Genomic DNA, 288,358 nt, shown 5'->3' with positions numbered 1-288,358 from the left:
CATACTGTTGACAAGACCAAGGTTTATTCCTATTTCTCCACCTTCAACCCCATGGAAGCAAATGTTCTACTTTCATAGAATATTAAACATTTTGGGTTAACCACTCCTACTCTATCACAGGGCATACCAAAAGAGGAATTGATTTATCTCTACGGCAGGGGATCTTAAAATGATCGTTTAGCTACTGTTCTAATGCATAATTCTCATTCAAAGCCTGCCTCTGCAGGGTAGGTATTGATCCTCTGTCTTATCAAAGGTTATTGACAAGACATTTTCTGTTTAAAGCCTTGACTGAAAAATAATAAAGATGCCGTTGCATTGTTGTTATGGCAAGTCATGATATACAGGTAAATTCAATGCATGCTATTAGTGTCTCTTCCTAATGAGTAGGCCAGAGAGCCTCGGCAGAGCAGAAGATGCAAGATAGAACTTTAGTTCTTAGTTGCATGAATGCATCCCAGAAACACAAGCAGTTGGGTTCATTTCATAAATGGAAAAAGACAAGGAAAAACACTAGATAGCTTTCCAAGTACAATAAGAAAACACGTTGAGTAATTTTGAAATTTGCCACCCTTCGCTCTGGCCCCAGTGAAAGCATGCGCCAGAGTAACAGCCTGAGGCTCTTCTGAACTTTGAGTTAGATTCCTGCTAACTTCCCTTATATTGCTGCCCTTTCAGTATTATCCCATTAGCCTTCCTCGCCCATTTTTAATCAGTCCTCAGCTGAACTTTTCCAGAATGCAATGCTCAACAGAGAGCCAAGTTTTGTACTGTTGATGTTTCCACCACCTTGATAGACATCTTGTCACTGTGTGCTGAGTGGAACATAGACACTGCAGGGACAATGGCCTGTTGTTCTGTTTTAGAGTGACTTCTAATAGGCCCTATTTGAAACAGTGTTGGTGACATGAAGAGTGAAGATGGAGTTAAGATAATGCAGGCTCAGGTATATGCATCCTCCTGTGCAGAAGGGCACCTGCTCTGCACCTTCCCCTGTTTTTTCCAAGTAGAATGTAATAAGGTCTAGGACTCCATGTCTTCAAGGGCATTTCGTTAGATAAATATACCAGATTCTTCAATTTTGAGGATCACATTCCAGGGCCAGATGCTTTCAAGTGGTTACTGTTTTTATCATAAGATGTGCTACAGCAGACATCACCATACCCTGTTCAGACTTGCTGATCAAGCTGATGCCAGCAGCATTCTTCTGAATTTCCTTGCCCCATGGCTTCCTGTCAGCTCATGTATGAGGCAGGCTGGAAGTGTTAGGGAATTAAGTTGCCCTGGAACAGCTCTCAATCAGGGATGGTTGAAGGTGAGGGCTAAATATTCTAGCTTCTTCACCCATCAGGTAGGGTGAATCTCAGTGTGTTCTACATCCATTTCCCCAGAAATTGAGCCCTAGTGCTCACAGACATATCTGCTTAATAATGTACCTACTTTCCTTGTTTGTCTCACTCTCTGCTCCCCTCCTGACTCCCTCTGAGATCACCTCCTAAATAAACCACTTGCCCTCAAATCTTTGTCTCAGCATCAGCTCCTGGGAAAACCCAATTATGCCCTTTGGAAATCTTCACATATTGCTACAAGCATTCAGTACATTCGACTTTCTTCTCTTCTTGATATTTTACTAGTGAGGTAAACTGAGAAGGTAGGGATTAGAGCCCCAAAATAGATTCACTGCAGGGCTCTCAAATCCCCATCCCTGGAGATGTGGCAAGTTGAGATAGATGCTTAGCTGCCTCAAAGGCTCCGATTTCTAATTTATACAGCTTGGCTGGATTTAACAAATCAAAACATTAGGACCAGTCTGTTAGTCAGAATTAGTTTAGATCTCCTAACCTCCATGTATTGAATTCTGTTTTCTGAAGATAAAGAGAGAAAACTCTTGTCCTGGCCTAGTAGCTCAGTTGGTTAGAGCACTGTCCCAATAGGCCAAGATTGTAGTTTCGATCCCCAGTCAGGGCACATGCAAGAATCAGCCAGTGAAGGCATAAATAAGTGGAATGACACATTGATGTTTCTCCCTCTCTGCCCCCTTTCCTCTCTCTCTCTAAAAAATTAATCCAGAAATCGATGGCATTTTTATACACCAATAAAGAACTCTCAGAAAGAGAAACTAAAAAACAATCTCACTTACCATTGCAACTAAAAAAATAAGATACCTATGAATAAACTTAACAAAAGATATAAAAGACCTGTACTCAGAAAACTACAGGACACTGAAAAAAGAAATAGAGGAAGATATAAACAAATGGAAAAATATACCATGTTCATGGATTGGAAGAATTAACATCATTAAAACGTCCATACTACCCAAAGCAATCTATAAATTCAATGCAATCCCTATTAAAATACCAACAGTATACTTCACAGATCTAGAACAAACACTTCAAAAATTTATATGGAACCAAAAAAGACCCCAAATAGCTACAGCAATCTTAAGAAAGAAGAACAAAGTTGGAGAGATCACAATCCCAGATATCAAATTATACTACAAAGCCATTGTAATCAAAACAACCTGGTATTGGCACAAGAATAGACATATAGATCAGTGGAACAGAACAGAGAACCCAGAAATTGACCCATGCCATTATGGTCAATTAATATTTGACACAGGAGGCAAGAACATACAATGGAGTAAAGGCAGTCTCTTCAAAAAATGGTGTTGGGAAAATTGGACAGGTACATGCAAAAATTTGAAACTAGACCACCAACTTATACCATACACAAAAGTAAACTCAAAATGGATAGAAGAGTTAAATGTAAGATGTGAAACCATAAAAATCCTAGAGGAAAACATAGGCAGCAAAATCTCAGACACCTCTCATAGCGATATGTTTGCTGATACATCTCCTAGGGCAAGAGGAACAAAGGAGAAAATAAACAAATGAGACTGCATCAAACTAAAAAGCTTCTGCACAGCAAAGGAAACCACCAACAAAAGGAAAAGGGAGCCACTGTATGCAAGAACATATTTGCCAATGACACATCTGATAAAGGGTTAATATCCAAAATATATAAGGAGCTCATACAACTTACCAAAAGAAAGACAAACAATCCAATTTAAAAATGGGCGAAGGACCTAAATAGACACTTCTCCAAAGAGGACATACAATGGCCAAGAGACATATGAAAAAATACTCAACGTCACTAATCATCAGAGAGATGCAAATTAAAACCATAATGAGGTATCACCTCACACCTGTCAGAATGGCTCCATCAACAAATCAACAAACGACAAGTGCTAGTGAGGGTGTGGAGAAAAGGCAACCCTCGTACACTGCTGGTGGGATTGCAGACTGGTGCAGACACTGTGGACAGCAGTATGGAGTTTCCCCCCAAAATTAGAAATTGACCTGCCATTTGACCCAGTGATCCCACTTCTAGGAATATATTCTAAGAAACCCTCAACACCAATCAGAAAGAACTTATGTACCCCTATGTTCATAGCAGCACAATTTACAATAGCTGAGATCTGGAAACAGCCCAAGCGCCCATCAGGAGATGAGTGAATAAAAAAGCTGTGGCACATTTACACCATGGAATACTATACAGCTGTAAAAAAGAAGGATCTTTTATCCTTTGGCACAGCATGGATGGACCTGGAGAGTATTATGCTAAGTGAAATAAGCCAGTCAGAGAAAGGCAAGTATCACATGATCTCACTTATATGTGGAATGTAATAAACAAAATAAACTGATAAACAAAATGGATCCAGAGAGATAGAAGCATGGAACAGATTGAGGAATCTCAGAGGGAAGGTGGGGGTGGGGGAATGGGTGGGGAGAGATTAATCAAAGAACTTAAATGTTTATAAGCATAACCCATGGACACAGACATTGGTCTGGGGAAGGCTTGGGGATGGGGTGGGATGGATGTGGGGTGGAGGGGATCAATGGAGGTAAAAAGGGTACATCTGTAATATTTTCAACAATAAAGATAAACTTAAAAAATAATCAATCTACATATATATGTGTATATGTCTATATTTAAAGAGATAAAGCTCTAATGTTAAAATTACTGAAATCCACTCATGGTTATCAAAACCAGGATTAGGACACTTATTCTGAAACATATTGAGTTTATGATATGCGTCAGGGCCTTGTTTGGCCCTTATATTGACCTGTAAATTTAGTGAGATGATAAACTCCATTTTGCATATGAGGAAACAGACCAGAGAGGTTAGGTAAGTAAGATCACAGCCAGTAGAGCCAGGTTTCTACACCAGAAATCTTTTCAGCTGAGGGCCCACACCCTCCTCATGAGGCTGTCCTGTCTCTGTAAAGCCTCCTTCCTTGGCTGTTCACACCCCTGACAGTGGGATGAGAGCCGTCCCACAGGTGACAGAGCTGTGAGATTGGGAGACCAACCTAGACCGAAAATAAAAAACAGGTTTTAGCCAGGTTGCAAGTTCAATCCCCAGTCGGGGGCATGCAGAAGGCAGCCGATCAATGACAACTCTCTTATCACTGATGTTTCGCTCTCTCTCCATCTCCCTTCCTCCCTCTGAAGTCAATAAAGATATAGCTAAACAAACAAACCAACCAACCAACAAACAAAAAACCAGGTTTTAGGGCCAGCTCGTTGAGTGATAAACAAGTTTTCTCATTCCTTTAAGTCTTACTTCTTCTATGTAAAATGAAGAAGTTGGATAAATACTTCCAGGGTCCCTTGCAGTTATAAAATTGTACTGCTTTTTCTTGTAAAAAGTTGAAAAGAAACCTTTCTCTTCAGACTGCTGCAATTTTACTAATACACCCTAATTGTCAGCAGCTAGAGATTCAGAAGCCCAGCTGAGATGCAGCGCTGAGCTAAGGAGCCCGAGAGTACACTGGCTGGATTGAACATGCTCGGATGACCACGGACGGGTACGAACCTGAGGTATAAAAGGCCATTGAAACAGGCATTTTGATAAGAAGGAAATTATCCCAAGTGTTCCTAATCAAAGATAATTCTGCACTTTACGTATCTCCACCGAACTGTTCGGCATTCAGCGCACTCTACAGCCTGATTCAGGTTTAATCTTACTGGAGAGGATATGATTGCACATCTAGCCAAGGGACTGAAATATTGTTACAAAATTCAAGTCTCACCACCAGCCATTTGTATGGCAGTTTCTATCTCTTTCAACATGTGTCAAAGATAAAAACCAGCAACAACAAAAAAAACTACCAAGTGCTAGCACCATCCATCCTTAACCCTTCAGAAGAGGGAAAATGCTGTCCGTAGTAACAATAGGATGTAAAAGTGACAAAATTAGTGGAATCGAATCATTTCCGTTTATATTAATGGCCCTTAATACAGACAGAATATACATATTCCTGAAAGGATGTTCTTAAAAACAAAAGCATGTATAATGAATCTAATTTTATCACGGGAAATTTACAGGTGTATTTTCATTAAAAAAAAAAAAAAGCGAATTAAAATTTATGATAAGGAAATTCATCAGCTCACTTCCAAAGAACACAGCATGTATTCCTCATGCTCCTGGGATTCATTCAAAGAGCCGTCGTGAAGAAATGGACATCCCAGCTCAGACTGCTCAGGAGGGACATGTGACACATCCTGGGGCACAAAGACCAGGGTCTGTGTCAGGCAAGGACACAGATGGTCCCCTTGGCCATGCCAGTTAGGAGCTGTGTCTGAAAACTGGGTGGGACTCTCTTAGCTGACTTCAGAGCCCGTCCTCCAACGTGCAGGCAGGAGACAGAGCTGCGCCACAGCAAAGGCCACCGTGGACAGGGGACCCCTCAGGACTTGCGATGAGAGGCACTTAGAAAGGGTGGAGACCTTAGTCACTAAGGGTGGGTGCAGATAGGTACCCGTCAGGACGTGGAGGGTAGGGAGCTGAGCCAGCGTTCTTTGCATCTGGTGCGGAGCAGCATGAGTGTTGTTGCGCCACCTCTAACCGTGGACCAAAACGCGTGTCATACAACTGTTGGATGAGAACTTGACGACTTAATTTGGGGTCATTATGGTGATCAGTGCCACGTATGTGCTTAAACCATCAGATCGGCACTTCATCTGATTTCAATAAGGAACAAACGAGGAATGAATTATAATATTTAGCTGCTTTTCGCACTATGTATGTTTCTAATCGGTCTGAAGCTAATTTATCTGAATTGTTTGTAAGTTGTTAATAGTAAACAGATTCGATTTTAAGAAAAACAAATCCGTTTCAATAGGAACGGACTCAAGTGTTTGCAGAAAAGGCTGAGTGTGGACCCCGTGGCAAAGGGCAGATTTCATCCACTGGGGAAGGATTTTGATATCTTGGAAACGGCTGTGACAGTGACAATGGTGTCTGGCAGTGTCGTTCCGCCCCCCCGCCCCCGCCCCCTGCACTGAGGTGCTTTGTTGCCTTTCACGCCTCCGACAGCAGTGGGACGGCCCCCTCCGCTCCTGCCTCCTCGTCTGAGCACAGAGGAAAGGGACAGGCCCCTGCCGCTCTGTGCTACCCATTTGTGTGATAGAAAGTTCTGTTTATGTTGGTTCCTGCAGAAAAGGTCCCCGCCCAGCTTCACTGAGGCATAATTGACATAAAAGCCGTATGCCCTGGCCCGTGTGGCTCGGTTGGCTGGGTCGTCCCATGCACCAAAAGGCTGCCTGTTCGGTTCCCGTCAAGGCCCATGCCCAGGCTGTGGGCTCAGTCCTGGGTAGGGGTGTGCAGCAGGCAGCCGTTCAAAGTTTTGCTCTCACATCTTTGTTTCTCTCTCTCCCTCCCCCTTCTTCTCTCTCTCTCAAGATCAATTTAAAAATATTTAAAAATATTGCATATATTTAAGGTGTACAACGTGATGTTCTGATATATGCAAGGATGCATCCTGAAAGGCTTACCACAATTAAGCTAATTAAACATCCATCATCTCACAGAGTTACCTTTTTCTAGAACAATTCATTTTTACTCCCTCAGGCAAATTTCAGGCATGTAATACAGTATTGTCAAGTATAGCCAACCTGCTGTATGTTAGATCTCCAGAGCGTAGCCATCCTACGTATCTGAAATGCCAAAGGAAAGGAAATCGGCGCTCAGAGAGATTTCTGAACCTCTGTGTTTCTGACAACAGCCAAGATATAGAAGCACCCTAAGTGTGCATCAATGGATGAGGGATATGTCTATATCTACAGCTGCAGCAACATGGATGGACCTTGAGGACATGCTAGCAACATAAGTCAGACACTGAAAGACAAATACGTATGTTCTCACTTAGATGTGGGCTCTAAAGAGGCCAAGCTCTTAGAGCAGAGCACGGAAGGGTGGGGATGTGGGAGCCGCGGGGCTGGGTGGGAAATGGGGAGAGGAGGTCGAAGAATCTCTTCTTTTAGCGACCTGTCCTCGTAAAGCTGCCGTGTCCAGCGTTGAGAGCTGCACTCCCCTGAGCAGAAGCCTTGAGCGTCCTGACGCCGTGACACGGCGGTCCTCAGGGAAGCTGTGCCCTGCGCCCTCACTGGTTCTGTGGTTCTCGCTGGCACATGGGCACCTGAGGAGGGCTGCGCTGTTCCGTACTCCTGTAGGGGTTTTTAGGGGACAGTGCTTTATATTTTCATTCTGAGTCCTTTCTCCCTAAGACTGAAGACAGCCCCAGTGGCGGACACTGTCATTCCTGATGCCCACTCTCAGTCACTCCTCGCCTCGAACCCGGCGGTTTGACTCTCCTGACGTCACAGTGGGTCCCTCTGTCCCTGTCCCCTGGGATGAACGCCCTGCAGGGAGGGACCTCTGCTCTCAGTTCTGCATGGCAGGCCCAGCCGCGGGCCGCTGAGGCCCAGAGGAAACGTGGGTTCCCACTGGGACTCTGCTCCGATCCTCTCAGCCTCTCATTTGAAACCATTTAGTTGGTTTCCTCTCCAATACACGCTAAGCTGTGTATCATGTAAGAACCAATGTCTTTGTAGCCCTCAAGAAATGTTCCATTTTTCACATTGAGTTTCTTGAATATAAATGGCTTTTCTGCTCACATGAAATGGGAGCCCAGAGGCAGCGAAAGTCATTTTCCATTAGAGCACCTGCAGCGCGTTGTAGACATCTTCACATTTAGCCTGGGCTGTGGAGGCTGGTAGAGCTCGGACAGGCATTAGCGTCGTCGGTGTCGTCACAGCCTTTCTCATGAGGACCTGTCCGGGCTTAATGGGAAGCGAAAAATCACGTCAGGCACAAAATGCTCTTTAAATATTTGAAGGGCTGTCAGCATTGTGGTAGGAGGAGGAGGTTTGTTCTTTGCAGATGCAAAGAGTAGAACATTCCTGGGTGGGAGTTAGAGAGACAGATTTTTTTCAAATGTTTTTACTTTTATCTGTGTTTTTAAGGCTCTCTTGTGAAGCACTGTGTCAAGCACATGCTACCTATTAGGGATATTATAAAATAATGGTTCTCCAAGTAGGATCTGGGAACCCCTGAAGGTCTCTGAGAACCTTTTCGGGGATCCATGAGGTCAAAGTGGATTTAATAGTGGTACTGCGGTGGGTGGCGAGACGCGGTCCCTGTGACGTCCATGCCCTGAGCTCAGGAACCTGAGCCATGCTAACCTCCATGGCAGAGGGAATCGTGATGGGCTCGAGGTGTTAATCGCCTGCCCTTGAAATAAACTGCCCCGGGTTATCTGAGGGGCGCAATGCAATCCCAGTGTCCTTGAACGTGGGGGAGGGAATGGGAAGGGACTACCAGGGAGGTGGCTTGTGAGAAGGACTTTGAAGATGAAGGGAGGGGACATGGCCATGTTGGTGAGCCTCCGGAAGCCTCCAGGAGACAAGGCTGCCAACACCTTGATTTTAGCTCTGAGAGACCGTTTTGGGATTTCTGATTCTAGAACTGCAAGATAATAGCTTTGTGCTGTTTAAGCCACTACCTTCACAGTAGTTTTTTCACAGGGGCGATAGAAACTAACACAAATGCCACAGTGTTATTTGGCTTTTCCAGTCTCATTCCCTCGTGAGGCCACTGTAGAATTTTCCAGGCGCTACGTGAACACAGTAACACAACAGATTAAAGGAGATGGAGATATGAGGATCTAGCTGTCTCCTATGAGGCCAGCATTGAAAAATTTGGTAAATTTTAAAACAGTGCATTCACACTTTATCTAGTCCATGAGGTATTTAAGATTTCTGCTTCCCTGCCTTTCTCCATAAATACAGATCATCACAGCACTGATACACCTCACTAGTCCAGGTCAGCTCGGGAGGCCCAAAGCCCAGGATAAGGAGCCCTCTGTAGAGAATCTGAGCCCCGGAAAAGGTGAAATGGATTGAGGAATACAGTGTCCGTGATAAGAATGGACGGCACAGGGAATGTGACCAGTAGCGTTGCAGTCCCTGCGTAGGTGCGAGGTGGGTGCGAGATTTAACAGGGTGATCGCGCCATAAGTTATATAAATGCCTAATCACACCGGAAACTGACATGATATTGTATGCCAACTACAACTGAAAAAAATCTGAGCCCTTTGAGGCCAGAGGCTGCACCATTACCTGACGTAAGTTCAGTGTGCGTGTGTGTCAGACCTAGTGATTCTGCTTCACTAAGTTCTAAGGGAAAAGAGCCAGCTGAGGATGAGCCCTTGGCTTTGCAGACAGCACTCAGTCATCTTCATTAAAATTTAAACTGCAGCCACCTTGTTACAATCCAGCTCCATTAGTCATTTATTGAGATTATGTCTCTTCTCTGAGTAACTCGGGAACTATGAAAATAAGCTCCAGAAATGAAATTCAAATTGAGTTGAAAATACAAGGGAAGACTAGGGAAGTGAAGATCAGGGAAGAGGAGGGGGAGAGTCAAGAGCAGAAGGGCTGTCTGTTGTCCTCAGAGAGCACAGGCCAGATCCAAGGATCCTCTGGCAGGTGTCCTCTCTGGAACGACGCTCTGGGGCCCAGGACGAAGTCTTCGGGGAGCTTGTCCTTAGGATGTTAGGATTTGGGACCCCCAATAGTAAGGAGATGGGTTCTCCTTCTTAGAAAATTATAGTAGCCCTCTACCAATACATATACCAAGGGCTCGAAGGAAGGAAGGAAGGAAGGAAGGAAGGAAGGAAGGAAGGAAGGAAGGAAGGAAGGAAGGAAGGAAAGAAAGAAGGAAGGGGCACTCCATACTGGAGCTTGCTGCAGAGATGGTCGGGGGTCCCAGCCCAGTTCCTCCTCAGGAGTAGCACAGCCCCAGTTTTTCATTAGTTAGGCAAATGACCATATTGCATAATAACTCTAGTTTTTAGCCTCTTTGCCACCCAGATGTGGGAATGTAGTGAAATAATTTGAAAAAATTTAGCAATGTGAGGGAAAAAAGAACTCTTAGTAAATTAGCAATAAAAGGAGGAATTCTTAATATTAGGGATGGCATCTGCAAAAAGGAATCCTACGATAAACATTATGCGTAACGGTAAAAACTGAATATTGTTCTTTGAGAGCAGGAATGGGAAAGGAATGCATGACATCATCAGTCCTAATCACCATTGCACTGGAAGACCTAGCAAAACAACAAAACCATATAAAAGTTATACAGATTGGAAAGAAAGAAACCAAACTGTCATTTTCACAGGCGGTATATGATGTGTACAGAAAATCCAAAGAATTCTCAGGAAAACTGCTGAAGTTAATAACAGAATTGAGCAAGGTCCCAGCATAAAAAAAAAAAATCAATATACAAACTAAACCATATTTCCATACAACAGAATCAAACAGAAAATGGAAGTTTTAAAAAGATATTATTTATAAGTATATCAACAAATATAAAACATTTTGAATAAATCTAACAAAAGATATGCAAGACTTCTACAGGGGAAATGATAAAACCTTATTAAAAATATTAAAATAGAATTATATAGAAAAATATACCTCATCCATAGATAGACTCAATATTGCAAAGGTATAAATTCTCCCCAAACTGACTTATAAATCCAACACAGTCTCAATCCAAATCCCAACTACTTGTATGAATGCATGCATGTGTGTGTGTGTGTGTGTGTGTGTGTGTGTGATTTCATAAGGTGTTTTCCAAAAAATGTATAAAAATGCAAAAGACCAAAACTAACAAAATTTACTATTCAAAATAAAGGCAAAGGTGGAAGAATTTGCACTAACACAGCAAGTTACATTATAAAGCGATAATAACCAAGACAATGTTTATTAACAAGATACAAACAAAAGGATGAATGAAGCAGAGTAGACATCCAGAAACAATCTCAGGCATTTTGTCATTTATAACAGACGGGGCATTTCAGAGCAGTGGGAAAAAGCAAGAATTTTTTTTTAATAGGCTTTTAAAAGAGGTTTTAGGCTGATTAAAAAAATTGAACAGAAAGTACAGAACAGAGAGTTTCCATGCCCCTTCCACCCAACCCCAACTTCCCATCCAAATTCCCCTATTACTTACATCTTGTCATTGCAGTATTTGTCGCAATTGATAGGCCAATACTGATACATTATTATTAACTGGAGTCTATAGTTTCCATAGGGTTCACTCTTTGTTTTGTACATTTTATGGATTTTGACAAATGTATAATGACATTTGTCATCATTTTTGTATCATACAAAGTAGTTTCATTGCCCTAAAATTTCCCTGTGCTCTACCTATATATCCTTCCCTCTCTCCTACCTCTAACCCCAGCAACTACTGGTCTTTTTAATGAAAGACATATTATCAAATAAATGGTTTCAGAACAATTAGCTATCCACAGGTTTAAAAAATTGTTAATTCAATCTTTACCTCACACCAAATGCAAAATCAATCACAAATGGATTAAAAACCTAAACTACAAAGCTTTTAGAATAGAATATAAGAGAATATCTTCATGATGTAGACAGATTTCAAAAACAAGATACCAAAGCACCAACCATAAAGGAAAACATGGTAAATTTGGCTACATTAAAATGAAGGCTTCTGTTTATCAAGTGACATTATGAAAAGAGTGAAAAGATAAGTCATAAAGTGGACAAAGGGAGGTATTTGCAGCAATATAACCAACAAAGAACTACTAATATATGAAGAAGATATAAAGAACTTTAAATCTATCCCCAAAATACAGCAAACCCATTTATTTTATTTTTCAATTACAACTTACATTCAACATTATTTTGTATGCAAACCATTATTTTTAAATGGGCAAAAGATTGGAACAGATATTTCATGAAGGGAGATATGTATGTTGCCAACAAATATTTTAAAAGGTGTCTAACACTATTACAAGTTGAGAAAATAAAAATTAAAACCACACTGAGGTAACATCTCGCAGGTACCAGAGTTGCTAAAGTTTAAAAGTCAGACAAGAGCAAGTGTTGGCAAAGATGTAAAGAACCTGAATAGGCATTTTCCAAAGAAGACATACAAATGGCCAACAGGTATATGAAAAGATGCTCAACGTCCTAATCATCGGGGAAATGCAAATCAAAATCACAATGAGCTATCACTCCACACCTGTTAGCATGGCCATTATTAAAAAGTCAAACGATAACAAGTTTTGGCAAGGATGTGGAGAGAAGGGAATCCTTGTATACTGTTGGGGGGAATGCAAATTGGTATAGCAATTATGGAAAACCATGTGAAGGTTCCAGAAACATTAAAACTAGAACTACCATATAAACCAGAACTCCTATTTCTGCGTATATATCTAAGGGAAGGGAAATCATTACCTAAAGAGATATCTGCACTCCCATATTCATGGCAGCATTATTTACATTAGCCAAGATACGTAACAGCCTAATTGTACACCAATGATTAATAAAATGTGGTATATAATATATGGTATATGTGCTATATGACATATGTAACTATATAATATGTGATGTATATAATGATATATATATATATATGTACATATGTGTAGTATTTCCACTATGGGGAAGTGAAAACTAAATGTAATATAAAATCCTGAATTAAAACATGGACCAGAAGAGCACTGTAATGGGACAATGGGCGAAACATGAATATATAGGTCTGTAGATTCCTTACAAATATTGTATCAATGTTATTTTCCTATTTGGGTATCTGTACTACAGTTAAATAAAAATGTCAACATTTGAGGAACCCTGGCATAGGATATACAGAGTTATTTTGTACCATTTTTGAAGCCTTTTGTAAGCTTGAAATTATTTCAAAATGAAAAGTTAAGTTTAAGAAGTTAAGGAGAACATATTTTGAATTAAAGTTCAAACAATATTAACCTCTAATATGAACTATATATGAGCAATATTAAATTTGTCAAAATCATATACAAAAATGAAATATAAAAAGAAATTGGAAAAATACATACAAGCTTCCCGAGTGCATTTACAATGAGGCAGAGTTTGATAAATCAGAACCACTGGTCTACTGCTACTATCCTAGCTTCATAAAAGGAGTAGGAAAGCATTTTTTTTTCTCTCTCTATGGAATCATTTTGTAGAAATAGAGTATCTGTTCCTTGAACATTTGGTCTTGCCCGTAAGATAATTTGGGACTCCAAATCCCACCTTCCAAAGTAATGCTTGCTGCAGGGACGATCTTCGTGGGCCGTGTGAGGTTTTCTCGGGGATGTATGTGCAGTCCATAGCTGCTGGACCCGGGCACTCACTCACTTCCTGTGACTGAGTTGGCTTGTCTGCTCCAGCCCACATCCACCAGCTGTGCATGTAACAGTCCCACGTCCTTACCAATACTTGGCAGTAAACTAGCTTTTAAATTTTCGCTGCTCTAATAAAGTGATACCTCTATTATTTTGACTTGCATTTCTTGGACTGCTAATAACACCGAGCCTCTCTAAAACACCTGTTAGTTGGGGAATTCCTCCTCTGTAAATTGCTCGGTCCATTTTAGGGGTGGCTACCTATCCTTACTGTTGTTGGTCTGAAGGTTGCATACTGTGTATACTAGATATTAATCCCACATCAGTTTTGATACCGCAAATAGATTTCCTCATTCAGACTCTGCCCATGCCTTTGACTATGTTCCACCATTTTTAACAGAAAAATTTTAATTTAATTAAAATCATCCATCGTTTACTTTATGGCTTGTGTTTCTGATGTATTGTTTAAGACGGTCTTTTTGATTCAAGATCATAAAGATATTCTCCTAAGCCCTCTACTTAGGCTACTGGCTTCCCTCATCCCACCCCCATCCCCATCCCCATCCCCATCCTGGGTGATTTTGAAATAAACCTGAGGCATATCATGAAATCCATAAACATCTTAGTATACATCTCCAATAAATAAGGACTCTAAAAATGTATCTTCAGTGTCAGTATCAAGCCCCCCAATTAAGGATAATTCATGAATATTATCAAACGAGTAGCTTATTTCTGAGTCGGGAAGGTTAGGAAGGTGAGACACGCGCAGAAGTCACCCCACAGACCAAATGTGGTGATGGCCTTGAGGAAAGTGCCCTCGAGCTGCGGGGGTTTGGTGGAAGGGTTGACTTCCAGAATTAAAGGACAGCTCACCCATGGGAAAGGATCGACGTTTAGGACACTTTACAGTTGCTTATTTTTGGCTTTTCTCAGAAAAGTGGTTCTGAAATAGTACACAGGCTACTCCTTCTGCACGGACCGTGTGCGGGTGTTGGGCTCTTTCCCTTTTCCCTGGTGGCCGGGATCACGGGAGGGAGGCGGAGAAGGAACGAGTGGGCAGGAGCAGCAGTCGGGTCGCAAGGGCCGGGAAGCGCTTCCTTTATGTTCCACGCGTGGATTAGAGCACCTCTGGGCGTGGGGTCTTTCTAATGAAACATAGTTAATATGAAGTATGATATTAGTTCAGGTGGGCACCATAGTGACTCAACATCTGTATACCTAATAAAGTGATCACCACACTAAGTCTAGTAGCCGTCTGTCACCATTCAAGGTAATTACAATATTATTGACTCTATTCCCTAGGCTGTGCATTGCTTCCCTGGGACTTCTTTATTTTATGGAAAATGGGAAATGTGTACCCATTCCCCTTCACCGTTGCCCTTCCCCTCTGGCGACCCGGTTTGTTCCCTATGTCTATGAGGCTGTTTTTGTTTTGTTTGCTCATTTGTCTTAATTTTTAGATTCCACATATAAGTGAAATAATATGGTATTTGTCCTTGGTCTGACTTATTTTACTTAGCGTAATGCCCTCTAAATCTATCCATGTTGTCACAAAAGGCAAGATTTAATTATTTTTTATGGCTGAGTAATATTTCACTATATATATATATATATGTGTGTGTATATATACCTCTTCTACTTTATCCACTCATCTGTTAATGGGCACTTAGGAGTAGTTTTTATTTGTTCTCAAATAGTTGGAAACAATAGGAGCCACTTCCAGGCATAACTGGGGACTAGAGGAAGCCTGCTGTGCCCCCGGAGACTTTTCCTTCTGTCCCTCCACTTACCTGGAACATCGTGAGCACCCCTTCTCTTCTGTCCGTCTTGCCCTTAACAACACTCCCTAGACTCCATGCTCTGCAGTGGAAGTTACACAAGCGTCAGTAGGGAAATCCTGTTGAACCCATGCCTGCGTGCATACGTGTGTTCTCGTGTCTGTAGTTCAGGAAGTTCTCTCCTAATTTCTGCTCGTCCATCCACAGTGGAGCAGGGCTGGCCCTCGGGGACACTAGTGAAATCTTGTTGTACCTCTGCTCCGGTCTCCCTCCCTGCCCCCCTTTCCCTCTAGAGGGCACCCCCATTTGCTTTTCCACTTTACGGAACTAGCTCCTCCCTGACTTGTCTTTCCCATCCCCGCTAAAGCAGAGACCCGATGGCTTTAATTACACTGAGAGTGCCTGTCACGCTCATCCAGTCGTTCCTTTCCATTTGTGGGTGGCATGGGTTTTTAAGGGCTTGGGAAATTGGGCATCTGCCGAAATGGCCCTAAGTCTTACGCTGCCCCCAGTGAGCAGGAGATGCTCCTGCTGGCCAATACCTGAAGGGCGGGCAGGGCTGTCAGGTCAACTGCTTTGGAAAAAGACCCCTGGAAAGGGAATGAAGACCACCACCCCCCGGCCCCGCAAAGCTCCGTCCTGCCCTGGAGCCGCCCAGCCGTGGTGGCGTCGGGGAGGCAGTTTGCTCTGCCCCTGCCGACTGTCGGGTTCAGACGTGCGAACCACCCAAAGAAAGCCCTTTTCCCGCTAATCCCCAGCAGCTTCCTGCCTCGCTCCACTGTCTCCGTCTCCAGAGACAAGGTAAATGGGAGCGACATCAGGAGGTCCCCTTGTCTGGTTCATTAACAAAAGCACCAGTGAGGAGAAAGGTTTATTGTGCAAATTTCCCCGTGGGCTTCTGAGCTCTCCCCTCTTCTCTTCCATTCCACCGCTGCTGCATTACTGCAATCTACAGTCCTTATTAGAATTTTACCAATTTCCCCGTTAATGTCCTTTTTCTGCTCCAGAATGTAATCTGGAATCCACATGGCAGGCAGTTATCATATCTCCTTGGTCTCCCCCAACCTCCAAACACCTTCGGGTGCTTTCTTTCCTTGTACCCCAGCAAGATGGTCACTTACAGGTTAGGTGAAGCTGGGTTTCCTCCACTGTCCCCGCCTGGCTGGGGCCGATGGGCCGGTGGAGGCCACTTCCCCAGGCTGCCCTGGGTCTCACATGCCTCCAGTTCCCCCAACTGCAGAGCTCTGACATCAGGGAAGCCAGGGGCTTAGGCCAAAGCTTCAAGCTACAAGCACAAGACTCTTGAAGTCTCATGCTTTGTAAGATTTTCAAGGATTTTATATTTTACTCAATTCATTATACATACTTACTTCAATTCAGAAAGTGTGGTTCCCACAATTTGATCACAAAATTCACGTGCCAGGAAGGTGCGCCCTGCTCATCGCGTGGCTCGAAGTATTCACTGTCATGTCCCTGCACACAAGCCTGCGAGGGTCGAACGGGGCTCTTGGGCTGTCTCCAAGGCAGGACACCGGCTCCTCAAGCCGTCGTGACTCAATGCGGGTTTCGCCACCACCTACGACGCTGTCCTTACAGGCAAATGCCTTCCAAGTTACAAACATCCGACTTCCAAACAAACCCTTGGTTCTCAATCCATTTCTAAGTCGGGAACCGTTTGTACTAATGCAGTGTCCTTGCCACAGGGTTTTTATAAGTCATCCCGACAAACAGTTCTTTTAATTTTCATAAAAACCCACCACTTCTTCAAGCTGCATGTTTTCTTCCCTAGATATCAAATAGCCTCGAAGCAGAACTGCCAAGTATGGATGTCTCGCTGGGAAAATAGTCTAACAACAACAAAAAGAAGACAAGTGAAGAAAGATGGGACAGAATTCACTTAGAAGCAGGGGCCTTTGATTCTGTACTTTGTCCTTTGGCTTTAGAATTCGATTTCCCTGCTCAATTTTCTGCTCTTCAGATGATGTCGTCGTTCGGTTGCTTGGATATAGATGTGAGGCTGCAGCTCTGAAAGCAGCTAAGTGACAGAAAGCTCCCAGGAAGCCAGCTCGAGCTCCGAGTCTTTTGTCGTCGGGCCCTTTGTGCTCTCGAGTGATCAAAGGCGAGCTCAGGTGAAAAGCAGAGCTCTGCCCGCGAGGGCTACAAAGTGCGCGCCCTGGAGATGCTGTTCTTAGAAGACAGTGCGGACCGAGGGAGAGAGGGAGAGGAGGGTGCTGTATAAATAACCCCAGAGGACACTGCCGTCCAGTTTGACCTTCCCAGCACCGCTGCTGGGCCGTGGTTACTGGTTCTCGCTACGGAAGACCTCCACTGGGAGCAAAAATCTTTCCCTCCCCGCAGGCGATGTTTTCTAACCCTGTGCCTTCCCCTCCTTCTCGGGTACCCTGCTTGGAGGAGAGACATCACGATGTAGCAGCCGTTTCCAGGCTCCTTCCAGGTGGAGGTCACTGCGGATGGAAAACACACCACAGGGTCATGAGAATGTAAAAGGTGACCCGTGTGGATCACAAGGCTCGAAACTCTGACTCCACTTCTTTCAAGAGGAATACTCCTCCCTCCTCACTCAGGGTTTGGGGTCACCGGGTGCCCTAAGGGAGCCTTGGGACACGTCGTAGTTAACGAGTCCCGCCTGAGTGCAGGACTTGTGGGGAAATAGAAGTAGATGCATCTTTATGCCACTCACCCGAAACTCCTAGCCTCTGAGGGGTTATCTTCTATACTTGGGGTCTGCAAGCTACAGCCCTCCGGCCAAACGCGGCCCCAGGCCTGGTGGTGGTGGTTTGTCGTTACTCAGCCTACCAGTTAAGCATATTTTTTAGACTTCTACAGGGTTGGGGAAAACCGAAAGCAGGAGGATATTTTGTGGCACATGACCATTATTTGAAATTCAGATTTCAGCGCACACGGAAACACTTTCACTGGCCCCCAGCCATGCCCGCTGGTCCATGTATTGCTGTTGGCTGCTCGGCTGCAACTGCAGCTGTAACAGAAACATGGTTGGCCTGAAAAGCTTCAAATAGTTACTCCTGGCCCCTTATGGAAAAAGTTTGTCAAACCCTGTTCCATACCCACTAAAATTCACTTTTCCCCAGTGATGTGCAGCAGCGAGGTGGGGCCCACCGGGAGCAAGGGGCAGACGCCACAGGGAGTGGGGGAAGTGCACCAGGCGCAGCCTCAGAGAGCCTTGGGACGCACACCTGCCAGTGTCACAGGTTGCTGCAGCCAAAGCTTTTCTTTCTTTCTTTTTTTCAAATAAAAGCTTGTACATGAGCCTAATTTGTAGAGATGTCAAGATAAACAAACTGGCTGAGAGAGGCCTGACTTCCAACCACACACACCCTCTCCCTTCACCAGGTTTCCACAGGGTAAAATTCAAGACTCTTCTCTCTCTCTCCTTCCCTCCATCCTTCCCTCTTTTTCAAAAGAAAAATCCCCACTTCTCATTCAAGGGGGGGGGGAGTCATTCAGACTTTACAGGGTCACTTTGAACCTAATTGCCAGGCAGAGGGAGGGCATACACGTCTGCAGTGCCATCCACAGCACACTTGCCTAACAGCCATAAAACGGTTCACAGCTTGGTAATCACGTGGACGGATTCGCAGCTCACACATTTTTGGGCTATGGGGTCACGCTCCCATGAAACTCAAAAGCACTAAGTAAAGGGCTGGTTTATGGTGCATATGAAGCAGACATGGGTTTGTTTCACACGGTGCTGCGCAGCATTTCAGGGCCTCCGACACCAAGGAGAAGGGCACCTTAATTCCTAATTTTAAAATAACAACATTAACAGCATGGGGCCTACCTACTCTGGGAGTGAATGGGGTTCTTTGTAACCTCAGTCCCTGGCAGGCTGGGGTTTACAAAGGCATTTGCCATTTGTGTGAAACAAGTTGTACAAACAATTAAGGATCAATTTATTGGCAAAGTTGCTGAGATGACAACTGGTCTTCCTCTCAAGGTTTTCCATCTTTGTTCACCCTGCGCCACCCAGGTCAGCTTGTTAAAAGACCAGTAGACGTGGAGTTTTCTGGACCCTCTTTGCCATTGACTTGTTCAGACCACACAAACTCACCACATTAGAAAACACACACAAATGTGCCCAGCATGCCTGCCTCTCTCAGTATCATATTTGCAGCCACCTTCCCTAATGGAGCTCGGAATCCCCTGACCCCGAGACACAGCAGAACTACTTCAGAGTACCCCCAAATGTGCTCCTGAGCATGGATTTGGACCTCGCTCATTTTGATTGAGAAAAGCATCACCAACATTTGTGCTCAAAGAGGACCTTCCACCACCCTGAAACATTGCCTTAGAAATGTACTGCGAGGAGCAGGCAGACAGAGCCTCCCACCATCCAGCCTCACCTCTCTCCATGGCTAAAGGAAGCAATGTCTTTCCCATCAGCCCTACCCCAAAATCAACACGAAGAAAAGTGTTAAACACAAAGTACAAATGATCTTCTATTTACACAAAGAAGTCTTCCCTAAGGAGCCTCTTAACATTTATTGTGAGTTCCTCAAAAAAAGAACCACATGCCTTCTGGGTAGGCAGATACTGAAATCAGAGGTTGAGGTTAGCATGGGAAATCACAGCCTCATGATGAAAACAGGACCCGTATAGTTCATCTGGCATGTGAGCTAAAATCACATAGCCCACATAAAGCTCCAATTAATAAATCAGTCAGGATGCTCATTAGTGACTGATAGGGCTTATGGCCTCTGAATGACCGTTCTCTGTGGAGGGCAGAATTTAGGGGCAGATGTGATCGCCCTTGCATAGATTGTTAAAACTGAACAAAAATATAAGGAGTGACATCAGCATGAATGACTGGTTTTCTTGTACAGAAACTCAAAGGTGTTCTTTGGAGCAGTAACGAATCTGATTTTCTCCCTCTGGAGTTTGAACAATTGTCAGCAATTATGCCTTAAGTGGATTGTCAGGATTCTGTTTCCTGTACCCAACTGCAAAGAGATTCTTCCTATACTGGTTACTGTAAACCAACTGAGACAGTGTTCCTGCTTGAGAGCTTTGAGAAAATCAGAGAAATTCAGCAAGATTAAATGCATTAAGATTCTGGAAATAAATTGTTGGGGCGGAGAAATGCTTGAGAACCTCATGACTCTTGTGCAGTAATGTCTGGTGTGGGGGTCGGATGGGGGTGGAGAGTTGAATGTTTCAGAGGGAGGAGGTGGGGAGGGGGGAAGGAAGACATCATGTACACAGCTAAGTGGTGGTGGGTTATTACTCGATCGTAGGTTTGAAATGGTTCCAAAAACTAGTAACTGAAAAGGCTAATGTGAACAGCTGGCTAGGACTGGCTTAGGAGTGGATGTGATAACAGAAGGGCAGCTTCCTCCAGGAGGACCCCAACAGCACACTGGATTTAAAAGCCGGCCCGTGTGCTTCCCAGGTGAAGCGAGCTTGAGCCTGAAGAGGGCTTTACCATTTTCAATAATAACCAGGAGACGAGATTCGCAAGCCGCAGGACAATGGCACTTTTGTAACCCGTAGGAGGAGAGCAATCCACGGTGCTGTAGGAAGGTAGAAAACGCAAAGTGCAAAACGTAACGAATTCAAAGTAATCACGACAGCAGTAGCTGTATGTTGTTCTTGGTTTAGTCTCCAAGAGTCAACCGATAGACAGGTATTTACTGAATATACACGAGCTGAGACCAGGTTCTAAGTTAGTGCAGTGAGGCAGACCAAAGCCCAGTGAGTTGAAGGTTTAGCTCAGAACACAGAGCCACTTGATGAACCAAAATGTGTAGAATAACACATCAGAATATGTGTTACTAATAATTAGGAGCTAGGAATAAATACAATGAGGTGTCAGTTAATGCTGTAGAGAAGAAATCGAAGACGGCAGGTGACTGGATTCTCCAGGGAGAGCAGCAGGAGGAGAATTGAGGACAGGTTCCTCGGGAGCAGGTGTCAGCGGTTCAGCCCCTTCCACAGTGTCGGGGGGGGGGGGGGGGGGTGGGCGGGGCCCAATGAGAAACATGCAAGAGTATTTTTTTATTTTCAATTGTAATAAAATGCACAGTACATAAAAATTACCAACTTAACCATTTTTTTAGTGAACAGTTGTAGGGGAGGAAAAAATACTTTTTGTCTACCTTTCTAATAATCAAATTGACATGAGACAGATTAACAGGGAAATAAAAACAACCAAATTTATTGCATATGTACATAGGGGGGATCCCTAAGAACGTGGGACCTGGGGACAAATAGGGCAGTTGAGGCTTCTATGCCATTCTGTGGCTCTGGACTAAGGCCAGGGAGGCTGGGGGGTGAGACTTCAAAGGGGAAGTTGGTAGATGGTAAGAGCAAGCATGTGGTAAGCAAATCCTTTCCAGGCCCCCCAGAAACAAGGGGACCCAGAGAAGTCTAGCACACAGAGTTTGCTGGGTGTCTCCCTGTCTGCCACACTGAGTGCATATTATGATGTTAAGGTAATAATAGCTCCCTTCCTTTCTTTAAGCAGGTTTTTCTATCTGAATTCCTTTAGGCAGGTAAGGGGGAGTCAAAGGCTCTTTCTGAGTCTTTCATTTCTTAAAAATCACCAGCTAAAAGTAATCAATATCCCCCAAAGGAAATATTTTAGGGTGGCAAACTCTGCTTCCCCTCACTGTTCAGTGGCCTCAGTCAAATATGTTGTGCAACCATCATCACCATCCACCTTCAGAACTCTTTTCATCTTGCAAAACGGGAAACTGTGTCTCCATTAAACACTAATTCTCCATTTCTAAAGATTCTATCAGCTCTCACATTCTGTGGTCTTTTGGCACAAAGTTTTTGAGCATAAACAGTGACTGTCACAGCATAAATGAGGATGTTTAGGTGCTTGCAATTCCTACAGAAAGGCCCAGTCTTTGGAGAGCTTGTGAGGTTATTCAAGTGTGCTTTGCTAAGTCCTCACTGTCCTCATGTCAGTATTTTCCCACCAGATTCCTACCTGGGAGTATTCTCATGGGTTCAGCTGCCTAAGCTTCCTGATTTGCTTTGGAAGGATTTGCTTTTCCAAAGCCATGCTCCATACCCACAAATCCTTTTTCTATCAGTTAGCTACTGTTGTGTAACAAACCACCCCCAAACCTAATTGCTTACATTTTAAGCCTTAGAAGAATAATCTGTTATCACTTCTCATGAGCTGTGGGAGGGGTGGGGAGTACTGTTGATCTGGAGCAACATATGCAGATCTCAACCAGGTTCCCTCATAATTCTAGGGGCAACTAGGTAATCAAATGGGGCTGGCTGGTCTAGACTCCCCTGGGCTTGTTCTCATGGGCATAGCAGTGTCTCAAGAGAGCAGACACACAAAGTTTCTTAAGGCCTAAACTTGGAACAGGTATGTCACATTTTATTAGCAAGTAGCAAGATCAGACTCCACTTCTTAGTGGCAAGAGCTACAAAATCACATTGCAAAAGATGTGATTAGAGAGAAGAATAGGACAGTGAGCCATTTTGCAAACAATCTACTATCAAACCTAATCTGTCCTCTAGTCTACCCTCTTAGGATACAGCTAAATGACAGCTAATAATAGCCCACTCATCAAGAAGATGATTTTTCAAGGACCCAGATGACTAAGTGTTCAATCTTGGTGTCCTTGAATACAAGAATTAAGGCAAGCCCTCAAGAAATATTACTTAAAGTGATCATTTCAACTAATTTTCAAAGACAGTTTACTGTTTACCATGGAAAATGTCTCTCCTATCTTTTCTTCTCTAAGAGTTAAGCAGGCAACTTAAGGATCTGTGTTATGGAATGCCATTGTGTTGATTTGGATTATGCCACAACACTGGAAAAACCTAAGAGTGTAATTGTACTATATAGCATATTTTAAAAATCTTATTTAGCTTGTAATTTTTTTATATCACCCTGGGGGATTCAATACACTTCTTCACTATTGAGCAACAGAATGCCTTCAGTGAATGGCTGAACAAAAGCAGCTAAACTAACATTACTAGGAATTCCCCAAGTGGAGAGATGGAACCACTGTACATTAACATGTCATGTGATTTTAGGTTTCTTTATTTTCTAAATGGTTTAAGCTGAAAACTGGTTTATCGTTCCTCCCTGCCCTGAGTGTTTATAGGGCATTTCACACAGTGATGAAATGTCTATTGCAGGTTTCTCTATATGCATCTGCTCTCCACTTACAACAGAGCCATCTATAAAATCATACCCACCAATTGACGCTTGTAAAATTTAATTTAATTTCTAATTTAGAATTTTTTTCAATTAACATTTAATATTAATACTCAATATTATGTTAGTTTTAGGTGTACAGCATAGTGGTTAGACATTTATATAACTTATAGGTGAGCTCCCCAGTTAGTCTACCCACCTGACACCATGCATAGTTATTACAATATTATTAACCATATTCCCTACGCTGTTCTTTACATCCCCGTGACTATTTAGTAACTGCCGACTTGTACTTCTTAATCCCTTCACCATTTTTACCCAGTCCCTAACCTCCCTCCCATCCAGCAACCATCAGTTTGTTCTCTGTATCTCTGAGTTTGTTCCTGTTTTGTTTGTTTATTTTGGTTTTTAGAGTCCTTATATAAGAGAAATCATATGCTATTTGTTTGTCTCGGTCTGACTTATTTCACGTAGCATAATATCCTCTAGGTCCATACTTGTCACAAATGTTAAGATTTCATTCTTTTTTATGGATAAGTAATATACCAATTGGCTCTTACTGTCAATGATTGGATTAATTAGTGCTTGATACACTGATTTTTAAAAAAACTACACCTACTTAACAATGTGTCTTCTCTTTGCTATACCAGGAATTATTCTCAAAGGGGAGCAAAGCATCGGACTATATTGAACAACTTATTAATTCTTGGGCGATATATACACAATCACTACAAAAACCTAATAATTTGGGTAGATACTTCTATTTACCATTGGTTTCACAATAAAGACTTTCCTACATAATAATGAAGACTTTGGAACAAATAGATTTTTGGTCATGGTCAAAACTGACCACCACTCAAACTATTTTTGAACTCTTCTGCACCCTCTAGAAAGCAAGGAACATAACAGAATATATCCCAAGGAATATTTGTGAGGATTGAGTTCAATGTAATTTGATTTATTATCAAACTTATTTACCTAATTCAAATAAAATACTAAGTGTAATGGCCGGCACATGTAACCCGTCATCATAATTAGCTGGAGCTCTGTTCATTGGCTTCCTGGATTAGTCATGGCTCTCGCACGAAAGGGGCCCCCGATCCTTCCTCTGGACAAATGATGACTTCATTGTACTCCAACTGAGCATAGCTTGGTACTATCACTGATAACAGTAATAATAATAATAATAATAATAATAATAATAATAATAATAATGGAGATTGAGTGTGAAAAAATAAAAGGTTACTTTATCCAAAAAACTTACCTCTAAAAAGGAAGATGAAACATAACTGTGTTATTATCTAAAAGATGAAAACTGATTATGGGTAAGACTCACTATCCAACAGATGTCCATCCCAAAAGATTTAAAATCAAGTTTTTATGTGGAAAAACAAAATTAGATACCTATGTCACACAATGCACACAAAAAAATCTCAAATGTAAAAAATATTTTTATGGCACTGGAGTAAAAAAAAATATTTCAAGAAGGAAAAGACTAAAATATTCAACTCCTTTAAATTCAAGAATAAATAAGAACATTGTGTTTGAAAGAATAGTTCCATAAATAAAATTTAAAAACAAACCATTGGCTAAGAAAAGATAATTGCAACATAAATAATTAGCCAATGATTAGTATTCAAATATGTAAATACATCTACAAATGAGTATGAAAAATTCAAACGACATAGTAGGAAATGAGCCAAGGATCTGAATCTGCAGCTTACAAAAACAGAAACCTGCATGGCCACTAAGCATCAGAAAAGAGGCTCTGCTTCCCTGGTAATGATGGAAATACAGATGAAAACAGCAGCGGCAAAACATAACACATCCATCAGCTTGGCACATACATTGAAGTCTGGCAAAATCAACAGCTGGCAAAGAGTTAAGAAAGTGGGACTGGCCAGGCATTGTTGGAGGGAATAAAAGTTGGCACAACCTTGAGAGAGCTTTGCCATATCCAGCAAATGTGAGATGTACCTGTTCTCTAACCCAGCTATTCTGATGCCCGCTGCATACCCTCGAGAAAACCTCCCACGTGCCTAACAAGGTGTAATCTACGCGAGACGTGAACATGAACGTGGTGGCAGCCCCGTGGAGACGAGTGAACCCCTCAGATGCAGGCGCTGGGGCCTCCCACGGAGTCCCGCGCAGCAGGTGCAGTTCTCCAACTAGGGCTCCGTGAACCCTGGGGACCAGCGTGGAAATGTGAAGTCTGAATTAAAAAGCACCTTGCGAAATGCTACATACAGTATGACGTTATTTATGTAAAGCGTAAGCACATAAAGCTCTGTTATTACATAAATGAGTCATGAATACATGCGCCCGGTACAGGTATAAAACCGTGGACAGAAAGGAGACGCATCGGTTTCAGTGGGCAGGCGGCTGCGCCTGGGAAAGAGGGACCGGGGAATATAAGCAAACGTCAGCTCTTTCCGTAGCGTTTTATTTCTTTAGCAAAAATATTAATACAGGAAAATGTCAACATTTTGTATGATCTGTTAAGGACAAAGCACATTTTTTAAAATAACTTTTAAAAAAATGACCTCTTTTGAGTATTTTTTGCATTCTTGAAATATTTGATAATACAGGAAGAGGGACATTTTTCCAATCATTTAGGAACACCTGTAAAGTCTCTAGTGAGCAAAGCATACCATGATCCGTCTCACCTGGGCAGCTGTCGCTCCATGGGCAATTTCTGGCTCACAGAAGATGACTGAAACCAAGAGGTGTCGAAGCTGCCAAACCAAGCTTCATCATCCATCTATGTACGCTCAGCAATGCATGAAAATGTACTAAAACACTCAAAATGGATCTTCAGCCAAGTACCACTGCAATACAAAGATGGTTGTTTTATGGAAACCAAACGTGTTGGCCAGTAGACAGGCAGAGATGGATGGCAACACTTGAGAGCCTGGCGCTGGATGCAAGTCTCAAGGTGAATTAAGAAAAATGGTTTAAGGGTAGCAGAGTAAAAGTTGGGGTCCAGTAGAACCCACAGATACGTGCTAGAAATAGCTTGCCTCGCTATGTTGATTAAAGAGTAAAGACTTAAATTGCATGGCTGTTGAAAAAAAATTACACACACACCCTTCAGTTGGTGAAAGGTGTGGAAACCTCTGGTACAGAATTTGATCTAAATTCAAAGAGAGAGTGGCCTCTCTGGCTGGATACTAGCAAGCTATATGACATAGTTTGATTCTCAACTTGGCATAGATACGGAACATATCTTTAGGCCAAGGCCAGCTGCCATTTCCCTCTTGCTTTTTACCTAGTGCTGTTGCTATCTTGTCTTGGTTCCTCAGTCTGGTAGACTGTGGTCAGTAAAAAAATACTGTCACCAGACTGAATCCAGTGAAACCGACTCCAGGAAGTAAAACACAATGACAAAACAAACAAACAAACATACCTCTACCTCTTAGAGTTCAGGCAGAGTAAAGTATTAAGAACACAGAAAAGGCCCGGCCAGTGTGGCTCAGCGGTTGAGCATCGACCCATGCACCAAGAGGCCGCCCGTTCATTCTCGCTCAGGGCACATGCCCAGGTTCTGGGCTTACCCCCAGTAGGAGGCTTGAAAGAGGCAGCCAATCAATGTTTCTCTCTCATGGATGTATCTTTTTGGCCCTGGCCCTTCCTCTCTCTCTAAATTCAATAAAACACTTTTTTTTTTTTTAAATGAAAAAAAAAAAAAAAAAAATACAGAAAAGGACCACAGCTGAGTCAGTGAAAGGCGTCAGCCCCTAGTACAGTAAAAGAGAGCCAAATGTCAAGGAAGCTGGCTCATCTTGAGTTCACAGACTTGGTGACAGACAACATGCAGGTGGCATGAAAGAGAAATGGAGAAAGAGAAATGCCAGGCAGATCTGAATACTCTCTCTGCTAGAATACCTCACAACTTCTCTGTTCTTTCGTCATTACTTCTCAAGCTATGGCTTTTGTAAACTCTGTGGCTTCCGTTCTGGCCACTGTTCAAAGCTCACAATGTCACCTTATGTGTTCCTTTTGCACGGTGACCCCTGCAACAGGAGAACCACATTCAGGGTTCTGGCAGCCAGAGCAGTTGGTAGAAGGCTCCTGCTTTCTCCAAGTCTCCCGTGCTCTCCTCATGACTTTTACAGTAATTTCCAAATGACCATCAATCCTTCTATGTGGTTTTTAGATGTCACATGTGGCTGTCAGTTCTATGGATCTGCCTCTAGGTTATTGTATCTCTTCTCTTGAGTCATGTGATTCCTACTTATATCGCTGAGAGACAAGTTTTTCCTGCCTCGTGGCTACCATCTCACATATCACTAGAGTTCATTGATAACCGGGACTATTTTCTTATTTATCTTTTGATGGCAAACATCCAGCTGCCCAGAACACAGTAAGTTCTAAGTGCCAAATACGTGTTTCTTTACTGATGGAAAGCCATTTTCTGTAGTCACTGTAGCTTTTTGGAAATTGGTTTCCAGTGTCTTTCTTCTCAACCCAGCTCCATTGACAGCCTTAACACTGAAATAATTAACTATTGCCTTGGGTGGTGGGAAGGAGAAACAACTTCCAGACCCTGGCCATTAATTTAAGAAGATTCATATTAGGTACAGGATTAGTGTCATGCTTGATTCAGTCTTTCATGTCTTAAAAAATGCCCCAGACCGCTTCTGGATACACCAAAAGGCAGCAGGAATTCTAGAGTTGCTCTGAACCCTGGTCATGGCCATCGAAGTAGAGGAGAACTTGGTAGATGCTGTGAGGGTGAACAGAGCAAGAGCTCCACGTGCAGCCCTTGAGACGCCTCTGTCCAAAGGGAAAAAACCAGATGTTCAAACACATCTCAAGTTTGAACAAGGCTTTGAACTCCCCAAAAGCTTGGCAGCCAGCTGATTTATGTTCTGTAACATAACAGGCCCAGCTATGCAAGAAATAAAAGGCCAGTTGTCTACAGTTGTCCTTCCCCCTCCCCTGCTGGGTTCTCAATCTCTATCCTACTGTCCCACTCATCTGCCCTAAATCATATTAACTACCACTCGCGCCTCTCCCAACACACACACACTTTCCCCAACTCTATACTTGACTAAAGTTTTAAAAAAGTTTTCTTCTCAATTCAGCCAAACTAAGGTAAAACATTTTAAAAGAAAACTCTAAGGGGGGGGGGGAGCTAAGAGAACAAAAAAAACAGAACAAAGAATCTAGAGAAAGATGAGTTTAGTAACACGTGCTTCTGAGCCAAATTTAAGCCAGTTTACTAAATGCAACAGGTTCCATTGGCTGAGGCCACTGACTCGCCCCACTTCCAGAGGAGGGAACCCTTAGCGCATCGGAAGCGACGCCCCCATAGGACTCACGGGGTGAAGCAGCCGGCTCAGCTCCCTGCCCCTTCTTTCCCCCTTGCGCTGGCTCCAAGATAGAAGAAAACCCCCGCGATTTCACACCCCATTCAACACCAAGCTTCAGGGCAAACCAAGCTAAGCTCACTGCCTTCCCCCGCTTCACCACCAGCCGCTCACTCTTTGTCCCACTGCACTTTGGCGGGGCCTCCGGCAGCCTCCAGAGCCGTTCCCAGAAGGTCGCCGCCACCTCCAATTGCCACACCCGATCCCCAGGCCTCTGTGCTTGTTCTTTGACCCTGTTGACCAATTCTTCACTCTGGAACCCCTTTCCCCTCGGTTTCTGTAATCCTTCTGATTCAACCCCCAGAGGCTCGTTCTGTCTGTTAGTTTCCAAATTGCCTTGAAAGGGCTGATGTAAGCGATGGGAGTTTCTAAGGCACGTGAGCCCTTCCTCTCTCGGCCTCTCTGTCTCTTTCTGCCTTTCTCTTTTTGGTAGTGACTACATTTACTTATTTCTTAAATGTAATTATTCTGCCTTCATCCGTGTGCCTTTCCCTCTGGTTCTGGAGGTGTGAACAGAAATTGTCCAGCACAGAGAAGAAAGAGAGCAGTCCCACTCCATCTGAATTTAGCTTCCCTCTTGTTAAATGCTGACTTTACAGCCACCCCCGTGGCATAACTGAATGACATAACTCCTCACGGCGCACGCAAACACTACGGTGCTTTTGGCTATTGGAAAGTGTATTGGCTTTTCTTTTCCCCCCAGAAGTAAGTTTATTTTTAAAGAAAGAATTTATTTTGTATTCAACCTCATACCTGAACATTTTGATTATATAAGAGCATTCTCTCCAATAAATAAAAGAGAATTTAGTATTTAGTAAATGAATAGCTGAAAGATAAAATTTTGTACTCTAGAAGCAGACATTAAGTTTGGTAACTTCGGACATTTCACAGTTTTTACAAAATCTGAAATTTACATTCGATTTTTTTTTCAAAAGCGAAAATTATTGTAATAAGTAACAAACAAATGTGGAAATAAAATGCTTCTGCCACCAGTGCCCTCTCACTCACTACTTCCTGAGGTCGCCGATGATAATGCCATGGTGCGTAGCCTCGCATGTAATTCTCCATCTTCACTTAAATGCATGCGTGCAGACATCTATTTGTAAATACATATTAGCCCTTGGTGTGCTTCTTTTTCACTTAAAAATGTAGCTATCCTGTCAGGTAAATAGATGTGGATATGGCTCCTTTGTAATGGCTGTGTTATGTTCTATATTATTACTGCCTCATAATTTACTCCACGATGTGTCATTGACGAAGATACAGGGGCCCCAGTTCTGGCCATGTGTACAGAACCGTAATGGACTTAGGTTTTGTTGAAGATCCACTTATGTCAACAATAGAGAGCAATGTTCTACTAAATAGAAACGCCACTCTTTTTACCTAGACAATTTCTAGACAATTGCAGTCCACCGATTTATTTGCTACTGAGAGGCTGCTTGATATACTAATCAAGGGTATGTTTGAATCCAGGTTCCATTATGTGCTGGCCACAGGCTCTCTGGTCTCAGTTTTTTCACCTGTTAAATGGAAATAATAATTGTATCTCTCTCATAGGGTTATTTAAGGAGTAAATGAATTAATGTTTGCAAAGCATTTGGAATGGTGTTTGTAACATAACAAGAGTGATATGTTTTTGATAAATAATAAAAATAAATTCCAAAGTCGTACCCCCCAAAACAGTAGGTTATAATAAAAGGTGATAGCAAGTTTTTAATATCTGATAACATTAGATCTTTTACCAATACTCTTTATTCTGATTGTCTTGGCTATTGTCAGGCGGTTTTGCTTCCGTATGTACTTTAAAATACTTCTGTCCCACTGCACTGGAATTCAGATTGGAATTTTAGTAAATTATTTTATTAATTTGGGAAGGATTGATATTTTATGATAGTAAATCTCCCATCCAGGAACATAGGCTTTGCTTCCTTTATTCAAGTCTTACTGTATGTTTTTAAAGTATATTTTATAGCTTTTCTCTTAAAAGTTCTGTCTCTTTCTTGCTAAATTTTATTCTGTGAATGTTATTATTTGGGAAAATTTTGTAAATAGGAATATGTTTTCATTTCTACATGTTTTTAAATTGTATTTGTTTTGGAATAGATGATACATACACATGGCTCAAAATTCAAAATGCATTTGAGTATCTGGTGAGAGGTCTTCTGGCTCCTTTCCATGGGTCCCTTTCTCCTGTGGTTTTAATACCGAAGTCGTGTCATTTCCACATTATGTAAATAAATTACATACGTGATGCAAAAACCTATCTATATACATGATGTAAGAAGATAACACGTAGGCTTTCCAACACATTGCCATGTAATTATACCTAGATTCCAACGTAGCCACCATCTCTGGTGGTTCAAACCTTTTTTTCAAATTCACTGGAAACATTTAATGTAGGATGTATTTAATGTAGGATGTTTTCATAAACTTATCTGATCTAGCTGAGTAAACAACATTTACTCCTGATGAGTAAACAAGAGCTTTTGAAATGTCATTCAGTGGTGGTTAGTGAGAGCATAAGGTAAATAAGAAATGTTTACCTCAACGTCTCTCCTGGCTTTAGTGAGGTACATTCCTCAAAGCTGTCACCCACTGGAAGCAGGGTTGTGCTAGAAGAGAGCTCTGTGGGCTTCCTATCTCTGCAACTCTCCTCCACGCATAAATAAAGCCACATGCTCGTCTACACCTACACGGGAACAGCCCTCTGCATCTCAGGGCTGGTTCTGATCTGAGGTTGGAGGTTGTGTGCATTGCAGCCTGGGGTCTCCCCGTCCCCTGAATCCTGAAGCAGGACCGTCCTCCACTAGTCCAGCTAATGACTTCACTGTCCACCAGTCATCCCGTGGGGAAGTCCCAGCAGTGGAAGTCCAGTTCCCAGGAGCCCAGGACCAAGAGAGGCCCGTTAAACTTCATGCTTCCTTCTTTGTTGGAGGGTGCGGGGGGGGGGGGGGGGGAGGCCAAGGTGCAGGCATTTGGCTTTTACTTAGGAAGGAGTGTCACAGCAGGCCTGACCCTGGGTCCCTAAGGTCTTCACTGAGTGGCAGGCCCTTGAATTTGCATAAAGTTTATCTTCCACCCTCTGCAGCGTGTTTATCTTTCCCCAGCTTCCTGCATATTAGTCACCTGTTGCTTGTCCTGTACAATTCCCACGATGTCACTGATGTAATGGATCCGTGTGAGGTTCTGAATGCCCAGAGCACTTCCTACTGTGTTCTGCCAGGAGCAGAGGAATTAGCAGAGCCCCGAGGCGAAAAGGTAAATGACTATTACTGTCTGTGCAACACGACTGCAAACAGTTCTGACTCTCCCGAGACGGGTGGAAAAGAGTGCAGGCTCTGGATGAACGGCTGTTACCACGCACAGTGCCTGAGGCCCCTGAATCCGTTCCCCGGGCGCCCAGCGGCCCGGGGCTGCAGCTTCGTTGCTCTCTAGGACCCCACCAGGTCCTGCTGAGGCCAGCCTGGCAACTACAGAAACATGATAGGGACCCTCCCCTGCCTCCTTTAGGTTCTCCACTGAGCCACTCATTCCAGTCATTCCACCCAGTGTCATATTGTTCTGTAATTACCCTCTTACCCAGTGTGGGGGAAAGTTCCAGAGTTTTCCCCTCGGCCTGCTCCATTACGGTGGCTCTTACCTGTATGTGGGAGGGAGGGGGTGGAACGCCAGTGTCAAGGATAGCAATTGCAATTACACATGCGGGCCTGGGGAAATGGGCACAGTGGGCTCATGGGAGCTGGACTTTCATCGGAATTCCAGAATTACTTTTGTGTATCCGTTTGTTTGGGTGTAGATGCTGAGCTGCACCCTTAGTGGCTGCCTTGCAGATGCCTCTGGGGTGTCACGCTCTGTTTTCCTTCTCACAGCTCCTTGCAGGTCAGGCCCTCTCGGGGACTCTACAACCTTGCCAGGCATTATGGTCTTTGCAGCTCTCTGGTTCCTGTCAGTTAAGCCTTGTCAACTGGCTTTTCTTACTTCTGGGCCCCATGTCCCCGTGATATTAGTGAGCCTAGCTCTGTGGCCGCCTCCTGCGCTATAAGCATCGGCCTGCAGAGCAGAGCTGCTGCCGTCGTTCTGAGTGGTGCTGGCTGATGCGCTTCTTACCAGCGGATTACTCATGGCCTTGGTGGTTGGTGTCTCTTCTGGGATCTCATAGAACACAAGCCTCTGTTGGCTTTTCTGGCCTCCGATAACACATCCATTCTGGTGTGCCTGCTTATCTGCGGCCTCTTCATTCCTTCCTCTGAGGTCTGCCAGGGCGGTTCAGTCATTTCAACTTTGCTACATTGGCCATTGCTTCCTCCACACCTCTGAGAGCCACCCACACAGCGAGTTCATCCTATCCCCTGAGGCCTTTGCCAGGTTGACAAATCCTGTCTTGAAAAACTGATCATAAATCAGTAAATTTCTCACTTTTCCAGTCTTACATTATGGCCCCTTGATCACACACCCTTAAAATCCAATCCCAGTGGTACTCCAACAATTCTTGTTGATGCAACCCAGCTAATTCTTGTAGCTCCTTCTGTGGATAAAGTTTTCTCTTGCTAGTTATTGGCCTAACAGCCAGGAGAGGAGGTGGGCACAGCTCTCAGGGGTGGGCACCTATCGCCTTGTGGGAAAGGGACATCTGCAGTATTCTGCAGCACAGGACAAGTGTTAGTTCTCACTGGGGACTGTGGTACCTCTGTAAGGATTCTTCAGAGTCAGCATCCTCAGGGGCATTCATGCAGATGTCCCAATTCAATCTTTCAGGGTCCTGGGTGTTCCCAACTGGGGTCTGTTAGTGTAAGAGTTTTGTCTTAGATGAATATTCAAATATCTCTGTAACTCCAACAACCACCTATTGACAGCTCCACTGTGTCAGAAGTCCCATGTAGGGCATATGTTCCTCTTTCATAGCTACCAGTGAGGTCTTCTGAGTTCTTCACACTTAATCTGCAACTGCTTGTCAATGGATCTCAGTTTCTCTTTATCACTCGACAGGGCATCGGTACAATTTAGTAGCAACCATCCAGCTCCACTGTCTTTGTAGGCACCCTCATCACCACCAACATCTGTTAAATTTCTGAATCATCGCACCTGGAAAGACATAAACCTTCACTGAGGTTTTCCCAGGCCACCGTCTGTGAAAGTTTGCAGCAGTTGGACCATGACCAAGTGGTAGGTTATCTTAGCACTGTGTTGCTGAAACATTCCTGGCACCATTTGTTAGTGGAGGAATCCCAAGAAACAGATGCCAAGATGGGATCAGTCATACAACCGATTAATTGGGGAAATTGCCTGGTGAGGGTCAATGCAAGAGGCTGACAGAGCCATCAGACTGGGATGTGGTCTGGCCCCTGTGAAGGAGAAAGGGAAGGAAGGAAAGGCCACACGCTACTGCGGTTCTAAGAGTTTCAAAAAGGCTTTCAAGGAGTTCTTGAGCCAAAGTCACCTATAGATAAGTCTTACATTTTGCAGCAATGGGCCTGCCTGGTATCTTTGCTGCGCTCAGTCATTGGCTAAGAATAGCCTGTGGGAAGTCTGATCTCAGCATGAAGGTCATGGTGAATTCAGAGGGCAGTGCTGGGGCTTTTTATGGCCACAGGTATATTGTTTTAAAATTTTCAGTATTGTAACTAATTCTTCAGTTAATATCCTCATACATGTCTCCTTTTATACATATATATAAGAATTTCTCTAGGATTTATATAAATAGTTGCAGGATTACTGGGCCACATGTTGCCTGCCTTTTCTATTTTCCTAAATCCTTGAATTCGTAACTTAGAGTGCCTGTCAAATTTAAGCTCCCAGTAGCATTTAATAAAAATGTCCTCATTTCATCAACACTTGGTCTTATCCATTAAAAAATATTTAGCTGATCTGATGGGCAAACAGTGGACTCTCAGTTTTGCTTTTACTTTGTATTTCTCTGACTGCTAATGAAGTTGCACATTTTTTATGTGTTTATTGATTCTTTGAATGTTTTTCTTTGTGAACTGCCCGTTCTTGTCTTTCCCCCATTTTTCTTTTGCTAGTCTTTTTGTTTCTTTTTAAAATTTGCTTTAATATACTCTAGATACTGACCCTTATCTTGTATCCATTAAAAATACTTTTTCTCCAAGTCTAATGATTATCTTTTCACTTTGTGGGACTATTTGTTATATCGAAGGATTAACTCTTGATATAGTCAAACTTTACTTGTTTATTTGTTCCTTTAGAACCTGTTTAAAAAAAATAAAACCCTTCTCTATCCAAAACAGATAGAGATTTGCAGCCATATTTTTCTCCTAATGGCAGATTAACATTTTTCATATTTAGTTCTTTGGTCCATGTGAAACTCATTTTTGTGTATGTGGATGAGTAAAATAATATACTTTCATTCTTTGATGTGTTCAGCATCTTGGTTACCTTTCTGTGCATATGCAAACAAGCACCTAAGCGCATGGGTGTGGAGAAGAGGAAATGGAAATAGTGAGTATAAGGAACTCTTTCCAAGACTTTTCCTGCCAAAAGCAGAGGGGGAAATAATGGGTGATAGCTGGGCGGGAAAATGGGATCCAGAACAGTTTTTCTTCTTAATATAAAAATTATGACAATATGTCTGCCTTTTTACAGAAATGATTCAGGAAAGAGCAAAAACACAGTAGGTGAGAAGAGAGACAGCAATGTGAGGGAGACGACACCGAATCTTGTGCACAGAAGGGAGTCTGGCTTTAGCAGGAGGGGGTGGGAAAACTGGCCCATCAACGCAGACGTGTGTGGCCAGGTGCTGGAAGGTGGCGGATGGGCCGGTGGTGCAGGTGGTGGCGCAGGTGTGGTGGCGGAGGGCTGGCCTGTGGAAGTCCCCTCTGGTGACTTCAGTCTCCTTACTGAACTGAAAAGCAAGGTCACCACTACAACTGAGGACGGAGAGAAGTTGGAGGTCTGAGGGGAGTTGAAAAGTACGAAATAATCATCTGAAATTATATGCCCTCGTGTCTAATTGCTAAGTCATTCTACACTGGCCCAGACTGGGAGGAGAGCAGCGTTAGTCAGGAAATAAAACAGCTACTGACTTCAACATTTATCCACCAGAAAACTGTGGACATGCCCAAACTCATTGCTCTCACAAAACCTAAATCCTGACAGTTATCTCCTATGACTTAACATCAAGACATTGAGTTACAGCACGTTTACTGTGTTTGCCACTCCGCTTTGGCATTGAGAACTCTAAGCCAATTTCCTGTTAGGCTCCTGACATTTTGCTATTAGTTACTGTTTAACAAGAGCCACATCCGCTGTGTGGCACCTCCAGGGAAGGGGTGGCATGTGTGTTTCTGGCAGGATAGGAGGAGAAACTCCGACTTAGCTTGTGTCTTTTGTTTCCTTCTGTGAATGCTTTGTTTCAATGAAGAAGAAAGCTCTAGGCTTCTCTGGCTTCATTTTGGTGACGGTGTAGCAGAAGGAGACATCCACATAGACTGAGACAGCTCAATTCTCTTTTACAGGCACACTTGCCAAATTAAAATCTGGGTTGTCTTTACTCCTGAGGAAAAGAAAAGGAAATCATATTTTCAGGCCTGTCTTAATGCATCCATAAAAAGGAGCAATTTTCCCCTGTTCCCCAAGGACATGAAAGTACCTCTCTTCCAGCTGCCACTGTGAAAAAAAATAGAAAAGCCTGAGCCTTACAGAATTAATTCACTTGCTCATTCAGTATATTTTCTATAAGATGCTAACTTGGATTTTAGAAGAAATAATAAAAATGCAATGGCAGGTCCACTGGATTGGGCTTGAAGTGGATGATAAAATAGGAATAAGAGACGGGGGGACAAGAGGTAGGAACAGCAATTTTATAAATGAAACCCTGGGCTCTGTGTTCTTTAGGACTGTCGGTGCCTTGAAGAGTCACACTGACGTCACTTCTCAGTCCCCTATTGTTTGTCTGATAATAGCAAGTGGAGGATGCCCGGGGTGCTCAACAGCAACCTGTGCCAGCCAGGCGGCCGGGAAATCCACTCGAGGCTTCCCGGTGTGCGACCGTGGGGGAAAGGACAGAGCCGAAGGAGCCCCAGGGGGAAGTCACGCGTGTGTCATAGTGCCGCCGGCCTGCGCAATAACGCTCTGCTCGCGTGGCATCAAGTTGTTAATACAGACATGAAATGGACTATATTTTCCATGGAAATTGTATATTTTCAAGCGCAAGATGAATCTGAAAGGCGAGTCCTTCAAAGAGAGCGAGCAGTTTGTACCCCTCTGCAGGGGAGCTTTGTCACCTGGTGCCCTTCCTGAGCTGGGAACGATGCCGCAGTGGCCGTGTCTAGATCCGTGTGGCCTTCAGCTCAGATGCTACAACTCGCCCGTCATATCAGGAAAGTCCAGGCCGAGCGCAGGTGAGGAGACGTACATCTCGGAGACCTGGGCCCAAATCCTGCTACTGAAGGTAGAATTTATAATAAGAAACAGTCAATTAAATTTTGTAAGATGTAGGCCTTTTTTTATACCTTTCGGTAAGTTCGTTTGCATTTTCGTGTAAAGTTTATAGCTAGTTATTCATTTTAAATTCCAGTGTCTTGGTTTTAAAATTTGTTCTTTGTTCATGACTTTCAACTTAAACACACTGCCCATCCCTTCATCAAAGCTGTGAACAACAGTTTTCTTTTCTTGCCGCATAAACTCTATTTTAAGGTAGAGGCAGGAATGGAAACTTAAGAACATTCCAGAAGACTTGGACACCCGATCGGCATGTGCAGAGGCTTGCACCCTGTACTGCATAGAATGTTTTTCCAGAGTATGTTTCGGTGGGAGTTTATCCAGATTAGCTATAGAGTAAAGGAATGTTAGAGAAAGAAGGAACCCTGGGGAGGGTCCAGGACTCAAGGCCAACCCAGCCTCCTTGTTTATATAAATTCTCTGGCGAACCGAACAGATTTGCCCAGTGTTACCGTAGTGTGTAGTGTGACTCCTGTCTTCTATTGTGTAGGACATTTGGGAAGGATGTACCATATGTATGTGAAAAGACAAACTTGGGGTCAGACCAATCCACATTGAAATCCCTGCCAAACTCACACCTAGCTCTGTGACCTTGAGCAAGTGACTCAACGTCTCTAACATGCTCTAAAGCTTCTGTGCCTTAAATGAGAGATACGCCAGGTCATAACGTGAATTATGCAAGATAATCAATGTAATAGGTCATTGCACATAGAAAATAATAAAATAACACAAACAAAAAATAAATCCACTATGCTAGCATTTCCGATGGTATGGTAATCACAGTGAAAATAATCTGCTCTAAGTAACTTAAAATTAAATTTGAATGGAGTTTGATGACGAAATTCTTCAGGCTGCTTAAATTATATCCGTGAGTCTCATTAGTTGCGCGATATACAACATTGAAGCTCCACTTATGTACCCAGAGTACCTATGTGAAATCAAGCAGCTCTGAAAGAGGCCCATGGAAGTGAAAAGGAAGGTGATCTCATGCACCCATCTGCAGGGCAAGTGAACAAATTATAGACACGCACACGCACGACTGAAAATTTAAGGAAACCGGCCCTCTTGATTTATCCTTATTTCATTAATTAAGCCTGAATCTGGTCATATTAAAATCGGATTTTGACATCCTCAGTGAATATCTTTTGAAACAGAAACACATGTGACACAAATCCTACATCATACTCTTCTTTAGAATGTGATGGACCCAGTTGTTTGAGTTCTGCAAGTAAGAACTCCAAACCTGAACATCAAACTTGATTTGGGGAAGTATAGCCAATAAGATGCCAATCAGCAGTTATGGCCAACTGTTTTTCGCTGATAGGCAAATTGTATTCGGGTCAGAGAGAAATCCAAGTCCCTGAAGATTCTCTCAGAGCATTCCAAACAGCAACAGCTCCATCGTTCAGATAAGGGGCCCTTACTCAAGGCCTTCTCATAAATAAATAATCTAAAACACCTCCAGACAGCAAGGACTCTTGTTGGAGCAAGCTTTTAAGTAGTACTTAAAGTTCTTCAAAAACGTACTTAGAAGTTAGAAGAACTTTTATCTCGTCTGCAAGTTGGGGTCCACTTAATTCAAATGCTGTATCATTTCAAGTTGTCTGAGAAGCAGATGCCAGGATGGAATGAAATGTTTGAAGGATTTATTGGAAGAAACACCCATGAAAGATGCAGAGGGGAGAGACCAGACTAGGTGAGGAGAATGCCACACCATGATGTAGGTCTAGCACCCATGTAAGGAGAGAGGAAGGGTCATCAGGAAGAGCCTCAGGCTATGATGCAGAGCATCTCCAGCAGTCAGTGGGGAGCCCCTGAGCACAGCTTGCTCTTCAGAAGACCAGCTCTAGTAGCCAGTCGCTGGTTGGGAGCAGCATGAAGTATTGCCTTGACGTAAACATTATGGCAGATCCAAAGCTGTGGCCACAGGGGGCTGTCTGGCAGCTCCAATAGTTACACAAAATTCTCTGGCAGGGAGATCTGAGTCATGCATCTCCATGGCAGCCACAGATGTCTTCCTAAAATAAGACCCACAAGGGTGCTCTAACTGGACTCCTAAGAAAGATAAGAGAGTTAGCTAAGAATGACTGAAACAAGAATTACATGCCATTTACTATATGTAGTATGATATACAATGACATATAGACAATGGCTGTACATAGGAATTGGCAAAACCTTTGGCGTAGCATAGTTTCCATAACTTCTTCTGTTGTGGTAAGTTCAGGTGTCCTTCTTAGCTATTTTATGGTCCTGATTTCTTCCAGCCTCTTCCTCTGAGTTTCATGCAGTTCTAGATTGAAATGGCTTTTCCATTAAACAGTTGACCATATTAGTAATAATACTACAAAATGTATCAGCACTAAATTCTTATTTCATGAGTCATGATGACTGTACATTGTTTCAATAACTTGATGATTCTTCTTTATTTCATGAAACTTAAAGAGGATTCTTTTTCCTTCCTTGACAATCATTGCTATGTGGGAACGATGACTTCTTATATAAGATCCGGCAGAGCTCCACTGTTTCTGAGCTGCTTCTGTCGTTCTATACAGAGAAGGTGGTTTTATGTTCCTGGCTTTGGGAGGAAAAGTAACTTTAGGGATTGACTGAGAAGAAACCAACTATAGTCTATTAGATGTTGCTTCCGTGCAACACTGCCGAACCTCTCACTGCAATGGCCCAGACGTGTTTCTATCAATTTCACAACTAAGTGTAAACTCTCCCAGCATAGTCCCTAGACCTTTTGACTAGCCCAGCCTCCTGTCTAGCATATCTAGAATTTGTATTTTTAAAATAATCACCTCAAACTTCTAACTAAAACCTTTAGTTAGGTAAATGCAAACTTTGGTAGAAATTTCAGGATAACAAAGCACTTCATAGGCAGAGCATTCAAGCAGAAAAGCTACTATGCCTTCTTTGAAATCCATTAGGTAGCAATAATTAGAGTTTTTCCTTAGTAAATTCTGTGCCAAGATGATTTAACAAAGTATAGGTTACCTCCTGAGTTAAACTTTTTACCATGATAGCATAATCCAACCTAAACCTAGAATTGTAACTGGAACCCAAGTTTGGCTGCCTGCTGCCACAAAAACTAAATCCATGCCCTGGCTGGTGTGGATCAGTTGGTTTAGCATTGTCCCAAGCACTGAGAGGTTGGTGGTTTGATTCTCAGTCAGAGCACATGCCCAGGTTGTGGGACATGCTGGAGGCAGCTGATCGATGTTTCTCTCTCTCTCTCTCTCTCTCCTTTCGTCTCTCTGTAAAATTAATAAAAATATATTTTAAAAAACAAACAAATAAAAACCAAACTCATGAGACAGCTGCTACTGGAAAAGGAAAGAGATTTATTCAAGTGCCAGTCACCTGAGGAGAAGGGGGACTCTTGTCACAAAGCCCATCAATGCAGGCAGAGGTTTTTATAAGAAGGGAGAGGGAAATTAGGGGGAGGGGGTTGAAAAGTTCCCTACATGCAGCCAGCACTGTACATTCTGATAAGCTCCATAAAACTGGTCAAGTGATGGTGTGGTGGGTGTCATCCTGGCCTTTGCCACCCTGGTTCTATGTCATCCTAGTTCTATGTTTGAAGGTGAGCAAATCTCCCAGAACTAGGAGGACTGAATGCCTGAGCCTGAATCTTCTGAAGTTTGTTCTTAGGATTCTTATATAAACATGCCATTTATCTACAAGCTACGTATTAGTCAGAGTCAGTATTTACAGAAAGAATGTCAAAAAAATAGTGGAGTGAGTGACAATTCCCACTCTTACAGAATGTGCCAAGAATTCTGACAACTCGTCCATAGGAGAGAAGGCATGACTTATGAGATAATACCCTGCCAAGCACAGAGACAGGGTGCCAGCACTCAAAAAAAGAAAAGAAAAGAAAAGAAATTGACCTATGGTGAGAGTTGGAATAGTGAGCATCCTTATTCCACTTTGAACTCACTTTTTCCTCAAAGTATACAAATCAGTTGGATTTATGTGAACAAAAGGGAGGGCTTGTGGGGATTTTAACCTGTGACTCCTTTTTGCTTGAATGGTATTAGGAAAGCTTAAGAAAAGTTGGGTTAATAATGATGTAAATATTTAATGTCAACAGTTCGTGTTGAAAGAAAAGCTCTCTAATCTGTTGCTTTGTGTTGTTCATGGAAGATAGCTTTCAGCCTCAGTCTGCTTCAAGGGTTTATCCCAGCATGTAGACTGTATAGCTTGGCTGCACTACCTGTTTCTTAAACTGAAGCAGAGGTATTACTTTCATCTTTATAAAAATCATTGCTTTTTATAAAGTTACAGTAGTTGTCCCTGTTCATTGAAAAAAATCTAATAAAATAAAAGTATATAAAAGTATTTAAAAGTATGTACTTTTAAAAGTAGAATTTCTAGGTAAAAGAATACATAAATTAAGATTTTTATATATATGCTAATTGTCCTGAAAATAACTTTACCTATTTACTTTCTCAATTGACAATGAGTAAGAATGTCTTTGTCCCCACACCCTGACAAATAAGGTATACTATTAACATGTTTAATCTTTTCCAATTTGATAGATATTTTTAAAAGTTTGATGATGGAAGGAGACTTGACTTGTGGTGAACACACAATATAATATACAGATGATGTATTACAGAATTGTACACTTGAAGCCTATATAATATTATTAACTAATGTCACCCCAATACATTTAATTTTGAAAGTTTATTATTTTGATTTCCATTTTTTAGCAGTGAATGAATTTGAGCATCTTTTCATGTGTTTATAATAATTTATTTTTATTTTTCTGTGGATTGTCTCCTTCTAACTAACTTTGAAATGTCTATGTCCCTTTTGGCTTATTTGTCCATTGTTTTATAAATCCATTTTTAAGATCTCTTTATATATTATTTTTTTCTCCTGGTCTATATTTTTTTGTGTTGCTTGACTTTTTTTTTTTTTTTTAACCATGGAGATATGTTTTAAAATTAAAACAAAAATTCTAGAGTATGTATAAGCATATATTTGATATATCTATATCTATATATAATCACTTTCTCCTAATACAAAATATACATTATCCATAATAAAGCCAGATAGAAAATATAAAACATCAAATTCCTTCTCATTGAATGAAACTGTGTTAACTTGATATTATCTCATGGTGATCAGCAGCTCAATTTTGTATTCATATAGGTAGATTCATAAAAATGAGAACATAAAAGAACTTAATATTTCACAACCTGTTCAAAATATGGACTTCTTGGGAAAATGTAAATGAAACAGTCCCTTTGTTTTAAATATATATAACTTCTTAATTCATGTCTGTGAATGCATAAGTAGGTTCTAAGAAATTAATCTGTTGTTCATCTAAAATAAACATTTGCATTTTGACAAGATCATTCTACCAGCTAAGCCTTGACTAAAAAAGGGGATTTCAAAAATTAGAATTTTGTGCTCAGGAAGATACATTTGGGGTAGAGCAGCATGAGGGGATAGTGGGAAATTTTCTCAGAGAAACTTTGGTGAGCTTGATTCACACCATGAAAATTGGGCTGCTGATTCTAACAGCCCGTTATGGCCACGTTCAATAACTTCAAGTTACCAGTGCCATTTATTTCTGCAAACTTATTTTCAGAGAATGATTTGAAGGGAAAAAAACAAGCTCTAAGTTGTGTTGTAATAGTTTTCAATTTGAAATCAACATCCATCATGCAGAAAGCATGTAAATGTGGTTAAAATTGTTTATTAATTCTTTTGTGAGTCATATAAATGTAAGGGAAACAGTAGATGTATTTCTAGTAAACTTAATAACCCCCCAGAGAAGGCAGTAGCCGGGTCAGTTTTCTACTTCAAGTAATCCCAGGAACACTGGAACTTGTAAATAAACCTTAGGTTTTTTGCTCATTTTGATTCTTGTATGTGCCCTGACCAGGGATCAAACCTGCAACCTTGGCGTATCAGGACAATGCTCTAACCAAGTGAGCTACCCAGCTAGAGCTTCTTGTTCATTTTGATTTTTGTTTACCTGGACAAATTCTTCTCAAGCCCTAAAACTCATTGATCCACAGACTCTTTAAGATTTTCCTGAACTATGAATGCAATTAAAATTTTAAAAATCAACATTCTCCAATCTAAGATATGACTTAATTAAATGAACTTTTGAACCAAAACTCTCTGTGGTCATTATCAAGTAAACACTTCATGTTCCTTAAAATTAAATGTCACCAATGGCTTTGAGTAAAGGAGTTAAAGGTGAGTGTGAGATAGCCTCTTATTCCTGGCAGCACTTTCCCGTTTGGGTGTCTCCACAAGAATTTTCAGAGGAGAGAGGGCCCCTCGGTCTCATCTTATCCAACATCCCCAATACATCTCCCAGGTCACCATGCTGAGTCCCTGTACAATGACCGCAGGAACAATTTCCTACATATATTGGTTGTAGATGATGTGCTTCTAAGCGATGTTTGGCATTCACTTTACAGACAGTGTGTATCTTGCGGATTACGTTTCCTTATTTGTTATAGTGCATCTTGGTGGAAGCTCAGAGCCAATATGATGGCCCACTTCTGACAAATAAATAGCACGTTATAGTATGCATTCCAAGGGCTGTCATCTTAGTTTCATACCCTCTTCCCCCCCACACACACACCTTCTATTTGTTTTATTTATTCATCTTTTTCTTGTATAGTTCTCCAAAAGCCACCTCAATTCCTCTTTTGGAAGAAGGGGGCTAGAGAAACATTAAGTAGATCAATAAATAAGGCTGATAAGTAGGAAAATAGATAAGGCATATAGATGGATTTAAAACTGTGACATCATATCTTGGTTTAGAAAATTATGAACTCCCATCAGCGACTTTGGCTTACCCATGCTTTTTATTATATAATAAATTAATAATGAATTAATTACAGGTGGTACCTCACCTCACATTATACAGTGTATGGGTTTTTAGAATGTGGCTTGTGAATCAAATTACTGTAAAGCAAATGATATATTTCATTTATTACAGCAACTTGCTACTCAAGCACTTCCTAAAGCACAGAACTTTAGTATCATGTGAACATTCAGCTTCTGTTACAGACAAGGGTTTGTTAGGCACATCCTGGCTCTATGTTCCCTGGTTTAAAAGAAAAGTGGAATGTAAAAGAAAAGCACAGAGCCCTTGTTCTTTCATTTCTTATCCCTCCCACTTTCCAAAATTTTCACTCCCTAGGGGAAACCACAGTTAATAATTTAACAGAATTTCCAATTAATTTAAAAATTATTCATATATATATAATGGGCAAGAGTTGAACAGGCACTTCCAGAAAAGGAGATCCAAATGTCAAATACTATGAAAAGATGCTCAGCTTCCTTAGACACCGGGAAAGTGCCAATTTAAGTCACAATGTGGTAGTACTTCACAGGCACCAGAGGGGCCAAAACAAAGACGATGAAAAATGCCAAGTGTTGGTGAGACTGTGAGTGGCCGGAACTCTCATACATGACTGGCAGAAGTGCAGATTCATACAACCATGTTTGAACACTTTGGCTTTTTGTACACAATAAAAATGTATACTAATGCTCACCAAAAGACCTGTACCAGAATGTCCACAGGAGAACTATTTGAAACAATCAAAAATTTCAATCTACCCAAATGCCCACAAATAGTAGCATTTTTGCTATCAGATTGTTGGAGTTTTCTGAATATATGTTTCAAATATATTTCACAATGTATTACTTCTTTTACCTTTATTTTCAATATTGAGCATTAGATTGTCTTTAAAAATGAAATTCAACTTTTTAAAGAAACATCTGCTATATACTCAATGTATGCTGAATTCTGCACCGGGCTCCTCAATTGAAAACCCAATGGGCCTTCTTTCCAAGGTGTCCCTAGACCAATCCCCTTGTGAATCTTCCCACCCTGCCACTAAGGAAGTATATCTTGGTCTAAATGAGATCACATGGTAAGTACTGCCCTCAGGCCTGTGGACAAGAAGCCCCTGCACTAGCTCTCTCCCATCCATGCCCCAATTCACAAGACAAGGATCCTTTGGTGAATGAGATGTACCCCCATGGGCTGTGATTACTCTTTAGAACACCCTCTGGATATCTCAGACGTTGGAGTTCCCAGGTTAAATGTCCTGGAGCTCTGGGATTGGAGAGGGGGTGGTTGGATAGAGCTTGGGCGTGTGAGCTGGGGTTCCATACACATGTATAGAGGACCCTGTCTGTATTTAGGGGAGCCAGGAGTAGGAAGAGAAGTGGGGAGGAATGGAGGCTGAGGATCCAGCTGAGGACCAGATCTCTCCGCAGCGCAGAACTCTGAGAAATCTGAGTTCACACCTGCCTGGTCTTTATAAAGGTATATTATCAAGATAAGAAGATAGAAGATATTACATTGGACAATTAGTTAGCCTGACTGTAACTTTTAAATATTTAGACCTATGGTATGGGGGCCCCATTTGTCCTCTGGCTCTTAGATGTGAAACTACGTGTATTAAAAACGCAGCAGACATTGCTTATTGCCCCTCCTCTCCCATTCAGGTGCTGTGGTCTGGTGGTTTAAGCCACACGATAGACAAGGAGGGCTGTGAAGGTCAAAGGATGGACTTGGCCCAGGAAGGCTCTGGGCTCCCATCCAGCCCCTGTCGCTACGGCACCGTATGGCTTGGTGCAGTCACTCTGCTTCTCCAAGCCAGCTTCCTCCGACAAAGAGCGGATGGTAGCACCTTCTTCACAGGACCTCCGTGAAGGAAAACCGACATGAGTTATGTGCATGGCTTGAAACACTGTATAGTGTTAAGAAAACATGCAATACATTATGAAGCAAAATTAATTTTGACAGACATTCTGATTTATTATTTGTCTCCAATAGCTGAGACCTATTTTACTTAGTTCTCAAGTTCCTTTGTACAGGATACCAAGATTTCCCGTAGCAAGATGTCTCAACCCTACACCTGGCTTAGCAAGAGCTTTGAAGGGGCCAGTGACTCTCCAGTCCCTCTCTCTCATCAATACAGTCCTTGCTCTACCCCAGGTTTTTCCAGCCAGGAATTCTCCAGCGGTTCATTCCCTTCCCTGACCTTCCCCAGCTTCACTGGGAGGCACTGGGTGTTGGGCAGGTCTGTTCCTTTCCTGGGAAAGGGTTCAGTGGGCTTCTTCTTGGGCTTCATGATGCCTTCGGAGACTCTGATGGCAAGCTAGATGGATAGTTTACTTAGTAATGGAAATATTCTGTGTGCCTGATTTCTATACAGGAGAGTCTCCATGACACCTTTTCAAACTTGCTCAGATTCCTTTCTCATTCATATCCTCTTTTTGCTTTTATATTTCCACCTCTTTAAAAGATAAAAAGGGTAGAAGCAAATAACAAAATAATATGTGAAGACAAAAAGTAGGAAAGGACTGAATGTGAAAGGAAAGAAGAGATGGAAAGAAATGTCTTGATCACGGTGCATCTGCTAAATTCACTTCCTTGGAGGGTAAGCTGAGTGGTGGACAGAGCAGGGTCGGCGCTGGGGTTCCGGCCACATCCACCAGCCTCCGGGGCTTCCGGGGCTCCAAGCACCGCGTTGCAAGCTCATGCTTCTCCTGTCTTACGGTGACTACGATGGGACCGAATTTGACTCTGGGAATAGAAATTTACGAAGGATTTGATACGAGAGCATACGAGGTGGAGGCCCGGGACCGTGTAGGACCTGGAAACCACATCACAAAAGAAGTAGTGGAAGGGCCTGTGTACGCTTGGCCTGGAGAAGAGGTAACTTGCGGTAAGACAGGTGAAAATGTGTCTCATGAAAAAAAAATTTTAATTTCTAATTTTTTCCCTGTGTGCTCCTGAGAGAAAACCAGGTATAAATACTAGAACAGCAGGTTCTGGCTAAAGTAGTTTTAACATTAGAGCGCAGAAGCAAAATGGAACACACGTGCCCACAAGGGAGTTAGTGGGCTACTCATCAATATATTATCCAGAGAAGCTGGGTGCTTCTAGCAGGTGATTTTACAAAACAAGCTTTGGCGTTTGGTGGGAGAATAGACAAAATAATCTTTAAAATGTTCTAAAAAAATTTCGTTTTAAATATTTACACTTCAGTGATTTAAAGGGGAACCTTCATTCCTAAGTCCCTATTGAGACCTGTCATCCTCGGTTCCTTCCCACCAGGTGGCATTTCCCAGGCCCTGAGCTGTCCTGTGGGTGGCTCTGAATCCACCAAAGAGAGTCAAGGCAATCAAATGCTTTTTAGTTTTTGTAGTGCTGAATTGAAATACCTATTTTTACTTTTAATCCTGCCCCGAGGACATGTTTTTCATTGAGTCTAGAGAGGGGGGAAGGGGGGGAGACACGTCGATCTGTTTCCTCCCATACTTACCCTAGCCGAGAATCAAACCCATGGCCCTTCAAATTCATGACCTGAAGCTTTGATTCTGGCTCTGGAACCTCCTCGTAAGTCTTGGCTAAGGACGTCCGGATTATGAAATAGCATTTTCCCTGTTGCCTTTAGGAGAAAGGAAAGGTAAACACTCCCTAAGTCGCTTTTGCCCCTTCGTGATTCCCTCGCCACGACTCCCGTGCCATCCTCTCAGCCAGTGCAGCTGTGGCCCGGTGCTGGGGCCTAGGGCAGAGACATGAGCCTGGTCAGGGAGCACTGGCAGTGCGTCCACAGCCATCACTTGCCCGAGTGCTGGGCATGCGAGGGGTCCAGCATTCTAACATTCCCTGGCATTCCTGAGCCCTTACCCTGCTATCGTTTTCTTTAATCAGCACTAAGCGATGTACTTATCATGGTTATTATTCATTGTCTCTCATACTAGAATGCCAGCCCCACGAGGGCAGGGCTTTTGTGGGTCTGCTGTGTGTTTTCCAGTGCACCTTCAACAGTTTGCTGAGCGGTCATAAATATATACACATGTTTCTGTGTCTGAACGTTGCTGGCCTGTCACGTGGTAACTTGTGTCAGCACTTACATTAAGTATTTTAAACACCTTACTGACCAAGGTAGCTGGCCGCACAGGTCAGTTCTGGCTTGAAATAGCCGGTCAGCAAGGTGTTAAGTTCCCAGACTAATCTGTGGAGGTGTAGGCTCTCCAAGATTTGTTGAGTGAAAGAATCTAGTGGGTGGGAATTCAGGGTTAGTTTGAAAAAAAATCCCTTAAAGTGTGTTTTATTTTTAGAACCTACCAATAAATATTGTGTTAGTCTGGGTTCTCCAAAAACACAGGACCAATAGGATATATACACAGCTAGCTAGCTAGATGGATAGGTAGATAGATAAATTTATCTTAAGAAATTGGCTAATTCAAGTATGAAGGTTGGCAAGTCCAAAATCTGCAGGGTAGGCTAGAAGGCTGGCAGGCTGGTGACCTAGGGAGGAATCCATGCTGCAATTCATGCCCAAAGGCAGTCGGCTAGCACAATCCCCTCTTCCTCTGGAGTCAGTCTTTTCCTTTTAAGTCCTTTACTGATTGGACTAATGAGGCCCACCCACATTATAGAGGATAATCTACCTTACTCAGAGTCTAGTGATTTAAATGTTAATCTCATCTTTGCAGTACTTCCATAGAAATATCTAGAATAATCTTCAAACCACTGTCTGAATACCGGGGCCTAGCCAAACGGACACGTGACATTAACCATCACATCACAAGTATCAATCTAACAATGTGCCTTACAGCAGGAATGATCTCAGAGAGCAACCCCCTCATTCTCTAGACCAAGAAACTGAGTCACTGTGCGGTGGGTGACTCAGCACAGTGGGTCCCAAGGCTCCTGACAGCCAATCCCATGCTCTTCAACCACAAACGCTACAAAATGAAGCAGCTACAAAACGCTGGCTCAGGTGTTTTGTTTTGAGGAAAACCGACTTGAACCTGAGCTCATCCCAGATCACTGGAGGCATAAGGAGTTTCCACTGTGGAGTTGCCTCCTTTGGGGAGAGAGAATTCCTGGGTGTCCGCACGTGAATATTCATAACCTGGATGATGTTATAATTGTTTTTATTGTCTTTAAAATGTAGTTTAGCCCGGCTGGGGGTGGCTCAGCAGTTGAGCATCGAGCTGGGATCCAGGCGATGGGGTTCGATTCCTGGTCAGGGCACGTGCCCGGGTTGCGGGCTCAATTCCCAGTCGGGGATGTGCAGGGGGCAGCCGATCAATGACTCTCTCATCATTGACGTTTCTCTCTCTCCCTCCCTCTCCTTTCCTCTCTCTGAAATCAATAAAGATACATTTTTTTTAAAAAATTAAAAAATAAAATAAAATGTAGTTTATTGTCAGGTGTGTCGGGTAAGGGCTGATAGGTCTCCGTGCCCGTCCATGACCCGACCATCCCGCACGTGCGCCTGACCGCGGACCTCATGTAACGATGACTCAGCAGAATGCAGCTGCGCATGCGGCAGGGGCGCCCCGGGGCCTGTAAAGCCCGCGCTGCGCGCAATGACGGCGGAACCGTCCCCCATGTCGGCGCCGGGCCCCTCACGCTGGGGATCTGCCTCGAAAACAGCCCTCGCGGCCTCCCTCCCGCCACGCTTGGCACAGGCGGCAGGGTGAGGTGGGTTTCCCCTCGGCTCCTGATGGGAACACCCCGGGTGGGGGGCACGTGGCCCCTGCGCCCTTGCGGTGCCCGTGGCGGCTGCCTGCCAGTATGGGCGCCGCGGGAAGACGGGGTCCATGCCGCCCCGACCGAGGCGGCCGGGAGGCTCCGGGGCTCCTGGAGGCTGGCGTCCTGCAGGCCGCGGGCAGGTGGCGCGGTTCCGTCTGGGGTCCGACACGCGGGCGGGAGGGCCCGGGTGGGAGGCCCGGGTGGGAGGCCGGCGGGAGGGCCCGGAGGCGCGGGGGCGAGGCCGGCGGGAGGGCCCGGAGGCCCGGGTGGGAGGCCGGCGGGAGGGCCCGGGTGGGGGGCCCGGAGGCGCGGGCGGGAGGGCCCGGGTGGGAGGCCCGGGTGGGAGGCCGGCGGGAGGGCCCGGAGGCGCGGGCGGGAGGCCGGCGGGAGGGCCCGGAGGCGCGGGCGGGAGGCCGGCGGGAGGGCCCGGAGGCGCGGGCGGGAGGCCGGCGGGAGGGCCCGGAGGCGCGGGCGGGAGGCCGGCGGGAGGGCCCGGAGGCGCGGGTGGGAGGCCGGCGGGAGGGCCCGGAGGCGCGGGTGGGAGGCCGGCGGGAGGGCCCGGAGGCCCGGGTGGGAGGCCGGCGGGAGGGCCCGGAGGCCCGGGTGGGAGGCCGGCGGGAGGGCCCGGAGGCGCGGGTGGGAGGCCGGCGGGAGGGCCCGGAGGCCCGGGTGGGAGGCGCGGGTGGGAGGCCGGCGGGAGGGCCCGGAGGCGCGGGTGGGAGGCCGGCGGGAGGGCCCGGAGGCCCGGGTGGGAGGCCGGCGGGAGGGCCCGGAGGCCCGGGTGGGAGGCCGGCGGGAGGGCCCGGAGGCCCGGGTGGGAGGCCGGCGGGAGGGCCCGGAGGCCCGGGTGGGAGGCCGGCGGGAGGGCCCGGAGGCGCGGGTGGGAGGCCGGCGGGAGGGCCCGGAGGCGCGGGTGGGAGGCCGGCGGGAGGGCCCGGAGGCGCGGGTGGGAGGCCGGCGGGAGGGCCCGGAGGCGCGGGTGGGAGGCTGGCGGGAGGGCCCGGAGGCGCGGGGGCGAGGCCCGGGTGCGGCGCGGGGGAGAAGGCAGGCCGCTTGCGCAGTGCGGGGTTGCGGCGCCGGCTTCCCCCGCAGGAGGCCGGGGAGCCTCGGAGCAGCCCTGACGGGCGGGGTCCAGTCAGCCGGGACCAAGCGCGAGGGCCCCGGTTGTCTGCCACCTTCTCGGGTGTTGTCTGGTCGGGCAGACGGGAGTGACGCCCGACGCCGTTATTGGTAAACTCCAGGCGGTTCCCGTCTGGAGACGGTGAAACGGTTGCAAACGTCTCTAGGCCTGTGGGGCTCTGGCAACCTTTGCAGGCTGGGGACTGTGGCAAGGCGTGGGTCCCAGGAGGCTCCCTTGGGCTTTTGGTCTCAACTGTGGGAAGGGGCAGAAGTCCGTTGTTCCTTGATTGGGAAGCAGTTGGCTGCTGTTCATGCAGCCCTGCTTGTGACAGGCCGCCTGCCCTTTGTAGGGCAGAAAACCCAGGAATGGGCTAAGCCAGGGATTGCTCTGCCCTCTAAACCCAGAAATGGGCTGGGCAGCGAGGAATTGCTGTGCCCTTCATTGTTGCTATGGTCTCTGTGCCCAGGGCACTGCCCTGTGGTCTAAAGGATGGTCCCCCAAGATCTAGGGGGTGGAGTGCCAGGTGTGTCCTGTAAGGGCTGACAGGTCCCAGTGTCCCATCCAGTGCCCTGACCATCCTGCGGGTGCCCGTGATGGGAATCTTACGTAATGACTCAGCAGAATGCCAGTGCGCATGCGACAGGAGCGCCCTGCTCGCTGTGGTCCATAGAAGCGGGCTGTGCGCAGTGCAGAGGAGTCCTCTCCATGGGGCCTGCGCTGGCCTTATGCTGGGGACTTCGCCTCTGAAACGCCCCTTGCAGCCTCCCTCCCCCGACCTTTGTCTTCAGCCACTTTGTAACATATGCAACAGGGTCATCCAAGAGTGGGCTGTAATGGGGTAAAGCAGGCCTATCAAGGTAGAACTCGCTGACAAGGTAAATGAGAGCAAAGGCTTCAAGGAAGTCCGGGGGGGGGGGGGGGGTGTACCTGGGGAAGGGTTTAAGACGGAGGGAAGAGCCAGTGTGAAGGGTCTAGGTGAGGAGGGCGCCTGGCCTGCTTAATGGGTGATGGGCGAGTAATGGGAGACAAGGTAGAGGACAGAGGTGCACAGCTCCTGGACAGCCTCATGGGTCGTCTTGAATTTTACTCGGATTTAAATGGAGACCCAAGACCCACTGGAGACTTTTGAGCAGAGGAAGGCCAAATCTGACTTAGTTTAGAAAAGAATCCCGCTGGTAAGAGTTTAGACTAGACTCTGGTTGGTGGGGGTGGGGATGGGTGCTGGTGCAGGGAGACCAGTGGAGTAGGACCACAGCAGTAACCCAGGTGAGAAGTCTGCTTCAGGCCAGGTGCCAGTCGTGGAGGGATCAAGGAGTGAGCCGACTCTGAATGTGGGGGGGTGAGAGGATTTTGAGTGTGGCCGTCTGCAGCTCTGTATAGAGACCTAGGTCTGAGAGACAAAAATTTGGGAGATAGAAGTTTTTATTCAATTTAGTTTAAGTATTTATCGGGCCCTCTACCATTTACTGGGCACTAACCTGGACATTTCAGGTACAGATATTAAGGGGGGAAACAAACATACCAATAAAAAGTGAAGTTTCTAGTAAAAGTAGGTACAGAGGCCTCTGAGGATACAGATGATGGTGACTAATTAATGAAATCTACCTGTGGGAACAGCCAGGAGGCCTTAGGGAACAATCGTGCTGACAATGGAAGGTCGAGACTTCCTGTATGGTCATAGTTGGATATTCTGGCTGGAGGGAGATGTGACCATGTACAATTTCTGGTTTCAGAAGGTAAAGGTGCTTTGATATGCCTTCATTTGTAACAAGTCAGTTGACTGAACACCTGATACATCTCCCCCATAACCTGGAAAATACAAAGCAACACCTGCTACCATATACCTACCCATGGTCATATATGAGGCCCAGGAACCTTTACTCATGGGACTTTAAAGACTGCCCTTCATGTAGGTTGCAAGTTCCTTCTGGTTCCATAATATTTTATATTAGTGCATCTTTTCCTACGTCTTCTGTGCATATGATCTTTCTACCAAAGACGGAGCAGTAACCAGAGCACCCTACTTTCCTGTCTCAGGTAACGGAGGCTACAGCCGAACTTGGAGAAGAAAGTGATCCCTTTTTCTAAGCATGACCCCAAAATCGCCTCAGGGCAGCAACGGTAGAACTTGGAAAGTATTTTGTGAATCCATCTAGTACCGCCCAGATGAGATCAAGGTTCTCTGAGCTCCAGAAGTGCAGGTCGTGGGGGCGGGGGCAGGGGAGCAAAGGATAAGAAGAGACGCTATAGAAAGTTTGGTGGTGCCAGGGCCTGAGGAATGAACTTGGAAGGTCATCTCAGACAGGACTAGAGCCAGCATTTGAGGTCTGCCTGGTCTCCACTCCTGCCAGTGTTGCCCTTTCACCAGCTTGGCATGTACTGACCAACCATCAGGAGTTCTGCCTGCCTGTGCCCTAACCTTTATGTGGGCAACTCCCCTTTTTAAAAACTCCAGACACTGATAAGCACTCTTACTGCTTTAGCAAAGGGTATCTCCCCAGCTAGCCATCCAGAGACGGGGCGGTCTTAGGGAAAGAAGGTCGTCTTATACTCGGGTAAAACAGAACAGGACCAGTTCAAAATCAACATCCACCTGCCTCCTGACCCCAGAATCTTTCTTCCTTTCATTCCCTGTGTCTTTGCCTGGAGAAGCTTGGTTGTTGAGCCACAGCTCAGCCTTGGAAAGGACTCTTAGTAACAGAATTTTCCACCAATTGGGTTCTTTTTAAAATGGGGGTGTCTTATGTGACATCTGTCACTCCAAAGTCTTTGGTCCTGTGTTTCTTAAGTCTTGGCCCTCCGTTTACTACTCTTTGTGCCCAGGGATCTTTTATTCTAGTGCTAAGAAGCTGGATTTAAGTTTAACTTGTTTAAACATTTCTTTCTGGGTATAAACTTAGCTTTGTGTCTGGGAGCCCTGTAAAAAAAGTTTAGTAAGCCCAAGCTGTTAGATAAATGACGTTCCAACTGGCAGTCAGCAATAAAGTAAAAGTAAGAAAATAGCACGACTAGCTGCTCCTTAGATCTCCAACAGCTTGGAACTGGACTTTTGTACTTTCTGCATGTGGTGACGGGGAGTTTGATGCTTTACAAAATGACACACTGAACTGTCTGCAGCAGTTTCTGGGCTGGATTTATTTTCCCTACAGTGGAATGCAGTGGGCTGGCCTGCATTTGACAGATGACCTGTGTCCAGGGCAGGGCAGTTAAAACCGGTCCCTAGGTCACAGGCAAGGACAGTCCTCAGGCTGGGCCTGTGTCAGGACTCCCCGCAGCCCTGCGCTGGGCTTCTGGACAAACCTCTTTTAACATTAACATGCCTGTGCCCTTGGTAAATTACTTCGTCTCCCTGTCTCCGTTTTCTAACCTCTAAAATAGGTCCTTCCTACTTGAAGCTGCCTTTTCACCAAGCCCCAGGGAGCAGGAGCTTGGGAGTTGGTTGCAAGTGGAGAGAGGCGCTGTTTGGTTGGCTGATCACGCTTTCCAAGCGATCTTGCTGGGGCTTGGTCCCGTGCTGGCGGGCAGCTAACTTTCGTTCGTAAGCACTGAAGATCTTTGAGGTCCTGCCTTCTTTTTGGGGGGTGGAGGGAGGCGGGGGTGGAGGCGGAGAGGAAGGAAGTGCCCTGCAACTACCAATATTTTCCTCTAGGAGGAGCCGCGCCGCCCAGATGAGAGTGACACGCACCAACTCCAACTCCTCGCCGGGAAACGCTGCATCCCAGCTTCTCGGAATGCGCGGCCGGGACGCCCGGCGTCTCCGCAGCGGGGCCCGCGCCGGCCTCCCTGAACCCCCGCGCCCGCTCGCGTCGGCCGCCCGGGCCCCCGGGACTGCGCGCCAGGCCCGGCGTGACCCCTGCTGAACCGCGGCCGTGTCCCACCCTCCCGGCCCATCCTCCTTCCCGGCTCACCCCGCCCCTCCCTCCCGAGCTGACAGCCCGCGAGCGGCCGAGCTGGGCGCAGCCATGGGAAGAGGAGGCGGTCCGGGCAGAGGCGGCGGCGGCTGCTGAGCCCGGGCGGCGGCGGGGACCCCGGGCTGCGGCCGCACGGCCCGGAGGCCCCCGCGCCCTGGGCGCCAGCGCAGACGCGAACCCGCGCCCTCAGTCCGGAGGCGAAGCTCGAAGGTACAGGAGGGGGTTCCGGTGTCGGGTGCTTATTTTCCCCAGGTTGTGCCAAGGCGCTTGGGAGTGGACCTGGGGACGCCAGTTGTTTATGGAAATGGGGATCTGCCTTATGTACGAACACAGATAATTTTTTTCCCCGGGTGACTAGGGGATTGGCTGTGCTCCCCTTCTCCTCGCGAAGTTGTTTTCTGCTGGTGGATCGTTGTAACTTGATCCACTCCGCGGACGCGCGCGGGTGTGTGCGTGTGTCCGTGTGTGTGTGTGTGTGTGTGTGTGTGTGTGTGGTGGGGGGCGGCCGGGAATTGGGGGCGACAGGAGAACTCTTCTGCGTTGGCACTTGCTCTGACTGGTGTTTGCGGTGCCTGGAGGGGCTTCCTCCAAAGATAGTTTTGTTGTAAAAGTTTTGCGAGTGTGTGTCTGACACCATCAGCCGGGCCGGGGCAGGACCCCGGCACTGCCGCTGCTGAGCGGGGAGAGGTCCCGGGACGGGCCGAGGGGAGGCTGTCCGCCCGTGCGCGTCTACACCGCGTGCTCCTCCCCAGAGCGCACAGCCGTTGCCGCACTGGTGGCGACTGCAGGCTTGCATTGGCACCCGCGGGGCTGGGGTCAGCGGAGTCGGGGCTACCGGTCCCCAGGAGCTGGGGTGGGTGGAAATCCTGGCCAGCAGAGCTCCCCAGCCCTGGACGTTCTCGTGGTTATGAAATCAGCCATGCTCAAAGTTCTGACAGAACTGCCCTAGGCGTGAGGGCTCTGATAAGTGGGGTAGCTAAGTGTCCGGGGGGGAGGGCAGTGTCACCTACTTGCGGGTGCGTGGGGAAGTCTATTTGGGGCGAGTGCTTTATGTGGAACCCGGAGGGGCTCATGCTGGGGCCAGGCTGCGGGAGTTGGCCTGGCGCGGGGTTTGTGTACTGAATGGGTGTACGTGTGCGCCTGGGAGGCGTGTCGGCGCCTGAGCCAGTAGGGCGTGCAGGGTGGGAGGAGGCGCCCAGAGGTGCCGCCCGCCGGCCTGCCTGCCGGCTTGTAACTCCAGGAGACCTTGGAGGGGGCAGGGAAAGGTAACGGGAGGCCCCAGGGCTGGGAAGTGGCAGGAGCTCCTGCACAGGATTTAAGTGCCGGGGACTTGAAAATTCTAGACCATGGCCTTTCAGGAGCAGAGGGATGGAGCTCCCAGGAGACCTGCAAAGGCCGAGGATTCTAGGATATGTTTGGATATGTGGGTACAGAATCCTAGACCCGGACCCAAGTCGGAGCTGCGGAGCTGAAAGTCTGGGGTGCTGCTGTCCACAGTGAAGACTAGATGGTCTCTGAGGTGTTTACTGTTAGATTCCCTGATGTGTGTGCCTGGGAAGGCACCCACCTTCCCTCGCAGATATTGTGGCAGCTCTGTGCCCTGAGCAACTGGTGTTCTAGGCTGGTTTCCACCTGGGTCACCCTGGAAGTCCTTGTTCCTGGGGAGCCCACGGATAGACCTTGGAGGTAACTAGAAACATTTCCAGAAATCAAAATGCTGGATAGAAACAAAATAAAATGATTTAGCAGACAGGGTCCTTGGTTCTATCTTTTCTGTGATTGGGGATTCTGTTTCCTTTTGAGAAAAGCAAAGCTGGATTCCGAAGGGGTCTCCGGTTTTTTATGGTTTCCCTTCGGAAGGACTTGGAGAGCATCATTTGTAGCCGAAGCATGTCCCACGCCTCATCTCCTTCCACCCTTATAAACTTTCTGCTTCACATTGGCCTAAGAGTTGGTGAGTCGACATTCAGCTTTCCTTGTGGAGTAAATATATCATAGTGAAATTGCAGCATTGGTTTCCTGAATGCCACTGAAGGCCAGCACTTAATGGGCAAAGGTGTGAAACGAAAGTCTATAAATGCAATGACAAAGTGCCGACATAGGTACTTCTTTTTTTTTTCCAAACCGAGCATAACTTTGCCTTGCAAATATTCTAGGCAGAGTTTGTGACTGTGTTTCTGGTTATTAGTTTTTAAACAGCGAACCACATAATAAACCACTTAAAAATGGATACTGGACACTTTCTCTGTGCTGTCTCTGGCACCTGTGTTAACAGATGTTGATGGTGCTTGGTAACCTATGGGATTGTCATGTCGAGTATCTCGTTAGCTGAGGACATGTTTATAGCATAATGTAATAAATGGTGCCCCGGTTGCAGCCTGCTTCTGCCAAGTGCATGAAGCACCCCAGCATGGAAACAAATCTTGAAGCTGGTCCAACTTGGTGAGCCTTTTTGGCTATCTGCTGGTAAGCATCATTAATGTAATGATAAATCTGAGCGATAGAGTGAGAGCACCACACAGTAAATTGTTGAACTTGGAAACAAGGCATGGGTTATATTTTTGAAATGAGCTAACCCGAAGCTAAAGCTTCTGTCCCTGTCATTCCACTGGTAAATTGCACAATTATGGAGATGTGGTTGGCTTTTAGAGAACAAATTTTTAAAAACACGTCAATAATAAAAATAACTTCTATTTCTTAGAGTGCTCATGTGTCGCTCCAAACAATCACTTTTCCTTTAAAAAAAAACCCACAAACACACCTCTACGATCTCTTTGGTGATGATTTAAATAATGAGTATTTAACTCACCTAATCGCTCTGTGAATCTTGAATTAAGACTTGAATTTGGGAAGACGGGTCAGCCCTCCACTAGTGGTGTAAACAAGGTGAATTGAGATTTTTTTGAGTTTTTTTTTTTTCCTTCAGTATAAACAATGTGCCCAATAGAATAGTTGACTGGAATGATGACCAACTTGAGAGTTAACTCTCTATCAGGTACATGAACTTCCTGTAAATGGGCCAGCCCACCTTTCCTTGGATGTAATCCGATGGGAATGTCTCTTCCTCGCCGGCTAGTCCATTCTAGGAGAGACTCGTTTTTAGAAAGTTCTGACTTGTACTGAATCAACATTTTCTTCTACCTCTTAGCCTACAGTTTAGTTGCTGGAGCCACACACAGTGAATCTAATCTCTCCCCATTCTGTACTATATTCAAAAGTAAACATCATGTTCCTTCCTCCTGAATGCTTCTTGGCCTGTTCTTGTAGACTTGCCTCACCCACGTGGGGTCCCACCCTTCTCTACCCTGACCACCGTGTCCTAGATTCCACGTTCCCGCCATCCTCGTGTGTACTGTCTGAAACCCAGATGTAGAATCAATCCTTAGTTCTGGACTCTCTACATCTATTAAGGCAGCTTAATATTTATGAGCTTTTTAAGCCATCTCGTTCCACTGTTTGCTAATTTCAAACCTATAAACAAGATAACACATTCTTTTCAGATTATTAATCATCCATAGTCAAAACATAAGTTTCCAAACATTTTTTTGTTCCTGAACTTTTTATAAATCTATGGGAAATAACTCTGCCAAAGTTATTGAGTTTTACATGTAATAAAAATAGCTCCTTAATTTCTCTCAAGTACTACCAACCCCCCAAATACCAGATGTAAAGTGTTCTGAAGACAAGCAAGTTGAAGCTGCATATTGGGTAGAGCCCATGTTACAAGGCGTTCTTTTCGTGGACCTCATTGTCTGCTTCCCCGGGGGTGAGTCAGTAGCAGCAGTCAGGCATTCACTCAAGGCAGTCAGAGCAGGCCCTCTGGCCCCCGGGGCGGTGAAAGTGCATCAGACAAACTCTTCCTCAGGCCACTGGGATTTACGGTGAACATACAGGATGTGACTGAGCCAACAACCTTCTCTTCCTCTGGAGGCAAACAGCCTGCTAATGCCCCAGGGGAGCCTAAATCGGGCCTGTCCCAGCGTCAGTACTAAGGAGGTTCTGGCTTCCTGTTGGGGGTCTGGACCCAAGTCTGATAAAGTTCTGATGCTGCTCACTTCCCAGGTCCTATCCCTGTTGGAGGAAGGGAGCAAAGCTGGCATATACACGAGGGCGGGGTGTGGTTCAAGGCAAGTACTTTGGGGCCCATTGGACCTCAGCCTGAATCTGACCTTTGCCACCAGGCTTGCAGATTAGCTCCTCTGAAACTCACTTTCCTCTGAAGACTAACTCCTACTGCCCAGGGCAGAGGACAAACCACCTCTGCAGCGCTTATGGCCTGCACTGGGCATGGGACCTACCTGCTGTAATTGATTGCTCTTTTGCGTATCTGTCCGGGGCTTCCCACCTAAATTATGAATTTCCCCTGCCACCAGCTGAGCATCTGCCACAGCTGAGAATCTTCTGTCTTCCTGCTGGAAATGTTAATGGTTGATGATGGTGAAGAAAATGGTGTGTGTTTTCCAGCAAGTCTGGGTATGAAAGAAATTATTTTTCTTAGCAAAGAGAAAAACTAACCTGTAGTACATGTTGACATCTGGGCCTTGCTGAAGCCCCTACTCTGCACAGACCTCAGTCAGGACGGGAGCGGAGCCAGTGCCGTTCTTGGGCTCTCATTTGATACTGTCCGTGCTGTTCCCTCACGTGTGCGTGCAGGGAGCTTCCTCACTCAGCCCCTTGCATCGCGGTCTCTGTCCACATTACGTTTGCTCCTTTGCCCGATTCTGTTCTACAATAGGAGGAAATAATCGGTGATAAAGTGCATTTTACCTTCAAATTTTCATTTCATTGCTTCCCACTTCATATCCACCATCACCGCCCCGGAAACTGCAGCAGGCCCACTGATAAGTCCTTGCATGTGTGGTTTCCAAATCGGAGTTCTGCTTAGAAATGAGGGACCCCCAAGATAGGATAGCATAGTATAATACTAAACTGGGTGTCAGGGGACCTGGGTTTTCTCTAAGTTCTGCCTCTAATTTGTAATTTTTGCAAGCTACTTAACCTTCCTGAGCTTCATATTTCTTTCATGTTAACAAATAGACAACAAAAGTGGAGTAAACAAGATGACTTCTTAAGATTCTTAGGAATCCACTTATTGAATTTTTCCTCTCGGCTCCTTTGGTGCTTTGCTTGAACTTATCTGAGAATACCTATTTCTTTTTTAGTTTCATAGCCTATTTTTTACATATTGTCTTCCTTGCACGGCTGTAGATTCCTCAAGAACATGAAATACATTTCATTCATTTTTATGATCTCCATTGAATGCTGGAAACGCAGCAAATTCAACAATATACAACAGTTTTGAAAATCATTTTTTAGGTAAAACATAAAAATGTAGTGACTGTGCTTCCAGCTGCCATTCAAAAACGGTCCCCATTCAACCGCCTTCTGGAGCCCTTTTGTCACTGAGCGAAAGAAAGCTCTACGATGAACACCAGGCTCTAGAAAGGAGGGTGACCCAGAGGCTCATTGTTTAGTCTCGAAGTCTTTCTAGCTTCTTTCTACCTTCTAATACAGGCACATGAAGCTTTAGATCAGGCACCAATTTCACTTAATTCATAACAGGAGGTGATTTTGTCAGCAATTGCTGGGCAGTTTCTTTAATTAGCATCTAAACTTAACCTTCAAGTGCCCCATTCTCAAATCAGTATGTAGTTTTTTCTATAGAGTCCTTAAGACTTCCAGATATGTTAACTGCTTGGATTAGTGCTTCTTTTGTTATAGACTAGACTTCTGTCAGTTTTCTTTAGAATGTCATTATAACCCCAATGAATTGCACTTCTTAGACTTGCTTCTGTGCAAACCAATCCACAATCTATCTCCAGTTGGCCAAGCTTCTCTGTGAGAAGTGTAGCCTAAAGCTTCCCTCGCTGTGAGGCACCTCCTGCCTGATCAAGTCCTTTCGCATCAGAACTCCAAGAGAGTTTGCAGAATCGAACTGGTATTTCATGCGTTCACCTTTGGTGGCCTGCCTGCTGTGCTAGACGTTTGCTCTAGTAACTTCCTGTTTCCTCTGTTGATTATGAAATGAAACATTTAAAGCAGTGTATTTAACTTAAAAACTTAAGCATCTCTCTCCTTTAGTATATATTAGACATAGGATAAAGTTAAGTCCATAGTAAAACTTGTTTAAAATGTACTTTATCATAAGCATCATACTCACCTTTTTTGTAATCTTTGAGTTGCCATATCAAAAAAGTAACCATTAAACAGTCCTACAGTAAAATAGCTCAGCCGGAGTTTGATGAGGGCTGGCGAGAAACCTCAGTCAGACTTCCAAGTTTGATTGCCACTGCGATGGCATGTGATCCTCGCCCACCCTGTGAACTGCTTCTCTGGAAACTTCAAGCTATGTTATTGGTATCCCAGAAAACCTCAGTTTGGCAAAGCAAGAAGACTAGTCTGATGAAGCCTGTGTGAATGATAAATTGTGACGAGTCCTGGGGACAGGTCCTCCACAATGGCTGCTTCTCCTGGGGGCAGGAGATACCAGAATCCCTGGGCAAGATGAGTGAAGACACCATTTTGGTGCCTACCAAGTCAGAACGATGAAATTAAGAGGAAGAAGCGTGAAGAGGAGGGAGTTCTTTCCTATTAGCAGTCAGTGTAGCATCGTTTCCCTTAGACACACTGGCAAAGCGATGCTTGTCTTGTCATAGGATAGATGTTTAATAAATACTGATGACCTGACTATGTCATAACACACAGAGAAATTGAAGTGTTGACAAGAAGGGTGTGGAGAGTTGAGGGCAAGGGGATGTGAGTACAATCAGGTGATAACTGGGAGCTAAGCTGAGAAGTTCAAGTTTGGTGTTAGCCTTAGATTAATGGCAGCATCCAAACTTGATGACCAGCCTGCCATGGTGGATCCCGTTCAAGGCCTTGGAAACATCTGGAAGTTTTTAACATTTGAAGCAAGATGGAGAAATGTTTTGAATATTTTGTAGGACTCAGGACTTTGTATACCCCTCGTCACAGTATGACATTTTAATTCCTTTGTTTTTGTCCTATAAAGTTTAGTGTTCTTATTTATTCCTCACAGTACATATGGAGTATGTGAGAATTATGTTGTCTGAAAAGTACTTTGAAAACCACTTGGGACAAGATGAGAGTAAATAAGATTTTTTTATTAGCTAATAGGATGTACGTTTGGCCAAGCTAGCGCTATTTTGGGGATCGCTGTCAAAAATCAAAGACAGAACACCTACACATATTTATTGAGCTATTACTGTGTTCCCAAGAATGTGCTGGACACCCTGGAGAACATAAAAGTATAAGACGTGACCTGTGACTTTGGGACCTAGCATTCAAGTTAGGAAGGAAACACTGAGTGTACATGGTGTGATTGTACAACAGTTGACAATTATACAATTCAATGAAAAGTTCTATACAGACTTTAAATGCTATGTTTATTTAGAGGGAAGGGGAATCTGTTTGGGCTGAAGTATTGCGGGGGAGATATATGGGCAAAGTGACTCCCTAAGCCAGGACTTAAAATATGGTAAAAATGTTTTGGTAGGTAGATGTTCTGTGTGAGAAGGTTGGGAACTGGGCACCAGGCAAGCATATCTGGAGCTCACTGGGGTGCCTTGTCACACGCGAGCAGGCAGGGTGTGTCAGGCTGTGGATTTTCTACTGAAAGTCCTCATCACTTATGGATGCTTCATAGAGGCCCGTTCCTTGGGTAGGGCTCTTGGATTGGCCACCCTGAGCCTAGTTCTTGCTGGGGGGTGGTGACTATTGCAGGGTGTCTCTGAATACTTCTCTTGTATGAGCTTTATATAAATTCAATTTTAAAACTTCTCTCTGTAACAGTATTCCAAGAGGTCTACTAGATGCCAAAAGTATGGCTTCCTTTCAAGAACATGATCTTAAAAAGACGTTCTAATGGTAGAATTGGCTTGAAATTCCTCCCTCCACCCTGCTCCCCTGCTACATGCTAATGCTGACAGTCTTGACCCAGTGGATCATCCACCAGTGATTGTCTCTGCCAGGGCATTTGGAAATAGTTGTTATAAGGACTGGAAAGAGTTAAAGGCTTTTACTGCCTGGACTCAAGATGCTCAATTTCTGTAATGCCAGGGACAGTCCTGCACAAGGAGGAATTGTACCTCCTCAAGGGCCAGCAGACCCTGTTGCAAACGGAGCCCCACAGCCTCAGTTTATTTATAGGTGAGTATAGGTGAGGAAATGGGCGTCCCTGAGAATTGACAGGAGTCCCCTGGATTAAACTCCGCTGTGACAGAGATCTGTAACCCAGTTCTTCCAGCTTTCTCTCCAGGGCTCTTTCTGTTGCACTACGTTCCCACCCATGAACGTTGACTAGAACCGTGGAACAGCATGTGTTTACTCCTGTCATTCCTCTGTGTTAGCTCTCTGAGTGGGTGGGTTGTGAATTGAGACAAGTGACACGACCAGCAGTTCTCTTCACTGGGAACAGAGATTTGCCTGTGGATTAGGCTGGCTGATGCCCTCTGAGCATCAACCACTGTGAGAGCCTAGAAGTAGGTTGACATTTTTGAAAGGACATGAAGCATGCTCTGTAATCACAAATCTGACTTGTCTTGTTTGACTCCAGCTGTGCCTTTTACCACCTGTATGATCTCAGCAAGTCAATTTAGCTCTCTGAGCTTTATCTGCAAAATGGAGGGGAGGGTGGGGGTTCCTACTCTACAAGACTGTTATAGTTTAAATGAGTCAAAACTGGGCCTGGCCGCCTGGCCCACGTCGGGCACGCAGAAAGATGATCCTGCAGCTCCGTTCTGAGAGGCTCTGAAAAAACATCAAACCTTCACCCCTGAGAGATCCACTAGACACCCATTGCTACTTTTCCCCTCCTCCTCTCCCAGGGAAATGGTTACGGCTGGCTCAAAGGAATGCACGGACTGGAGTCTGCAGGAAGGAGAGAGAGAGTTTAATAATGAATTGGCCAACCCAGTGGCCCAATGGCATGTAGATTACAGATTAGGACAAAGTCACAGGACGCCTTGGGTTAGGGGTTCAGGGTTGTGCTGGGAGCTTATTGGTTAGAGGTCAGGTAAGGATAATGAATCATTTCTTCAGGTCTTGAGGACAGTTCTGACCTCTGTTCTAACACCCCCTCTGGGAAAGTAGCCAGGGGGTCATTCCACCTGAAACAACTTCGGTCAAGATGTTATCTTTAGCCTGCAGAGGTCTGGACCTTGTGACCAGTAGTCAGGTCTGGGCTGTTCTGCCTGGGGGATTGCTGAGGTTGCTGATTATTATTTGGGGGAAAGGCTAGGTCTTGAGGGATATACATGTATGGAGAGAGATGGACAGACAGATGATTTCTAGAACTAGGACTTAAAGCTAAATTTAAAGTCCGAAGGACCCTCAGTTTCATTTGAACTACTGAAATTTCCATCCTTCAGGAGAGGACTGCTGTCCAGAGTTTAGTTCCTTGTGACTTCTCTACCAGGTTGCCTAGACTGTTGCCATACAGCAGAAGCGAAAGGTATATCCAGATGATTATTGGTGGCTTATGAAGTTTGGATTTAAAAATCAATACTATGTTTGTAAGAGATTTCTATCTGCTGTCGATGGGAGACCCTCCTTAGACAAAGTGAGATTTTGGGTAAGTTAAGGGACAGTTGAATGTTGGCCAGTTGGGGTGATGGGCTTTGTGGTAAAAGGCCTTTCTTGGTAGATGGCAGCCTCTGATGATGAGCTATGAGACCTGAGAATCCCGAGTGCACACCAAAGCCAGGAGTGTTTGGTCCCCATTGGAGTAAACGTCCCCCAACTAGGTCATGCTATCATATGAGCCTGTTTTACTTTCTTCACAGCACTTATCACTGTCTAATATCTTGTTTATTAATTTTTTTCCTGGGGGGTTTTTGTCTATGTCCACTGACAAAAATATAAGCTTCCTAAAAGTAAGCTTCCACTGACAAAAATGTAAGGGACCTTTTCTGTTTTGTTTACTTTATATCCTACAGAAAATGCTTAGTAGGTTTTGATTGAGTTAATGAATGTATGCGTTTTCATAGTTACCAGAAATTTTTGTTAGCATTCTTCCAAACGCTTATTTCCCTTCCACACATCCAAAAATGTGTGGCTTTCAAGCACATCAATTCCCAATGTATTTATAATTTGGTGAGATTTCTTCATGGTATGGACTGAGGAGCTCTTTCCAGAAACCGAAAAATAACCCGGACAACTACAGTTATCTCCCTGCCAATGACCGTGAACTGATACACTCAGTAGCCACCTCACTTCATCAGCAAACATAGTTAGGAGTGATGTCTTGGTTTGGATTTCTTCCAAATGCACACCATGACACAAGGATTCAGATAAAAGTTTGTGAAAGTGAAATGAAGCAAGAAAAGAAGCCAATAATGGGTGTGTTGTAAAGCAAGTTGCACCCCTTGACAACTGGAGTTTATGATCTGTCTGGAGAGAGTTGGGAGCCCAGGCAAAACATATATCTTAGAGTCCTTTCGCCCAAGGTTGAAAGAGTTTGAATATTTACCCACCAACCATCAGACAGTAATTCCTGGGCACTTAGGCTAAGCAGGGCAAAGCAGTCTCGGGATTCTAGGAGAGCCTTCAGGCCAGGCGATGCGGGTGCTGGCGGTTAGAAATTAGGCAGTGTGAGATAGGGTGAGAGGATATGGCTGGGGAAGGACAAGCAACTTGCACTGGATAATTTGTTTTTAAGGTAGACTTGTTATTTGGGACTAATTTTCTATTGACAGAAAAGTTGCAGAGATGTCGAGTTCCTGTATGTCCTTTGGCCAGCTTTCCCCTAATGTTAGCATCCATAATCATGGTATAGTTGTCTAAACAAAGAAACCAGCATTAGTATAATACTGTTAACTAAGTTGCAGATTTTATTCAGATTTTTCTCAATGTTTCCACTAATGTCCTTTTCCTGTTCCAAGATTCAATCCAGAATACCACATTGCGTTTAATTTTAACGTTTTTAGCCACTGTGCATACGTGTACTCTTATTTTGACCCTCTCATGTGTTCAACTAACTAGTCTTTGTAACTAGATAGTAGGTTCTATCTAGTGATATTGACAGCCAGCATCATGTTAGACACAGTATGTTCTCAAAGCAACTTATAGGAACAAAACTTTTTCAGTAGGCGTGTGTATAGCTGAGCCTCCATCCATTAGCTAAGAAATACTCAGAATAGGGCAACGACTTAGAACTTTGGTTTTGAACATATGTCCTAAAGGTCAAAGGTGAAGCAGGACCCCCTAAATCAGACACAGCCCAGTGCCTCCAATGGGCCTAGCATTGTGTGTGCATGTCACATTTAATCCTGCTGAGAGTCACATAGCCTTGAGGTCTTTACACAGCTGAAATGAGACTCACGGGCATTAAGTCACTTGCCTAGGGATTTGCAGGTGGTAAATGACACTGCAGAGATTACACCTTGTTCTCTGACTTTGGAGCCTATAGTCTTAATACTATAGTCAATTACCTGCTCTTCTCCATTTGCCCAACCCCTATCCTTGGTGCCATGTGACTAGGCATGCAATCTATGACAAGTCTGTATTATCAAACTGCGGCAGACGCCTGGTATATTTAGCGGTTAGCTGGATGAAGTGTTAGCCTTGAATCTGTGGGTTATTTTCAAAACCTATCTAACATTGGTAAAACCTGCCATCTGGACATCCACATACATCCGCCACAAAGCTCTTGAGAAAGGCACCTGTCTGCCAGTAATAAAGTATGGGTACAAGGCTAATCACAGGCTTGGAAGCAAGCATCTCTGAAAAGCAGGACATCGATATTGTACAATAATTCATGTTTTATTTTATAATGCATTTGAGTTTGGATTGTTGGCCTCCATTTCTCAGACTTTCCATAGTTACCATTTTTGGTGTGGTTTTTTTTTTTTTTTTTAATGCTACATGAGGGATATGGAATATTTAATAAAATCTTTGACTAATCTTTATACTTGCAATAGCCCAAGGGAAAATTACCCTTGGTTGCCTTGGCACTCAGGAAATGGAATTCAGAAGGAGAAATCCTTCTAAATCACTTGAGCTTTGACGCTGGGATGATAAACAGCATGGATATCCAGGCTAGCCAACCCTGAAATTCCTCTAACCTCTAATTCTACATGGAGAAAAGACTAGGCTTTAAGGTTTCTTGTTTATTTTTGCTTGGATTACAAGTTGTGGGAAGCCTGGAGTTAGTATCTAATAGCACAACCTATGTGAAACACAAATTTTTGGCTCATAATGAGATCTACAAAGATACAAAGGGACAGTCATGTAAAAATGCTTATTTTTTTTTTCTTGGAAGGGATAAGCAGGGATTGACTGAAAGGTATTCCCTTCAGACTCTAACGTTTAGAGCATTGCGCCTTTTTTAAAAGGAGAAATGCATTTCCTTTCAGAGCATATGTGTGACACTGTTTTCTTCATTTAAATGGCTATATTAAGTTGGCATGGTTTCAAACTATGACCTTTGACCCTTTGTACGTGGGATTACAGGCACAGTCTGTTCATGCAGATTTGTAAACTGCTGGAGCAAGACCCCTGGGGCCCTGGAATGTCCCAAGGAGAGGGCCCAGCTGGTGGCACTGCTTCCTCCACCCCTGCAGAGGGCTCTGCTCTGGCTTACACATGCGCATTTCTGAGAGAGTTGAGGTTGCCAAAACAGCCCCTCTTAAAAAAGCAAGCAAACGAAGATGCTTAAAGCCGTTATGTTTCCTTATATCGTATAGATTGCTTTCCGGCTGCCTCTCTTTAGGAAGCCCTTAGATTTCTAGAGGGAAAAGCACTTAGCTTTTCTACATCCAACTTCAGATTTACTTTCATAACTGCTAGATGTGAACTCCTAAGGGCAAAGGACTGGGTACTGTCTACTCAGTGGGCACCCAGTAAATAGGTGGCTTCACTAATTACCGTATGTGGACAATGTTAGGGAAGTGCTTATTATGACTGGGGGAGATACCAAACTCCTTTTCATGTTATATTAACCCCCCACAAGACCTCCATGATTTACCTAATTGTACATTTGGAGAAACTGACATGTGGAGGGTAAGTAATTCATACAAGGCCCCTCGGTAGGTAAATAGCACAGTCCAGATGAAAACACAGATCTTCCTAATTCCAAATGTGTCTAACTCCCCTGCTTCTAACTACTGCCGATGTGGTGCTTTTAAAAATACGTCCACAAATTCTTCGGTTTTCCTTCCTTCAGGAGGTGGAGTCCAGGTTCCCTCCCCTTGAGAGTGGACTGGGCTTCGTGACTCATTTCTCAGGAACAGAGTGAAGCGGAAGGGGAGATGTGCAGCTTTGGAGACTAGATCGTTCAGAGGCACTGTGGCCTCTGTCTCAGTTCTGTCTTTTTGGATCACTCATTCTGAGGGAACAAACTGCCCTGTTGTGAGCTGCCCCAGGGAAAGGCCCACATGGAAAGGAAGTGAGGGAGGCCCACCACCAGTGTGGTAGGAAGAATTTGGGCCCCAGTGTGAAACTGAAGCCTGTTGACAACCACCACCATTGCAGTGGCCTTGGTGGTAGAGCCTTCAGGCTCAATCCAACCTCAGAATGACTGTAGCCCCTCCCACTGAAAATGTGTTTACAACCACATGAAAACCCTGTGCCACAAACACCCAGCCTGAGCCTCCTCTGGATCTTGGCACTTAGACTGAAAGGGAAGAAATGATTGTTGTTCTAAACTGTAGTTTGAGGTTAACTTGTTATGTGGCATTAGGTGACAAAGGTGGCCTAACACTGCCTTGATCAGTTTTTAAAAAATAGTCTCAATGTCATAATATCTCAAGTTTTGAAATGCTCAGATGGCAAAGAGAACATTTCCAGAAAAAACAACATACTGCCGAATGTAAGTAGTAAAATATATTTTAATGCCCAGTTAACATAATAGTTATAATGACTTTCCTGGGATTTGGGATGTTGTAAGTCAAAGGACAGTGGCTTGAAAAACCCATGGTTTACGAAGGAAGGATGTTAGTAATAACCGTGTTGCTGAAGATAACATTTTGAGCTTTTTAAAAAATCCTCCCGGGAAAACTCGGGAAGTATTCTGTTTGGTAGGTTATCGCTCACGATCTTAAACAATCGGGAGTGTGCTTGCCCTTCATATGATCTAAAGCAGCATGTAAAGCAAAGTTGAATTTAATCTCTTCCCCAGTGACTTGACTTAGCCTTTCGAGGGGTCTGGAGAGCTCGTGGGTCAAGCTATTTCTTGGTTTGCCCTGCCCAACAAATGGTATTAACTCTGCTATATGGCCACTTGCAGTTTAATAAGTGACTTGGGCTTCGATTCATATCTTTTGAGCTTACGCCCAGGAATTTGTAGATAGACGTTGGGTTATGGTCCCGTAATTTTCATTTAAAGATGGACTCTGAAAGGTGAAAAAAAAAAGATTTAAAGTATAAAGAGGGGATGTAAAGGACATACCTAGGTACTGAATTCAGAGCACTTGAAGTCCTTATAGAAGATCCTAGATGCCTTGCCTTTGCAAAAAGCATGTGAAAGTGATTTCCTTATGTATTGACAAAGGGATTTAAGTGAGGTAAGGGATTCATTCATGAAATGGATGTGGCTAGCTCTTGTGTGCCATTCAGAATGAATATAAGTAGAGATGCTGTTTTCCTGCCCAAGGTGAAGAACCCAGATCAGACCCTCCCAGGCCTCCTTTTCAGTGTTTAGCCCCCGCATGCAGTTTATACCCTGAGTTCCCAAAACCACTTTTCATAGTGAACCAGACTTCGTAGTTTCTCTTGCTCTCTATTCATGGGTTTGTGCTGTAGGGCAGGATAAAGATGACTATCGGTAGCCTGAGTATAAAGACCCATCATTTCCATAATTCATGACTCACAAACCCACTTACTAATTCAGTGTACACTTCGCCCAGCAGAGCAGTGCTCTGGGTGCTAGAGCACTATGATAAGCGATTTAGAACTAGCCTCTGCCTTGCAGCAGGGAGCTCACGGTCTAGGAGAGAGGAAGGCATTAACCAAGTATAATGAACTGTTGTAAGTCATATCAAGAAAAGGTATAAGGGGGCCTGATCCAGGTTGGAGCTTGGTTAGGGAAGGCTTTCAGAAGAGATATTTAAAATCTACAGAAGTAAAGTAGGAGGGAGGAGGAAGGGCCACCTGGCAGAGGGAATGGGAGCTGGAAGGTCCCCAGGGCTGTTGAGAGCTGAGAACAATCAGTGGTCAGAGCTCATCGAGGAGCGTTCCCTGAGAAGGGTGCAGAGAAGTAACCGCTCTGATCCTTCCCTGCCCGGCCTGCCTTTCCCGCTGAAACCCCTTCGTTTCCTTTTCCCTACCGCTTTCTCTTCATTAGACTCACGCCTTGTCCCATCTAAGTTTCTCGTGGAATTGCCTTACCGCGCGCCTGTCACCTGCCTTTGGGATCCGCATCTGCCATCTCCCCAGTAGCCTCCCGACAGAACCTTGCAGATCTTGAGCTCTCTGTGACGTTCTCGTTGAGAAGATTAAAGAAAGGGACCTAATGTGTAAAGCCTCATTGTAATTTATTAGTTTCATCAAGGGAGAAACCTTTTTTCCTTTTTTGTATACCCTCCACAGCACTGTGCTGGGTGGTGAGCCACAGTGGGTGTTTAGTAATTAGTAACTGATGGATTTATTCTGTATTTGATAGTTTTTTGGATGCTTTTGGGCTTCAGGAGGCTTGGCCTGACAATACAGGTTTTAAAGGGCAACATTACTACTGATGCACGTTAGGAGGGAAATATGGCATCTTTTAAAGCCCAGCAAATAGAAGAATGAATCAATCATGAGTCAGATTCGTTGTCGGAACTGTGCCACCATCAAGCTAATACTGAAGTATTAGTGGTGATATCACTAGAAAACATCCCACTCTGAGAACCCCCAGGGCCAGTTTTAGGCACTAAAACACCAGTCTCCATGTGTTCTGCTAGGGCAAGGACTTGGTAGTCCAGTGACCATGGTGGTTTTTAAATTATTTTAATTTGTAAATTTGACATGACCACTTTTCTGTTTCTTCCCATCTCTGATGGTGAGTTTCCTGAAAATATTCTTAATTTCTCCTGTTTTTTTTTTTTTTTTGCCCATAAAGGTTTTATGTTAAATGTTCTAAGGATAAGGTTGGGTTACATCATAATTATAAAAATTACTTACAAAATTAACAGATCTATATTGTTTATACTTCTAAATGCAGAGAACCGGGAACCGTCTACACATTGTATAAAATTTTTAAATGAATTAAAGCTTGAAAGTCAAGGCAATTACCTAATTTTAAGACATGAACACGAAGACCTCTGAACTAGACACACATTCGTTCAAACGGCACTACAATGGTGGGAAATACAAAAAGTGCAGCATTTCCAAGGAACCAGACATTTCGACCATAATTATCTATTCCTGTTTGTCTTTGGAGAACTTTCGTTTTTTAAATACAATCAGCTTAAGAATGTTTGCAGGCACTACAATTTGTGACAATCATAACAGTCTTCTAATGGGTCACAGTGTTTGATTTCTCCTGATTTAATCACAGCTAAAGACTTAGGCAGATGCCAGGAGAGACTGCTCATGTTTCCTCCAATGTGAAAATGTACTTTAGTCAACATGCACTCCTGTGTCACACACGGCGCTGAGTAGAGAGACTCAGGCTTAAGCTCGGGGTGCTTTAGAGAAAGGAGTAGATTTGTTTTAGTTTTTCATGTATTGTAAGGTCCTTATTGAGCTATAATGAACAAATAACATTGTGTAAGCTTAAGAGACACCGTGGTGATCTGATACGTGTACGTTGTGAAGTGGCCACCACATTAAGGTCAGCACATCCGTCACCTCACACAGTCACCTGTGTGTGTGTGTGTGTGTGGTGAGAACATTTAAATTTAAGATGTACTCCACCAGGACATTTCAAGTACACAGCACAGCATTCTTTACTGCAGTCACCATGCTGCCCGCTAGGTCTGTGGGGCTTCTTTATCTTGCAACTGAATGTTTATCTCTGTTGACAGCTATCTCCCCATTTTCCCCACTCATGGCCTCTGACAACCGCCAAACTGTTCTGTGAACTCGACTTTCTTAGATTTCATGTGGGAGACCATGCAGTGTTTCTCTTTCACAAGACAGACTCATAATGGGGCAGTTGAAGCTAACATTGCAAAATGACCCCAAACACGACTGGCCTGCTGCAGATAGAAAGAAGGCACAGTTGTCCCGGGAGGCAGAGCTGCCCGGGAGCCCCCTTGGGCTCTGACCCACACAGATGGCTCAGCAGCAGTTAGCTGAGCTCAGCCAACCTGAGATCCACGCTGAGGCCTCATGAGTCAGGCCCTCAGGAGGCCATGCAGCGGACCTAGGCTTTGGGATCCTCCTCTTGGAGGCACTGACCTGGACTCACACTAGCCTGAGAGGAGGCAGCGCAGGCTTGTTACTCCTGGGGTGCCATGGAGGGCTTCCCAGGACTCGTTATTTTGAGGTGATTCCTGAAAGTTCTCAAAGAAACCATCAGACATAGAAAAGGGGGAAGGGTGTTCTTAAAAGGGGACAACCCAGAAGCATGGAAATACAGAATGAGATGGTGGGTTAAGGAAATGAGAGATTAGAAGTGGCTGAAGCAGAGAGCATTTGAGGGTAGGTGAGGGAAGTGCGGCTGGAAAAGCAGGCAGGGTCCAGACGTGTGTCAGGGATCCTGGCCCTTTTCTGGGCCCAGTACGTAGCTACACTAGAATTTCTCATGTAGGTGAGTGACATCAGATTTATTATTTTTTTATTGAATGTATTGTGACATTGGTTAATAGAAATTATACAGGTTTCAGGCATATGGTTCTAGAACACATCATCTGTATATTGTATTGTGTGTTCACCCTCCAAAGTGAAGTCTCCTTCCATCACCTTTTATTCCCCCTTTACCTTCTGCCTCCCTCATGCCCTTTCCTTCTGGCAGTCACCGTACTGATTATCTGTGTCTATGAGGTTTTTTCCTTTGCTTCATATCTTCACCTTGTTTGTTATTTTAGAACAATTCTCTGTGGAGGAGAGAGATGCTTGGATTGTGTTGACAGGTGTGTTTTTAAATAATAAACCCAGTGAGCAATAATAGCTTGATTACTCTTGCACAATGAGTGGGGTTTTGCCACCATTTTCATAGGTTGAAAGGAAGGCTGGTATTTATGCCCAGATCTTTTGAGATGTAACTAACACGAGGCTGTATTCTACCTTGAGGACAGGCATCCCTGTCGTGTGCGAAGAGGTGGTCGAGAACCCAGACAGCATCGTTAAGCTAAGTCTGTTGGTATTAGCGAGGGTTCAGCTCCAGGGAAAAGAAATCAACCTGGTTAGTGGCAGTGAGGAGAGTGTCGGAGAGTTGCCTGTTCCTGTTTTTGCTGTTGAGGGCAAAGCAAGCTTTCAGCCTAATGAGATGGGTCCTGGTGACCAGTCTGCTGTGCCCTCACTGTCAACAGTGACCTAACTGATCCTCCCCTTAGGCAGCTGAGACCTCGTAGTGTGTTTCCTCTGAATTGGTCCTAGTCACTGGCATTTCTCTGGGACTAATTTTTGAGCTTTCATGGAACTTTATTCCTGATTTACACAGAAAGAGAACTTTGAAAGTCCTGCAGTCACTCACTGAGCAAGTTCTTATTGAGGTTCTGCCTCACCTTGCTGGTGAGGGAGGGACTGACATGTCCTCTGCCTTCGCAGAGTTTCCTGTCCAGTGTCCACGTTGCATCATGGTCACTGGATTTAGGGAAAGGGACTCCAGCATCGAAAACTAACACTAGCATTTGAAATATTTACAAACTACGTATATCGAAGCCCAAACTCCGGTTCAATGGCAAAAAAGTAGCATTTATATTAGTTAACAGCATGTTGGGGTCAGTGTGCTCGCTCTCTCCTGCTAGCTGCAGGCTGCTTTAATCTCTGGACCCCGTCTCATCGTCTGTGGAATTAATAGGTTTTCAACTCTGTCTGCGTATTAGAGTCACTTTAATGCTTACCTGTGACCAACTACATCAGAACTGCCATTGGAGGAGGCAGTGACAGGCATATCTTCAAAGCCTCCAGGTGGCTCTTTCTCTTTTCTTCTCTCTCTCTAAATTTTTTATTTTATTTTTGAAGCCAGGGCTGAAACCTACTGGACTAGGTTGGAGGTCCCAACTGGAAACCTGTGAGTGAGTTTTCTCTGCACAGGGGTACAGAATTATTTCTTAAATTAGTTGCCAACATTTGAAAAGAAAAAAAGATTTTCAGTTTCCCTTGAAAAAATAGGAAAGATTGGGCAACAATTGTGCTTTTATATCTGAGTGGCAAAAACTCAACAGAGTAAACCACAGCTTCTACCGGGCTCACTTCATTCGTGTTGCCTTCCTGGCTCTGGAGGGCCTTTTCATTTGTGAAACTGAACTGGATTGTCTTAAAAGTATCGAATTATTTGAATTGCTTGTTTCCAAAGCCAGAAAACCAGTGGCAAACAAGTGACACCTTTATCTATAAACTAGTTGTTATATGAAATCAAAGGGAACTTAATCATTGAAGATGGAAAATCCCCGGCCAGGTGGAGGGGACAGAGGGCTAGGGCACAGCAGACACTCACCCCGCCCACCCATGCTACCTGTAGAGGGCACCTGCTTGGGGGGGGGGTAAAAGGGAGGGGGCCACAGAGGATTAACTCGTGTTCCGGGGATTTTTAATGAAGCTCCCTCCCCTCTGGCGTTCTTTCCTGCATGGGAGCTGGCTCATTAGTTGGGATGTGTCCGGCTCTCCCTGGGGAGCACAGAGGCTACTATCAGGCTTTTGCATGCTGCTTCCTGTGCTTTTTTCAGGGAAGGGTCCTCAGGGTCTTGCCCTCCTTCCCTTCCCCTGTGACTTCTTGATGGGTCTGCCTGAGAGCACATACTTGCGGGAGTGGGGAGGTTGCTTCATGTGGCTCATTGGCAGCTGCCTGAAATGAGATCGAAGGTGGGGTATGTTTGAATTAATAGGACTTTACTTTTTGCAGGTTGAAAAATACGTACTTGATTTGTATAGGCCCTCTTGCCCGGAGTGGATAATCCTTTGTGCCTTGCTCCACGAAAAAAAAGTACACTGTCAACTTGATGGGCTCTATATATGATGACAATAAGAAAAATAAGTTGGTGAGCACTCGATGTGCCCAGCGTGGTCCAGGTGCTCAACCCAAATATCTCATTTATTCCTCTCAACTACCCTCTGAACTTAGGTGCTGTTGTGGTTCCTGTTCTACTGATGAGGAATGTTGGGGCTCCAAGCACTTATTTGATTTCCCATATTTCAAAGCTAGTGGGACCCATTACCTGTATAACTAGACCGTTGTTAGCAGTTTTTGGTAAATTCAGACATGTCAGGACTCACTGTTGTATATTAAATATTTTTTTCCTAGTTCCTCCAGTTACTGCGTTGGATATGTTGTTATTATCTGGTGATGTTGTTTACATGTGGTGGATTACTGAATTCATGTAACTTCAAAATTTTTTAATTTAAGATTATTGCCTATATTTCCCACCTTTAACTTAGAAAAAAATGGCACTGGTCGCCCAAGCAAATTGCTTACTAACCCTATGACCCTGGGCCTCTCTGCGCCAGTTTCTTTGGGGAAAAATGAACATTATAATATATACTTAACCTCAGCCCATATTGACAATATTTCATCAACCCTACGAAGCGCCCATGTGTATCTTAGGTGCTGTCTAGTCACTGTGATATGGACTATGAGATGAACATAAAGACAACTATCGGTGGAGAGTTTCCTGTTTTATAGACTTAATCCTCTTAAAGGTTTTTCAGTCGGTTGGGCAATGAGAAATTTTCTCTGACACACAGGCTGCAGGGTTGCTTACGTGTGGCTCAGCTTCCACACTAAGTTGACACATGAAGTGACTGTCCTTGTACAGCTCATGCCAAGTGGTCAGGAAAAGATGTGTTGGGAGCAGGACGGGGATGGTGCATAGTATCTCTTGTCTAAGCAATTTAAATTATGAATTGAGCCTTTTGGCCATTGTTTTATGTGTGGTGTGTGGTTGTGTGCTTGTTATAACTAATGGTCTTGATTTTATGGCAAAAATAGCTGCCTTTAAAAAAGTAAATGAGAACAGGGGTCCACATGCTTCTTAGAGCCCTGTTCTGTGTGCGTGTGTACACCTGTGTGTCTGCACATGCATAACTGTGTGTGGGTGTATATGTGAATTTTTATATATCTATAGCTGGTTTGCGTGCAGACTTACTAACACTAATGCTCTGTATAATTACTGCAGTGAGTTCAACAAGGACAGCAGTCATGAAAAGGCCAGGAAATATAATCGTCCCCAGTAAATACTTTCACTGCCCAAGAAACGTCTTTGTTTTTCATATTGTGGGATAAAAATAAACATTTGTTTTAAAACAACTTTCTCATAAAGTTCTCTGGTTGGCGCATACAAAACCAATGTTTATTAACTCTGTCTTACGAAGTTAGTGAGGGACAGATGCTCTGGGCTGGAATCTCTCCTACTCACTTTAAAGATTTGTGACAAAGACATTGAGGAGTTTTAATTTTTTTTAATTAGTATGTATTGGGTGTTCCATGTTAGTTTCAGGATAATTTCACGTCTTTTAAGGGTTACTTATTAATACAGTTTTAACTATTACTTGTTCAAACTCTGTTAATGCACATTTCTGTTTTACAGAGAGGGCGTTTACTTCCAACCTCTTTAGTCAGGCCTACCTTGAAAGGAAATGATGCCAAGCTAGAGAAGCTACATAAATCATATCCCCAATACCTGTTTTCTGGTGCTAATAAACTAGGCTTTTGACTGCATCCAGCATAAAAATGAATTACCTGCTTGTTCATACTTCAGTGCCAAAGGCTAAATGCCACCTTTTGTTACCCTGTGTCTCAGTCCAAGGCTTTCACTAACCTTTGCTTCCTGGTGTGAAATGCTGGGCAGGGGAATCTGCAAGATAATCGTGAAAACTTTCACTTCGTTTCATTTATTAAGAGCCTGTAAGTGAGGCAAAGAAATGGAAAGACTAGGAGTATGACACGGGCACAGTGAGCTGAATGGGCTATTTCTGTGTTTGCTAGCAGAGCTAGAGACTTGATGAATAAGTTCCATTATCTTAACACTAATGTTCTAGCTTTTTGAAATTGAAACTACTTCACCTCCCACTCTGCGAGGGACAGCATGAGAGTGGACTGATCATGGGCTTTAGGCCTCTATTCAAATCCTGCTCTTACCGTTTTCTAGCCATGTGTTGTGTATGGACTAAATGCTTGTGTTCCCCTCAAATTCCTATGTGGAAGCACTAACCCCTAATGTGACTGTATTTGGGAACAGGGCCTGTGAGGAGGTGAGAGAGGTTAAACAAGGGTATAAGGGTGGGGCCCTAATCCAGCAAGGCTGGTAAATATATAAGAAGAGAAAGAGACACCAGAGCTGTTTGACATGTGAAGGCGGCTGTCTGCAAGACAGGAAGAGAGCTCTCACCAGCAATGGACTTGGCTGGCACCTTGACCTTGGACTTCCAGCCTCCAGAGCTGTGAGAGATGCCTTTCTGTTGTTCAAGTCATCCAGTCTGTGGTATTTTGTTATGGCAGCCTGAACAGATTAGTATACAGTAGAAGTAGGTTACTTAAATTTACTTAGATAAGAAAATTACTTAAAATTTCAAATCCTGACTTCACCATTTACTGTAGCCACATAAACACATTACTTTTTCATCAGCCTGCAGAATGGTCTTGTTGTGAGTTTTCAATGAAATTGCACATGTACTTGTATACCGTCTTGCCTGACCCACAGTAGACACTTAGTTTTGTTTCCAGGAAGTTTGGGATGGATCTGAATTATGCAAACAGTTTGCTTTGGGAGGAGTGCTTATTCCTCCCTACAAAGGTGTCACCTGCAGTTGGAATAGTCCTGTGACTGATACAATAATTTTGCATGTTAAACTCGTATTTTTATCTGCAGGGTGTTGAATTCACAAATACCATTGATCAGCCTAAAAGCAATAGAAAGTTTTTCCTATAGTTAATAGTCGATAGATTCCTAGGGAATCTGGGAGAAAACGAAGGTTTAATAATGAAACTGTATTAACGAAGCTCATTTGAGTACCTGTCAGTAAGGAAATAATTATCTTTCATTGTTAATCAATGAAGACCAACTGGCATAATTAGGCTCTGGCGAGTGTTCTTCAAATGGCCTTCTAGTACCTCATTCGGTATCACTTGGGCACAAAAAGGCTGCTGTGCTTCAGAATGTATTCCAAGGTCTGCAGCAGCCCCACCTCCACCATTGGCCATGCAGGTCCTTGCCAAGGAGGGTGCCACTGGGTCTTGTGAGTGTGGAAAGAGGTAGGGGACAAACTTTGCTTGGCTGGCAGGAAGGCCAGCTGGCTGAGTTTTGCCCCCTCCCGTCTCCTGTCTGTTGACCCCATTGGGCCAGAGTGACCTTTTCCTAAACTCAGACCTCATTTTTTCATTATCTGCACAAAATTCTTCCGTAGTTCCCAGAAGTCTCTGCCAGTGGCCACGTTTATCATCTTGCAGATGGAAGACTGTTTGCTTCCCACTGTGTCCCCCTTGCATAATGACTGGCAGTGCAACTTTGATTTCCTTGGGGAGGCTGTCCCTCACCACCCTTGACTGGCTATGTGTTTACATAATAATTTATTCATGCTGTCTTCTTGCCATAGTTCCTCAGCACCACAAGGGTGGGCCTGTGTGTGGTGTTCGGTTTCAACTCTACCCCTAGCACCTAGTTCAGGGGAAAAAGGCTTGAAGGTTTATCCAGGGGAGGGTAAGGCGTGAGCACCTGCCCTGAGGAAAGCAGGTGGGTGCTAGCAGGAGAGACTGGGGGGGACCTAGTTGAGAAGAAAGGGAATGCACAGGAACTGAGTGTGACCTTCTTCAAGATCCTCCAAGTTGGATACCTCAGAGGTGGTAGAAATAATCCCTGTAGTGTGTGGGGTCCCCTCTTCCTGTCAGAGGCATGGTGCCTAGGGACCAAAAGCTGCCGCTTCAGAAGCAAATTCTGACGCGTTGGAAGTAGGGTCTTAGAAATGAACGTCAAATCTAATGTGCCCGTTGCTGACCCAGCTACAGACACTGACTTGAACGATAAAACTGGGAATTACTCTGTATGGAATCTTCGTGAATGGCTGGGTTTTCCTTGTCAGTGTGTTTCAGTCAGGAGAATTACTCAGGCTTTCTGAGTCAGAGTTTCATTTTTCAGTATGATCATGATAATGATGTCATTTCTTATTAAAGTGATTTATTTCTTAGTTAAATTAAGTTTAGTAGTACTTGTTTGGGATTTTTTGTTTTTACTTTTGCACCCAAAAAAGATGTAAGAGGGGAAAACTTTAGATTTTAATAATTAATTCCAGCATAGATTAAAACTGTCAAAGTATGCCAGTTAATTATTCTTCCCCCCACAGGAGGTCTGCTTTCAAATAGGTAATGAGATTACCCAAATGTTTGCTCTATGGAGGGTTAAAGCCATTCCTCATTATTGAAAGCAAGTTTTTTCCTTTGTTATGGTTATGACACTGAGTACTTCGTTTTAGATATTTGACTACAAATATGTGTGTGTGCGTGTGTTTGAGAATACACATGTATATATAGGGAGATCCTCAAATCCAGAAATGATAGGAGGTGGGAATGTCAGCATGGCCTTGCATAGTTTCATGTTGAGGATGTACAGCTACACCTTCAAATGCATTACTGAAATGGAAAACTAGAATGTGTGAAAAAAGGTAATATTTAAAATAAGGTCTGCATGGGAATTGGCCTCTATCTAACTTACACTGTTGAAAAAGAAATTGCCAGAAAATAATTATAACTTAGTTTCAATGTATTATACTGATAAATATTTTAAGACTGTTATGAAAAATCAGGGGGAGATTTATAATCTTAAGGCTTATACTGTAATTCCTGAGAGATTGTAATATTTATTTAACCTTTTCTTTATTTAATTTAAATAAAATTACTGTCATTTCTGTAAGCATTTATGTAATGACAGTTTGTATACTTTTCCATTAAAAATTACTGAGATAAATAAGGAGGCCTGGTGAATGAAATATAATTTAATAAACATGTATTCCTGGGTAATCGAGTCCTGCTACAAATATATATTTAGAGAGAAGCACAGTAGACAACCTGAATGATTTAGCCAATGATACGACTTCAGGGGAAATGTTTTTATGCCTTATTGGCCATATCTTTTAATACTTGCCTTGGAAATAAAATTACATTCCAAGATTATGAGGATTGTGGAATTTCATAATCGGATATTCGAGTCCTAAATTGATTAACAGCACTATAAACATAGAAATAGATCTTAGGTTAAATTGGAGAATGATTTTTTCTTAAACTAAAACCTAAGAGTAGACAATAGGAAATTCAACTTTTTCCTGGAAATTTTCCAAATGGGATAAGCATCTTTCTGAAAAATAAAGAGGAGAGATGGGTGGCTGCACCACAAACCTCTTAACAGGCCTTTCAAGCTATAGCTATAATTCATATATTTTATTACCGTAGAAATTTTAAAACAGAAAATACTTTAGAAATAATTTAGTGCTATGCTGTTTTTTGACCAAGGGGAAAAAAATCCCCTATAGCCACGTAATTTAATTCATCAGTTAGAGCTAGGGCTGGGATCCAGGTCTCCTGACTTCTAGTGCAGTTTTTATCATCTGCTCCGTGGCCCTCGAGTTTCTCAATCTGCGTGTGTGTGTTTATTGAGCATTTACAATATGCTACCTCTCCTCTGGACATCAAGGACATAGCAGTGAGTGGTAGCTCGCATCCCGACTCAAAAATGAGCTTTCTCCTCGAGCCGACTGAAATGGCCCTTTCGCTTGATCTGCAGCCCTGAGGTGGAAGTTTGTTCATTTTTACTTCTGCACTTTTACATAGAGTGGGTCCTGTCATCAGACACCTGTGTGAAAAGCTCAGGGGCACTGGGACGGAGGCCTCTGGGAGGTGGGAGGTGGTGCCGGGGTAACAGCCACAAAGAGTGGGCCTAGTCCAGAGGAAAGAGGCGGCTGCAGGTGCGAACGGAGGAAAGGAGCAAGGCTGTGCGTGCGTTCTGCGGGTGTGTGCTGATGGAGCAAAGGGCCAGAACCCGGGAGGACCAGTCATGTTGCCTCAGTTTTGACAGGTGTATAATGGGGACCAAAGTAGGTTGAACTAAGCAGACCCTAGAGTCCTGGGCAGAACTCATAATTCTCAGTTACGGGTGTTTTGTACACACGCGCACACACACACAAATACAATGCATGTCCTAATGTCTGTCACTATGAGTGTCTTCTGTCTTTTCTACTACAAATAACGGAAGAAAATACTAGAAGTAACTAAACCCTCGTGAGTGAATTAAACTGTAAGGGCGCACTGGAATATATTTATTGGGGGAAATTAATAAGAAAATAATGTAGGAGAAGATTCTTTCGAGGAATAACTTTCCTGTTGCCAGTTGAACAGCTCTGTGACCTTCCTGAAAACAGAATGATCATTCAGTAAAAAGTACGGGGGTTGTAGGTACAATGTGACATGGAGCCTGGCTCCTCGTGGGCTGAGTTAGAATGAAAAGCACTGGAACGTGCCATTTAATACCGGGCATCTGAATCAAGAAGAAAGCAGCCCAGCTGGGCCCAGGGGCGGCCGTCGGGTGGGCTCGGCTCACAGGGGTGGGGACGGGCCTGCTTTCTCTTGCCCTGGCTGCTCCCCACCTCTGTCTCCACAAGGCGTGTCGAAGCACCTGGTGCTGGAGCCTCAGGAGACCCTCTCCTCTGGCCAGGACTCAGACGCCTTCCCAGAACCCTGATTCCCCTGACAGGGACAGCTGGACAGGCAGACAGACCCGGGTGTTGAGAAGAGAGCAGCCTCCTCAGACCCTGAGACCCCGGACATGGGCAGACTCGGCTCCCTTGACAGCTGCATCCCGGATCTGCTCAGCTGGGAAAGGGACCCACAGGCATGGGAACATAAGCACAAGCTGCGTTAGAGTTCTCCAGTTTGGACTTTACCTGAGCTGTTGCTTCATGTTCTAGCTGTTTACTGATTTCTAGCGTCAGAATTTCTTTCTGGAAAGTTCCCAGGGACACTTACTCAATGGGAGTAAATATTCGTTTTGTCTTTCAGCAAAGCATGTCCAAGAGTTAGCTAGTCTCAATAGCCTAGCACCCTCACCTAAGTGGGGGTGGGGAAGAACATATATGTATATTCATGTACATATGTTGCATTGTTTGTTTACAATCATGTCTTGTAGTTATTAACTGCTTTTTCTTCTCTCCATCTAATACCGCAGGAGAATATTTCAGTTCCCAAAAGGTCAAAACCCAAATTCACAGTTGTGTTCCCAGGAGATTTCCTCTGGAAGCTTAGGGATCGCGCCATCTGCCCATAGCATCGGTTCTATTGCTGTTCCAGTGCTTCCTTCAAATGCAGTGAGACCTTCTGCCATTCAGAAGCCCAAGGTGCCTTCTTGATGGTCAGAGCTAATACTCATAAACTCTTACAAGACAGAAACTTCCCAGAGAAAAATCCCGAACTTAGAGACTAGTTTGCTTGGTGAAAAAAGGCACCTTTCAGCCCCATTTGAGTTTATGGTTCTGTGAGATCGTAAGATATATTTTATTTGGATGTGTAAAAACAAAACAAAAATCTTGTTCACAGCATCCAAATTAAATACTGATGGCGATAACCCTTTTTGAGGAGAGAGGTAATCATTCATGATATTGGCTATTTCCCAAATGATACCTGGTTAATGTGTTAGGGGTGGGAATCAAGTCTAAACCTCCTGTCCATTTAATGAGGCCAAGTGGTATAGCAAGAGCCTGGAGATATATGTAGTATATGTAATAAATAAAAGTCTTAGCCCACGTCCAAAACACTAGCACTAACCTTAAGACAGGTTGCCAGAGAAAGAGTAGCTGTTTGGTTGGTTCACCCAGATCTGAACTCTCAACTCAAAATGCTGTCATTTCTGTCCAAGTGCTGTCAGTTGTGGCATCCTGGGCTCTGTATTCCAGGGCAGGATTTGGCTCAGATTTTCACCTTGTAGTAAGAACTAGCCTCATGGTCTCTTTGCTCAGCAGGAAAGGGGTGCTCTCTGAGGCTTGCTGCCCCACATGTGGACTGGTGAGTGTGCTGAGGGGGTGTCCTACACTCTGCTGGACGCTGTTTACCTGCTGGAGTTTTCATACTGTAGACATCCTTACAAAGCCCAGAAAAGTCGTCTTTATAGACAGACCTATGACTCATTCTGTGGGAACTCAGTGAAGTGCTGTTCTTTGGACTAAATGTTTAAGACTCATGTGCATGGCAAACAGTTTATTAGTAAAAATGTGGTTCATTCTGTACGTTAGGTTGGAACACAGGTGCCCACAGTTAGGATGCCCTTTAAGTCTTGTAGTTGGGAAGGTTTTCAGAAGTGTAAAAAAAAAAAAAAAAAAAAAAGACTGATCAGAAATATTTTCTGGAAGAGGAAGGTATGATTTTGTGATTGATCAGCCTGAGGCTTAGTCCTGGAATCCTGAAATCTGATGGAAATAAAAAGGTGCTTTCTTTGCCTTTTCTCCCGGAGATGGAATGCCTGCTGCTCCCCTGTCTTGCATGTAACTGTGCTGCTCTGAGGAGAGCCCAGACCTCCTTTTAAATGCAACAGGACACTGCTTGCTTTCTGCTCGCTCAGGTCCTCCGGGACTGAACCTAAGACAGGAAAAGGGTGCTTAGCTGGGGCTCTTTGCCAAAGATGCAATATATGAATTTTACTATGAGAATAAAAACTTTGTCCACTTATAAAAGATTAACCAGAAGTTCATTGTAGTGTGTTCTTCTTTCCTAAGACAGGACAATTTAAATTCTGGCCTTTGAGCAGCAATACCTTTCAAAGAGGCAAGTCAGCCCCCTTCTGCCAGGGGGCCCAGGAATACCTGTACCCTGTGGCAGGGTGTGGAACATGGGAGGGCTGGACATGCCCCTGGCAGCTTATGCCCCTGCTTCTTTACATTAAAGCCAGCCAGGGGGAGTTCTGACAGAGGCTTTTACCCAAATTCAATATTTATGGGTGTTGAAAATGAACAAAATGTCCTAGCCCTGGGTTGGTTGATACAATTATACCATCAGATTTGCCCATGTTTTTCAGGCTGCTGGACATTGTTGGAAAATCAGTCCTGGGGCTGGAAGGGACCATCCCCTCCTTCAGCACAGTCTGGCTTCTGCAGACCCACCCGGGCTGTCTTGTTCCGGTGCCTCTCTGCACTTTCTTACTCTCCCTACCTCATGGTCTTCCACCTGTTGCCTCGCTCTCGCTCTCTCTCTGTGGTCTAGCTCAGCGGCCACCTCCATGCGAAGGCCACCTTGTTCCCCTTGTGTGGAGTTAATTGCTGATTCCTCACTGTTCACTAAGCCTTTTGCACACGTCTGTACCCCATCATAGCCTTCATCACCTATGCCGTGGGCTGTGGTTATTCCTGTAGGGATCTGTTTGCCCCTCTTGTTTGAATAAGTGAATTCTAGACCCAACTTTACAGGTGAGAAAATGAGCTCTGAAGTTTAATTCCTTGCCCAGAGCCACACACTTAGAATAGTTACAAGTCTGCTAACTTTGCTCCAGTGTATTTTCTCCAGTCTAATGCAGAAAAACCTTTTTTGCTTAGTTGGACTTATTCTATACATAACATCCATAAGTACACATATACATACATAGATACACATGAACATACACACACATAGCAATCCCTAAATTATAACCAAGCTGTCTCTCCAGGGTCATAGTCAGTTGTGTGAAAGTCAGACTGCAGTTTTACACAGAATCGCTATTACTATGCATGGAAGTTAGACTCAGAAGACAACTCACAAGAAAACTTCTAATTGCTGACCCTCTTCACACGGGCCTGGTGCAGCTGGGCTGGTCTTTTCCTGAACTCCTCACCTCCATCCCGAATTCCTCCCTGCAGCTGTTCTCCCTCCACCCCAGACGTCGACCCCACCCTTGCTCTCGTCAGATGATCCAGTTTGCTGCTCTAGCTGAGATGATGTAGGTCAGTAATTCTGAAACTCTAACATGTGTAAACATCACTTGGAGGGCTTGTTATAGCAGTTCCCCGGGCCTGGTCGCCAGGAATCCTGAGTCAGTAGGACAGGGTGGCGTTCTGGACTCTGCTTTTCTCATAGGCTCCTAGGTGATGCCAGTGCTGCTGGCCCTAGGACCACATGTTGAGGACCACAGACGTAGGCCGTCCTAAGTGACAAGGTGCCTTCTCTGGGACAAACCTCTCTGGGCTTTTATCCTTGCTCTCTTCTGCAAGTCAGAATTCAGAGAAGGGCAAGTCTCTTAAGCCAAACCCTTTCACCACCAGTTTTGGTTTGTTTTTAAATTATAGCTGACATCCAATATTTTGTAATCATTTCAGGTGTACAGCATGGTGGCTAGACAATCATATAACTTACAAAGTGATTCCCCTGTTTCAAGTACTCTCCTGGCACCATACATAATTACAGTATTATTGACTATATTCCCTATGCTGTACCCTACATCCCCATGACTATTTTAAAACTACCAATATGTACTTCTCAGTCCCTCCACCTCTTTGACCAGTCTCCCAGCCTCCCTCCCCTCTGGCAACTACCAGTCTGTTCTGTGTCTATGAGTCTGTTTCAGTTTTGTCTCGCCAACAGTTTTTATTCAACTGCTTCAGGACCTTGCTCCAGACATTAGCCCATCTGTCTCTGTGCATCTTTTATACAACCATTCTGGAAATTGCCTTTATGTCTCTACTACTTTTCTAAAAAAAACTGCTCAGGTTTCCTTTCTTAGGTGTACTGTTTAAGATAACTACCTCTAGCAAAACAGTAAACAAAATGTTTTCTCTAAGAACCCGTGACAATTTCAGATATGACTCAGTTGGCTAGGACCTGAGCCCCTGTAATGTGGAAATTGACTTGTAGTCAGCAGAATTAAGAAGCCAAGCTTAATTTTTTTTTATGGAGGTGAATGGAAGACTAATGACATCGAAGAGAGTTAGCTTGTACATTTCTGTATTTTAATAAGGAGTGGTTCCTCTAGGCATTTAAATAGCACACTTGGTTTGCGGACCTGAATTTGTTCCTCTCTGAGGCATTTCAATATTGACCTGCCAGGCAAAGGAACCCCAGCCCTGTACTAAGCAGCTGGAGATGGAATAAGCGAGGACTCATATAGCTGGGTCCTCAAATAATGCCACTTTGTTCAGTGACATTTTGTTGTAAGGTTGATGGGATCAGCTGATTCCCGAGAGGGCCACTGTCTGTGTGGAGTCTGCATATTCTCCCAATGTCTGCATGGGTTCTCTCTGGGACTCGTTTTTTTCCACATCCCAAAGATGTGCACAGTCTGAGTGAGTGTGGGTTTGGGTGTGACGGAGCCTGTGATGGAAGTGTGTCCTGGCCAGGGTGGCTCCTGCCTTATGCTCCTGAGCTGCCAGGACTGGCTCTGTCCACCCAGCACCCTGAACTGGAATCAGTGGGTTGGAAAAGAACGATCTCACTGTTTTTATTAATCTTTCTTATCTGTATGCATAGCTCACATTTATTTCTGCGACCTTGAGAATATCATGCTAAGCAAAATGAAGTCAAATAGAAAAAGTTAAGAACCGTATGATTTCACTCATAGGTGGGATATAAAACTGAAAGCAACAGATAAATAAAAACAAACAACTCATAGACGCAGACAACAGTATGGTGGTTACCAGAGGGACGGGGGTGGGTGGTAGTCAAGTGTAAAGGGGGACAAATATATGGTGACAGAAGACTTGACTTTGGCCAGTGGGCACACAATGCAATATACAGATAATATGTTATAGAAATGTAAGTTTGAAACCTATATGATCTTATTAACCAATGCCATCCCAATAAAGTGAGTAAATAAAAACTTCATTGAGAAATTAAAAAAAAAAAAAAAAGGAATTTTGGTTCTTAATGAGAAGTCTGGTGATGTTTTAGGGACCAGAAACAGGCCGTAGGAACCGAACTCTGGCTCCTATCAATTAGCCTGTGTAACACTGGCTCTCATCCATCATTGGACTTGAAGTCGCAGTTCCCAAGAACTGTCCTGGTCACACGCAGGCCTGGCTTTGAAACGGTTCACAGGAACTGCTTTGCATTCTAATTACTGCTCTCCTTCCTTAGGACCTTGGCTCAGTCTGTTACCCCGCCCTCGCCGACGCTTTCTTTGCATTCGCATCACTTCCTTCATCTTGGTCACTTAGTTGTAATCCTAGCCGGTCATGCTTTGTGATTCATCCCTACCTGTGTTCCTGCTGTTAATGCCTCTCCTCGTTCAGTCTTGATGTTCGGAATACACGGGAATCAGATGAGACACGGAGGGAGGCATAAAGAAGAAATGGAAACGTCTCTGCTGTTCATTTTCAAAAAAATGTTTATATTCCAATAGCACAGGCAACTTTGCTTGTTCATGTGTTACAGGAATATAACACCTTAGGAGACAGCATTTCATTAGGCTTGAGTTGTATATACACCTCAACCAAAGTCGTCTTCATCGACACACCTGCTTGCGTTGTTTCAGTTCCTCCTCGCAGTGACTCTTCGGCAGATCATGTGTTAGCCCCAAGGTGAAGAAACTTGTCCAGGTCCGTCCAGTTACTACATGGTAGAGCCTAAGTCTGTCCCACACGAAATTCCACGTGCTTCTCTACGCCGCGTCTCTCGGGGGCCCGGAGTTCTAGCTGCTGCCTGTCCCTTCCAGGCTTCGCCATCTGTCCTTGCTCTCGCCTCACCCTGTTCTTCTCCTCGCTTCCTGCCCAGCCCGCCGCCGCCTACCTGCTCAGCCTTCCTGGCCTTCCCTGTTCTTCTCAGCTTGGTTCTCCTTCAGTCCTTTCCCACTTTCCCCGGGACCCCTCCTGGCTCATTTGCTGGTCCTCTTTGTATTTTCTTTAACCTCTTACCTCTTTTTTTAAAAAAAACACAAAAAAACAGCATCCGATCGTGAAAGTGGCCCCTCTCGCTCTCTTGGCAATGTTTCATCATAACCATGTAAGATGACGATTAGCTTGGTGAAAACAGAAGTAGAACATGGGATTGACATAAATGAAGAATCATTTTACTTTTGCTGTTAGAAACATAAGTGAGTGACTATAACGTCTTGATGTCCGTAACTTGAAAGTAGCTAAGCAGAGCACAATTTAAACCCACGCACACACCTGCTTGTTGGTGCACCGGTTGCCATTTTACTGAGCCGCGTATTTTTGGCAGCGCAGCAGCACCACACGGATCGAGTTGCCGCCGCACAGCAGCATAGCCGGGCTCCTCGTTTTGTCTCCTTCGTTTGTTGTGTTGTGGGGAGTTGCTTTGGAGATCGTTGTGTGCTGATAGGAATTATCATTGCAGTTTCGTTTGGATGTCTGGGCTTAGGCATTTTGCTTTTCCCTCCAAATGCTGAAGTTATGGCCATTCATCATTATAAATAAGACTTTCTAAACAGGACAAAGCTATCAAACATTTGGGAGCAGTGTTGGATATGCCCAGCTGAGTAAACTGCCCTTCAATTTAGCTTTGAACTCGAAACCTCGTTTCAACGCCCTCCCTCTTCCTCCTAAAGAAGAGAAGACCAGGGAAAAACTAGCAATTACAGCACATCCTAGGGGGAAATACGGCAAGAACGTTTGATAAGAGAGATTCCCACATGGGAAACACAAAAATTGGGCAAGTTCTTGCAGCTGACCAGTGTAACTTGGAAGAAGCATGAGATTATCTGAGTGTGAGGAAGGGTGTGGGTAAGTTTTGATTCCTGAGACATGCATGGAGATCCAGCATTTACTGACTGGAACACGGGAATGGCTCACAAGTTCCCTGTGGCTTCTACCTTTTCCTTCCAGAAGGAGTAGGTTGTGTGCTGCCTTGGACCACATTTGCTCTCAGTAATGGCATCACCACATGAATTATATTATGAATACTATGTACCATTTCACAGAAGGAACTCATTAAATACTCAAAATTGCACAAGCTATGATTATAACCCTGGCCTAGAAATCTGAGCTGTCTTGGCAGAGCTATGTCCTGTGATCGAATCCACCTGATTACATTTGCCTTTGTGACAGCCGAGATGGCCTTCGTTGGCACATGCCACTTTGCCAGGCCCAGGGCTGTGAATGCAAAATGACAGGTCAGCGATATCTAGTCAGGAGACATGTGCTCTGCAGATGTAGCTCCCCTTGTGAACGCTGTCCCAGCTTTAACCTGACCCCCAATGTGCTGCCTGCGCCTTCTGGACTGAAGTTCCCATGACAGATTTGTTCCTTTAAAAAAAAATCTTACACATTTCCTTTCTTTAAAAAATAATGAAGACTGCCTCCCATCCCCTACCAAAAGCAATATGGTGTCCATTGTACCACATCTTATAATTGCACAGATAGAAAAAATTACAACCACAAAAACTTATCTCCTAGACCATGACTCTGGACTGTAAAACACGAACATATCAGAACCCTTGTAACGGTGCCAGTGTGATGTTAGGAAGTAATGTTCCTGTATTTTTAAATCATCAGAAAATCCAACTAGGTAAGAGAAAGGGAAGGTGTTAATTTTGAATTAAGCCTGGCATTTAAAGAGAAACACGTAACACTTGGGGGAAGAAAATGGAAGTTCCATTTCGGACACTGCAAATGACAGTGCCAGCTGTGGTTGCAGTATTTCTAGCACCTGTGGAGGGCGAGTTCAGCCCAACCAGCTCACTCGATGAGCTGCCGCAGTGTGGAAGTCAGTGTTGGTACTCGCGCTCCCACACGGTGGAACCAGGAGCAGACCGCGCACCTGGGTGTCCTGCCAACATTGGATTATCATGCCTGTGGATCATTCACTTTGTGGATTATCTGCAGAAATGTTAATCCCAGACTTTACCCTGCCTCCTGGCCCTCTCCCTCTGCAGTGGTGTACTCAGGAAATGGAGTCTCATCAGAGTGAAACCTCACCATGAATATTCATCGGGGCTCCTAGAGATCAAGGAGAGGATGTGAGAGGAGTGAGAGACAGGCCTGATTTTTTAAAGCATTTGTTTTCACTAGAGAAACAGGAAATGGGTATAGTGAGACAAATGTGGGTCTCCAAGACAGGTGAGGCCTGGATTCAAATCCTGGTTCCATTCAAGTGTTGCCTAGGGCCCATCACTGACATTTTCTGAGGTGCAGTTTCCTTTTCTGTAAAATATGGGTCCTTTTTTTCCAGAAGGGATAATACCTTTTAGTATGTGGTATGCAAGGTAGACTGGGGAAAGCGCTAGCTGAGTGCAGTGCCAGGATTCCCCAGGCCCTCAGGAGGGGGCTGGATGGAGAGGTCAGCCGCTCAAGGGTGGGGCTCCAGCCAAGGCAGGGCCTATGGGTGGGGCTTCACTGAGCAGGTGGAGGGAGAAGGCATTCCTGGCAGCAGGTGGAGGTCACACCAAGGCACGAAAACAGGAACCATGTGGCATTTTCAAGGCAAAAGATTAGGAGGTTTTTGATAAGGTTTAGAGGCCTTGAACAGCCAGGTCCAGGAGTTCATGGAAGAGTGACTGGTGGCCGGGGTAAAAGAAGTGATGCAAGGCCTCTTTCTCCCCCATTCCCCTAACTGCACTCCCCTCCACCCCCAGCCTATGCCCTGCTCCGGCAACTCCACTTTTTCCTCGAACTCTGTCAGTGATTTGGCAAAGACCAAGCTGCAGAAAGGATCCCTTTTGTGCCTGCACTCGTGTAACCACTGTGAAGCTCTTCAAACTGCTGGATGGTGGCCCTGTAATGATTAGACGAAAGGCCCAGAGTTTGTAAGACCAGCAAATCCATACAGGGGATAATGATAGGGGGAAAATGAGTGGCTAACATTGATAAATGGCATGATTAGGGTAGAGAAAACTAACACAGAGTGAAGAAATAAGAGGATCATGAAAGGGAGGGACAGCTTGTAATTCAGGTTCAAGCCATATAGAAATTATATTGATCATTGGAGCAATGTAAGTGATATGTGAATGGACTGGGGTCTGTTTCTGCTGTTGGTCAGAGAATAGGAATATATGTTCAGGAAGATGCTGAGGGAGTTCCCGCTACAGGCAGAAGTAGTGGAGTGAACCCAGGGAGATGGTACTGTGGATGGGGCTGTGGCTGCACTTGGCCTAAGGTTATGTTTATATGTAGAGGAAAGAGTGATTTTGAAGCAAATTATTGTAAGGTAAATTAGGGACTAATGGAAAATTATGAACTAACAGTTGCAAATGTTGGATATAATCAGATTTTCTTTTTGCCACTGATTTTGGGGGGGGGGGAATCCTTGGAAAAATGTTTGCAATGGATTAAATATTTTAAGAAGCACATTTTGGTATCACAGCTTAAGGGTACTCCTAAGGGAAAGCTTTATAAATGGGGTAACCTACAAAAACATTTGATGTGTATTCAAATTCAAGATAAGGGAGCCAGAAATCCTGTTGCTTGGATAAAGATTTTGAGAGTTCAGTAGGAATACCGCAAACATTGGGCAAAAATGGACTTAAAAACACAGATAAGCTGCAAGTATTTAAAGGGTGGAGGCAACAAAGTATGTAAGAAATAGTTTAGATCACCACAAATAAGGTAATGGAATGTGTGATGGGAAATCCAAATCCATGCTGTCAGGAAAAGGTCATATTATTGTCTAGAAAATCTATTAATTGGTACAATTAAGAAATAATGGAGTCCGGCTAGGCGTGGCTCAGCAGTTGAGCATTGACCTAGGATCCAGGTGATCAGGGTTCGATTCCCGGTCAGGGCACATGCGTGGGTTGGGGGCTTGCAGGAGGCAGCCCATCAGTGACTCTCGCATCATTGATGTTTCTATCTCTCTCTTTCCCTCTCCTTTCCTCTCTCTGAAATCTGTAAAGATACATTTTTAAAAATTAAAAAAAGAAATAATGAAAATGGTGTTTTCAAAGGATGGGGCTCCCTTTTCCCTGGGAGTGATGGGGGCCTTTCCAGTGACACTCTGGACAGAGAGCAGGCCTTGCTGCCAAGTGTGTCAGTGGAGGTAGGGACATGGAGCACTTACTGTGTTAAATGAAAGCCATCACTTAGAATACAGCCAGCCTTTCTTTGGGATGGAGGAGGAATTTGGTATATCACCAGAAAAAATGTTCTTTTAATGGTAGATTTAAAAACTCTTTTGGTCATCCAAGTATGTTTTAAAAAACGACTAAATATTTAAACGTTTACAAGTTCTGATTTTTAAAAAATAATGGAAACATGTTTCAGTGGAGGGTTGTGTGCCTAAAACTGTTTTTGGTAGTTACATAAGATACATAGTTTAGACCTGTGTACTTTCTAGGAGGACTGTGGTATCCAGTAATCAGAGATTTTGCAGAGGGACCTAACATAACTAGGAAGATCATACATTATCTACTTCTTATTCAAGGGATCCATTTACAGTCACAGCAGAAAAGAGAGTAAACTTTTAGGGTCTGGTAATGCTAGTAAATTTAGGGCAGAAGAAATGTTTCTGAAGGGACCACTTTTGTGTACATATCCCGATTACTAGTTCTGTGCACATTTTACACCTGTATTAGTATTGACCTAGTTCTTCCAGCTTTCATTTGCCAAGACAGACCACATTCACATTAGGAAAGTACAGCGAGGTGGCTACGTTTTCCTTGTCTTACCTACACTACAACAGACCCTGCTTTACAGTTTCTTGGCTGGGGCAGGTCTTAACTATCTAGAGGTCAAGTAGCATGGTTTCACGTCATCGGCATAGGAAGACACCTCTGGCAGCAGAGAGTGAATCTTCGGGTTTCCTGGGACTGTTCGTCACTGCAGCAGAGGGTAGGTGCCCCAGTGAGGGCCCAGTCAGTATTGAGAGAATGCAAGTCCCATAGGACAGCAGATTAATACTTAATCTACTTATCATGGCCAAGTAGACCCTAGAGCTGAGCTATTTTAGGAACTCAAAGGGAGCCCTAGGAACTAAAGGGAACATCATCACCAAGATTGCACCTGAGGCGCTCTGGCTGACCTGGAAGAGGGCGTCCGTAAGTCCTTGCCGCCTCAGCATCCCTCTTGCTGCGTGCTAGTAGCTCAACAAGTAACAGAACCCTAGTCAAACTAATGTGCAGAAACCGACTCTCACTGTTAAAGACTTGTTAGGGGGAAAACTATCTCATGGTTTATTCTGTCTAAAACTCAAGGCCCCCCCGGCCAGGTGTGGCTCAGCGGCTGAGCTTTGACCTAGGATCCAGGCGACCGGGGTTCGATTCCCTGGTTCCACATGCCCGGGTTGCGGGCTAGATCAATGACTCATCATTGATGTTTCTATCTCTCTCCCTCTCCTTTCCTCTCTCTGAAATCAGTAAAGATATGTTAAAAATAAAACTCAAGGACCATCAGGCATGGGTGGCTGTGTGTAAAAGTGACAGCGTCCAGGAGTCACGCCATCTATGTAACTGACCCCAGTTCTTCTAACCAGTCAGCACACTGTCTTCTGGAAACTTGCTATGGGGCATCTCTGTATCCCTTCAGGCACAGCTTAGCATGGATGGAGGATGAGAGGAAGCTCACCGCCATAAATACAGCTGATGTGGACACGCTGATGACATCCTCAGCCAGAATTGAAACGTCTAGTAGAGAGTAGCCTCGAAATGTTTGTCCTTTGTAGATGAATGAACTGCAGTGAAGGTAGTCACCTGTACTATAAAAAATTCATTAGTTTTCCTGGTGAGGTGCTTAGCTATCAGAGCCAAACAGTGGTTGAAGTTAAGTCTCCGATTTAGCATCCCTCTTAGGTGGTGAAAGCACACACATTTTGGGGTTTCTATTTTTTTTAGTATCTCCCGTCTCACCCAGGCAATATGCCAGCCTCAACATTGTACTGTGTCACAGGTATGGAACAAAGTGCCATATCTTCCAACTTTTTTTTTTTAGGGGGATATATTACATTGTAAGGTACAGATATTGCTTGAGATACTTGTTGCTTTTACAGACAAGAATGAAAAGGGAAAATCATAGCTAAAAGTCGGGTGTGCCCATGCAACATTCAGGTCACTCCATCTACCTAATAGGTACTTACAGAATGTTCCAGGGACCTTGCATATGCTGGAAGATGTGCACCCAGAAAAAGAATACAGCAGTAAACTCCTTCGAGAACCATACAGTGTCGCTGAAGAATAAATATAAATTTTCTTCCCTACCCCTGGAGAGATTTATGAATTATTTATTAGCTAATTTTTCCACCAAGATTATAATCATCTCCCCCGTTGCTTGCCAGTCTAGTAGATTATTATTATTCTAGTTATTTACATATTTTCCTTATGTATGTTAGTCATCCTGCATTAATTAAACAGGACCCCCCAGTCGCCATCTCTTATTTTTCTCCTGGACAGACTTTCATCACTGCCCTATTCCTGTGAGATTAGGAAAAAATGGACTGGCCTCAACATTAGCCCAACCCAGATCTATGGGGTAATAGGTTTGCTTGGGATGGGGTAGAACGCTGTCTGTGCAGATAACTGAAGCTTGTGTGCACATGTTCAGATTTCAAGAAGCAACACTTGCAGTGGAGAAAGCCTGAAAGCCTTGGCTTACAGTGGTAGAAGGGAGGTGCGGCTCAGGAGTCTGACAGGCATTTAGCTCTATGTGTCTTCATTATACCAGAGATTATGTTGAGTATTTTATCTCTTGAAACAGATTAGTTTTGGAACCATCATCACAAGCTTTCTTGCAGATCAAGCCAGTCCTATCTGGGCTTGTCCTCACCATCTACATAGACCCACCCTTGACAGCAGCTCTATTGGCCTAGTCACCAGCAATTCTTCAACTTATGTCAAGTAGGGCTTCTCCTTTGTGAATGTCCCACTTTTTATTTAAAAAGGAAAGAAAAAGCTCCCTGTGTTGGCCAGCTGTGATTTAGCCCTTGGGGAAGAGTTGTTATAGATGGAGAGGGTGCCAGGCTGCTCCTATGATTCATCTCCTCTCTTGTCAAGACCAGTTGAGGCAATGCAGTCAGAAACCTTCCTGCACTGTGAAGGGGCACTTTGAGTTGGAAAGGTAAGCCTGAGCATAAAACTAATTATGCTTTATAAGCAGAGAGAGTTAGTTCTCCTTGATTAGTGAATAGTTCCTACAATTTAAGGTCAAGAGTATTGTCAACCAGCCCTGTATACCAGCCTCCTTCATCATTTCCAAGGACTTTTTCTTTCTTTGAAGGTCATTTAGCAAACTGGACCAATTATTTTCTTAAACTCTTGTTGAAGACCTAATGATCAGGTATATTAGATACATCTCTATGGAGATGCAGACCTGGAACTATGCCTGATCTTCGGACACCAAATGGAAAATGATGCATTGCATTGTGGGAGTCTAATTTCTGGAAGTTGAAGCAGCATTATTTGGCCTGTGACATTTTTAGGCCTCAGGTATGCCTTGACCAACATCTGATTACAGTTGTTGAAGGACAGATTGCTTCAAGACGACTGGCACTCACGGATGGTTGGATACCTGGGGTTAGCAGTGTCCTGGTGGAAAACTCACTCTCATCTGCTGTCTTCATCCCAGCCTTTTCATCCATAATTTATCCCCTTAGTTGAAACGCTGATCCCAGTGTAAAGCTTATTACTTTTCACAGTTCATTTTATTCAAGATGGTCCCTTCCAAACTTTCCTGATTTCACCTTGAGTCTCTGTCTTGCCGAAGACCCAGGGTTCTGGGGCTTGCCGGTAGCATTTCAAAGCTTTTACCAGCCTGGAACTGAGTAACCAATTGAATCTAGTGTTCTGGCCAGCTTTCAAGAGTGTACATCTTTAGTTTTAGCTTTTGGATTATGGATCTTCAGAGGAATTTTAATTCGAATTCCCCTATTTACAGATAAAACGATGGAGATCCACAGTGGTTGAGTGGCCATCTAAAGTTGCTCAGCAGATTGGTTGTGGGGCTGGATTGACACCTATGTCTCTGGGGACCGTGCTCTGAGCATGACACTGTGTGCCCTCCCTCGCACATGTAGTTGCTCCTGTCCCCTCCGCCAAGGACTCCCTTCCATCCTGCAGCTGGGAGACCTGTGGGGGGTTTCTCCCTCCGAGCGTGTCGGAGCCTGGTGGGGCATTGGCCGGGTGGGGGCGGCCCGCGGAGCGCTGTGCTCTCGCCGCACTCTGAGGGTGCTCTAGTGCTAGTCCAGAAACTTGCTCCTGAGGGGAGTTAGTTGCAGGTTATCCTGGCATCTCCAAGGCTTATCTTTCAGGAATTAGAGCACTTTCCTCCCATCCTGCGTTCCATCTAAACTTGCCCCGTACACTTTAAAATACTTGCTGAAAGAGGGTACACATGCAGATAAAATACTGATAAATAGGGAACCTCCTCCTTGCCTGAAATCTTGTTCTTAAGCCTTAGTGTATGTCTCCTTCAAACTTTTATAAAATTCTTATTGTATAAGATTTTTAACTTATACTAAAGTAAGCAGAACAGAATCATGAATCTTCAAATACCCACCACCCAGCTCCAGTAGTAATCAACTCATGGCCAATTTTGTGTTATTTCTGTCCCACCCAACTTTCCCCTCCTATATTATTTGGAAGCAAATCCCAAACATTTTATTATATTAGTATTTCAGTATAAATCTCTAAAACATAAGCACTTTAGAGGTATATTCATAATACTATTATATGAAAAAATAGACTATTCAGATAGTGTTGAAATTACTGTCCTCTAATGTCATATTTTGTTTTTAATAGTTTATTTGAATGTGGCTCTAAATAATGTCCACACATTGAAAGTGGTTATACATCTTTTAAGTCTCTTAATCTATAGGTTCAAAATCAATTGCTGTCTCTCTGTCATCTATTCATTGAGAAAACTGTGTTGTGCATCCCGGAGTTTGCTACAGTGTGGATTTTGCTGATTGCTTACCCATGGTGTCCTTTCACATATTTCCCTGTCCTCTTTACTGCCTATAAACTGTTAATTGTATCTGAGAGTTGCATTAAATCATTTTCTCAAGAAAATGGAAAAATACATACTGAAATACACCGGAGGGTGAGTAGAGTTGTGGGTGGGAGGTGTCCAGGCAGGGCTGTGGAGGAGGAAGACTGTGAACGCAGGATAAAGTGGAAGCTGAGAGCACAACTCTGGAGCCAGACATCCCGGTTCTTACTTCTTAGCTGTGTGGCCCTGGTAAAATTACTTAACCTCTCTGTGCTTCAGTTGTCTCATCTGTTCCATGAGAACATAATAGGACCTACCGCACTGGAGGGTCAGAAGGATAAACGTGTGTGTATACAGTGTGCTTAGGACATCAGCATGATGCAAGTCCTTGAAGCGTGCTGGCTGTCACTTATGAAAGAAAAGTTAGAGGAGAGTTCAGGGTAAGAAGAGTAGATGCAGGGTCCGTTTGTGGGAGACAGTAACATAGCCCAGAACAGCCAAAACACCAGCCTTCCCAAAGGTGCTCAGCCTCATGACCCTCCTCTGACTCTGATTTTCTCCATTGCCATCTCTCTGTTTCATTCATCGCCTTCCATGTGCCTTCCACATAAGTCGTCACCATATGAACACTTGCGTGTGAGTAAGGAAGGAAAGGAAGCATTGAGGCCAATGCCAAGTGGTTTTGGGGCCAGAGTGAGGGGCCTCAGACGTCTGCAGGACATCTGTTTGGACCGTATGCTCTGCTCCTGCCCCAAGCTCATATCTCTGCCTCTTGTTCCACTTTTGTGCCTAAAGGGTCAAAGGCTGAAGTTCTTGTTGGTGTTTCCCATTCATTCCTAACAGTTACCTTGACCTTCACACGGAACCCCCCCCCTGCTGTAGTCTACAGGTGATTTTAGTCACTTCCTTGCATATCGCAATTTGCATTGGTCTTTGAACATCTGAGCCTCGGCTGTGCGTGATAAGCGCTCTTTCTAATGTAGGGATGCCTGCCTCTCCCTTTCCGGGTTCTTCTCTGCTGGCTTTCACCTGGAGCCCTCTGGTTGGTTTTGTGGTGATAATTATTGGTGAGGAGTCTTGTGTATTACCAATTGTTGCTTGCTTGCTTTTGCGTAGTCCAGTGTCCTTTAAAGCAGAGTTTGCTGAACTAGGCCACCTGCCTTGTAAATACAAGTTAATTGAAATGCAACCATGACCGTTCCTTTAGGTGTTATCAGTGTCACCAATGGCTGCCTTCTCACTTCCACAGAGACTCTGTGGACCACAATGCCTAAGGTATTCACTCTCCCGCCCTTTACAGTAAAAGTTGGCTGGTCTGCTCTAAAGAGAGGGAAGTTATCAGATTCACATGGTGCCAAAGAGCTGTGAGCTAGAAAAGAGAAATTGTGGAGGCCTATGATTTTCTTAAAAAGTAGAGAACATTAGAAAGGAGTCTCCTGTTTGCAGGTGGCTTGCATGCCCGTGGGTATCAGTCACATGCGTGCTCGTGGATTGAGGAAGGCACAGCCTTTGTGTCAAGGTCTGCAGGCCCGAGTCATCTGAAGGATTGCTTTCCCGCTTTGCTTTTCCAGTTTGCCATCATTTCCCTGGAGGATGAATGTCTTGAGCTGTAAGCAGATTTGAGATACTTCCTGATGTTTGCTCTACTTCAGATATTCTTAGGGTCCCCGCTGAGCACAGCCACACTTTATCTCTGTTCCAGCCTGGCAAGGCCCAGTCTGCCACTCACCTTGGCCTCCTCCTGCTCCCCTGGAAGGGAATCCCTTTCATTTGCCTAGTCCAGCGGCTTTCAACAGCTATGCCGCAATAACTTTTTAAACATGCAATACCTGACTAGTCAGGGGCACTGACCTCTTTTCCCTGACATTGTCAAATAAAAAAATGACAACAGCCAACACAACAGTAGCCGTCCAGTGTGAATGAATCAGTATTACTGTAGACCTAACTTTTTTGTCAGATCGGCAAAACATATTTTTTGGTGCGCTGCAGAATTTTAGTATTTAGTTTGTATGTGCCACGAGGTAAAAAAGGTGGAAAATTGCTGGCCTAGGGCCTTCTTTACTCAGTAGTATCTGTGCCGATTGACACCAAGTCAGAAACCACTTTAGACAGAGGCCAGCTTAGATTGTGAGGGAGCAGCAGCGAGTCTGGCTCCATTTCTGCTGAAGCCTGGAGATCTGATTGGAAGGGAGAAAGAAATAGTTTATTTGCTGATTTGGAAACTGATTTTTATCAGTCATTCTGAGGAAGTTTAGCAGATATTATCTCATTTAAATCCCCATAAAACCCCTGCAGGGGAGATAAGAACATACTTCTGGAAGCTGAGACTCAGAAAAGTGAAGTAAATTGCCAGTTGCCATGTTACAAGTATTGTTATCTTCATAGCAGCAAGTGGCGTGAGCGTCTTCCAGCTTTCTCTCCATAATCCTACCACACTGCCCTCTTTCTCATGCTCACAAAACAGCTGCAGGGGATCCAGGCACCATGTTTCCAGGCCAGAGGAAGAGGAAGGTAGAGGGCAAGAGGTAAACAATTAAGCCAGCCAAGTTTGTTCTCTCTCTTTGATGTCCTATTTGGTGACCAACTTACATGTCATTAATTGGTATCATAGGGCCATCCCCTTCTGCAAGGGGACCTGGAGAATGTGAACATTTGTTTGTTTGTTTTAAGGTAGGCACATTGCCACCCCCATAAAAATGTGTTGTGTAGGAACACAGTGGGGTAGAACGGTTACTAACTAGACAACTTACTGTCTCTTCCAAGAGTCCCTTCTGATCTGTGGAAAGATTGAAAATTTCTGGTTTAAACTCTCGTGTATCTTGCTTTTTCTCATTTCAAACAAATTTGTTAGAATAAAAGTCAGTATCCCTCTCCGATCTCCTGGTACAGGACAGAGATCCACAGCTAGAATGATTTCCTTCCAGCTCCCGTGGTAAAACAAGCCCCATGCCAGGGAGGAGTGGCTGCTGCTGGCTGTCCTCAGTCCAGTGCGGGGAAGGGTGAGCGCGCCCACGACTTGGAACTGGGCATTGCCCACAGGTGTCTCGAACACCGGCCAGCAGTCCCTTCCGTGTGGAAGGCCTCTGGAAATGGCTGGATCCATCAGCTTGGCAGAGACAAATGTAGCGCCTATGGAGCCCTAGCAGGCAGGGAAATGCCAGACACCTCAGATAACTGCTGTTGAGTCAGCAGCAGTCACTTTTATCTCCCGTTGCTGTTCCCTGTGGCTCTTTGTTGATAGCCCAGAGCTCCAGGCCTGGGTGAGGCAGTGGGAGATGCAAGGGGTTTTCGCCTTCATAAGGAAGTCCTCTGAGTGTCTGTTATCAGACCCTGAATCCCTGCCCATACCTGGTTACCCACAGCAAGTTTGCGTGGGGTAGCTTTTTTTTTGGCTGCCAGACATAGAGCTTCAAGAGAACAGCGTGTCCTAAAACAAGAGTTTCAGCCTGCAAAGGAAAACAGAATCCACCCTGTTTGGTCACCTGAGGGAATCAATCAGCTCTGTAGAGCTGGACTTGCTTTTTCTTGCTATGCAAAGGGGCTAAAACTTAGTTGAAGCACCGTGACTCGACCCTTTTTTGAAGGAGAAGGGAGGGGATTTTAAAACAAAATGCCAGAAGTGTAATAGAGTTCGGAGTCACAAAATCAGAAAGTCTGTAGCGTCTTGGCAGGTAACATACATGTGTGCAATGAGCCAGCTACGCACAGGCCAGCATGTGGCCCTTCGGGAGAAAGTGTTGCCACAGAGGAATGCTGGTTCTAACTCTCCTCCCTCCCTCCCTGCTCTCTCCCTCCGCCCTCCTTTCCCTAGACCTGGGCTTCTCAGTTTCGGCACTGTTGACATTTGGGGTCAGACTATTCTTCATCGTGAGGACAGTCCTTCACACTGTAGGATGTTCAGTGGCATCCCTGGTCTCTAGCCACTAGATGCCCCTAACACACCTTCCCCAACTTGTGACAAGCAGAAGTTAACCCCAACACTGCCAAATGCCACCTAGGGGAGAAAAGTCTTCCTGCTTGAGAACCACTGCTCTAGACTCAGAAAAGCAGCCAGATTTGTAAACATATCTGTGGGTGGGTGGGAGGCATGACCAGAAACGCCCTAACAATGGAAAAGTTCTGAAAATAAGCTCATCTGCAAGGCTGTACTGACAGTGCTTAGAGAAAGAGCCTGGACTTGCCATGCTTGGTGAATGGGTGGTTTTGCTCAGAGCAGCTCTTCCATGTAGCGTGTTAAGCTATGAAACTAACCAGTTTAGAAGGGTAGGTCTCATCCAGATCACCCTTAAAGCACTCATCCACACTTCTGAGCAGGCGTGTTGCTCATCCATTGGCACTTGCACATAAAAACTCAGCAGGTGGGAGTAAGAGTTTCCTAAAACCGAGGGACCTCAGAGATCTTCAAGTCCAGTTCTCACGTTTTATAGGACAAGACACTGAGGTCCAGAGAACTATAGTTTGTAGCACAATTTTTTTCTGATAAGCCTCAGTGAGTCAGACGCCCCCCTGAAATTTTTAACAGTAGAGGAACAGAATTATTATTGAGTAAAATGTTAAAATTATACTCTTAGGGCAATTTTTGAGGTTTTTAGAGATGTTTAAAAATAATATACAGTGTTCTTTTCTCCCTGCGGTGAGTTCCTGATCTAAAGCAGAAAGAGTGAGGCAGGAAAATGATCAGATTCAGATGGTGGTTCCAGTGGAGGGTGAGAGCATCATGGAAAGGAAGGTACAGCGTGTCCTGGTATGTGCACGATTGGATTACAAGGTGCACTTTTGATGCCCGGTGTGGGCCTCAGGCTCTGTCTAACTTTAGTTTGCGATTGCCAGGCTCTCTGGAACAGACTCTCCAGACTCGGGCATGGGCCTAATTTTCTCCCACTGTGTTCCAAATTTTTTCCTGATCCCAAGCTTCTGAGCAATAAAAGGAAAGCTTCCTACTGCGATGTGGTATAAAACTTATTGAAAGGCTTCGGGAAATGCCTTTGACCTTGTTTTGGATTTGAGGATGATGGAAGATATCGGAAACTGTTATAAATGTTCCAACAGGAAAATATCAGAGCTCAGAATGGCAGGCCTATCTGTGCTTCAGGGGATGGGGTAACAGAAAAGGGAAGCTTGGGAAAGCATTAAGGGTACATTAAATATATGCATTGAATGTATACACAGCTTCGATTGGGTAGATCATAAAATTGGATCATGTGTTTGCACGTCTCTTACATGGTTTGGAAGTATGAGACCTATAGTGCTGTTAAGTATCATGGTCTTTTGTTTTAGCTGAGTTGTGCTGAATGTGGGATTGTGTTTTGGAGTTTTCCTGCAAAGTTGAGTCTAACTCAGAATGCAATAGTTAGTATACATTGCCCAGGTTGTATGTTATTAATCTGGTTTGGGAAGTAATACAACCAAGTTGTGGCTGACTGTGGGCCCTGGTCCAATTCATCAGATCTGGTGCCCAATTTTTAATGGGAAGAGAGCATGCTGGACCAGGCAGGAAGGAATAAAGGCGTCAGTTTCTAGAAGAAAAATAGTTAAAGATCTGTTACCTGCCTTCACGTCCTTCAATTGACCTTCCTGCCTCAGTCTTGGGTATGAGGAGCGCTATGTTCTGAAGGGTGAGATGTCTTCTTCAGGCCGGGCAAGGATGCAAGGACCGCGATCACAGTGCCTCCCCCAGAGACTCCTGGGAAATTCTTCCCTTATGTTCTGGGTGTCTTCATTATCTCAAGAGAGAGGCCTCGCTCTCTTTCAGTGTGGAAAGCAAAGCATCAGCTTGCACTGCCCCTTTCGACCAGGCACTGCTTTAGGTTCCTGAATGCCTCACATTCAACATGGTCTCACATACCAGTTGAAAGTGGCTCCTCTGTTCTCAGGGACAGTCTCATCTCACCCACATGCCTCTCAGGCTTGCCCTGCCTCAAGGGTGTCTGAGCACACATGTTGGGAGTTGTTGGCTGTTAACGAAAGCAGCCTGGCGTAGGCCCAGCAGGAGAATATGCTGCCATTCTGCTTCTTAGAGCCAAAGAGGATTTCTCTTCAGGCCCAACTCCTGAACTGATGAACCAAGGGTGCTTAGAGAAGCAAGGACTTGCTCCCTGCCAAGGGGTGGGGTCCAGGCCCAAGTCATTACCTGGGCATTTTGTCTGGAGTTCTGCGTTTATGGTTTTGTGCCTCTACAAGTCATCTTTTTAATGCTGCCATACCCTTTTTTGAGCAGACATTGTTTGAGTATCTACTCGGGACCCAGTCCTGTGCCATGCATACTCAAAGGAAACAGGCAACATTGCCTTGTGCTTGTGGAATTAATGGTTTTGTTGAAAAGATAAGACTTCCTACCGTGAAATAACCCAAGGAGGAGCAAGTGAGCAGCTGCGTGGGAGGTATTGGCTCAGTGGGAGGGCCCAGGCTTGGAGTCGGGCAGGCCTGGGTTTGAATCAGCTCTGACTTGGACCAGGAGTGCGCCTTTGGGAGAGTCACTTATCCTGTGTAGGCCTCAGCTTCCTCTTCCATAAAATGGGATAATAGTACCTAGTACACTGTAACATTGGACTGCTGTGCCGACTCAATATTATACATAAAGCACTTACTGCAGTGCCTGGCACACAATAAGCAGTTATAGTATTGCTATTGTTGTTATTACTAATCAAACAAATAGATCTGGGTTCTAGTTTTGATTCTGCAATTACCTAGAGGACTTTAGTAGGCCACTTCACTTTATCTCACCTTCTGCGCAGATTATCTATAAAGCAAAGAGAACAGTCTCTCTACAATATATTTCACCTCCAAAATTCCATGGTGTGTTGAACTGCAATACATTTGAACACAAACCTTAACGGATGCATCTCCTTCTAATTCTAGTACTAACACTAACAATAAAATGTCAGTGTTTGTGAGGACTTGCTCTGGGCCCAGGAGCCGTGATGGACCCTACAGTCTTTGCTGTTTATTTCATGTGACACACTCAGGGAGAGGGATAACCTTGTCCTGTTTCCTAGATTATATTTGATCCAGTTTGATATTTCTGAAGTCAGGGTACGTTATGGAATCAATAAGTATATTTAATGTTATAATGTTTTTCTTTTACTCTTTCCCAAAAGCCATTTCAAAGTGAGATGGGGCATCTTATAACTGATGGTATCTGTAAAGCAAGGGAAACAAATATTTTTCCTATATTTTAGATGACAAAACTGGGACTTAGAGGTGCTAATATACATGCCAGAGATTAATGGAGTCACTGAGGCAAAGCCAGAATTTGAACTGATACTGGTCTTGTTTTGTTCACTCTAACATACTTCTTAGGAACAAAGGTTTAAAAAGTTGCTAACCATATGGTCCTTTGTTTACTTCATTTTTCCAAAGAAAAATACTTTTGGTCCATTTTACTAGACTGAACTGCAGATTGCCTATTTATTCTCAGCCAGGATACATTTTGAGTCCTCCTGGCAGGACTTTGTAGATTATGGATCTTGTGCAATGTATGTTGACATGTGTCTGATGTTGCATCACTGGTGACATTGGTCAGTTTGCGGAGTTACTTTCCTCAAGATAAGAACCTACTGGAATCATAGATTTTCTTTAGAAGTTCACTCTGACCTGAGTTTACCTGCATAATTGCAGCAGATTTTTCCCTAGACTTTTCAGGATCCTGGGTCCTCACAAGGAAACGTAGCCTTCACAATTGATTATTAAGCACATTCATGGAAAATTAACAGCAGTATTCTTTGATCTCAGTCTTTATAGCCCAACTAATCTTGGGTAAATATAAGATTGCATTACTAATCTTTTGACATTTGGCACAATTTAGCTATCCAATAGACCAGTTGCTCCTGTTCAAAACTTTTTGAAGTATATTAAAACTCTTCTCCTTTCCTCTGTGTTTCATTCTCTGAAGAAAGAATCTCCGGGCCTTTTATTTAGGCTAAGTGACCCTCCCAAACCATCTAACAACTAGGTGATTAATTGTCTAGGACATCAAATCAGCTCTGTCATCAAAATAATTAGTTTCAGGGACACACAGTTAATAGAACAAGATTTCAGGTGACTCCTAGCCTTTGTAAGTGTCCTTTGATTCAGGAAGTGAAAATTTTATTGGGGGCGGGAAAAAAGCTATTTGTAGACCTAGTTCCCTTTTGAGTCATTCTGAAGTTCTCAAAGTAAAGGGTTCTGTTTCTACTTTTAACAAGACATGGGTGTTAGCAAATCACCTAGAATGAATGAGCAAACATACTGCATATGTTTGGAATTTGCCCTTTGTTCTTGCAGCTACAGCACCACGGCGCAGTTGTAAAATTGCACATGGTGAAATTTGAAAAGGCGTCAGTCAGGGTCCTGGCAAGAACCACAGTCTACCTTAGAAGGTTCGAGAGACCTTACGGAAGGGGAGATGTATAGAAGGGTGGGTGGGGTTAAAGGCATGTTGAGGCACTGGGACCATAGTTGCCAGGGGTGGCTGTCACCACCTCTAGACCTGGAGCAGCAATGGAAGGAGACAGCATGTCTCCAGTCCTGGGAAAGCAGGAGCCTCAAGGAGGGGCCACACGACCGAAGCAGAGTCCTGCAGGGATCTGGGCTCTGCCTGAACACAGGGACTGGGGGGAGTCATCCCTGACCTCTCTTTCAACTTTCTAACCTCCACTGTTCAAACCCAGTAGGAAGCCAGCCAGAAAGGGAGCCTGGGGAGTCAGCCCATAGGAGACAAGGAGTGAGGTGTAGGAGGAAGCACCCAGAGTGGATCTGCCAGGGGAGAAGGGCCAAACAGAAAAACTAGCCCAGATGGGAAATGCTATTTTAGAACCCCAAAGAATGGTATGTTCAAGCTGCCAAAACAACCTGCCAAAGAAGAATGGTATATTCAAGGAATTCTGGGCCCTGACCTCAATTGATCTTGGGTTAGCATCCACTTTCTGGAACTTCTTCAAATCCACTTGTCATGCCTGCCAGCAGCCAGAATTGCAGGTCAGATCAGCCCATCCCATCACTCAGGTCCATATGTAGTGGTGGGACTGAGAGGGGTGGTCCTATAGCTTACTGGTGGGGGAAGGTCCAGAGAAGAAAAATAAAGACGAGTCATTGAGAATCTCTCCATGAAGTTCAATCCTTAGGGATAGAATGAGTGGTAAGGAAGCCTGGAGGAGGCATGTGCATGAAAATGGCTTGAAGATGATTTCACAGCCATGTGGTCATGTTCTGTCCCACAGCCTGCCAGCCCTATTTGAGAGCAGGGTGTGGGACCTCTTTGTTACACATAGTGAGCCTCAAAAGATGGTTACTCTCGGTATTAATGGGGATGTTACTCATCTTATCTCCCCACAGGAAGTTTTTGTGTTACTGTGGTTTCAACCACTAGAAAGAGGAGAAGATACTGCTATATGATGAAACTCATATCTGTGGATTCTCATTTGCTGTATGGCAATTGTTTAAAGCCAGTGCTGGTTAACCCTCCATTCTCAACTGATGAGAAACAAACGTCTTTATCACACACCATATAGCATGGGTCCTGTCTTAGTCCGTTCAGGCTGCTATAACAAAATGCCACTGACTGGGTGGCTTATAAACAGCAGAAATGTATTGCTCACAGTTCTGGAGGCTGGAAGCTGAGGTCATGGTCAGGCGAGAGCCCTCTTCTGGATCACAGACTTCTCGTGTCCTCACCATGTGGAAGGAGGTATGGAGCTCTGTGGAGTCACTTTTATAAGGGCACTAACCCCTTGCATGAGGGTGCCAGCCTCCTGACCTAGTCACATCCCAAAGGTCCCACCTACTAATACCATCGCCGTTGGGTATTAGGATTTCAAGGTGTGAATTTGGGGGGAACACATCGTGATCTTTTGCACTTCTCTTGCTTCATCACTTTAATCTGGCAAAATCCCAACCCCAATTAAACCCGCCTACACCACGCCTGTACCTGAGAGCAGGTGACACTGGCAAAGGCTTTCCCTGGAGCCTCACAGCCGCCAGCTCACCAAGCCCTTAGTCATGACTGGCGGTGCCCGCAGTTCCTGGCCCATCCACGCTCCTGCTCCCCGGTAGCTCCTCACGCCCGATCCTCTGTCCCCGAGCCTCTCCCACTTACTTCCCACATCCTACCTCTTCAGATCACCTTTCTCCTGATTTTACTGCAAAACAAAACACCCACCCAGAGGCCATTAGGAGAATCTGCCAGCTCCCACCACACCTGCTCACCTCTCAGCACCGCTGGCCATGCACTGGGCCTTCCCCTGTTGACAAGCAGCTGCTAAGACCGACATCCCTTCCCCTCTTGCCTTTCCGCGGGGACCTTACCCCAGCAGTTTTCCTCCTCCTCTTGTGTTTTACTATCTCTCTTCTCTCCCCACCGGAGCATTCCCATCACCATGAAAACATGCTGTAATATCCCAATATGATAAAAACTAAACATACAGTTGTCGCTCCTGTGTCTGTCTTTAGCCACTGCCCCATTTCTTAATTCCCCCTTTTCAGCAAAACCACTCGGGAGAGTTTTCTGTGCTCCGTTGGTTGTGGTGGGACGGCAGTTGGAAACTGGGCTTGGTCACTGGGACAATCCCGGTTCCCAAATTCAGTGGCAGATGCTCAACCTCCACCCCCCTTGACCTGTTTGACACCCACCCCTGGTTGTTTCGTCTCCAGGACACCAGTCTTTCCTGATTTTTCCTCATACCTCGCAGTCTTCCTGGCAAGTTCTCTTGGCTGTTTTTGCTCATCACGAGAACCTCTGACTGAATGACCCAGAAACCAAGCTTTTTTTTTTTTTTTTCCTGGACCCCTTTGCCACCAAAAGCACCCCGTCCTCCCATTCCAGGAATCGAAGTTTGTGTGCTAAGAGTTAAAAATCAAGTCCACAGGCTTTGTAAGAATTAGCATGTGCTCTAGCTGCTGGTAAAATTGCTAGAAAAATCAATATTCAGTGGGAATTTGAATACATTTATACACTGAAAACTTCCAAATCTCCCCTGAGCTCCAGACATGTCCGTTCAGCTACCTTGTTGAAACCACCAGCTGAGACTCTACAGGCCCTCAAACTTGACCTTCCCAAGACTGAACTAACCACCGTTAACTGGTTCATCCTTCAGTTGTCCCCGTCTTGGTTGGTGACACCTCCGTCCTTCAGTTGCTTAGACTAAAAATATTCGAGTCATTTTGACTTTTCTTTCTCTCATTTCCCAAAGTCTGCTCATGAGCAAATCCTGTTTCACACCCTTTCCACTGCTACCTTCCTGGTCCAAGAGCTTTGAAACTACAGCACTAGCCAAAGCAGTGGTGGGGACCTAGAGAGAGAGAGAGAGAGAAGGGGGCACATTTCTGGGGAGACAGCTTGGCGCAACTGCTCGTTCTGAATTCTCTGAAGTGGAGCTGAACTCACTCCCGCCTGTGCGGCAGCCGACCTGACGGCTGTCTCCTTCCTGCTACCGCTGGAAGTCTACTCCTGCTACTCTGGCTTCTCTTGCCTGAGAAAAACCTGTTTCCACGTTATACCAACATTACCCCGCTCTTTACCAATAGCCTCTGAGCTAATTGCTGCTATTAGAGGCACATGTTGCAAAGAACAGCCTGTCCTCCCTGTCATCTTGGCTCTTTCCCAGATGTGTTAGGCAGGCACCTACCGTGAGCCTTTCACTTGCTCCTGTCCTCACCTGGGGTGCTCTCCCTCCAGGAGCCCTCCCAGAGGTCTTCATCTCTTTCAAATCTTTTTTTTACTATTGTTCAAAATATTACAGATGACCCCTTTTCTCGCCATTGACCCATTTCACACACACACACACACCCCGCCCATTCCCTCACCACACCATTGTCTGTGTCCTTGGGTTATGCATATATGCGTATAAGTTCTTTAATCTCTCCCCTCCACCCACCCGTCCCCCTCCTTCCCTCTGAGATTGTCAGTCTGATCTTTAGCGAGTCTTTTCTTGCAGAGTGTCAGCTTCCCCAAAGCCCATTTAAAAGTGCGGCCACCTCCCTGCCGTTCAGTCATCCTCTCCTGCAGGACACTGGGTTTTTCTCCATACTGCTTACCACCATCTGGCGTATTACTCACTGGTGCCTAACCCATGTCCCTAGGCACATGTGCCCTGTGGAGGCCAGGAGTGGGGCGGTTCTGTCTCATTTGCTCTCTTTGTGCTTCTCTGCTGTATCTTCTGTGCCTGGTTCATGGTCCCACGTGCAAGGCATTGCAAGTATTTGTTAAATGAATGAAGGAAGGAATTCCAATTTCTATTGAATCTATCCTTACCTGTAGAATAGTCCATCTGCCTTTATTTCTTTTCTGATTTTATTTGTGTTTGGATGTGACAGGGGGGTGGCTTTGTCAAACCTTGGTTCCTCTTTTCTTTGCTACATGTCAGACTCGCGTGCTGGTTCATACCTTCCACACTGTCCCTGGGCTCGTTCAAAGTTTCAAAGCTTTGACATTTTACTCATTTATTATAAGGGGTATCTGGGAAAAAAATGTGTGATGCAGGCCATGTATGTCTTCTCTATCAGCATCAGCACTCCTTTCTCCCATTCTAGGAATCTAAGCTCTTTCGCTACCAATAAAAAAAAGTTAGTCCCAGGCTTTTCAGATCTAGCCTGTGCTCTAGCTGCTAGGAGTCAGCTGGACAATCAACTTTTATGGGAGTTTGAACACATTGCCGTTACACCCACTGCCAGTCTTGGGGTCTGGTCAAAAAAGTAGGTCATTCAGCACTCCAGAGTGGTGGGATGGTGCAGTTTTGTGCTGATGTTATAAAGGGACATGGTGACTAACTCCCTCTGGTCCTGGCACAGCTTCACAGGGTGGTGATGAGAGCAGTTGGAGTGGGGGGCATGGTAAGTACAGAGGTTCTCCATGCAGAGAATGGTGGGTGGTGGGTCCAGGAATCAACATGTTAAAAGGCACAGGAATGGGCAGGTTCCTGGTGGGTTTGTTACCAGGACCTCAGTATTTGGTCTGTCTGCCTGGCCCAAAGAAATGCCCAAGCAGGAATTTGCAATAGAGAAAGAAAAATAGTTTAATATTGAATTGTCCAACCCTCAGGCTCCGTGGCCTGTAGGCTACAGATTAGGGCAAAATCACAGGATACCATGGTTTAGGGTTTCAGGGTCGTGCTGGGAGCTGATTGGTCAGAGGGTGAGGTCAGGTAAGGATAGTGAATCATTTCTTCAGATCTTGAGGACAGCTCTGAGGTCTACTGTGGCGTCCCTCTGTCTGGTCTCATAGGAGAGTAGCCAGGAGGTCACTCCACCTTAGGGCTCAGGAACTGAAACATAACTTAGGTCAAGATGTTATCTTTAGCCTGCAGAGGTCCAGACTTTATGACCATTTGTCAGGTCTGGGCTGTTGTCTTCTGCGCCTTGGAGATCACTGATTATGGTGGGGGGTGGGAGTGGTAGAGGAAGGCTAGATCTGAGTGGTGTGTGTGTGTGTACACACACATATATACATACATACACATATATGTATATGTATATATGTATGTGTAAATATGTATATATGTGTGTGTGTGTGTATATGTGTATGTATATATATGTGGAGAGAGAGAGATAATTTCTAGAGCTAGGATTTAAACCTAAATTTAATCAAAGTCATAAGGACCCTCAGATTTGGGGAAGAGTATGGTGAATCATTTGGCATGGAGGTGGGGGATGGGGATGTTAGGGTATAGGATAGGTTGAGGAGAGAGGTGGGCTCATAATGCCATAAAGAGTTTAGATTTGATCCAACTAGGGAGCTATTGAAGTTCTAAGTGATGTGACTGGACTAGTCTTCCAACTCCTCATCTTTCCCAGCCAATCCCAGGCTTCTTGAAGCTGTTGGCTTTAAGCTTAGGTGGCCTGAGCCCAGGTCTTAGATAGGTACCTGGCACACATAGAAAGACCTGTTGATTTCATGAGTATATATGTGTATGGTTGTGTATATATTCATATACAGATATACACTTGTATGTATATACTCTATATATGTGTACATGAATGATCTATCAATATTTATTTCTGCATTTTCTATATAGTAAATTAATTCTATATCTTAACTTGACTAGCAGGTTGCCCATTAAAAACTAGCCTTACAGATTCTTAATTAATAAAAGTAATGGCACAGGTTGACACTCCATAACATAATTTGACTTGACCTAAAAGCTCCAACACTTCCTCTCTCTTAGGGCTTAGGTTGCATCTATCGGTTCTGATCCACCTCTCAATTTGGGGTGGTATTGCCCCCTCGAACATTTTTTAACACCCTGAAATTCTTGCTTTGGCGTCCTGAACTCTTGGTTCTGGGATATATATGTATTAATTATCAGAGGAAGAAGGTTGAATTAGAGCGATCCTTAATTGAGGTCTGTGATGAAAACAATAGCCTGCGTAAACCACGTCTCGGCTCTGCCAGTGCAGGTTGTGTGTCATAACAAGTTCCTCCGCATGTCTGCATCTCAGTAGACTAATGTAGCCAGATTTCAGTAATCAAGTGATCTCAAGAGACCTGTTGCTTTAACTGCCATAAATGCACCTCTTTGGTGACCTTTCAACTGTGTAGGGGCCATTATTTGGGGGGGGGGGAAATGCCCACTCTGCCCCTTGAATCGTACTTCCCAGGACTGGAATAAGAAGCGCACAGCTTCAAGATGACTTTGTAGGTGGTGCAGCCTCTCGGCGTCTCCCTCCCCTGTAAGGCTGGCTATCTTTGGCCGCTTCACAGCTCATTAGCAGTCCAGGGGAGAGGAAGCAACAGATGAAGCTTAAATATGTCACATTGGTTCTTTCTTAGCAGCTCTGATAAAAGGCTTAGCAGGCAGAGGTTAAAACTCGATTAAAGAGGTTTGGGGATTATCTGTGACTTTAGGTCCTGTATGCTACCTTCCTCCCCCCCCCCCCTTTTCTAACCATTGAGCATGAGTTGGCTAAAAACATTAATGAGGCCAATATAAAAATGTTTTACTATTCTGTAGGCCCTTGAAACACTTACTTTATTGCTTACAGGAAAATCAAAATAAAATAAGACCTACTTTGTTCAGATGTTATTTTTCCCAGTCAAAATTGGCAAGCTCTTCAACTGGTCTTGAAGACAAGTGGCTAATTATAGTAAAAGATCTGCTCAAGTCAGTGGATGCATCTGACCTATGTTTTGGATTCTGCATGCAGGAATTTGGCTGCTTACAAGTGGCTCTGGGTGCAGGTCCCCAGCCCAGATTTGTTCTGCAAATCTTCCAGGAGCAAGGGCACATCTTTGGATAGGGAGACCCAGAGATCCCACACTAAAAAGATAAATTCTCACTAAACTTCATGGTGGAATCTCCAGGCTTGCTTCTCTGATAACCAGGTCTCTCTTCTCTCCTGTTAGAATTTATGATCCTAAAAAGCAAGTTTTATCTGGGTTTATGCAAACTTCCAGCTGTATGTGATGATGGACATAAATGGTTCTAGGTACAAGAAGAAAGGGACTATTCAGAGAAATAGGCAGAGTGTGAGACCGACGTAAGGGGAGGAGCCAGCGAGTGAAGTGCTTGGTTACAGGTGGAAACTTGAGGCACAGCCTAAGTGAGATAGGGGGCTGGGGCAGTGACTGGACTGGGGCCTCTACTGAGGCAATGCTCAGGCCTATCCCTGAAACTCGGCTGTAGTGAGGGCATTGGGGAAGGTTCATGGTCATTACAGAATGAGAGGGATGGATGGAAAGAAGATTGTGGGAGAGTCAGTGGAGGTCCCTTTAAGTCAGATGATCCCAGTTCCATTTGATAAAGGAGCTCGCTCTATAAGGTTTCCTTTGTTTAATCTCCATCACCTGAAAGAAAATTAGATCTCTAAGGACCAATGAGACACTCCATGTCACTCAGAGGTTTTGATATCTCAGAGGAGGAAGAGTGATGGGGACAGCTAGATCTTAGTCTCATGAAAGAGGTGGTCAGGAGAGGGCAGTCCCCTTTTACCAAGAGCACAGACTCAAGTTGGGAAGAGTCCTTAGGCCACAAGGTCATGCATGATGCAGGCTGGACCAAAATGCAGCATCTCACACAGGTAGACACTGAATGTGTGTTCGCTAATTCCATGTTCACTGCTGCTTTACCCCCAGAGCTTATGAGAGTTCCATAGGAACCCTGAGCCTGGTCCCTTCCGGAAAACCCAAGATGACTCTAGAGGAAAATGATTGCCCATACAGAATGCGCTTTTGCCTTCCTGGTGAAAGTCTTCTCCGTGTGGTTTACTTTGGCAGAGGCAAGTGCCTCTTCCATGCAGACAGCCACTGCTTACAACTTATCCTGCGTTTCCTTCTCCAGCTTCCACTCAGCCCTCTTCCCATCTTTAAAAGCTGTCCGTTCACTGGTGGAACCGCTTCCTGAGCCGCTGCCTTTCCCTTCTCCACGGGATCAGTGTTGCTATGTGTGTCATCCCAACAGCAGTGGCTGCTCAGAGGAAAGAAGTGACAGCGCAGGTTGAGGACTAGCTTCATGAGTTCATGCCTCTGGCAGTCGGGCCTGATTAAGATCTGCGTTTCATTCTGTCGGATTTAGTCTGTAACCTGCTGGAACGCAGGCTGGAACTAACACTGGTGGATGCGAAAGCAGTAAGCCAAGAAGTTTGCCCTTCTCCGACCTGTAGCTGTTTACTTAGCTGGTCAAGTTCAGTGGGTGGTCCAGCCTTTGCCACCAGGGAGTTCAGAGGTGAGCTGTGAAAACGTGGGTAAAGGAGGTGACAGCGGTCCTTCCATTTCTTCAGTTTTGTCACAGCCTATAAATTGGTGCAGGAGGTGTGTCGAGCCTCTAGGAGCTAATGCTTAGCGTCTCCCCATCCAGTCGTTTAGTTTCAGTCTATGAACTGTGCCCACTGCAAACTTCTCCTGACCCATGAAATGAATGACAGTAATAAGTGTGACTAGAAACACTTAGTTTTGGAGTCAGTCCAGAGAATAACTGACATTATAGGGTAGATTTTTGTTTTACCTTTTGTTGATTCATGTGGGTCATTGTAACCTCTACTTGGTATTTGCTCCTTACTTTTGTCAATGTGCTCCCACCTGAGAGAGGCGAAAGACCCAAAGTTAGTGCAGTCGAGACAGAAAACCTTCATAAATTGCCCCATTAATTACCATCTTTAAAGCATTTTAGTACAGTGAGAGTTTATTAGGTTAGCAAAGATTAATTTCTCATATGTATCAGCTCTTCTTCTACTTAATGCCTAAAAAAACAGTTCGTCTTTATCATAAACATGTCAGCCAAAATCCACTTAAAGAGGAGCCCAGTGGACGAGGGCTCCAGTCAGGTGGGCTGTTTGGAATCTTGGTTCTCCTGCTTCCCAGCTGAGTGACCTTGGGCTTCAGGGACGCCCTCTGCAACAGGAGGTGATTGCAGAGCCTGTTCATGGGGTTGTGAAATGAGGTGTAATGCATTTAAAGAGCTAGAACAGTGTCTCAGCCTGTACGGAAAGTAGGAGAGAAACAGCGAGGGGAGAGGAGACAGTACAGTTGGGAGGGGGAGAAAGGAGGACAGTGGAAGAATTATGAATATAAAATGACTACTTCATTTTTCCCGAGAAGAGAGTTACAGGTGCGCTTCTGTAGTTTTCAGCATCCCTTGCACCCATCAGCAAATGTTGGAGCTTGCCCTGAAGCTGAGGTGTGGGACTTGTATGCCGCCCACTCTGGCCAGTCGGGTGGTGTGCCCTGTGGTCGGTTGATCCCTCTTAGCACACGGGTTTTCATGGACATGTGTTTGGGGCAAACTTTGAGACCCAATTGTTTGCACTCGGTTGCCACCATGTGTGTAATCATTTACCGGTGCTGGCTGAGGGTGTCAGTCTAGCTTTTTGGCAGAGGAAGGATTCAGTCTAATATTTGAAGGCATCTCTTTCAAGCAGCCTGCCTGGCTTTTGTTAGAGCACTTCATTTGGCAGGTAGCAGCCAAACCTTCTGGTTAATTCATTAGACGTTTATTACTTAGAAGTCCATCTTCTCAAAGGAAAAAAAGAGCCCTTTATCACACCATAGTTCTTTCCTCTACGAGTGACAATAACTGTGGGTTTCATATCAATGGTCTAATTGAAAGGTTGAGAAAATGTGTTGGGAGAAGACAGTTGATAGCTTAAGAATTTTCCTCAGATGGAGGTTTCCTTTCTAAAACCTGAACTGAGCTTTATCGAAACAGTAACTAAAATTTGAAATAAGACTGAACCTCCTGGATTAGAAGCTCCAGTCAGGTAGGAATGTGTCTGTTGTTCAGAACCATAGTCTTTGGGACTAAATCGGAGTGCAGCTCTTAGTAGGCACTCAGATGCTGAATCGATGAGTTGAACTGAGGAGTACGATATTTAAATTTGCATAGCTATCCCTTGGGATAATGGGTCGAAGGGGAATAGGATGCATATTAAACCAAAACATAAGTCCTTATGCGTGAAATGTCATCACTTTTTTTATGGTCAGGACATATTTTGTTTATTCCAGTGAAAGGAAATTGTGATGTAAAGGAACATAAAGTGAAATTATTCATGTAGTGTTTTGATATCTGCAGTGAGTCTTAAATAAAAATGTCCCAAATCCTATTATGTTGAAGTTGCCATATGTTTCTCAGCGGGTATTGTTCATGCAGATCTAAAGTGAAGGTAGGTTGTGGCCACTCGGAGCAGACATATGTTTCTCCTTATTAAAACGGCATGTCTTCTGGGTGTTGTCGTGCTCTCCCGAAGTTGCGTGTTTTCTCTTGACGCTGTGCCCTGTTGCCATTGCCGAATCGAAGGACTACACGAGGTCTTGTTCTTTCCTGATTTCTTCTGGCCATTTTAGAATATGCTGCATCCACTCACACAGCTAACTGGCTCGTTCCTCAGCTCTCCATTCTGATCACATTAGATGGTTCCCCACCAGCTGGAAGTTTAGACATTGAAAGGAATGATTATAATTCTCTCCCTTCACTACCCTCTCTTCTTTTTCTTTCCCTAAAATTGGCCTGTTAATAGTTTTATTAATAGTATTATATATTAATAATTTTATTAATAATTAAAAGTGTATGTGTGCACACCACATATACTGAGATAGGGGGATTGATGGGTGGACAACTTGATGCTGAAATTTCTTACTGAACAAGTTGTAGGGGTGGGTCTTGTAAATGACATCGTCTCCCTGGGATGTGGAGAAAGCATATGCATAGGAAACAAAGCCTCCTTTTCCCTGTCGGTATGAGCGTCGCATGTAAAGGATTGAAGGGACACATTTCTGTGGCCAGGGCTGGGTGAGAAGTAGCCCCAGAGAAAAAGGCTTAGAGAAAGGAGAGCTTAGGGCATGTTCTCCTGACAGACGCCCTGTCTTCCTCAGCCTCTCCTGGGTCTCCGGGCACCTTGGCATGACAGAGTGGGTGCCCAGCTCTGGGCTCCCAATTGGCCTTGGGATCACCACCCTCACCTTTCCGGTGCGAGGGCGACAGTGCAGTGAGGACAGTCAAGGGCTCAGGGACTTGGGCCTCCACCAGGAACCGAGCTGCTCCCTGACCTGCCCACTGGAGAAGGGGAGGAAAGGAGGATTCTCTGGGACTCTGAAAACATAAACCCAAATAGAAAATGCAGACTGAAGAAACCACTTGGAGTCCATGAAAAGTGTTAAAAACGCCCCACGAGTCATGTGACTTGTTCTTGGCATTGCGGGAGCCCAGGCTCTTGTGGTCTAATCTGGAAGGAGTCGCTAGCTCTGTGTCACCTTGGCAAATTGGTTGATCTCCCTGGGCTGCAGTGCTTGGTCCAGCTGCTGGATGGGATGACAGCGCGGCCTCACTGAAACCAGATGCTGCCTCTCCGAAAAGCCTTCGGTAATAAATAATATCGTATATACTTTGTTCCTGGCAGCGAGTCCTGAACTGTTATAACCCCCTGTTTTCACTTGCTTCTAAATTTCTGGAAATTTCTCCTCTGGGCTTGAATTTTTCCATGCTTGTCCTCAGCCCAAAGCTTTTTGGAAAGTTTAACTGAAGTTTTACTTAGCTGTTTTTCCTGAATGATGGGAGAAAAGGGCCATGCATTGTTTTTCAGTTCATTACATAAATTTTAATTTTTCCTAGTAGACCTCAGGAAAATAGCTGAGCTGTTACATTGAAAGTGTTCAGTAAAAAAAATAATAAATCTGGTATGCTACAGAATGCCTGCAGAAGACAGTTTTAGGTTGCTGAGCATATCCTGTCTTCAAATAAGACCACACACAAGCAGGACACTTATAAAAAGCTCCAGTCTGCTTTCAAAGATGGCCAAAGAGGATGATCCCACAGATCCTCTCAGCAAACCGTTCCAGTCACCAGGAGGCAACGTCATCCACCGTCAGTTGTCGTATTTCTTGATCACGTGTTCTCTGTTTTCGGTCCTGGCTCCTAAAGAGACTTCATGATTAGGTGCTGGCATTGACCTTGTCTACATTTGAAATTAAGTTGACCACCTCTTTCAGGAACCCTTCAAAAAAGCCGCCTGTGAGCCTCAGACTAAGTCATGTGTTTCTTTGTAGCTCTTATAACATGATCACATGTGTGTGTGATAACTGCAGTCTGCTTCCCCAGGAGACCAGCAGCTCCACTACAGCAGGACACAAGGCTGTTTTACTCACCAGTGTCTCTTGGGCACTTAGCTTCATGCCAAGCACATAGTAGGAACTCGTGACTGAATAAATTAAATAACCCTGAGTACTGTATCCTTTTTGGAGCTCATTCATAGATTTGTCCACTCAGACATAGGTGCATGTATCAACAAGCCTCATTGAGTATCTGCTTTATGCGATGCATTGCTGGGAGTCTCTCCTTTGGCAGATAGCGTGGAAGTTCTTAGGGATTCGTTCCTTACACACCAAAACAAAAACAATTATATTATTTGGGTACCACTGCTGTCCCTAAAATTGGAATCTTGGGCTAATAAGGCCAAAGCCAGTCAAAAGGAATTTATTGTTCGCTGGGCATTTATTATGTGCCTGGCACTGTGAAAACAGAGCAGTGAGTAAGAGTCTCTGCTAGGAAGTCACTCAAAGGTTGACAGTGACAAGAAAACAAATCCTGAATTAACTATTATTCAAGGCGGAGTTAACAGCAAGGGAGAGATCACTGTCCCACGAGATGCCTTGTGATCTTGTGAGGATCTTGAAGAATCAGGAAAACTTAATGGCGTCCCCATTATTGTCAGGGGCCCCAGGACAACAGGCAGGTGGGTGCAGTTCCTCTGCCCCGCCCTACTGCCCCCTGCTAGCCACATGCACTACCTGCCCTACCTGCCCTACTGCCTCCCGCTAGCCACATGCACTACCTCTGTGGGCCTTCAACTGCAAGAAACTGGTCAAATCTATCAGAGTGAAGGTCACACTCTTGACATTCAGGTCATGAGGGTCATTACTGTCTACATAAAACCCCAAGACCTGTGTATGCTTGTACGATCTTAGGCATGTTGTTGTCCCTGGGTGTCTCTGTTTCATCCCAGGATTGAAGAACATGTTTTAGTGACGTGTGTGTGTGTAATCACAGGTGATTGAGTTGAAGACCAATGGCTCACTGAGCTCCAGCCACACCAAGTTTCCTTCTGTTCTCTAAACCATCCACCTGTCTGGATACTTCACCCTCACATTTTGCCATAGTTGGTTCCTCTTGTCGTTCAGGTTTCAATTCAACTGACAGGTCTCTGGGATCCCAGTTACACGAGTAGCCACCTCCACCCACCCACTTTCACCTCTGTCACTCTGATGCATCACCCTTTGTGCTTTCCTTGTAGCATTTATCCCACTGACAGTTTCCTTTTCACTCCCGTTTACTTTTTATTGTCATTTTTCTCCCACTAGGATGTCAGTGCCATGAAATAAGAGAGGTCTCTACCAGTCTCTTATCTCATGGAAATGAGCGCCCAGGGAAGTGCATGGTGTATGGGAGGCACTCTGGCAGGCTCACTGAATGCCTGATTCAGTGTGTGAATGGCCAGAGGCTGAGGGGAACACACGAGTCCTTCCCTGCATTTTTGCCTGAAGCAAATATCTTGCAAGAACATCAGCTGTTCTAGAGGTGCCTCTGCCTTGACTCCAACCTGCACCCCTCTCTACTGGTGCAGCAGTGGGCTCTCGGGGCATCTGTACCCATGCTTTCCAGATGAAAGGATGGTGCCTGGGATACAGGCTCCCTGTAGTCTCTACTGTGAAGCTCCAGCTGCCAAGGCCAGCATCTTTCAGGACTTAATCTATATTCTTATTCTAAACCTTCCCGGCATGGGCTGCACTGGCCTCCAGGTGGCACCTAGAACGTTGCTTCAGGTTATAAAGCTATTTCTGCTGTAGATCTTCTCTGAAACTTGTCCAAAGCATTCGAAAACTTTAGTTTCTCTTGCTAACGATTTTCATCTGCCAAAGAGCTAGTCTAGTTAGGAAGGAGGTTGCTGAAGACACTTAGCACATCTTTCTTGTGTTATTTGGGCTGCTTTTGTTTTAATTTTTTTTTTCTTTACTGGGAAAACCTGCTAATAAGAGAAAAATTTCACTTTTCTTTTTAGAAAAGAAAATGTTACTTGAGTTGAGAGTTCTAGTTATATAAATATATTTCTCTAGTTTTTAGCTGAATTTTAAAAAATGGAGCAAATAGAAAATGTTGGGAAATAGTTTGGGGTGAAAAGGTTTGGGTATATTCATGGGCGCACTCAGCTATTTAAAAATCATTTTGAAAGACTTCTTTGCGTTGTCCAAATTAAAAATTTTGGCAAAAAAGAAAGGTTAAAGTCATGTTTTTTCCCCTCAGCTTGACTTTTTTGGGCGTTATGAATTTATAAGCAGGATTTTTTTTTTTTTTTTGAAGGAGGAACATAGATAGGACCTTTGGCCAAAATAAACAGTCCATTGTTTCCTAGTTGTGTATTGCACAGAGAGGAAAAACATCCCTATCATTATTCCGTTAAGGGGACACAGATTCCCAGATTTGTAAGAAAGGGCCAGTGGGTTGGATGATTGAGCCACTTTTCATGGAAAAGGGTGTTGTGTGTTGACTGCCAAATTTCTGTCAACACAAGCAAAAACATTCAGATGTGCAATTCTGTTTCTCATCCGTTGTGTAAGAAGTTTGTGCGTGTCAGTGCTCACCAGAAGGGATGGCACGGAGGCTGTTCATTTTCAGCAGCCTGTTGAAATATCTTGATCAAAGACATTTTCTATTTGAAGCTTCAAAGTGACAGTGTAAATACAGATAAATTCAGTTTCAGTAGATTGGCCTTTCCATCATTTGACCAATTTTTTCACTCCGGCAACAGCATCAGCTATGGTGAGCAACGTAAAACTGCTAAATGTAAAAACATGCTTTTCTCATCTTAAAATGACAGGTCGAAAAGCCCCCACCCCCGCGCCTGGCTCATCCCAAAAAAGAGGTCAGTGCTGAGTCATCACTGTTCTTTGCTGCCAAGGTGGGTTGGCATTACGGTTGCTGATTGGGCAGTTGTTCTCGCTCCCAAGGTTATTTCTCCCCGTATAAGAAAGTATCAGAACCCAAAGATCGTGTACCTTGTGGTGAGGTGGTTGGCTTTGCTTCCACCCAACCAGGGCTCATTTACTGGAGGAGAAACAGAACATTTTATTAGGGCCTATAATTTTCCAGGCATTATGCAAAATAATAGAGGAGGCAAAGATGAGGTCTTGCTTCTGAAGTCTTAGATCTAGTGCCCTTTGGGCACCAGAGAATGAGAAGGTCGAGCTGAAAAGCACTGGATGATTTTTAGATTTACTTAGTTCTGTAAACCACATGATCACATTTACCACGCACCCTTTCCAATATGAAATAGTGTATGTTTAACACTAAAGATATTAAGCCTCATTTGTCCTAAGGGAATTTATAGTTTGGAAAAGAGAAGACAAGTTAAGCCTCATGGTTGTAGACAGACTGTGATAAAGTCAGGACAAGTGTGACAAAGTATAGTGGAGATTAACCTACGAATTTATATGCATATATGCATAACCCATGGACACAGACAATAGTGTGGGGAAGGCCTGGAGGGGGGGGGCAGGTGCAGGGTTTAGGGGATCAATGGGGAGGAGGGGACATCTGTAATACTTTAAACAAAAATAAAACATAACCAAAAAAAAGAAAGCACAGTGGAGCGTCAGTGCTTAGAAAAATCCCACCTGAATCGGTGAATTAAGGAGAAACTTCTGAAGGAGGAGCCCATGGGTGGACCTGGGGTTTGGTAGGTCTTACGAGATGAAAAGAGCTGGAGTGTGGCGAGTAGGATCAATAGAGGGCACTCCAGGTAGGAATGAACCTGTCCAGTAAAAGGTGGGGCTGGCCCATGGAGCAAATGGAATGAAGTGCAGAAGGGGATGTAGTTGAGTGGTAGACCAGGATGCGTTTGGATGGGGCCTGGATTGCCTGCTGGGGACTCGGAGTCATGAGCAATGGGAATAATGAAAGAGGTACTATACAAGCAGAGTCCAAGAGGAGTTGAAGACAGGAGAGTTGGGGAACAGGGAGACCAATGAGGACTGTGTGGTAATAGTCGCTGAAATGAACAGACAGGCAGATACCCTCCGGCCGGCATGGCTCTGCGGTTGAGCATCGACCTAGGGTCCAGGAGATCGTGGTTTGATTCCCAGTTAGGGCACATGCCCAGGTTTCGGGCTCGATCCCATCAGAGGTGTGCAGGAGGCAGCCGATCAATGACTCTCATTGATGTTTCTCTCCCTCCCTCCCCCTTCCTCTCTCTGAAATCAATAAAGATATGTTTAAAAATAATAAAATGTAAAAAAAAAAAAACCATTCTCGTATATAATTACAACAAAACCTCTTCACTGATCAGTGTCTTTCAAAGGCCTTGTAATGGTTTAGAACACAAATGAAGTGGAACATTTTAATGTTTCATTGTAAAGGGATTTAGTCTGGGTGGTTCAACTGGAATTAGGAGCAAAATCAAATGATGTCACAGATTAGTCAGCTGATAAATACTATAAAACATAAATCCCCCAAGACTTGTTAAAACTGTGCCCATCTCATTTATCTGTGGCATTAGAGCTGGCAGGACTGTGTGCCTTGACCTTCACTAATGGCCATTTCCCATTTTTCAATAGTGACACAGACCTTTTGATTCCTGAAGGGGAATCTGTCCAGCCAATTTTGAGTTGGACAGCCTGCATGAAAGTGGATGACCCGTACTGTGTGTGACTGAAGCTCGTTCTCAGGGACACAGCTTGACTCTTGGCGGGTCACTTCGTTCCCGTTCAGTTGAGGTGTCAGTAGGTTTCCCATCTATGGTAGAAATGTCCTGCTTGCCTAAGGTGGGCTTAGGAAGTATATTCACTCTTGTTAACCCTCCCATACCTAAGATATAAGATCCATGATGACTTCTCGATCTGTGATTTTTAGATACCTCATTATCAGCTAACAATGGAGCCAGAGTTCATTCTCAGGACCAAAAGGAAAGAGCAAGTAGAGGGACTCTTCAGTCCACCTTCCCTGACTTATTACATGGGCCCATCGTTTCCATCTGAAACAAGCCGAATGTAGAATTAGCGCTCGAGAGAAGAGAGTGTGAAACATATTCGCTTTGAACACTGGCTTCAGCCTACAACACAAATGAAAATCCTGATGGAGACATTGTCATGTGACTGTTCAGTTTTAGAAATGTTAACTGACAAAATTTAAACTTTTAAGATATTTTTTTTTTTTAAATCCAAGCCTTATGAAGAAGACCCAGGCAGTCCAAAATTCATGAATAAATGGGAGCACTAACCTCTGAAATTGTCATGGCATAACCATCCACACTGTCTTACAAAATAATTCATTTTGCCAGTAGAGTTAAAAGGGTAAGATGAGCCCCGGAGGTAACTCAGAGTGGCAACAATGATGTTTTTATCTAATCTATTGCCTACTTTGCCCTTTTGTTCTACAGTGGGGAGGACCACCTTAGAACTCAAAGAATAAAAAGCCTTACCTTTTCAGGGGATAAAATTGGAAGGACTTCTACATTTTTTAGATGCTGATGTAACTCAGTTGTGACTGGAAATTACTACTAGCAAGAAATCTTGAAGCCATATAAGAGGTATACCAGCTGTTCACAAGCAGAGATTGTTGGCACCAATTAAGTCACCTGTTCTCCTGGTGTTCACCTCTTTCATTGAGGTAGAAAAAGACCATTTCCTGATAAGCAGTTCAAGCTGCTCTGATCAGTTCACTGGAAAATGTTTCTGAAGGATATTACTATGCGACATGCAGAATAAATATATAAGGGAAATACATCTGCATACATACATTGAAATATAAATAGAAACCTAGTGGAATAATTGTTATTTTTCAGAAGTTAAAATTGTTTTATTCAAGCCATTCATTTTGTCTCTAAGGAATACTCAGTAGGGACTCCTGAGTCCACTCTCCATTGTTACTGCATAGCAGTGGCAGAAAAATTAACTATGGGCTTTCTCCAGATATTCTCTCTGATCGCTCAAGTGTGGCCTTGTGGTGTGTTTGCACTTAGGAACCACGATGATCACAGATGCATGACGTTCACCCTGGACTCTTCTGTCCTTTGTAGGGTTTCTGCCTTGTGCTGCCCTTTTATGGTTACTTTATTATTTTATGTTTCTCAACCAACCTAATCACATTGAAGTATGTGAAATGTTTTGGTTCTTGTGTAAATGAGTATTTGCTGTGCAGGTTTAACAGTGGGGCACATGAGTCATTCGTGAACCAGTTCCTCTGTTGTCGTTTGTTGCAGTTCAGGGTGACTGACCAAACTCTGTGGTCCGGCTTACCAAGGCCTGTTGATGTACCTGTGGCTTCCCGGGAGAGAGACTGTCCTCCATCAGTGTTTTTCACTGGGATTTCACTGGAATACTTAAATTAGCAAAAGTAGTAATTGCCAGAGCACCACATGCTACTTGCAGGCTGGTGGCAAGCGCACCACATGCTACTTGCAGGCTGGTGGCAAGCGCAGCCTTCTGCTTTTTTTTTTTGCATTAGTCAGATGCTGCTGGCCCCAGACCTCTGGGAAGCCTTGGGACAGGATCTGCCCTGTGTAATACTGCATGTGATTTGCTCTTCTTGGAATCTATGAAGAAAATGTTCCTCAGCCCAGAGCTTGGATTGAGAAAGCTCCCCTTGCTTATTATACAACATGAAGTCTGGGGAGGGTCACCAGTTGAGTTGTGAGGGTAGGCAGGAGGGTGACAGCCACAGATTCAGTTCCGGGAGCTCGCCTGAGTCACTGTTCCAGTCCCCGTCCCCCTCCCCTGCACTGTGGCGGGAGTCAAGGCCCTACACATGGAAGCTCATGAATGTCCTTTATCCCTCTATCTGTATACATTTTTATGACCTCATTTTTACTTGGCGGGGGTACAAACTCAGAGCTCTCTGATTTATTTTGTTTTATACTCCATAGAGAAAGAAAAATCAAAAACTAAACATGAAATAGCTGTTTATATGGGGCCTATTTTCAACTTTCTTTAGAACTTTTATTAGAGTAACATAAAAGGACTCCAGAATGTATCTTACATCATTTTAATATTGACCAAATGTCAATATAAGCAAGCCTGGTGCACTTACAACCAGGAGAAGCATCAGGCTCATCTGCGGGGAGTCGGCCCCTTTGCAGACCAGCGTCCTGCACGCCTGTTCTTCACTTAGCTCACCTTCCGGTGTAAACCTGAGTGTCTAGGACTAAACCTGAAGCAGAGGGCTGCATGCTTGTCCCACTAATGCCACTCAGAATACATCACTCAGCATACAACTCGGTTTGGGGGTCTGGGTACCAAAACCTGGGCAGATATGACCCAGTAACAAGCCAGCCTCCTATTCCTGAGGTCCTTCACTTCCCTACAGTCTTTGTATAACTTATATATTACCTGTTCTTATTTGATGAATTCCCCAATAACTTGAGGTTTAGAAATTTGGTTTGGGAGAAGGTGAGGCAGAGTGCCACCTCTTTTAGACCAAAATAATATTTCTCTATGACTAGGATGGTCATTTATGTGGGCCTTAATAATTCCCCAAATAAGACTATTCACAAGTTCTAAAATTCCAAATACGGTCCCAGGACAGGAGGATGAGTCATAACTCTATTAGAAAAGGAAGGGTGTCTCTTAAGGTTCATTTAAAAAGCCATATCAGAATGTCATGTGTTTGGGTAAATTTTCTTTCTTTATAGGTATTGAGAATAAGTTTCAGCTTGTATTTTCACATGTTTTGTGTGGTGATTTTTCCCCACTACTCTTGAAGATGAGCCTGAAAAAGATCTTTTCTCTCAAGGATGAGATAGAACGATCTGGGGCAGCCGGCCGCACAACCATTGGCCCGTTGGTCCTTTGGTCTGGTTTAACCCCTCATTATCTGGGATTCTGCTTCATCATAGCGAGTTCAGAAGTGTTCACAGCTCCAAGTAGCCCATACCCGTGTTTGGTGAGCCATCCATCAGCATCCATGCCAGCAAGAGTGGAGGAGGGGAATCGGAAGGGATGAGCATTGCCCTGAGGGTAGACACAGGCCACCTCCACTCATACCCTGTGTCCTAGAACTGAGTCATGTGACCACAGTTAGCTGCAAAGTTGGCTGCGAGATAGGGTCTCTCATTGGATTCTATTACTAATTCAAAGTGGGGAGAGTGACTGTTGGGGGACAACTAGTAAATTTTAGATCATGTTGGGGGTTGTATTTAATCCTATGAATAAGGACAGTCATGCTGATGTTTTATTAAAGGGAGGTCATGATCATAAATGTGTTTCAAAATATAATTTTCTTATGAAAAAATGGACTGAAGAGAGCCTGAGTGGGTGTTAGCAGGCCATTCCCAAAGGCTAAGTAAGAGACGGTGGCTAGGACTTGGGTGATAACTGCAGAGACGATAAAGGGAATGGGATGAACGCAAGAGACACTGCAGAGGTAACACTGGCAGAGGAGTTAGAGAAAGGGTCCAGATAGTTCCCAGGTTTCTGGCTTGTATTGCAAAAGCTGGAGAAAGACCAGGCTTAGGGAGGAGGTGTTTATGGACCCCTGCCTTTCACTTTGAAATATGACTTAGAGGCATCTGTGAGACAGCTGTTTCTACACATCCAACATCTGATTTCTAATACATTAACCACCAACCGGCTGTCAGGTGAGAGCCCCACATCTAGTCACTGGTAACTAATCTATTCAAATGAACATTCCCCTGTGAGGGTTTCTTATATGAAAGGGCATTGTTGTATCACATGTCACAGAATGATTTATGGCACACCAACAGACATAGGAAAGCCAGCCAGGCAGAGGGAGTCTTACCCAGCAAAAGGCCTTGCTAATGCTGCCCGTGGTCATCAATCATGAACAGTCTCGTGCTGATAGTATGCACAGGACCGTTGGCCACACAGGAATATTAGTCACACAGACTTGTGTGTGCAGCAGCTTAGCCCACATTCAGTGATGGGCATCGTCATGATTGTTGTAACCATGTGAGGAACTACAAGAAATAGGACAAAGCTCCAGAGCTAGAAAGCAGGTGTGTTGTTTCTTGTGTCACTTGTGTATGTAATTCACTAAGTGTTTAGTGTTTTGCACCTTTTGGTTGACTTGTGATTTTTTTTTCTTAGAAAGACCTAGTTTGTCTACGTGCTATGTCTTCCTGCCCAACTGACTAAAACATCCTGAAATTAATGTGTAGATGGTACTTACAATTTACTAGTCAACTATTTTGTACCACGAGTAGGTGCTTTGGTCAAACATTTACAATTGTGTGAAGATTTCCAGTAGGCACCGATGTTTTTGAGTTCATTTATTTATCCGTTTAACAAACGAAACGCTACAATCTGGCCATGTGGGATACTTCAGTGAGATTCCAGTGAACACAACAAATGCATGGACGCCCCTGCCCACGGGAGCTCTATTCTTGTGAGGCAGTGGGCTGTGTGCCACCTTCTCTTCTGGTCCCGGGGGGGGGGGGGGTGTGAGGGGGAATTGAGATCGAGGGGAGGGAGGAAGAATGTAACTGGCTTGGGTAGAATTTTACACGGGTTTCTATGTGAAAGCAGCAAGATGGAGAAACTAGAGATTTTAAGACATGCCACGCAGTGACCACAACACCTGTACCGTGTTCCACCTCAACCCCACCCTCTCCACCAGATTTTAAGCAAATTCGTGTAATATGGGTGCTTGCACCTGTGACTGAATGAAAAAGGAAATTTAAAAAGTTCTTCTCATAAAGCTCAGGGGAGCCATATGAAAACCCAGTTGTATTACAGGAATATCTGCTGGACTGCTGGGTGCCACGCCCTTCTCTAGCTTCCATCGAAAGGCTGATGGCCAGGCCATTTTTGCACCGGCTTTTGCACGTCTGGATGTGAGCCTTGGGCGTGGTTCTCCCCCCCATCCTCCTCCCTGGCCTCATCTCCTTCCACCCCTTTTCCTCTCCCTCTCCGCTCTGCTCTCCCCACTCAGCAGAGCTCTTGCCTGTCCCTCAGCTTGTAAGCGATCCGGCCAAGCCCAGGCGGCCTCCCTCGCTGGGCGCTGTGAGGCGGGAGTTGGTGCTCCCGGGCCTTGTTCTCTGGCCGGAGGCTGGTGGTCCAGGCGTTCGTGGAGCTGGTCCGCTTTTCAAAAGTCCACAGAGGTTGTAATTTGCACTCAGGAAGCACTTGGGGGTTTTAACTGGGTCCATGTTTTATGGTTCAGCCGTCAGTTTGTATTTTAGGAGAAGGTTGGGAAGGGGACGTGGCAGCACAATTGCATGTTTTGCTGCTCTCCTGGAGCCCTGCGGATGGTCAGAGCCTTGAGGGGAAAACGAGGCTGTCTCCGGGGCTTCTCGCCGGACATCATCGCCGATTTTCTCTGATGCTCTGGGCTCCTCGCTGTAGGCCTGATTCAGGCCATCCCCTCACAGCTGATGCGATGGGAAACCACTTACTCCATCTCATTAAAAAGCATTCGAGTTGGCCGGCTGGTGTTGCTCAGTTGTTGAGCATGGTCCCAGGCACCAAGAGGTCCCCGTGTTCGATCCCCAGTCAGGGCACATGCCCAGGTTGCGGGCTCGATCCCCAGTAGTGCAGGAAGCAGCCCATCAATGACTCTCTCTGATCGATGTTTCTATCCCTCTCCCTTCCTCTCCAAAATCAATAAAAACATTTTTTTTAAAAAATGCATTCAGATAAGCTTTCAACTGAAGGCCGTGCTCCCACCTCCTCAGCACACCAGTATCAAAGTAGCATCAGCGGTCTGTATTCATCCTTCAAAATTTATATAAAACCGAGTGTCCTGGGCACTGTGCGTGGTAGTGGGGAGGCAGACGACCCCCAGGAGAGACTGGAGAAGCCCCCGATGTCTCACAGTGCTGGGACGGAGGTTCATCAAGGCTGCCAAGGGAGCAGAGAGCAGGTGGGGAGACGGGTGTTGCTGGAAACACATGTAAGTTGAGGTGACCTTGAGCCGAGGTTTGGGGGATGAATTGCAGAGACAGAGGAAATGGGAAGAGGATAGGAGGCAGAGGGGACAGAGGTGTGACAAGCCTGCAGCCTCTGAGACAATTCCTCCATGGACAGAGGCGGGGACAGGTAGGGAGTGGGTGGAACATGGGAATGGAAAGGCAGGAAGAGGCCAGGCCCAGCCACACACGGCCAGATGCGCCTTCTCAGAGTTCATCATGTATGCCGGGCAATCCATCATATGTACTGGGAAGTAATCATGTGTACCGGGCAGTTTGAGGCGAGGCTGCTGATCTGCACTTTAAGAAAATCACCACAGGGTCAGTTTAGGGAATAGATCTTTGCAAAGTAATAACCAGGATTATTTTTGGAAATTTGGGCTCAGCTTGATCCTGCCTCTTGAGGGCTGGGTGAGTGAACTCCTTTTCTGAATTTCTCCAGGACTTGTGCCTCCTTCAGAGAAAGTGGGAAGGGAGTCCAGCTCCTGGGGAGGGTGGGGGAGGGTGGGCGAGTGGCCAGTGGCTGGGGCAGCAGGGAGCCCAGCCACCTTATGCCTTAGCCCCTTCAGTGTTTGTGCTGAACGCCCGATGATGAAAGATGTGGGTGAGGCAAGCGTGGCTTTCTGCTCTTCGAAGTGCTTCTTGAAAATGGAATGACAGGTTGAAGGCAACATGGAAAAAAACCCATTGGACCAGGGGTCACCAGCTCAGCTGTCCCAGCTCAGCTGTCACCAGCCCTGGGGTCTTACACACGTCGCCTCATCTCTCAGGGCCTCACCTCATCTGTAAACTGAGACCTGAGGACCAACATGGTCCTCCGACCCACCCCCCCCCAGCACCCGGATGTTCACTGTGATTCTGGCCTCCTCAGTGGTCCCTGGTCCCGTCACCCAACCCTGGACAGCCTGATTGGTAGAGAAACTAGTTAAAGCCATCACTCTCTGAAGTATCGTAGTTTAAACAGTATAATCTAACGAGCATGGAAAATAATTTAAGGGAAAAAATGGCGATTCAGGTTCTGTCCTCTGCTGATGGTCATTGGGAAGTGGAAAGCCACCTGCACACAGCTTCCTCTCTTTCTCTTGACCCTCTGCTTTCCCCTCCTGCACAAGTAGAGAACTGGGTGGAGCTTGTGAGGGGCTTGGGGTGAGGCGTGATGGGGGGGCTGGGATGTGGGCAGCTGAGCTCTGCCACCTCCCAGAGGAGTGGCGTGGCCTGAGCACCACACAGGTGGTTCCCAGGCAGAACTCTAACCTGACCGTGACTTTTCAGCCTTTGTGAGGTTCCCTTGCACCTGTACCAACACCCTCAGGTCATGTTCTAGCTGCCCAAATAGTCAGCCCCACGTCCATCCTCTAACCACAAGTTATCTTCTGCTCTCTTGTACTCCAGCCACTCCTAAAGGTCCCAAAACAATAGCTAGATGATGATGTGGGTGTTCTTGGAGTGGCGGACATCTAGTACCTCTGGCCTACCTTGTACTCACCAACACCCCCTCCCACAACCACTCACAGGGAGCACACAACAATTTGTGTCTTGTCCTGAGAACCTTACAGATAGCAGCACAGGTTCCAGGAACCCATTTATTCCCCAGACGTTCGTCATCTTGTGACTTCAGTACTGGGACACATTTTGCAGGTAGGCTAGAAAAATTCAGTGTGGAAGCACAGAGGAGTGAGCAATTGAGTTTCAGGGGATTGTGGAAGGCTTCCTGGGGGTGGCAATGTTCAAGCATCATTTCAAAGTCAAGAGATCTGTTTTGTCCGGCAGCTGCCTTGAAAGTAAAGGAGGCTAGATGGTGATGGAGGCTGTCTCAAGTCTCAAAAAGATGAGAGGCCAACAGCTTAGGGTTGGGGGAGGGGGAGCTGCATTCCAGAGAATTCCGAGGTGGAATCACCCCCTTATGGTGACAAGTTACATATAAGAGGGGATGGAGTAACCAAGGCAACTGAGGAACCCTAATCTTATTAAGCCAAATAGGAAAGATGAGATGAAGCTGCTTGTTCATTGGGTAGAGGTTGGGGGCAGGTAGGAGATGCTGAGCTCAGTTTGGGCAGGAGCTATTTGAGATGCTGACGGGCATCCAGGCGTGTTGTCTCCCTGTGTCTGAGACACCTGCCCTCTGGTTCTTTAGCATTTACATGATGCTCTATGTCACTGTCCCCCCTGGGAGTTCCCTGTAGCTTCTCTTCCTCATTTGGAAGCAGTTTTACCTGGTTACATGGTCACAAGTGGTTGAAAGTGAAAAATTCACGAGTCATTTTTCAGTTTGATGGAAGACGAGTGTTTTATTGCTCTTCTATGTGATGAGAACTGATTTCGCTCAGGGAGCTTGCAAGGAGAAAGCACTCTGCATCTGTTCCTTTCACTTGATGGGAGGGTGGTCTCCGTGAATCAGCAGTGTTCAGGGCGGGCCCAGCCACTCATGCCAGCCCTCAGCCACCAGCCACTGATCTAGGAGAGTCACAGCCGGGTCACTGAACGCCGGTTTCCTGAGTTATGCCCTGGTGGTCCCTTAGGGTGGTGAACAGAAGGCTCCCGGGACTTGAGCATTTAATTGGAAGCTTGGAAAACAAGCTCTCATTAGCCAAGAGGTTAGATTTACAAGGACCTGTTAGATTTACGAGGACAGAGGTAGCCTGCCTTTTCCCCTTCCGCACCACCTTTTCTCCACAAACGCATGCTTCTTGTCCTTGCTGCCCCCTACTCTACTCCATCGGAGAGTCTGACCTTGGTTTTGATTTACCTCTCCACTGACACATCATCTGCTTTTTAATTTCCTGGGTAGGCCTGAGGTTAGTAGGGGATGCCAGGCCAGCACACTGATTTAGACAGGCACTCTCTCTGGCTTTTTTACTTTCCTTGGGGTCATCTCATGCCCAGACTTACACGTCCAAAAAATAGACTCAAGGGGTCTGATTTATACCAGCCAAATTCAAGGGATGGGCCAGTATGCCAGGATTCCAACGCATTTGTTCAGTCTCCATTTCCACTGTCCAGCCATTTCATGTCAGCTGGTTACTGGATTGATTTTCCAGAAAGAGAGCAAATCCAGAAGGCAGCATAAGAATCAGAAGGTCCTTCAGCAATTGCAGATTTGGAATCGAGGGACCTGAATGACTTCAGGAGAGAGCGTCGCTGAGCTCTTGAGGGTTGTTTTACCCGTTTCTGTACCGGGACATTCTTCTTGCCCAAAGTGCTCTCAGCCAGAGGTAGTTGGAGGAGACAAAGCCATAAATTATTTACCATCCAATTTTTTTCTGCATCTTCATCCATCATTAATGGGTTGGATTAGACTGTCTCCAAGGCCCTGCTACCTCCATATTTCTATGTTCTGCTAAAAAGCCCTCTCCTTATAGACCTGGTTCAGTAGTGACTAGACAATTGTGTTTTTTTCTCCGATTTCTAAAATACATTTTTACTGATTTTTAGAGAGGGAGAGGGATAGAGAGAGAAAATACTGATGAGAAAGCAATATCAATCGGATGGCTCCTGCACTCCTCCTACTGGGGACTGAGCCTGCAACCTGGGCCTGTGCCCGCGCCCTGACCGTGAGTCAACCGGTGACCGCTTGGTTCATGGGTCGACACTCAACCACTGAGCCACACCAGCTGGGCTCTTTTTTCCAATTTTATTTTATGTTGGTTTCAGGTGTACAGCTTAGCAGTTAGACGATCATATACTTTACATGATTATCTTCTTGCTTGATGTTTAGGAAGTCAACGTTGGACTCTATAATGGGCTTTTAGAAACTGTATTAGTTTTCTACCACTTCCATAACTATTATGATAAATTTAGTGGCTCATAACAACACCCCTTAATCATCTCACATTTCTGTAGATGAGAAGAATGGGCACAGCGTTGATTCAGCTGGATTTCCCCCTTAGCGTTCACAAGGTTGAAATGGAAGCATCTAGGGCTGCATCAGAGACTGGGCTCTGGGCATGAATTTGCTATTGAGCTCATTCCCATTGTTGACAGAATTCTGTTCTTTGCCACTGTAGGACAGTCTTCCCCACTTCCTTGCTGGTGGTCAGCAGGAGCCAGTTTTGCTCTGAGAGGCCGCCTACATTGCATCTAGGGGACTACGAGTTATGTAGGTGGTCCCCTAGAGCAAGGGCAGGTCAGACCCTCTCAAATTTCAAGTCTTGCTGACTTCCTGTCTGCTTTTACAGGCTCATGTGATTACATGAACTCAGATAATCTAGGATAATCTCCCTAATTTAAAATCAATTGATTAGTAACCTTAATTATATCTGCAGAGTTCCTTCAGAGCAGTACCTGGATCAGTGTGTTTTGAGTAACCGAGGCAGTAATCTTGAGGGGACACTTGAGCATTCTACTCACCCAGTCTCATCAGCAACACTTTGAAACCATATTTTGGCATTACTTGAGTGATCCTATCTTATGGGTAGCTGATCCCATCTTGTATGTGGATTCTTTTTAGTTTGCCATTTCACACGACAGTATTTTCTTATCCTACCTTCATATCTAGTATTTCAACCACTTAGCATAGAAGATTTTCTCTATTGCAAAAAGTACATCAGTTGGTTGGTTGAATGGGGTAGATTGATCTTTCTTTTCTCTCCCTGCTCTGCTGAGAAAGGTTCCTTGGGGCCGGTGAGCTCGGTTTTCACAAACTTAAAAATCATAGCACATTTGGTTTGCACTGGATTGGTAATTCTCAATTCTAGCTGCACTTCAGAATCACATAACACATTTGAAATACCAATCCTCAGGCTCCACCCAGAGATCCTGACTTATCAATAGTACAGCCAGGGCATGTCTTTAAGTTGCCCAGGTGGCTGTAATGTGAAGCCAAGACTGGAAACTATGGAGAGACTGCAGACAGTCTGTTATGGAGATAAGGAGGCTGGGCGTGAGAAACGATTTACCTAAAGTCCCGTAAATAGTGACAGATCTGGCGTCTGTGCCAGTTCTTTGCCACAAGCAGATTTATAGTTTAATAGTGCTCAGTAATTATATGCAGAGTGAGTGTTGGGAGCATCTAGAACACCCTACTTCTTGCATCTATAGCAAGACTATCTAGGACTCTGAGAAACTATTAGACCTCGAAAAAGAGCTATTTAAAGGTCTTCTCAGAGGCATGACCTGATCATGTGCAATAATCACACATTCCGCAGTAGCCAGGGAGCTGGCCCCATGGGTGTTGACAATCTCTCAGTGTCCCAGAGCTGCACGGTCTGATGCAGTAGCCACTCACCTGCCTGTGGCTCTTGAGCACTGGAGATGTGGCTAGTGTACTGGTGTGCTAATGCACACCAGAGTCAAAGACTCCATGTAAAAAAAGAGTGAAATATGCCTGGCCAGGCATGGCTCAGCTGTTGAGCATCGGCCTAGGATCTGAGGGATCACAATTTGATTCCCGGTCAGGGCACATGCCCACGTTGCCGGCCCCATCCCCAGCAGGGGGCGTGCAGGAGGCAACTGATCAATGACTCTCATCACTGATGTTTCTATCTCTCTCTCTCCCTCTCCCTTCCTCTCTCTGAAGTCAATAAAGATATATTTTGGGGGGAAAAAGAAAAGAATAACATATCTCATTAATGCTTTTCCTAGTTATTGCATGATGAAATGGTAATGTTTTGGATATATTGGGTCAAATAAGATATATTATTAAAATTAATTTTACCTATTTCTTTACTTTTTAGTGGGGTTACTAGGAAATTAAAATCCCATATGTGGCTGACATTGGTGGCTCATGTTGTATTTCTGTGACACACACTGTTCTGGAGAGCATTTTCTGTGTACATGATTAACGATGAATGGTGCATTGTCCCTCCCGGGACCTTAAAGAGTGAACTGGTGTGTTATAAACTTCCTGGAGATAAGATGTGACAGGGATCTGCCCTGTGTTTGCCATCTATCTGGCAGCCAGTCAGTCTGGCCAAATAGATTTCTTTCTATTTATACGTATAGGCTTAAAAGCGGTGGGGGGATGTCCCTGTGTCATGGAAACAGCGCGCGTCATAGCTCTTAAGTAATGCGCCCGAAAGTAGACCAGGTGCTCTTCGCGGCTCGAAGCCTGGAGATGAATATTCTATCCCTTGAGCAATGCTGCTCCTAGAGAATGTGTTATGTCAGCATTTGTGAGTGATCACCGGCCTTGACGGTCCTAAGCACTGGGAATACTGTGGTGGCTGCCCCTGTCCATAATTCGCATCCAAACCTGACTCTCATTTGCTGTAGTTTTCCCTGCTTCAGTGGTGGCTTGCACAGGTGTTTGTTTGGCCTGCTTTTAACATTTAGGAGGAAACATGGGAAGGGGGAGGCAGGCCTTGGAGAAATCAAGTGCAGTCTGGGTAACTTGCGGGGTCTGGGTAAAAGTTGCGTGACATTGACACCTTGCACACTCATCCATCGGACAGGTTCTGGGGAGGCATGTGCTCTGTGCCAGGCCCCAGGCTAGTCGTTGGGGATGCAGTGGGGAGTGAGACGCAGCCACTGCCTCAGTGAGCTCCCAGCTAAAAGAAGAGAGGGACACAAGTCCTCAGTGGATGCGTTTACATGGCGTCGCAGAGCGCAGGATTTAGCCTACCACAGAATCGTGGTGTGCGGGTGAGAGAGCTGAAGCCCACCATGATTCAGTTTTTGCCGTGCCACCGGTCACACGGTGCTGGGCTGGCACCAGGGCACAGGACTGCTGACTCCTCTAGCAGGGCTTTCCCAGGAGAACGCATTGCTTCACACCTGGTTTCCCAACTCGTCTCCCAACTCATCAACCTCTAAAGAGCAACTTCACCTTGTTGGACTTGATAAAATAGAAGAGATTTTCCCAGTGTTTGTTCTGTAAGTTATCTGGGTCTGCTGGTGCACAATGCGTTATTGTGCTGATCATTGTCACATTATAATCTCATTCTCAGACTTCATTCTATGAAATGTCTTCAACAGCTTATCTATTTCCTATTAAATTAGGTTAAACAAAGCCCATTCCCTTCTGAGAGTTTGAAAGAAACTCCCAACGTCTTCAACTTTGTTTAAAGCCCATTCTTCATGTTATAGCTCGATCACAGTAATAAAATAAAAAAGATTTAAAAAGGAACCTGTGGAAAGAGAGAGTGCAGAAATTCAGTAAGAGGGCTTTTTGTTTTTTTCCAAACTTTGTTTTGGAAGAAAAAAAAAGGCTTGGTAGGTGCAGTGATGTAAAGTAAGATACAAAAAGGAACATGTTGTTGCAATAACGCCTGTGTAATTGAGGTTCTCTTCCACGTGAGAGTCACTCCTGCCTCGTGAATCATTGGATGCGCCAAGTGTATCAGGCTGGGTGAGTCTGACAGCCATCCATAGGAATAGTCACTGTAGTGAATTGCCATTGTCACAAAGGGCCATGGGGTCCTACTGAACTCAAACAATGCCCCATGCGCTGAGAAAGGCCCACTCCCCACAGAAGACCCATGCATACCAAGATAGGAGCAGCTTCAGCCTTCAGTACTGAATTGCCCCTTACCCTTCCACTCCAGAAAGGAAGAGGTAGAGACCCAGCTTCCTGTAACCCAGCTGCCTTCTCTGTCCTCACAAGGAGACAGCATTGCTAGAGAAGGCATCAAGCCAAGCTGCTCGCCATGGAAATTCATCTACCCAATTTTCATCTCTAGAAATCTATGATTCACAAAACAAATGATCTGGACCTCGTAACCACAGTGTAGACTTTTCTTACAGTAGCCGAGATGGTCATTAGGGATGAAGTCAGCCTCTAGATCATTTCCCACACAATCGGGCCTCCATATCGAAGGTGTGTAATTGCCTGTACACCTAGGCACATGTGGCTTTCCTTCCTTATCCTAGGAGATGCACACATTGCATTAAGATGAGCCTGCCTTTTCCTGGACCATCATGTGATGGAGTGCTTGGCCAAAGGAGGGAATCTTGCATATTGTGGCTGCCCAAGAACTCATTTGCTGATTGCTTTACCACCTCCCTAGGCTTTCATTTCATGATATATAAATGAGGGCCCACTCTCAATCTATCCCATGGAAACATTATAAAACATAGTCTATTTATTACTAGTATCAGAAAGAGTCAAAATAGCTAGTATTTATTGGATACAGGTAGAGGGCATGCCAAGTGCTTTGAATAAATCATCTCATTTCATCCCCTCCTGATTTTCCTATGAGAAAGGTAATACAACTATCATCCCCATATTGGTGATGAGTAAACTGAGGTTTGGTAAAGGCAGAACTGGAACCTCGGTCTCCCTGACTCCAGAACACATGCTCTTAACCCCTATGCCTACCCTGTCTGTTAGTGAAGATCAAGGATAGCATCTGAGGTAGAGGCTGCTGTTAATTTCTAAATACCTGGTAAAGTATCTGTGAATGATTATTAACTAAATGTGATCAGCTGACAGTAGGACAGATGGCAGATTGCTTAATCTTTGTACCTGTTACCTACATGGAACCTAGATAAATAGCGTTGTTCGCTTCCCCAGCTGATGGTATGCCAGGTCCAGTTCGTACTGGCTTGTGAGTCCACATTCAGTGACTTTAGTGAATCCATTGATTTGGTGAATCCAGGTTCATGACTTGGTAACTTAAAACCAGCCTTGGCAGAGGTGTTTACACCACAGAAATTGGCAGGTGCTATGTATCATGGCCCTTTATTCCAGAGAAACAATTATTAAATATTTATTAGTACACTATTGTCTATGGCTCAGAGAGATACAATGTGGATTGTCACACTTCTGAAGATAAGCAAAGGCGTACTGGGTACTCTATAAAAAGTCCTACAAATATCTAATCATACCTAACTCTTCTGTAAGCCTCTGTCCCCATCATTCTGCGTTTAGAAAGGCCTCTTAAAACATAACCATAATGATTTTATGTCATTAGACATATATTTTATTTTTCACAGAAGTAAATATACTCACTGTAATAGTTGAATATTTATAAATGCAAGTAGAAAACGTACAAACTTTAAAATGTACATCAGTGTTGTAAAATAGAAATATAAAATATAATGCAAGCCACATGTGATTTAAAATTTTCTACTGGTCACATTTAATAAAATTAAGATACTAATTTTTAATAATATTTTATGTAACCCCAAAATCAAAAATATGATTTTAACATATGGTCAACATTGACATTATGAAATATTTTGCATCCTTTTTTGTACCAAGCCTTCAAAATCCATGTATATTTTACATTTACATCACATCTCAATTTAAACACTAACTTTTCATCAGAAATACTTAATGTGGCCTGGCCAGGCGTGGCTCAGCGGTTGACCATCGACCTAGGATCCAGGAGATCGCGGTTCAGTTCCCAGTCAAGGCACATGCCCAGGTTGCAGGCTTAAACCCCAGTTGGGGACATGCAGGAGGTAGCCAATCAATGACTCTCTCGTTGATGTTTCTCTCTCTCTCTCCCTCTCCCTCACTCTCTCTGAAATCAATAAAGATATTTTTTTAAAGAAATACTTAATCTGTTTTTAGATTTCATAAAATCTACAGCTGAAAAAGTAGTTTCATATATCCAACCTGTCCCAAATGTATTTAATTAAATACTTAATTGAATTATTTAATAAAAAGTCAAAATTTAGCTTATTGAATTCTTCGTTAGCATTAGCCACATTTCAAGTGCTCAGTAGTCACAGGTGATTGGTGATAACCGAATTGGTCAATACAAGTACAAACCATCCATGCCTTATTTGTTTTATGAAACATAGTACTATATATACTGTACCCAAAGGCTCCCCCCCCCCCCCCACATATTTCAATAGGCCTTCTCATCCTGTATTCCCTGCTGGATGCTGAGAAGAAAGTTCAACCAAAGTAGTTACATTGATCATCTCTGTGAACTTTTTCTAACTCATAATGGAAAGGAAGCAAGTTGACCTGAGGCATGTTGGGTCTGACCAGTTTTCCAGTGACCACCGCCATGGAAAGTGGGTAATGAACTCCAAGTGCAAACTTTTCAGATAAAATGCCAGTTGCTAATTAGAACGGGTCACTTCCAATACCCTTTTGGATTCGCCTTGTCCTTGCCCACTGCTGAGTTCTTAGAAAAGCTTCACCAGACGGTCCACGAGATTCCGTTTTGCAGTATTTCATTAGCAATCAACACCAGCATCAGAAAGTACGTGTTTATTAGGTTATCTCCCTGGAGTCTTGGTTTAGCAATATAACAGTTCTGTTTCTGTGGTGATTTTTTTATTAGCTCTTCGTTTTTTGGTATCAGAAAAGCTAGATCAATAAAAAAATTGGGGGAGCCCGGCCAGGCGTGGCTCAGCGGTTGAGCGTCGACCTAGGATCCAGGCAATCGGGGTTTGATTCCCGGTCAGGGCACGTCCCCAGGTCGTGGGCTCGATCAGTGACTCTCTCATCATTGATGTTTCTGTCTCTCTCTCTCCCTCTCCTTTCCTCTCTCTGAAATCAATAAAGATATATTTAAAAAAAAAAAAAAATTGGGGGAAACATTATTTCTGATTGATTCGGCTGCCATTTTGGTATTTTGCCTTAACAGGACTACAAGCAACTAAATCTGTCATTTTATTCCTTCCATAATACGCTAACATCATACTTCTAGGGATGCTTTTGACCACTTTTAAAGACCTGATACCTATCAGAGGGTGTGGGTAGTTTTGGGTGGCGGTTCATTTTGTCTGTGTCAAATTACAAGCCAGAAATGAGCGTATTCTTCCTTATATGGCTTACTAGATTGCTAATATTACTTTTAATAAAGGTGATCTTGGGTTCTTCACCCAACAGTCTAGTCTTCATATTAAATTCATCTGATGCTCATGTGTCTGTGTAGATATCTCTGAAATCCAGTAATGATTTCTCTTTCAGTCTTTAGCCTCCTACCTTGAACGTCCCACTAGAAATTTCTAACATTTCCACAAGTCTCATAATTGCCTTAAACACCAAGTATCCAAGATGGTCATGTGACCTTCTCCTCCCTCTAAACACTCAGATGCCAAATTCCTGGTTTCTGTCTATAGCACTATCTGTCAGTCACCCACGTGCTCTGTCCTCAGTCATTTACGATGGACGTGTCCTCTCCTGCGTCCATCCAGTCATCAGCAAATCTTTTCAGTATTTCTCAGGGATGCTAAGTTAAGGCGTGAGGGGCAGGTTTCTGCTGAGAAAATTCATGTTTGCCCAGGATTTACCTATACCAAAACTTCTAGTGAGTTTCTGATTAATATGAGTTGCAATCTAATTTTATGCCCCTTTATTTGTAATTCCAAATCTTGTTCTCTAGCTCACCAGCCCCCACAGACTACTAACTACCCTGGACTAGTCAGAACCCAGACTACACCCACAACCTTTGCTCTGTCTGGGCTTTTACCTGTAACAAAAGTTCACTGAAACCCTTTTTCTTTTTCTAACGTACCCCAATCTTATTTGTCATTCAGTTCTAATTTTAAGCCCATCAGGTTTTTCCGACGCTGACCTTCCATTTGGAAGTGTTCTTTTTTTCCCAAGTTCCATGTGTGTCTCTTGCCTAATTCCCGAAGTCAGGAGCCATGATTTTCATTGCTTTTGTCTTCCCCACTGTGCCTTGCACAATGCTAACAGGCCCTTGTAGTTCAACAAATACTTGCTAATTTTAAATGAAAGAGAATTGAACCAATTGTTTTCTTTGCCTGGAGTTGGTTATAACATGTTGGAAAAATATCGCATTTAATCTCCATCTCTTCTCATGTGTTTATGGACTGTTTTATAGCCAAGAAATAAAAGTCAGTATATCACAGGCCTAACTAACGTGGAGGCCTCCTCTGCTGGGCAGTCTACAGAATTAAATCTCACGCCAGCTGGATCACTGCTTTGCAACTGGCTCTCCCTTGAGGGAGGAGAGGACAGGCAAAATGCCTGTGGCTCTGAGAGTGGGAGTGGTGTGTTTCATTATGCAAGAGTAGAAGCTCGTCTTCCCCCAGCAGATGCAAATCTTGCCGTGAGGTTATAGCCAAAGAATGCATAAATATCATTAGAAGCCTAGAGAGGGGTTTTCCCTAGAAAAGTATTGCAAACTTAGAAAAACACAGTAGGCGGAGGTACCATGTGGTGTTCTCTTCTGGCCAGCGCCTGCCTCTACTGGGGGAGGGGAATGATGGGAGTGCCTCCTGCCCACGTCTGGCACATGGCTGATAGATTAAAGTTCCCCACTCTATGTGTTGCACTCTGTCCTCTCCTAGGGACATTTCATCTCACCTAGAACCTAGTAAAGAAAGATCCTCTCATCTAGAAGCTGCCACACGGAGCTCTGCACCGTGGAGGGGGGCAGCTTACGATGAAATGGAATTGAATGCCCATTGGCCTGGGTTGCGTGATGGCTCTAGAGAGTTCCCTGGGGAAGTGCAACAGGCTGCTTCTGGAGTCACTGCCCCCGGGCCAGCAGCAGTGCAAGGAGAGAGCATTTGTTTCTAGTGAAACGACCAGCTCCTACTGAATCCAGCCACATTTCGCCATCTTCTCTATGCTCCCACCCCCAGTTGGAGAGTTAGGGTCGGGCCCCTGTGCAGTGAACTGTTCTCGCCTCCTGTTTGGAAGAATGACAGTTTTAAATGCCTCCATGTTTTGCTGTAGGAGTGTGCAGACAGGTTTCTGATTAATTTTGCTTTGAGGAATTCGGATCTATTTGTTTTGTGAAATGGAATGTTTTCTATGGAGATATGTTTGGCTCATAGGGGAATTGTGATAGTTTGTTTGTGGCTCAGGGTTTGTGAGCCAGGTACTTCAAAGGCCAATATTCAAAACATCAGAGTTTGAAGTAAGGAAGGTTTTATTGATGGAGAAGGTGCCAGCTCAAGAAGATGGGGGGATGCCTTATAGTTTCTCAAATCCAGAGCCCAGAATTCAGGCATCTTTTATGTCAAGGGAAAAGAGGAGGGTCGGGGTAAGAGGTATGTGTGGCACCAACAGGGATGCAAGGAAGAGCACAAAATCTCTAAATCTGTTTGTTTCCCTGGTCCTTGACCCCTGCGGGTCTGATCTGGTCATGAGGCTCCTGCAAATCTTTGCCCAAAGCTCCAACCTCAAGCAGAATTCCTCTGATAATTAGCGTATCTGGAGCAGGATCTGTTCACCTGAAGGCCATGGGGGAAATGGGAAATGTGGGCTGGAATTAAGACAGAGTCCGAGAGAGCAAGCCCGTCACTCTGAGAAAAGCGAAGTTCCTGCGCAGGCTGCAGCTTTCAGAAGTTTGGGCACGGGAAAGAGTTGACTACTGTTCACCTGAAGCAAAATGCCCGTGTCTGGCATCTGCCAAGTCTCTTTGGAGAGGTCACTTCCAAACCAGCGAAAGCACCCTTCTGAGAAGTGCAAACCTCTGTAAACCTCATCAGTTAGGAAGCAAAACACGCGGCCTGAGAATTGAGAGAGCCTCTGCTGCAGCCTGATATTAAGAGAGCCCGGAGTCTTCTCTACCTGCCACTAAGTGTGAGGGATGAGCTGTGAAACCAACACTTACGGAGTCCAGCTCCTCAATGCCCTTTCTATTTAAAAAAAAACACACAAAAAAACAACTGGACATTTCCTTTTAAATTTTATTGTTTAAATTATCAACAGGATGGCATTTGCTGCCAATAATGCATTTGTTTCTATCCTCTTTATGTATTTCTGCTGAGGCTTCAAGCTATTCACCCAGGAGTAGAGGACCTACGGAGAGGTGCTCAGTGGTTCCCATTGGCACAGTAGATGGGGATGATGCAAGGCCACTGGGCAGAGCCTTCAGGTTAGGAATTTAAAACGTGGATGTTATAACTCACAGCTGACGAAGTGTGTTCATCTGCACAGTCACCCCCTGTCCTATCAAGGACTCCCTGAGACAGCGTGTAAGGGTCCTCATGCATGTCCACACACATTCGTGTTCAGACACAAGAAGAGACTCGGGGTGTGTAGAGATGTGTTTCCTTAGAATTTTTTAAGAACAAAAAATTATTTGGAACAAAAACAATGATGGATTAACTGCTGTCTAGAAATTATAGACCATGAGCCATTTTATACCTATTCAGAATTATGCAGTCATTCCCAGGGACCATTCCATTCATTCCAGTACCCATGAAAACAAACATTCTTGGTCCTCATTTCCGCCTGGTGAGGGGTAATGAGAAGGGCTATTTCATTATTGTCAGAGGGTACAGGAACAAAAATGAGGCCAGTGGAGCTCCCAGAGTGGTGATCGGGTAGCCTCAGTGACTTGTAAGTGTAATTTTATGGAGATATTGGCATTTGTTAGTTGTCAGATGTAGCAACAGCTCTCCAAAAGGTAGTCTGCTGAGCTCATTTAAAATCAGCCCAAACTCACCCCTTCAGAGATCTTGGAAGTGGACACCTTGTTTACTTATCCCAAAGAAGCTTATTTCCACCCGGCAAGGGTGATGCTGGCTGACCCATGCTGATCTGCTCCCCCATTTATCAAACTGGAGGTTCAAGGCATGGCCACACTTGGGATTCCAAATGGCTAGAGGCACCATCTGACCCTTGTGTGAGCCTAAGGTGTTCGCATTCCTCCTAAAACTACTAAAAACCCCAAGAGGGTACCAGGGGAGGCCCCTTGGGCAGCACAGAGGTTCTGTTTTCTTCTGCTTCTCAGTTTCTCCTTTCTGCTGCCCTCCAGCTTAACCTCCTTAGGATGGCTTATTTTAGCCAGTATTGTGAGTGTTAACTGAGCTCTTTTGTTCATTGGGAAACACACTGGAGAAGTTTTACCATGACAATAGGTTGTTTTACTTTTCCTTTTCCTTTTATGGCCCCGTGCTTGGTGACATTGCTGACAAGTTTTTGCTGCTCAGGTCCCATTAAACGGAACCACACGGGGCTGTTACAGGAGCAGCCCTGTTACTGGAGCAGTGCATGGGGATCATTTGTCGCAGGGTGGTTCTATGGCTGCGGGCCAGGATGTGAAAATCTCTAGTGTCCCTGTGATTTCCTGAGGACAGCACCCTCGAGGAGTAAAATATATTACAACCTGCTGTTGGCTCTCAAGAAAAGTATGCCACCATGAGACACTGGGCCATTGGAAGACAACTAGGGTTTGTTCTAGAATTGATGTGCCTGTCAGCTCATACAGGGTTTATAGTCTTTAAACAGCATTTAACAATAACTGTCTGCTTTCAGTTGGCTTCATCTCCTGCTTTTTTGTGTGATTGCAGGTCCTACAGGTATGGATCTCTGGAAGTTGCTATTGACTTTGGCAGTGGCTGGCTCCAGTGATGCTTTTTCTGGGAGTGAAGGTGAGTGCTGCCTTCCTGTTCCCACCTGCAGTGTTTTGAAATAACACCAAGCTCTGTTTGTTCAATCTAAGTTCTTTGGATAATTGAATCAAAATATGTTACGTTTTAAGTAGCAGCAAATAGGAAACTTATCTTTAAAATCATAAAGTCGGAGGACTTCTCTGTGGATGTTTTACAGGGAACGTGGTAGGCAGCTTTGGCATCTGGTGTTTTCACATCAAGAAGAAATGCTGCAAATCATGCTGAGGGCATTTGTGGGAAGGCAAGCCAGGTCTCTTGGTCCCTGGGCTCTGGGAAAGATACTGAAACTACACTGAAGGATTATTAACCTACTGATCACTCAGCTCACCTGTGACTAAGGATATCCCAGCCTATTTGCAGAGCTCAGAATTAAGGCCTCTAAGTCATATTTTCTGAGAGGGGAAATTGCAGGTTTCAGATAAATTTCGCCTCTTACTCTCAGAGTGATTACCGTCTGGCTAAGTTTGAAGGAAGAGTCACCTGAAATAGTGAATGATACACTCAGAAGTCCTCAGCTTCCTTGGCCATCTCTGTATTTTACTTTCTTCCTGGGAGAAAAGTCAATCTATTCAGACGTATGTCTCAGAGCAGAAATAACTAGAACAAGACAGGGCAATGAAGGGAAGTGAGAAGAGGGATTTTTCTGTTCAGAAAGAAAACTTTGCTCATAAAGGGGTGGGGGACTTCTTAAAAGATCGTCTTGAGTGCTTGAGTTTTTCCTGGCTTGGACTTCCACAGAGGAAGAAACAGTCTATTTCTCCCAGTCTGTGACGCCACAGGCAGTTGTTGCTTTAAGAGTAGCTGACGCCCCCTCCCCGCCTGGCAGCGGATGTTGGAAAACAGTTTCAGAGCAGAGGTAGTGCCTTCAGATGCCCTCCTTGCCCTTTGAGCCCAAAATAAATCCATAGTAGTGAGCTGCTGAGGGCGACTAGGGTAACCAAGAAAACAAGAAAGGTAAAATATGTTATCTCTTAAAGCAATCTAGAAATATTTATAGAAAAGAAGTCATAATTGTTTGAAATAGTTTTGGGTCTCTCTGATGTTATAACGTCAACATCGTGCAAGTCAAGCCTGGAAGGAATCGCAGCTCTGTTTCAGCAGCTTTTCCCATGGCTGGTTTTAGACTCTGGTCCTGAGCCAAAGAACTGCAGCCGAGATCCTCTCCTCTTCCAAAAGCACCCTGGTTCGCTCTCAGCTTTCTTCATTAAGGTGGCTGTCAGGCCATTCGGCCAGACTTGGGAAATTTTAAAAACCTGTGAAATGAGAAGTATGGCAAAGGAAATCTTTAACGATGTATCTTTGGAAATGCATCCCCAGTTGCAAGACTAGAACTCAAGTTACATTTTAGAGCTAGAGAGTCTGCAAAGAGCCTGCATTTCAGCTGCTCTGACATTTTAGCTTTAACATAAACCTTTCGCCTCGGAAGAAAAGTGGAGAAAACACCACCATTCGCTGGCTTCGTGTGTGCCTTTTGTCTTGCTTTCTGATAATTTTTTGTTTGCTTTGTTTCTTTGTTTGGGAGGAGCAGAGCATAAGAAAATGCAGCGGTTTATAGTAAACACAAACCAGGCAGCTGGCCACGACTTGCACGTATGTAGTAAGTAATTTAGCGAAGGAACAAATTTCCTCCCCCTTCCTTTTTTCTCTTAGTGGCCTACCCAGAATTCCTTTGCAGTATGTGGCTACTTCAGAATTCTACCTTAAAATGGCCTGGGGATAGTTAAGGACCAGTGCCTGATGTTTCTGCAAGAAGGTGCAGATGAGCATGTTTGAACACGAGCTCCCCATTCTGGCCATTTATCTGATGGATTTAGCCAAAGCAATCACATGGCATGACTCAGATTAAATGTCAGATAACATTCATGGGCCACGTGTTTCTTTCTGTGCCAAGTCAGGATTGTCGTCAACTCATTTTTATTTTCTTTCCCATTGTATAAGGTAGACTAAAAATACAGGTGAGGATTTAAAAAAAACAAAACACACAAAAAAACCACACTATATTTCAGCAACCATTCATTTGAATTCTGTTTGGTCAGTGAGAACTGTGGCTCTGCTGAGTAAGGAATCCGGGAAGCGTCCCCTGGTGAAAGTAGCCCAGAAGCTGGTAGGAGATGACAGATCCGTATGCCTGGGGAAGGTTGACACTTGAAGTGTCGAGCAGGGATTTTCATGCCTGGACAGATGAGCAGTTAGAAATATACTGGCCCTGAGAAGCCTTTTGATTAAGTCTAATTGCCCTATGGGAAATGCAGTGCGAACTAAACATCGAACAGTGCCACCATTGTATTTGGGGACGTGTTGCAATAGACGCTTGCTCGTCTTTCATCCTTCACATTAGTCTCTAGTCTGTTCCTCAGGTCAGGTTTCTAGTCTCGGGGAGAATTTCTTATTCCAAAATTGGGAGTGACCAGCAATGCCTCATCTCCAGGGGGTTTCACAGGGTCGGCTTGTCTGCTGGCCGCACTGAAACTGCTGCTCCTGGGATGATGAATTCAGTGAGATGTGTTTACAGGTCCGATGGACATAAATACTCTTCCAGGGCGTGCCCGTTATCAATGAGCTCTCATCCCTTCTGTTCCTGTCAATCCACAACTGAGCATCCCCTTTGACCCCAGCATCCTAGGACGGGAGCAGGCCTGCCCTGAAGGACTTCAGTCTAGTTGGGACCAGTCGGGGCATGAGGAACTCCTAGAAATGAATGAGACTGTATAGCTTTAAGGTCTAGATGTGCGAAGGGTGCTAATGGTCAAACTGCTCTGAAAAAGTATAGATTAAGGTGGCCTGGACTGGTTAATTCAACAGGTTCAGTGTACAGGCATTTTCTCAGAGCTTTCTGTTTTCAAACATTGCACTTAGGGCTGTGAGCATAGCGATTCTCCCCTCAGGGGACTCCCCGTGGGTTAGGAAATGGGGATAGACACCGAGAATTACAGTAGGAGCAGTGCCTGTTAACTGTGGGACTAGTAGCCTGGACTGCACTCCTTCTGGCGAATAGAGGAGTGTCGCTTCAGGCTGCCAATGACGCGGAGAGAATTCCAGCAGAAGCTAGACTACTGGTTAAGACTTTCAAGCCTGAGGAGAGCAGGAGGCGACGCGAGGAGTAGCTATTGTGCTAAGGGCACACATGGACAGAGTGTGCAGGATGAATGTGAGCTGTCGCCGGGAATGGTTCGTGCAGTTGCTGGGTTTCTGCCAGGGACAGGGCACTGGTCTGGGCAGTGCCTGCTTCCATTTCACATGGTTAGTGTCCAGTGGTATTTTTTGAGGCATGGGATTAATTTGGCCAGACTGTGTGGTACATGAGCACTGTATTTGTAACTATTCCCTTTGGAAGTAAACTTAGGTCAGTAGATTTGACTTAAATTATAGAAGGTGGTAAAAAGCTTCGTGGAGAAGGCAAGTCTTGCGGGGCCTTGAAGCATGGCTAGTATTTGGAGAGGAAGAGACGAGAGAGTGAATATACACCATATCCTGCAAGTCACAGTTTTTCTCAATGTCATAGACCAGCCCAAAGTGCTGAGCTCATGAAAGAACATCATTTGTGTGTGTGTGTGCATGTGTGTAATATTAATGTACAGCATATATAATACTTAAGTGTAATATATACTACATGTATATGTGTGTATCTATATACACATTATATATAAATATTATATCGAATATATAATGATACAGATATATATATTAGGTGTGGCTTGCAGGCAAAGCATATAATTATTATCTTACCCCTCTAAAGATTTAAAGGCTCTACATTGTTCTATACCTCTCAAGATAAGAAACTTACACTAGGAGTGAGATGCCAAGTCCTGAAGGAACCAGCATCCCCCAGTGTTCTCTATATAGCTTTGAACATTTTTCATAAACCTATACCAACTGACACAGCACTTGTATAAAAGAACAGACACCTCTGTTCTCATTGCTAACAGATCGGAAACAAGGGCTCAGTAGAAGGAACATCTATTTTTCTGCATAAACCCTACGCCACTCCAGAAGCTCCATGGAGCCCTGAGAGGTTCCCAGGCATATAGGATCTATTTCAAGCAAGTATTAGAGTCACGGTCGTGGTGGGCAAACAGCGAAGTGTATGCCTGTTAAATTTTTCAAGGAGGACCAGACAACCCAAGGCTTTCCATTCACACTGGACATGATGGGAGACACCATCATGAGTTGCTGCTGTCTCTCCTGTCACCAGGAGGCCAGGAGAAATCTTGCAGTGTCTTCTAGTGCCAGGGCCTGAGTCCGTGCTCATCAACAACCCTGCGTCACCTGGTCCTTCTGGCATCACAAACGGCTCTAACATTGGACTTCAGCAGGCCACAGAGGCCAGGTTATGGAACTTCTGGTCCCGTCTGTCTAGATGGTGCCAGTGGAAGATCTGAGCGTAGACCTTTGGAGGAGATAACACAGAACACTTTCAGCAAGTTTTTAACGAGCACTCTTATGGATTCAAGGGGGAATTTTATATTTATTTTTTGCCTTTAAGAAGCTCATGGTCTATAGAAGAGAAGACAGACAAGCAAACATAATTTGATTCTGGTCCCCTTAGGTGATGGAAGAGTTTTAAGCAGGGTACTAATATGGTTCGATCTTCATTTTGGAACTCATACCAGTAATAGAATAAAAGTGAATTTGAGGGGAATGAGTGTGGAGGAAGAGACTGTAATAAGTCAGGAGAGAGATTGTGTAAGTGTGGCCATAGTGGTGAAAATAGGTGGATCAGAGACAGATGCTGAGGAGATGGGGTCACCAGGGCTTGGAGTCCAATTACGTGTGGAGTTTTGACTTCAGGAACTGTCAGCTTTCTTACTCCATCCATTGCTAAGTTTCCACATTTTTAGTGGATGTTATCAACATCAGTAGTGACTCACTTTAATATAGTGAGGTTCTGGAACACAACTCAGTCTACTAGCAGTGAGGTGGTCCTTGCATGCAACAGCTCTGTGGGGGCAGAAATGCACTGAGACTGATGCCAGCAGAGAACCTCAGCCACTTCTATTTTATGCCATGTCCCAGAATGCCTGCCTGTGCCCAGCCTGAGTCCCACAGCCCTCCAGTCACCTCTGCAGTGTGGCTGTGGTGTGGCTCAGGCTGCTGTGCACGGAGGGGCCACAGCTCGGACATAGGCCCGAGCTTCCTCCCCTTGAAGTCTCTGGCCATTTATGACATATACCCCCCAGATATTTACATCACTGTTGGAGTATGTGTTGACCTCATCAAATGCAATAAAATATATGCAGGATGAGTTGAGAGAAGCAGAGCTGTGCGCTGGGCAGATCTGGAAGGTCGGCTAGGCCTGCACGGTAGCTAAGTGACTCACCCCTCAACGCAGCTGGCAGTGTGAGCGATCAGGTCTGTGTCCAGGCTCGTTGGTAATGAAAAGACTAGAGCGTCAAGAATAGTCCGAACCTTGAATGTTTGATGCACATGTGCCACCGATCGGCTGTATTTCTAATCTTCTGCCTTAGATCCCCACCTCTACAGGACAAGAGCCAGTCCTGGGATGCAGAATGTCACCACACCTCTTTGGTTCAGTAGCCTAAACCAGGGCCTTGGTCACGGGGTAAACAGAAACGAAGTCGACATTTGATTTGCAATGTTGGCCACAGCTCTTGTTCATGGACATGCCTGACTTCTTGCATCTGGCTTATGACTAACCCAGCTCACCTGTGCAGAAGTCCATGCCAGCTTGGACCAGGCTGGCCAGCCAGCTTCTGCCCCAGGTCACCCTCCACAGCAAGAGCCCAAGCTCCCTTAATCACCCAGCACCTTCCCCAGGCAAACCCTTTCAGGAAGACCCTGTGGATGGTGATTTTTCTCCTCCCTGTGAATTTAATAGTCAATTGGCTATTCTCCCAGAGCTGGTTTCATTTAAACCTCAGCCTTAATCTCAATGTGATAAAGAATTTTAGGCAGTTCAGAGCCACCAATGAAGGCATCTCTTGAAGCCCAGCCCCTACTCCTTGTAACTGCCTGCTTAGCCATGGTACTGTGTACCTACCTTGTCATCAGATGCTGTCACCAGAAGCCACAACCCCAAGGGCCATCCTCATGTTCACAAACAGCAGGCATCAGCATGCCATTTTGACTTTTCCAATGGCACCCACATGGCTGTTTAAGGAATGCTCTCAACAGTGTCTTCTCAAATCCAACACAAAACTTCCTCATCAGTCCTTGGCAGCCTAAAGGTTATGTCCATGGGTAACATAAACACTCTTCGAAATCGGATGCAACTGATCACACACGCAGAGGAGCCTGGTGCCCTGTCTGGTGCCTACTGTACAGACCAGGAGGCCCGGGGCTCAGAGGATTTCGTCAGCCTCAGCTGCAAATCCAAGTTTTCTATTTCCCAAATGAATCCATGCTATTCATCAGATACATCTATCAAGAATCTGTTTCTGTTAACAGTTTACTTGCCTTAAGTCTTAACTAATTACAGTGTCTGTGTTATGTCTCCTGGCAGGCTTACAGGTGTCAGAGCATGGGGGACTGTGTCCCAACCACGGGGGGGAAATGTGTAAGGATGTTGTTATAGAAACTTTCACCAAGAAGCAGGACGCCAGAGACAGGTAGGGGCCAGGGAGAGGAGAAAGGGAGGTGACATTGCTTGTGTGTCCCTCATCTAGATGAAATTGTCATGACATCTGTGTTGCAAGTTGTGTGACAAAGAATGGATTGAGTTTGAAATACATAAAATTTAATTTTTTTTCAAGCAATTGACAAAATGACCACTGCATACACTGTGTTGTAAATCATTATGGGCTTAAAACTCAATAGACCTTTGAATCCATGAGGATGTTTTCTGCATCCATGCATCCCTGTCCTCCAGCATTCTGACACATAGAGTAGATCCTTGTTGGTTTGTTGAGTGAATGAATAAACCAGCATCTAAATCCTGACCTGGGACTTTCCCTGTCATACCCCACCATTGTCATTGATGCTCGCTCTCTAGTCCTAAGCAGGGCTGGGTTGAATTAGGATTCACTTCCATTGGGAGGGCTCTGAAAATAGCTATACGCTGTAGAATCCAAGTGTGCGTGGTCTCCAAGAAGCCCAAGCATCCCTGTGCCCTGACTTGTGGACTTTACCTGTTGAAGGAATGATCTCACTCTCCTACCATATAGTTCAGATGCCACCTGGGCCAGAGTTCCCTACCCGCCAACACCTGGGAGCCTGATGCCTGTCCTGAGTCTTCTCAATCTTTGTCCAGGTGACTGAACTCTGTACCCTGTGCACCAGCCACTGGCCATCATCCTGCACTGAATGAACCAGTCCCCCAGCTCCAATCCCCTGGCATCACCTTTATCTGTGCCCCACCCACCTGATTAAATCTCAAATATTGACAGACATAGCAAGATATCATGAGGCCTGCAGGTTTCAAATCCAAGGTTTCTCTGCCCCTTTGGACGTTGAACTCAAGATTATGAAAGACCCTCATTAGGAATTATATGAAGAGATGGACCAGTTTTCCCAGCCTCATTCCTTGGATAGCACATCTTTCCAATTTTTCAATGAAAGCCCATCTTGAAGTATGAAACACTCAAAATTAAAAGCTATATTGATATAATCCTTAATTTCTTAATACCTTAATATGAGAAAAACTGATATTTTTGTGACCTCTAATCTTTCAGTAGAACGTTGCACATTTGTGTAAGGGAAATTAATAGTAAGTAGAATATTTGGTCTCTAGATAGCCATGTGTACGCATTGATAGGTTTACACAATGGAGATTGCATTGGTGATACTTACCATGCTGTATTTTGGGGAGCCTTGGCTTCTCCAAAAGTGAGCGGTCACTTTTTAGGAAAGGACCATTTTGTGGCTGCCTAACATTTAAGACATACCATCCTCTACCCAGCCATGGACCCAGTTGCTTGCTTGGTTGGAGCAAGCGGCACCATGCTTTTCTGAACAATAGCTAAAGAAGGATATGTTGCGATGACCGTAGGGCACCAGGGAAATGGGGGAAAGTCAGTCGAAAAGCCTGCCCTGTGTCAGGGCACCATTTGGCCAGATCAGCTTTTGAGGAACAGAATGCAGCAAAGCACCCGATGTGCCCTGCTCAGACACCCCTGGCTGGGTTTGCACGCTGGTATATCATCACTGTGCCCGACTTCCGCTGTGAATGTGCCAGCACCACACTGGGTGCTTGCTCTAAACCTCATGAGCATGGTTGACCAGCTCTCTGCTCCCTTTGCAGCTATCTCTAGGCATGACTTCCTGGAAAGCTCTTGTCAAGAAATAGAAGGAGCTAGACGAACTTCTGTGCATCTCCTGGTCATATTTGCATGTCAAACTCACATTTATAGAGCAGTTGTGAGTGCAAGAGGCAAAAAGGATTGCTACTCCCCAGTGTGACCCCACTGCCTTATTTTCATTAGGTGGGTGCTAAAAACCTGTATTCATAGATCTAAGAAACTTACTTTCAGGAGAAAATAGAAGAATATTAAAGATAAAAACAGAAGGATATTAAGCATGTTCATTAACATGAGTTGTATCTATAAATGAAACTATTCCCCGTTGAATTTTGGTGAGTGATTTCTTCAGTATGTTGGTTAGGAGCTGGTCAACTAGCACCTTAAAGCAGAAGGTGGCAGGAAAAGATGAAGTGAGGAGACTGCTGTATAGAGTACTGGCCGATTTCCACTTCAGTGGCCAGGGGCTCAGTTGGATCTGCGTTTGAAATGGTTATCACACTGTCCCCTGCTGCTGTGATCCCACCCATGGCTGTCACTTCCTTGGAGCAGCCAGCAGCTTAGACCGTCAAGGGTACAGGGAGCCATGGAGGAGAGGAAAGGCCGGTCAGGTGGCCTTGGCTGGTGCTCAGAGAACCCACAGAGATCAAGGGGGAGTAGGCCAGTAAGCAAGGCTCCATACTGATCCCATCTGATTGCTTCCGTCTTCTCTGCCATGGTCGGGAAAAGCAGTCGAGATTAGGGGTTTCAGAGCACTGATCTTGGACTCTGTAAGAATTGTGTTTGGTTCCCAGCTCTGCCATTTATTTTAGGTTGAGTTCCCCAGAAGCCAGATGCTGAGACAAGGATCCAAATGAAAGTAAACTATTAGATGTTCCAGGGAGAAACTGATCGGGGAGTAGGAAGTAAGACAGGCCGAGACCCCAAGCAGGGGTGCGGTATCCAGTCGTGTCCCACAGCGGGCGGGAGGGGGGGGGCGGTGTAGTAGACGTTGCGGGTGCCTCTAGAAGTAGTGTTTCGGGTTGTCCAGAATCAGGGCTAACCCCAAGAGGATGCAAGTTCCTAGATGCTATCAGTTCTCCAATTGCAGATCAAGTTGGCTCCAGCTGCCCATGGGAGCTGGTGCACAGAAATGGTTAAGGAGTTATGTCAGCAAAGCACTGACAGTGTCTGCTACACCGGCCTTGGTAGTTTCTTACATTCTCTGGCCTCAATGTTCTCATCTGTTCAACTGGAGGAAAGTAACTGTTTAAAGCCATTAGGGAGGTAACACAGGTAATGCACCTGCTGAGATGCCACCAGAAAGGCACATACGTTTTCAATAACTGGTAACTTTTATTGGCTTCAGGTTGAGTTCCTGCACGTCCTGAGGCCTAAACAAGCATGCAAACTAAATAGACGTGCGGAATTGCATTTATAACAATACATGCCTAAAAGAAGCAGTTCCATTGCATGAGGAAGTTATAGAAGCTAGTCATTTAAATAACTCCAGAAAGCTGTCTAGAAGAGGATTCTACCTTTTAAGGTGTTTTCAGCAATTGAACTAAGACACACTGGCATCAACTTGTATAAAGCGAGATAACTATAGGAATAGTTTTAACAGTGAATGGTCAGAAGGTAGGGGTGCTGAAACTTTAGTGATCTAGTTCTTGTGCTTCTAATACTAATAAATTTAAATCTGGTGATAGAGCAGGTGGGTCTGCGGTGAGCTGACTGATGCTGGGGGTGAGAGGGTGAGTCAGTTCAGTGGTCATTCACTGAACATTTGTCTCGTGACAGGACACCAAGAGGAGTGAGACACAGGCCCCAGCTAAGTCACCAGGTGCACTAGGGATGTGGGAGACAGAATTAAAACCAATTTATAGCAATAATACTAGAAGGATTGTAGTGGATCCAGTTTTAACTAATTTATACTCAATCCCTCAGTTAATCCCCACAGCAGTGCTAAGGGGAAAGTTCATTATTACCCTGTTTTAGGTAAGGACACCGAGAATCGTTATGTAACTAGTTTACGTAACGAGTGAAGGCAGAAGTGCAAGGTCAGCCCAGGCAGTCTGACCCCGGAGTGCACGCTGCGCTGCCCGCGTCCTGGGATCCCGTGGTGGTGGACTAGTTATAGCACTCCCCCCCGTAGGGGTTTAGCTGATGTATGGAAGCTGCATTTATTTCACATGATCATGTTTTGCGTGATCCAAATAAAGAATCATGGTTCTGTCAGAAAGACGGGGTGATTTCATGAACTTCTGTAAATTCCCTAAGATTCAGATTCTTAGGTTTAATGGAGCTCTTACACTTTCAGTGTTGGACCTCATTTCATATGTATGTGTGTGAGGGGTTATATTTGTATGTGCACATGTTATATATTGGGTATGTATACATATGGTATATAAAACTTAAGAGTACGTATTATTTACTTATGGGTGTGTTAATATGTGATATATAAAACTTAAGAGGCATGGGTAATTTCCTCAGAGCAAATGGGCATCTCTTCCTGAGGCTAAATCAGGAGCCAAGGTTTGTGGGGACAGGAGCCGTGTCTTCACCTTTGAAGAAACAGCTTCATGAACAGGACCTCCTGGGCTGCTGAACCACACCCTCTGGTACCGGCAGCCCGTTAGCTACAGGCTTTCCCTCATTGTTCTAGGGAGGGCCAAGGACTGCCTATGGGATTAACTCTCAGTTTTCTTTTCTGCATCATTTACGTATTATTCATGAAAGCAGAAGCTGTCCAAGTGAAGCCATCCCCCCTCTCTACTGGCTTGTCTGCATACACTCTCACTATTATACTGTATACTTTTGCGTGTTTCTAAATCTATACCTCCTTACCCAAAGCTTTGCCCATCCTCATAGGATTAGCGTTCCCTATTTTGTACGTAGGACTTGTGTTGGACGTAACATTGTTCTTCGACCCTTTTTTCCCTGATAGGATTTGTTCATATGAATCAGTAGGAGTGAAACCACACTCACGAAAACAAGTCTTCTATTCACTGTAATTTCTTTTTTGTGTTGCTCTTTTAAGAGAAAGTCAAATTGTCAGAAAATTGTATCATGTGTAAAAGCCAGTCAGAGAAAGACAAATATCACATGATCTCACTTATATGCGTAATCTAATGAACAAAATAAACTGATGAACAAAATAGGTCCAGAGGCATGAATGCTTGGAACAGACTAACAGATCTCGGGGGGGGGGGAGGGGGGGGGATGGGAAGAGATTAACCAAAGAACATATATGCATTTATGCATAGTCCGTGGACACAGACAATAGTGTGGGGAAGGCCTGGGGTGGGGCGGGGCTAGGTGAAGGAGAGCAAAGGGGGGACATGAGGGACAGCTGTAATACTGTCAACAATAAAAATACAAATTATTTAAAAAAACTAAAGACAACAATAACCAAATTGGGACATCTTGTTTGCTCTTCACAATTCCATTTAATGGGGTAATGGGAAAGACATTAACCAGTTAGCAACTCTGGGTTAGGAATCCAGCTCTGTCAATAATCCGCTCTGTGGTTATGGGCAAGAGCTTGTAATTTCTCTAAACTCAGTTGCTCATCTAATAAGAAAACTTCGCAGAGAGAAAAATCTAATCTGTCTCAACTCCAAGAACACTTTTCTTTCATTTCTCAGTTATGGACATGGTACTCTGAAAGATACTCCTTCAGACCAGACCCTGGCGCTCCACCTTTCTCTCTACCTTTCTCTCCTGGGCTGCTTTTTATCAGTTACTAGAGTGAAGACTGGGGAGGCAGGCTAACCAAACCTGCAGCTGCTGCAAAACCTGGGGTGGCTAATGTGCTCGGTGACAGACGTGGGATTCAGCATATCCTGACAGCCGATAGCGGTCAAAGCTGCCGAGGGCTGACAGCTTTGTATAGGGGTAATGTAAAGTCCTGCATCTAGGGTTTTCTAAATCAACTTCACAAATGAAGGAAATGAAAGCCCGGCATACAGCAAGCCCTCTAAGAGACCGGGCTGTTGCTCAGTTGGTTGCATGTATAATGAAACTCAACTGTTACAATGCAGCTGCCAAAGCAAACTAGCTCAGCCCCTTCATAGTGGGGGTGGGCGCTAGGACAGTGGAAGCACCAGTCCTCTGAACTCTGCCCTGGCTAATGCATCTGTAATAACCTGATGAGTCTCGGCCGTCAGGATTTAAGAAGGTTGGGCACACCATGCAATACACAGGTTATGTTTCATAGAAATAATCTTATTAGCCAATGTAACCCCAATAAATTTAATTTTCAGAAGTAAAAACAAAGTCCCCTCACTTCCTGCTTGCCCCCACCCACTCAAGTAAGGTTTTCTGAAAGACAAAAGATGGAATTAACTTGCCAGTATTTTGACTCTGGGGTCCCTTTCTAAACAGCTGATATTTAAATTTACCTAGTGCTCTCTAGCTATCTTCGTAGGAGCTTTAATCATCAGAAACAATTGATCTTATAAATGTTCTGAAATACCTCAATGAATTCCTTCTTCTCCAATGCAGGGAAGTTCCCAGGTGCTAGTGACACCCTAGTGCCTTTGATAAAGGAACAGGGCTGCCTGGCCGGGTGTGGCTCAGAGGTTGAGCGTTGACCTGGGATCCAGGCGATCGGGGTTCGATTCCCGATCAGGGCACATGCCCGGGTTGCAGGCTCGATCAATGACTCTCTCATCATTGATGTTTCTATCTGTCTCTCCCTCTCCTTTCCTCTCTCTGAAATCAATAAAGATGTATTTAAAAAAAAAAAAAAAAAGGAACAGGGCTGGCGAACCAAATATTCCTCCCGGGTCAGCAATTAGTAATCAAACCGTGAACTTGCTATTCCCAGGGGTTTGGGTCAGTTTGTTTGCATGTTTTTGATGAAGATGACTGAATGCAAGCAATGGTTTTATATGGTACACTGAGTAATTGAGGGCCTGGATGAGCGCCTCTCAGCCTTGGAACTGTTGACATTTAGGCCAGATAACTGTGAGAGAGAGAGAGAGAGAGAGAGAGAGAGAGAGAGAGAGAGAGTGTGTGTGTGTGTGTGTGTGTGTGTGTGTGTGTGTGAGAGAGAGAGAGAGAGAGGTGGTGTCCCGTGCATTGGAACATGTTTAGCAGCATCCATGACCTCTATCTGTAGGTGGTTCCAATAGCATCCAGCACCCTCAGTTATAACAACCAAAAGGTCTCCAGGTACTGCTAACTGTTCTCTGCGGTACAGGGACGGGAGGGGAATGGCCCCCAGTGGGGAACCACTGGTCTCGATCCAGTGACCGCATATTGACATGGCAGGGCCCAGGGTTGTTGTAGGGGTCAAATTAGATAAAGCATTGTTAGTACTTTTAACAGTAAAACAAATATTTATACAGATAGTTACAGTATACCCCTTATCTTTTCGCTGGTTCATTTGTTCACCTAAGAATTTTTTGAGCCAGCTGCTAGAGACTCATAAATAAACCTGAGGGGCTTCAAGGTTTGCCAGGTAAACAAAGAGGTTAGGAGTAACAGATCACGTGAGACGTCCCATAATGAGCAGGTATGTGTAACATGCACAAAACATGGTGGGAGTCCCAAGAGAGGAAAGGCTGCCTTTAACCAAACCATAGAAAACCTGTTGTACTAGAGAGCAGAAGGCCTATAGCAATTACCAGTTGAATAATTGGGACTAATTCCTTCTCATGTAGTGCCATGTATTCAAGCTGTTTTGCCAGAAGTATTCAAGGTGCCTGCTGACAGGCAGTGCTCAGCATAGATTAAGGTGTTTTCATTTCTTTAGGACTCCTTTGAAATTTGTATGAGCAACTTAAGAACTGAAGTTGTCACAGACATCTGCCATTGTCCCCCGTCCTTCTTCATACCAGCTCCAATGATAGCAAACGGTCAAACAAAAACAGCAAAAGATAAAAACTCCAACGCGGACTTCCTCAAGTTAGAGTCACAGGTATGAGAGACACCAGGTCAGAGCAGAAGCTTGGTCCAGAATATATATACTTCAAGGAGACCTTGATCAATTCATTTTAGTCTCTTGATTCAAAAAGAAACATTCTTAGCACCATGAACACCTGTCATAGACTCTAAACCTGACACTGTATATTCGGATAGAAATGATTCTGCCGAAGTAATTACCTGCGAGTACCAAGGAGATTGGGTTGACCATCATGAAAGGACCAGAACTTTCAAGCTTTTATCCAGGGTGTTCTACATCAAATAATCATTAAAAAGGACACGGCCTCTAAAAGCAGGTGTGCAGGAAGGAGCCACATTTACATTAAAGGCCTCAGCATTTCCCCCCTAAGTACCCCCTGCGGGTTTATCTGGTCTGTGTACTCCTAGGTTGAAGAGAGCAGGAGTTGTTGGCTTTAGCATGTGCTACACTAATGGTACAAGTCACATTGATTTGGAAGAACGCTCTTGCAGCCTGTCACTCAGGCTAATTTATGAGGAATGCAATCACTTAAACATCAGCTACTGAGTCCCCATGAATGCACAGCCCATCTGAGTGCCTCCACCACATGCTTCCTGTCACTTCTCTTCTAGAATGCAAGGCCGCTGGGGTGAGCTGGAGACATACGTGACCATTTATTAAAGACGAGTGGGAGAGTGTGATCTCTGCAAAGCCAGCTCTTGAAATTAATATAGTTGGTGTGAGATTAAATTTCCTCCCTCTAAGACCTGCCTTTACCACCATAGAAATTAATCTCCATATTAAGGTTACATTAATATGGAACATTCCACATACTGTCACATGCCTTTGGAATAATCGTGCCATGCTGTTTTTTCAAGTATTGCAAGTGAAACAAAGAGCTGACGGGTGGATCTTGTAGTACATTCAGAATCCTTGTGAAAACATCCCCAACATTTTTTAATCTCAATTTGATTATATTAGAAACAAACATGCCATATATGGGCATAAGCATGTATCAATAACCCTTATTTGGCAGGTCACTTTAAAAACCTAGTCTGCATTATGATTAATAAATCCAAAATTAATTGGATATATTCATGTCTTATTTCTGGGTTGAGCTGATTGTCTTCAGCCTCCCTCACCTGGAAAGAAATATACTTTCCATAAAGTTACCACCAGTCAAATCAACAAAATTTTCTGAGCACCTGCTATGTTCCAGGCACTATTGCAGGTGCTTGGAACAACTCAGTGAACAAGAAACATAAACTCTTTGTCATGAAGTTTTCCTTAGCATGGTGTGTGTGTGTGGAAGACAGCATGTGGGAGGGTGAGGCAGACATTAGGCTATAACAGTAATAATTAAATTATCTAAGATGTTAGAAGGTAGAAAGGGCTATGGAAAACTATTCCATTTTTTCCTCATTGGAGTGGACCCAAAAGTTGACTGTGAATATTTTGTATGAATCTCCTAGGTTTGAAATGTTAGAAGTCAACTCAAAATAATTTAACATTGAACTTGTCTTAGTGCTCTGTTTGGAGGCCGCAGCACCGACCCTCTCTTTTATTGATGAGGAAGCCCAGGCCCAGAAGAGTGAGATGACTTACCCAAGATGACAGCAATGACCAGCAGTAGCAGGGCCCAGATGCAGACTCCCCTGTGGCTGGCCTTTGCCAGCAGGGGACCTGGTTGCCGGAATCGACTTGAAAATCTGTTTGAAAACATTGCAGAGTTGGACATGTCTTAAGGTGCATACCAGGGTGGCATCCCCACAGCAGAGAGGTCAACAGCAGAAACAAGATTTTGAGATGTGTGAATTAGATTGAGACAGGCCCTTCTGAAATCACCCTGCTGTCCCATGTGCAGGCAACCACAGAAGCGTGACCCCCGATCTATGCGCCCTCATTCGTCTGTCTCACTTGCCCACCAACCGTGTCCTGTGCTCCCTCTGTTGGCCTTGCCATCACAGCTTTCTCTTATTCCTGCTCTGCATGTAACTTGCACATGGCCATCACTCTTAGAGTTCCACTAAATCATTTGATGAGAAGATTGTTTATAAATGTGGGTTAAGGACAGAATTGAAAAGGCACCGGATGTTGTGATGGAATGAACGGAAGTCGGCGGCCATGGCTCCTAGACTCAGCACCCTAAGGCAGCCTCACTGGAACTTGGTTTCCCCAACTGTGAATGGGACTTTAAACCTTCCTACTTGCAGGCTGGCTGTGAGGACTGAATCGTTAAGAGAGTGTGTCTGCAACAACACTGAAAACTCAATTGCCCTTCACACTCCGGCAATTTCAGTTACCTGTGCCCGTTCTCTCTAGAGACAGGTTGGTAGAGAGACAGCTGTACTCTCAGTTTGAAGGTTGCTTTCTGCATATTTTATGTTTGTGAAATGAGTCTTCTGAGGGTTGAAGGGACCTCAGACATCCAACAGGACCCACGTTGATGGTTTCTCGGAATAAGCTGGGAGGTATTTTTTGAAAAACACAGATTCATAAGCTCCAAACCTAGAGACTGATGCATAAGACCCGGAGTGAGGCCTTGGAGTTTTCTTGCTTGTATGCTTGTGATTGTTTATTTTAGCAAAACTCCATATAGGAATCTGCCATCGAGCTGGTTTGGGAAACCTCGCTAAGCACTCCACTAGAGCTGAGCTGAGCTGCTCTTTCCAGCCCTGACTTCACTTAGAAATGGGAACCAGCAATTACTCTGGCTCTCATCCTTCCTGCTCAGCTAACTTCCCCCCTTGCACCCCCGTTACTTGGCACCCCATCTTGACAGCTGCTGTTGCCAAGCACCCACATTAATTATGTTGACATCATCCTCTCCTTTCACCTGCTGCCCTCTAGTGGAGGTGCTGACAAGCGATTTCAGTGGCAGTGCCAGGGGCTGGCCGGTCACCTGGTGAACTCATGGTCAGCACAGGTCCCCGCAGAGATGTCCACAGGCCACAGCTGTGAGGGAAGTCATTAACCTCACGCTGTTTGGACACTTTGCATACAGCTTACATTTAGAGCAGAGCCTTATAAAGACCTCGGCATCTATTTATGGTTTATTTCCAGGCTTCAGAACTTACCTGGAAGGGATTAGCCTGGGATACTTTTCACTCCCTTGTCCTGCATTTATTTCTCTGTCGTTTACCCAAATTCCACCTCTTGCAAAGAGAAGGTGGTTCCTCCCTGCCTCTCCCAGTCTTGGGATTTTTCAAATCTTGGAAAAGATGAAAGGGCTTATTCGCTTACTCCACACAGTTTAGAAGCGTTTAGTTACCAGGAGACAGGGACTGGCATGAGCAGGGTGTTAATAGTGTGGTGGACACTAGGTGATGTGTTCCCCTCACATCCCTCCCAGGCCCTGGGAGGTACCTGCAGTCCACCCTCTTTCCCAGGCGTGGTGAAGCTGAGAGTTTGAGGAGACTGTGGTATGCCACACACACAGGTACGAAGCTAGAGCTAGAACTCGGGCCGGCTGATGGAAAGCCCTGGGCGGTCTTGTCCTGTGCTCCACTGCCCCACCCAGCGACTGTTGATCTTCTACTTAGTAATAAATGATAGCATTCATGGTAAATGATGTTGAATCTCATGATACTATTTTCATAGTAAAATCATTCAGCTTTTAATTGGTATTTAATAATCACTGCATCTCTGCACAGTACCCAGTTCCTCGGTTTAATATAAACTCTTGCATATAAAATTGCTTAGCAAAGGAACTTGACAGGTGGGTAAGACCGAGTAGGAGGTGAGGACAGCAAAAGCACAGATGGATGCAAAGTTGAGAAGAGAGAAAACAAGGTAGATGCCACATACTTCTGCAAGCTGTGATGAAACTGTTACCTTTATCAACCAGAAGAGAACTCATAGGCCAAAGGCCATAACAAGGGTAAACTCAGGCAGGTGTAGCAGTGATGTTGGATCCTGTGGGGGATAGACACACACACACACACCACACCACGCACACCACACACACCCCCCTAAACTGCCTTTTTTCCCTGTAATGATGGAAAATCCATCTCCATGTAGATGTGAGAGAATTGGCTTTGAGTCCCAGATGCATCCTTGACTCTGTGTGGACAGTACAACACTTAGGTCTGCATCTCGGTTCTCTGCCCTCCTGTCCTTTTTAAACTTTGTTAACGTTGGCCGGGTGAGTGAACTTTAGTGAGACTCAGTTTCCCTATAAAATCAGGGTTATATTCAATATGTGTTTGACTGGAGCAGGCTTGTCCAAAGGATTCCTCGGGGCTCTTCTGGCTCTGTGAGCTGCGCCTTCATTGGTTGAAGCCTCTGATTAGTTCAATGAAAATCAATTTAACTAAATATCTGTCAGCTGTATTTGAACGACACACCTCGAGTGAATGGTGTTTTGCTTTCCTTTGGAAAAACCAGAGGATTTCTTCCATCTGGTTTTCCCTCCTGCGATTTCTCTAGTTCATAAATAGCCCATGAAGAAGCACTGCACTGGCATGGTTAGGGATCCTAGGTTAAGCCTTTACAAGACAAACATGCTTCTGTAAACAACAGCATCTTATTTTTAATTTTATTTTGTTGGGAGTTGGAGTGTTCAGGTGTAGGGCACCTCTGGCTGGAGAGCCGAGGTCTGAGAGCTCCAGGCAGTGAGTCAGGGTCCAAACCTCACTCCTGGAATATTCCGGCACCTCTCCATGCTTCCTTCCCACAGCCACGCACGGACAAGCTTACAGGTGTGAGAGTTGCAGCCGCGCCTCTCCTGCCCCCTGTTGCTGCTACTAATCTAGTTGGTTACTGTTCTCATAGCTGACTTGTTTAAAATCAAAGTTTAAAAATTTACTTTATCCCCTAAAATGTGTCCCCTTTGAAATTTCAGGATTCCAAGGAGTACTCATCTCTTTATGTTTGGATGCTTAGATAAATGTCCAGATCCAAGCCCTGTAACAGTCTTGAGAATGGAAAGGGAGTTGGTGTGGCTGAGAGAGGGGATGATGCCTGAGCTGGCCACACCCACCACCAGCACCTGGGGGAGGCTAGAGCAGGGGACAGACCTGGGACTGAATTGGAAGCCCACCCCCATCACCTGCAAGTCCTGTGACCCTGGGGACGTGACTTCCCTCCTCTCTGCCTCAGTTTCCTCTGTAAAAGGGAGTAACTGGTGTCCGGTGGAACACACGTTTTCCTCTCTGCCTCCTCCTCTGCCTTCTCAGACCCCACTCTGCTACCCTGCACCCCAGCTGCCCCCCATCTCTCTCCTTCCCAGCTTAAGAATTTTCGGTGAAAACGTTTAGGAGGACAGAGGTGGGCACTTGGAATGGGACCCAGCTTTTTGTACACTTTCCAGCTGTGGTGACTGTATCCAGCAGTCATGGGCTGTATGACAACAGGAAGCTTTTTTCCTGAGAAACAGGTTTTACCTGTGGACAGATGGATGGATCCCTGAGTGGGCAGGTGAGAACGGGCTCAATGATGAACTAGGACAGTTGGGTCGGGGATCCAATGGATGATGTCATTACGCCTCGGGAAGGAAGTCGACTGTGAAAAGCGCACTTGTCACACTTTGTCAACTTTTGGTGTTAGCGGCTGCATTTTGTCCGGTGACACTCTGAATGCATGTGGAAGTCACAGTCTAGTGCACAGTCGCCCTCGGGCCCATGTGCCTTCAATGTGTCTGTCCAGACTCCCAGCTTTCCCCCCTCCTCCGCACAGCCCCACTGACCTCAAAGGGCCTCTCCTGCCAGGCCATGGGGCGCATCTGAGCCGGAGGCCTGGGACCACAGCCAAATCCGAACAAAGGTGCAAAATGTAGGACTAAAAAAAGCCCGAGCACGTGGCACTGGGCATAGCAGATACCCGCGGTTTATAAATAACGTGGATGGGGAAAGGGAGAGGGTCAGAATAGTAAGTTGTCCAATCCTTGAGGTCAGTCTCCCCATTTCTAATGCTGACCCCCAAAGAGATAGACACAAAAAAACAATGTCTCCCTGATAAAATTAACTCCACCTGGGCTTACTTATTTTCTTACCGAGATGTTTTTAAGTTTGGCAGTAAGCATTTTCAAACCGGGTTTCTTTTATTTGGAATGCATTGAAAAACTCGTATACTTTTCAAACAGACGAACAAACGAAAACCAAAACAAAAGCAGGAAAGAAACCCCATACAAGGGTTTCGCTTTTCGGAGGACGGTCTAAGGCTGGGAGCTACCCACGCAGGAATATTCAGGGGTCTCACTGAAACGGCTTCCTCCCCCCTAAATGCCCCAGCGTCATGCGGGATGGGCGGACCTGACACAGCCGGACGAGGGAAAAAGGAAATCAGGAGCCTGGGAAAGCGGTCTTTTCCTTCCCCCCTTTCTGTTTCTGGCTCCGTTTTTCCCCTTGTCTCAGAACCAAAAGGGGTTTGAATTCTGGTCCAGGACTCCGAAGACCAGAGGGTCGGGGAAGGCCACTGAGAGCGGAAGCTGTGGTCCCTGCTGCCTCGCCGGAGCCCCGAGCAAAGGCGCTGCCCGCCGTCCTCAGTGGCAGAGGCCTCGCTCCTGTCCTCTGGGGGTGGGAACTTTGCGGGATCTTTCGCTGTTTAAAGAAGCAGAGACTTGGTCTGCTCTTCTCACAGACCCTTTCCCTGGCACGGGCAGGCCACAGCTAAGGAAAGAACAAGATGAGATGCTTAAACAAGCGGGACCACGTTTCCTGCCCACAGCACTCTCTCCCATGCCACCTCCATCACCGCCACACTTTGTGGTCACGAGTGAGCCCCTCACTGTGACTCTGGTTTCCCAGGAAGAGTAACCCGTGGACTGGGGGCCAGGCTCCTGAGAAGGGAAGGAGCTCGTCTCCTCTCCTTGCCGGGGCCTTTCTTCTTTTTCCCTGAGTGCGCCGATTCAGGGAGGCCCAGGTGCTCCATGTGACAGCGGGCGCTGTTTCAAGCTGCGATCACTGGCTGGCTGCTTCGAATCTCATTTTCAAAATGAAAACGATGCTTTGCATGGGGTCGAACTGCTGCAGCGTCTGGCAGTGCTAGGGAGCGTCTGCCAGCTGGAGGCCGGGCAGGCATGTGTGGCGAGAGGGAGTGTCCCATGCTTTTGCAGGAGAATGTCACATTCAAACTCAGGACTTTCCATTTTCCCCAAATTAATTGGAGAATTTGAGCTCATGTAGACTGGTTAGTTGACTTGAGTGTGATCTTTTAGATGGGAAATCCTGCTCTTCTGTGCAAATCATACCCTGGGCTGTTTAGGATTCTTTTTTTCTTTCTTTTTTTAATATATTTTTATTGTTTTCGGAGAGAGGAAAAGAGAGGGAGAGAGAGAGAGAGAAACATCAGTGAAGAGAGTCATTGATCGGCTGCAGCCCACAACCCCGGCATGTGCCCTGACCGGGAATCGAACCCTGATCGCCTGGATCCTAGGTTGACGCTCAACCGCTGAGCCACACCCAGCCGGGCCAGGATTCTTTAATTAACATCTTGGGTCATTTGTTTAACCATCAATGGATTCACTTATGTTTATAATTTTTCGGGCTAAGTAAGGTATTTCTACAGCATATTGTGGGAGACCGCATCACCTCCTCACTGAAATCGAGGAACCTCACATGAGCCACACTGCCCCCAACAACGGTCAGATAACTTTTCCTGAAGGAAGTGGAGTAGGTTTCCTGCAGTGGTTGTGCTCCGGGAACCCCTGCTGCCTCCAGGTGACTCACACGCCATCTAACAGCCCCCTCTAGAATGTTGCTAGGGATTAAGGTTAAAGGTACCCACCTTTTTAACCTGCTCAGACATGGGCATAGCTCCTGTTTTTGTGCTCCGAAAACCCTCAGAAATAACCACTGGTTCAGTGGTCCATTTTGCTTTCAGGATCTGGAGACAGATTCATCTGGTTGTGAACCCTGGTATCCCACTGGCTTCAGCCCTCAGTTCTATTAACCACATTCATTCTGTACTCTCCAGGCTTCATGTAATTTACTCTTGACCAAGAAGAAGGACCTTCTGCAGGAGTCCCCCTTTGCTTTCCCTTCTCTGATGAGTTGAAGCATCTTTCCTTGTTGTTTTCATAGTATTTTATATTTTGAAGACGAGAAAAATGTATCTCAGTTTATAGCTTTATCTTTTAAGTGTAAAATTCTGAACTATTGATTATCGCGGCATTGTTTTTTTAAATCCGTAGTGTGTGTGTCTGTGCATCTGTACTAGTGCACGTTTTCAGTGTTAGCCTGGCCCCTGTCTTTCAGTGCCTCCTGAGTATTTGAAGGTCATTTGTGCTACCTGTGAGGGTACCGACAGGCTACCCTGAGGAGCTTTAATTGAAGGTGGAGATGATTACTTTGGATTAAGTTGTTGTTCTTGGAATAAGTAACAAGTCTCAGAATTACAGTGTAAACACAGCAAATCGTGAGATTTGTTACTGTTCCTTGGCAAGACCAGGTGAAACCCAAGACTGTTAAGTTCTGGTGGAGAGGGCGGTGGTGAAACACTCAGGCCAGGGGGGGCTGGCTGGAGGCGAGCACACTCCCAGCGCCCTGGGCCCCAGGAGTCAGCGGGACAGCTTAGAAGTCGGGGAGACGGGCAGCAGTAACCACCCATCCCGCTCCTCCGATCCTGAGGGTTTCCCGGGAGTGCCTGCGGGAAGGAGCAGGGGCAGCAGGGAGGCGCCGGGCGAGGAGCCCTCGCCAGAGCCGGGCTGTCCACCTGCGCGCCCAGAGCGGTAGCTGCAGGCGGCCTCCGCGTGGACACGCGTGGTTAAAGCAAGAAGAAGATGCCAGAAGAGTCCTTCTGTAGCCGTTGAAAGAGGCTGGAGGTGAAACTTGGAAAGGAGGGAGAAGTGCGCCCGTGGGAAAGTTGTAAGACGTGTTTGCTACCCAGCTACTAAAACCGATGCGTTTTAGTTTCCTGCCTGCCTTTGCTGAGTGACTCTGGCGCCTTCGCGGAGGACTGCATGCTGGCAGGGTGATAGAAACATGATCGGGGAAGTGGAAACACAGATTCGTGTAACTGCCCCCTGAAAAGTCACCACAGGCCACCAACTTGGGCCACATGTTCAGACTGCGAACCAGCTACATAACGTTACAAAATTTTTTATTTCAACCAGTTGTTCCTGAGTGTTTGCTCCTTACACTGCTGTGGGAAAGGGGAGTGTGCATGAGCAGTAAAAATACATAATTTTGACCTTGAGAAGCAGTGTTACTTGTACCAAGAAGTGCGTGCGGACACCCTAGCAGGTGACTTTGGAGGGATTCGCAAGGTCAGAAACACGGTGCGCCTGCCTGAGCTGATGACACCCGTCACGGAGGGCGGGAGGTGACTCGCTGCCCTGCCTGTGGGGTTCCTCTGCACAGCCGCGTGCATCCCAGGGACTATAGCCAATGTCAGCCGGCCAACTTGCTTTTCAGCTCAGCACAGTCAAATCCAAGTGGAAGGCTCCCTGTTGGCCGCCTGGCTCACGGTCCCTACAGGCCACTCAGGGGACCCTCCCGCATCAGGCCAATCAGATGAGGAGCACACAGCTGCCCGCCGCAGCCTCCAGCCTGACTGGGGGACGCAGGGAACCTGCACTGGGACGGGCTTTGGCGAGCCAGCGAGGAAACAGCTGGGACCCTGTGGGGATTGTCCAGGGGAGGTGGGGCTGCGCAGGCTGCTGACATCAGCAGGCCCAGGAAGGGGCAGGCCCTTCCCATCACATTAACCTCCCTGTCTTCTACATCAGAAGTTCCCAAGCTTTTCAGATGTGACCCCCATTTAGTGTCAGCTTCTCTAGCCCTCACATTGCCTTGCTGAACTGTTGGAGAGTCCTTGGAGGTGCCACGGGTTCTCAGTCCACAGAAGTCCCCTCCCCGTGCTTCCGCTCACGCCTACACGGGTGAATGCAGTCCTTAGTTTGGAAATCACAATTTCAGATGAAATAACCCTAAACCTTTACATAATGTGTTGTAGCTCTTACATGCTTTCCTCTCACCTTCCCTAAACTTGAAGACTCAGTGTATATATTATTAAAATAACTGAGATAAAGCTGACTTTTTCCCTCGCCCCTGAGGTAGCCACGCCAACTGAGGGCTCAGTAAAATCCCACTTCAGTAACAGTGGGTCCCAGAGCACACACACTGTAGCTTGTTAATTAACTCTCTATACATACTTAATAAGTAACCTCCACGGAATAGCAGTTCTCACAGTTTGTATATTCTCCCAAATAGATGAAGTCAACAAAGAGCTTTTGTTTATAGGGCTCATATCAACATTTACTGTATTGGAAATTAAAACTGAGAAATGTTGCCTGCCAGCATGGCTCAGCAGTTCAGCATCGACCCATGATCCAGGAGATGGCAGTTCGATTCCCAGTCAGGGCACATGCCCGGGTTGCGGGCTCGATCCCCAGTCGGGGGCGTGCAGGAGGCAGCTCACCAATGACTCTCATCATTGATGTTTCTCTCTTTCCCTTTCCCTTCCTCTCTGTGAAATAAAGTCATATTTTTAAAAAATAATAAAAATTAAAATATAAAACTGAGAAATGTCTAAAACACAGCCATTAGAGCAATGCTATCATCACATGTCAAGCACCTTCTGGAAAACTCCACAGGACACTCATGGAAAAGACAAATAATAATTTAGTGTTATTATAATAATAGTTTTGACTTGTGGACCCACCAACATAGAATATACTCATGACATATTCCCTAACATCCAAAAACTTACAATCTAAGGCCCAAAATAAATACTAATAATTGATGTTAAATTCTGGTTCAACAAGGTGTCCTGCAATAATTCTGAGAGTATAGATTATTAGAAGCCAGAATAGAGTCATTAGCCACGTGGTGTTGCCTCTTCTCTCAGCACCTACCCTGGAGTATTGTTGCAGCTGATTTTCATTGCATGAGAAGCAGACTGTGACACGTTTCACCGTAGTCATGGCAGTGATGCAGAACACACTGCCTCCTTTTATAATGACCCGTGGGAGAAGTGGTACAGTGGTCTGTGGGAGAAATGCCCGATGCTATCGTAAAAACTCTGCTCCCCAGAACCTGCTATGATTTCATCTTTGGGCCACTGTAAGTCTTGTACCTGTCCTTTCTCATCTGCTTCAGCCACCAGGAAGACAAGGGCTGAAAATCCAACTTTTATTTATTTACTGTTCAGGACTCAGTGGCATTATTTCTATATCAAATTTTCCCTGAAATTAATTTAGTCCTTGGATCTTGTTTTTCCTTTGTTCTGGTTTATTTTTAATCTGTTTCATTGTGTATGTTTTTTTGGTATGTTTTTTATTGACTATTTAATCTCCAATGAGAATGAATGAATAAATGAGAAAGGAGGTCCAGTTCAGAGGGCTTGTTGGAGTACCTGGACTGCTGCAGACCAAGTAGGGTTAGCTGTATAAGGTTTCGTGAATGAAATGGATCTTAAGTGGAGCTTAGGAGGAAAGGAAGTGGGCTGCTGGAGACGGGGGTGTTTGCTGTGACAGACTGGCTGTGACAGAGATGCAGCTGCGGAGTGAGTGAGTGATGTCCTGAGGCAGTAAGGAGATCGCCTGTCTCTTGTACCGGAGCTGATTGCCTCCTTATGTTTTTATTGGATTGAAGAGGCAGCTGAGGATGGGAGCCGTGGAAAAGTGGAGTAACAGTTTCCTAGCATGGGAGGATTCTCCCTTCAGTTTCTATAGTAAATGAGAAGGCAGCGAATTGAAGGCTGGGAGGCAGATTAGGAGAAAACTCTGATGGCGTATATATGGGAATGGAAAGACGTAGCTAAGGAATGGGAGAAGCAGGTGAGAGTGTGAAGACCTGGTGACTGCAGCCAGCTTTGTAGCTGGTTCAGCTTGAATTTAATTCACTATGTGTTGATTTTTCACTGGGTCTGCTTTATTCATTACTGTATACAGAGCCTACCATAGGAGTACATAGTAGGTGCTTCATAAATGTTGTGTTAAATGAATCAAACGGCTCCCTACCTCCAAGGAAAGGAAGGAAGAAGGGAAGACGGCTAGGTAAATGAAGAGATAAATGAAGTATGGATAGATTACTTCGAGAGCGTCTATCAAGCAGAGTTCTCAGCAGAAGGCTGGAGCAGCGGTCCTCGGGAGACCCACGGAGACAGCTGCAGAAGCAGATGCACAGCCGTGCTCTGCCTTTTAACATCCTGGGCAGCGCACGCAGTGGCCTTGCAGGGTCAGAGCCCTTGGACGGTGGGATTTTTAAGTAACCTGACTATAGAAGCATCGGCTCCTCCCAGTGTGATCAGGACCCAGGATACAATAGAAAGAAATAAGTCGGAACTTGGGCTCCAGCCTAATGCTGCCAGCTTAGAGTTTGTGGTTGCAGGTAGCACCCGCCTCCCGCCTGTATGACCAAGCTCCAAGGTCCAGGCCGTCAGGTTGAACAAAATTGGGTGCCTTCGACATTGGGTTAGAGCTCTTACACAGAGCTTTGCAGGCAGCCCTGTCCTTTTCTGAGAGGCCAGCTGGTAGGGAGGTCAGTCTTGAGTCAATCAGTCTTCATTCTTAGCTCCCCAGCGTAATTGAAAGGGTGGCCTCTAGCATTGCAGTGGCTCCACTCTGCTAGTAACCTGTTACATTTCAACCTGCAGGGCCTGTGAGGCTGGTCAGTGGCATCGCTGTAGGGCACAGTGGAGGGTGGTTAGACTTGGCTGGGTGGCCACTCCAGGGTGCAGGCTGTGTCCACTCAGGGTAGATTGGCAGTGAGCTGGTAAATGTTACCCAGCTGCTCTTGGGTGGTGTGCCAGGGGGAGGGGAAGCAGTAACTTGTAGTGTTTGCTGATATCTGTGCTGTACATACTCCCACTGAGGCTCATTTCAAGCTACCAGCATGGCTGAGAGCTGAGAGGCACACCTTCCTATAGTATTTGCACCATACAGATACAGACTAAATCTCCTCAAGATCACGGGTGACATTTAAATGTAGTGAAATAATTATGAAGTGATAGGTTTTAAGTATTTATCACATTTATTTTCAATATAATTGTTTCATTTAAAATTGATATTTCATTTTTAATAATGACCGTGTATAATAACCAGCTCAAAAATTCCTGAAAATTTGCCCATGAGCTCACTCCCCTGAGCTGGTAAGAGCTCACTCCAGCATATCCCTGGGTCGGAACAACCTGGAAGGAAGTACTTAGTCCTGCTGAGAAAGATGCCAGCACTGGCGTCCACGGTCCCAGTGCCCGGGCTGGAGTAAGTTTAACTAGGGCCTCCAGCTTCCTTCCCCAGTCTCTCCCTGTGGCCAGGAAACTGTCATTTGGAAGGAAGGATGAGTTGTCCTGAGTGGCTTACTTAGCTTTGGGTCCTGGTGTCCCTAGTTGACAGTCAGTTTCATCTGTAGGTACTGGATGATGCAAATCCATGAGGTTTGCCAAGGTCCTGGGAGGCCTTGAGAGAGTGACCTTGTGGGGAGACATTGAGAACTTTACCAGCTGTCCTCCTGCCATGTCCAATACTAAGTGGAAAACCCAGGGTTACATTCACTGAGGCTCCACCAAGAAATTAGGCACAGCCTGGGTGACATTTTTCTTGGAGGGATTTAGTGAATGACAGGCAATGTGCAGAAATGAACGAGAAATCATCATGGCTCTGCAGTGGTCAAAGAAGAGTGAAGAAAGGAAGGTGTCCTTGCATTGGGGCTTTAATAATAACTAGAGAAGACCGACTGCTAAAGTGAGAGGGGAGAGATGAATGAGTAGGGATTCCTGGCAGAGGAAGCAAGGTAGACAAAGGTAGGAGCATGAAGGAGCATCGGGGGTTTCACTGTTGTTCAGGAGACTCCTTGGGTACCTCGGTGGTCAGCTCCTATGGTCTGAATGTATGTGTGCCCCAAAATTTGTATGTTGAAATCCCAGCCCCCAGGGCAATGGTACTGGGAGGTGGGCCTCTGGCCCACAGTGCTCCCTGGCCCCCAGGGCAAGTGGAGATCGGAGTAGAAGAGAACATTCAGGGCTAGGTGGTCAAGGGCATTTTCATGCCCTGCTAAGGAGTTTTGAGTTTTTTCCTTTCAGCAATAGAAAGACCTTAGAATAAGCAGGGGGCTGAAAGAATCAAGTTTGTGTGTTCGAAAGAATTCCTGAAACATCCTAGGGCACCACTCCATTACCTGGGGAGTGTGTGGGTAAAATTTCCCAAGTCAGCGCACAGGCTGTGGGCGACTGCTGGAGGCTTTCTCTCGCCTCCTGTTTCAACACAGGCTTTGGGGGCTTGACCCTAACTTGTTCTTAAAGGGAGAGTTTGCTCACTGCCAAGCAGCAGTCTTCATATTTAAAGTTACTCTACTTCTTTCCAAAAGGTAAGTTAGAGAAGCAATATACCTTTAGTGAAGAGAATTCATCTTTCATCATTTATGTAACTGTCCACTGCCCTTCAGTTTTAAAGACAGTTTGATGCACGTAAGTGGCTAATGAGCCCCGGAGCGCTTTATGCTTACATCTGGAATTTAGCAGACCCGCCTTCAGCCTCTAGTTCTAGAATTTTCTTTGTTATCTTTAAGAAACATATTTCTGTAAATCTGGATTGAGAATTTGGAAAAATATACATAGCTGAAGTCTCTTAAAACCTTTTTAAAAATAAGGACCCATTAGTTGAGAGCATCTTGAAAGTAAAAAGAAAACAGGCATGTTAGAGAGTGTGCAGATGTGAGTGTCAAATGTGAGAAGTCCCTGTAGGCAGGGGCCTCTCGAGAGCTGTACTTCATTTAAAATTAAATTATTGGGCACAGTTTTAAAGCTTTGGGTTATTCACTTTTGCAATTTGAAGAAAAGTATCAAGTTGAGCTATTAAGCTCTCTCTCTCTGACACTGTCGGGGGGCAGTGGACCACACCCTTCTATATTGAGAGCCATCTCGGCCAGTGCCATGTACCTCAGCGGAAGGAGTGACTGTCTGAATGGGTTTTAAGTTAAACTCCTTCACCCTCTTCTGACCTGGTGCATAAATTGCAGGTGTGACCATGTTTCCACAGATGTCAGATCAGGCAGCAATTAGGAAAACCAGCCAACTACCGAACACCTCACTGGAATCTGCCTCCTAGGGCCGTGTGGACCAGAGAGCTCTCAAATCACAGAGCTCAACAGGGCCAGATCCAGCTCACGGGAATGTTCTGTTTTGCTCAGGCAGCACTTTTATAAAGTCCAGCTGGTTGGTATCATTTGAAATTCTAAGGATTGAACAACAACAAAAAATCTTACTTCTGGCTTTTCTTTGACTAATTGCACAAGCCTGGGCCTGTATTCTTAAGACGGTTGGTTGGACTCAAGTAGCCACTGCCCTCTTAGATGGGGCAGACAGTCCCCGCTTTCCTAGCCCCACCTTCCCGGCTGCTTCAGACGTTCTGGGTACCCACTGGCTTTCATAGGCTACCACATGTAACACACTGAATAACAGCTGTCACAAGAACAGACAGCAGTCAGAGGGAGCAGGCCTGAGGGTCAGGGCAGAGCTGTGGACGATGACTGCCAGGCTGCATATTACCCTTTAGTTACTGGGTCATGGAAAGGCTCAGAAAGGCCCAGGGAAGGGGCCTGGGAAACAGTTTGTAGGGTGGAACCCTCACAGATAGGGTTCTCCAGAAAGCTGACTCTGGGATGGAGATTAACATACAGGATGTGTATGAAGGGTGCTCCATAATCAATCAATACCTGTGGAAGAGAGAGAAAGGAAGCAGGAGTCAGCCAAGAAGGGAGTCCAGCTGCAAAACAGGCCAAGTGGCAGCCTCAACTGTGACACAGTGAGGAGCTCAAAAAATAGATATTTTTTCAAAGTGGTTCTAAAGCAGTTGTCCCACATAAGAAATCACAGTCTTGAACACATCATAAGTTTGTTATTTTCCCAAATCTCATTAAAGCATTAATAAATGGAATTTTCCTACTACTCCCTTTCTTCTCTCATCCGGACAGGATTAATGTCATTAATTGCTAAAATCTAATCTGATTTATTATAATTTTGTCTTATATTAAAGATTCATTAAGTAATTGCCGTCAGATGTCAAATACTAAAGAAGCTGCTACTATTTTAGTTGTGCGGGTTCTTATCTCTCATTCAGCTTTTTGTTCATCCCATAAACATTTAATGAAAACTTATTGTGTGTCAGGGGTTGTTTTTAACAGGATTTATAGCTCAAAAATCTTCTGGTTTTGGTTTTAAAATTTGAAAACTATAAAAAGAAAGAGGGAAGATAACAGTCTAAAAATAGTCTGGCATTTATTAACTGTTACGCAATTTCTTAAACACCAACTGGGTGGTCCACATTGTGCTCAGGGCTGGGGAAGATTCAGACACATGAGGCTTTGCTATCCCTACTCTGAGAGATCTTCCTGCCTCATCAGGAGGAAAGACTGACACGTGTAAAATAAAAGCAAAATCACAGGGCACCATAATCTGTCGCCAAATATTGTGGTAGGATGTGAGTGATGGTGGAATTCAGAAAACTGAAAGGGGGTGGGACAGACAGGAGTTGGCCAGAGGGTCTGCACGGAAGAGGCTACCACATGTAACACACTATCACAGAAGGGTCGGGGTTCAGAGAGAAGAAAGCAGCTCATTTCAGTAGAGGAACAATAATAGAGGCTCAGAGCCACATAGAGGTGGGAAGGGCAGACGCTTGATGTTGATAAGAACTTAGCTACTAACTTTCCCCTCAGAAAACACCCAACACCTCCATCTACTTTCAAGATTCTCTGGCAAAGAGAAAGAGGCAAGTGTTTTTATTGTTTTACAGCGAAGGCCATTTGACTTTCTCAGTTACAACTGGGGCTGATTCTAACTACGACTGGTAATGCAGAAGAGTCGAGGTAGTTAGCAGTTCAGGGTCAGAAGATGGAGGTCTCTGCGTCGCTTGGTGGGTGAACATGAGCAAATGGTTTACTGTCTGGAAGCCCTGGTTTCCTTAGCTAGAAATGGAAGTGAGAGCCTTATCTGCCTTATTGGTTATTGTGGCTATTAAATTATAAATGTGAGGATTCTTTGTAAACTATTAAACACAGGTTTTTGTTAGTATTCTTGTTACCCTCTCCACTAAACCACAGCCTTCGGTCATGGATTTAGAGTTGCTTCACTAAAAAGTGTACTCAGCAATGTTTTTTATGCTCTAAGTAGCAATCATCACACTGCCACGAAATTTATTTAGTAAAGCTCAACTAGTATTTTTTAAGTAAACAGCATAGACCAGAAGAGGAGGGCATATATTGTGCTCCTTCTTGTGAAGATTGTGCCATTCGTAGTAATTGTATTTGGTGACAGAGACACAAGTGATGTGCATGCGGGTCAGATGTAAAGTATATTTGTTTTTGTGGGTTGTTGTCAAAGAAGATTGAAAGCCACTGGTTAGTAGCATAGCACTGTAATTACAAAACATTCCCTCCTCGTTTTTTGACTCCTCAAGTTAAACTAACAAAGAAGATAAATTTCAGAGATAAGCTATGATACTATGTGAAGAATGCCGATTATGAAGAAGTGGGGCATGGCACATACTCTGAATTTTTTCCTTATGTCTGTTGCTGACACTCAAATTCTATCTTCACCTCTACTAACCAGTACAGAAAGTAAAGTGTTTGTTTCTATTGAAATCTACATGGTCAGAACCTCATTGTACCCTACTTTTTCTGCCAGCTTTTAAGTTGCTTATTTTGGAAAACACTCAGTCAGTATTGTGGAGTCAAAATATAAAACTCAATGTGCGTAGAACTCCAGTTTCTAGGTCTAGAGCCGGGGAGGAAAGAGACGGCGTCTGCGGAGAGTCTAACTGGAGAGCATGTAACGATGCCTCTCCTTACAAAAGGTTCCACAGAGGTAAAGAAACCAACCAAGGATGGTGAAGGACCAGAGTGAGCAATACCTGAGAGCCTTTACTGCCCCCATGCCACAAAGGGCAAGAGGCAGAAACAGTGTTCTAGCTCCCTGGTGGGGTTCTAGATCCCGGGTGGGGTTCTAGATCCCAGGGAGGGTTCCAAGCGGTGGCAGAGAGGCTGTGACATGGTGCGTTGCAGCCTCTGCCAGAAAGAGAGAGGCAGAGAGAGGGCCTTTAAATTATTTTTGGTGCAAGTAACCAAACATCCCATTAACAGTAGCTGAAGCCATATGGGCATTTACCTCTCACTTAAATGTAGAAGGAAGTGGTCTCAGGTCTGGCAAGGCAGCTTAAGGATGTCATCAAGACCTCAGGCTGTCCGTGGAATTCTGCTCCACCCCCAGTGTGTTGGCCTTTTGGCTTCATGACTGTCACTGCGTGATGGCCAGCTGGCAGCTAGAAGTTCAGCCCTCACATGCATATTCAAGGCATGAAGATGAAGAGGGAGTGGTGTCAGCAAGCTCGTCTCCTGCACCTGTCCACTTTGCTTAGGCATCCACAGGTTTTCCAGAAGTCCTCAGCCAGCTTCCACTTAAGCCTCTTCAATCAGAACTCTGTCACCTGCCACCTCCAGTTGCAAAGGATGTTGGAAGGGTGAGCATCTGACAGAGGTGACTGGGAAGCCTTGACTGGTTTAGATGAATTCCTATCTAGCCACGGGTGGGGGTAGCCACCCAGTGATTTCCACCCACAGTAACTTCTTAGAAGAGCCTGAGGCAAAGAACAAAGCGGCCCGATTGATAACCGGATTGATAGGTTGTAATCACAGGTTCGAAGAAGGAAAGAAATGAGTGAGTTAGGTGGGAGGGCAGAAAATCGGCCAGGTCCACTCTACTGTGAACAGTCCTCTGCTTTCTCAGGATTAATCTTCCTCAGATACCGTTTGGAATCTCACCCTCCTTTTGTATAATTCAAAACCAACTTAGACATCTGCGTTCTCTGTCACTCAGCACAGTGCTCAAGAAGGGGACGTAATGGTCTAGTGACCAAGCGAAACCTCAGAGGATGAAGTGGCCTGAGTGCTGTTGCTAAAATGCAAACGTGGCTTTAAATAGTAAGTCCGGGGGCACAAGGGGCCCTTGTCGGCCAATCTCCGGGAAGCCCCTGGGTGGCAGGACGCAGAATTTCATGTGTGACAGGAGTTTCTCTTCTTTTTCTATTCGTGTCGCAAAGAAGGGAAGGGAAATTTCTGAAGGAAGGCGATCAGACAGAAATCACAGGAGTATAGGGGAAGTGTGAGGACGGCCCGGCCCGGGCCAGGGGAGCGGGAAGTGCGAGAGCGTGTCCTGGAGCTGAGGCCACCGCGCTTCCAGCCCCCGGCCTCCTTGGCAGGCACCCTGAGGCTGAGCCCCTCTAGGTCCTTGAGACGCTCTTGTGACTCCCCCTCACCAGTCTCATTAGTCAGCAGGAGCACTGGGCCTCGGGAGAAGGTCAAGGGCGAGGGGCTCCGCTCGGCCGCCCAGCGGACAGGCCGGGGCAGGGGACACGCTGGGCTTCCCCAGGCGCAGTGATCCTGGGAGCGCAGGGTGGCCGCTCGGCAGCCTGCGTGTCCTTGGGTGCGGGCATGGGCATGTTGAGAGATTCACTGGGAGATCAGATGTGCAAGAGATTTAATAGAGGAAATGCCGGTGAGGAGATGGGGAAGGAACCGTCAGAGAGAGAAAGCAGGTCCCACCCTGCGAGGAAGGAGAAAACCTGAGGCCGGAGGGAGAGAGGGGACAGGTGGCCTTCCTCGGTCTGCACCACGTGCATTCACACACAGCCTCGCCTGTCAGACAAGCGGCCCCCTGCCTCAGGGCACTCACAGAGATGCAGATGCGGTGGTCTGGCGGTTGGTACATTTTTTACCTTTTCCCTGTCTTTCTCCTCAAAAATAACCCAAACAGGAGACGGAGTGTAACGTATTTCTGATAGGCTGACATCGCAGATCTTCACTTTAAAGTTTATTTTGGAGAACTTTTTTTTTTTTCAATCCTTACCCGAGGGTATTTTCTCCACTGTTTTTCAGAGAGAGCAGAAGGGGGGGGGGGTGCATGGAGAGAGAAACATCGATGTGAGAGAGACATTGATTGGTTGCCTCCGGCTCACACCGACCAGGTCTGGGGATCGAGCCTGCAACTGAGCTACATGCCCTTGGCCAAAATCAAACCCGGGACCCTTCAGTCCACAGGCCGGCGCTCTAACCACTGCGCCAAACCAGCTAGGGCTGGAGAACTATTTTTATTTAATAGGGACCTTTCCCCTGGACAAGGAATATTTTAGTGATGGCATTTTCTTTTCCTGTAGGAAACTCCAACTATGTAGGCAGATTTTTCACTAAGGCAAAAGTACACTTTTCACGTTGTAGTGCCTTGAAGCTCCAGTAGGGAAGTGTTTCTCATCCTGAAGTCAGTGTTATATCCAGTTTTACTACCTCAAGAGTTGCTTATAGTGGAAAACTTAAAAAGGTACCTGCCGGCCCGCCTTCATCCAGAACTGGAGAGCCACGCGCATTATTTTAAAAGAACAAAAGTGATTGTTACTTACTCACTTTCTATACTGGTTTTTGTAACCTAAATATTTGAGACCAGAAAGAAATCAACGTTAACAGCTTATCTGCCGGAGAAACAGTAGATTAACTGAAAATCATCCAATTTAAGTATTTTATTTCCAAAAAGAAGGTCTGGAACACATAGATACAGAGTTAGCTCTCTGCCTCAGCAGTGAATGAATGTCTCTAAGTCCCATTACAGCAAGTTCTGGGGCAAAGACATCAATATGGCCTTTCCACAGTGTTAGGATTTATAGAAACTCAAAGAAATGGGCATTTCACTTTGGGGAGATGAGCCATGTCATTGATTTGACCTACATTACGGGCATAATATTTCTCATAAGTGTTCTGCCAGTAAGCCTGTTGGGAAAGCCATTTACTTGTGTTATAACATTAACAATTTTCACAATGAGTGATTTGCCACACATGGAAGATTAATATCGGGAAATTTACCACTGGTCTTTGATTCCTTTACAAGACACAGCCCCATAGATGAAGATAAAACTCTTCTCTGGCATTTTGATTTTTGGAAATGTAAACAAGAAATGTTCTTGGCTAGAGGCCAAGAATGTAGAGCATAGTGTCTTTAACCTCAGCCCAGGGACAGGTGGCGAGTCCATGAGGCAGGATTAGCTGATGGGCATGGTGATGGGAAATGGGAAGACCAGGCTGAGCACTGTATTTGCTCACTACTGGGTTCTGCGTTCTGGGTTCTGGGTTCTGAACCACGATATCTCTGAGGTCATAAAATTATTGCTCAAGAACTTGTCTAGCATTAACTTACTAGGTGGTGTTGGTGATTTACCTTTTTAGATTTTTAGTAGTGTTTTGAAACTTTTCACTGTGTAAAGTAATTTCAGCTCAAGGCATTTGATTGAATGAGGGTGTAGGAAGCTGTTCATTCTTCCTGGATTAAATTGGAACTACACTTGCTCTAAGATTGAGATCGGTGCCTTCCTGGGGAGGGGTGGGGGTTCCATCCGACTCCAGAGTCCTGAGCCTCACGAAGAGTGTCGTCTGTTAAGGCCCCTGGTCAGAAATTCTCAGTCTGTCCATCATGTATCTATGTGACATTGGGATCTAGACCTTCTGCAAATCAAGCCTCACTTACTCAAAAATGCAGGAAATCATTTCTAAATTGTTCTTCCTAATGAGAAATTATTTCCTTTTCGAGTTGTTTCAGATAGAGCTGTTTTAAAGTCAAAATAAGTGCATAATATTATCTATGACTGTGACCGCGTGCATTTCTCTTTCTTTTAACTCTAGCCATCCTGCCGGGTCCACTTCCAGTCCTAATTTATCCACATAGGTTTCCTCCGGCCCTCTAGTCACGCTTTGTTAGTGCTGGCTTGTCCCTCCTGCTGTTTCGCTGTGTGGGGGTTCCCATCTGTCTTCTCCAATTGAGCTGTAACCTGCTTGAGTTTGAGGATTTATCTTACACTTCTCACAACCCTGCCTCTTATATTCCTTAATCTGTGTTCGATAACTAATTAGACTCATAATAGCTACATGGTAAATGTTCTTAAGAAATAAACAAGCCAAGTCTTTCTTGCAAACACCCTGTACCAGGCACCAGGGTGGAAAGCTATGTATTTTGTGGACCATCATTTCAAAAACAGGAAATACCACTTGTAAATTTATTTCAGGTATCTGATTTTAGCATCATCCTGAAGACATAAAATTGCCTTAAAAACAGCTACTTGGAATTGGGGGGAAAATGAGAATGAGTGAATGATGGACCTAAACGCCATGAAATGTGGAAATGACCTTTTTAAAAAGGTCGACCTACTCTGTTTTTCTTCTCTAATTTTTGCTGGGGTGGGGGGAAGAACTGGGTATTTATAATGGGCAAATATTCCTGATCCCTGGCTTATTAAAGTCAGGGACATTAAGGATATCTGGTTGGAAAATAAATTGGCATTGCAGAGTGTAAACGGTTCAGCCAAGTGCAAATTTTATAGGCCAAATAGAATTTTCTCAAGTCTAATGACTTTTGAAAACTACTTGTACCCTGGCTCAAAGGACGTTTTTCTTGCCGTCTGTTGTAAGCAGTCAGTAAGCTGTGCTTGGGACCTGGACCAAAAGCTGGCCTTTCATTTCTCAAATTACAGCTTCGTGATCTAGGCTCAGAAGTCCCTCCATGCACAATTTAGAAATTAGCAGCATAAACGTAGAACCAGAGTGTTACTGTGCCTTGTGTTCCCTCCAGAAGAGAAATGTGAACTTGCTTCCCATTGGTCATCTCTTGATTCCCTCATCCCAGATACTGTGATGCTGTTTTCATCCCAAGGTGTCAGAACAGAAAGAAGCCCCTTAAAAAGCTCAATTTTCATTACTATTTTGGAAGGTATTTTTCAGCAAGGTAAGAAATGCAAGGATTCTGCCTGGGATTGAGAAGTGGGAAAGAAAAAATAGAGGAAAAGCCACCCAGAGAAGTGCTTCTCGGACTTCAAGGTGCATGTAAACCCCCTGGGAACTTGTTAAAAGGCAGTTCCTATTCTGAGGGTCTGGGCTGGGACCCAAGTCTGCATTTCTGAAGCCCCAGGTGATGCGGAAGCTTCTGGCCCACTGACCACACTACTGAGTAGTGAGCTCTATAGACCTAGAGGATGTTTTTTGCAAGGAATACAAATCACCCCTCTATTCTAGGTTACAATTCTAAGGAAATTATGACCCAAAAATGCCGTCTTTCCACATTTCTGAGTCACTTAGTAAGAATAGAAGGTGAACACTAGCCACTTAACATATCAGCGTGGCTGGAACATTGATTGTCACATTAATTTATATTTTGTTCCACCTCCCATTCCAAAAGGCAGCCAAGTAGCTTATCCTCTTGGCTCCAGGGGATTGGCCGGTCCAGGACCGGACTTCTCCTCCTCAGTTTGTTCACAGATATTGGGAAGGGAGGTGAGCATCTTTGGAGTTAAGGAAAGTTGGGGCTTAAGGAGAAGACAGAGAGAGACAATGTTTATCTCTGTGTAAGATCTCCAAAGACCCTCCCTCAACCCAGGAGTAGGAAATTGCTCTATTTCCTACAGAAATAGCTGAAATTGAATATTTTACCAACTTGGTAACAGTTGGGGAGGCTCAGATCAGACACAGATCAGTTTTAGAGAAGTGCAGTCATGTGGCATTTTCTGCACCCTGACTGATGACTGCAGAAAATTCATACCTGCTTCACAGGAAATCTACGCCTGGGGAGTTGGTAAGAATATGCTCTTAAGGTTTCTAAAACTGAACAGCCAAAAGGCTAAAGAGACAATAAGGATGTTTTTGTGCACACACACTGATGTGCAGTGGTAACTAAGAATGAACAGAGGAGGCGTAAATAACCCACCATGTAAACCTCAACCTTTGCTTGTTAGTAACATGCACTCAGTATAGAATTCTGTCACTTCTGACATTTACTTAGCTCACTGATTTTCAACCTTTTCATCTCATGGCACATAAACTAATTACTAAAATTCTGTGGCGCACCAAAAAAAAAATATATGTTTTGCCAATCTGACAAAAAAAGGTGTAATTTTAATTAACAAAAATAATAATAATAATAATAATAGTAATTGCCTACCCTTTTTGCTCCAAAGTGTCTCCTTAAAAAATCAGGTGCCTATCCTTGTATATAAGAATTTCTGGTACCAAGACTTAACCAATCAAGTGCAACTTTATTATGAGACGTGACCAATGAGATGCAACTCTATTCTATGACCTATACATTTATGGTTCAAGACAGGGCATTCCCACCAGACAGCTATTGTGCTGGCTGTGGTCATTTTATTAATTGACTAAGGAAAAAGAGGTCAGTACCTCTGACTAAATAGTCAGGTATTGCATGTTTTATAAATTCTTGTGGCACACCAGTTGAAAATCGCTGACCTAGGTTAATACATCACCAGAAACTGTTATTGGGTTTTGTAGGTGGAGATGTGACTAAGACTTTGGTGATTTTCCAGATAGATTCATTTCATAGTTCTTTCATCATCATCATCTCATTTCTTTGCTCACTAAAGATATCGGATTACTTTTTTTTAAAAATATATCTTTATCAATTTCAGAGAGAGAAAGGGAGAGGGGGAGAGAGAGAGAAACATCAATGATGAGAGTCATTGATGGGCTGCCTCTGCAGGCCCCCGACTGGGAATTGAGCCCACAACCCGGGCATGTGCCCCGACCGGGAATCGAACCGCCATCTCCTAGGTCGGTGCTCAGTTGCTGAGCCACACCCGGCTGGGCTTGGATTACTTTTAAAAAGCCACCAGACAGATACCAGATCAGTACTGTAGAGACGGGGTAGCCCTAGAGCATCCGGCTGCGGGTGGCACCCTGAGCGTTGTTTCCTTGGGGCTTTGAGTCCTGCCCACCACCCAGCAGGTGTAGTTCGTTATCGGTTATTTACCGATTAATGAATGAGTAGAAACAGTTCTTTCTTCTACTGTGGTAAGTGCCTCATAAGTTTTCAGGTATCAGTGAAGATAGCCTGAAATAGTGTCATTTCAATCAAATATTTTATTTTGTTTGCTCACTTCTAACCTTCCTGCCAGAGGATTTCTCTCAGTGGTTTCAGCAAAGAGGAAGCAGGTAAATGCCGCGTGCTGCCGGCCTCGGGCGCCTGCTAGCTCTTGTCCAGTCGCTGCTTTCCAGCGCCCAGAGCCGAGCCCTTCCGTTAGGGACAGCGTCCGAAAGGCCCAGGCCCTGCCACCCAGAGCCGAGCCCTTCCGTTAGGGACAGCGTCCGACATGCCCAGGCCCTGCCGCCCAGAGCCGAGCCCTTCTGTTAGGGACAGCGTCCGACATACCCAGGCCCTGCCGCCCAGAGCCGAGCCCTTCCCTTAGGGACAACGTCCGAAAGGCCGAGGCCCTGCCGCCCAGAGCCGAGCCCTTCCCTTAGGGACAGCGTCCGAAAGGCCGAGGCCCTGCCCCCTGCCCGGAAGGAGCTCCGCCTGCAGGGTCGGCAGCGAGGTGGGGACAGTTCATAGAAGTGTTTCCTATTTTACTTTTGTTTCTCAAGCTAAAAGCACACATTTGTGTTCATTTTTGGCCCTGCTGGGTTTGAGTTTCAGCCTTATGACCACGCATGTGTTCTGTCCCTGAGCGGCCGTGAGGGTGAGGGCGGCTCCGAAGGAGGTCGCCGGCCACTGAAGGGAGGGAGGCGAGGGCGCGGCCGGTCCTGCGGGGACTTGGCGGGCTCATGGAGAAGGCAGCTTTCCCATTGAGCCGAGGCGTGCGGGGAAAGCCGTGTTCTGTCAGGGTCTCCTGACCGAGTGGGAACTATGGGAAATAATGGATGTGATCTCAGCCTCTCGGCATCACTCGCGGGCCGCGGCCAGGCCCCCTTGGGTTTGCTCATCCGTCAGGCGCGCAGCTGAAGGGCCGGCTTCCTGAAACAGCCCCTTTGTCCCTCGTGCTCCAGCTCCAGAGCCTCGGGGGCTCCCACTGCCAAGTGCTTCCAGTCTGTGTCCTGAGACCGTCTGGCTCCACCTTAAATGTCCAACTTTTCCACCATCTCCTCCCAGACCTGTCCCTGGCCACACTCCTCCAGGCCAGCGTTGCCTGCTGTCGCTGCCCTGGGGATGGTGTTTCCCTCTCCTGCCCATTTATCTGCACCCTTCAGTCTACAAGCCGAGAAATCAGCTGCAGTCCCATCACTTCTGTTAAAACCAGCAAGTCACCCCTGACTGTGCCCACCTCCCACTTCTCGAGCTCTCGGTGCATCAGGTGTTCTAAATATTTTATTCCTTAGGAACCTCTGGTGGCATCCAGTCTGCTGGGTTTGCTTCCTGACTTGACTATAACTTTGGAGCCCAGGAACCATGTCTTCAACTACCTGTGCTTAGCGCACAGAGCCTGGGCACGGAGACCGTGCTCACTATAAATGTGTTGACTGAAGTGACTGTATAATCAGCTTCTCATCGCAGTATTTCTCACGAGCAAGAGATGGGTTTAAAGAAGACATTTGTAGACCACATGACGCATCGTCCACTTACCTGTATTTATGCCACCAGTTATGAAAAATGAATAGGTTTTGTGGTTAAGCTCAAAAAACAGTAGATTACCTGCAAAAATACACTAGAGAAGTAGAAACTTTTGAAAAGTAGACATATACTTATTGGGCTTTAATTAAAGGAAGCTATGTGACTATACATTTTAATATTTCTAAAACATACCTGTTTGTGCCAATCTACTGGAAGACAGTGTTCAAGGACGGAGAACACTGCAGATCACTTCCTGGAAGTGACCGGTAGGCTCTAATTATTGGAAATGAGTTTTACAAGTCTGCATTCCAGTGTGACTTCAAGGACTTTTTTGGAAGACTGTGTGTCCTCCAACACTGTCTGGCCACTCGCTCACAGCACACACTTGGGGCACATTTTCCTATTTGAGAGATCAGCCTAATGATAGAAACTGTATACAGATAGTCTGCATTCCGTGTTCCTCCTCAGCAGTCTTTTCAAGAAAACTGGCTGATGGAGAACTTCGGTGCCCATGTCAGAAGTGGTCAGAATGGAGCCTATGATCGGGAAGGTTTTATGAAGGAGCGGTGTTTTCCAGGGAGTTGGAGAGTTTGCTTAGGGAGGGAAGGATGGGAACTGTCAGCAGAAAGGAGGGCACAGGCTGGGGATCGCAAGTGCCATGTCTTGTCTAAAGCATGAGTTGACACGAAGTTGTGGGAAAGAAGTTGGAGGAATGAAGCAGTGCCTCCTGAAGGAACAATATGAATGTTGGGCTGAAGAATTTGGACTTAATCCAGCCATTTGGGTCCATAGCAGGGGCATGGCCAAATGAACATGGTAGTTAGAAAGATGAATCCAGCAGGAGAATGGCCTGGAATCCCGGCTCAGGGCAGAGTGAGGGATGGGTGAGTTCATGAGACCTTGTTAGGGAAATGTTAGGTGGAAAAAGGAAGACAGGGAGAGCCAGAGGAACACTTACCACAAAGCAACAGCCGATTATATGTTCTGACGATCTGTAGGAAACAGGAATCCTAGACAAGTCCAAAAATTTAAGTCTTCAAGTCCAAGAAAATAGTGGTGGTGCTGGGGGTAGGGAAAAGATATTAGCTGCCTGTTAGATTGCCCACTGTTTGCATTCGGAGATTATGCCTGCTTTAACAGCCTTTATGCCCAGCTAAGCAAATTAGCAGCCGTTTATTTGTTGCTGATTTTAAGGAATTGTCATAGGCTTCCCAGGATTTCTTTTTTTTTTTTAATTTTATTTTATATTGATTTTGAGTGTACAGCTTAATAGTTAAACAATCATATACTTTACATAGTGTTCCCCTCAATATTTCCAGTACCCCAACTGGCACCATTCATAGTTATTACAGTATTATTGACTATGTTCCCTACGCTTTATTTATTTCCCCGTGACTACTTAGTAACTGCCAATTTGTGCTTCTTAGTCCCTTCACCTTTTTCACCCAGGTCCCCCCCCCCCCCAAAAAACCTTCCTCCCCTCAGGCAACCACCAGTTCTCTTTCTGTATCTATGAGTCTGTTTCAGTTTTGTTTATTTTGTTCTTTAGATTCCACATGTAAGTGAAATCATATGGTATTTGTCTTTGTCTGGATAAAAGTGCTGCAGTACACGTATACGATGGAATATAACTCGGCCATAAAAAAGAATGAAGTCTTAACTGTTTGCAACAGCATGGATGGACCTAAGGGTATTATGCTCAGTGAAATATGTCAGGGGTTCTTGAACTTCAGTGGAGGAGGGAATAACCCTCCATCCCATTGTACCTACTCCTGGAGCTGGGGTCGGATCACCTGCCCTTGAGGCACATCAGCTGCCTGGAGAGGAGTGGCTCCCTGGACAGAATCAAAAGAGGAGGGGGAAGGCAGGCTGGGTGGGCAACCAGCCGTGTTTGCTTCATAAGGGGTCTTGGTGGCCGTTATGAGGAGTTTGGACTGTACTGTGATTACATGGGAAGCATTAGAGAATTTCAGAGCGTGAAGTAACATAATCTGATTTATGCCTTAAAAAGTCACCCTGTTTAATGTTTCAGTAGTTAACTGAAGAGGGACGAAAGTGGAAGAGGAAGGATTAGGTAGGAAGCTGTGTGAGAGTCCAGGCAAAACGTGTTGGGAGCTTGGGCTATCATAACAGCAAAGGAGATGGAGAGAAGGGGACTGAGACGGAGCTGACGTACTGGTCAGTGGGTTAAAGGGCAGGAGAGGAGACAGGGGAAGCAAAGACACAAAAATGGCCTAGAGGTTTTTGGCTTAAATACCAGGGTGGATGGTGAAATAATTTACAGAGAGAGTAAAGAGTTGAGAAGGAACAGGCTTGCTCAGAGATGAGTCAAGCGTTCTGTGTTAGGATTGAGACACCTGTTGGACACTTGGTGACAATGCCAAGGAGGCTGAGTAGAGTCTGCAGTTCAGTGGAAAGGCTGAGGCTGGAGGTAGAATCGTGGAACCATCAGCATGTAGACCACGTTTAAAGCCATGAGACTTGATGAGCTTCCCCTTGCAGGGGACCAGGAGGAGCTAGGGAAGTGAAGGGTCTGTGACCCAGCAACATTTAGGGGTCAAGCAGATGAAGAGCAACCAACAGAGGAGACCAGGAAAGAGCAGCTGGTGAAGTCAAAGGGAAACTAAGCCAGTTGGGGGAGCAAGGAAGCGAGGCAGAGCATGTCTCTAAAAGGCAGTGGTCTGCAGGGCCAAGTGCATCTCACAGGTGGGTAATATAGGGAAGGGGAGGGGACCACTGGGTTTGATCAGAGCCAATTTAGGGGAGGGGTGGGGTCTGAAGCACCCTGAATGGATGCAGAGAAGGAACCGGGAAGCGCAGGCAGTCATTCGGCAGGGCTCACAAGGTCTGGGAATAGCGGAGAAGACTCTGGAAGCGCAACTCCTAAGAAACCAAAAATACACTATACTTTCCAGGTGAGGTTTTTAGTATTTTTTTTTATGTTATTCTTGAGAAAGAGAAATGTCCAATTACCCAGAGTCTGTTGTGGTTTTCATTTGAAATGATGTTGGTAGCCCAACAGCTTTTGGCTTCTATAGACCCCTTTCCCCTACGTGCTCCTCCATTGGAGAGAAACTAGGTGATTCAGAGCTTCCAGCTTAGGGCAGGGGCTCCTGGCGGACAAGGCTTAGTGGGATCTAAATGGTCACACATACTATTTTGCTTGCTCTTAGGTTGCACTTATTAGCTGATGCTAGGAAGTTTATTAAATGTAAATTAAATATCAAATAATATATATATTGCATTTATTGCAAATCCTAAAACTGAACTATATAAAGTCCCATACGTTTCTTCCTTTGCCCCCTAGGTGTGCTTCTCAGCCTTTTAAACGCACATCTCCCAGAAAGCAGAGCAGGGCAGAAGTTGGGTGGGAGCCCTGTCCCTCTCCCTCTCCCTCACCTCCTGGCCTCCGCACAATAAAAGCTCTGTTCAGAACTTGGCCGGCTGCTGCTTTTCCCACATTCGATCAGGGAGCACTTAAAGCCATACAGTGTCCCTGTCCCGCCAGAAAGCCTATGGGCAGGGCGCCTCTTCAGGCTGAGACAAGGGCTCCCTGTCCAAGCATCTGTGCCAGGGCCAGGGCCACATATGGATTATCAATAAGGCTTTTGATTTTTTTTTTCTTTATGTCATATCATCATCCCAGTAAACGTAATTCAAGCCAGGAAGCCAAACGCACATTCTAGACTGGGAGACTTCGCGTGCCCTAGAGTGACAAAGAAATATAGCTACTTGGCAGTTTCAGCACTCTCCTTCCAGAAAGACATCGTACATTGCTTTTCACACCTGGTGTAACTTTCTGCTTTAAACGGATGTTGTGTGATTTGATGGACTGTTGTGACTATAGTTTTAATTGTCCATTTTGGAAGCTCTAATGGTAGATTTAAGGTTCTGCACCCATAAAGGCTGCTCCTCCCTGGAGCCAAAAACTCCAGAAGGCATAGCAAAAAGGGCAAAGTTTAAAAATAAGCACCAGCACCTTGCTGCCAAGGTACGTGCCCATGGTGGCTTGTCACCCTATCCATCTCCATCACTGCTGGGTAGAGCTTCCATTTTCCGCTGCAGAATGATTTCTGGAGCGAGTCCCAGGTTAGCCACAAAGCAGAGCTTCAACAGTTTCTTTCCAAAACGGGCCTTCAGAAAATGAATCGAAAAATTCTGAGTCAAGCATCTGAGAGAAGCTGTGTCAGAGTCCCCTGTTTTCTTTCATTATATGCGGATGTGACAAGTATAGCTGTAAAATGTAGCCGACCTTCCACTGAGACTCCTGGCTAACTAATAAACTCCTAGTCTGATGGGAACTAATCAAAGAAAGAGGCTGTTAGTCTAAGAGGCCAGATGAGCCCTCATACCACAGATGTTTATTGAGGGCCTACTGTGTGCTGGGTTGGAAAGGATCAGATGTGGTTCCTACTTTCAGTGGACTTGTAACCTAATTGTGGGACAAGAATATAAACACTGGATAGTGCAGAATACAGCATAGGATGTCAGTAACTGTCAGCTGAGTGGCATGTGTAATAAATGCCACTAATTGAGAGGCCATTGTGATCATAAACACTATGTGTCAAACATTCCATTAGGCATGCTATGTATATTACTTTATTTTCTGAACTGTATGCCCATTCTCTGGGTGGGAGTTAACTTGGTCTGCTCCCCATTCTGGAGAAAGCAAAGAGAATAATATAGCGGAGCAGAGACCTGGAATCAGGAATGAGCCCAATGGCTCACAGACGCATTGGTCTGGGGCTGAGGATCCATTTCAGGGAATAGAGAGCAGTGAGCCTCAGAGCCTGTGTTAGTTTGTTCACCACCATATCCCAATGTCTGGTACAGTGCCTTGCACTTAATAGGTGCTCAATAAATATGTATTTAGCAAACAAATGGCCCTCTGGTTTGTGTGCATGACCTAGACCAAGTATAATGGAATCAAGGTAATTAGTGAATTAAAACCATACACCAGACAGCCTCAGGACCCAATGCCAACACCTCCCAATTTCCAACTATCTTACAGTGTAGGATTCACGTGGGAAGTCACACGGCAACGGGACAGGTCTGGCAGCGACAGCAGCTGTAGCTCACTGGGGCCCCTTTCATGGACCCTGACACAGTGAACACGCCACGGCTCCTTACCCCAGCCTGCAAGACTGTGACGGATCTGGCCCTGGCACCTCTGCAACCTCAGCTCCTCCTTCTGTCCCCTCCCTCCCTCCTCTCCTGCCACGCCTCCTCCTTACTCCTCAGACCCACCTGAGAGCCTGTATTTTCCATGCTGCTCTCAGGTCTACAGTAGCTAGTCTCCCACCTCTTTCGGCCCCAGTCTGCTACCTGGCATTACCTATTTGCTTATCTGTCAACTGTACCCACACACACTGGAGCCTGGGCCTGCGCCTGGACGGGCAGGATTCCATCTGCTCTGTTCACCACAGTGTCCCTGGCATCCAGGACAGCGTGTGGCACATGGGAGCTGCTCACACACTGCAGCTCTGACGGATGACCACTTTCTCTAGCTCTCAGACACCTCCTTACTGAGAGAACAGGATTCTGTTCAAGAAACATGGAAATCGATGAGTGGAGCTTGGAGATGAGAGGGAGAGCAGCCGGAGCCCAGACCAACCTGTTTGTAGAAGATGCCTTTGCCCAGAGAGGAAAACACACCTTCAAACCTCTGGCAAAGTATATGCTTTCCTAGGACACTTTTACACGCGATGCTTCTGAGACACTGACTGTCTCAGCAAGAAGACTCAGGAATGGGCCAAAACAACCAATTCGCAGGACTCATAAGTCACTACTACCGGTCTCAGCCCAGTAAATGGGTGACAGGTATCTCACACCCCAAAATCAACAGGGTGGCTCTCTGCTGTAACCAGAACTGGACAAATGCATCCATCCAGGTGACAGGAACGGAGGTGAGGAAATGAAACAGTCTTATTATTTCTTTTCTTCACCAAACGCTTTTAAGAGGGTTAACTACCATGAAAATGCATTAGAATATGCTGATTTTGCCTCAAGTTTGAGCATTTGCGGTCCCAGGAGAACACTTGTCATGGGAGCTGATGATGCGCTTTAGAAATTTCTTTTGTGCAAGTTGAAGACTCCAAAGGCCACAAAATGATAAATTCAAAATAATTATATAATTAATTCATGATGCCCCACAACTTTTCTTGAAAGACTTCCTAGTGAGATATTCAGTAATTTTATGAATATGCATTTAGCATTCACTATATTTAAGGGACTGAGCTAATACTGTGGTGGATCCGAAGGAGAACGAGGCATGGTCCTTGTCTTCAAACTTCAAGTTCATCATTCATTGGGCAAGTCAGATAACTGAGGAACTAGGCAAGGAATCATATGTGCCATGGTCCAGGTATTAAGAAAAAGGAGTCGTGAAAGCACAAAGGATGGAGAGATGATTTCAACTGGGAAAAAATAAAAAATACTTCATAACGTATATCTGGACCTTGATTTTTCTGTCTGTAAAATGCGGACATTAACAGTATCTACATGTGAGGTTTAAATCAGCACTAATCAGTGCTTAGTAAATGTCAGTCTTATCATTGTCATTGTGGCCAGGCAGTCCCCTGACTCCTCCCCGACTCCACCCGCTCCCTCCAGGCCAGAGCCCCTCCAGGCCAGTCCTTCCTGAAGACCCCTGCCAAGAAACTGGGCTCCAAGGCCAGGGGCTGTAGCCACCTCACTTTATGACAGTGGCATTTAAAAGCCCCTCTTGTCCAGTTGGTGTGGCTCAGTGGTTAAGCATCAAACCACGGGTCAGGTGGTCACAGTTCGATTTCTGGTCAGGGCGCATGCTGGAGTTTCTGGCCAGATCCCAGTGGGGGCGCGCAGGAGGCAGCCTGTAGATGTTTCTCTCATCGATGTTTTTATGTCTCTATCACTTTCCCTTCTCTCTCTAAAATCAATAAAAATAGATATATGTTTAAAAGCCCCTCTGTAAATAGATCGGAGTCGGGATTCTCTGCTTATTGGCCCTGTGATTGGTTTCTCCCTCACTGCCCAGCATTTCTGGACATTGAGGACAGCTGTGACACTCATTAAAACTGACAGCTGAGCGCGACACCTCTCTGCCTGAGACGGCACGACTGTGTTTATTATGCTTCACTCTGGTAACCAGCACCTTCTGGGCGCTGGCGCAGGTCTGTGCTCCTTCCCCGGGAGCCATCTGCTCCTTTTATGTCTTCATTCAGCACACATTGTTCAGGGTGTCAGCTGAGTGAGAATTTTTGCTTCATGAAAATGTTACCAAATACCGACACCGTGAAGGGGGACGCACCAGATGTCTGTCTGCAAGGCAAGCAAGCGCCTGGCCTGGGAGGAGCCGGGCAGCCAGCTCCCCAGGCGTTTCCAGGCCTGAGGCTTGGCACTGCGCGCTCCCCCGGGGCCTCATAACTGACCCCCACATTCCATTCCAGTCACCATTCTGGAGAAATCTGTCGGCCGTGCCTCCGATCCCAGCCTGGAAACTGGTGTCTGTTCGTTTTCTCCGTTTCAAGCTGAAAATTGAGACCCACTTGCTGGGTAATTCTGACCTAAATGACACACAGGATTGTGCGCCACGCCATGACTGACTTAATTTCCCTCTTCCTTTGCGCCGTCGAAGCTTTCTCAGGGCGCACATAGTTGTCAGCGATACAGGCCGTTCACAGTTGGAAGTTAAATCCAGTTGCCAAACCTTGACCAAAACTATTTTAGGTTTTAGTGCCCAGCTTAGGGCCAGGGGCAATAAAACAGTGTTCTCGGGTTTTAGCAAGGAGTTGGGGCTGGGGGCGGGTTCTAGATCATGATGATATTCAGGACTTAGGGTATCGAGGCAGCGAGTGGACTTGAGGGGATTGTCCTAAAGTGTAATTTTCCTTTGTGTTCACATTAAAATCAGTGCATAGTTTATCATCTTTTTGTCATAACTCGTTACTGCGTTTGGGAGTGAATGAGCTTCTACAGATGGAGCTAATGGTAAAATTTCGAGGGAGAGTAGGAAGAAACACTTTCAGGACGAATAGTCAGATTAATTTAAAATATTAATTCACCCAAGCCCACAGAGCTTAACCTGACTTGGAAAAGTGCTCTCGCTGAGGTGCCAGCCTAGAGAAACTCACAAGGCTTGGAAGGCCGTGGCGTTGAACAAGACGATCCTGACCTCATGGGTATCATGAATTCCAGGCCCGCTGAGCTCCGCGGCGGGGGGAAGCCCTGAAATGTGGATCAGGCCCCCAGCCCGGCCAGGGCACATGCAGTAGGAGCCTCTCTCACATCCACGTTTCTCTCTCTTCCCCCCCCCCCCCCCCGAAAGGCAATGGAAAAAATATCCTTGAGTAAGGGTTTAAAAACAAAGAAACATGGATCAGGGCGGGTGGGCAGGATCCCTCCAGCTCTGGAGTCAGGGGTTGGGGTGGGTTCGCCCACGACCCAGGCCTCTTCGTTGTCTCCGCCCTCCATTTTTCATGTTAGAGAAAGATTTCTTAGCATTGTTACCCAGCCCGGCCAGGGCACATGCAGTAGGAGCCTCTCTCACATCCACGTTTCTCTCTCTTCCCCCCCCCCCCCCCGAAAGGCAATGGAAAAAATATCCTTGAGTAAGGGTTTAAAAACAAAGAAACATGGATCAGGGCGGGTGGGCAGGATCCCTCCAGCTCTGGAGTCAGGGGTTGGGGTGGGTTCGCCCACGACCCAGGCCTCTTCGTTGTCTCCGCCCTCCATTTTTCATGTTAGAGAAAGATTTCTTAGCATTGTTACTGTCTGTTTCTGTTAAGGACCAAAAGCACGTCGTTTCACTGCTGTGAGGTGAAGCTCGGTGTTTGCTGGGTTAAGAATAACCCATAGATAACGTGACCCAGGGGGAGGCATCTGGAGAAACCCCCTTCCTCACCAGGTGACAGTTGCGTGCTTTGTAGCTGAGATGCTTGCAGAGCAGCCCAGTTCAGCAGGCAGTCCAGTGACAACCACCCTGATCACTTTCCATCTTTCCTGTTTTGAGAGCAACCAAATACTGGTATCAATAAAATTATATCTGCTTATATAATAGATGACTCATTGGCCATCTCACATTGTAAAGTTCTGTGTCTCTCGTCCAACTTTTTGCTTCCCCTCATTCCTTCCCTGCTCCCGGGATTGCTTGCGTATTTATGGCTAAGAATAAAGTTTTTGAAGGAACTTTTTAAAAAAAATAAGAATTGATATGCTTCATTTTCATAAGCAAGACTCAAAATTGGACTCAAATGATACGGGACAACATCTGTTCATTGTTCCTGACTCTGTCTAGAGGTGACTAAGACCGGAATGTTCCCATTTGCTCTGATATTTATGAGGTGTTTTTTTATTTTAGAGGGCAGGTGCCATTTTAATTTTAAAAGAAAGAAGGAAAAAGAGGCAATTATTGTGAGGTTGTCCATGTCACCTTTTGTCATTTGAAAGTGAGATGGAAACAGGGTCACATCAGGCAGGGGCGACTGATGGTCTTCTTCTCTTTCTGTTCCAGCCATACCAGCTGCCCTCGACCTAGCATCCCAGAACCTACAGAGAGTTCATCCTGGCCCAGCGACAAGTAAGAACTGTAATCCCTCTCCCCGCCTCCTGAGAGATTGTCTGTGTTTTACTGTAATTCAGGCTACTGTCCTTTCCCTATTTTATCTGAGATACAGTGACTGCATGGATGAGTGATTGGAATTGCACAGGCCAACTAAACGGTTCTTTTTCGGAAGGTCTCTTTCAGCTTCCCTGTGAGGCTGCTTCATTCCTCTAACTGGCCCACACAGACCACACGCCGCACAGCCCGTTAGAGCGTCTGCCGAGTGGATCTGCTCCCAGGCGAACCCGAGGGGCTAACGGGGTGGGTGCTGGTTCAGTTGCGTCTGGCTTCTCCCAGCTGGTGCCTTCCACGCTCTTCACCGAGCAGACTTAGCGTTACTTTCTATAAGGAAGTGAGGAGGAGCCCGGGAAGGATGTTTTACTAACGGTGTGTGACCCACCCCACACCGGAGCCCTCCCCAGCACAAACCTTACGCGCTGCCCTTCAGGGTCCCCCAAAGTGGCAGTGTGGTTCCCAAGCCACTGTCTTTGTCAAGTCCCAGGGTCAGAGGAGCCTCAGCATTGAGGCTCACTCGGCTCCAGCCTGTGGGTGTGGCGAATGTTAACTTCCTCTTTGGGATAAGCAAGAACACAAGCTAATTCTCCTGTCCTTGGTGTATCACCCAGACACTGACCTCCCTACACAAGGAAAAATCGTGTCCTTCTTACCAAAAGTTTCCTGCCCTCTGTCCCAGGATCGATTGGGTAGAGTAACCCCTGTCGGTAGGTATGTCGGTATCAGGGGCACCTTCCCCAGGGCAACTGCTAGGACACGTGGTGGTCTTGATCATTCGAGCACCTCGCTGAGATGCAACAGACGCTAGTGCTCACATCCCCTCACTGTGTCACTGTGGACACTGTCACTGTATCACAGAGCACATTCTTAAGGAATATTTTCTGGAAAGAATGTGCTATTTTTAAAAGTCCCATGAGGACTTTCCAGCCCACGCACACTGTGGCTGCATATCCCACCTATGCGAAGGCACATATATGAGCAAGCACATGGTCAGGATAAGAAGGTTCTTGAGGGAGTTTACAATTGCAGGGATGGGGAACCTTGTTTCTGCCAAGGGCCATTTGGGTATTTACATCATTTGTGAGCCATACAAAATTATCAGCTTAAAAACTAGCTATGAGATAAGCTTCTAGATTTATTGAATTTCAAGTCCCCCCTGCGGTTGCCTTGGCAGCGCCAGACCATAGGGCCAGAGGGCCAGACATTCCCCATCCCTGGACTTTAAAGAGATACACAGGCATCTCTGTCATTCTTAAAGAAGCAATGGTACAAACTTACCGCAAAGAAAGCTCTTTTTGTGCTAGGGAGAGTGATGAGGATGGCTGGAATCTTCTAGAGAAAAGCAAAACATTTCTAATATTTCTGAGGAAGGCAGATGCCTCAGGGTCCTGCTGTTCCATGTTCTTTGCGTTTTCCAATAATTTTATTTCTGAGTTGATTATTGGCAACGGATTTGATGATGATTTGGGCCAAATACGTGACTTATTAAACATATAGACAGAGAGAAAACTTTAGATCATTGCATATCTTTCTGAGGATGTTTCCCTCCCATTATGGAAAGTCATTCCTTTTCAGTGAATTTAGTGCATATCACTCTGAAAGTGTAAATGTTGTCATCAGTGGCATTTTTACCTCAAAATAAAATGAATATTTGACTGGAGGAAAATTGAAGTTTCATTGGCTGGCATTTGGAGCCTAAATTAGTCCAAGATTTTGTGAAAACAGACATTGTGAACATAAATGTCAATGACTGAGGTCAGAGCTGAGTTTTGAAAGGATTCCAGAAGATGCCACATTCGATGGGCACAGGAAGTGAATGGCTGGCATTTTTACAAGTGCACAAACAACTTCCTTCACGATCATGAGCTACTTTTTAATTAGAAAAACACTGCTATGAAACAAAAATTTAATACAGTAACCATCAAAAAATTTAATGCAGTAACCATCATCGTGCTTGCCTGGGCCTGTGTACTTTCTTAGCTGCACTCCTGTTCCTGCCTCCTAATTTTCTTCCCTCCCTCCCATTTTCCCCTGTTCCAAGCCATTCTCCTCCCTGCTTCCCAGTCATTCTTCTGCCCATCTCTGATCCGGGGATAAATTATGAACAAACCCACCTCCCCGGCCTTCAGGAACGTGCACAGCATGGATCCTGAGCGCTTTCCCAGCCCCATCTCCCCCGTGTGCTGTGTGTACCACGCCTGCACTCCCTGCGCTCCTGCTTCATTATATCCACTCAGAACAACTCCTTCGCCAGGATTCCCTCTTCTTGCCTCCCAGTCGGGAAAAGTCCTTATTGGATTTCGTCTTTGAGGCATTTTTCAAATATCACTGTATCCAGTTCCCCCAGGAGAGTGCGGGCTTCCATCCTGGAGTCTCCGAAATCCTTCCTTTCTCCCTCCCGAGGAGAGAGGTGTGCACACAGCTCCGGAAGGGCTCGGCCTCTGGAGCAGGACAGCTTGGCTCCCATCCCAGATCTGCTGCAAATGCCTGTGTGATCCTACCTGAGCTTCATAACCTCTCTGTACCTCAGTTTTGCTTTTTTATCTCTAAAGTAGAGAAGCTAATAGTACCTAACTCATACAGCTGCTGTGAAGTTACAGGGGTTGATATGTTTACAGTAATTAGAATAGTGTCTGGCCCCGGGGTGTTTACTTGTATTTTCTCATGGCTCTTATTTTATTCCAACAAGTATTAGAGTTGAATATGAAATGTCCTGTCTTTGACTACTTTGAACCGTAATGTCATCGCCATTTGTTTCAACCTAACGGAGACTTGTGTGCTTTCTAGCCTCCTGATAGACTGTGCTCTCTATAAGGGTAGGGGCTCTAGCTTACACATCCTGTAGCCTACGGTACCTGGTAAGTACCTGACACATGCCAAGTACTTAAGGAATAATCCTTGGATTTTGCACGCACACACAAAAAATATGCAAAAAAAAATAGAAGCCAGGTTTTCAGTAATATTTTAACCACTCTTCAGCTACTGTGGAGTATCTCCATGCCCTTCAGCCGTCCTTTATGGAAGAGAGGGGTAAAGATACACAGGCGGGGAGATTCCGCTTGTCTCTTACTATAAACACAGTCTCTCCCACAAGCGATCCACGGAACCTTAACTTCAGGTCATGGCACTGGCGTCACAGTCTAGTCTTGGGACATGTCACAGGACATCTCTGTGTCATCACTGTGGCATCCTGTTGGTACTTCTGCTGCCTCACGCCTGGCTGTGACCCATTGCTGCCCCCAGAGGACCCCGGGGACCTGCTCAGCTTTAAGCATTCTTTTTCACCAGATGTTTTCAACCTTGAGGATCTCATTAGCTGGTGATACAGCTAAAATCAGCACAACGCAAGAGAAGCTTGTCTGTGCAGGGAGGGCTTCTTAGAGGGAATATGCAGCATTTATTTGTTGCAGAGAACTTGAGCTTTGACCTGCAGTAGAGCCACACTGACTTTGGGTTCTGACATCGAAGTTGACATTGAATTCTTGACAGTCCAGTGTTTATAAACCATTCAGCCAGTGATGCAGCCAATGAGCACAGTTGACTGTGGTCCCTTTTTAGGAAGCAGTGTTTATGTTGGCTCCCTCTTGCACCCAGACTGGTGGCAGCCCTTCCTGACTCACATGCAGCACTAATCTCCAGATAGTGCCCAGCATCCTACACATACTATCCATTCCCCTCCCACACTTCTTTGAAGTAGGGGGGAGGCAGGTGGAGTTATGTGCTTTAGACAAGAGGAACGGAGGTACGGAGACAACAGCTTTCCTGAGTCTGCAACTGACCAATAAGAGTCAAGAAGACACCTGTCAGTGCAAAGCTTGCAACGTGAAGCGTAGATAATGCATATAATTGATCATTCAGACAACAGTGTTCAGTTAGCTTAAACATGGACTTGGCAGTGACATATTTCCAATCTAAATACCCAGAGATACCTGCCTCATTTCCCAGTGCTAGTGCTTCTCACACTGCCCTGCTTGCACGTGTCATTGTGGAGAGATACGATTCTTCGTAGGATAAATATTGGGTCTTAACTTGCCCTCCTTCAGCTCCCAGCAATCTTTTGAGCCATAGTGAGAGGTGAGTGGACTGTGGCCACTTAGTTTATGACTCCTGTGTTCCTGTGTGCTCAGCCTCGGGATGGGCAGTGAGCTCACAGCTCAGGGGCAGTCTCTTTGAGCCCCTGCAGGTCCTTTCTGCTTGTAAACACACCTCATGGAAGCCACCTGGTAAGAAAGTAGTTAGAAATCTGTGGGCATAGGCCTCTAAATCCTGGATCTTAGGTGTAAATTTTTTTAAGTCTGAGAAGGATGATTAGCCTCTCCCTGAAAACTCCAATGGACCTGTGTGCTCTCCATGTACCAGTTCCCGGTATGGTTTCCCTCCCAAGGCATGACACACAGTTCTCAAGGACAAAATCCAAGACAAACATTCTTTTACCCTGGGTGACCCCAAAGGGTGGTGAACACTCTTTAGTGACTCTTGGATGCTGAAGCATCCCGAGGTCAGATGTGACCTTTGAGTTCTCCTAGCCTGCGGCCTTCTGATGTGCTGCTGAGCACAACAGCTTCAAACCAGTGTGGTCACCACTGCTCTCAGGAGAGCCCTGGCCTCTGCACACAGACACCTCTCGAAGGAGGGGACCCTGAATCTGTCAGTCCAGAAAGGGCTCTATCCACACCAGCTCCTTGTGGTGGTGAACAGCCTTCAGATAATGAGCATTTGTGCACTGAGAAAACAAACTGAATTCATTTCACAGGTGTGCTCTGAATTTAATAGAAATTAATCCACGTACTGAGAAAGACTGTACATCAGATTTATAAAAATATTTATGGGGATCAAGCATAGGTACCATTAAGTAGTAGTTCAAGTAATAGTGTGCCTCATGGCACATGTGTGAGATCATATATATTTCAACCAGAAATAACTCAAGGAGTGATGAATTATTCAATAAAGAATTTATCACTTAGAAAAGAGGTTATATAACTTCCAAAGGGCTTTTTAAAATGTAGGATTGGTAGGAAGTTAATTCGCATGTAATTCACAATTTATGACACAAAACAGGCTTTTTTTTTTTTTTTTAAAAGGTCAACAATTATTTAAACCAGGGGTTGGCAAACTGGTCCCCAGACCAGATGTTTGTTTTTGTAAATAACGTTTTGTTGTAGCACAGCCGTGCCTATTGTTTCCGATGGCCCGTGGCTGCTCTGGGGCTACAATGGCAGATCTGAGTAGCTGAAACATAGACTCTAGATCTGCAAGCTTTCAGTGTTTAATGTGTGGCCCTTTCAGAAAAAGTGTGCCAACCCCTCTTATAAACAGGAAAAAAAAAGATTATTTCTGTAATAAGCTAGTTTATGGAACTGGTCATCGTATTTGGATTGGTCTCCTGTGGAAAATTATCTTCAGGCTGGTAACTGACATTAATGAGGATACAGGATGTGTTTACAAATTCACTTCCCAGCAAACTCCTATATTGTAAAGTAAGGTTAAAGTATCTCTAATCAGTGTGGACAAGTCCATTCTATTATTATTATTGTCATTACTATCATTATTATTGGAGGTACTCCGTAATGACAGCTGAGCGTCTACAGATGCCTGGTGATGAGTGGGTCGGGCAGGCATTTGCAGCTGGCCTGTCTGAGGGGCATCATCACTGTCACGTAGCATCACCTTGTAAAAAGCTGTGGTCGGTGCAGCACACGGCTCCAGGACAAGGGCCAGCCTAATGCTGCAGGTTTGTAGCCTCAGAAACCGCATTCCTGCTGCAGAACAAAGAGGGAAGACTCCCCCGCCGGGAGACTGCGCCGCCAGAGGCTCCTGGACGTGAAGTCTCCGCTCGGAGCAGACGTGGCGATGCCCACGCCTGGCCTTCGCGGCGCCTCGAGCGTTCTCAGGCAGCTCCCCCGTCTTTAGGGCTCCAGGCTCTCTTTTGGGTTCCCGGTGTCAGTAGCGCTCATGTCTTTACAGCCGCAGGTTATCTTTCAGTTTCCACATTGATGGAGAAGCAGCCTTGAACTCTTTGTTTTTGCCCCTCCAAATTAGGATTAATGCAAAAGCAAATATTTGCAGGAGAGGCTACCTGCGCTGGCCTTGTCAGCACAGATGGCTTTGTGCACCTGTCACCGTGACGATCCCGCCAGGAAGTGGAGAAACACCTGGGCGCCCCCTTCCTGTGACTAACTTCCTGAACTCCAAACGCTGTGAAAGCTGCGCATCTTTTGCACTGAACTCGGATGGTCTCTGCCTTTCTGGGTTGTCAGTTTTCTCGAAGGCAGCGACTGTGTCTCTCTCATCTTCATATGCTCTACTCCCTTCCCCATGGTGTCAACAGGGTCTAACACAGAACAACAGCTTCATGTTTGTTCAGTGGATACCATTCTGAGGTCGGGATTCCGTGAGAGCAAACACAGAGGGAAGTGGAGAGAGAGCAGTGAGCATGGATCTCATGGTGTTTGATTGGGGTCCCCCCAACCCTAAGGCTGACACAGATGAATAATGTAGTTGTTTCCTCTACTTCGAGAGCAGTGGATGCGTTTTCTCTTCTACCATTTTTCTTTCTCATGGGGAAAAACAGGCAAGCGGCCCTACTGAAGTCGTGGAGGTGTTCGTCCCTACCAGACAGCAGAGGTTATGGCAAACTGTGTTACTGGCTTCAGGTGGTGGCGCAGGCTGTGTGCTGAGGACTGTGGAGTCTGGGGAGCTGGAGCTCTGAGTTGTCACACATCTGCCCCCAGCACACTGCTGATGTGCCACCAGCTTCCATTTCTCTACCTGTTCATGCAGGTAGCAACATCTATCCCAAAGGGTGGTTGTGAGGAGCAGATAGGAACCCAGAAAAATTCCTGGCACCAGTAGGAGGAAGATAATTGTTAGGTATTTTATTATTTTGGCTGCTGCTGCACCTGTTACTATGACTCCTCCTGAAAGAGCAGTGATAGCAGCCTGGGTCACGGGAAGCCCCTGCGCTCTCCCTCACCCACTTACCAAAGCATAGCTCCCATTTAATTTACTTCTACTTTCTGGGAGGATGGGAAGGATGCTGGATCTAGTATGGTAGATCTCATAGTTGTTGTATGTTTTATTAAGGAAATAAAATTCTCACAAACTCCAGAACATGCCTGCACAGCCCAGCTTGAGAAAATTTGATTTTAAAAATAAATTTGAATTTTAAACAATAATAAAATTTAAAAACAAAAATAAATTTGAATGTTATAGATATGTCTTTTAATCATCACTTAACTCTACAAGAAGTGCAGAAATGAAGTGTGTAGCCCAAAGTCCCTCATCTGAGAAGCACTCCCTTCATGTCTGCCATTAGCACCTCGGTGTGGCCCACAGGTTAGGTGGTCCCTTTGCAGGTGGAGCCGGGGGCCCTGGAAGGGAGGGGCTGACAGGCCTGCCCACCTCCAGCTGCCAGATGCTGAGGTGGGGCCAGCAGGCAAGAAAGAGACGCCCACTGAAGGAGTGGTGGGCAAGAGGAAGGGCAGCCTGGAGGGGGCTCCCAGCTTCACGGCCCTGCCGCAGAGCTGCCCATAGGCAGGATTAGGATTAGGTAACCCTGTATTACCTGCTTGGCACCCAGTAGACAGCTGCTCCCTCTTCCTCTTTCCCCTAAAGTCTCTCCTGAGCCCCCATTTCTCCAGGGCTTGGGCAGTGCTGGAACATGCAGAGTTAGGCTTCCTGGTTACAGGACCAGTGTCTGTATGTCCAGGTGCATTATGAACACCCGAGAGAAAGAAAAGAACCCCGGCCCTTCCAGAAACAGCAGACCAGAGAGCTGCTTTGCAAGGAAGGGTTCCTCTGTTCCTGCCTCCAGAGCTCCTGGGGGTTTGGTAAACCATGCTCTTTATTTTTGTGTACATTTTCAAATTCCATAATAAAAATAGAGTCATTCTCCATGAACAGATGGTCAGCCCCGTGCCCCAAGTAAAGACAGTTCACATTCCCAGTGGAACCCATGAAATTAGCCTTACTGGTTACAAGAGTTCTATCTCTGAAAAGTGGGACAAGCCCTTATAAGAACACCAGTTAGAGAAACGCTGTGGGGAAGCCAGGAAAAGTGTGAGTTCTGGCTAACTAGACATTGAATGAGTTGTGCTGAAGTGCGTGGTCCTAAGGGTTAATGTTGAAAGATGTCCTTGTTTTTAGTGTCAGGGAAAAGTAAATGGCTTGGCCAGAATTTCAGTCTGTGGCTCTAGGTCATATCTAAGCTAAAGATTTCATTGCCACTATTATCTAGCATGATGATATTTGCTTGCACATAAGCTCTGATATAGGCCTAATGTAGCTGTAAGCAATTTCCTAGAACTGACATCACATTACAGTAAAAATTACTGTGTCCCAGGAGATTTCAGGACAATGTGGCCATAGAGAACTTACATTCTGCCCCCTTGGGCTAGCCTCTCACCACTCCTAACACAGGAAACAAGGCAAGATAACTGATAGGCTTTTGATTAAATCACTGACCAGAAAGAGATAGAGAAAGGAGAGAACCAGTTAGTTGCAGTTTTATAAATGGGGCCTTTTTCTTATTTCTACCTTCTAGCACTTTGCTCTTGAAGCCACACCTTGAGGGCTTGCCATTTACAAGCCTACGGAGAACACTTGGAATGTGGCCAACCTGCCCTTGTCCATGCCACGTGGCCTGCTTCCTCCCCACTCACCTGTGGCCCACTATCCCAGGCCAGGGACTTGGAGTCTGAGAACAGTGCAGGAGCCTAATTATTCAAGCCCACAAAGAAAGAAGAAATCCAAACAATAACCAAAAGTAACAGAACTTTATCTCAAAACCCATTCAGTTCCCTTGGTGTTGCTGACTGTTTTCTAGGAGCCCTGGGCTCAGCTCTCAGATGTCCCAGAACCAAGGGGAGGAATCATTTGTACCAAATGCACCCATTCGTTGGCCTGAAAACTATAAAAATTGGTTCATAACTTGGCCTACTCTTAAAAGGAAGAAAAACAAAAACCATACGCTTGAGAATAATTCCTAATGTAGAACCACAAAACATTTGCCTAGATAAGTCTTTCACCAAGTCATTCTTTATGGTTCCCCACAATGTTATCTTCTGTTCCTCCTGCCACAAACACTTCATGAAACAGGAGAAATCAAAGACTGTCAGGCTTATGAAACATTTTAAACCAGAGGCTTTGAGCGAGCAAGCGAGAGGTGCCCTGGAAATGAAGTATGTGTCTGCCCCGTCAGTGTCAGCGAGCGGGCAGGTGCTCTCACAGCCGATTACCAATGAACCCAGCAAATGCAGCCCAGCATGTCCCACTCACTCCATTCCTCTCTCTGCCAGACTGGGCTCATGTCCATATATTAAGAAAAATAGGGGGTGGGGGGTGAAGGGAACCTAATATATGAATGATGGAAGATGATTTGACCTTGGGTGGTGGGCACACAGAGCAATATACAGATTGTGTATCATAGAAATCCACAGCTGAAACCTATATGATGTCACCCCAATAAATTTAAAACAAAAGCCAGTGACATGAACCAAAAATAAAGGGGGGGCAATAGAAGGGATATGTAGGTTAAGGGGGCAAAAAAAGAAAAATAGTGAAATAATGACTTTCAGTCTTCAACTGACTGGGTGACTAGGTGAGGCAGATAAGCAAAACACAGGTCTGAATACGTTCGAGTTCAGTTCCTTGAGAACAGATTTCTGCTTTGTCCCCTGTAGTGTACTGGGCCCATAGTGGATGTGAATGAAGTATGTCCTAAAGGAGTTAGTGGTCCTGCAGGGCAGGCGTTCTGTGTGCTTGGATGGGTTGGTATCCTATAGGCTCAGAGCCTAGATAGAAAATACTGCTGTGATGTGAGGGCTGCAAACTGACTCGAGGCGCTCGGGGATGCCTGCAGCAAGGGCTCGGCCGAGGCCCCGCTGTGGCCGTCAGCCTGCTAGTCTCCGTCACCTTGCCCACCCGAGACCTTCAGAGCAGCCTGGAATCATGTCTCCCATACTTTCTCTTACTGGGGGTTTAGGATTTTATTTTCTCTTTTGGTTTATTGGTATCTGAGGTTGTTCAGATAAGCATATTAGGACCACGACTCTTTACCATGCATCTCTGTTACTAACAGAGGAGGTAACTGAATCACTTAAAAGGAAACGATCCCATTCTCTTTAGTGCCCCATAAACATAGCCTTAGCTTTGACTGTATGACAGCGTGTGGGTGGTGCTGCTGAGAAAATGGTGTCATTATGACATTAGGGTTGAGAACCGTCTAAGCAGAAAACACTGAGCTGTACTGTGCAAAGTTTAAGATGCGATTAAGGTCATTTTCCAATATGAAGAAGACTGATTAGCCAACTGCAACCAGGAGCCTTGTAGCATGATATTATAGTATAATAAAATCCAGGGCCAAAGTAGAAATGAAGGGAAACTGATGCCTTTCTTAATTGTCACATGTTCCTAGGAGTCTTGTGTAAACCGTAATGCAGAGCAGAGAAGCTCCTCATCGTGAAGGACACGTGAATACAGTCACAAGGAGCTAGCTTAGCCTTGGCTGGTGTGGCTCAGTTGGTTGGGCATTGCCTTGTGCACCAAGGGGTTGCTGGTTCGATTCCCAGTCAGGGCACATGCCGAGGTTAGGTTGTGGGCTAGATTCCCAGTGGGGGCCGTGCAGGAGGCAGATTGATGCTTCCCTCTCACGTTGACATTTCTCTCCCTCCCTCTTTCTCTGAAATTTTTTTTTTTTTAATCTTTAAAAAAAAAAAAAAAAGAAGCTAGCTTAGAACATCAGTGTTCTAGCTTGTTTTCCCCTCTCCCCTCCTGGAAACAGGACCTTACACAGGTATATCACGTGCCTAAAATTTTATTTCCCTAAATATTCTTTCTTTCCTGTTTTTCACCAACTCGTCCAATGGTCCTAGATTATAGGCTATTGTGGCTTTAAACAGACAGTATCTCTGTCTTGATGGGGTGTGGGTGACACTGTGCTTTGTCAAGTCATTGAAATGTGAAGCTAAATTTGTTCTCTTCACTGTGTTCCCAGTGATGTTTACCTCAATGAAAAAAATCATTAAAACCAGAGATATGCAGCAACAAGAAATATAAGGAAGTAGAAAGAGCAGTGTCAGGAAACCTGGCCCAGCTGCACCACCTGAAAGCCATGGGCCTCTCAAAGCCTGTTTCCTTTCCTTACAAAAGTGGGAATATTTATATTTGTATTTCCACTGTCACCTTTACAGGGACGAGTGCGGCAAAGGGGTGCCCGTTCCTGGCAAGGGTTCTAGGGCTGTGTGCGCCATGTGGAGTCCTGAGGGTTATTCTGCGAGGGGAGGAGGCTGGGGCCACGCGTGTGCCCGGAGGGTGGGGGAGGCAGTTGGCCTCTCTGACGTCGTCTCCATTTCTGACTTTTCTTAGAGCCTGTTTCTCATTCTACCTCAGGCCTCAAAGCGGGGACTCTGCACCCCCTTTGTTAATAAACATCAGGAAACGGGGACGTCTCTTAGCCTTGTCTTACCCACTCCCTTGGTCTGTGACTGTTCTACATGTATAGTAATAATAATATAGTAATTTTATTGTTGTTATTAGTAGGGAAGAGGAGGAGAAATAGAAATAAATATAAATACTTCCTGTACCTGGCCAACAGCTTGTACGGAATGTGCCTGCAGATTTGGGCCGTTGTCACTTTGCTTAGTTTGTGGCATCGGCAACAAACTAGACACCTGCCAAACCTCTAGCTCCTAGGGTTTTGTCTCTTAAACCTGACCAATATTTCTTGTTCCTGGAATCAGTAATGATCATCTTTTCCCTCTCAGAGGCTCTGAAAGCACAGCTGAGTTTCCTAAACTTTCCCTGCAATAAGAGCAGTTGAAAAATGAAAGTCAGAGGAGCCACTCTGGCAGAGCCTGCCCCTCACTGCCGCCCCAGCTGTGGGGCTCCGACGGGGCGCTTAACCTCGAGCCTTCGGAAGCTGCTCCTCTCTCTGTACAAGGACAAATACCACCTACTGTACAAGCTTGCACGAAAGCTTCCGCTGAGCGTGATGTGCGTTTCCTTCCTTTTTCTCTCCCACTCTGAAAATACGTGCTGTAGGAAGTCATTAACATTTCCTTAACACAAGAAGGAAGTATATAGATACACCAAACCCCAGATCTGAGATCTTTCAGAATATTTTTAAAGGGGTACCAATTTGGAATTTTATAAATGGAATAGAAGTATTTGTAAAATCATAATAACAATAATTGATTTAAAATAAACAAACAAAATACCTTAATGAATGTATCTCGGGGGGGACTGAAGATAAATATTCAGCAAAAGAGGAAATTATTAAAGGGCCCTGGACGTTTGCAATGTAATCTAAAAGCTGTGACACCCTGTTGAAGAGGCAAAGCCAAAAAGGCTGGTGCTCTTTGAAGGACTCTTGAGAACAGACTTCTGGAGAGTTATGGGCTACTCCCTGGGCCTTATGTCCCAGTCTGGATAAGCAACCTCCTCTTGAACAAAAAGAACAGCCAGAGCAATTAAGGGAGATGACATGATTTCTCAGAACTGGTTATAAAATTAAATCCCAAAAGCATGGTCCTGGGCATGGAGTGGAGTGATCTCTGCAGACATTTTGAAAGTAATGTAGCCCGAAGCAAGGGTTCAGTTTGAGTGCCTAAAGCAGTGTGACAGGTTGAGAAAACAACGTCCTGAAAATCCTCTTTACTTTGGTGGTAAGCCAGCCGTCCAGGGGAGAAACCAGAGGCCCTTGCCTTAAGTAATGTAGATTTCAGCTGGAAGAAACAACTAGAAAGCTAGGTTTCAACCTTTAACCTACTAGCGAATGGGGAGTACTTACTGAGCACCTATTACAGGTGTAAAATGATCTTAAGTGGCCCAGGGATTAGAAAGAAAGAGGCTGTGGCCCCTGGGCCTGAAGTGCTTACAGTTTATTGAGAGCTCTTTGTCCCCGTATTCCTTACACTGTGACATCATTCAAAGTCCTATAAGAGGCCACATAAGTTGGGGATAGTGTTACAGAGAGCCACGGTGGCACGAAAATGCCCCCATCACATTCACTACCCCAGTTGCCTGGGGCATTTGCAAGCCAGGGCAGGAAGATGCCAGTACCAGCCAGTTCCAGATAATGAAGTTACTTGCTCCAAACGTTTTCACTGTATTATTAAGTTAGAGTTGTTGGGACTCAAAGGTAATGAGATCAAGATTTTTAGGAGGCTCATGAATTAATTAAACTCTGAAGATAATCCCCAAGAGAGAATTTAAAACAATTTTTTGAGCAGTAACAACTTTAGTGGGATTTGTTTAAAACTTCTCAAAGCCCTCACTGTTAAAGATGATGTTATTTAAATATATGAATGCTGGCATAATGATTAAAATTATGCTTTATTTCTTTGTTATTACATCAAGTATGAATAATTGAAATAAAATCCGTGAGATTAGTGACTGCGATAATAGTATACAGCACATGGAAGTCTTGCTCTGTGAAACGTCATTGCTGTAACTGTGGTTGTCCTTGGACCTGGAACCAGATTCCCCAAGTAAGTGGGCCAACAGAGCCTTCATTTTGAGCGCCTTTCCAAGCATTCAGGAGCGCAAGTAGCCACACAGCTCTGTCTCCAAGGTAGTTTTAAATGGTTATAGATCTTCCTTAGGATAAGCCGGACTTACCATGTACCTTCTCCATGTTGGGTAGAAAGTGGACTTGTCAAACGGGAGAAAGAGATCATGGGAATAGGGTTGGCCTTCTTTTTTCCAGCCTAGTAAGAAGAATCCTGCTTGGGTATTAAACATCCCTAGAATGACTCGGAGACTTTCCCACATGTTGACAAGGCTTGAGTCTCTGTGATTGAATGGGAAAGAAGCCACACTACTCACACGGTCCCCTAAGGTGTGCCTGGTTCACTTCCAAGAGGAAAAGTCTCTTTATTTTATTATAGTTTGATCCCAACTAACCTTCAGTCTCTACTCAACCTCATCTCTAATCTTTCCATTGCCTTCCTAGCATCTTGCAAATCCCAAAGGTGTTAGGGAACCTCCAGATTCTCCAGGGTAGACCAGGTTGTGAGTGGATGGCCTGTGCAGGGTTGAGAATGAAACCCAAACTTTGGTGCATGGTAGCCTTTTATCAGTGAGGGATGGAGAAGATCAGGCCAGGGGCCCAAGTTAGTAGACACACATGGACCAAGAGACGGGCTTCTTTCTCAGCTGGACCATAGTGTATCTTCTACCACCCCATCTTGTTCTAAACCCCCAGTTTGTTCAGCCAGTGCCTGTTCATTAATCAAAAAACATCCATGCAAAACGGGAAAATGAGCTTGTGAAACTGCATCGTGGGCATGATACCAAATGTGATGCCCCTCTCTTGGCTCAGTGGACAGCGGCCATGCTGCTCTGTTAAAACCTGTTCAAGTCCATTAATAAAGTTGCATTAATAATTTCTGCATGGCGAGAGACCCCCCGGGAAGTCTCAGCTGATATAGGAAGCGGCAGCTATGGCTCCTAATTGAGAGCTGCTGCTTCTCGAATCAGTGCTGAGCCATTGCTCCGGGGGATGTTAATTCACGTCCATGGACCATGTGAAATTCAGCAGCTGACCTGACCCCTTGTCACTGCTGATGATCCTATAAAATTCCTCTTCAGACGGGAACTCTGTGTTCTAGCAAAGCACATGAGTATTTCCTGCTTGTTGACCTACAACTTGGAGAGCTCTAAATCACCAGTGTAGAAAGAGTCCTTTGCTCCCCTTGGTTGTAAATATTGTACTTCTCTTAAATGCTCAAAAGGAACGCCTGCCTGTTTCCTTTTGGCCAGATACACTAGCCTTTTGCTCTCTCTCCCTATTTCCTCTATACTTTTTCTGTCATCAGTGCACCAATGGTACCCTGACTTTTAGAACTAGAGGGGCAGTTGAAAATGCCCTGCTTGTGAGTTTCGGGGATCTGGTTCCAGTCTTACTTCTGCCTCTTACCAGCTGAATGAACTTGGGTAAGACATTTAGTCTCTTAGAGTCTTTTATATCCCCATCTACAAAGTGGGGGTGACACTGCCTTCTGTGGTTGCCTGGAACATGAACTGTATGTGTCTCTGGAACATAGTTGGATGCAGCGTGAGTGGAATCTGACCCCTTGCCCCGAGCCCCACGTGAGCAAAGCCACATCCCAAAAGACCCAAGATAAATTGTCCCTTTCAAGATGAGGACTCCACAATCTTTCCTCAAATGTATTCAATTTGAGTGTTTAATTTCCTTTATGAACCAGAAGCTGTCTTACATCTTACTGAAGTTAATGTGAACACAATACTGTCTTTCAAATGTGAGCCCTCAGTGACCGTGGCCAGCAGGAGAACCTCCGATCTTGTCTTCGCTCCTTTTCTGGTTACCAGACAGCACATCCTTCCTGAGAGTTGAGACCCAGAAGTATACAAATCAACTAGGGGAATAAAAAGTAGCGATCCCCAAGTCCCTCCCAAGAATCTGGTGTGGTGGGTCTGGGATGGAGCGCAGGAACCTGGATGTCTGTCCAGCTCTCAGGGGTCCTGGCAAAGGCAGAGCAGATCCTCAGACCACACTTTGGAAGCACTGGCCTGGAGAAAGGGATGTGCCTTCTGAAGCAGAGTCCATGCAGACCACTCTCCATGGCCTCTCAGCCCAGCTCCGCAAAGAAAGGGGAGCCAACATAGAAGAGAACCGCCAAGGCCATGGAAACCCCTTATCTGGGAGGGAAACTCCCCTTGGCCTGCTCCAAAATGCCAGACTGTTTTCTTCATTCCTACCTCAACCTTTTATTTTTAAGCCATTCCTCAGTCTCCTGTACACTTCCAAACAGTGAGCACGTTTTTAATAATTCTCTCACTTGCAACTGTTCACTTGGAAAGATTTAATTATAGGAATGAACACTTGGCCTATCCTCTGGTATCTTTCTGCTCTAATATCCAAGTCCTTCCTTTGTACATAATTGCATTTTATCTGATGGGCAGATGCCTCCTCTCTGTTGTTGCTTTACCTCTGCGCTTTCAGGAGAGCAAGCCTCCAAGTTTGCAGGCACTTGGAGAGGAATGAAAGGGTAAGGAGCCCAGGCCTGTGCCCTGGTCAGTGCAGCTAAACGTGTACCTGGTGAGTCAATCTTGGGAGGGGGGCGGGGGGGACACAGGTAACGTGAAAGGAACAGAGTTTGAGTAATAAGAATTTGGGAATTGATGCCAAGTGGTGGCATTGGCAGGCCTAACCATCTCCCTTCGTTCTATACATCTTGTAAAGGGATTTGTTTAGTCACAGGTCATGGAAGTTTGAATTTTATGTCCATTAGTTAAATCATTTTTGAACACACAATATACATGTTTACATATTTGTAAATTCTATGCATGTATAATGCTGTAATATATTTTGTTCATCATAAAACATAAAAATACAAATTTTAAAATCTAAATAAAGTTGAGCTGACCGATATTATAAAATATTTTAATTGTAATGTTTGATGGGACAAAATACCTCCTGCAGTGTGTTTGAGGAAGTACCCTTCTTTTGGAGAGGACGTCCCATTTAATGCCCAAAGTTTATGAAAAGCCCGCAGTTGATGAAACACAGTTTGAAGGTTGGGTCTATGTTACATTTATTTCAATATTTGGTTTTAATTACAATCTCAGTCTCATATCTGAAAACAGCACAATATATAACAAGTTAGAGATTCAGAAAATGAATAGTATTTGTTGTAGGTGTCAAGCTATATTTCAAATAGTCTCCAGAATAATTTCCCATCTTGGAAGTCAAAACTTATTCCAGGGGTAAGGAAAGTGCCAGCTCAGCCATTCCTTACTGGTGATGTGGGCTTATATTATTAGAACCACCTTCAATGTGAGATTTCTTTACGTGACTTTTTTAAGCCATTTGTTTGTTACATCGTGATTCGTTAGGATACCATATCATAATGTTTACCTATTAAATCAGCCATGTAGAACCTGTAAAAATGCTCTAACATGGTAAATGAAGAGACAAGTGAAGGGACTGTGAACTACCCCTCAGAACTCGGGTTCCCCCATCCTGCAGAATTCCTCTCCTCCCAAATGTGACACGTGACTCTGACACACAGGCTGAGTGAAGGCTCCTTGTGACTCTACACTTCCAGTGTTAGTAAACCTTAATTTCTCTCCTAGTTTAGATAAAGAACACATAGAGACAAAAGTTTTAGTGTCTCCTTTTCATTCCCCAAGGGATCATCTTGCATGGTCCATTGTGAAGGCAGTAACCTAGGTAATGGTTAGGTCCTATCTGTGATTACGTAGCCTCTCATCTTTCTTAGTTTCAAATGCCTCTGTTGCCAGCATTCACAGCCTGCTCTTGTTAATGCTGCTTTCTCTCCTGTGAGTCCCAATGTCACATCCTGCAACATCCCCCAGGCTAGTCCTTTCACTGCTGTGCATCCAAAGTCCTCTGATTAACACTGCCTCTGATGGCCAGGAAAACAAGGCTGGAAATCCATAAAGTATTGCCCCACCTGCCCACAAGTCAGTGGTTGTACAATCCAACATTGCAGCAGTTCGCCACAGTTTTTAGCACCTGACTGTATATAAGGAGGAAACTCAATAAAAATCCTGTAAGAAGAACCACAACTTCTTCAAGACTCATTGAGAGCATGCAAGAGCTTAACACTCATGGAAACTTCCACTTTGTTCAGGCAGACTTAGGGCCAATCTCTGTGTGGCTTGGTTTTGTTTTCAATTTCCTAGTTAGCTGACCGTATACCTAGATACCTATTTGCTGCCATCTAGTGTAATAAATAGGTTGATTATGCGTAGAAAATTGTGTTTCCAGAATCCTCTTTTATGTCTGAAGTAAATGTTGCTTCTCTAACTCTACGTGTTTATCTATCTTTGGTTATGGTTAGAAGTGAGCAGAAGTTCTGACTTGGATGAGGGAGAGGCAAATGTAGACAATGAATTTATTTTCTTTTTTTCTTGAGTTGTCCAGTGGAATGTTCTCCACCCATGGATAAGTAGATACTCACCAGTATGCATCTAGCTCTTCTCTTAACTCACAATGGCCAAGTTAGGAGTCTGTTACCTGTTGGACATGATCAACTTCCTGCACTGTGCTTCCATTTTCTGTCTCTTTGTTTCATAGGAACTTCTCCACGAAGTGTTCTAGGTCTATTATAACTCATACCTTTTCTTTATACAGTTCTATCCAGCTACTACAGTATATCCTAAAATATTTCGTTTTTGGATCCTTTCATACGTGTAACTCGTATTTCCCTGACCAGACTGAACCTTTCACAGAGGCAGAGACTGCTGTTAGCTTCTCGTTTCCATGGGCACTGTTGTTCAGGGAATAGGTATGGTTCTGATAAGAAGGATGCGTTTCCTATTTGCTTCACGTAAATGAGGGTCATATCTCACAATAAGGTTGTGTCTGATCGGTTAGTTCGTGGTACCAGAAATCTTTATATACAAGTATAGGCACCTAGTTTTTTAAAAAGTCACTGTGGAGCAAAAAGAGTAGGTAAGTACTTTTTTTTTTTTTTGTAAATCAATCAAAGGTATACCTTTTTTTTGGTCAGATCGGCAAAAATATTTTTTGGCGTGCCACAGAATTTTAATAATTCATTTATGAGTGCCATGAGATGAAAAATGTTGAAAATTGCTGATCTAAACCAACACTGTCAAATAGAAATTTAATGTGAGCTACATATGCAATTTAAAATTTTCTAATAACCACATTAAAAAGTAAAAGAAACAGGTAAGAATAACTGTAACAACATATCTTTTTAGCCCAATGTATCCAAAATATTATTTCAGCATGTAATCAATCTAACAAAAACATCATTAATGAGGTTTTTTTACATGATTTTTTCCTAGTCTCCTAAATCTAGTGTGTATTTTACATTTACAGCACATCCAGTTGAGACACTAAGTTTTCAGTAAAGTGAAACGTAGACCTACAAAAACACTTAGGTTATATTTAATGGGAAATATTTGCAGTTTTCATTATTCAATTTGAATTTAAACTAATTAAAATTGAATAAATTAAAAACTCAGTTCCTTGGTGACACTAGCCCACTTTCAGATGCTTACTGGACACACAAGGCTGGTGGCTCCCTTACTGGACAGCTCACAAGGATCTAAATTCTTGCTCCTCAGACTGTAGTCACCAGAAGCAGCATCAGCACCATCTGGGAACTTACGGAAAGTACAGAAATCTCAGACCCTACCTGCACAATCTGCATTTTAACAAGATCCCCAGGTGATGCTACACAGCACATTAAATTTCGAGAAGCATCTCTCCAAAACATGCAGATCTTGCCAACAACGAGTTCCAGAAAGAACGGATGAATGAAGACCTAGGGGGCTTAGGAAACCCGCCGCAGGAAAGCAATGCCAGGGATTGGTGGGATGTGTTCTGTTGAGAAGCTGTTCGTTTCCCACAAAGGCAGCCATGTCTGTTCTCTTGTGTGGACTGACACAGGGCCATCCTGGTCCTGGGGTCTGCAGCGAGGACTCTAACACCTCCATGACTCCCACAATTGGGGCAGCTGCACTCTCTCCACCATATATACTTGAAACTGCAACTTTAGAGCCTCTGAAACGCAGCTGGGGAGCATGTGCTTCTGCTCCACACAAATGGGATTGAAGGCTACCCTTCCTGGGAGACCCAGGAAGATCACCCTCAAGAGGGGGGCTTGTGCTGTCTCCCCACTGCCTCTCGAGAGCCAGCATGGACACGCGCAGCGTCCTCACTCTGCGGGGTTGGTCCAGCTCCCCCACCCCACCCACCGCCTCTCGAGAGCCAGCATGGACACGCGCAGCGTCCTCACTGTGTGGGGTTGGTCCGGCTCCCCCACCCCGCCCCGCCCCTGGGTCAGTGCATGCTGCTTCAGCGAGCTAACCCTTATTTGGTTTGTTTTCCACAGGACTCGGTATTTGAGGGGACTTTCAGTGCACTGTTTGCTTAAGAATTCATTGTACTACTCTAACATAGAAGCTCATTGTTCTGAATCAGAGATCCTCAACCCCGGTTGCACCCAGGGTTCCCTGGGGCATTTAAAAAAGTACCACTGTCTCTAAAAAGCAATGGGAAAAATATCCTGGAGTGAGAATTCAAAATAAATAAGCACCAATGCCCAGGCATCACCCCAGTCTTTTTTTTTTTTTACTCAATATATTGAGAATCGTGTTACTTTTTTAAAGATATAATTAGCCTATAACAGTGTGTAAGGTATTTTCCAATTTAATTAAATTAGGTCTGTGTAACGTAGCTGGTTCTAGATCCCCGGGGCTGAGAACAACTGGTCCAGTTAGAAAGAGCCCTTAGTTGGCAGTCAGCGCCTCACATCCAGGCCTCTGGATCTCTAGCGTGCGCACAGATCGCCAGGGTGCACATCCTAACTCAGCAGCTGCGAGGGTGAAGAAACCTGTCTTTAGCCACTGATGTGTCCCAGGTGGCGTCTGCTCCGTGATCATCAGTGTTTCCCCATCACAGCAAACCGGGTTGAGTTCGTCGCCCTGTCCTGACTGTGCTGTGACACCTTCCTCTGTCCCTCCACCCTCAGCTTAGTAGCCCACGTCTGATTTCCTAAAGCAGTTCTCTTTATGTGAACTTACTGTTAGCTCTTCTCACAGGCACAGGCGTCATCTCTGTGCCGGGTTAGAGCTCTTCAAAGGCAGGATCCCCACGTCCCGTTATTTTTGTAATTCCCACCACACCCAGAAGAGTGTCTTACACATAATAGGTGCTGCATAAATGGCTCTTGATTAATTGAAACCTGAAATGTCAGATGTGAACCCCCCTCAAAAATCCAAAGGACTAAAAAACAGAAGGTGTGTTGTTGTTGTTGTCGTTGTTGAGCAGAGAAAAAGCTTAGACAGGCAAGGAGGAGAGGAGGTTGGGGATTTAAATTATTATGTTTGCTTTTTTTCACTCTGGGTGGGACAGTTGGATGGACTATTAGTGAGAGAATTGGAACGCTGACTCCAATTCAGCATCTTCCCAGTCAGAGGGCTTCCTCTGAAAAGGTCATGGCCAAGAGGCCTCCACAGCTCCTGCTGCGGCTCCAGAGAGCCCAGGTCACCAGGGAGAGCAGCGAACAGCATTCTGACTGTCCCCGAGAACCTCATGGGGCTGAGTCGCTGCTCTGTCTCCTCCCTGCCCGTGAGCTTCCCCTAGACTTGCAGCATTCCTTCTAATTGTTTCTCGGGAACCACAGGGAAGGCCTTTGCTTGGGATTCTTTACATTTTATGCCAGTGTGTGATGATCCAGCGACATCCTCCAGTGACCTAGAACTGGGACTTTGATAGCGATGACCACGTAGAGCACAGCCCTAGAGAATCCCCTCTGAACAGTGAGGGGCCTGCTGTCACAGGGCCGCCTCACCCGCTCGATGCTCCAGCCAGCACCCCTGGCCTCGCCCCGTAACCTGGGAAATGAGGGTGGGTCTCGGGTTTGACAGTGTCCATCATCGCGCTTCCTAGGTAGCAGCAGTTAACACACAGTTGTTGACAGTCACAGCTGACTGCGAGGAGGAAATAGCGGCGAACACTTATATAACGAGTGCCCGGTACTAGGCACTGTCCTGAGAGCTTTACGTCTGTGTGTAGCTCATTTAATCCTCACAATCCTGTGAGGCACTGTCATTGGTCCCGGGTTCACAAATAAGGACACTGAAGAGGTCAAGTACGTGGCCCAAGATGACACAGGTTGTAAGTGATGGCGGTGGGGCTGGAACCCAGGAGTCTGGCCCCAGAATCTGAGCTCCCAGTCGTTACCATCAAGTTATTTCCCGGCAACTTTAATCAGTTATCAAGGCAACTCCCAAGATGGAGAATTGTTATTATTTTTAATAAATTGTCTCATTCCCAGGAAGAAACTGCTTGTGGAGTAAATAAAGCTGAAGTGAAGCATGAATATCACCAGCCAAACAGTGTAGCTTCTTAACGTGGGGACAAGAGGAGGCCTCCCCTGGCAGCCCCACGCACAGCGATGTCACAGTTCAATATAATAACCCCTGGTCCCCTGGCGGAGCCATTAAAAAGGCCTATGACATTTGACTGACTTTTTTAATGATTAAAAAACCATTTCGTATATATTGGGGGAAAAAGGCTTTCAAGTTAAGTTTCTGTTACCTGGAAAATGCAGTTGATTCTGTTGATCATCTCATGATCTGCTAGGTAAAGGAAATGTTCCTGCCTTGCTTTGAGGGTGTTGCATGTTAATTTTCAACTTCCAGAGGCAGGATAACTCTGTGTACAGTGTTTCTCACACTGAAAGTGGTGACCCACTAGTAAATCGATTCTCCAGGTCGTGAGCAGCATCCTTGATAAGCTGAAATAGAGTAGATCAGGGCTCGCTGCAGGCATGAAGGGTTAGTATGTTTTGAGATAGTTTATTTTTAGATCTATTACATCAGTAACTCTGTGCACACTGGGCTGCAATTTCTTCCCGAGGGTCACCTTCAGGCTCTGGAAGCCACGAGTGCCCTGGCTTAGCTGAGATGCTGAAGCAAGGCTGCCTGGTTGGGGTGAGCACTCCCCCTCTTAGCAGCCCAGCTACTTTAGCTCCGTTCCTCAGTGTTCTCATCTCTGAAATGGCGAGAAGAGTGGCGCCCGCCTCGCTCTGTAGCTGTGAGAATTAAAGGAGCTGATACATACGATGTGCAGGGCGGTGCCTGGCACCTGGTCACCCCCGAGAAGTCTTAGCTGCTGTTACTACATTGCTAGTCCCTTTGCATCTTGTCCTTGCCTGAGAAGGGGACTTGGAAACTCCTCGGTGTTGAATGCAGTGGCTTCTGCCCACCGTGGCAGAACCGCGTGTTCCCATCCTCTCGTCAAACCTTCCAGGATCATGAATATTCTGCTTTATACTATTGCTTTACCCAAATGTAGAGGCTGTATCCACAGGCGCTTGTCGGTCCCTGACACCTCGGGCTGCTCAGCCCCCAGAGCTCCCCTAGAGCCTGGGCGGGCGAGGCCTGGAGTGGAGGAAGGACCGTCTCTGAGTCACGCCTCTTGTTTATCATTTGTGGAAGGAACGCTGCAGTTTCTCACTTGGCCGGACCCGGGTGCTTGTGCAATCCTCAGAGCATATGAGAGCAATTCAGCCGACAGCCACTATTTTCTCACTCTGGCTTGTGTTCAGCGGTAACCACTTTACCCACATGGGGGGGGGGGGTGAGCCTGCTGGGGCAACTCCTCCAAAACTGACCCTAGATTGGCTGCATATGCAGATTTCTGTGCAGAACCCAGATCCCCCCCAAAATGAGCCTCCTGCTTTTCTCTCATTACAATATTTCCTCTTTCGTTTTTCAAGCACCTAGAACCCCCATACTCTGGTCTGGTCTTATCATTGTCTTTCCTTTTTTAGAATTAAAACCATGTTTCAAGTTCATTTATCTATTTTATAACGTTTTTTCTCAGGCTGTCTTTACAAGTTGTGATTCTTAACCATATTAAGAACGATGGCTTTGCTTTCTTTCTCCCCAAATAGTGCACCCTCTGCTGCCCAGCTCGGAGGAAATGCCCAGGTGCTCTGTCAAGTCACGCTTGGGTCAGAGGGTGTGGTTGTCCCTTCACGCCCCTCTCCCCGCCAGGAGCCCATGTTCAGGCGTGATCACATGTGTGCGGGGCTGTTGACAGCAGGTGGTCCACGGGCAGGGAGAGATGGAGGTCCTCCCCGCGAGGGCAGGTAGCCGCTGAGGGCACCCGGAGCCTGGAGAAGCCGGCCTCTCCCTCCAGCCTCCCCCCCTTCCACCCCCCTTCTCCTTCCTTCTGCCCCAGCCAGCGGCTTTGGGAAGTTCAAAGCCAAAGAGCATCAGAGGCAGGAGCAGGACACAGGTCTCTCCCTCTGTAATGCAGTGGAGCTCCTCTCCTCTTTTTAAAAATTTTATTTTTCAGTTACAGTTGATATTCAGTATTATTTTGTATTAGTTTCAGGTGTACAGCATAGTGGTTAGACTATCTTAGACAATCATATACTTTACAAAATGTTCCCCCGCTATTTCCAATACCCCCGGCACCACCCATAATTATTACACTATATTGACTGCGTTCCCCGTGCTGGACTTTACACCCCGTGACTCATCCGTAACAACTACTCTGTACTTCTCAATCCCTTCACCTTTCCACCCAGCCCCCCCCCCCTGCATTTTCTCTTCTTACCTTCATGTGAAAGAGCCATCGGGATGTGAAATGCTCTCTCTCCTCAAATCTGCAGGCATTAAAATAGTTGTGGTTTAAGTACGTTTTACTAATCACTGATTTTCTGGAAGGAACAAAAAATATCATTTTCAGTGCGTCAGCTAATAAAAAAGAACCTTCTGCAGGAACTGTCTGTGTAACAGATGCTGTCTAAGGAAACACACAGGTTTCCCACTGAATTCACTTGTAACAGCTCACTCGGGCTGCTACGCTGCAGTGCTCTGCGAGGGTCCTCAGGTGTTGACACCTAGGCAGGCTCCATCCAGGCCCCCAGAACTCGTGCGCCTCTTGGTTCACACAGGAAAAGGGATATTTCTACAATAGCAGGACCATGGAATTTTATTAAGAAAAACACTCTCCCACCCCCAGCACATGCTCCCAGGACAAAGAACCTATCTGCCTGCAACTCAGGGTTTCCTGAGATGTGTTTGCTTGTGGCCAGACTATGGAGGGTAGATGGTTCTCAAACAAGGACATGTTTCCCGGCCTGAGCTTCTCCACTGCAGCAGTCTGGTTTCAGTGGGAGGAAGGTGGGGCCCATCCCCCAGCCTCAGCGTCTCTCTCACCCTGCGTCGTTTTTCATGTCAGATCCCCCCTCCCATGGCCCCCAGTGCAATGGAAACTCCACGAGGACCAGGACGGTATCGGTTTCATCTCCTGCTCTGTTCTTGGAGCTGGGCCTGGCACAAAATAGACGTCTTCCTGAGTATTTGTTGAGTGGATGGCTGGATGATGGATTCTTTCAGATGGCCTGTAACATAACATTCCTTATGAGTGTGTTGACTCATAAGGGGAAAAGAGCCACGTTTTGGTTCAGGACACCAGATATGTACCCAGAACTTGGAATCTAGAATTTGTATGTGTTTCTTTGTGTACTATTTATTTTTAAATTAAGTTTTGAGGTATTTATAAAGGTACTTTAAGATTGAGAGCCCCCCTATTGCTCAAGAATGAGAGTTTTAGGTCAGAGAACAAATGTATTAAGTTTACAGTTGAATTGAAGACTAATCAGGTAACAAGGGGGGAAAAAGGAAAGAAACTTGAGCATCTCCAAAATGGCCACAGAAGTCCGAAGAGCAATGAAAACTCATATACGACATCGGTTTGCCCCAGACTTGTGCCTCACGGGTCCACAGCCGCAGGCTTCTCAGCTGCAGAGAGCTTGGCCCGACACCCTAGCGTACCGGAGGCATTCTCCGCTCCCCAGAATGGAACTGACCCATATGTACGCGTAGGTCCTTTAGAGTCGACCTCCGCTTAATGAGCTTACTGGCTGAGTCTTTTAAAAGAATGTAAACGTAAGTGACTTTTTATTCAAAAATCTATAAAAAGAAAAGGCTCTGTCATGGATGCTGTGGTCCCCACGCCACGTCCCTCGGGCCCACCAATGTCAACTGGTAGACAGTTGCTCCCACTGCACATGGCTGGGCTCACTTCAGGTGCCCGCCTAGGTTTCTGAGAAGTCAGGGGAGGACTCAGACCATGTGCAGGTGCAGCCAAGAAGTTCATGGGCATTGACACCTCCAGGGCATCCTTCAGCCAGTGGGCGATGGGGATTGGCAGGTAAACACAGCCTCTCGTTCCTGTCTAGGACACCCATGGGGCGCAACCTCACCGGGATCTCGGGAGCTTCTTTGGTACCAGCTCAGTAACCCACACTGTATCAGCTGGTCTCCCTCCCCTTCCCCAACCCCGTTCCCTCATTTCTAGTTCCTGGGGTCACCTTCCAATTAAACTGCCTGTTCCCAGGTCCTCCTCTCTAGCTCTGGTTTCTTAAACAGGCCCTAAGAAACAATGTCTGAAGTCAGAGCAAAAAGGTTTGTCCCTGGAATCCAGGGCTGACAGAGAAATGACCGACAAGCACCACGCTCTGAACGTGTGATTTAGGAAACAGCCTTTGTAGAAGTGCTTCTTCTCGGCCACTGTCCGTGAGCTGCCTTGAGACCGTTACCCTCCTGATTTCATGCCCTGCCATTTCCTTCTGTTCCGCAGACTCTTCTGGGACGCCCAGGTTCACCAAGTGCCGTTCGCCTGAACTGGAGACGTTTTCATGCCACTGGACAGACGGGGTTCAACACGGTTTCGGGAGCCCGGGACACGTACAGCTGTTCTACATTAGAAGGTGCCGCCTTTGTGCTTCCTGACGTTATCTCCACACACTTTCTGGTTCAAGTGTACCGAGTCTGTGCGGCGGTGGGAGTCGAAACGGTTTCTTCCGATATCTAAATGTTTTCATTCATTCCTTTAGTCAAAGATTATTAAGGGAGCCCTGACTGTGTGCTGGGTACTGTTTTAGGCACTGGAGGTAGGTACAGCAGTGATTACAGACAGATAAAGTCCCTGGCCTCATGGAGGTTCGCCTCCACTGAGTGAGAATAGACAATAAAACATTGCAAAGTAAAATGTCAGCTGGTAATATGGTTTTTTAAAAAAGGTAAAGCCATGCCCTGGCCAGTGCGGCTCAGCGGTAGAGCATCGCCCCCGCACACCAAAGTGTTGCAGGTTCAAGTCCTGGCCAAGGGCAGGTACCTGGGTTGTAGGTTTGATCCCCAGCCCCGGTTGGGGTGCATGTGGGAGGCAACCAATCAATGTGTCTCTCGCACATCAGTGTTTCTCTCTGTCTCTCTCTCTCTCCCCCTACCCCTCCCTCCCTCCCACTCTGTCTAAAAATCAATGGGGGGAAAATATCCTTGGGTAAGGATTAACCAAAAAAAGAAAAGTAAAGCCAGAAAGAGGAGTGTCGGCACTCTGTGAACACGAGTGTGCATGAGAGTGTCTGAGGGTGAGTGTGAAGGCGTGAGTGCACAGGCGTGTGAGTGCATGAGTGTGCAAGTGGACGTGAAATTATGGGTGAGTGTGCGTGAACATGTGCACACAGAGTTTGGGTGATATTTTAAATGAGGTTATAGGAGGCCTCTCTCTAAGGTGGTGCATCAAAGCTGAGACGTAATAAAGTGCAAGAGGCCTATGAACATCTGGGGAAATTGCAAGTGCAAAGGTCCTGAGGCCAGCTTGGCAGGAGGCCAGCACAGATGGCGCAAGGTAGCAGATGGGGACAGTGGCATGAGAAGGGGTCGGAGAGCGACAAGCCGGACTGTGACGAGCCTGGAGGCCATGGGAGGGCTTTGAATTTTCCTTTGTCTGTGGTAGGATGTCATAGGAGTGTTTTGAAAAGATGTAGGTTTTAAAAGACTGTTTTGTTTCTATGTAGAAAATAGACTATGTTCCTGTTAAATTAATTAATTCAATAAGGGACTGTAGTGCTTTTCTATTTTTGCCAGCAATCCTTTAAAATAACAGTGGACAGTGAAACAAAGGTCCCTCAATAGAATCACCACCCAACTCGTTATTTCCTACCCCTTGGCTGACATTATATCCAATGCTATTTACTCCTACATTATTACCTTCATGCTTTTTTAAAAAATTGTTGGGGCCCAAGCATTCCATCATCCCCTCTCCCACTCAAACCCCAAGGAAGACCTAAGCAAGATGCAAGTTTAGTGGGACCGGACCCGTTCTCCTAGGCCAGCGTTCGTCAGTACGCGGTGATGCTGTCCACCCCACAGCGGAGCAGGAATGAGAACAGTTGCCCTTAAGACATAAATGATGTTTTATTTTTATTTTTTTCCAATTGGTTACCTGTAGGTGGAAAGCATTTCTTCAGCTCTTTCCTCTGATTTTTATTGATCATCTCTAGCTTTCTCTCCTGTCTCAGGAGATGACTGAGAGTAGCCTTGAGCACTTACCTTGGGGAGAGAGTAGCTGTATAGACGCTCGTCCTGGGGAAGGCAGGCATAGAGTATTTTGTGAGTCCATTTGGATTTTTGTCTAAATGTAGTAGTTTAAAAGTAAATGCTAAATATTTACTTAAAGAAAAATTCAACTTGGGTTAATGAGGGTGGGGGTGGGAGTTGTGTTTGGAAGAAACTCTTCCTGACCCATCGGGGATCAGATGAGCACTTTCAGTTGTTTGCTCTTTGGAGCTAATGGATTGGAGATCATGTAAACAGGGGTTTTGGGACAGTCTCTATGGGGGACAGGGAGCTGACATACCAAAGCTGAGAAACGGGAAACACACAGAGCTAACCCTCTAGACCAAACCCAGACCTGGTAAGCACTGGCCTACATCCTTAGGACATTTCAGCATTAACTTGAATACCATCAGGTATGCTAAGTACATTTGCTGTCCCCCTACTATTATATGAAAGCCTCATTCCCTCGGCTATCTTGTTAAATCATTCTCTTTAACGTACTCTTACTTAGTTTGAAACTCAAGATAAAATAAACCGTACTATAGTTCAATGACCCACCTATTCCTAATGCTTTAAAATCTTTTTCCTACTGTAAATGCACACACACACACACACACACACGCAGTTCACCTTGCGTCTCCCCTCTGCCCACTTTTTTCCCATCGGGATGAACCTTCCTCTCATCCAAGGGTATGCAACCTTTAAGAATCTCAACCAGAACTTAAGCAACGATTCCGTCTCGGATCCTGGTGTTTCTGCCATTTGAATTCCAAGCTCTCCCAACAGCTGACGAGCAGCTGTCCCAAGGACCCGCTGATATTGCACAAGTTTCCTCCTGGTGCCAACAGACCAGCCTGAGAAGCAGCTGGGAAGAAGGAAGCATGTGTCTTCCCCAGCTCCTCCTTCCTTCCTCCCGAGCCCTGCTTTCCCCGTAGCCCCCGGGGGGGGCTCACAGACCTGGGACCCGGCCTGCCAGCCCCAGCACCTGGGCCTGCACGGGCTCACTCCTGCTGCCCACTTTCTCTGCCACAGATTCCCTGGCTCTGTCTCTCTGACTCGTCAGCCCTCTTCTCAAGCCGATAGCCTAGTGAGTGTAAGCGAGTAAGGAACCATTCCACCTCAGCAGCAATTCTAATTTAAGAAAGGTTTTCCCAATTATTTCATTGCCTCCTGCTCCCCTCACCGCATTCAGACCCATACTTCTTTACCTAAATGCCTCTCACTCTGTTCCCTCCTTTCCTTTCCCTACTGCCATCTATTAAACTTGACCCATCCTTCAAGATTGCTAGAAACATCACCTCTACCTTGAAGCCTTCCATGAACACCCAGAGCGCTCATTGCCTCTTATGAACTCTTAGGGAACCTAATGAGCACTGCCTGTGAGCACTTGCCCACCCTCCTTTATAATACAGTTTTTTAATCATGCCCCTGAGGCAAGAGTAATTCTTAGACACACGTGAATCCCTCATCATGCCCGGCACAGGGTGTTACATATAATCAATGCTTATTAAATATCAATGGAATGAGTGCAGGAGACCAAAAGAGCACTGAGATAGTAATTTCTGATTCTTGCTCTAGCCTGAAGGTAAGGACCAAGGCTTATTAATCACCATGTCTGCACAGTGCTAACGCTGGGTGCAGTGCTTATACAGAGCTTGCATAGTGGGACCTCAAGGGTGGCCTGCTGGATTCAGTCAGCCAGCCAGTCAGCCAGTGGGCAAGTCAGCCAAACGGGACTTGGAGGAGCTGGGTCACATTCTACCATGAGTTTGCTCTGTTCCTGCAGGGGGCAGAGAGGGGGGGCTTGAGTCTGGGAGATCGTTTGATTGCTCTGCATTTTTGTTCAGTTCCCCATGGCAGCAGACCAGGGAATTTCCTTTCCCCAAACTCTGACTTCCGTCCACAGTAAGCTCCCTGGCCTCCCGTTTCCATTCAGCACATACCCTGCTGTGGTTTGAAGTCATCTGGGTAAACGGTGCTTTCTGTAGAGCAGGGTAGAGGGGAATATCTCCGTGGTGGGATTTACATGTGAAGACACAGCTCTGGTTCACTCGGTGGTCTCCGTGTGTCCGTCTCTCCTCCGTGGTTTGTTCTGTTGTTTGTTTGTTTTTATCTGATCCAAGATCTAGGAAAGGGGAACTTGTTCTTTGTAGAGGAACCCAAAAAAAAAAACTCATAAGCAAACATGTTGATTCAATTCAGCCGGTTTGTTTCCCCTTTTTTTCTGTATACTATAATTAAACGTCCATTTCTAGCTACAAAAATGGAAAAGAAAACTGCTTTCTGGGTTTGGAGAGATTTCTAAATTTCTGGGTTCATGCCTTTTGTCTCTTTCAGGGGTAGGGGAGAAGAAGCTAGGGTTTCATGTTTGATGCATAGCACTGGGATGTCCAGCATGTTTGAGATGCTCTCATGGCTCTTCCTATAATTAAAGAAAAAATTGGAAGTACAGGAAGGAGTTCAAGGCATCAGGAAAGCTCTACCAAGCATAGGACATCGTGGGGAGGTAGACGCGGGACACAGTAGTTCAGAGAAGGGTGATCGCCGATTTTCCACCACAAGGCCACCTCACCTTAGTGTTAGCCTGGAGAACACCATCAGCATGCCCTGGTTCCTTCCTCCACGGGTTGGAGAAACACCCAGGCCTAAAGACTCACAGTTCTCTGGGAATCTCCATAGTTTGGGAGTTGAACGTCTGTTGTCTTTTAACAAAGGACATTTTTCGGCCTCTGGAAGAGTCAGAACCCTCATTTGTAGAATGAAGGTAATAAGCTCCCTACCAGTGAAGCACCTGGTTTAGGAGCCGGCCCGCCGCGTGTGGTCGATGGACAGGTGGTCTTACTGTAGGCTTAGGCCAAAGGACCGGACGCCCCCGATCGGCCTGCAGACGCCGACGATGCCTGCAGATGTGCTACTTGGAAGTGGCATCACTAATGTATTTGCTCGTAAATATTTGTGTTCAAGTTCATTGAATCCGCCTGCCAGGCACCTCGCTTTGACTTGCGCTATGGCGTGATTTTGGAGCAATTCACCCCTTTTTGCCCTCCGTTGCAGGAACACTCAAGAATGGACTCAGGAATGGAAAGAATGCCCTGACTATGTCTCTGCGGGAGAAAACAGCTGTTACTTCAATGCGTCGTATACCTCCATCTGGATACCCTACTGTATCAAACTCACTAGCAACGGCGGTACCGTGGATCAAAAGTGCTTCTCTGTCGAGGAAATAGGTAAATCACAGGTTTGTGTTTCACTTGACATGGCTTTAGATTAAGTAAGCGGGAAGGCTGCAGTGTTCAGTGTATTTGTGTGGGAAGACCGTGTCCTTGTGCTCGAGGGGTGGGCAGAAGTCTACTTGGCTGGGTGTGAGATCAGCTGCTGAACGAGAGGGAAAGGGCAGGAGGGACTTAAGTTGGCTCTCACATAAGAGAATCCGGCAGCACGGGCTGTAAAGGGAAGAGTGGGAGCCTGTGGAGTCTTCCTCGAGGTCTTTAAGCTGAACCCCCAAATCGTGCTCTGTGTGCCGCTGCAGGGGCAATCTCACTATAGTCTTAAGACTCTTTCTCTCCTAATCACTCAATATGATTAGTAGAGTCATAGCTACTGAAATATGTTGGCCTTGATCTCTGCAATTGCTCAAATAAAAGCCTAGAATTCCTTCATCACAAAGCACAGTAACGCTGGGGTTTTACATTTACAAAACAGCCCAAATCAGTTTAAAGACATGTTTATAAGATCTCAAGACAAACATTGGAGATGATCATCAGCTCAGTGAGCTAAGTGAAAGATCCAAGCAGATTACCCCTCGCCCGTCATGTGGACACCGGGGAAACAAAACAAAAGAAAACAAACAGCCGTAGTTGGAATGTTCATGTTTAAACTATAATAGTATAAACAGCTGCATAGAAAAAAATCAAAGAAGGACTTTGAGTAGCACGTCGGTGCCTCACATCTCTCCGTGAAAGCCCACTAGTTGCATATTCCCGGAGTGTCCCTCGGATGGGCTGTCCTGCGTGTGGCTTCCTGGGCATCAGCAGGCTGGAGGAGACAGGGAAAGTGGCTAGAAGCTGCAGGCAGGAACAGCTAGGTCCAGGAGGACCTGAGGGAGCAGAGGGAGAGCACTTAACAAGCGGAAAAGAGAACCCAGCCGCACAGCGTAGAGGGGCTGCTGCGTCCACGTCCCGACACCCACAGGGGTAGCTGTTGAGTGGCTAAATGGGTAGTAGTAAGAACACAGGGCCAAGACCCGTATTCTGACCCTGTCTCTGCCAGTCGCCAGCCCTGCCCCTTTCCTGGCTGTCACGATTCGGGCACTGTGCCTGGGTGTGGTGGCTCCAGAATGAGTGAGATACAGTCAAGTCGGGGAGTCAGGCTTGTTGACGAATAACTGAATAAATAATAACTGCAACACAGTGGGTGCTGGACTCCAGGCGTGTGGGAGCATAGCAAGCCAAGGTGGGAGCCAAAGGTGTGAACGATTGGCTGAGGAAGGACTGCACAGAGGTGGCGACCGTCCAGTGACTTCTTCAAGCACCAGGGGGGTTGCCAGGTGTACAAGATGGACTGTGCCTTCCAACAACTGCTGCGTTCCAAAAGTGACAGCACAGGAAGTTCAGACTCAGGAGCAGTCAGGCAGCCTTGGCTGGTCGGCCACAGAAATCAGTAGTGGTCCTGTGTACCCCACAAAGGAGTCTGATTTCATCTTACTGCCCAGGGGTACATTTGAGGATGTTTAAGCAGGGACATGATGTGGGGACAGTAATTGCTAACATTTCCAAAGCATGTTTCATGGATCAGGTCTAATAATCACGTGAGATAGGGTCTTATCACCCCCATTTTACAGGTGATGAAACTGAGGCTCAAACCAGATAAATGACCAGCCCAGGTCAGACATCTAGAAGGTAGAGCTGAGGTTTGAATGTAGCTGATAGTTCCAAGTCCATGCTCTTAACCTCAGGTTACACCATCCCCCTGGCATGCTCCTGATGTCTCGGGGAAATTCACCTGCTGCAGCGTGGAGGGGAGATCGAGGTAGCACAGACGAGACATTCAGAGGGAGGAGACTTTGTGACAGTCGAGGCAAGATGGTGATAGCACAGTGACATCAGTAGCAGGGAAGGAGGGAGCCGAGTGAGAGAGACAAGGAACTGAGGTGACCCAATGGACGTCTGTGGTCCTAATAGGCAAAACGCAATGGATCTACCCAAGATTGTGCAGTAGATCAGTGGAAACCAAGCAAAACACCGTTGCAGGTTCACGTCCAGTTACATGAAAGAAAACACTGACTTGTTGCCACCTGAGAGAGCAGTACAATGCCTTCCTCCGTGGGTCTGAAGAAATGATCACATGTTGCTGGGAAGACAAGAAGTCGGGAGCATCTGCTGAGTGTCAGGAAAGACTGTGCTGGTAGCAACACAGCGATGAGTGAGACGAGGCCCTTGCCCCAGGCCCCAAACAGTTCGGAAGAAAAAAGATTCCTCTGCCCCTAGTTACAAAACAGCCACATGTTTGAATCCCGTGGGTCTTTCTCTCTGTTCCTTAGTTAAAATGAATTCCTTTGCCAAACCCCAGAGCATTAATTCTATCAGAGCTCAAAGAAATGCAAAATGTGGCAGATCTTTAAGAAATGTTACAGATCAGATTTTAGACTCGAAAAGGAATTTTTTTAGTGTCTTTTAAAAACACAGATCATCCTTAAATAAAACGTGGTACTCTCTTATAAAGTGAGAATGTACTGATAGGGATATTGGAAGAATTAAGAGTACAAATAATAAAAGTGTATAAAGTGAAATGGTCTCTTCAGGAAAAGCATTCCGTTAGTATCGGCCGTGTACTCACTCTCCACTGAAACTCCCAGTACAACCAGATCCACCCACGGGCCTCAACTGGACCTTACTAAACATCAGCCTGACCGGGATCCACGCGGATATCCAAGTGCGATGGGAGCCGCCATCCAATGCAGATGTTCAGAAAGGGTGGATCGTCCTGGAGTACGAGCTGCAATACAGAGAGACCAACGAGACCCAGTGGAAAATGGTAAGATGTCATTACAAAGCCCACTGGAAACCTCTTGAATTTTCTTCTTTTAATTTCCACGCCCCCTCTCACGCATAGACTTCCTTTTGACCTAATACCAAATGCCCATGCTATGTGCTCCATCATTTCTTATTTGAGGAAAACCAATATAATCAGAAAAATACCATCTTGGAGTTCTGTCCAACAGCAGATGCTTACATGGAGCTTAAATGGAAGCCTCTGGAAGGAAAGGGAAACTATGTCCCCAGTCATCCTTGCTGTGCAGTTTAACTTTAGAACAAAACTGTATACTTTAGCCACTTAGCCGCCTTTGGGGTTGTGGCTAAACATGGGAAGGGTCATGATCAAGGTCAACAGTGAGCTATGGCTAAATATTCTCCCATGATTTTAGCTGCTACTACTCACAAGAGCTTCATTAAAATAAGTTCTTAAGTGACTCCGGGAGGGGAACAGAGGGAGGGAATTTGCCCTTTAGAGGTTTCAGAAGGATATTTTGTTAAGTACCTTAGGGGACAATCACGCTAAGAGGTTTGTAAGTCTGCAAGGAGCATGGTACAGGTTGACCTCTGAACTCCTCACTTCCTCGCCAAGTGTGTGGGAACTGGGCACTTAGATAAATTCCACATGGCACACAACAAGAAGAAAAACAGGATTATCATGCTGCTCCCAATATAACTAATTCTAAATCAGTCTAACCACAGCCGTGGCCCCGGCCAAGGCCAGTGGTTTCTGGCCTCGCATCAGTCATGCCCAGCGGCTGGCACAGCCTCACTCCAGACTCCTCTGACACCAGACTCTGTCCATTCAGTGCACTGCTGAAGAAGCGGCTGATTCTGTCACTTGAGGAAAGCTAAATTTGAAGCAGCTTGAACAGTTAAATATTGGGCTTTGAGAGTCTGTTTTCAGCATCATTTTAATTTAGATATCTATTCTGTGGCTTGGTGTAAAAAAAGCCTGTTTGGATGCTGAGTCAGACGAGACTTTCTAAATTCAAGCTGGTCAAACATGTATTCAGCCTCCAGGGGTTGAAATAACCACTGTGCACCAGGCAGCGTGCTGGGCACCCCAGGGCAGCCGTTCTCAAAGTGTGAGCCATGAGCCCTGGAGGGCCAAGACTGTTTTCATAATAATACTAAAATGTCATTTCCTTTTTTCAGTGTTTAGAGTTGCCCTGATGGTACAAAGAGAATGGTCTGGGAAACAGGCCACCTCAGCACAAACCGAGGCAGTAAATACCTACCGGTACTGCTGGTCACTGAATTCCTCACCACCGAGCGCTCGCGGGGGGAAGGAGGGAGCCGGTTTCACATAAGAGCGCCCTTGATGAAGCTGTGAAAATTATTAATTTTGTTACAGCTCGACCTTTGAGTGCATAGCTTTTTAATATTATGTGTGCCACGTGGAAAGTCCACATAAAGCAATTTTGTTGCCTTCATGGTCCTGATGGTCTTGAAAAGGAGCATTTACCCAGCTGGGTTGCCAGCCGAACTCGCTGCTTCCTGCAGGGAACAGCCTCTGGAGCTCCAGTTTTACTTGAAAGAAAGACCCATAACCTCATAAATAGTTACTTATATTTGAGTTGGCAAATATTTGGCAAACATTTTTTGAAAAAAAATGAAGTAAGCTCATCATTTTTTTAGAAAACCAATTGGCGGTATTTATTGCCAATGGAAAAATTTGAGCTTTCAAAGGAAAATTAGAATTTTGGAAACTTTCTCATGTAACCATGAACTTGATAGCTTCCCTGTCTATGAAGACACTCCTGATGAGATCAATGGCGATACTATCAGCAAAAGTTGGTTTTTTTATGTTGCATAATAAAATATGTATACATTTATAAAGTCTGCATACCCAGTGAGCTAATATTTTCCATATGATCAATGCACAATGTAACCCAAATCTGGCTGGGGAAATGATCCAGTCAGAGTTCTTGAGGGAATGGTGGGTTTTAATGTAACAGTGTGCAAAAGATTCATCGATGCGGTTTCAGATTCTACATTACAACTAACCTTTCAGAAAATGCCACTTGTTGAGTTTGGGTATTGGTGTGAAAGAGTAGCCACAATTTGAAAAAGTTGTTAAAACATCTGTCCTGTTCCTCACTGTATATGCGAGACCAGATTTTGTCCATACGCTTCAACCAAAGCAGCACATTCTACCAGGTTTAGTTCAGAAGCATGTGTAAAAATACAGGCACCTCCTACTAAGCCAGATCTTAAAGAGATTTGCAAAAATGTAAAACAAAGCCACTCCCTTCACTATAATTGTATTGTTTTGGAAAGTACAATAATTTTTATAAAAATACATTATGTTACCGTAAAATCAATTTATTATTTTAATTTTGAAATTAGCATTATTAAATTTCTCAGTTTCCATTTCTAATGTGATAAATAGTGATAGATATAACCCAAATCAACCCAATCTTTACAATTCACAATCATTTTTAAGGGTGTCAAAGAATCCAGAGACTAAAACGTTTGGTGAACTAGTAAAAGCCAAGAAGTAAATCAGAGCTTTAGAATTCATTCATTTTCTGATCATAGTTTCAAGCCTGAAAGACCCTGGCACCTGGTTGTGTCTCAGCCGTGCACAGTCAGGTAACTCACACCCTGAGCTTCTGAGCAAGGTGCCTGGAGCATGGGACTCAGTCACTGACCGTTCAGAGCTGCCTCCCAACTTGGCCTTGTCGCATTCATTGTACCTGCTAAAAACTCACATTAGATAGTTCGAAGGGCTTAGTTCAAGTTTCCTTACCTCTTCTGAGCGAAGTTATATATTCATAGTAACTTTGGTCATTTGCAAGAGTCTTGGAGAGACAAGTCGTGAATGTCAAAGGGCCTATCATAAGAATTGGCCTCTCTCTGGAAGAAACTCACAGTCTAATTGTTATGAGCATGAATGTCATTAGCATAAAAAGAAGAGAGGTTTGTCAGTAGAAGGAGGGAAAGCTAGTGTCTGTTGCCTCAGTGTTACCACTTGACAATATTGAATTTGGTGGTGGTGTGTCTGTTTTAAAATTAAATACATTTTTAATATAAAAGTAATACTGATGATCACGTAGTTGCTTACACTATTTACCCGCTAAACCAAGTTAAGAATTTATGGTTTTTTTCAGGACTTAATGGGTGGCATAGAATTATCTACAGCGTATGGACCACCCACTGTATACCTGAAGATAATAAATGCATTGTTTGCCCCCAGGGGATCTGCAGTCTAATACAGAAACCTGAGCAGGGAAACATGGGAAGTAATATATGATGTGTATTATCTGGCAGGATGGAGTAGGGGGAAGTGCCAGGAAAGACTTCTTAGAATTTCAGCAATACGCACACTAAGGGTTGGCCGAGAACAGGCATTCCCTCTCAGGCAGGTGGCGGTAGGAGGTGTGTGAGCAAATGTGAGTGTGGTGTGGAGGGTGGAGGGAAGACGGGGTCATGGGTCGAACCACTGAGAGCCCCTTTCTGGTTTTGTTATTAGTAAAACCTGTAAAGAAATAACATCGATGACAATAACAGAGAAATTAGGGCTTTTGGAATTAAAACATTGGCTTTTAAAATATTTCAAGAAAAATAATTAGTTTAATAATTATTTAATAATAAGCAGAATTCTACCTTTAAAAACCACTCTAGGCATGCAGATCTCCCATAGATTAAGAAGTGTCTTTAAACGATGCAAAATTACCATCCCATGCACACAGGGGGCAGAATAAGAGATACTTTGTGAGGAGAAACCAACTGAGGTGAAAGGGGACTTTGTTTTAGAAACGGAAGGCCCAGCTTCTGACTTAGCAAAACAAATTAGGAGAAGATTTATGTGAAAGATCTATGCTCCTGAAAAAGTGAGTGTTCCCGGTTTTCATGAACAGGAACAACGTGTTCTACCAGAAAACATACGAAAAGCACATAGTGAGCACTTAGTTTGAATATTTGACTTAGAGGAAAACATGCTCATTAGCTGGGTCTACTTATTTGATAGGGACATGTTCTCTGGAAGGTAAAAGAATATGCTGGCCTTAAGGGTTGTGGGACCATTAATTACCAAGCACTCCTGTGACTCTTCTCTGCAGATTTTGAATAACAGACTATTTTGAGGTGGCTTGGAGCCTTCTAGAACAAGCAGATTATGCGGGTAGTTGCTTCCAATAGAATTACCTGGAAGTTCAATTAAGACAAATATGATTTTCCTAGGACCCTTTTAAATTCTCTGATTATATGGATAATTACCCCGAATTTCCCAAGGATGACTATAATTTGTTTTGGGGTGAAAATCCATTATTGTGTGTTTCTCTGTTCTTATGTCTTCATACAAAATTGTGGTACGCCAAAGGGTAGGCAACAGATCTGTAGACTTCATAGCTCTGTCATTTTCCATAATAACTTTATTATGCTTTGATCTTAGAATACTTGACTGCCCAATTCAAACCTATAGCTGCGTTTCTGTACACATCTGTCAGATATCCGGGTTTACACCAAAATAGGTTTGAGGCCTGCTGTCCATTTAACAGATGATTCTTTGTAAAGTTATTTGCCTGACCTTTCTTTAAGTAGCAAGCCCCCCAGTGCATTCTCAAGTTTTGCCTGCCTCACAGAGCTCGTTTTGAACACAGATGCAGGAGCCCCTGCAGAGCTCATCGTGGGGGGCTGACTCTGACCCCCACGTGCTGTGTTTTGTCTTGAAAGATGGACCCTGTGCTGTCAACATCCGTCCCAGTGTACTCGCTGAGGCTCGACAAACAGTACGAGGTTCGCGTGCGCTCCAGGCAGCGGAACTCGGACAAATACGGCGAGTTCAGCGAGGTCCTCGTCGTCTCGCTCCCCCAGATGAGCCCGCTGGCGTGTGACGAAGGTAAAGGTGGAATATGGGCTCTCGAGCACACTCTCGGCGGGTGTTATCCACTGAGAAGCGGGGCGGCTTAGCACTCGAATTATTTCACTCAGGGAAAGCCCTGGGTAGGTGCAAGCCATCGAGGGGAAGCTCAACAATGGGGGTCATTTCTAGGTATCAGCATTCCAGGTGACTCTTCATATGTTCTTTAATTCTAAAATATGCAACAGTGGGTTGTTTGCATTTATAATCAGGAAAAAAATTTTTTTAATGCATAATGAAGAAATTCTGCATCTGTAAGGATGGGTGTGGCATCTAAGAGGAAGGCGAATACTGAGCCAGCGTAGGCAGTCGGACGCAGGTGCTGATTGGCTTTAGAAAGTTCGGGCCTGGCTTTTACCTGGCGGAGGCTCAGTAAGGAGTGTGCCAGCTGTGCCCAAGACTGACATGGGCCATTTGAAGGTCCTGTATAAGAGAGAGACAGAGATAATGCAAGTTTAAAGACATGAAACCTGAGAATTCATGTTAAAGGATTAAAGTGTTTGAATGCAGAAATTAGGAAGGCTGCTTAACAATGCATATTAAGTGTATAAAATATTATCACTGGCAAATGAGAACTGGCTACAGCTCATCTCCTTTAAGGACACGGTTTACGGGGCTGTGTGAGGAGCTGAGGTTTGTTATGAAACCATCGCAGGCCACAGAGAAGTGAAATTTATATTCCTGCACTTACAGTACAGACAGAATTCATGATGATACTAAATAACACTTGAGTCGAAAATGTCTATTAACTCTACTTTTTTTCTAAGCTCTACTTAACAGGCTTGTTGTTTCAGACAATTTGATATAATGAAATTCTGGTTTCAAGAGTACACTTGTCACACTCCCTTTAAGCTTATTGTGATGGCATTTAATTCACTTAACATAGGCTTTTTTTAACTGATTTTTTTCTTCCATGTTAAAAAAAAAACAAAAAAACAAGTACCAGCTTTATGTTATGTTTCTGAACATGTCATTGATATAAAACAATAAATGCCACCAGATGCAAATGGCATTCTCTCCCCCAGTGGTTCTTTGTATTGCCCGTAACATCTCCCTTGGGGATTTTAATAACTGAACAAGGAAATTAAAATGAGGAAAGAATACTGCAGTATAAAGGCCTAATTTTAATGAAGCAGCGTTAGGTAAACTCCACCTGTCCTTTCTAATTAAAACGCTGTGACCCTCTGCCAGTGTGGGGGGGGGGGGGTGGCACTGGGAACCAGCTGCAAGGCCCTGGTTTTCAGGAATAACAGAGAAGTTGTACAGACTGATTCCCCCAAGTCTGCCTCGGACAGAGGTCACCAAGCTGAGGGAGGGAGCTGGGCCACTGATCATCTCTGTCCCAGGAGTTTTCCAAAGCTATAAAGTAGTAGGCCCTGCACGTCTAAAACGTCTTCGCCATGATTCAAAAATAAAAACCCTGCCTCGTCCTCCTGCTGATGCTCGGCCTGGAGAATAAAAGCTCTAGGCCCAGCTTTTAAAAAGAAACCCGTGACATTATTTCCGTGTCAGCCAGCAGCGCTGCCGTCTGGAGCTCTTTCTGCATGAGATGTGCACAGCAGGTTTCTTCACGTAGACGTGGACTGTGCTTAAGCTGTGCGCTGTTCGTTTATTTTGATTTTTTTAATGTGGAAGGATTTGAAGAAGTGTGCTTGGCGCAGAAAGTGCTTCTAAGCTGTTGCATTCTATGTCAGTGGTTATCAGTGAAATCGCAGATTTTACTAGATGCATACAAATTAGGGGATATTTTTATGTGGGGGAAAAAAGAGTGAAATGTCAACTTCAACTCTGCACAGTCCTGTGAGTGAGACATTGTCCTCCTGTATTTCAGATTTCCGGTTTCCGTGGTTCTTAATTATTATCTTTGGAATGTTTGGGCTGATCGTGATATTTTTACTCATGTTTTCTAAACAGGAAAGGTAGGTGTGAAGTAGTCTACCTTCATGTTTTTGCCAGTTGTTTGGATTTCCCTGTGTGTTTCCGTTTGTTATTTGGTGTTTTCTTTTGCAAACCATGAGTGAAGCCTGTAACTAACCCAGGAAAACGTCATGTCCAGTTGTGCCCTTACCACCCTGATGTGTGCGTCAGTGAGAGCTCCACGCCTGGGTCCTCCCTGGGGCCTTGCATGGGACACTGAGAGGCTACGGACTGTTCAGCTCGGCCTGTGCGCCTCCTTAACACGGCTGTTTCCGCAGAGCTGCCTCCTCACCTCAGAGTCCTGAGCACGTTGACACATTCATTCGGGGACCATAGGTAGCTCTGTGCCTTTGGCTGAGCTTGACTCTGTCCTAACACGCAAGCAAACTAGGCACCTGGGCGAATCAATCTACTGCACCCTTTAGACTTCCTAGCGTGGCAGTTTCAAGCAATTCCAAGTTTTGTTTAAGTTATTTGGATACTGATGCTTTGCTATTTCAACTGCATTTGTCAACACAACTAAAATTCTTTCTAAGCTTGAAGAGATTCCTTTCTGCATTCTCTTGCAGTTAAAGGACTTGGGTTCCAGGTATTACCCTGTCACTCTGTTTTATCTTGTTTGAGTCCCTTAACCTCTCGGGGCCTCCATGTTCTCATGAGTAATTATGTTCGATTATATGACCATTAAATTTCCCTTGAGTTGTAAGATCTGTAATTCTGTTTTTCTTCCTGAAAGAAACTCAATACAGACTACAAGAAATTTTAATACAATATATAGGGGGAAAATATTAGTCCTGATGGCCGGTTTTCTTACACTTAAAATATTTTTAAAGTCCCATGGGTCCATCTTGCCCCTTCACCTAGAACTAGGGTCACCAGCACCCCCAGAGTGCCTGGGAGTTGCCTGGGTTTAGCACCGAACGTTCCGTGTCCCGGGAAATCTGAGTTGCAGGCAAACCGATAGTCGGTCCCCTCGCCTAGAACAGAGGACAAGTTCTCCAGCTGAAGCCAAGAGGCATCGACACATCCAAACAGGGTCTATGGGAATATACTGGAAAAGCTTTCTAATCTGGTTTTTGATGTTGTACAACACTTGTCAACATCTGAAGAGAACTGTGGTAGAAGGAAGGATCCTCAGGATCTGGAGTTCTAGAGAGCCAAGCGCGTTAAGCCTCCGGTGAATGCAGGAAGGGCTCTTGTTAAGACAGTGTCATCTCCAGTTTTATGAAGTCAGCCAGTGGGAGAGCACATTCCCTCTGCAGAAGTTCATTTTGCACCCAACTTCCTAGCAACATTTCCATTTTACAAACACAACTATTACTTCTTTGGTGAATAATTAGTAAAAAAAAAAAAAAAAATTTAGAACTTTAAGTAATTCATATATTTAGTATTAACAACAACAGAGGAGCCAGATTATTCTGTTGATTAACTTGAATGTATTGCTCTGTACAGTTGAAGGGCTAGTTTATATGTATCTGCAGCTGATAAAACCACGATGTATATGAAGTAATTTCTTCTCAACATTAGCTGCCGATTTTGAGTCGTTGGGAAAGCTAAATAAATTTGTTACGTAGTTTAAATATATTAGCTAATAATATTTCAAAGAAAACACAGTACTCTCAAGAAATGGGATTTCAAAACATATTTATTAACCTCTGTCCAAAGAGCATTTTCTAGGAATAATATAGCTCTTAACTATAAAACTTGGTCAAAATCACCAAATCATAACAGTTTCAGAAATCTTTTTTTGTACCTCCAAATTTCCTGTGCCAAAGTAAGTTCTTTATAGAAAAGAATTAACTGTTTCCTTTCATTTGCCCATAAAAATCCTTATCATTTCCTAAATGTCCATGTTTTAATGGAAGCAGGAAATGGTAGACCATTTGTCAGCAGGCGCGGAGGGAACATGTGGTTCTAACAATTAAAATGGACATGCCCGGCCAGGCGTGGCTCAGCGGTTGAGCATCGGCCTAGGATCCAGGAGATCAGGGTTCAATTCCCCGTCAGGGCACATGCCTGAGTTGCGGGCTAGCTGATCAATGACTCTCTCATCATTGGTGTTTCTATCTCTCCCTCTCCTTTCCTCTCTCTGAAATTAATAAAGATATATTTATTTTAAAAAAATAAAATTAAATAAAATGGGCGTCAGAACGAGGTGCTGTGTCCGTCTTCCCAGAACCTGAGGCTGTGAAGGGCTTCAGGTCCTCCGTGTCTTTGCTTTGCTAGAAGTTTTGAGTCCACTATCCAAGCCACTCCTTTTGTTAAATCCAGGTAACTGAGTCAACTCTAGCAAAAACTTGTATTGTAATTTGGATTTAAATAAAATGATAGCAAAGTCACAGACACGGTTTCACGCCGAGGTTGTCTTTATCCCAGACTCTGTGGACCCCACCATGTGACTCACCCCCAGCCTCCAGCTCTTCCTAATCGGGAACGAAAGAAAGGAATCGGCATAAAGCAGGGCAAATGGAAAAAAGAGCTCTGCTGCAGACCCTGTTTTGTTATTGGATGTTGTTTTGATTTTGAAGCAAAGATTTTGCTACAAAGTGTTTACAAAACAGGGAATTTTCACACAGAAATTCAGATTTCCAGATTATCCTTAAAAACTGAAAGATCTAGTGAAACTGGGTTGGTGGGACCCATGGCAACATACGCAAGGCAGGGGCCAGCTGTCCCATTGGGAAGGGCGTGGGCCCTCTGGCTTGTCACCATCTCCATCCCTCCCTGTGGCATTGCAGCTGTCTTGTTTCATTCACGTGCATGACCTTCGTGGGCCCCAGAGGCCATAGGACTGGGCACCGTGGTGTAAAGCCAACCACAACCCTAGAAAGCTAACTACCCACGTGTGCTTCCGTGGGCCATCCTCTTGATCAAAGAGAGGCATGCATAAAAATCAAGCACTAGACATTTGGGGATCTTTGCTTCCTATGATTGGGATTATGTTACATTTTTGTATGTTTGAACATTGAAAGTATTCATTTAGAGATAGGTTAGGTAAAAAAAGCAATCGAAATATTCAGAAAATGGGCTCCCCATCAAATAGACTGCCACTCACATGGAGTGGAATATCAGCTGATACCCAAAAGTGAGGTACCATCCCTGCCCCATCGTGACATCTCTGACACTTAGGGCTTTTTTGTTTTAACAATAAAATGAGTTGGTTGGAATTTTTAATCTCTGAGCTTTTTTCTAGAGCTACAGTGTTGATTTTAAAACAAGCTCTAGTTACACTAGTAAGAAAATAGATAAATGATCTATTTAAATTTAAATGTTTGTTGAGCGTCTCCTATGTGCCAGGGATTATTCTAAGTGCTGGTGATTCAGTGAGGCACAAAACAAGCAGCACAGACATTGAAATGAATTATGGTCAAAAAATAATCTAAATTTTTGGAACAAAATTTAAATTTATCATAGAATTGTGTATATAAATCCATACTGATTGGCTAGAAATAGTTCATATTTAATCTGTTGCATCTGAAATGAACCCTGTAGGGGACACCATGGTTAATGAGATCATCTTATATAATTTTATAATTAATGTGAGCTGTGTGGTGCAGACTTACCCAGCCCACCCTAATTTGGCTCCATGTGGATTGGCGCCCCTCCCTCCCTCCCTCCTCCTTTCTCTCCCTTCCTCCCACCTTCCTGCCTTTTCTCTGCTAATTACTGGTGAAATGTGCTTTAAAATTACCTTGCTTATAACTGAAATGGAAATTGGCTTTAGATGGAACCAAATTTCTCACTCCCAAATACTAGCTGGCTGCCAATAAAAGACATTAAGGAAAAAAAAAAGAGTACAGGAAAGCCACATTTTATTTAAATTGACTTCAGATAAGGGCCTTTTGTTGTTGTTATTTTGGTTTTTTGTTCTACTGTTGTTTTTTCCTTGTCATCCACTGCTTGATATTTCCCTTCTCTGCCTCATATTCTACTTACAAAGTACCAGGATATTTGAACTAAGTAATTGTGCCACCAATAGTTTATTTCTATCTTTTGAAATAAGGAATGTGCAACTTTTAAGATACATCAAACCAAAATTTTAATTGTCTTTAAGGATTAAGATGCTGATTCTGCCCCCAGTTCCAGTTCCAAAGATTAAAGGAATCGATCCAGGCCTCTTCAAGGTAATTAATAATCTAACTTATCGATAACACTAATTTAATTCAGTGACACCTGGAGAACGTTGTCTTGTGTTGAGGGCTTTTGCGAGCTACATGTACCTCTTCTGGAGAAAAAATGTTTTTAATGTTACATCTGTTAAAATTATGTGTTACGTATTTACAAGTTCTTTCCTAATCTGCCTTTTTTATTATATGGTTCTGTTACTGTTGTCTGTATCGTAACTGTACTTAGTCCCTTAGTGTTACTTGTTAACCCCCTGAACCACTGCGCGTTGCTTTTCATAGATCTTCCCTTTCTCTGTGTCCTAGGAAGGGAAACTGGAGGAGGTGAACACAATCTTAGCCGTTCACGACAGCTGCAAGCCTGAATTCTGCAACGACGACTCCTGGGTTGAGTTCATTGAGCTGGATATCGACGACCCTGATGAGAAGACGGACGGGTCCGACACAGACAGGCTTCTCCGCGACGACCATCAGAAATTACTTAACATCCTTGGGGCGAAGGATGACGACTCGGGACGTACCAGCTGCTACGACCCTGACATCCTGGAGGCCGACTTCCAGGCCAGTGACCTGGGCGACGGTGCCTCGGAGGCCGCGCAGCCCCAGAGGTTAAAGGGGGAAGCAGATCTCTTGTGCCTTGACGCGAAGAACCGGACCGACCCGCCGCCGAGGGATGCGGCCCCTGCCGCGCAGGAGCCCGGTGTTGGCCTCGCCCAGGAAGACAAACCAAGACCACTTTTTGGGGAAACTGAGTCAACCCACCAAGCCGCCCATCCTCAGCTGAGCAATCCGAGTTCAGTGGCAAACATTGACTTTTACGCCCAGGTAAGCGACATCACGCCAGCAGGGAGTGTGGTCCTCTCCCCGGGCCAAAAGCATAAGGCAGGGACAACCCCGTGCGCCGCGCATCCCGAGGTGGGCGCCCCCTGCCAAGCAAACTTCCTCACGGACAGCGCCTACTTCTGCGAGGCGGACGCCACCAAGTGCATCGCCGGGGCCCCGCCCGGGGAGCTGGGGGCGCGGGGGGCGCCAAGCTTTAACCAGGAGGACACCTACATCACCACAGAAAGCCTTACCACTACTGCTCGGAGGCCTGGGGCGGCAGGAGGGGCGCCGGGCTCCCAGACGCCCGTCCCAGACTACACCTCCATCCACATAGTCCAGTCCCCGCAGGGCCTGATCCTCAACGCCACCGCGTCGCCCCGGCCCGACAAGGAGTTCCTCTCGGCCTGTGGCTACGTGAGCGCCGACCAGCTGGACAACATCATGCCCTAGCCGCGGCCGGGCCGCCAGGCCGAGCGGGGCATCCGACGGCCCGCAGGGCTGGGGCGAATGCTTAAACCAAAACGACGGCGAAACCTTTCGGGCCGGTGGGGGCGGGGGGCGTGTGGATTCCAAATGCCTTTTCCTGAAATGTGGAAACGCGATATTAAAAAAAAAAGCCGACCGCTTAATCGGATAGATATTCCTGTTGTGAATTGTAAATACTTTAAAGAATCGTCTCCAAGACCGTCCAGTGGCAGTGATTGTCTGGTTGTCGTGGGTGTTAATTTTGTGATGTGAGCTTCGAATGGCTGTGTCTTCAATGTAGAGTAAATCATGCTTTTTGAAAAAGCGAAAAATCAGGTGGCTTTTGCAATTCGGGAGAATCTAATGCGAATTATAGCACAGGTTGATTTTTTTTTTTACGTGATCCGGAGCTAAAATTATAGGTAAGAGAACAAAAAATAGTTTGGATATGTAAACTTTATTTTGACATGAAATTGATAAAGATATTTTTAATAATTCACACTTCAAGCATGGCTGTTTTCTACCACACCACCCACTGTGTCCCGAGGTTCGTGTGGACCCGGCTGAAGAGCGGAGCGAGCACGGTCTGAAGCTGACGTCACCTTTGGTCAGTGCACCTAAAGAGAACAAATAAGTTAGTTTTTTACAAAACCCTTTTTATACCTCCCCAGGCTCCTTCAACACTTCTACAAAGATTGTAACTGCCCAGATCAGTGGGACATGCTCGCCTTCGCTGAATTTTTAAACAAATATTTGTTCATTTAGAAAACTTGAAAATGTTTGCACAGGCCAACTTGTCATGAGCCAGAAAGCAGACAGACAGACGGCCCTTCCTGACCTGCATTTCGGTCCGTGTCAGAGCACACGTGCCAAGGAGGAGCAGGAATCAAAGGCGGTTCACGTGGAGGGGGGGAGCCCCAGACCCCGGCAGCGGCCCCCTCTCCTGGGCACCGCGAAGGGAACAGGCCCAGGGAGCACTTTGTAGGTGGAAGCGGGTGGGAACGAGACCAACCGGACAGTGGAACGAGCAGTGCGGGAAGCGGTTTGTCTCCAGCCGAGAGGCAGACACGTACTATTTATGGTAACGAGAAACCGGAGAAGCAAGACTTTAAATCCCCACAGATAACTCCAAGTTTACTCAAGCCAGTAGCAGAGGCCTTCTTCCTCCCACACCTTGTGCAGGGTTTGTTTAAAGCCGTAAAAGAAGGCGTTTCATCAGTTTTTATTTCCCCACTGAGGGGATGGGCCTCAGAGCAGGTACTCAGAAGGGAAACAAGGGGCCCGAGTAATTTATGAGTTATTGTTCAATCCCTTAGTAACCTAAACATCATTCTTAGGAGCACTGGGATAGCTCCCCAAAAAGTTTATAAAGAAGAGAAGACTCTTATCTCACTGAAGAACACTTCCCATTTTAAGTATTTTTTTTGAAAGGGTGAATACAGCTTTAAAGTTAGCTTGAACTTCAGGAGTATTTGCCATTTAGCTCAGACCTTTTTAGGAAGTATGCCTCACGGTTGGTCATTTTAAATTCCCTCCTTCTTGCAAGGACAGTGAAAAGCTGGAATTGGGTGTTTAAAGTTCAAATGCTACTTTGTAATAGACGTTTAATAGATTTTCTGCTACTTTGCTGCTATGGTTTTCAATAAGAGCTACATAATTTAGTTTCATATAAAACTTCATCAACGTAGAACCTAATTCAACTTAAAACTGTGTGTTTGGGAAAACTCTCTTACTATTTCACAATAGGCTGACAACATTTCTATCGCCAAAAATAGCCAAATACCTCAATCAGTCTCCGAATGTCAGTTTGGTACTTTGCTGGCCACACAAGCCATTATTTACTCATATGACTAGTTGTGTCCTGCAGTTTATATTTAACTTTCTTTTTGTCTGTGGATTTTTTTCCTTCAAAGTTTAATAAATTTATTTTCTTGGACTCATGATGATGTGCCTCCCTTGTCGACACCCGTGTGAAAAGCATCCTGGCCCGGGCTGCACACCGCGAGTTCTCCGTGTCGCAAGGGGACCTGAGCGTGGTGGGTTTAAACTCTTTGCCACGGGCGGGCGTGGAGACTTGTTCTGTGCTGGGATACGTGGCCGCAGGGCACACAGCTCCTTGCCTTTCTTTTTGCGAGGAAACGGGAACCGAACTCTAACCCGCTGCTGACCTGCAGGGACTGTGCCCCAAGAGGCTCTCAGAACCACGCTGTGGGTGCTGTTAGGGTTTGCGTGACGGGTGTGGGCGGGTGAACAGGGAGGGTGGCGCTTGAGTCTTCAGGCCGCAGTTCTAGCTCGAGCCTGTCACCTGCAGGAGGAAGTGAGCTCTCCCCCCCCAGTCACACATCAGCTCCTGGTCACCACGGGGGCAGCTAGGAAGTCAGCCAGGAGGGAGGCGGGGAGGTCGGAGTGGAGGAGCCTGAGGGAGCCGCGAAGCCAGGAGGGGGTAGTGGAGGAACCTGGGGGAGCAGTGAAGCCAGGAGGGGTAGTGGAGGAACCTGGGGGGCAGCAAAGCCAGGAGGGGGGGTAGTGGAGGAACCTGGGGGGCAGCGAAGCCAGGAGGGGTAGTGGAGGAACCTGGGGGGCAGCGAAGCCAGGAGGGGGTAGTGGAGGAACCTGGGGGGCAGCGAAGCCAGGAGGGGGGGTAGTGGAGGAACCTGGGGGGCAGCGAAGCCAGGAGGGGGGGTAGTGGAGGAACCTGGGGGAGCCGCGAAGCCAGGAGGGGGAGTGGAGGAACCTGGGGGGCAGCGAAGCCGGGAGGGGGTAGTGGAGGAACCTGGGGAGCAGTGAAGCCAGGAGGGGGTAGTGGAGGAACCTGGGGGAGCCGCGAAGCCGGGAGGGGGTAGTGGAGGAACCTGGGGAGCAGTGAAGCCAGGAGGGGGAGTGGAGGAACCTGGGGGAGCCGCGAAGCCGGGAGGGGGTAGTGGAGGAACCTGGGGAGCAGTGAAGCCAGGAGGGGGTAGTGGAGGAACCTGGGGGGCAGCGAAGCCAGGAGGGGTAGTGGAGGAACCTGGGGGAGCCGCGAAGCCGGGAGGGGGTAGTGGAGGAACCTGGGGGGCAGCGAAGCCGGGAGGGGGTAGTGGAGGAACCTGGGGGGCAGCGAAGCCGGGAGGGGGTAGTGGAGGAACCTGGGGGGCAGCGAAGCCGGGAGGGGGTAGTGGAGGAACCTGGGGGGCAGCGAAGCCGGGAGGGGGGAGTGGAGGAACCTGGGGGGCAGCGAAGCCGGGAGGGGGTAGTGGAGGAACCTGGGGGGCAGCGAAGCCGGGAGGGGGTAGTGGAGGAACCTGGGGGGCAGCGAAGCCGGGAGGGGGGAGTGGAGGAACCTGGGGGGCAGCGAAGCCGGGAGGGGGTAGTGGAGGAACCTGGGGGGCAGCGAAGCCGGGAGGGGGTAGTGGAGGAACCTGGGGGGCAGCGAAGCCGGGAGGGGGGAGTGGAGGAACCTGGGGGGCAGCGAAGCCGGGAGCACAGGCCCCTCCCCAGCAGCACCAGGCGGCTCCCAGGCCCGTGCGGGGCGGCCCGGGAGCTGGGCGTCGGCGGTGGCCCTGCGGAGGCCACTGAGCAGTTGGTCAGCCCTGTTAGCGAGTTGAGGACAAACTGCCCCGAGTTCCCGTAAGACCAGAGGTTTGCACTCAGTGCAGTTCCCGACCCGCTGCCTTTGGCCCGTCGCCTGGAAGGACCGCGGGAGCCTCGGGTTCCCGCTTTCTTCCTCGGAAAGGATGTCCCCGGTCCCCGAGGTTTGGGAGCACGCCGCTCCAGCGCCCGCCCAGCCGAGGGCCAGCACCTGAGCAGCAGTACTGGCTCCTGGCCCTGACGGGGAGTGCGTCACAGCACCGGGTCCTCGGGGAGCCGGGGAAGGCCGCCGCTCACCTCCGTGGCAGAGGGCACAGCCCGTCCCTTCAGGCGAGCGTCCCCCGAAGATGCCACCCGCGCCCCTGCGCGTAAGCTCGGGCTCCTGAGACGCCAGCACCGAGACCTGTGCGCTGCAGCGTTTACCTGTGTGCCCAGTGTGACGCCTGGACACTGGGTGCCTCGCCACGTCACTAGCCGTTGCTTACGTCCAGGCTCAAGGTCCCGCGCGGGGCGCCCCCTGGCCTCCGCGGGCTCAGTCCCTAAGCGCTGAGGGTAAGGGCACAGCTTCTGCAGAACGTGACCTCCGGCTGACGCTCTGGCCCTGCCCCGTGGGCATCGGAGACGACGATTGTGCCACTGTGGGACACGGGCAAACTGGCGCGTTTAAAATGACCTCTGGCTGGGAAGTTACATCGGGATGGGGAGGAACTCGCAGCATCTGGAGACAGACCGTCTGCGGACGACTGTGGCGACTGATTGAGCGTGTCCCCTATGGGGCGCTGGCAGCAGTGCCTGTGGGGTTGGGACCCGAGCCGCTACCTGGGGGACTCCTTTATGTGCCCAACACGAGGCCCCTTCCTTTGCACCGAAGCTGTCGGGCGGGGAGGAGGGAAGGACAACGCTGGACAGCTGGACAGACAGCCTGCGTGGACTGGGCCGTGACTACGGCTGGAGCAGATCCTGGTGCCGCCTTGTCCTGTCCTTGCTGCCCCCGAGTGCACTGGGCCGTCTGCGGTCATCGGGGGGATGTTTACTTGAACCTGAAGGTCCCCTCGAGGACATAGTGAGAGACGCTTGCCACTCCCTTGGCAAAGTGTGCGCCCTCCCATCTCTGCCCTTGCTCATGCCCACCCGGCCCAGCTGAGAGGCTCCTGCTTGCCAATCCTGCCCGCTGACGCTGGCCTCACCCTTCACGCCCAGCTCAGATGTCTCCTCCACGAAGCCCCCCCGATTCCCTCCAACCTTTAGGGAGCATTCCGTCGTCCTGTGAACCACTAACTCTGGTGTTGGCTCAGCTAACAGTGCCCAGGATGAGCCTGCTAACGTGTATTCCGGGGCTTACCTGTTCCCCGAAATGTTCGTGAATGAGGGACCCTGTGACCGAGTACGTTTGGAAAACGCTCCACACGGCGATGCCTCTGGGAGAGCCAGAGAGCGTGCTGGCCCAGTGTGGCTCCTACAGGTGGAAACAAACAAAAAGCCCGTTCACATTTAACATGATTTCCCCATGTATTTAACAGTGAACAATGCGGTCAAGGAGAACCCAACATTATACCTACTAACCCTTGGGGAAGCTCTGATCAGACAAGCCGGCCGGGCACAAAATGAAGTTACATTTCAGACAGAGGTGAAGCGGAACAAAGCATCTTTATGTGATACCATGAAACTTACTTTCTCAATACGACGTCCTTTAAGAATAAAAGGCAAAGGGAAACAAAATAAACAAACAAGTGGACGACCTCAAACTGAAAAGTTTCTGCCCAGCGAAGGAGACCATCAACAGAACGAAAACCGGTGAGAGAAGATATTGGCCAACGATACATCCGATAAAGGGTTAATATCCAAAGTATAAATAGAACTACCTTATGACCCAGGATTTCCACTTCTGGTTACTTACCAAAGAAATTCAAAACGCTAATTCAAAAAGGTGTCGGCACCCTATGTTCACTGCAGCATCAGTCACAATGACCAACTGTGGAAGCAGCCCACGGCCATCGGTAGGCGAGTGGGTAAAGAAATGTGGTGCATTTATGCAGTGGAGTATTACTCAGCCATAAAAAAGAAAAAGGTGGCCGTTTGTGACAACATGAATGGACCCAGATGGTATTAAGTGAAATACGTCAGACAGAGGAAGATGACTCATATGATTCACTTACATGTGGAATCTAAAAAACAAAACAAGTAAAACAGAAACAAAATTATAGATACAGAGAACAAATTGATGGTTGCCAGGCAGCAGAGGGGTTGGAGGACCGGGTGAAAAAGGTGACGGCATTAAGATGTACAAATTGGCGGTGGTAAAAACAATCACAGGGATATAAAGACAGCACAGGGAATATAGTTAATAATATTGTAACCAGGTGGGTACTAGATTTACCAGGGTGATCAGTTCATAAGTTATATAAGTGTCTAACCTCCCTGTTGCATACCTGAAACTAATATAATATTACGTGTCAGCTGTTGTTGAAATTTTTTTAATTATAAAAAATAAAAGGCAAAGCAGCTGCGTGATTAGAATAACCACAGATGCTTCTCGACTCGGCACATTTCCTTCTTTCATACGTGAAATGACACTTTCTGAGAACTGGGAGGCCCTGGAGCACCGTTTGTCATCTCTGTGACGGTGACTTTCTACCTCTTTGCTGAGACAGACTTGGAATTGCCCCTACTCAGCTGGAAGCCTGGGGGAGACTGACTGGCAAGGTGACTAAACCAACAGTGAACAAACCCTCAGTCTCAGCCTGTGCACCGTGAGCCTTCTGACACCGAGGAGTGCCCACTCACTCCGTGACCAGGAGATCTGTTGTGAAGCTGCAGAATATGTATCTGCTTCACCTGAACAAGAATATTTCACTCCTTACTGCAGACACTGAGTTTTTTTTAAAAAATCACCCAGATGGAACGTCAAACATAATAGATTTTTGCACAATACTCCCAGGAAGCAGTCTTTATAGAGATATTTAGAAAAGCAATTTTCTATTGATTTAAAAATAAAAAAATAAAAATCTCTACATGATTGCTCTGTGTACATTAAGAGACGTTGCCAGCATTTTCCGTAAGTATAAAATAATTTGTCAGGAAATTGTATGCGCTTTGGCTTTCCCAGTAGTACTGCAGTCAAAGCTCCAAGGTGGAAAGATTCTTCTTGTTAGCTTTCCTGTGGGTGGTACCATATGATAAAAATGACTCGCATAGGATTTTGATTTTATAAAGCACTTTCTTGTTATAGGCAAGTCGAACATTACTTTTAACATTTTGCAGGAGAGAAAATCAAGGCTCAGAAAACCTAAGAGAGTCTCCCAGAGTTAATTAGCTAGTAAGTGACAAAGCCAGGACCAAAACACAGACCTTCTGACTAGTCCAGTAGCCTGAGACCAATGTAAAGCTGCTGATTCTGTTCACAGTGAGGGGAAAATGGAGACTTGATTGTTTTGTAATACCCACGGATCCAAAGAATCACCTGCCGAAGATAAAAGTCTCTTTTTCTGATCAACATAACCAGTGGTGTTCTAGTAAATGCTTAACAACCAGCCCTCCAGGAGGCAGGTTGTGTCCAGATTTGTAGCATTTGTCAATTTCCATGGTGTAAATACTCCCAAAGTGGCTGATTTTTTTTTTTTTTTAAATATATCTTTATTGATTTCAGAGAGAAGGCAGCAGAGGGAGAGAGAGAGAAACGTCAATGATGAGAGAGTCACTGGGGGTCGAGCCCGCAACCCGGGCCTGTGCCCTGACCGGGAATCGAACCTCGATCCCCTGGATCCTAGGCCGACGCTCACCTGCTGAGCCACGCCCGGCTGGGCTAAAGTGGCTGATGTTAAGCTTTCAGTGTTTCATCACTGAACACAAAGTTGGGAAATGATAGTGCAGTCATCTCTCATAAAACTGTAGGAATGGCTCCAGCACACCACTGAGCCTGCACAACCTTGGCGTTCCATCCGATGGATGACATTTTTTATAATGGCTACTTAGCATTTGTACTTACCATTTATTAAGCACTTACCATGTGCCAGACACTGTTCTCAGGACTTTGTATACATGCACTTATTTTAATCCTTACAGCAATCCAACCTATTAGTCCCAGTTTACTGATGGGGATACATAATTAACTTGACTGACGTCACCAAATTAGAGCCCGCATGCCAACACAAGCACCCTAGCTCCAGAGCCCACGCCATAAACTCAGGGCTATTATATTTCCAAATTATAAGTGTCCAGGTTGGACGTACATGCTAACACAGCCAGCCGATTAGCTAGCTCTTAGTAGCCCAGGCAGACAGCTCACAGGCGGCTTTGCTCATCTGTACGTGACACAGCAGCATCCCCCCAGACCTTTGGGGACCGCCATCGAGATGAATACCTGGGGAGAGCAGAGCTGGCTGGACGCCTGCCCGAGTCGCCGTGCGGCCGTGGTGATGTCATCTTGCCCCTCGCCCCTTGGCTGCCAGCTTGCTGCCGCCCTGGACAGGCTGGACCCTGGACCGCCCTGAACAGGCGATGCAGTGACTCCGGGTAGGCCGGCCGGACTTCCCGATGCTCCCTGCTCCCCTCGTTCACCGGAACGTCTCCAAGCCCGGCTGCGCAAGAGGTGGTGGCTCTGCCACCTGACCTCGCTCAGGTGATGACCTCGGGCCCGTGAGACAGCAGGTGAAGTGACAGGCTGTGCAGACCACCCCGAGCCTGGTCCGCGCGTGGGCAGCTCCTCCCCTGGGCGGAGATGGAAGCTTAGCTTGTCTGGGGCCACACAGCGAGTTGGAATATCTGGCGCGAACTCTCTCATCGCATCACTAAGTCCCGTTCTTTCCTCATTTAAACGATATGAACTTGTGTGTGTGTGTGTGTCGTACAAGAGATCTATGACACATACACCAAAATGCATTAATAACGGTCACCTATGGCAGGTAAGAATATGGGTGTTTACATTGCCTTACCTTTCATTGGGTTTAATTTCCTGCGTTTTCTATATTCAAGGTTTATTAATTTAGGGTTATAAAATAAGATGTAACATATTTTAAGATTTCTATTGAAATACATTCCTATCATATAGCTCTTTCTCCCAAAAGTCAAAATGCAGGGAAATGAACTTGAAAATTCACTTCTGAGGGTTTTTTTCTCAGTCAAGGGTTTCATATTTTGTTGTTCCTATTATTTTTAAGTTTCTTTGAAATTGTGTGTATGCAAACTTACGTATTTATTTTAATGACTTTTTTATTTTATTTATTTTATTTATTTTTAAATATATCTTTATTGATTTCAGAGAGAGGAAAGGAGAGGGAGAGAGAGAGAGAGAAACATCAATGATGAGAGAGTCATTGATCGAGCCCGCAACCCGGGCATGTGCCCTGACCGGGAATTGAACCATGATCGCCTGGATTCCAGGGCGCGCTCAACCGCTGAGCCACGCCCGGCCGGGCACAAACTTATTTAAATTGTTGTCTTCAGTCACATGAGCAGTACTTAGAGGGTTAAACCCAGGGCGCTGCAGAATTTAGGATTTTGCGGCAGCTTCCGTTATTGGGATTGCTCGGGACTGTCACTGGCACACAAATCTGTAATTATTCACAGTAGCAGGAATCTCTGTAAAATGAAAAAGTCATCAGTAGCCCTGCTCAGAAGTGAGACTTGGAAGCTCTGAAATGCCCGTGAGCCCGTTCCCTTGCTAAGATCCTCACCTCCACCCGTCAGTCCAGGTTCTGATTGTGTCACGCCTCAGTCTCCTAAACTGTCTGCTTTGGATTCAGAAGCAGATTCTTTTACCTAATTTGAAAGAGTATTATTTCTGAAAAATGGCAATAATTTTTTTTTTAAGTCAACCTCCCTTCCATGGCAGATGTATTGCGCTCTATCATGATATTGCGATAATAGATTGTTATTCAGATAATAGCAATTACTCAGCCTTTGCTGCCTAAAATACCACTCCAAGACTTAGTGGCTTAAAACAACCATCGTTTATCAGCTCACAGGTTGGAGGGTCGGCTATTTGGGCAGGACCCAGCTGGGCAGTTTTTCTGCCTGTCTCAGCTGTTCATTCAACGAGGCTCACTCATTCATTCAGCAGCTGTCAGCTGGTGGCTTGGCTGGTGCCGGATGACCTAGGATGGACACACTTACCTGTCTGGCATTTGGCAGGCTGTTGGCCACTACAGCAGAGCAGCTCAGGCTTGCTCGCATGATGGGAGCGAAGAAAGGTCACAGTGAAATGTGGGAGGCCGGAAAATCTCATGGCACCCCTTCTTCGGCAATGGAACAAGGGAGATCTAAATTAAAGGGGTGAAGAAATACACAGGCCCACCTCTTGAGGACACGAGTTCCAGTGAACTTTTGGCCATTTTTAATCTACCGCACTATGCGATGGGTCCTAATACATACATCAAAAAGTGAGGAAGTGTCAGCACGCTCTCCTTCTGGGGACACGCCCGTGCCATTCCCTTCCCCGTCTCCTTCCCCCACAGGCACACATCTCCTAAACTTTAAGTGACCCCACGGGACTTGCAGCCAGGGGAGCGATGGGCAACGGCAGCTCGTCCCAGGCTAACCCCCAAACCTGTCTCCAAGGCCCCCTTTTCTCTGACTTCCCGGTGAGCCAAAGCAGCCCCACCTCGCCTCCTCTCCTGTCACTTCTCCCATGCCCTTCCTTGTTTCACTGGCCTAAGTGTGTTTTTGCTGCGGCCAATAAATTCTTGCTTGTTTCTCTGCAGAAAAGAAAAAAAGTGAGGGAGTGTCCAATGACGAAACTAAAACAATTTAGTAGTGAGTTTAATGTTTTTTATTCAAGGGAAAACAACCCATGGACTGGGGGTGTGCAGTGCCTCCCAGGCAGCGGGACACTCTGTCAGAGGGATTTGGGGAAGGGCGAGTTGTATGGAGCCTCAGAAGGGCAGGATGGGCTGGGAGGTGGGGATCTCCTTATCAAACCAGCAGGTCCTATTTTCTAGGGGGAGGTGAGCTCCACAACGCTGAGTTGGAGGACGGTTAGCGGTCTCTGTCAGCTTTCCTTTCAGGTGTCTCCTTTACGTGCGGGCTGATTCAGGTTTAGATTTGTGACCAGGCCAGGCCCCTGGGTGGCATCCATTCTGTGGGTCCCAATATGCAAAATAAGTTTATCAGCCGCAAAGGAAGTCCCATTCTTAGCTACAGGGCGAGGCTCTAAGAGTGACTCGACTCTAGCTCTTACTGTTCCTAAAAAACATTCATCTGGCGATCCCTCCCCCCTGGTCATCCCACCCTAGTCCTGCGGCCCTGGCTCTTTTCCAGCATTCCCCCTTTTTATTTCCTGACTCAGCCTAAGAGAGACGTTCCGATGGGGTGGGTCGTCTCAGATCACAGAGAGATCCCTGCAGGCAGAGTTCCCACCCTAACTCACCCAGAGGGCGCTGCCGGGATGGAGGTTTCACACTCCCAAGGGGGGGGCGCAGCATCAGCAAGCCCTCCCTGCAAACGCTGCAGGCCAGGGTCACCTGCTGGCAATTATCTTTTTACTTATTCAGCCTGAACAACTCTCACCTGTGCTTTAGAACAGGCTCAACCTACAAAAAATTACTTCCACTGTCATTCTCAGCATCCACAGGCAGAATCAGCAGCTTGCTCCTCTGTGGTCTTGTGTGTTCTCAATTTCCAGAGTAGTTACACCTTGTAGTAATATCATGAGCAAATACTGGGAACTGGGGGCAAGGGAACAGAAACATCCTTGGTAGGCAAAATGGGCTTCGACTGAACTTTCCAGAAGGTGCCCCTTTTATTTACCTGTGAAGGCTTTAATGTATAGTCACTGGCTAAGCCTCATAGTCTCATAATGCTGGCAAAAGTCCTATTATACTGTTAAATTAATTAAACAAGGACGCCATTAGACTGAGTGGCTCTAATGCCACGGTAGCCTATGTAAGTAGACCAAAATCTAAGCCTGTAAATGCCTCAAGGTTAAGAAAGCGAATTCTGAGGAAACCAATCACAGTCACGGGGCTTTGAGCTACAGCCTATCAACAATTCCTTACTTTGCCTTCACCTTTTCTCTATAAAAGCCCCTCCCCAGCTCCTGCTGGTAGAGCTCTCCTAACACCTCTGGTTTGGCAGTGCCCGTGGAATTTATTTTTGCTCAAATAAACTCTTAAAATTTTTACTGTGCCTTGATTTCTCTTTTAACACCACCAAAGTAGCCTAAGAAATTAACTGATTGCCTAAAATCACTTGTATCCCTGTAAGATATACTTGAGTGGTTCTTAAATGGGTTCAACTGCAAGACGACATTTAATAATTTGTGGTTTCATTACGCTACTGTTCTCTGACTAGCATTCCTACTGAGTCTAAATAATGGACTATTTCCTTTTAGATCAGTGTCGGAAATATAATTCATTGACTTGCAGAAAAATCATAATGAGTTTTAGTTTTTCATAAATAAGGTAACTTTGCTAGAGTCAGAAAATCCATTGTTAGGCTGTGAATATTAGGAGGAAAAATGTTCTCTTCTGTTCCAGGTCCTGTGGCTGGTCGAAGCATCACATTGACATAAAACAGATTAACAGAGAATAAAACTATTTTAATTATGTTTTTAGGAGCCCCACTTAGGGTGGCCAGAAGAATTTAGGTTTATCCACCATCCTGGGCTAAGGAAAGGGCTAGGGCTCTAGGTTTCAAAGGGAAGGAAGGCAAGTTTGGGGAAGTTGAAAAGAGAAAATGAAATGTTTGGAAAACAGAGAGTGCCTTACCAGGTAGCTAAGTCTCTCAGGCGGCGTTCTCGCTGATAAAGCCCCCTTCCTGGTCCAGGACCCCTTTCTAATGTAAATAACACTTACAAAAGGTTAACTTGTACTTTGTTTTCAGAGCACTTTTACTGTGTCTGCATTTTCTCAAAATAACCAGATCAAAATCATCCTTATGTCAAAGAGGCATACTTTGGGGTGGTGTGTTCTGCAGCCCTTCAGTATTTTACTTCCTTTGATAAAGCTGCAGAGAAGAAGTAACTAACTTTTTAAAAGTAGAGAAAGCAGAAGGAAATAAAGAACAGAATGTGTTTTCCTGAACACAACCGTTTCAATAGCACAACAAAATTAGGTGGCCTTCTGATCAGCATGTTGTATCCATTTACTGAGATCGATCCTTCCAACAATTTAACGTAATCTAATTGTATTATTTGTGTTTTAAAGTTTGGTTGAGAAGCAGCATGGAGTCTCGGGCCGGGTTTTCTAGGGAACAGAGTTTAGCTTGCAGAATATTTATTAGGGAGTGCCCTTGGGACAGCATCTGTGGCAGGAAGAGGGAAGCAGGAGTGGGCAGAGCAAGAAGTCGAGATGCCAGGCAGGCCCGAGAAAGCCTCGGCCGACCCCACAGAGTTGTGGATTTGGAAGGGCCCTTCAGCAGGGCCCCGAGTCATCCCACGATGTCCAGGCCTTTATCCCCCCGCCCCAGTGAGGTGGGAGTAAAAACTGCTACAGCCTTTCTGGAGAGCAATTTAGCGTGACTTGGTGGCACTGGGTAAGCGCACGCCCTGTGACTGGCCAGCGTTACTTGTTTGAGCTTCCAGGAAACCCCTGCAGAGGGTTAGGAGGAGAACCCGCGTGGCAGGGAACTGGGGTGAGTCTGTGTTGTCGATTATCGAGGGGCTGCGTGAGCAGAGTGGGTGAACTCAGAAGACAGCCCTGTTGGGTGGTCAGAAGCAATGGACTAGATGACGACGTTGGTAACAACACACCGACATTCAGTGAGCTGTGAAGTAATGCAAGCGACACTCGCGGACAGTGACTGAACACTTAGTTAGCCAGGCTCGCTATTTATTCAGCCTGTATTACCTCCACGACAGTGACCCTAACTGTGGAGACTAACGCTGGAGGCGAAGGAATTTGCTCAAGATCCAGTAGCTGGAAAGTGGCGAAACCAGAACTGAAAGGCAGGAATTCTAGCTGTGGGAGGTCATGCTTTCAGTCACTACCCCAAGCGCAGATCTTTGACATAGGACGTTGAGTGGGAACATAGTGACCGACTCGGTGACCTTAACCGGGCCTTGTACCCTACCTCCCTCTGGCTCTGTCAAATCTGACCGTCAGAAAACGCCCAGCCTCCTCCCCTGACCCTAACGAACAAATGTTTAAAATAACCACGTTCACCTGTCGGCCCATTGACATGGTATTTTCTAGGCTCATTTTAAAAGAATTGTTTGGTTCACAAACAGTGACTGCTGGTCACAAAGTAGGAGAAGGGTCTTAGCCGATGCCCGCATTCCTCCCAGGAGCTGTGCAACGCTTGGTGCCCGCAGCCCCCTCCAACTCTGCACCTCAAGCATTCCCGTGGCACACATGAGAGCCCCTAAACTTCCGCACCCGCCGATGAGCAGCGGGGAGCTGGAAGGGGGTGCGGGAGCCGGAGCCCGGGCTGTCGGTCACACCCCGCCCTGCGCACTGAACGCCCGCGCTTGGCTTCGCCTTCTGCTCTGTCCTGAAACTCAACGTTTTCCAGCAGGAGCCCCACAGTCTCATTTTGTTCAGGGCCCCACAGATTTCGTAGCTGGTTCTGGTCGGAAGGTTGGGAGCCTTCCCCGGGGGGGATCCGAGGTGGGGTTTTCTTCATCAACTTCTTTTACAATCCACGTCCAGCCATAAAAATCTTTCCATCAAGCCCCTTCCTAAAAGGTACTTTAAAATTAAAATATGCATGTCGTGTGAATATTGTGAAATTCACGAGGTGAAGAACATGACAAATGTCACCTTCAAAACGTTTAGATAAGCAGCGTTTCATCATAAGACCAGTTTAAAACCTTAAGCTTTTAGCTCCGTTACTGAGCCCCCGTTCTTTCAAAATGAGAAACAGCTGCGTCAAGCCTCCCAGTTCGCTGACCGGTGGGCAGCGGGGTCGCCCCACCCCCCAGGGCGCCCTCCGGGGGGGGGGCCCCCCCATCCCCCCGGGCGCCCTCCGGGGCCCCCCCCACCCCCGGGCGCTCTCCGGGTCCCCCATCCCCCGGGCGCCCCCCACCCCCGGGCGCTCTCCGGGCCCCCCCACCCCCGGGCGCCCTCCGGGGCCCCCCCACCCCCGGGCGCTCTCCGGGCCCCGCTGCAGCGCCTCCCAGGGAACCGCGAGGGGCCGCCCTGGCGCAGTTCGCACCCTCCCGCCCGCCAAGCTGCTGGGGTTCCAGGTTTTTTAATTAATAAAAAGAAATCTCCCATCTGCCACGCAAAAAAAAAAAAGCAGACAGGACAAAATTGGCGGCGGACCCTCAGACTGTTACGGAACAAAGTTTAAGTTACAACAACTCCTGCGCTGGCTCAGCTGCTTCGAGCACCTTCAGCACCAGCCGTCGCTCCCCGCGGGCGGGCGGGCGGAGGGGGGGCCGGCCCAGAGCTCCCCGCGGGCGGGCGGGCGGAGGGGGGCCGGCCCAGAGCTCCCCGCGGGCGGGCGGGCGGAGGGGGGCCGGCCCAGAGCTCCCCGCGGGCGGGCGGGCGGAGGGGGGCCGGCCCAGAGCTCCCCGCGGGCGGGCGGGCGGAGGGGGGCCGGCCCAGAGCTCCCCGCGGCCCCGCCGCCGGGGGTCGGGCTGACCCCGGAGCTCACGCGGGGCCCGCGCGCCCGCAGAGGAGGGGCCAGCGGGGGGCCGCTCCGCTCCCCGGGGGGGAGGGACGGGGGGGGGGAGGCGGCCGAGCGCCCCGGGGGGGAGGGAGGGAGGAGGGAGCAGGGAGGCGGCCGAGCGCCCCGGGGGAGATGGAGGGAGGAGGGAGCAGGGAGGCGGCCGAGCGCCCCGGGGGGGAGGGAGGGACGGGGGTGGGGGGGCGGCCGAGCGCCCCGAGGGGGAGGGAGGGACGGGGAGGGAGGGAGGCGGCCGAGCGCAGCCTCCGTCGGGAGCAGCCGCCGCTCGCGCCGGCCCCGCGCTCAGGCCGGTCCCGGAAGCTCCGGGCGCTGCGGGGGCCCGCGGTCGGGCTGCACGCGGGGCCGGACCCTTTGTCGGGGGCGCTGCTTCCGGGCGGAGGGCGAGCGGGCGGGACCGCCCCCGGAGGAGCCCGGGAGCCGCGGGACGCTGAGCCGCACGCCAGGCCCTCCCGCGTTGGGGTCGAGCCCCACGTCGCCCGTGGAGAGTCTTCCCACACCTCGGCCTCCCGGGTGGGAAGAGGGCGTGGCCCGGTGCGCAGCTGAGGGGTCCCCGGGACACGGGGGTGGCGGAGGGGAGCCGGAGCCCCGGGGTCGGGCCTGAGAGCCAGCCCGTCGGGGGCGCTGGGCGGGACCGGGGGCCGCGGGCCTGAGCCCGCTCCAGGCCGAGGGAGGGCCGAGGCCGGGGAGGGGAGGCCGAGGCCCAGACGGAAGGCAGCTGGAGGCCGAGGAGGGGAGCGGAGCTGCCACCCGCCCTGGCGACGGCGGAAGCTCGGCCTCGACCGACGGGGTCAGGCTCGCTCCCCGCCCACGTGACCTCACGTAACCGAACTGCCTCCTAAACACCCCGGCTCCAAACACAGCCCCATGGGGCGTAGTCCTTCAACATGCGGATCTGGGGCGCCTCACACTTCAGTCTATAGCAGTAAGCGCGGTACCGGGAAATACAGCGAAAATATTTGTGCATTTTAGTTAAGCAAGTATTTTAAATACTTTAAATTGAGAAACCTATATTTGAAGGTCGCTCATCGTATTTGGTAACGCATCAGACTTTTAAGTCCCTGCCTACTGAGGGCAAGGAGATGAGTGTTGCACGGTGGCTTAATTAACTTTTTGCGCGGTAGGGACAAGTAATTTTTACATGTGTGCATATCAGTGCACTGATTTTAGATTTCTTTGGAGAAAGCTCAGCTAGGGTGGAGCTGGAGAGGAGTGGACAGGCCCTAACAGATGCATTGGCTGTTGCTAATAACAGATTCCCTGAGTGTGCTGGAGCCCAGGCAGGTGCTCTGTGAGTGGAGTACAGGAACGCTGGTGTTGGAGTTAGCACTGCCGTTGTAGAGCTGTAGATTTTATTTGCTGTTTGTTTGTTTGAACAGTATTTACTCTGCACTAGTTTGGACATGAATCAAAGCAGCGATGGATGTGCGAAAAAGGTTAGCAGTGTGAATCTTGACAAACTTATAAATGACTTCGCACAGATAGAAAAGGTACGTAATGATACCAAACAGTTGTACATGGAAACGTGGAACAGATTTTGCCAATGGTGGGAGATGGGAAGGAAAAAAAAAAAGTACAGCCCCAAAATGAGCAGGGTGAAGGCAATGGAAATGTACTTTGCTAAGCCCTTTCTCTTTCTGGGGCAAGGGAATAAATAATTGATATACTTTTGCTAAAGTTACAGGGAAAATACACGCTTAAATGCCCAAGATGTCCATAAACTCAGGAATGATTTAGTAAGAATTGAAATAGACTCAGTCCTCAGTCTCTTACCATTATGACTAACTCTGATTTTTTTTTAGTCTTTCCTATTCTGTTTCCTTTCTCTTTTGCCTAAAAGCGGACTCATTGGAAGTCCTCCTTCCCCAACTCTGTACAAGTTACATGGTAGACCAAATTCACAAACATATATTGAGGTTTTTTCCCTCTTCTGCCTGGGAGAGGAGTAGGAATAGTTGTTGAGAAAACAGATGGACAGATTAAAGATGTGGGCAGTGGGTTTGTGAAGCAGAGGTGGAGGGGAAATACTACCTAACTCTATTTTCTCTCCTTTTCTTATCATGCTTCTCTATTCTTTTCACCCAGACAATGTAGTCTTGTCATAATAAAAGAATTTTCATTACGATGGGTACTTTGAGGTACCATTATGAGCTTTTTTAAAACAATGAACTTGGGTTTTTTTACCCAAGTGATTATTACCGAGGAGAGAGAGATTTAGCACTGTTGATGGGAAAGGAATTGGTGCAAAGTTTTATGGAGCTTATTCTGTAATTATCATATCTTAAATATTTTAAATAAGAAATATTGTTCACTTTTTGATAATGGTATTGTGCCTGTATTTTTAAGAGTCTTGTCTCTTAGAGCTACATATAGATGGTGATATTTATGGATGAAATAATATAACATCAGGGAGTTGCTTTGAGATAAATTCAGAAGTGGTGACAGTAGAGAAGTGGGTATAGATGACCCGAGACTGGTCATGGATTGATCATCTCTGAAGTTGTTCAGTGGGTACATGGCGCCTGTTATACTATTCACAAAGATACCAAAGAGACATCTGCAAGAATGTCTATTTATTGTCTGTAAGAGCAAATAAGTGGGAACAACACAAGTATTCCTCAGTAGGGAACTAACTAAACAAAAGGCAGACCACGCATCGATGAAACGCAATGCAGCTGGTAGGAAGAGTGAAGCGACCTGTGTGTGCTTCTGTGACATCATCTCCAAGATAGCAGCACTGAGTGCAGCATCCAAAGAACATAGCAGGTGTAATATGATTCTTCCCTACAGTTGTATGACCATAAAAGTTTTGGAAACATATGTGAGGAATTGTTAACCATGGGACTGAGGGTTGAACATTTGGGAGGAAGGGAGTTCGAGTTATGTCAGACTTAATTATTAGACTTTCAGGTATTAAGTGGTTTATATTTTCATTAGTCTTTTTATGCTTAGGTAAGAAAATCAAACTAACAGCATCAATTTGGTTATGATATATATTGTTTGTTTTTTCTACAGAAAGTAATAGAAACCGCTGGAAAGAACAGTATATTGGATATGCAGTTGGAGAAAACCAACTGTTTATTAAAAGGAATGCAAACAAAGGAGGTCTCCCTTAAAGCAGGTTAGTCCTTTGCTGCCTGAGGAAATACTGATGCTAACGAGGGTGAACAACAGTGATTAATAATGCCCCATACATCTGTAAAATATTTTATATTTACACAGCACTTTCTAGACTCAGTTTATCCTTAATATAGCCCTGAAAGACGGCTAGGACTGGTATTATTACTCCACCTCAGTAATGAAGAAAAATGAGATAAAAGAAGTTAAATCTGTCTGAGGCTGCTCAGCTAAGAAATGGCAGATCCAAGACTATCCAGGCCTTCAAAACTATGGAAAAAAATACAGTTGAACTCCTGCCTCGTAATAACTCCAAAAGAAACTTCAGATGCGTCCAAAATTTTAGTGCTAAAAAGGGCTATCCCAGTCTGACACACTCCCTGTCTTCTGAGACACCCGTGCCAGGTGTTGCTCCGCTCCCTTGCCACCCTCTCAGCTGTGCCCACACTTAGTCTGTGCCTGATGGGAAACAGCTCCCTGGAGGAGGGCTGGGCACTGAGGAGGGGGTGTCTCTGAGGCTCTCACTTTCAGGGAGGGAGACTGGCTAGTTTGGGAGCAGAATTTCAGAGATGGTCACTTTTCACTATACTTGTGTCTCATGTGTACTTTATATTTGAAAAGAATAATTAAATACTTTTTAAACATCCAATTCTACTTATTTGAAATCTAATGGCCTTTTAGCTGGTTAATACACAGCGGAAGTGAACGAACAAGGAAGAATGACAACTTCTAGAAGAGTCAAGTGTGTACTAATTCACTTAGAGGAGAGCAAACCACACATGCTATTGGATATGCTCAACAATAAAGAATGAGATTGTGATATTTTATGTTCTACATTTGACACCAGATAAATTTATTTGCCATTTCAAGATGGTAAATAATATTAGTATTGAGGACCAAGTACTGTAAAAATCATTTTCATGCAGAATTGTATTTAACATTTCCAACTGCTTTATGAAATAGGTGTTAATACACAAATTGCTGGTTAATAGTAGAGCCTACATTTGAGCTCAAAATAATCATTGATTAACTAAATTATATAGTGCAAGAAGTAGTTTAATATCATGGACTCTAGTTTTTAAGAATTGAATACGAAGTAGTATTATTAAAATTACATTATAAAGTCCAATAGAAATGGTAATTGGATAAATGTTTGCAAAGGAAATTAAAAGCCATTATTCTAAAATAATGAATGGTGTTTTACCTTAGGAACAATTCCTTATTGAGTCAGTTTCCTTTGTAAAAAACAGTAATAATAATGTGTTGGGAGAGCCACCTTGTGTTCACATTGTGAAATGCACACTTTTTAAACATTTAGTTTACTTGCAGTTTCAGGGCTGATCACTGAGGTACCATAATTCATGAATTACTGGATTCATGCCTCTAAAAGACACAAGATGTGATAGCTGAGTCTTTGCCTCCTTAATGTTTTCACTGTAGCAGCTAACACGGTAGCATACATGAAGCAGGTATTGTCAAATGTAATTTGACCATCACTCTGTTACTGGGAAATGGCAAGAAAAGAAAAAAATGGAGGATGTTGGGAACTTGTCTGGTTGGATGGTGGGAATGACAGAGGGGGTGCAGGGAGAAAACCACAATAGCAGAATCTTTTAACTTCATAAAGCTTTTAACTGCAAAATCCTTTCATTTCTGTTAGTGCACGTGGAGACCCAGTGCAGCCTCTCACTGAAAGCTTTGCACTCTCCCCCACAGTTCTGGTCTTTCCTTTAGCCGATAAATAAATAAATGACCACTGAACACCTGCGAAGCAGTCGCTGTGCTGGGTGCAAGGAGTACCAATGTGAAGAGGCATCCTCTGTACTTGAAAGAGTTTTCTATCTAGTGGGAGAAACCACAGATAACTAAAATGCAATGCGATAAATGACAAAAAGAGATACATACAAATTGTTGTGTGACATAAAGGAGAGAAATAATAACAACAGCAATAAGGATATTAAATGTTTGAGTGAACTTAGAAAGTGTGCTTTCTCATTGGGTTGTCAGAACAGTCTTAAATGTGAGAATAGCCTCGTCTGTGAGGTAGGATGGGTATCGCCTGTCCTTTTATTCTGCAGATGAAGACCATAGGCCCAAATATTAAGTAGCTTACCTGGGGTGTCATAGCTGGAAAGTGAAGAGGGGGAAACTCTCGTTCAGTTCCTCTGGCTCCAGGTCTCCTGGTTGCATCTGCATATCCTGCAATCCCCGAGGAAGCGTTGGATACGCAGATTAAGAGCACAGAGTTGAAGTGAGAAAAACCCGTGTTCATGTCTATACCTCCCACTGACTGACTGTGGAATCTTTGGAGTAACCAGACCTCTACAGATGACTTCCTGCTTCTGGGAAATCAGGATAATGATACCAACATCTCAGTATCATTTTGAAGACTAACTGGGTTGATGTTTATAATGCACTTAGTGCAATGCCTGGCAGAGTAAACATTCAATAAATTGGTCTATCGTTATTCCTAGGCAACTTTTCACTATTCGATACAAATGATATTTAGTATTTAACCATCGAAACAGATGCCCAGTGAGATATGGCAGCTAGTTCGTATGTCATACTAGTGCATGCCCGCTAAGGACTGGTCACGGGCCTGTAAAACAGAAAGAGAATGAGGCTCAGTGTTTGTTGATTATCAGGCCAAGTGCCAAGGGTGAAATTGCCCTTCAACTGTAACATTATATTTCTTTTTAAAAAACATTAAGTTATTTTTATGAAGTTTCTATTGTATTTAGCTAATATAACTGTAAACTTACACTAGTGCAACCTGTGTTTGCTGACCTTTTAGCAGCGATGTGATAGCGGGAACTGTCAGAGTCTTGTCTGGCTCTCTTCTTGCTCTCCTTCCAGGACCTCCAACCTCCTCAAATCACTCTGAAGAATTTCTCCTAGGCTGGCCTTCTTGGTGTCAGTAAAGTAGTTAAAATCTCAGACTTTAGCGCTGGACGGCTGGGGCTCACATTCTAGCTCTACCACTTATTAGTTTTAAGTGTGACCTTGGGCAATTTACTAAACTTCAGTGTGTCAGTTTCCTCATATGTAAAATGAGGCAAGTACTAGGACCTACCTGACAGAGTTAAGAGGGTTAAATGATTTAATATCCACAAAGCACTTAGAACAGCAATATAATGTATATCATTTTCAGGCCAGAGCTGCTCCACTCTCCCCCTTGCTTCAGCTTACCGTGGTCCTGCCTGTCTGAGAACCAGTCACTCAACAGATATTCACGTAGTGCCTATTATGGACCATAACCACTCTAGGTATTAGGGAGAAATGGTAAACAAAGCAGAAAATAGTCCCTGCTCTCCTGGAACTTGTAGCCGAGTGGATGCTGAAGGTTACAGAAGTGCCTACCGCTGCTGGTGCTGGTGGTACCCAGGAGCACACTGGGAGCTTTGGGCATTCATCAGGTCATGGAGGCTTGTATTGGGGCTTCATCTCCCACTCTGGCAGGAGTCGTTTGCACAAAGTTCTGATGCCCTGTAGCTCAGCAAATTGAGTTCCTTTATTGCTGCTCCCTTGTCCTGGGACTCGGGCATAAAAATACTAAGAGGACAGGTCAGAGGACGGAGGAAGTAAAGCATTATCCCAGATGACACCTCACCAGCCCTGGCTCTCTGTCTGTGAACAAAACTTAATTTACCTCAGCTCTCTGTCCTTGGGATGTTCTTCCTTGGAAAACTAGCATGGATACATGCCTCATGGTTCCCCAGACAGTCCCCATGTGCCTCACTTCTAGGGCAGGCCTCGCTAAGCCACACGAGGGACTCCCTATCCCACTGGGTTCATTGTGCCTTAGAGAACTCTTTACCAGATCCTGAACTGCATTTTACTTAGAGGGTGATTAAAAAGTAGTCGTTATGTAATTTACTTTGAGATGCCTGGTGGTTTCATTAAGATCTGATCATTGTCAAATATTTTGTTTTGTTTTGTTTTATGTATTTCAACTTTGAGAGAATAATTCCAAAATGCAAGCAAATAACCTTCAAATAAATTTCCCTCTTATGTTTTAGAATGTGCTATTCTTCATGAGATGGTGAAAGGGCTACAGCAGACCATCGAATTCCAACATAATTTGAAAGGTAAGTTAGACAATAAAAAAATCTTTTGAAAATGATGTAGTTGAGCACCTTTAAAGAGAGTTTTTACATTGTTGACAATAAATTCCTTTTAATTTGGCCTTGTTAAGTTTATCAGCTAAGGGAAGGACTCCTCGCTACCAAATGGTATCTTCCGCAATTATGAAGAAATGAGTGCCGTGCTGAATAGAACAGTTCAGTCCTGTTCTGGCAGGGACATCAGGCTTTTATAATCTGTCATAATCATTCTCTTTATTACTTTCAAAAGTGTCAAAGCATGTTTGCTCTCGGTAGTACTCCTGCCTTCAGTAACCCATGTTCAGTTTTGAAGGGTAGATGTTCACTAGTGGTTACACGATGGACACTACTTAGACTGCAGTGATTGTTTCCTGTTCAATTTCTCACCATGGACTAAGGCCACGTTTGTGTAAATGAAGCTGACACGTTCAGCTTACCTTGTTTTTGCTGCGCATCTAACCCAGTGGCCTGCTACTCACTGACCAAACGGACAAAGCCACCGAGTGTGTTGTCATGTTCTGATCTAGCTACAGTGCAGTGTTTATGGGTTTCCTCTGCTAGCCTGGAGATTACACTAAATTGCCTTCAGGATCCCTTTCAACAAAAACTACATCAAACAAGAATTTCTCATCTTAGTCTTCTGCTTTCCTCATAAGATACTCTACATATGTAGGTGAGACATAATAGTGATCTTACGTGCTATTTATCTGACCTGACATGTTGTTCCTTACTATCTTTATCATGTTCTAATTGAGATTTATCTTTCTTAAGAATTACTATTAGTTCTTATTTTCTCCCCCATGACTTCCCCTTAAAATATTTTCTCAGGTGTTAAAGAAACAAATATAGAAATTGTATTAGAAGACTTTTGTACTTATATTGTCAAAAAGCAACTGCCGTGTAGAAAGGGGCTGCTTCCATAGCAACAAACCACTAACAGCTGTTCTGGAGATTAGAAGGGCAATAGATGGGGGACCACCCATCTCCAGGGCCTTTTCTTTTGGCTCATTCCTGTGGGCTTCTGATCCCCACACATCCCACAGGCTGTCACTTTACTTGCTGCTAGCATTGTGCTCAGTTTTCCAGTGTTCCCTCCCTATCCCACACCCGGTTTGGCTTTCATTTTCCAAGTTCAATGCTGATGGCTCAGAACAAATTTTCCCTTCTCTGTGACTAAATACAAAACTTAGCTGCATTTAAAAAATATGTGAATGTTCATAATTATTGACAGGCTTCTTATTTTAGGATTTAAGTGGTATTTGACTTACCTGTTATCAGGATTTTGTTAAATAAAACATCTACCAGAAATTAAAGTTAAATATTTTTGAATTTCCAGAAAGTCAATTATAATTCAATAATGAATATATTATTTCTTTGTAAAAGGACACTGACCGGTAGTCAGGAATACCTCCTTTGTACCAATATGGAAGTACAAGTTTTTAAGCAGCTCTTCCTGAAAATGGACATTCATGGTTCCTCTCAGGAAGAAATGGTGATTCTTTGATTTCATTTTTCCAGTACTTCTACAGGCCTTGGTTTCGGCAAAGTTATAGAGGTGATCTGCCTTTCACTTCTTGCATTTCATCCATTTGATTGTCAGGATTTTATTGTTGATTTGCTTATTTAGGCTACAGAGTGGTTATAAATGGCTGCCTACCCAGAAACTATTTCCTCTTTCTTAGTAGAAACATGATTTTTTTTCCTGACATTTATTCTTCATGCACCCAGCCACATACCTCAGGGAAGCTGACAACACCCCAGCTCTGAGCAAAAGCTTCTGAAATGAATCTCCCTCTCTCCCAAAAGATGGACTAAAGAAGGACCATATTCTTCTGATTGTTGAGAAGTCTGCATGTGATGCCTGAAATTGTTGCAGACTATATGCTTCCCACCTGAGAATTAAGACAGCATTGAGCATAGCAGGAAGAAGAGCCTGAAAGGACACGGTTTCTTGGTAACATTATTGAGCTAGTGAGTCAGTTACCCTCTAGGCTGAAGAGTTGCCCCAGCTGTTGTAAGAGAAATTGTTCCTCCCTTTGTTCTCACCCATCAGTCTTTTCAGTGGGGCCTTATGGGTTGTATAAAAGATGATCCATTCAGATACAAAAAGAGAACATTGGAATTTCTGATTACATTCATTTTCATCTGAAAATTGAGGCAGGCCCTGGCCACTGTGGCTCAGTGGTTACTAGCATGCACTAATATATCACTTGTCCAGTATCAGGGTTGGGTGGATTCTACATTGACACAAAATGCTACTTAAATTTATAACTACTCGAGGCAGAGTAGCAAAAACCTTACACCTGAAGGAAGTAGCCATATGTGTTTGCGAACCTGATGTAGAGTTGGTAGGATGATTTTTAAAAAAAGCAGTTCTAACAATAATCATATGTTAATTGTACTACAGATGAAAGCCAACATAGAGCCAACCAAAGTATAATATGAAGCATTAAGGAGGGCCTCCATTTCTTCATCAGATGGCTTTATTCACAGATAAGCCATGTGGTTCTGTTTAGCCTATCTACAGGCATGCCAAAGCCAGTAATACGCAAGTACTACAACAGTTAGATGGGCTGACCAATTTTCCTGGAAGAGGGAAGACTCATCATATTAAAATGTCCGTTTTCCTGACGTTAATAAATACATTTAGTGCAATTTTAATTAAAATACTAAGTTTGGGGTGGGGGAGAAGATTGTATACAATAATCTTAAAGTTCATTTGACAAGAGAAACAAACAAGAAAAACAAGAATAAACAAGAAAACTATGAAAAATAAGAATGAGGCAGGGGGACTTTCATTACCAGATAACAACGTTCTCTGGAGCCATTAGAATGAAATCGATATGGTATTGGCATAGAAACTGAAAAATGTATCCGGGGAAGAACAGAGAAGTGGATTCTAGGAAAGGCCCCAAATTTGTTAATGTAATATATGGCTCAAGGAATATTTCTATTTACTGGAAAAAAGAATGACATTTTAACATACGTACTCACACAACTAGCTTTCCATCTGGAAGAAAAGAAAGTTGGGCTCTTTCCCACCACATCAAAAATAAATTCCAGATGGGTAAAAGATGTTAGTGTAAAAAAGAATACAAACTTGAAAGAAAATGTAGGTCACAACATGTGCAACGTAGTGCTATGGGGGGTCTTCTTAACCAACCCGGGAACCTCAGATGCTATATAAGGAAAAAGCGGAAGTAAAAGACTTTCTCACCAACAGGAGCACAGCAGCAACAACAGTGGAAAGAACTTGGCATGGCATGTTCTCACACAAAAGTCAAAACACAACTTATTTGAAAACATGTTTTCAAATACCAAAGTAGTTTCCTATCTACAGTATACAAAGAGCTCTACAAATTAACCAGCAGAAATAAATGAAAAATTTTTAATGTGCGAAAGATATGTCTAAAACTATGAGGATGTGTATGTGTGTATGCAGTGGAGGACCCAGAGGTCAAGAGCACAGAGAAAAACACAGAAGGATACACAGTTATACCAGGGGTGTGGAGGCAGAGGGAGAAAGGGGGTGCGGAGAGGCAGAGGGAGAAAGGGGGCGCAGAGAGGCAGAGGAAGAAGGCAGAAAGAAAACGAGAGAGAAGGGAAGACTGTCCTAAAAGTATCTCAGCACGTGTGCTATGATCCTATTTATGTAAAATTATAAAAGTGTATGCATAGAAAAGTTGCAGACTTGGAGGAATGTCCATTTTTAAGAAATAAGTTCTTTGCAAAGTAATTGGTATAGTACAGTTTTATATTGGTAAAAACAAAACCAGTAGAAATGTGTGACATGTTTATATGTAATTGTATAAGCTGGGGGGAAAGTAGGGCAGGAATGCAGACCAGGGTGTAAACAGTGACAACCTCGGTGAGGTGAGCGGGTAGGGGGGAGATGATTAGCTTCCTTTAACCACTTTTCTTAGTATCACCCTCTCCTGCATCTCTGGACACTTCTCAGCCTCCTTATAGGATATTCTTTCTTTGTCCACCCCTAAATGTTTCCTAGCCCCCCCGAAACGTTCTCCTGGCTATCTCAAGCATCTTAAATTCAGCATGGTAAAGATTCAGATGCATTATTTCACTCCTAAAAATCTTCCCCTTTTAATTTTTCTCAAACTGTTGAATATTTTTCAGTTACCCAAACCAGAAACCTAAAAAGCAGAGTTTCCCCTTTCCCTTTTGCCTCTGCTGTCCAATCAGCCACTGAGGCTCCTGGTAACCCCAGCACCTAAATCGGTACCTTCATTTTCCTTTGTCTCCTACTGCCGCTGACCTAACTTAGGCTCCTGTTATTCTTTCTTGTTGTCTTTCCTGACATCATTCCTCTAGGGTCAAAACCCTCCCATTCATCCTCTGGTTATAACTGATCATTTCACTTCACTGTTCAAAGTTCTCTGATGACTGTAAAATTCTTTGATGACTGGAAAATAAAATTTAAAGCCATTCACATAGAATATGCCCACCTCCATTAGGATATGGCCTCAACCTATTTGGCACCTCTTCCTCACCATTTAGACTTCAATAGCACTGTACTTGAACTGTCACTTTCCCAAATGTGCTATGCTCACTCAAGCCCAGAGTCTTCTGTACAGTTTTCTACAGCTGAAACGCTCTCTTCCCGCAAGGGGAGAGCCTTACCATTGATGTCTCAGCTCATATGGCTCCTCCTCTGTATTTCCTTTCTTGACTTCAGGCCGACAGGCTTTTTGCCCACAGGTCCCCATGGTACTTCAGACACTGCCACTACAGGGCAGTCATGACATACCATGACTACTTAAACGTCTGTCTCACCACTAGGCTGTATGTTCTGTGAAGAACTATGTTTTTTGTTTCAACATTCCAGTCCCACAGACTGTGCATGTGTAGTAGACGCGGAGTAGATGCTGTTTGCAAGGGTTGAGTATGTACGTGAATGGAAACTTGAAATGTCAGACATCCCCATATTAACTGGAAAGTGCTGTATATTAGGATGCTCTTTGATGATTTTTACACAGGTGAAAATGAACAACTGAAAAGAAATGCTCATCTTATGGAAGAAAAGTTAAAATCCCATGAACAGGTGAGTTTTTGCCTCTTTATATCAATCAGATCCCTGTAGAGCATTTGTCTTCTCAAGTTAGGAAAAAAGTGGTTGTTTTCATTAGTAAAGACGGCCAAAATTTATAAAGATATGTGTGTGCATGTGTTTGCCAGAATTTTTAATAAGGATTTTTAAAGAAATAGAAATGTTGAAGCCCCTGGTCTTCTTGCAGACTGTAATGCTCTAATATATCACTTGTACTTTTTCTTTCTACCAAAAAGAAACAGCTATTTTGCTACATATTTTTAAATCGCATTAACAGAGTTTTTACTCTTGAGTATACTTTAGTAGCACTTTTAAACTTTTTACTGTAAGGTAAATGAGCCTTTAATCTTTATGATTTGAGCAATATATTAATGTTACAGTACTATTGTACCGTGTAAATGAAGGGAGCAATTAATCCCCAGTTCATTCTCCCCCAGGGCCACCATACCCTGTTATTTTTCTTTTTTCCTATAAGAACAGCATAGCAGTAGCGCCTGTAGAGCATATAACCCAGTGACTAGAACATAAAAGGTGCTCAGTAAACGTCAGCTCCCACCCCTCTGCCCTTTGGGAGGTTTATTGTGAATTACTCTCGTTTCCCGAGGGCCAGTATGTCGCACTCCGACCTAAGATTTCCAGGGTTCTCATTGGATCTGTGTGAAACTTAGAACTTCATTTGGAAGGACCGTCTCTAAACTCAGTCTCGCTCCTCCCCTGAGGAGCCTCCAAAACCCTGCAGGCGCCCTGGGTGTCCCTCAGACGGGAGAACGGGCACCTGGCTGCGCTCTTGGGAAACGCAGCCTCTTGTCAGCAGCTCAGAGACGGTTTCCGCGCCTCTGGGCTGCGGCCCGTTTGTTTTCCCTTCCCTTTAGCCCGTGTCCTTATTCTGCCCCGTGCTTTCCACATCGTGCCCTCAGAGCCCAGCAGTAGGTGGTGCAGTCAGAAGGCATTTGGCGGGGCGGGGGGGAATATTTGCCTCTTTCCTCTTCCAAAATGCTGAGCCCTGGGATACTGCTTTGTCTAGGATTCTGTAGGGATTTTCAGAGGGGTGGAAGTTAATGAGAAAGTGCCACAACCCAGGAGTCTCAACTTCTGAATTAGCTGCTGTCCAAAGCAAACTAAAGATGACCTCAATCCAATGAGAATTCTCTAGTACAAAACCTCCAGGCGCTGCCCAGAAACAAACTCAGGAGGTACTTAATAGCCATTTTATGGGACTGGGAAAGGTTTTGCAACTTGCAGACAGAGAATCCTTAAGTTTTATAAAGACAAAAATACAACCAGAGGCTATTCCTTGGCATTTAAGGTTCCCAGAAGGCAACCAAGAATAACTTGTTGGGACTTGGTCCCCTCAGAAAGAGGAAGGGCTGGTCCAGGCTGGAGTGGGGGACAAGAATCAGTGTGATAGAGCCCCAGCCCAACCATTAGGATTAGGACACCCTCGGCTTGGAGGTGGGAGGGAAAATCCCATGTCTTACGAATTCACAGAAGCATCCACTGTAGTGGGGGCGTCTTCAGGTGGCAAAGCCGATGGGGAATGAAGAGAGACGTGAATTTGTCTTGTTTGTCAGAGCAGGAACTGCTTAGTGCACTCTTAGTGCACTCAGAGTCAGTAGTTTATAAAAGCCACTCAGTAGTTGCCCATCTAGGAATCTAGATACGTGCATATGAAGAATGGCAATTCATGAGATTCACCCAAAATTCACCTACAAAGCTTTAATCAAAGTTAGTGGTTGGGTAGATTTGGACATTCCTGGCAGGGAAAGTATCTCAGTATGAATCTGGACTGCATCCCCATGAACTTACGTAGCCTGGACAGATGTACCTCTATGTTTAATTATAGGCATCTAAGCCGGGGAGCTGGATTTTTTACCTCTTCAATATCACTGAATATCTATTAAAAACTGTGAACCCTCTCTGAGAAAAACATTCAACAGTACATACGCACACATATGTGTATAATTTTACGTACAATTGCAGGGAGTTAATGGATCCTCGAAAACCCATTTACTGGATCTAAGCTAAGAACTTCTGACTTAATTTTCATTGGCACTGTCATTCACTTAACAAATATGTATCAGGAGGGATACTCTAGGAGTTGGGAATGCAGCAATGATTAGAAACAAAGTCCCTGCCTCTCAGTGTTTAGAAGCTTTTCCTGACCACTTGCCTTCGCTGTTGTCTCTTTCTTAGGGTCCTACTTCACTATTTCTCCCGCTTTCCTTTCCTTCTGCCTGCATCTTAGGCCTGTGAGTGATTTCTTTCTGTAGGGACATACCACTGGGAAAATGGTGAATTTTATCTTTGGAGACTTTCTTTTCCGTGGCCTTCCCGAAGCCCCTCTCCATGTTAGCATAACATCACCTCTATGCTTCAACAGCCTAAAAGCAAATCTCAGGCACCAGCAGAGCACTTCTTAAACCCCAAATCCATCCCTTTCTAGCCTCTGCCTCATGGGTAATGCTTACTCTCCTTCCAGGAATCAGGGATGTATGTACAATTTTCAGAAACAGAAGTTCAGCCACATTCAGAGGGATTTGTCTTACTTTGGGGTTAGCTGACTGGCTATTGAACGGTGCCTACTGTTGACTCTGAAGTGTAGCTTTGGCTTTTATTGGACCTACTTTAATGCCATCCTGGCATTTATTACACAATGAAACAAAATGTTTTAAGAGTCTATAATATGCTCGACACTCAAGATTAGTATTCAGAAAGCAAAAATAAAAAGATATTGTCTCTAGATGGTCTCTGTCTCCTGAGACCAGAAACTGATCCTTCTCAAAGCTGATTATTCAGTGAACAATATCTTTCTAGATATGATTACATATCAAAAATTAATATAAAATTTGAAATTTTCACCTTTCTAATCAAAAGTAGTGCACACATATTTAAATTGAAGAATGAATATATATATTTTAATCTTCAGGAATATAAGAATAATGTTGACAAACTTATGAGTGAAATGAAAATCAAAGAGGAAGGACATAAGGCAGAAATAAAGAAACTTTATCAGGATATGCAGAAAAAAAGTAAGTTTTTAATTTACTGAGTTCTAAGATATAAAACAGTTCAGATGCATATGTAAACTTTTTTCAGTAACAACCAGTATTCTTGAGTGAACACTGCCTTGAGATATTTTAATTTAGATTTTATACCTAAATTATGTGATATAAATTACATGTCTAAATTGTATTCATGATGTTTGCACCTAATATTTAATATGAAACAATGTCCTTATAAAATTGATATAAAATGTATAATTCATAACTTGGATATTTATATGCTCATGTATTGAATATCATTTCACTAATGGAATTTTTTTCAGTAAAGCAGATCTTATGAACCTGTGTTGCGCATTAACTACTTTATAAGGGTATTAAAAATCTTTTTTAATGAGACTATATTTGTGCACATCATATGCAAAAATCAACTTGAAATGGACGACTGGTCTAAATGTAAGCCTACATCTATAAAACTGCAAAAAAAGTGCATAGAAGATAATCTTTGCAACCTTGAGTTAGGCACAACTTCTTGGAAAGAAACAAAAGGTAAAAATAGCCCAGCCGGCGTGGCTCAGTGGTTGAGCATCAACCTATGATCCAGGAGATCGAGGTTTGACTCTCAGTCAGGGCACATGCCCAGTTTGGGGCTCGATCCCCAGTGGAATATGTGCAGGAGGCAGCTGACCATTGATGTTCCTATCTATCTATCTTCCTCTCCCTGAAATCAATAAAGATGTATTTTTTAAAAAATAAAAAAACAAATAATATAGAATAAATTCTAAATTGAACTTCATCAAAATTATTAACTTCTGTCCAACATTGTTGATAAGATGAGAAGACAGGCCAAAGACTGGAAGGGAACACTTGCAAATCCATATGTGCTTAAGGACTTGCACCCACAATATAAAAGAACCCTAACAACTCAGTAAGAAGGCAAACATCCCAACAAAAAAACGGGCAAACGTCTGAGCAGCACTTCCCCCGAGGTGTACAGATGGAAAATAAGCACATGAAAACATGTTCAACATAATTAGTAAGGAGGAAAATGCTAATTAAAACCACAGTGAGGTACCATTTTGAGCCATTAGAACACCTAAAATGTTAAGCAAAAAAAACTTTCAATATCAAGTACTGATGAGGATGTGGAGCAGCGGGAACTCTGATGCCTCAGTGGTGGGATTGTGACTTTACACAGCCGCTTAAGGAAGAGTCTGCAATTTCCTCTGGTCCACAAGGAGCAGATAGAAAACCCCTATGTGTCTGTAAGTTATTTCTGAGTAACCTGTGGATCAACGTAGAAATCCTAAAGTTTTGAACTGAATTACGTAGACTGTATCAAAACTGTGGGACAGAGATAAAGCTGTGTTTATGGCTTAAATTCAAATGTTGGAAAATATTTAAATCAATTATCTAAATACCTATATCAAGAAGTAGGGGGAAATATCAAATCAAGCCTGAAGAAATTAGGAAGAGAGAAGTCAGGTATTGATGAAATTACAAACACAAAGAATCAGACCCCAAAATTTTTGAAAAACCTAATAATTCCCTTCAAGACTAATCAAGAAAAAAATGGACAAAGTACAGTTAATCAGTATCAGAAATGTTAAAAGAGAAAATCACTTTAAACTTTAAAAAATGAAAGAACTCCTTAATTGCGTAAGCAAACATCTTTATGCCAATAATTTTGAAATTTTTGATGAATTGGACATTTTTGAAGATAAAAAGTAACACAAGAAGAAACAAAACCTGAATTGTTCTATCTCTATTAAAGAAACTACATCTCTAATAAATATTTTTCCCACAAAGAAAACTCCAGGCTCAGATGGCTTTCCTGGTGAAAGTCTATCAAACATTCCAGGAAAATTAAAGCGAGTCTTACACAAACTCTTTCAGGGCATGAACAAGCTAACGAGAGGAGACAGGTTCCCAGTTCATTTCACAAGGCCAGCATAATCTTGTTAATAAAAGCTTCCAGGGAAATTACGATAAAGAAAATCACACACCTGTCCTCTAACGTAGCTGAAGATGTTGTCATCACAACTTCCATGCATTACGTCTTCAACAGGGCTGCCTCTAGGCACATAACGAGACCAGGTGGAGGTCAGTGTCTCTAAGTTTGGGGTAGTTAAACACATTCTTCTAGCCTTTGCCTCATCCCAGGCTGAGATGCGGCCTTAGTACTAGACTGCTGCTAAATCCTGGATATGGGTAAGGTTGACTGGTGAAGATGGGAAAAGAGCTTCTAGACAAAGAGAAAATAAAAACTGAGACATACAGAAGGGGAGACATGGGGCACTCTAGGGACTCATAGTCCACTCCCTACCTTCTCTTTGCACTACACAGAAAGGTTCAGCAAGAGAAAGGCCAAAACTGGGTAAGTCTGGATTCTTTGTAACCTCTTGAAGTGTCTGGCTGAGGAAATGGGAAGTGATTGAAGGTTTCTGAGCCAGTGATGGCCATGCTTAGAGGTCTGCTTTAGGAAGACAGGGTAGAGAGTCTAGACACAGAGTCCAACTGAGGACAAGTAAGGCCTGAAACTAAGTAGGTAGGTATTGCATTAGTTGTGGATGGAGGCCCCTTACCCAGGGGGCTTCGTAGACTAATAAACTCTTTCCTTTCTCCCTAAATCCAAAGATTTCCTTGAGGCTCCCATCTTGGGTGCCATGGTGTTATTTATAGGGATAGGAAAACTGAGGGAACAGGACATTTGATGAAGCACAAAACTATGGTGTGAATATCAGAGAGGCCCAATTTTGTGGAATAGAGGATGGCAGGTGCTTGGTATAGCTCTACAGTCACCCAGGAACTTGGGGTCCTCTGTGCCTAGGAACCCAGGCTTCGTGTCGCTCTTTAAGCACTAAGTCTCCTCTCTGTCCTCTAGGCCACTGACCTTTAGGAGTATAAACTAGGTTCCTTGTTGAGAAGCATTCAGCGGGTGGCTTTAGTGCCTTACGCATTTTGCAAGGGCTTGTCAAAAATATCTAAAGGCTACTATCACATAAACCATTTCTAAAGTACTATATGTTTTTATTAATAAAACTTACTTTCTTGTGGATCATTTAAAATGCTGATGAACTGCAAGATTTTTGGAGCGTTAAGACAAATTAATTTTTATTTTTGTTTTATTCAGTTGAATTAAATGAAGAAAAGAGTAAAGAACTGATGGAGAACATGGCGGCGGAGATCTCAGGGTTAAATGCGAAGTTAAGAATTCAAGAGGCGGAAAAGCAAAGTGAAATCATCAAACTGCAGCTAGAGGTAAGTGTTTAGATGGGTAAATGTGAGGCTGCATCTTTCATCACAGTGTGAGGAATTCGGGAGTAGAAGCAACTATGCAAGGGCTTCTCACACATGTTCTCTGTCATGTGCAAGGCTCAGCGCCACGACCAGGGCTCAGCCCCCACAGCCGGCACTCAGGCCCCCACAACGTATGCTCAGGCCCCCACAACCAGTGCTTAGGCCCCCACAACCAGTGTTCAGGCCTCCATAAGTAGTGCTCAGGCCCCCATAACCAGTGCTCAGGCCCTGACAACAGTCAGCTACACTGCCATTCATCACTTGGCCTGAAGGTGGGGCTCTTCAGTCATTCGAAAGGTCCTGGTTTCCAGAGAAGGTCTTGTTTCCTCTGAGGGGAGGTCAGATAACCCAGGGATTACCTGCATTTTACAGCCTGGGGGGCTCATCACTGTCCCGCGGGGGCGGGGGGGGGGTTCTAATCCTTAACATTACTCCCTCCTTGGCCAAAATGGTGGAACCCTGGTGAACCAACTAGAAATTCCTCTTTCCTTGGAATAAAAAGAGACAAATGTCTCCCTAATGTGTAGAATATCATAGGGGCAGACAAACCAGACTTTAAAAATATATACAAAGGGACTTCAAATAGGGCCCCTCAAAGGCTGAGGTTCCAGTTCTTGGCTGGGAAGCCTTTTCAGTAGGTTGTTTAACCAGATGTCAAAATCTAAAGATATTGATATTTGACAATTTATTTGTTCTTTAAACTTTTTTCTAGATTTTACCAGTCTCCCTTTCCATCATATTTTATCACATTCCCCCAGCCTAACTCCCTCGTGACCTCATGTTGTCATAATTCCCCATTACTGAAGATAGCATACTCTCATGTTCCAGCTAGTTCGGTATCCCTGGGTTCTTGGGGAGGTACAGTGGTGAAACGTGTATGATCACTGAGCAGAAGGGGGTGTGTTGAGGTTGGAGGCTCTTTGCGGCTGCTGCTGCCTTAGGGTCAAGTGTACCCACCACAGAAAGGCTGAGTGGGCAGCTGAGATGCAGAGGCCATCTCAGGATCTGCCACCTCTTCCATCCCCTTGGCTGGGTGGGCCTGTTATGTGCTATCTGGGCCCTGTTGGCTGGAGCCTGTTGTGTGGCTGACAGAACTCTTTCTGCTGTTTATTTTCATTGTCAGAATCCATTTCTCTCCCCAAACCAGAACACAGCCTCAGAGAGTTTCTTGGTATTCCATGGGGAGGCCACACTAAACTCACCTGAAGGGAAATACTATGATGGAAGATTTTGCAAAAGCGTGACCTGTAATGGCCTAATGAGAACTTTTTACCCCATTCAGTGTAATGTCAAACCAGCAGAGGATTTGATGGATTATATTTATATTTATGGAGACAGTTGTTTCTAATTGTTTAACTAGAATGTTCTCAGTAACTTTGTTTTTAAATTTCATTCAGTTTGATGCCAGACTAGCAAGAGTTCAAACTAAATCAGAATCATGTCTGGGTCCTGCTGCTTTGCTGCAGAGTATCTACAGGAGGGTATGTATGCTTTTCTTCCATGGCGGCTGCTTAAGAAAATAAAACATTTTAGTGTGTGTGTTTTTCATAAAAGTTGGCTAATATTTACTAGCAATATACTTAATTTTTCTTAAAATATATCAGACAGAAAGGTACTAGATTTTGAATAATCTTTAAAGGTTACTTTCCATTTAAACTAGTAAATCTTAGTGGTTCATAAAAACCTAGAGAAGTAGCCTGGCCGGCGTGGCTCAGCGGTTGAGCATCAACCTAGGATCCAGGAGATGGAGGTTTGATTCCTGGTCAGGGCCCATGCCGGGTTGCGGGCTTGAGCCCCAGTCGGCGGCGTGCAGGAGGCAGCTGATCAATGACTCTCATCATTGATGATTCTATCTCTCTCTCGCCCTCTCCCTTCCTCTCTCTGAAATCAATAAAGATATATTTAAGAAAAAAACACAACATAGAGAAGTCCTCTGGCTCTGGATTGTCTAAAGAATCCCGTAATGTATTTTGAACTAACGTTGACTGACTTCTGAAGCTGCCTAGGCCCCGGGTAGCTTCTTTTTGTTCACCTTTTTTACGCTTTACAACTTCAGGCTCTAGAGGGAGAAGGGAACAAACTAAAACAAGTGGTGCCAATGTGTGTTTTGCATCCTTAGACCAGATTTACCCCATTAAGTCCCACAAAAATAAAATTATACTTTTCAAAGTAAGATTTTTTTTAACACCACTTTTACTTAAACTAGAAGTTTAGTTTTTGTTGTTGCTTTGTTGTTTCTTGTACTTAATCTTATTTCTGGATTGTAATAAAATTTTTCTGCTTCATTTAGAAGCTTCAACATCTTCAAGAGGAAAAAAACAAGGAGATTGCAGCTCTCCGCAACACCATTTGCGAGTTAGAGCAACGCCTCTCTGTCGGCAAAGATCCTCACCTCAAACGCAGGCGGTTTTAAGTATAGCAGTGAATTCATTTGTTGCTATTTAATTTCTTTAAAAGCAGTTGAAAAATTTACTTCTGTTAATATAACATGCTACCTAAATAATGACAATGAAAGAGACAGCTTTAAACTTTTTAAATTGAGTTTATTGAAATAAATTCACACTTTGGCCAACTGTGTCCTGAATTCTTGCTTAGTAGTATTAACCACAAAGGAGTTCAGGTTCCTAGGACTTAGTTTACCTATTGAACCATCATTGACTGTGGAAATACTGTTTAAGCAAGAGACAGACATTCTTTTATCTTTCCCCTTGTTTCTTTCTTTCATGACAGGTATTCTCAAGGTTTACCTGGCATTGTATCCAACTCCTTAAAGAAAACAACAGATAAAGGCTTCTTTCATAGGCGATAGTGAAAATCAAGATTTGAGTCTTAGATATAAAAAAGTATAAATGGATATTTAAAATGTAGTCCTAGCAAAATACTCATATGTGAAGTATTTCTGGATCTCAAAAGACAGCATTCACTCCTTCCTTTAAAGGTTTAATCTGTTAAAACTGTCAGGTTAAAAAGACATAGGTAATACCGTTTTGAGAATGAAAAGTGGAAATAGGTCTTTGTTGTCCTTCCTCCGCTCTAGATTGCTGGCTGTCCAACAGGAGCCCCTAGGTCATAGTTTCTGCTCCTGTTCTCATTAATGCAAGTAGAGCGCTGGAGAGAGGACAAGAAAGAGTGTCGGCCGAGCGCCGCAATCACCTTCCAGTTGCCCTTCAACAACAAAAATGGTTTGGGTTAAATTTTTCTTTGGCATAAATCTTAAAATTTGAAAGCCAGTATAGTAGGTTTCTTCATGTTTGCACAAAACCAATTCCTATTTTTTTTATCATAGGTAGCTTATAAAATGCTAAGTGAAATGGTATCTAGACTGACTTGGGAGTAGATCCTATTTTAAATGTTTAGTTGGAAGGTCATTGTCACATTTCTCCCTCAGTTTTTCAGCTTCAGCTGGTGCTGGCCTCTGTGGGCTCGGGCTGCTGACCCACCTGTCAGGCAGCGGGAGGCAAACGTCACTGTCAAGACTCAATGACATTCGCCTCTGCCCAGAGTCCCTGTCAGCTACATAAAGAGGGGAGGCTTTCTCTACACTGTCAGGTGATTGCAGACCCTGTGTGTTCAAATACCAGGTGGCGACAATGTCAGCATCAGCTGCTGGGGGCTAACTCTGAATCTTTGGGCAACTGTCAGAGTAACTGATTTATACACTTCCTCCCTCAGAGTTTCCTCTGTGAAGAAGAGGAGGGTAACGTTTCACCTCCTGACATATCTCAGTGCACTGGGTGACCCTGTCCCTGGGGGCCCTTGAGCTTCTGGTGGTTCAGAGGGCCTGGAGAGGGGGCGGGCTCAGATTCGTTTGGTGCTTCTGGCTGCTGATTGTCTGCAAGCTGGCCGATCCCAGTGTGTTCGTGCCCGTGCCTGTGATAGTGATGTCGGTGATGATGGTGATGATGGTTATGGTGATGGGGCTGTGGCCCCGGAGCCTCTGTTGTGCTTTTCTCAAAAGCCAAAGATGCATTCTTACAGAAGTCTTCATCTTCCAGGGTCTGAAACAAATGTATCAACCACTCATTAACACATTTGTAGACTTAGGGGGAATGCATGAAAAGTGATTTGTAGAGCCTGGCCTGTGTGGCTCAGTGGTTGAGCATCAACCCATGAACCAAGAGGTCACTAGTTTAATTCCTGGTCAGACCACATGCCCGAGTTGCAGGCTCGATCCTGAGTAGGCAGCCAATCAATGTTTGTCTCTCATTGATGTTTCTATCTCTCTAATCTTCTCCCTTCCTCTATCTCTAAAATAATCAATAAAAACATTTTTAAATGATCTGCAGAGCTAACATATGTGAAACCCCTACTAGTTCAATAGGATGGAACTGGCTTTGTGGTTCTAGTATAATACTAGTGGGAAAAGAACCTGATGTTAATCTTAACACCTAGACTTTTTTTAAAGCTTGATTCCCACCTATATCTAATGATAGAACATTTTGAAAATAGATAAAATAGAGTGATACAATTGAAGCTCAACAGTTCACCTCAGCTTTATACTAGTTAAATCAGTAACAGAATTCAAATTTTCGTTTTCTTATCAAGAGCATTTCCTAAATTTTCAAGAATTCCGAAGAACTTGAGAGATATATAAGGTTTAAAAAGAAAGTCAAACCACCGTATTTAAGTCTGCAGAAGCAAAACAAAATAAACTGGTTAAAAGAACTTAAATCAGTTGCAGTCGAGTCAACCAAATATCAAATCCTAAAATCAGTTGCCCTGCACGGAACCTTCCGCACCCGTGTCAACTGCAGGGCGCAGACAGCGTCCGGGCGCCGTGGAGAAGCCGGCAGCCGCGCTCCCCTGGCACCGCGGGCTCCCTGGGCCCGTCCGTTCGGGCCCTGCTGGGCTTAGGCTCTGCTGTGGCTGTGCTCGTGGTCGACCACGCCCAGGCTGTTACACTAACGTGACTGCCCAGGATGTTACACTAATGTGACTGATGACGTTGGCCGAGTTCTCGGAGCACTTTCACTCTCCCAACATCACTTGGTGGCAACTGCAATATGTGATCTATGTTTTTTATTTTCTAAAACCCTTCCAGGTAAAAGTGGCAATGTGGGTCTTGAAAAGATGTTTTAAATATAGGCTACATGGCAAGAAGTATGCATAATTATAAAAATTACTGTTTATTTTTAGTATACCAACAGAAACACTAATTAGCTAATTGGTCATGAAACATTAACTTATTTCAATAACTCTTAAAAGACTTCCTCTTTCCTCCCAAGAAAATAATTGAGAAAAATACCGTGAAAGAGCAGTTTCCACAATTCTTTCTGCAGTAAACAGTCTTAATGGCCTCTTCCACATACGGGAAATTCAGGATGGAGAACGGCAGGCCGAGGTGATGCACGAGGCGGCCACATCTGGGAACAGAGCAAAGACCAGGTCATTGCAGCGTTTCCTGCACCGTGACCCTACCCGAGCACGGTTTGGAAGAGCGCCGAGTAGGTTCGGTGCTCGCAGAGCTAAGACCCGTCCATGCCGTCAGAAAATGTTCTTCGGCGGGTCTCAGACAAGCTCCCTGGCACCCAGACCAGCCCAGGCCATAGCAAGACTGCAGCGGGTCTAACACTAGCACTTAGAAAGGTACAGATACATCACTATAAATAATATCAAAACTCTGTACTGTAGCCGCTGTGACTTGGTCAAGTACAATTTTGTAATTGACCTAAAAATTCTACCAATGCGCCAACCACTGACATAAGTTAAGCTCTTTAAATCACATGAGCGTTTGATAGCCACTAGGCAGCACCAAGTCCACCCAAGAAATCACAGCACAACAGAAAAATCCTAGAGTCTTGGATTTACTTAAAAAAACAAAATCTGACGCAACAAAAATTTCAGCACAATGAAAGACATAATTACAACACTGGACACTCTCAAAAAGGGTGGGGTGGAAATGTCCTCGCCCACATTCTCCAGTGTGCACGATTTCCTGTGAATATCAACGCGTTACACTTTGCAGCTGACTAAATTAGAGCTTTGCTGTCCTAAAGGAATGACGTGTAATATTGAAAATAGAGAGATCAAGGAGGGCTTAGGCCCAGGCCGAGTCTGGCTCACCATCTCTGAAGAACCAAAAGAAAACCGCGCCCACTAGGGATGTGAATAATATCAAATAATAAAATGCAAATGTTTGTTTGTTCAAGGAATGAAAAGCAGATTTGTGCTGGTTATTTGTGCTACATAATTAACAGTTCATAGTTCAAGAATTCAGGTTTGTAGTCTTTAAATTTTTAATTAGAAATAAGCAAGTGGTCTGCAAAGTGTGGTTTGTTTTGTTTTGTTTGAGTGTTTTTTCTTTATTTCTAATGTTGACACTGTTACTTTGCCCCGCCCCTTCACCACACTGTTGCCTGTGGTTATGCAGACATGCCCTTTGGCTAATCCCTCCACCTTCTGTCAGCCAGCCCCCCAAAGTGTGGCTGTTCTGCAAAACCCTCAGGTTAGAACCGCATGATACACAAGTCGCTCCTCACTGTGTTTAACCAGAAGCCAGTTTACAGGGGGAAGTAGAGTCAGTCTTCTTTATTTCCCTACTGAAGTGCTGAATTATGTAAAAGTCATTTCAAAAATACCAGAACCAAATATTTTAATGGGCTCACTTTGAAACTAAGTACTTGGTAAAAAAATAAAAACAGGTGTCTTAACTTAAATCACTTATTATTAAATTAAATACAAAGCAGGTATCTGTTCATTTCTGGTGCTGTGTGTGTACACACCTGTCATATACGAGGAAGTCATCTTTATTTCCATTTAAGAGAGTCCAGACATCTGTTTGGTTTTCTTCTTGTTGATAAACAGGAATGTGCTCTGAAACCTTACTTTTAAGATCCATATATTTTGATCGAGAAGAGATTCCTTGATGATTGACAACAATATAGGAAATGTTAGAAAAACCTTCTTTCTCCAGTTTTACTCGCAGGTCTTCCAAACTAAAATATTTGGGAAAGATACAAAAAAAAAAAAAAAAAAAGAATGAACTCATTTTAATTTTATTGGTGACTTTTCTCTTTCTCCTCTGTTTTCTACAGGAAACACTTTACTACTTTTTACTTACACCCCTTCTTTATATTTTTGTAAGGGACTAAAACTTTCATCTTTTAAATTATTTATTGAGCACTTGTGCTCAGTTAAAACCTTATGGTAAATGCCTGCACAAACATGGCTCATTTCATGCTCAAGTTAATCGTATGATGTGTAAATTTTTAATCCATTTTACAGAGAATTCTACCCAGTAAATATTTGGCAAGTAACCCAACAAGTAGTTTTACGCATATTTGTTATACATGTTTAACAAACTCATATTAATATATATGTTTGTTAAATGACCCAAGGCCTCTGTGGCAAGTCTAATGCTCCTACTGCCGCAAAGCTTCATCTTTGCCACATTGAAATACGAAGGCATTTGCAGGAGTACATTTTAGAACATTTTTGTTACACAAATAATATATATTTAGTAAGACAGTATAAAACACAGGTCAACGAACAGAAGAGAAAATTTTCATAGTCCCAGGAAAACCGCTGTCAGCATGCTCTCTCCTCCTTACACGTTCTATGCAAAGATGTAGTTTTCCCAAAAAGGTGATTTCATAAATATGTCGTTTCTGTTTTTAGTGTGTGTGTGAGTGTGTGTGTGAGTGTGGATGCACGTGCTTCATAGCGTTTCCCTGAAGCAGTCCTGCACCACAGCAAGGATCTCACCTGTGGGCCTGCATGATGCAGAAGGGTCAGCTGGCTTGAAGAAGGGCCACCACGGTCACTGAGCCGTAGGAGTCCAGCATTGGGTCTTGGTCCCCTATGCTCCAGGCCGGAGGCCGCTTACAAGTGGCGCTTTCCCCCTGGCTCTCCGTCCCTCCCCAGGGGAGGAGGCAGAGAGCCAGGGCCAGCCCCAGGCTTCTCCACATTGCCGGGCTTGTCCTGTAAGAGAAGAGCTTTCTGTCATCTTCATGGTGGCGTCAGTCAGGTCTTTCTGTGAATCCAGCATGATTCTCTCTCCTAGAAACATCTAGCCGTGGATTGTCTCCACGTTGCTGGGCTCATTATGTTGGGCCTCCACGCGCCAAATTTCCTTTATGGTGGGAAGATCAGCCAGAAGCGGGGTAGTGGTCAAAGCCCCCCTTCACTGTCCAGCTGAGCAAGGTGCTTCAGTCCGCACCCCAGGGAGATTCGCCCAAACGGAGCCAGAGGCTTCTCCAGGAGGCGGGACTTGGAAAAAGTTTGAGACTCTGGCCACCAAAACTAAGTAACCCTGCAAACACGTTTGATTTTTGAGCTACGCCAAGTTCTGATGGCTACCTGCCATCCTTGACCAACCTAAGAAAGGAAAGGGCAAGTCGGGGTTCTGCACAGGAATGAAAAGAGCCGGCGTGGAAAGAGCCCAGGGGGGAGGAGGTGGCAGGGAGGGAGCCCGCCACCAGGAGGGCGGCTTGGGCGAGGCCCTCAGCCCCGCAGGTTCCAACCGTCTGTATTTGCAAGCCTCAGGATAGCTCCCTGTAGTTGCTCTTGTTTTTAAAAGCCTAACGCTATGCGGACATCAAAGGGTCTGAATCTCTTCAGGTGTAAAACCAGCTGCCCAAACGTTACTCTGGACCAGTGGGAAAAACCTCAGCAGGGAGCAATCCTGCAGAGCCACCGCCCCCGGTTGCACTGAGTCTCACTGAAATCTCACTCAGCTCCTCTGTTGGCTGCAGACACTTTCCTGTGACCAGAGGGCACGTTCTGGGGTAAAATGACACCCATCTGAGTAGGAAGTTAAACACCCGAGCAGAAATATTCCCAGCAGCAGCGCTGGCCCTCCGCAGAGGGCGACAGATGGAGCAGGTGACTTCAGAGGTGCTAAGAAAGGAGCTGCTTCAGCCGAGCCGAGCAGAGGAAGGAAACCCTTACGGGCGATCGGGCTCGTTTTGATGTGAGACTAAGGAAAGATCAGCACAAAATGCCAGAGCTAGGAAGAGGGCGCCTTTTCAGACGCTGATGTGGGATAAAGAAGGAAAACCATTTTTTATCTGGGGGGCCGCGGAACTGGAAGCTAATAAGTTTCCCAAGTGGGCCCAGAATGAAGAGGGTAACGTCAGATGGATCTGGGCTCTAAGGCACAGCTAGATGTACAGGGTGTGCCCCAAAATGTGTACACCCTTTACAGCCGATCACTCAACTGATGACTCTCTTCAGATTTAACCCATTGGAATTAATAATTATTCAAAGTGTGTATACATTTTGGGGGGGCCACCCTGTAGATGGGACCTTATGGAACCTGGTTCTCTCACATTTACCACAACCTTCCTACTTATATTTCAGGATAAGAGCCTAACTAAAGGGGGGGGGGTAGTAAGAGAATAAATTAAATAATGTATTAAGGCCATCCCAACTATTACAACATTTTAAAAATTCTAATATTTAAAGGAGAAGATTTATCTAGATGAAATCTAGGGAATTTCTTTAGTAGTGTTTGTATTGATGATGTAATTATCCTTATAGCTACCATTTATTGAGCATTTATAAAACTACATGCAGGGGGTGCTAATTGTCCGCGTCCTGGCCGTTCATCCTGACAGCTGCGTGAGCGTTACCCCCGTTGCAGCTGAGCCCATGGCTAAGAGAGATTCTGGGCATCTACAGAGACAGTAAGTCCCAAGGGAGACAGGATCCAGACCAGCTCTGCTGACCCCAAGGCATGACCGCTGAGCTAGTCAGGCAGTGGCGGCTTCTGGACCGTGTCCTAACTACCTGCAGTCACTAGCAGCCGGGCTGTTCGTTCGTGTGGTTAGGCCCTAGAACGGCAAAGAGAACTTTAAAATCACTCAGGCTGTTTCGTTTCTTACTGGAACGGCTAGATTCATCCCTACCTCCTGGAATAGAAACTCAGCAATGACAGAGCCTTCCTCCTGAATTCAGCGCTTGGTTCTCTCACGGCCGAGCAGCGGGCATAAACGGAAAGGCTGTTTCACTCCTTTCCCTGTTTTTCGGTGGAAAAATAAGCCATCGGCAGAGGGTAGTGAATTAGAGAGGACGCGTTCAGATTTTTCTCTGCCGTCGTAACCGACAGGCTGCTCAACTGTGTTTATTTAAGACCATTTTTTTACATAATAGGCTTTTGACTATTATTACAGCCGTCAGCTCCACAAACAGAATGAAGATACATAACGACACTGGATTTACTGGCAGCTGATCCAGTAACAGTTAGAAAGCAGTTAAGATTTCACTAATCTCATCACAAAACCCAGGTCTGTTGGCCACACACAGACCCACAGTTGTTTAAAATCCCCCTTTAAAGGGCAGGAGGCGCAGGACCTTTGCGCCTCCTCCTCCTGGAACTTCGGATGGGCCGAGGCCCCCCTCACTGCCCTGAAAGCCCCGGCTCGCCACTTACACTGCGGGACGGGAGGGGACGGGACGGGACCGGCGCCCAGCCCCAGAGCACCGATGCCGCCAGCTGCGCCTCTTGCAGGGCTGGCCATTCCTGCACCGGGGACCGAACCTGCTCTCCCTTCTTTTCTTTCTTTTCTGAAACGCTGCAGGGAAATATCCCGGGACATTTCTCCCTCGCTGTAGAATGGCCACACTTTGTCCCTGCTCTTCAACTCCACGGCTGCTTTTGCCCTTTAGAGGCCTCACTGCGTCTTTCAGTGGGAGATACTTGAGCTTGAACCCGCACTATCGCCTGTAGGACATCAGGACTCTGCAGAGCCCAAGCGCTGGGCTCCTCCCGCCTCCCCTGCTCCCAGCTGCGAGCCCAGCGGTGCCCAGCGGTGCCCAGGGAGAAACCCCCGCGTGCAATGCGCCCACCAGAGCCCCCCCACCCCCATCCTGCAGGGCGTGTTTAGTTTCTCCTAAAATCTAGCCCAAAAGGAGAGAAACGCTTTATCAGGTTCAAAACCATCTCACGTACGAAACTCTAAGAGACGCGGGTATTGGAAAGGCAGGGCCCCCACTTACACAAGCAGGCCTCGGGCGGGGCTGTCCTTCCTCCTCGCTCCGCAGCGGGCTCCTGCAGGCCGGGGCCTCGGTACTTATAGTCCTGTTGTTTACCCCGCCCCGCTCCTGTCCCAAGGCCAGCTCTGGGCCGTGACCTTGTCCCCAGGGCAAACCCCTGAGCTGACGGAGACAATCAACTCCAAAGCTAGCAGCGGGCACGGCCCCAGCCTGGGCGCAGAGTTGGTGGGAGTTTCTGATTTATCCCTTCTTTTCAGACACCCCAGTGTGTGGGATCTAATGGTACGGTCGGGGCGGGAGGAGGGGCTCAGGGGAGAGGGACCGGGAAGAGCACTTGCTGAGCCAGCAAGTTAAGCTGCTGATTTTTAAAAAAAGAAAAAAAGAACCTTTTTTCCCTTTCGCTTAGCAGCAGCCAAGCCTAAGCCGGCTGCGAGCCATCCGCTAGAATCACCTGCTGCTGTCACCAAGCGGCTGGGGCGGCCTCGCTGTGTACCTCCCGAATCTGGGGGGGCCCCGCGGGGCCTCTACTCCGTCCTTCTGCACCCCCCACCTGAGGGAGACCGAGCCTCACCCCGTTCTCTCAAAGCCCTACCCCTGGAGGGCCTGCGCACCCCACAGGCTTTTGGATCGAATGTAAAAATCTTTACAAAATCAGTTCCAAACAAATAAAAGTCAGCAGTGACAGTAGTTGGACATGGAAAAGGGTGTGGACATGTCACGACACAGAAATAAAGTGGAAAATCCCCACTGTCCAGTTCTTCTACATCTTCATAACCGAGTGGTCACGCACGGATTTAACCCATGTTTTCAGCTAGACTCTCACCTTTTATGGCCTCAGGCGGTTTCCGTGGAGAACAGGCCCCTGTGGGTCCAGGATGTGCTTCAAAGAGAGCAGGGCTCTGGGCTGTGGTTTTGTAAATCAGTTCATTAGCTACAGCAGGCGATCCCTCGGCGGCGGCCCCTTCGCTGCTGCAGGGAGGGCCCGTGTAGCCTTTAAGGCCCTGAGCCTGGCGTCAGGCGGTGGCTGGTGTACATGCGACGGAAAGTGAGGGCTCCCCCGCACCGTGGGACACAGTGCCTTTGACCTGAGTTATTCCTCCTTCCCTTGCATGGGTCCCAGAAAGCGCCCCAGACCCCCTCCGGAGCGTTGCACCAAAGATAATGTTGTTTGGGCGTCCGTGTTGAAAGACACGCAAGGCAGCCTAGCCAAGAGCAAGATGTTTTCCGAGCGGACAAGACAAATGAGAACAATGGCGGGAGGAAGGCGGCTCGGATGAGATAAGGAGCCGTTGGATCCTTTGAGATTCATGCAGAAACAAACTTGCTTTGCAGGGAGCCTCTCCTCAGGCTCCCAGGCCGCAGATCTGAGGACCGTTTGGAAGATCAACCGTAAGTGCTGCTCAGGAGGGAGCTCCACACGGCGCCAGATTTCATGTGGGGCTGAGCACATTCAGGGAGCAACAAACACCAGAGGAAGTTTTGCTCGAAATAGGATGTTATTAATTTTTTAAAAGGGAAAGATATCCAAAGGTAGTGCCTGCAGCTCCTCAGGGGACACGGTGTTGACATCAACATGCAAGAAGCATGTAGGGGCATCCAGTGACCCCCAAACATGAATCCCTGAATGACCGAAACACCTGCATTTATAGAGCGTGCGTTTGTGTTTGGACCTACATTCAGCCAAACCAGGTACACACGTATGTTAACAATGTGCTAATTGATAGAATTCTGACAATTTTTTGTTAGTTTTTTAATTTTTAAAAAATTTTTTTTATTGATTTCAGATAGAGGAAGGGAGAGGGAGAGAGAGGGAGATAGAAACATCAATGATGAGAGAGTCATCGATCGGCTGCCTCCTGCACACCCCCTGCTGGGGACCGAGCCTGAAACCCGGGCATGTGCCCTGACTGAGAACTCAGAGATCTCCCGGATCTGCTGGCCAGGCTCATTGGTTGGTTTTTTTAAAACAATGACAATGATTATTAATGATTTTTAAAACATTCACTGTTTGAAAAAATAAATAAAATATGTTAGGCAATTTTTAAAGTATTTTCATTAACATTGAATTGTTAACATCATGATAACATTTTAAGAGTTGCATACTGTTAAAAATCAATTTCTATAAACTTATTTTTAACTTGTCTTTCAAAGTATCAGTACCAGAGTTTCTCGTTAGTTTTTTAAACTTGAAGTATTTTTCCACCTGACACTTTCCAGCTGCATTTGCCTCAAACACACACACCTGTTGTACTTAGCGAGGGACTGAGGGGTTTTAGTCACGTGCAGCCACGTGAGACAGAGGGAATGTGCAAAGTGGGGTCCTGACTCGGACCATCTGCCCCGCACCAAAGGTAGGATGGATCCCCAGTCTTCGTGACAGAAAAAGCAAATTAATGTCATAATTAATCAGCACTCGAACTAAATGTGTGGGTTTGATGATTTTTAGAAAACTGCTTTCCCAGAAATATTTCTGGCAAATCTTTCGCCATTGTTCAGACTGGTATTTGGGGTGGACTTCATGGAATTTCTTCCTAAGTGTCCCATCTGGTTTTTTTCCCCAAATCTAAAATGAACTGCACCTGTTTCATAGTTGCTCCTAATCTTGTGTTCTCTAACGAATGACCCTCGCCTATTATATTTTTCCTGTACTAGCGAACTGGCAGCCCAGCAGGCAGCGCAGGGTTCCTGAAGGCAGGGCTGGCTGCACTGCCTCTGGCTCAGTTTCAGGAGATACTGAGGTCAAAGGACCCTCTAAAGCTAAAATCTGAGTGAGAAGCTGAGGTTTGTAAAAGCCCAAATTAGTCAACAAACTAAGGGGAGCCAGTGGCGGGGCTCAGAAAACCGGGTGGGGAACTGGAGGGAGAGATCAGGGAGTTGTCTGGACCCTGGGCCGGCCCTGCTGACAGTAACTGGCTCTCGCGTCCTCAGCGGGGGTGTGTGGGGGCCGCAGAGACTCCAATAGGCACTGGAACACGTTACAGCCGCTCTCAGGCCCTGGGGCTTCGGAGCCACAACAGTGGAGGCCCACCGGGCAGTTTGATACAAATTACTGATTTTTTATAAGTACTTGCAAGAATGTGTAAATGATGATAAATTTTTCCATAAGACTTATGAAATAAGTCCAAATTCTGGAGTTATAGAATCCTATTGATATCCCTCTGAAATTCCTTGTAGCCCAAAGGGTGATCCAAACCTAACAAAGCAGATCAACTGCTTGAAATTATTCTTATCTTGGCCATTTCTCACGGTCAGAGCCGCCAGATCGCTGACGAAGCTCAGGCACGTATTCATGTCCTCACGTGTCCTAGACGTAGAAAACATCAGTCTGTCTAAGGAACTCCTCCTCAAAACAGGTAGTGCCTTGGAACAAGCAGCTAAAATCATTTATGCTTATTTTCCTAAAAACTTAGAGAGCTTTCTGCTGTGTGTCTAGCATGCTATAGAGAGGCAAGCTTACACAGCTGAAACATTTTCTCCAGGGGCACTCCTCTCGCCTCAGTTAAATCAACATTTCAAGACAACCTGCTTTAATTTTCTGGCGTTTTTAGTTTGTGACTTCGTTTACACGTGTAGGTAGCACCAAAAGGCCTTCTAGGATTTGTTGATTTCTCAAAACTGAAGTGTTTTCTGCTAGATCTTAATGGAAATGTTAGGAGCTTTCTAACAGATAACCAGTTAAGTGTAAAAAGTCCAGACCAGGTAGCTTTACATAATGGTCGTTAAGAACAATTCAGCTTCTCACAAGAAGAAATCGGGTTTTCATTTGTATCCCAGACGGGTGGAGAGGGGCATACGAGGCAAGTAGATGTAGCCATTCTCTGCGAGCTGTTCTGCGACCCCTTTTAACCTGATAATATGCCGTGGACAATGTGTAGAGATACCTCATTCTTTTAAAAAATTGCACATGTCATTCATCTGAATCTCAGAACATGCCCGGGCCCAACCTTGGCTGCTCCAGCTTCAGCCTTGGACTTGCCCACACTGTGGGTTCTGGCTCTGCTCCCCTTTGGCGACTCCTCGGGTGCTAACCTGGTCGTGTTATTAGCTGACTTGGCTTTGGCCTTCTGGGCAAGGTTTTCACTCCTTGACCACATGTGCAGTTACGTCGTCATTATTTCAATCTCAGGACTGACGAGGCCCATGACCCTGAGGGCGTCGCCAGCCAGAGGGGATGAATCCAAGTGGCCTTTCCTAGGGCTCCTCAGAGCGGCTGCCTCCCCCGCCACCCCCCAGCCCGAGCGCTTTCCCTCTTCCCTCCAGGTCAAACCTAAGCGCAGGGCTAGGAGTTCAGGCTCCAGAGCCAGATTGCCTGGGTTCGTGTCCAGCTTTTCTACTAATTAACTACATGACCTTGGGCAAGTTACGTAACTCAGTGCGTAGGTTTTGTCCTGT

General features: G+C 45.4%; 3 protein-coding genes across 5 annotated transcripts; 2 read left to right on the top strand and 1 right to left on the bottom strand.

Annotated features, from left to right (window-relative positions):
• Window positions 1-55,027: 55,027 nt before the first annotated feature.
• On the top strand, window positions 55,028-241,259 carry GHR (growth hormone receptor). Its single transcript, XM_087815278.1, has 10 exons — window positions 55,028-55,091; window positions 143,148-143,228; window positions 193,102-193,167; window positions 219,329-219,458; window positions 224,143-224,315; window positions 226,943-227,121; window positions 231,801-231,966; window positions 233,819-233,906; window positions 237,959-238,028; window positions 238,335-241,259. The coding sequence occupies exons 2-10, from the start codon at window positions 143,159-143,161 to the stop codon at window positions 239,301-239,303; spliced, it is 1,911 nt and encodes a 636-aa protein (XP_087671404.1). The 5' UTR covers window positions 55,028-55,091; window positions 143,148-143,158; the 3' UTR covers window positions 239,304-241,259.
• Window positions 241,260-254,887: 13,628 nt separating this feature from the next.
• On the top strand, window positions 254,888-275,603 carry CCDC152 (coiled-coil domain containing 152). 2 transcript variants are annotated; one of them, XM_087815277.1, is made up of 9 exons: window positions 254,888-254,981; window positions 255,827-255,937; window positions 257,463-257,568; window positions 261,584-261,652; window positions 266,662-266,726; window positions 269,659-269,761; window positions 272,865-272,992; window positions 274,429-274,512; window positions 275,322-275,603. In XM_087815277.1, exons 2-9 carry the CDS (start codon window positions 255,851-255,853, stop codon window positions 275,442-275,444), a joined length of 765 nt encoding a protein of 254 aa, XP_087671403.1. In that variant the 5' UTR covers window positions 254,888-254,981; window positions 255,827-255,850; the 3' UTR covers window positions 275,445-275,603. The 2 variants fall into 2 exon arrangements, with proteins under 2 accessions (XP_087671403.1, XP_016079218.2); XM_016223732.2 differs by lacking the exons at window positions 254,888-254,981; window positions 255,827-255,937 and adding an exon at window positions 255,949-257,213.
• On the bottom strand, window positions 275,554-284,898 carry SELENOP (selenoprotein P). 2 transcript variants are annotated; one of them, XM_016223709.2, is made up of 5 exons: window positions 284,790-284,898; window positions 280,736-280,951; window positions 279,754-279,966; window positions 278,277-278,394; window positions 275,554-277,029 (listed from the first exon to the last, which is right to left on the bottom strand). In XM_016223709.2, the coding sequence occupies exons 2-5, from the start codon at window positions 280,936-280,938 to the stop codon at window positions 276,385-276,387; spliced, it is 1,179 nt and encodes a 392-aa protein (XP_016079195.2). In that variant the 5' UTR covers window positions 280,939-280,951; window positions 284,790-284,898; the 3' UTR covers window positions 275,554-276,384. The 2 variants fall into 2 exon arrangements, with proteins under 2 accessions (XP_016079195.2, XP_016079186.2); XM_016223700.2 differs by lacking the exon at window positions 284,790-284,898 and adding an exon at window positions 283,970-284,221.
• Window positions 284,899-288,358: the final 3,460 nt, after the last annotated feature.

The sequence above is a fragment of the Miniopterus natalensis genome, chromosome 3 (assembly GCF_054644295.1).
Source record: "Miniopterus natalensis isolate mMinNat1 chromosome 3, mMinNat1.hap1, whole genome shotgun sequence".
Taxonomy (NCBI): Eukaryota; Metazoa; Chordata; class Mammalia; order Chiroptera; family Miniopteridae; genus Miniopterus; species Miniopterus natalensis.
The sequence above is the reverse complement of the archived record's forward strand: the minus strand, read 5'-3'. Positions and strand labels throughout refer to the sequence as shown.

Bases quoted from the DNA above. Each gene is read 5' to 3' on its own strand.
- GHR (XM_087815278.1), top strand. From the start codon at position 143,159: ATGGATCTCTGGAAGTTGCTATTGACTTTGGCAGTGGCTGGCTCCAGT. The intron at 231,967-233,818 runs GTAAAGGTGGAA...CCTGTATTTCAG, and splicing joins CCCGCTGGCGTGTGACGAAG to ATTTCCGGTTTCCGTGGTTC. The intron at 238,029-238,334 runs GTAATTAATAAT...TCTGTGTCCTAG, and splicing joins TCGATCCAGGCCTCTTCAAG to GAAGGGAAACTGGAGGAGGT.
- CCDC152 (XM_087815277.1), top strand. From the start codon at position 255,851: ATGAATCAAAGCAGCGATGGATGTGCGAAAAAGGTTAGCAGTGTGAAT. The intron at 272,993-274,428 runs GTAAGTGTTTAG...AATTTCATTCAG, and splicing joins TCATCAAACTGCAGCTAGAG to TTTGATGCCAGACTAGCAAG. The intron at 274,513-275,321 runs GTATGTATGCTT...TGCTTCATTTAG, and splicing joins TGCAGAGTATCTACAGGAGG to AAGCTTCAACATCTTCAAGA.